The sequence below is a fragment of the Corvus moneduloides genome, chromosome 6, assembly GCF_009650955.1.
Source record: "Corvus moneduloides isolate bCorMon1 chromosome 6, bCorMon1.pri, whole genome shotgun sequence".
In the NCBI taxonomy this organism is placed as follows: Eukaryota; Metazoa; Chordata; class Aves; order Passeriformes; family Corvidae; genus Corvus; species Corvus moneduloides.
This window is the reverse complement of record NC_045481.1, coordinates 23,135,919-23,381,945: the sequence shown is the minus strand read 5'-3', so window position 1 is coordinate 23,381,945 and position 246,027 is coordinate 23,135,919. Positions and strand designations below refer to the sequence as shown.

The 246,027-nt window shown below is 44.3% G+C and overlaps 6 protein-coding genes across 19 annotated transcripts in view; 4 read left to right on the top strand and 2 right to left on the bottom strand.

Moving 5' to 3' along the window:
* Window positions 1–16,225: 16,225 nt before the first annotated feature.
* Window positions 16,226–33,725, top strand: JDP2 (Jun dimerization protein 2). 2 transcript variants are annotated; one of them, XM_032111709.1, is made up of 4 exons: window positions 16,226–16,323; window positions 27,019–27,242; window positions 31,735–31,839; window positions 32,672–33,725. In XM_032111709.1, exons 2-4 carry the CDS (start codon window positions 27,042–27,044, stop codon window positions 32,855–32,857), a joined length of 492 nt encoding a protein of 163 aa, XP_031967600.1. In that variant the 5' UTR covers window positions 16,226–16,323; window positions 27,019–27,041; the 3' UTR covers window positions 32,858–33,725. The 2 variants fall into 2 exon arrangements, with proteins under 2 accessions (XP_031967600.1, XP_031967599.1); XM_032111708.1 differs by lacking the exon at window positions 16,226–16,323 and having other exon boundaries at window positions 24,005–27,242.
* Window positions 27,156–58,968, top strand: BATF (basic leucine zipper ATF-like transcription factor). Of its 3 annotated transcripts, none has more exons than XM_032111711.1 (5): window positions 27,156–27,242; window positions 43,587–43,761; window positions 48,488–48,840; window positions 50,647–50,751; window positions 53,175–58,968. In XM_032111711.1, the coding sequence occupies exons 3-5, from the start codon at window positions 48,775–48,777 to the stop codon at window positions 53,379–53,381; spliced, it is 378 nt and encodes a 125-aa protein (XP_031967602.1). In that variant the 5' UTR covers window positions 27,156–27,242; window positions 43,587–43,761; window positions 48,488–48,774; the 3' UTR covers window positions 53,382–58,968. The 3 variants fall into 3 exon arrangements, with proteins under 3 accessions (XP_031967602.1, XP_031967601.1, XP_031967603.1); XM_032111710.1 differs by lacking the exon at window positions 27,156–27,242 and adding an exon at window positions 36,411–43,412; XM_032111712.1 differs by lacking the exons at window positions 27,156–27,242; window positions 43,587–43,761 and adding an exon at window positions 43,782–45,194.
* A 4,549-nt stretch (window positions 58,969–63,517) lies between these two features.
* FLVCR2 (FLVCR heme transporter 2) lies at window positions 63,518–100,028 on the top strand. 3 transcript variants are annotated; one of them, XM_032113477.1, is made up of 11 exons: window positions 63,518–64,127; window positions 76,134–76,275; window positions 77,499–77,639; window positions 82,494–82,561; window positions 83,321–83,424; window positions 90,098–90,208; window positions 90,641–90,746; window positions 91,214–91,325; window positions 91,742–91,797; window positions 93,408–93,507; window positions 98,440–100,028. In XM_032113477.1, exons 1-11 carry the CDS (start codon window positions 63,615–63,617, stop codon window positions 98,463–98,465), a joined length of 1,479 nt encoding a protein of 492 aa, XP_031969368.1. In that variant the 5' UTR covers window positions 63,518–63,614; the 3' UTR covers window positions 98,466–100,028. The 3 variants fall into 3 exon arrangements, with proteins under 3 accessions (XP_031969368.1, XP_031969369.1, XP_031969370.1); XM_032113478.1 differs by lacking the exon at window positions 98,440–100,028 and adding an exon at window positions 97,198–98,433; XM_032113479.1 differs by lacking the exon at window positions 93,408–93,507 and having other exon boundaries at window positions 63,519–64,127.
* Window positions 100,029–100,565: 537 nt separating this feature from the next.
* ERG28 (ergosterol biosynthesis 28 homolog) lies at window positions 100,566–103,116 on the bottom strand. 2 transcript variants are annotated; one of them, XM_032113481.1, is made up of 5 exons: window positions 102,886–103,116; window positions 102,609–102,699; window positions 101,251–101,369; window positions 100,997–101,095; window positions 100,566–100,857 (listed from the first exon to the last, which is right to left on the bottom strand). In XM_032113481.1, exons 1-4 carry the CDS (start codon window positions 103,016–103,018, stop codon window positions 101,016–101,018), a joined length of 423 nt encoding a protein of 140 aa, XP_031969372.1. In that variant the 5' UTR covers window positions 103,019–103,116; the 3' UTR covers window positions 100,566–100,857; window positions 100,997–101,015. The 2 variants fall into 2 exon arrangements, with proteins under 2 accessions (XP_031969372.1, XP_031969371.1); XM_032113480.1 differs by having other exon boundaries at window positions 100,566–101,095; window positions 102,886–103,115.
* Window positions 103,117–103,437: 321 nt separating this feature from the next.
* On the top strand, window positions 103,438–230,375 carry TTLL5 (tubulin tyrosine ligase like 5). Of its 8 annotated transcripts, none has more exons than XM_032113469.1 (34): window positions 103,438–103,480; window positions 103,995–104,124; window positions 107,857–107,966; window positions 109,770–109,852; window positions 110,634–110,740; window positions 111,276–111,406; window positions 111,951–112,033; window positions 114,032–114,101; window positions 114,381–114,465; window positions 125,953–126,054; window positions 126,176–126,267; window positions 128,332–128,439; window positions 135,160–135,241; window positions 136,142–136,203; window positions 136,916–137,007; window positions 140,301–140,342; window positions 143,154–143,267; window positions 143,644–143,735; window positions 144,352–144,414; window positions 145,309–145,347; window positions 146,285–146,430; window positions 147,407–147,698; window positions 151,704–151,824; window positions 153,973–154,119; window positions 156,251–156,351; window positions 159,176–159,309; window positions 159,929–160,042; window positions 160,433–160,843; window positions 162,299–162,489; window positions 178,842–178,996; window positions 205,381–205,558; window positions 212,768–212,988; window positions 219,990–220,075; window positions 229,812–230,375. In XM_032113469.1, the coding sequence occupies exons 2-34, from the start codon at window positions 104,045–104,047 to the stop codon at window positions 229,850–229,852; spliced, it is 3,975 nt and encodes a 1,324-aa protein (XP_031969360.1). In that variant the 5' UTR covers window positions 103,438–103,480; window positions 103,995–104,044; the 3' UTR covers window positions 229,853–230,375. The 8 variants fall into 8 exon arrangements, 7 of the variants coding, with proteins under 7 accessions (XP_031969360.1, XP_031969362.1, XP_031969367.1 ...); XM_032113470.1 differs by lacking the exon at window positions 103,438–103,480 and adding an exon at window positions 103,834–103,853; XM_032113471.1 differs by lacking the exon at window positions 143,154–143,267.
* Window positions 230,376–239,070: 8,695 nt separating this feature from the next.
* Window positions 239,071–246,027, bottom strand: part of TGFB3 (transforming growth factor beta 3) — a 17,485-nt gene continuing 10,528 nt past the window's right edge. The window contains exons 6-7 of the mRNA XM_032112043.1: window positions 245,757–245,910; window positions 239,071–243,482 (exon numbers count right to left, since the gene is read on the bottom strand). Of these exons, the coding sequence (XP_031967934.1) occupies window positions 243,324–243,482; window positions 245,757–245,910 (313 nt within the window). The 3' untranslated portion in view covers window positions 239,071–243,323. The remainder of the gene's footprint in view (window positions 243,483–245,756; window positions 245,911–246,027) is intronic.

Genomic DNA, 246,027 nt, shown 5'->3' with positions numbered 1-246,027 from the left:
AGAATGGTGCTTTTAGTGCTGCCACAGATTATGCAAAAAAGAGATGTAGTTCTGCAGGAGCTCTCCCATGCTACTTCTCCTTTGTGGCTCCTCTGTCTCTGCAGTTCTCCACACCCCACAGCAACCCAACATGACCACCAGCCCTTGTCAGAGCCCCTTTCAAATCCTGCAGTGGAGACCTGCTTGACTGCAAGACATTCCTTGTTCATTGTGGCTGTGGCCTGCTGCTTTAGAAAGCATCTCTTTCTTGGAAGTGGGGAGTGATAGATACCATGCAGAGATTGCTTAGTTGCTCTCAGCTCTGCTTTTTTATTATGATCCACCCATTGTCACAGGATCCTTGGGAGAGTGGGAAGTAGATGCCCAAAGCTAGAGCCAGTTTATGTGAATTAAGTGAGCAGTACTCCACATGGCACAAGGAGCATGAAGAATGATGTCAATCAGTGACTGCATGAACTAGGCAATTATCTCTGTGATTTTTCTCAACCAAAATGTGAAGAAGGACTTAATGCAATAAGACTTACAGACTGACTGGGCTGGTGTGTTGTACTGAGAACAAGTGAAAATAAGGCCTGTTAATCTGCTTTGCTGGGGGAGCTTTCTCTTGTAGCCAGCTGCTCATTGCCAATGCATAGAGACATGCTTTCCTCCTTCCCTAGTGCATGGGCTGGTCTTCCTTCTGCCATCTGTGATGGATGAGATCAGTGTGAAGCTCCCGCCCTCCTGCATGCAAGAGAGCCGAAGTCATGGGCAATTTAAGAAGGGGGCAAAGCAGGTAACAACTGTGCCTTTCACAAAACTTCATGTCCTGTCCATTCCAGCATGGACACCTGCCTGCAGACTGGCTGAAAAAGGACTGTGATCATTTGTTCATGCTTGTGAGCAGCAGCTTGTAACAAGCATGGTCCTACCCTTATGGAAACAGAAAGATAAGAGATGGAATCAATTTTCTAATAACTTTCACTAATTTTTGGAGTGCAGCCCAAAGGACAGCAGTGGGGAGCAAGTCAGGCAGGGGGTCTGTGTCACGTTACGGTTGCAAGAAGTGTGATTTTCCTCTTGAGGAGAGGAGTCAGGATCTCTCTTGAACAGTTTACCAAATATTGTGATCTGAACTGGGGGCAGTTGGAGGTGTTGACAGGCAGGGGAGATAGATTGAACATAATGCTAACCAGTTTAGCCAAAAGATGACATAGGTAGGGGAAGCATTGCTGTCTCCAAACATCTGTGAGGAGATGGGGATTGCATTAGCAAAAGGGGAAAATTCAGACTTAGCATCAGGAAAGTACTTCCTAGAAGTGAACTGTGTCTCCCCAGGGAGGGGGTGGGAGTCCCATATCTGGCAAGATGGAAACAGCAATAATAATGATTCTGATTACTTGCTATGTAATGATAACAAATAATGTAAAATGAGTCTTGATAAAGAGCTAGAGTTCTCTGATAGCAACCAAATGCACAAGCCAGGGATGAGCAGGGTGGGACTTGGCAGGCGTCTGATGCTGACGAGGGTTCACCTGGGAGTTCTGCTGACTTCCTTGAGCCACAAAGCCTGTATATAGTTTTTTGTTCACTCAGTACTTCGGAGCAGAGATAAGTTCAATTGCTGGCCCTTTCTCTGAGGTTGTTCATTTGAAGGAGAAGAAGTTTGGTACAGCAGTGATCAGTTTGTACTTTATTTGCTGATAGTAGGATCCCAGAGACCTGCACCCCCCAGTTTCATTCATTCTCATGCTGTTTGGAGTGGGAGGATCTCCCAGCAAAGAATGCAGAAAGGCAAATGTATGTTTTGGTTGGAGGCTGTTCTATGATAGACCCAAGGGCTGGAGTGGGGTCTTAAATGGACAATCACATCCACATGTGGCCAAGATCCTAGACACCCTGGCAAAGGGAGCCCTGCCTACAGAGCAGGCAGAGCTGTAGATGAGAAGAGCAACTTGGTCTATGGACCCAAGTGAGCCCCAGACACCCAGATTACAGGGCCAAGCCCCTAGGGTTTCTCTGCAGCTAGTTTCTTGGAAACAGAGTAGCAACAACCTCCTATTTATACACCACTCAAAAAGATGGGGTTAAGGCCGCTGTTTTGGGCCTTTTGGTTTTGGTGACTGATGAGCCTTTGATTTGCGTTGTTAACCCAGGAGCAAGATGGCAGCATTTCATTTCCTTGCTACACTTAAAGCCTTGGTTTTGTTTAGCATGAATTATTGTGCCAGCCCTGAAGTGTTAAAATGTGAAAGGGCAACGCCCTTCACCTGTGCCCTTACCCACTTGGTCTGATGATGATTATGTCCTAAACAGTAATCATAAGATAAGAGGAAAATTATGACCGAGGAGGTGCTGGGAGAACTGCGCCACTCCTGTGCATCACCTGCCCCATGAGTGGAAATGGGTGAGTCAGGGCCTGGGAGCACAGCTGTGGCGGTTGTCTTAAAAGGTCCTGTTTGACAGTGGCTGAATGCTCTCCATGGGGGTCAGTCTCTATCCACAACAAGCTTTGTGAGGCCTGAAGGAGAGGAGTTTCCAGCCCTACCTTACAGCATCCCTGCAGCACAAAAATGTCAGACCAGAGGCACCCAACTGTGCAAATGTGAGGCATGGGCAAACATGGGGAAAAGAGGACAAGAAGATGGGCTGGTGGTTGAAGACATTTTTTATCCTGAAGCACATTTGTTGGAGTACACAAGGAGTCCTCTCACAGTCTGTAGGAAAGCAAGCACAAAGGGAAAATAAACTCTAAGAATCAGGCACCTCAACAGACAGATCAGCAAGGTTGTTGTCCACAGTTATCCTAAAATAGGCTGCATCATTTCAGAGACACTTTCACTCCCCCTAGTCCTGCTACCTTCATCCTTCCATCTTACCTTCATCATGAACAGCCCCACAGCGTGCTCCTGCCAGGTACTTGTTAAACTGACGCGTGGAGCTTGGGGGAGCTGGATGCAGAGGGGAACAGGTGAAGAGTGGGTGCTGGCTTGGATGTGGTGGCCAGCCTGGGCAGGAGGAGCACCGCCTGCTTGCTTGGAGATCCACCTGGATCCTTGGAGATCCACCTGATGGAGGCTCTCCGCTTCCCCAGGATCATATGAGATGGCTACAAACTGTTGCTTCTAAGGATGCTTCCAACTTGCCCTGATGTGCAAACCATACCTCCTCTTCCACTATGGCCCTTCCTCAGCTAAAGGCTCTCTTCTTTTTTGTGCTGTGAAGGGTTCAGCTCCCTGTGTCCTTGAGGCTGAAATTATGGAAGTAATACCCAATGCTCTCAGGTCTGTTTTTCATCATAAGAACCCATGTGGCTTCCCCAGAGCCAGCTCAGTATGTGGAAATAGATCAAGAGGAGTGGCCTGTCATGGGACAGAGCCACCCTGCAATGGCAGCATACCTCCAGTGCAAAATTGGTGGTCAGCTTTTCTCTCAGGTGCGACAGATAGGTGAAGGCAGCCCCAGCTGGCAGCATGCACACTGTGCGCAGTGTGAAAGGAACCTCAGAGTTGTGTGAAATCCATTAGCAATGTCACCTGTCACTTTTGTCTGGCTTATGGGCCTGGCTGAGCACTAACCAATTGTCCCACCTGGTCCAGCTCTTTTTTGTGACAGCGGTATCTAAACCAAGCAAGCCCTGAGCTTACCTGTACTGAAAAAGCTCCCACGTCTGTCTGCTGCACTGGTGTGGCACTGCTCAGGAATGTGCCACACTGAGAGGCCAAACTGATCTTGTCACAAGAAGAGGAACCACCACAGCCACCACAGCCAGCCTGGCTCTGCAGACCACTCATGAGGGCAAGCACTTGGGGGAATGGTTGTCCCTCCACCCTCTTGCAATTCTACTGCTAGAGCGTGGCCTGATTTGAAGGCTGGATACTAAAATGTCTAAGGAATGAATGGAGGGTCCCATGAGGCCAATACTGGGAATGGTCTGGAGTGCAAATTTCCTTCATTCCCTCCCTAAAACAGACTTGCCCTGGGCGCCATGAGGGCCATGGAGAAGTTAACTCTGCAGCTGGGGAGACATCTGCAATTTGGCGAGGATAGGTTCTTTCCACAGAGGCTGCTAATTCTGCATGACCTAATCTGGGTTTGCTGCTTCTCTGCGATGTGAGTCACAGTGTGCACAGTCCTTTGGTCACTGTGGCAGGCTGCAGGACTTCACAGTGGCCTTTTGCTCTTCCTACAGACAATGACTGTCTTTGACTTGGTTGTCATGTGCTGTTTGATGTTTTCCATTTATATCTAATAAGATCACCACAATCTGCAGCAACTGTAGGTTGTCACACTAAGATCTTCTCAGCAACAAGCAATATATTAGCTAGTCAGGAGTCACACTGGTCCAGAATAAAGCCTGTATGAAAAAAATTCCCCAAAGAAGCCATTGATAACTCTTAGGAATTGAAGGCCTTATTGTGGCTGTCTTGTGAAGGTAAAGTTTTACAGAGCTGGGTGGAGGGGAAAAGCTTTTGGTATAAAAATAAAGCAGAAGTTGATCATTCATTGAAAGGTGAGTACTGTCTTCCTTATCAGCCTGCCCAGCACCCATGGAAAAGCTGATGCCGTCAGTAAATCCAGCCTCTTGACCGGAGGACTCTACCCTACCTTGCACCTACTGGGACAGCTGAGCCCTGAGACTGTGCAGATTCCCAAGCTGCAAGCACTGAGGCATGGGTACCAGATTAGCTCTTTTTATTTCCTTTCATTCAGCAGGATCCTGCAGAGCTGGGTAGCTGCCAGTCAGTCTGTCAAGACGTGAACTATTTTGGGAATTTTTATGATGGAACAATATTTTTTTGGTAAACAAACGGAAAGCTGTTAAACAGGGACCTTCACCTCACAGCTCCTGGTTCAGCTCCCTCACTGCTGCAATGCCACAGTGAATGTACTGTCCACTCTGCAGAGCTCCCTTCATGGCTCCTGCAGGGGCAAAACAAATAGCAGCTCTTTTTTTTTTTTTCCTTTTCACTAACTCCTCAACCAAAAAAAAAAAAAAAACCAACAAACCAAAAAAACAAAACAAAAAAAAACAAACCAAAACCAACCAACCAAAAAAAAAACCACAAAAAAAAAAAGAGAAGAAAAAGACTAATTTTGGTTTAAGCAGCAGAAGCACTTTCTTGGTGGACTTAACCCCTAACACACCTGAGGGCAAGCTGTATATTGTCTCTGTGTGTCATGTTATCTGACTGTGTAGCATCTAGCCACATCCCAGGCTGGATATCCTCAGGCCTACTGGTGACACATGAATCCAACAAGCAGTGACACAGGGCCAACTGTGTACAACAGGAAGACTTCCTTTTTCACAGTGTCTGTTAATAGGAAGCCCTGATGGAGTCATAGAGTGCATAGAGGAAGATGTTTGTCTGGAAGAATTGAGCAGGGAAAGAAAGGGCAGAAACATTTCCCACTCTAAAATGGATGTAGTGTGTTGCTCAGGAGAAAAACCCATAAGGGGCCAGTGAGTCCTTCTTGCTGCCATAGGCTAAAATTAGTTTCACTATTCCTAGGTATTGGTGGCAGTGGTGAATTTGGTTTCACATGGGATATATCTGCCCCAGCCTTTGGGGGAACTGATTGATGGCTATCAGTTGGAATGAGCCAAGACATTTATCTGCTCCACATGTTTTGTCCATGTCAGAAAGGCAGTTTGTGGTTTTCCTCGGTTCCTGGAAAGTCCAGTCCAGTTTGTACAACAGTGCTGGCTCACACAGTCCCTGCTGGCAGCCTATAAACTCCAGAGCATGCAGATCACTGAAGAATCTCGAGGGATGCCATTCTTCTCTCTCTGCCCCTTGTTCCACTCTCAGACTTATCAAGGAGTTGTAGTTTGCCCTACTGACAACTCGCACAATGGGATCTTTTGCTTTCACCCTGCTGAGTCTGCCTTGGGATCTCTCCTGTAATTCATTAACTATTCTTACTCTGAGACTCTGCTACTAATGATTTTTTTGGAGGAGTCTTCAGTAAAGCTGCCTATGAGCAAGTGCACCTTCTCCCTGGCCAGCTGTCTTCCCTTCTCTGTGGGTAGTTGCAACCCCTGCACTTCCCTCTCTCGTCCTCCAGTTTCTAGGGTTTTTTGTTTGCTTTTGCAGCCTCAGCAGGTCAGCTCTGTCCCTTAGCCTTCTCCATTTCACTCTGATGCTTCCTGGGATTCTTCCTGTTTCCATGCGTATGCATGAACCTCTTCTCACCTACAGGTCTTCAGCGCCTTCCCAGGGCAGCTTCCCCAACCCACTGTTCCTACTTTTCCTGCCCTCTGCACAGAGTGGCTTCCTTGGCTGTGTGGTTTGCTCTCTGCCATGTAGGAGCAGAATTCACCTGGCCCTGCTATGAGAGTGCCTGTACTGTACATGAGGACTGAGAGTTCCAGGACTGCTGGGAGGACACGACTGAACATCTTGGGAACTGCAGCAGTGATGCAGTGGGAGAGATGCACACCAGTCCTCAAGCTCCTTGGCATTTAAGGCACCCCATTCTGCAGCTGAATGTACAGAGACCAATTTACTCAGGTCTTTTGGGTCCCAAGTCTGCATTTCAAACATATATCTAAGCTGACAGGAGTTGTGCAGCTCATATCTGCTGTGACTACTCCTTCTGCCATAAGGTATTGGAATCTCACTCCTATTTCCTCTTGGTTTGGCTTCCCTGTCTTTACCCATTAGCATCCCCTCTCTTCATGGCACCCCACATTTAGACCCATGATTTGAGCTTAAGTGTGCTTAGTTGGTCCATCTGCCCCCCAGAGAACATACTTCATCATCAGTAAATAGCTCAGCTCTCTTCCTTTTGATCTCTTTTGTCCTGAGCTGTGTGGGCTCTTCTGTGGGGCTTTATCTCTTTAGCACTCAGTGGCTTACCTAAATCAGTGTCACTTATGTCTATCACTCCTGTTCCTCCTGCTCAGCCTCATTCCTTCCCTAAAGAAGGCTTATCTTTCTGCTGCAGCTTTATTCCTCCAGCTTTTTTCCATCTTGGTCTCCCCCAGGTTCAGGTGCACTTTGTTTTCTGTGCTAGTCAGAGAGCTGTGCTGCAGAAGGATCACCACATGGGAGAGGGGACCATCCTACAAGTCATGGCAATATAATGTGTTTTGCTTATGTTTATCTTGTGCCTCTCTGGGCCTTAGTCTATAGCTGTCCAGCTCTGTCTTGTGTCAGACCATCAGAGCCAGCTTTATGATCCCCTGCTTGAGTCTGAGCACTTGTCACATGGAGGTGCAGCAGAATACATGGGTTTTGTCCCAGCAATGCCTCTGCTGTGACTTGTAGCTCTAGACCAGGGCACCAGAAGGACCCTTTGCATCTCTGGTTTTTATGGCTGGTTCTTCAGTCAGGTTGTAGATAAATATCCCCACAAAGCTGGATGGCAACCTAGCCCCTCTCTGGCTGTGACAACATCCAGCTGTACTACCTGGTCAGGGTGCCTTCTACTTGGGAGGATCAGGGAAGATGTTTCAAATGGTCACACTGGCAAAAACAGCACCCTGAGCAAGAGCTCAGAGTCCTGCCTCATCTTTGCTTGGTCCACCTATGCCTCTGTGAAGGTTGTTCTTTCTCAGCTTCCAACCTGCAGGCATCTCCTGGTCCTCTGTTGTTTATGATACTGCAATTTGTTACCTTGGAAATAAGTGCTGGTTTATCCCAAACAGAGCCTGCGGTTTCACAGCACAATCAAGCGAGAGGAGCAGATGGTTACCCCATCTCTTCTGTTGTGCTTCCCATTATCCTCGTCCACAGTTGGATGACAGGAATCTATGATTCAGTGCAAGTATCTGTGGCCCGGCTGCATCTACCCATGTAAGCTGGGAGCCATGTTTCTGGTGGGATATGACATGCCTTTGTGCCTAGCATCACTGTTTCGGCTTCCTACAAGTGGAACTTGACCAAAAAGCCCAAACTTCATGCTGACTTCAGTGGTGTCTAGGAGCAGGAGGCAGAAGGAAAGTTCAGTACCTGCAGTTTCTGTTTCCCAGGGCTTTGTAGTATCTATCTTTAGGCTTTCAACCCTCTGCAACCTCATTTGGCTGATTTATATGTTGAACTTTGGAAAATATACACCTTGTACTCTCTGTAGACACTGGCATTCTCCTTTCCTGCAATTCTCCTGGGCCAAAGCAGCAGTTTAGCAGCAGCTGTCCTAGGTAGGACTGAGGGAACTGCTTGGAGGCTCATGCAAATGCCTTTGCTTGGAAGCAAAGTTTTCAAAAGAGCTGGTGGTCCGGAGACACAGTAGTGTCATGGCCCTAATATGCACTTGGAGAATTGAAGAGATGTGGGGACTCTAAAGGGCTGAGGAGACTTCAGGATCTGAAATGGCTGGGGGAATCAGCACTCCCAAGCCCAAGATTAATTGCTTTGCAAACAGTTCTGCTTTCATTCCTCAGTCCTATTCTTTGTGATTCAATCTGATTTGTTTGAATTCTGTTCTGAGGCTTATGTCCTACCCAGCACTTCACTGCATTAGTGCTGTCTTTCCTTGCCTGAGCAAATTTAGGCTGGAGATTAACAGAATATTTTTTCCTTTCCAAGTAGTAAGATCCTTGGGCAGCTTTCTAGTGAGAACAGGGAGAGCAAAATTCCAATTGGTTTCAAGATTGAGCCTGGTTAATTTCTGAATGGAATTATATAAGTAACACTGTTAGTGCATGTGGCTGGATTTAGTGATCTGGTGTCTCCTCTAGTTCTACCTTTCTGGCAGCCAGCTATGTTCATTTGAAGAAGGGAAAATTATCCTCCAGGTTCAAATGTTCTGCATTAAAAATGGAAAATGGAGCAGAGGAGATTGAAAACTGGTTCTTGCCTAGCAGCAGGCAGGCTGCAGAGCCAGGTCAGGAAAGAAGGCTGGATTGTGGAAAGAAACAAAATTGCTCTAGTTCATCCTGGAGATGTGGCTTGGGGAGGGCAGGGCCGGGCCCCGGGGCAGTTGTGAGTGATGAAGTCAGGAAGGAGGGCCAAGTGCAGCCCTGGAGTAGGGGGTGCAGGCCTCTGAGATATTGGAGAAGAAGAAGGGAAGAGAGTTGCTGCTCTTCCTGCACATGCCATATCTGGCTCTTTGCTTATCACTGAACTTATCCTTTCTGCAATGAGTAACTGACTAAGGCTCCTTGCTGCTCCATTAATCTGTGGCTTTCCATTAACAGGCAGGTGCTTGTACCCAGGGGACCACCATGCTGACTGCCAGAGATTCCTGGCACCGGGTACTACAGAGTTAAGCAGCCAGGCTGGAGTGTGCAAACAAACAGTGAGACCTGTACTAACAGCCCTGCTTTGTGTTAGTGGGAAGCACAGGCTCCAACTTCTTCCGATTTCTCACCTGTCCAGACTGGTACAGAAAGAAAATGCCTCTTGGAGTTTCAGAGAAAACCACACCTATTTACAGTGGATTCCCCAGGGCCCTCCTGTGGGGTATTAACCCTTCAGCCCCAGGCCCACAATCTCCCTTTGGTAGGAAGAATTCCCCAAGATCCCTGGTGAAGCCAGCCCTTCTGCCTCCACTGCAGGGATTTCTCCTGCTTGTGGCCCAGGGCTCTGGCCCATTCACTCCCTAAAGCAAGTCACTTATTTCTCTTTTCTCCCATCTGTACAGTTATCTCTGTCCTTTGCACAGCTGTGTGCTGGGGCTCTTTCTGTGTGAACTGGGCTTTCTGACCCGGCTCCTTCCCCCAGAAAGCAGAGCTTGCTCTGCTGTGTTTGGGTTGGACCTGTGATTGTGTCTCTGTGTTTGTCTCAAACCCCACCAAGTTTCCCTGAGATACCAGCTCATCCCTCCCCCTTGAAATATCCATGCTTTCTTCAGACTTCTTCCAGGTCTCACTGTTTGCTTTCCCTCCTTTCCCTGGTTTCTGAGTTTTCTCGGAAGGAATCCCGTGCTCTGGCCTCCTCAGGCTGGAGTGTTGTGTTGTTGTTTTTCCTTTCGTCGCTATGGGCAGGGATTTTGAATACTGAGCCAAGGAGAGGGAGGGAAGAAGAGAGGCAGTGAAAGAAGGAGGGAGTACAGGGGGAGGGATGAAGAAAGCCAGAAAAGTGAGAAAGCAAAGTGTTCAGGGGAGCAGGGTAAGGATGAGATGGTGGAGAAATGAAACAGGGAAGGAGGATAGAGGGCATTGTGGAGAGAAAGAGTTTTGGATAAATATCAGGAGAGCTTTTTCATTGGTTCTTTTATTAATAACACTATTGCTGCAGACAAAGATATCTGGAGGAAGGCAAGGAACCCCCACCTCTCCCTGCCCCAAACCTCTCTAGGACACAAGGCATGAGAAGTTATTCCAGGCAAAGAGATCCTTCAGAAAATAAACATTTAAGCCTAAAGCAGCCAGTAGGTGCATAGGCTGCAGTAGGGAATACGTTAGATGTGAATCTGGCAGGTGGGGAGAGAATGTGAAACACAAAGACCCATTAAAAATTATAGGACCTTCATACAGGCTGTTGAAGCCTGGGAGAGGACTGACATGTGTTTTGGGAACAGGGAAGAAAGTAGAATAGCTAAGGAGGCTTAAGACACTGTAGAGAAGCTAAGTAATTCCTACCCCAAAAAGAAAAAGAGAAAAATCCCCCTAATAGTGCATCTCAGCTGCTACAGAGGAGGCACCCTCAGGCAGTGAGAAATTCTAAAAGCAAGTCTGGTGTCTTAAAAAACAACAGTCCTCAGGACTGGGCACCAGCACCTGAGGAGCAGAGTGCTAGAGAGTAACAGCTATGTGTAGCAATAGGGGAGGGCAGACAGAGCCAAGGAATTGCAGACTTAGATCTTACTTCCATCCTGACTAAATTGTTGGATGCTCATTAAGGATCCGCAGGCCCCCATCTACCTGACTGGCTACATTGCAGCAAGAAATTTATGGTTCACTTTCTCTGCGAAGGAAAATCATACTCCTGGAGCTGCTAGAAGTTATGGAGTGTTTCCTGCTGTAGGAAATAACAGCAGGACGTGGATTTTCAGAAAGCTACGAGCACTGTCTTTCACAGGAACTTCTTGATGAGGCTAAGAGGCCACAAGGTGATTTGTGCTGGCACTGCTGAAATACTGCAGAGTAGAAAGTGTGGGCCCTGAAGGCTCAGAGCAGTCTGTCTCTGGGAGCCATGCAGGGGTGCCTTTATAGTAGAATTAATAATAATAATCCAGACAATAGTGAGTCTGGGATAGACCTTCAGCTGGAATATTCTGTATGCTTCTAATCACCCATGCTGGGGAAAATAGGGGAAATAAGACAGATAAAGAAAGTTACTAAAAAGGTGAAACTTCTTCCACATGAGTGGGGTTTGCAATGAACACAACACGTTAGTTTACGGAGAAGATATGTCGGGAAGGGGTATGAATTAGATAGAATTGTGACTTTTTTAGGAAATATGTATTTTTCAAAGTTTAGGCCAATGCCTAGCTGACAAAGATAAGAAGGAAATTCCTGTTTGAAGAGGTTATTCCACAACTGTCCAACATAAAGATCATTTAACTTAAGGATCTGGCGCTGTCAGAGACAAGCTCTTGCACAGCATTTGCCAGCCCTGGTATCTAATCAGTCCTATTTTTATAAACAAGCAATGTGGGGATCAATCAGCCCATCAGCCTGTATGGCACTGTCTGACCGCTGTGGTAGTGACCACTCAGACCTTAGCACTGACACCAGCCCAGACACAGCTGCTTTCCCTCAGTGACTTAGAGGCAATTTACCATCCACTCACGCCTACTGCTTGTGTGACTTTTCTCTTTGCTTCCCAGTCCAATTCTGCAAAATGACTGGAAGTAATATTTTCTAAAAATAAAAATAAGACTAAAAATGAGTTAGGGATTCACAAAAGGAACAGTTAAATCAAAACTCTGTTGTGGCCAAGAGGACAGTGTGACATGTAGCCAGAGGTGGCCAAATGGCAGCTATGTCTTTATTTGTATCACCACCATTCTCTCCTGCAGGGTGAAGCTCTTTCTTGCTGCAGATAGGTATTGTTATGTGGCTTACACAAGTATGAATGTGCAAGTCCTCAGTCACATCCTTCAGTGAATGGTTTTCAGAACTGGCCATCAGAATTGCATACTAATACTGAAGACAAAGATCAGGAAAAAGGGGAGCAGATTCATGAGGATTTGGGTGATTAAAGTGGACGGGTAACAGATGAAATGCCCTGTTTTATATAACAAATGTTAGATGGCAAGTGTGGGAGCAAGGAGCAGGTCTGAGGAATCCCAGTTAGGCAGAGACACAGCACAGCTCTCTCAGCCTCAGTGGATGGGAGAGGATCATTAACCCTGTCAGCCTGCACAGAGAGGCAATGCCAGAGAGAATTTTACGTGTAGGACATCAATGTGGCTTTATATCTGCCAGGCATGTCCCACGTGCATGTTGTAGTGCTAGTCAGCCCTGAAGAGATTGCAGAAAGGAGGTGAACTGGGATGGCTAACATCCTGATTAGACTTAGAATACTGATTAATTTCAAGCACATAAAACTGTGCTTGGACATGCAACAGAGGTGTTTAGGTCTAGTGTATCATTGGCTTTCTTGGCTGAGAATGTCCCAGTGAGGTTACTGTGAGCTCATCTCTACTAACAGTGGCATCAGGAGGGTGCAGAGGAAAATCAAAGGACTACCATTGCTGGGGTCTTAAATATGCTCTCAGTGCATTTGGACAGGACACATTAAATGTCAAGGACCCTCAGGAGCCTTGTCTGTGCTGTGGCTCTTGTTGCTGTGCCATGGACAGGGCTGTAACAGCAAGGGAAACCTGGCAAGAGGGACCAGTACTGATTCTGCCTCCCCTGCCCACCTTCAGAAGACATGGGCCTGCCCCAGGGCAGTGTCTGCTGCTGCTGTGAGAGGGCCACCAGACAATCCAGAAGAAGGGTGAAAGAACAAGGGTGGCTACAGTGCTGTTTTGTGGTGTCCTGGCCTAGGCCTGAATCCAGCTGATGAGCTGCACAGCTCATCCATGTGGAGAAGGCAGAGGAATGCATGCTGGTAGGCAAAAAGCAAAGACTTTTCCTGAGGACTGGGAGCAACTCCTTTGCAGTCAAACTTCTCTGCTAGTGTAGCTCTGTTTTGCTCTAGAGTTCTCTCTGTTCCTGATAACTTTCTGGCCTCATGTTGTGTTGCAGGGCTGTGTTTCCACATCCATGAGCCTTCACCTTCCACACACTTTATTTTGGACAAAAATATGCAAATCATCCCTTTCATCTGAAGAGAAAGCCATCTGCCAAGCAGCAAGGTACTGACAGCTTTTTATGTTCTGTGCAGCGGAACTTTTGCTTTTTTCTCTCAACAGCTCCTGTCTCTATTGCAAATGCTGCCATTCACATTTGATTAATTTGTCTTTGTCAGCACATGTTTCCACAGCAGTGGCAAGACTGACCAGCCCTGGTAGGGCCAGACGTGTTTATCTGCATAATTTGGCAAACAGCCTGTTGTTGGTGACTTTTTTGTTCACTTTTACCCACTGAAGCCACAAATTCTCAATGAATTGTTACGCCTTTTCAAGCCAAAATGAAACTATCTAAAAACTAAACATATTTGGTGTTTACATGAGGCAAAACCCAGCTTGGGAAAAGAACAGTTCAAGTGCAGGCGGCTGCAAGAGCAAGGAAAATTCCCCTGTGAGACAAGAGTTCCCAAGTAAAGAAAGAATGATGCAAGTTTGTCCCTTTAAACATGTGCGTAAGCACTGTCCCAAACAAGGATTGCTTCCCTGGAACCAGCTCTTCAATAGTTAAGTTAAATAACCGACTTGGATTATTATAATAACAGAGGCTCACCTGCCTCCAGGACCTGCAGTGGGGAAGAAGGGAAGGAAAGAAATGTAGACTGATGGGTTCTCCTCCCCACCTCCCAACCTTCTTCAGCACAGTCTTGAAATCAGTGCACTGCAAACATTCTGCAAGTGCTGGTCTTATACAGAGCGGTGGATGTTGGATCCCTGCTCCCATCCTGTGAAGGGTGTCTGGGAGGAAAGGGGCCAGTACTCAAGGCTGGGGCAGTAGATGTCTATGTTGCAATGAGATCTCCCAGCTCTGCCCACCAGTGAAAGAAAAATGAAAAAGGCAAAACCAGCAGAAGAAAGAGCAGGGAGAGCTCTGTTTCTTCCAGCCCCCAGCAAAGAAGGGGAAATGGCACTTTCCCACCTTCCCCAGGGTAGGAAAAGGCTGCAGGAGGAACCATGTGCTGGACTGGACCTTGCTCAACCAGGTCATCAGCCTCTTCTGAAATTCCCGTGGTTTGTCCTCTTCCCTTCCCTCAGGATGCAGCAGTTGTGAGGAAGCTGCCATGCCCTGAAGGCAACTTGTCTGATTTGCTAGAGAGAGATGTTGTTTGTCAGCCCCATTGGGATACCTGTATCTTAAGGCAATAGAAAAGTCTGTCCTATCTGATGTAGGAAAGTGAAGGAATGCATATGGAAAAAACATATATCGGCTCACATTTTTCCTTTCCCCCCAGGATGAGGTGCCAAGATTAAGGAAATACTGGGGTTGTATGCAAAAGTGTATAAACAGTATTCTGCCTCTCTGAAAACAAAACAAACAAACAAAAAGAACAACAGCATGAGAAGATTAGGAATGAAGATACATGTGCAGTGTCCTGCCAAGCCAGGATGATACCTATTTCTGTAGGACGACTTGGGCAGGTTATATCCTATATTGAGCACAGCATTTCTGATCCCCTGTTCTGCTCAGTCCCAGATCTCTCCAACTGAATTCTCTTTCTACTACTGAGGTACAGGTGAAAAGGACAAGGCTGGAAGTGCTGATCGCAAGACCTTGTAGATGATGAATAGTGTGAATCCTCAGTTGTGAAAAGAAATTACATTGGTGAATGCTGAAAAGAAACAATGTCTGACAAGTCGGGGGAAGGAAAACAAGGTAGGGTGGATGATGCCTCTCTGTGCAGTTAGGTGGGTCAGAGAGGTCACTTAGCTGGGCAGTGCTGCTCAGCCCGGTGTTTTTTGCCTTTCCAAAAAGGAGCCTTTCTGTCCTGAAATGCTTTAGGAGCAACAGCCCTGCAGCATCCAGTACCTATGGCAGGTCCAGCATGGTCCTCCAGTTGTGCAAAGCTTTGCTTCCCAGAACAGTTTTGCTGATGCAGCTGGGAAGGGGCCAATGTTAGAGAGAAAGAGGAAAGAAACAAACACAAATCAATTATCAGGAAGGCCCCAGTCTGTCACCTGCTCCACCATCCCCATCTGATATGTAGGTGCTAGAACACTGGGCAACATGAGTGTGCCTGTGATTCAGGCAATGTCCCTCGCAGATGTCCTGCTGACGATAAGGGAGGAAAAAAACCCAAACAGCTGGTTATTCTCCAAGCCAGTCAAGGGACTGGTGGAGCTGGGGCTGACAGCCCTTGACCCTTGTATGAGGGAGACGGTGTTGTGTGGGGCATGAGCAGGCCAGGCTGGGGGAGGGATGAGATGAGGAGGTTCTTGCCTCCCACGGGACAGTGGAGTGACCCTGCAGCCCTCCCTGCCCCTGTGCCTTTGCTGCCCCTGGGTGAGGTGGGCTTGCTGCTGGGGAGAACTGGATACTCTCTCTGGTCCTTTGCCTCCTTCTTCCGAGGCTCAGGCTCAGGCTCAGGCTCAGGACTGAGGAGCGGAGGCTCCCCACAAATCGGGCTGGCTCGGGCACGGCTGTGGCGACACCGGGCCGCGTCGCCGGGACTGCCCGGGACCGTGTCCTGGCGTGCGCCGGGGAACGGGAGCGATGTGGAGGAGAGCAGAGAGTGTGTGGAAGAGAGCAGAGAGTGTGTGGAGGGGAGCAGATAGGCGGAGCGCGTGGAAGGCGCGCACCCGGTCGGGGGGGTGCGAGGTCACGGGGCACCGTGGTGCGGAGGGGTCAAAAGGTGCCGGAGCGTACCGGGGATGCCGGCTGCGAGGGCAGGGGGTTGCCGAGGGGTGGCGGGTGCGGAGTCCCGGGGTGCAGGATGCGGAGATGCCGGGCCGTGAGGTTGCCGCGCCGTGGGGTGCGGGATGCCGAGGTGCGGGATGTCGGGGTGCCCCGGCTGGTCCCACCCCTGCGCGGCGCTCCCCGCCCCGCGGCCCCGCTCCCCCGCCCTCCCTGACGTGTGGCGCTGGCAGCCCGGCCGGTTCCGCATTCCCGACCCCTCCCCGCAGCCCAGGGGCCGCTATATAACCGGGGCTGATGCAACCCACCCCGCCGCCTGCCACAGCCTGCGGGAGGCGCGCACCGGGGCGGCGGGTGGTGGCGGGCCAAGGCGCCCCGGCGGCGGCCGGCACCGACATCGGCACCCGGCGGGGCCCGGGGGTCGGGGCAGCGGCGGAGGCGGCGGGGCTGAGCCTGCAGCCCGCGCCCGGCCCCTACGGCCGGGCCCCGCGGGCACCCCGGCAGCCCGGTCGCCCTGCACGGTGGGTGTGGGCGCGGGCGGGGGACGCGCCGGGCGGGCCGGGATTGCGGCAGGGGGCGGGCGGCGGCGCGGGGCTCCGCGGGGGTGGCGGATAGCGGCGACGGGGGCTGGGGTGGGGAGCGCCCGGAGGAGCATCCCGGCATCCCGCGGCAGCGGGCAGGGTGCCGCTCTCCGGGCGGTCGGGCGCATCGCAGAGATGCGGGGAGACCCTGCACGGGGGGCGGGTACAGCCGCATGGGCGGCTCAGAGCAGGGCTGCTACCCCCGCACCCGGCGACGCGCGGGGGCTGGGGCTGCCTCTGGGGGTGCCTGGCTCTGGGCTGCTGCCGCACTGAGGAGCTGCGGGGCGGCGGGGGGCCCCCGCTTTCGGGCGCTCGCTGCCTCCGCTTCACCTGCCGGCCGGGTGCGCAGGTGAGGGGCGCGGGCTCCCTGCGGCTGCCGGCCCGTGCCGGGCAGGCTGGTTGTCGCCAGCCCTGTCTCCAGCCCGGGAGGCCCGGGGAAGGAAAGGGGCCCTGGAGGTGCCCCCACCGCGCGGTCCCAAGTCCGCTTTAGCAGTCAGGCATGGAGTTGAATGGAAGTTGCATTCTTTTGCACGCTCTGCTCCAGGAGGCACTTTTTTTTTTTTTTCCATGGAAGGGAAATAGGTTTGAGAGCAAATTGGGGGAAAGGGAGAAATACCAGGGGAGTAAGAGCCACATTATGTTTCCATTTTCCTTTAATGAAGGCCCTGTGGAGGTGTATTTGAAAACACAGGGTCTCCTATGCCTTCAAGGAGGGTGAGAACACTGTGCTGGCTGGTTCCAGGGCCATATGCAGCGTATGGTGGCCAATGAAACAGGGCCTGGCTCGTTCTCTTGCTTGTCTTGGCAGCCTGCTCCATGGCTTGCATTACCAGCCCTGGAACACAACCACTGCCAAACTGTGTGTGTGTGTGTGTGTGTGTGTTTGGACTCCGAGAGCTCAGCAGAAGCAAATGCTTCTGCAGCTCAGACCAGCATTTTTTAGCTCGTTTGGAGAAAACTTGCATAAAAAACTCTGTCTGGAGGCTCTTGACAGAGTCTGCCCTGGAAATCTGTTGGTAAAAGCTTGTGTGAGGGCATGTGGTAATGCCAGTCTTTGGAGTTTGGATTCTTAGTATGAGTCCTAGTGATTTAAAAATGCAAAAACCTGCCCATCTAGGGGATAAGTGTGTGGGTGCAGGAGCTGCCATCCATCCCATTCCTAGGTCATCCAGCGATTGGTTGCCCCTGGTCTCTGGAGTCTGGGGGATCTGCTGAGTTTGTGTGCAGGTTATTGCCTCTGCTTCCTTGTTGAGACACCTATGGATGCTTTTCCTGCATCTTCACGGTTGAGTATTTCCCTCCTTACAGGATGCAAAGGTCTCTGTGCTACATTCCTTGCCAAGGAAGAGTAAATACTCCCTCACACCTCTTGCCTCCTCCTGCTTGTGTCCAACTGCTCAAGCAGCATTGAGCATCTGCTCTGTGGTCTCCTTCTCTGTGCTAGTGTTTGCTACTTCAGCTGCATTGCCTGGGCCAGGTACTTGGCAGCATGCAATGTCTTGAGTGTGAAGCTGTAAGAGGCCCTTTTCACTGCAGTGGCTGTTTGTAATGGGCCTGGCCCCAAGAGCAAGGGAGGCAGAGCCATGGTGAGGCATGGACCCCTTGCCAGCATGCGTGTCTCCTGCAGTGCCAGTGCAGCAAGGAGGGGGCACTGCAAATCTGATGCCATCTGTCTTTGGCTGCATTTCTCTGCTTGGACTGTCCAGAGTATCCATCCAAACATTGCAGGCTATTTTAACATGCAAACAGGGAGCTGAAGGCACATAGGCCTCTCAGCTGAGCAGTGCTGTTGCAAGCTAGCCAGAGCTGGTCTTTATAAGGATTAGAGGTCTTTGTGGATGACCCTGGTATTCAGGGCATAATTTTGAGGAGTTTGTAGGGGGGGTGGGGGCTCTCATCTCTGAGGCCATCCTTGGCCCCTGAGGGCAGAGCTTTGTACTGGAGCAGGATTGCCTTCTTGAAGAAGATTCTAGCCCGGACCACATGTGGTTATGGAAGGTCCTGGGTAATTTCAACAAGTCAGTTGTTAGGCTGCAGCTCAGACACTGAGGTTTTCTCAGACTAGGATATTCCTTCCTTCTCAAATCCCTTTGAGCTGCTCCAGGTACAAATAGGATAGCTTTTACCTTCCTGCTCTGTACTGCCGTCCAGTGGGTGGTGCAGCCTCAAATACTTAATTGCAATCTTAATAATACTGTGATAATTAATGGCATTTTTTTACAGTTATTGCAATTAGCTATTGCAATAGGGGAGCCTTGCTGTGGTAGGTGCTGTACAAACCCCTGCTGTCACAGGTTGCTTGCAAGTTAATCGCTGCATTGCAGTGGTGGTAGCAGTTAAACTAGACCTTTTTGCTGCCTTGTGCAGGTATGGAGGAAAATGCTCAGGGAGGAAGGACTGTGAGCTGACTGCCTTGCTAATGGCAAATGGGGATTATTTCTAAAGCTGAGGATTGGAGAACCACTATCCTCCCTCCTCATAAAAGGGATAAGAAGTCAAAGCATTAGGCAGGTGTGGAGGCCTAGTGGTGGGACTCATTTGGATAAGGGGCTGCAAAATGGCATTTCTGCCAAGGAGATGCTGTCTGCTCTGGGCTGTCCCGTGTGCACAGTGTAGGAAGCTTTGAGCTTTGCTGGTGGAGAAGAGGAGGGAGGGCAGCAGGGCTCTCCGCATTCCTGTTTTTAGAAAGCTTTTCATAGCCTTCTGTCTGTGAATGACTCGGATGTTCCTTCTGCCAGCTAGATGTGCAGGACTGAGCCAGAATGTTCCCACTTGTGAAATAGGTTTAGATTCCATCTCCTGAGGAACAGTTCTTCATAGCTCCTTCCTCTGTTCAGCATTGTGGCCCCCTACTCACTCTGTGTACAGGCGGTGGGAGGTTACACGTATGGGTGTTCACAAACCCTGCAACTCTTCTCCCACCACATGGGGTTGCCTGTGGGAGGAAAGGAACAGCAAGAATGGCAGCTCGGAGCGTCTGTGGGAAGGGCACAGATGCATCTTTGGACCTGCAAACCTAGGACCTGGTTGTAGGAGCTGTCTCTCCCTCCTGGAATGGAAATGGAGTGTGGAGGTACTATGGTGAGTAGTGAAGTACTACAGTGTCCTGCATTCTGAGGTGGCATGCTCCACCTCAGTGCACTTGGTAGGCCATGCTGTGACCATGCCTCTAACTGGTCTTTAAACAATGGGGAATTTCTGTGATGCCATAAAACACTAAGTAATGTTAGGTGCTTGGTAAGGAGAGAGCATGCACGTTTTTTATCCCAGTGTGTGTCACTGCAGCTTTTCCATATGCTACAGGTGGTGGGTTCCTTGGCATTAACAGGTTCAGCAACTGAATGAATGAATACACAGTGGCTGTTGTTAAAGTCCATATTTACCAGAGCTACTGTATGGGTATCTGAAAAGACTGGTTACCCCCAAAGGGCTTGTCTGCTGCTGTGTTCTGATGTTTGGCAAATAACTTTGACACTGATCACTACAGTGCTTGGCACTGGCACTGCAAGCTACTGCTTTTAACAGTGTGGAGCAGAAGCAGCTAGACAGAAGATATGACTTGCTGTAAGGTGCTACTCAAAACCAAATACATCTAGAGCAGATAGCAGTTGTGTGGCAATGGGAGAGTATCATGTTTTAGACAGCAGAAAAAAATCTCTAATTTCATGGCAAGGTACTTGTGGCACTGGGAATATGGGGTAGTGTCTTTCTGCCTTCATCATGCTTAATGTGGTGCTCACTGGGGCCTGAACCTTGGAGTGGAAGTGGAAGAAGGTCTGTAGGCTTCAGACCATCAGCACTCTGCAGCCTTCTCAGACAGAAGAGTCCAGATGGAAAAAAACAAGTGGCTCAAAGCTTCAGGGAAGGACATAATAGCCAACTGCCCTGTCTTTGTTTAGGAAGTTACATTCTTGGGGCATGAGAAGTTGGGTATGTCAGGAAAGGGTTTTCATATAAATCATCCTTCTGCTCACAGAAGCAACTAGATGGTCAATGTATGACATACAGAGGTAACTTGATAGCCAGGAGCTAAAAAAAAAGTTTAAAAATGGCATAGTTGAATCTAAGAACTATAAGCTGGTAGTGCTGCTTCTGATCTCCAAAGCAGAATTATTATTCCCTGTTGGCCAGGAGCAGATGAAAGGCCAGTTGCTGTGACTCGGGTGCTCCAAGACAGTACATACAAATGGCAATATTGTGTTAGGTGCTAACACACTGATAAAGACATCAAAGATTGCTTGCATGGTGGTTTACAGACTTCAGCAGTGCTCTGATGTGTCGCAGCTGACAAGCAATGGCAGGCACCCAGGCTGAGCCTGGTGAGAGAATACCAGGCAAGCATGGCCTTTATTCTGCAGGCAGCATGGAGAAGGGCTGGGAGGACACAGTATGCCTTCGTGTGGTGCTTAACATGGGCAAAAGAGAAACATGCTGGTAGGTACAGAGTGTCAGAATCTGCTGGCTGGCTATATTAGATGCTAGACTGGCTCTCTGAGCATCAGAAGCATATTTGGATCAACCATTACAGATGTCAGCACACGTAAAATAGCTTATGTTGTAAGAAACTGTGATTGTATTATAGACAGGAAAATTGAAAATAAGGCTGCAAATAGCCCTCACTCTCACCAAGGAAGCTGACACCAGAGATAAGGCAGTAATGGCAATTTAAATTGAAGTGTGACTGTCAGAGCCTGCTTTGGGATGTCATGGTCGTCTCTGCAGGATGATGCTCTTGATGCAACAGCAGCAGCTGCATTTGGTTTATAAAGAAACAAACAGTGCCTCTGGATAAGTGAGGATGCATAGGATGGTGAATACAAACTGAGGCAGTGTATGTGCAGGGAATTGAATGTATGATTTCAACACAGGTAGGCATTCCTGTGCCAGTTTTAGTCTGTGGGTAAGAATAGCAGTGAAGAGGTGGCAGGGGGGGGTGTGAATACAGGCTAGCAGCTGGAGTACAAACCCCCAGGGATACCGGGTTATATGAATTATGCCTACGCACGTTAGATTTATGCTGTAACTGCTGTGCAAACAGCAGCTTCTTAAAAAAAACAAACCCAAAACCAAACAAAGAGTCCCCTGAAAAAGCAGCAGCCAAATCAGTATGGGAAGAGAAAAAAACTCAACCCATTAAAAAAAAGCCCAAGAACATGAAGATTAGAACTGCAGGAGAAAGAATAGAAGGGTATGTGGGGACAGTGCCACGGAGGAAGCTGAGCAACTGTATGGGACAGAAACAACTTAGTAAAGCTTCTTTCCCCTGGATTGTGGGTTCCAGAAGATAACAGACTCTGGCAATAGGAGAAAAATTAAGAGTAATGGGTGCTGTCTTTAAGAAATATTAAATCAACCAGTGTCACAGACTGCTGACCCTAAGGACATAACTGGGGAACAAAGCACAGAAACAGTTGAAACTGGTGAGAAAGATGCAGGAAAACCAAGGTGAGCAAAGAAAGCTGTACTGTTGTCAGCTTTTTGGGGATGAGACTGCTGATAAAGTAACTGAGTTGACTGAAGCCACAGGAAGAATAGTGCCAAAGCAAGGATGCAAAAGTTAATGCAATAGTTAGGAGGGTTTACAGACATTTTGGCAAGAGGTCAAGTCTTATGTTAGAGTATTTTAACCAGAATAAGGGAGTGTAGAAGCAAAGCTTAGGAAATACAAACTGAATTTTGACCCATGAAATCACATGTTGACCTGATTTTTGCTGCAAAGATAGTTGTTGAAGAGAGCATTGAATGGCATAAGCTACTCATCATTGAACTGAAGTTGTAAGAAAGCCTTCTCTGTCTCCTCATTCACTCTGGAGCATCTTGATATCATGGCAAAAAAAGGATGAATAGCATTGGTGTAGAAGGCAGAGTTATGGTGAATGTAAACTCAAGAAGCTGGTGTCATGCTGATCCAATAGTCATATGCAAGACTGCACATTCTCTTTTCTCACTGTGATGCTGTTGGCTTCGTTGTGTGAAAAAGCATCACTGATACAATGCATACAAAAGAATTGTGTGGTTCAAATGTAGGACACCAGAAAACTAGGTTTTACTGAGGACACGACATTTCCAAGCTCATGTAAGGAGATGTTGAAAGACCACCTGGCATTGAGGGAAAAAGGCTGTGTTATTAATCAGTTTTGAAAAGAAAAAAGTCTAATAAGAATCCCAACTAAAGCACTGTGTTAGAAAGTGAAGGAATACAGAGGTGAGTTGGTTCACGTGCCTTAGAAATAGCAAATGCTGCAAGGGAATATCCAGAAAGGAATTAAGAATTGGCAAGGCACCAGCTGTATTCACCCCATCCAGCAAGATGTGGCTGTTGAAAAGGTGCAACTTAAAGGTTAAACTCAGATCCTGAACTTTAAATTTCTGCCCTACCATGTGAACATGGTACAAATATGCTGGAGCTATAGGTAGGCACGTCCATGTCTGCCAGGGCAACGGCCTTGGGAAGAAGACCAAAGTATTAAAAAGAATTCCATGCTCTGGCTTTTTTTACATGATCAAAGTACAACTTCTTACTTCTGGCACTCACCAGAAAAGAATGGGAAAATATGTGGGACTTGGGATGAAAAGAAAGTTGTCCTTACATTAGGAAGAAGCAAAGGAGTGGAAGAGACTTGGAGTTTGTTCAAGTTTAAGTCCCTCCATCAGCAGGAGTGACAGTGCCTGGGGCTGAGGGCCCTCAAGAACTGGGGAGATGATCTGTCACTGCACCCCTGCTCTGCAGAGAGGGATGGCACCTCTCCTCATTCCTTTTTATTTCCATGGTTATAGCCCTGCTGGGAATGGTGTTATGTTCCTCTCCAAGGTCTAACTCAGCTTGACTCTTGGCAGTTCTCAATGTGCTCCTGAGCTTTCTGACCCCTAAGCAAGATCCCACTTGTAGAAGACACTTTTCCCCCTTTCCACCTAGGTCTCAGCTCATCTTAATGTCCAGGTTTATGGTTTTCCAGAAGGCTTCTGGCACTTTGGTTTTATCAGCTTAAGATTTAGCTTACACTGATGCAGGTGTGATGTGGGCTTTGGCAGTGCAGTCCCTGGATCCAGGATAAATTTTTAGAGCACATTGGATACTTCACTCTGACCTGTGTTGTGTGCTACACTGGTATGGAGGCTATTTCAAGGCATATTAAGCTACCAGATCAGAGACACAGATGGAAAAGATGTGCCAAAGAAAAGTGTTTTCTCAAATCTTTATCCACTTCTCCCCAGGGACCTGCCCCCGCCTCAGGAGTGCATGGGGGAGGGTGCTGAGTGGTCAGGTTGTCCCACAGTCTGAAGAATGGATTTCTCACTGCTCCTTATTTCATAAATTGCAGTGACCCTACATTCAGTCTGCCTGAGGACCTGGACTGTCTAGTGTGGGTACTGTCAGCTGCATGTCATGATGAAAGACAATTAAGCACAACTTTGCCAGCCAGGCAAGGGAGGGGATTGTTTTGCTTTGCTCCACACTGGTGTGGCCTCACCTTGAATACTGTGAGCAGTTTTGGGCACCACAATTAAAAAAAGACATTAAGCCATTAAAGACCATCCAAAGGAGGGCCACATAAATGGTGAAGGGCCTGGAGGGGAAAACTGCATGAGGAGTGGCTGAGGTCACTTGGTTTGTTCATCCTAGAGAAGAGGAGACTGAGGGGAGACCTCACTGCAGTCTACAACTACCTCAGGAGAGGCAGGTACCGATCTCTTTGCTCTTGTGACCAATGACAGGACTCAAGGAAATGGCATGAAGCTGAGTCAGGGGAGGTTTAGGTTGGATATCTGTGGGATTGCTGGTGAGGGGTGTGCAGCAGCTGGCCCAGGCTGTGCTACTGTTGGCAGGTGTCTTCCCCAGTGCCACAGCATGTCACCTTGGTGGCAGCATCAGGGAAATGGCCAGCTCTGCAGTGTGTACAGCTATCCCAAAATGGTAGACTGAATTTAACTCCACACAGCTCTGTCTTATGGCAGAGGGTCCTGGGAAGAACCTCTAGAATTGCTGCCCCTTTGCTGTGCCACCTCATTGACCCAGTGTTTTTCTGCTGGAGAGGGACAAGCTCTGAGAAAGGTGGTAGGGATTTAGCCACACTCCCTAAATAACTTGTGTCTTCCTGTCTGGAGTGCAGCCTAAGGGTGTGATGGTGCTTATTTCTGGAGGGGTGAAGCATCTTAGCCATGTGTAGGCCTGAAAGGAAGGGGGAGGGAGGTAGTGTGCAGCTTCAGAGCCTGGCTGCACTGGGCATCTCTGGACACCATACAAGATGTTGGTGCAGATTCTGGTACAAGATGTCAGTACAAGATTCCACTGCAGGTGTGGAATTACAGTTGTTTAGTTTAGAGATCGCTGTGGAAGAATGAACGCTTTGCATCAGTTTAGGTCCTTGCAATCTCAAGGAGTTGACCTGTAGTCTTTTCTGAGGTCAAGTATCGTTACCAAGTATTTTCTCTTTATTTTCTGTCACCAAATGGGCAGGAGTCCATTTCATCAGGTAGTAGCACTTCTCTTGAAAAGTTACTTGTCTGTCTTTCCTGTCTTCTCCTTTTCAGGCTTTAATGACCTTATGCAGATCACCTCCCCCCAGCTTCCTCTCCCCACAGCAGTGCTCCCAGCACTGCTCAGCACCGGCTTTCTCTTCCCTTTCTGGTCTCCTAAAGGATGACTGGAGCAGAGGGCTTGATTCCTGCTTGCCACCTCTTTATGTTTTCTCTCTTGCTGCATTTGCTTTCCCTGATCTGTCTCAAGTCTTCTTGGTCACAGCTGAGCAAACCCTGCCAGGGGACATCCCATGCTGACACCTGCACCTCTTTATTGGCAGATTAGACTGTATGACAGCTCACAGCTCACTGCAGCTTGCAGGCACTCTCTGCTGCAAATCATTCTATCTGTCACAGCAATACAGCTTGCACAGCACTTGTGCTGGAAGCTTGTGGAGCTCTGCCCTTGACTAGCCTGTATGCTTGTTTTTCCTTCCCTTCTGCTGCTTATCGCTGGTTCCTTCACATTAACAAATGTATTAAATAATCTCTTGGGTAAAGAGATGTGCCGCTGCCAAGAAATCCTTGACTTCTCTGTTTGTTGTAATTAACCCTGTTCAGCCTTCTCCCACTGACTCCACCTGAGCAGGGTGGCTGGACCAGGCAATCTGCAGAGGTCCCTCCCAGCCTCAACTGTTCTGTGACTGTCTGATCCAGCAGTTCTATCTCCCGTGCAGCTTTACTCAAGTTTTCAGCCTGGTACTGACATAGATTTGTCACCCTGGAATGGCAAGTGCTGAGCAGCTGTGGCAGCTGGCTTGGCTGTGTGCGTGTGGGTCGGTACAGCCGTACTGCCTGGGCCAAAAGTCTGGTATTGCCTGTTGCCTGGTGTCAGCAGATGAGGGTGGATGCTTTGGAAAGAGCAGGGCAAGTGTATGTTATCTGTCATTTAATGCTCCTCCTTGCTCTGACACTTGGTGCTATGAGAGCCTCCATGAGTCCCCAGCTGTTTGTTGAATCCTGCATTGTGACTGGCTCTTGTGGTTGCAGGAAGCTGCACACTGAGATTTTGGGTCCACTCCTTTAGCCTATTTCTTTCTCTTGACATTGCCGGTCCTTATCCCTGCTGTGTTGGTGCCTCCTGCACAGGGGCAGAATGGGGTGGATGCCTGGAGGCTCCTACAGTGTACTGGGATTTCTCTGGCTGGGCAGAGCAAGGCGAGCAGTGCATGCACACTGGGACATGTGGTTGAGTTGAAGAAGAGGGGCAAATGGCTGCTGTGTGGACAGAAGTTGACTCTGCATGTTGTAAATAGGTACATTACAGGTAATTGTGAGTGTCCCAGGCCAGTTACACAGCAGGGATGTACTTGCATTGCAGCCAACAACCATCTGCTCCCATGGCTTTTGCACTGATGTAACAGCTCCAGCTCTATGGAATTCCAGTTTTAGGTTTAATTTTATTATCTCTTTGCTGCTTGTTCTTCATATTTACTGATAACTCCCTTTCTCCTCCCTATAAATGACTTGCTGACGTTTGCCCTGATCCTATTCTCACTTTTTTTCCTTTCCTGATAGAAGATGACTTTTGAACCTTGCACCATTTCCCTTCCCCTCCAGCCTTTGTTTCCTCATGTCTGTGCTGGGAGATGTTTGTACAGTGGCAGGTTTTGTTCTTGCAGTTTTATCTGTGGTCTTTGTGTGCTGTGTCCTAGCCCTGACCATTTGTTTTGAGCATGCCCAGAACAAATCCAGCCTAGGGCATATTATGGTCCTCTTTGTGCCACTTTCTTCTTCTATGAATAATCCACACATTAATTAATCAAAACTCAGTTAGGAGCAAACCTTGATCTGCTGTACTCCAGAGAAAGGTGTCCACTGGATCACATCACTGTCATTGCAGCCAGCTCCTGTTCTTCTGGTGCTTTGCCTCTCAGGTCTCCTCCCTTCCTGATCTACACCTCTGTAGCCTATTCTTCCTAGCAGGATTCATATATTTTGGTTTCTATCATACAGATTCTACTTATTCTCTGCCTTTGTCCTTCCTGGGGGAGAATGTCTGCCTTCCTTGATTCGAACCCCTGTAGGTGATGGGACTGTAGCATGAGTTTGGCTTGTGCTGTGTCATGAGGCCCTATAGCTGGGTTGTAATGGGATGTCTGTCTCCCCCTGCAGCCTACGAAGCGGTGTCCCCTGCTATGATGCCAGGGCAGATCCCCGACCCGTCGCTGACGGCTGGTGCGCTGCCTGGGCTTGGCCCCTTGACAGGTCTGCCTGGCACGGCCCTGACCGCCGAGGAGCTGAAGTGCGCCGACATCCGCAACATCGGGGCCATGATCTCGCCACTCCACTTCCTGGAGGTGAAGCTTGGGAAGAGACCTCAGCCTGTCAAAAGTGAGGTGAGTATTGGGGACTGCTGGCTGCAGGCGGCCCTGTAGGGCTGTTGTCTGCACTTGCCTGGGTTTTCCTCCTGCCCATGCTTGGCTGTCGTACGAGGGTGGCCAGCAGTGTGTTTTATAAGCTCCCTGTTTGGTGTTGTGCATGCACGTTGGCAGCCGCTCCACTAGCAGCCTCTTCCCCCTGCCTGACTTTCTGTCCCTGGCTGGCAGTGGTAGCCTCAGTGTCCCAGACCTGACTGGTCCATTGCAGCCTTTGGCAGCCAGCTGAGCTCAAGCCCTGCCTATGGAGTGGAGTCTGATGCAGCCAACATGTCCCTAGGTTGGGGCACACACCCTGAGTAGAAGTCACACAGCCTGTCACCCGTGTCAACAAACCCTTGATGCTTCTGGCATTGGTGGTGTCTCTCCAGCAGGGATGAGGTGTGTGGACAAGTGGTGTGGAGCAGTGACTCAGCCTGTGCTGGGAGCTGCCCCTGCCCCATTGCTTGGGGTGTGCCCTGGCTTCACCTCGAGTTTCCTGGGATGGGGAAGCTGGGTAGTTTCTACTTGGTACCACAGGCTGCCATGTCAGGAGCAGGCTGAAGGGACTAGGGAGATGCTTGGACAGTGTTTCCCTTGTATGGCTGTCCCATGTGTTGGTTGTCCAGTCTTTGACTGGCTGTACTGGTGGTGAGTGTTTACACCTCCTACTGCCTGCAGATGGAGCTGGGAACCCACCATTTCAGAGGTCCCACGTTGGTGAGGGTAGTGGCTGCTGTTAGAAGGTCCAATAAACAGCCTTCTGAACAGAGCATTTGCTCCTGCGTGAGGTTACCTTGGATGCCTTATGAGGATGGAGTGATGTGTGTTCTCTGGAAGCATGAGCAAGGAGGTACTAGATGATGTGAAAAGCTGCCTGTGATGAGCTGTGAGCTGAAGGGGGTAAAATAGCAGTTCCAGAGAGCAACCTGCTCTCCAAATGGTGCTGGCACTTGATTTAGCCCAATTCTTTTGGCAGAAGCTCAGCAGCAGCCAGGTCCAGAGCATCCCTCTTCTTTCCCCCCAGCCGCTTGAGGTGGACTCCTGCAGGTAGAACTGGTATGATGTAGTCCATTTGATCACCTTGCACAGGAGCTCTGTGCCCAAGAGAGTGTCCAGTCAGCTTGTGCAGCCTGGAGGTCACCTGGGAAGGACTGGGCAGCTCTGCAATGGCAGGAGCTGAGGCTAGGATAGTGTGGGAGGCCATCGTAAGGCCCTGGGGGATGCTAATTGCTTTGGTCCCTCTATGGGCAAAGCAGTCACGGATTTGCAGCTGAAGCCAAATTCTTTTCCAAGCTCTTGGGCTGGGTATTATGCAGCAAATGGGCTGCAGTGCCTGCCTTGCTTCATGGGTTGGGGAGGAAAGAGGGTGACTCTGTGGCTATGCTGTCTTCCCGGGCACAGCTCCTTTCCTGGGGCATCTCGAACACCTCTGAGCTGGCCCTGCAACAGCTGCTTTTGCTTTTTGTGGGCATGGGTATGTGATGTCACTGGCATCTGTATAACAGGGACTGGGCAGTTCTGCCCCACAGCAGGTACTGGAATTGCTGAGTGTCCTCTGAGCCAGCTGTTGAGGCACCATGTGCAGGAAAGATAAGATAAAACCCACTGGCAGCCCCTGCACAGCTACCTTCCATGCAGCTGGTTCCTCCCCTGCATGGCCTGTGAAGCTGAGGAGTTGAAGACAGCAAATGGAGCTGCCCTTGGCAAGGCTTTGCAGCAAAGGCCTGAGGGAGCTGAAGCAGTAGCTGCTTATCCCATGAGTAGCCAAGAAGCTGCCCACGCATGGTTTTGCAATGCAGCCTGCAGCTGCTTTCCTCTTGCAGGGAGCTGGAGCCCAGGAATGCTGGGTGCCAGCGTGCCACTCTGTGTGGCTGCTTCATGAGCCTGGGAAAGGCAGCTCTCTCTGCTCTGCTGGGGGCACCAGCATCTCCTGGCATTGGGGTGTTTGTGCCTGGGGGCACACACAAAACCCACCCAGTGGGTGTTGGGTGCTGGATTCTCTTCAGGTTGATGGACAGCCCCACTGGGCAAGCTGTTCTCCTCTTGGACAGGTGTGGACAGGTGCTGCTGGGCTCCTCCACCACTGAATCCCACCTGGGGTGCTTCCTCTGGGACTGAGCCCTGCCCCTCAGGCAGATGATCACCTCATTCTCTGAGGCTGCTGACTGAAACAATTCAGGAGGCATCCCCAGACCTTCTACGCACAGGGATCCCCTGGAGATCAGCTGCTGAGACATGCTATTGGGTGATACATCATCACTGTCCCTTGTGCCTCTGAATAACATCCTAACCCTCAGCACCAGAGCCATGTCACCTTTTTGAACTGAAATCAAGCAGAAGCAGATGGGGAAAACCTGCTTTCTTGAAGAAGAGAACTTCTCTACCCTGAGAATTTGTGGATTCCCCATACCTGGAAGTGTTCAAGACCAGTCTGGATGGGGCTTTCAGCAACTGCTCTACTGGAAGGTGTACCTGCCTGTGGCACAGGGGTTGGAACTAGGTGATCTAGGTCTCTTCCAACCCAAACGTTTCTATATTTCTATGAAACTACAAGAGCTGTGATCAAAAAGCAGAGCCAAGAATTCAAGCTGCTTCTATCTGTGCTGAGCCACCTTCCTGGAGCATCTGTACTCCACCTAAAGGACACAGACCTCTGCTGGGCCCTCAGTGAGGTGGAGGCAGGGTCAGAAACAGGTCACTTATTCTGTAATTCTGGTTGAATGGACCAACATGGCATGGAAATGTCAGGTAGTTCCCAGGGCTGGTGCAGTTGCTGGTTGCTCTTCCAGTTCCTGTTACACCCAAGATGTACTTTTGAAGCCAAGTTTGGGGGTGTTTTTTGAGCTTTGGAGCTGTGAGCACGTTACCTCTCTGCACCCTCCTAGTAATCCTTGAACTAAAATGCCAAGAAGCTGTCTTAGGAGTGGATGGGTGGTTGCTAAATGTGCAGAGTGGAATTGCATCTACCCTGATGTCCACCTCCTCTTAATTTCTGTCAGGAAGCTTTGTAAGAGCTGGCAGCAGAATGTAGAGTTAGAGCCCTCCAGATTACTTCTGCTAACCTGTCACATCTAAGTTGTGTGGATGCAGTGTGAGCTGTCCATTTCTGACTGGATGTGGGGGTATCAGTGCAGTTCTGATCCTAGTTCTCCCAAGTGTGGTACATTGGTGCCCCATGATACTGCCTTGGCAAAGGAATGGTGGCAGCCTGGCTTTATGGAAGTCTGTGCATAGCTTGTGCTGGCTTTGCTTAATATTTTATCCCCAGCTAAAATAGCAGCTTTGGTGTAATGCTTGGAAAATAAGGTAGAGAAGATGCAAAACCATTAGTGTTATAAAGCTCAGACACTGCCTTCTACAGCATGCTATGTGCTGTGTACTGGACATGCAGCTTGCTTAAGCTACCCCTTCACCCTACCTTTGCTGAGTCCATGTTCTGTCCAGTCCTTATGCATCACATTGGGATGTTTTGGTTAGTGGGTTTTGGACTTGGTGACTGTTAGCAGTGTGCATGGTTTAGTGTGGATGATGGCACCTGCAGCCTTCATTCCCATCGGGCACTACTGGTGCGCCTGCATGTGGGGTGATCTTGTGGCCATCAGGTATCAGTCAATAGGAATGAGGCAGTTCAGTCTGACACCTCAAATTTCAGAGACCCAGGCAAAATGTGGATGAATGCACTGGGCACCTTTTCTTCTCTATCCATATTACAAAGTATAACCTGATTTCACAGGGCTTTCCAACCCTCAGATTTTTCTTGAAGGAGCTAGTTTGGGTTCTTGGATGTAGGCATGCCATAGGCCATTAATACAGGCTTTGTAGCATATGTCCATAAATACTTTGATTATGGGTTTCTAACCCATAGGGCCTATTGGCCTGGCCTGTGTGGTCTGAGTCAAAGAGCACAGAGAACTGAGTCATGGCGAACAGTGCAGGTACTGCTGTGTCCTGCTTCCTTACAGGGGATGCAGGACCTGTCCCCATCTTACTGTGGTGGCCCTGTGACTCAGTGCTGAAGCTGCAGCAGACAGGTATTGGAATGGGGTGGGCCCAGCTGGGGTATCTTCTGTGTTTTTCTGACTCTTGTCCTTGGCTGTGTGTGATGCTTTCAATGTCTGTGCTCACAGAGCTGAGCCTGTAGATGTCTGTGTGACAAACTGCCAATGTTTCTGGGAGGGGGCTCAATTCTCCATCTCTGCCCTCTCTCAGGGAGGGAGCAGCCCTGTGAAGGCTTGTCTGTCCCCTACCAGCCATGTCCTCAGCTGGGGGTACAGGTCTCTCTCTCTGTGTTTCCACAAAGTGGAGTTAGAGGCTGTAGCAGCAGCACACCTGGTTCCAGTGAGGATTAAGTCATGTTGCTGGTGGCCCATAACTGGGTGACTGCCACATTGCCCTGCCACATGCTCACCCCTACCTCCTGCCCCGACCCACACCTGCTGGCTCTGATCTGGGTTTCTTTGTCTCGTTGTAGCTGGATGAGGAAGAAGAGAGGAGGAAAAGGCGCCGGGAGAAAAACAAAGTAGCAGCAGCACGATGTCGTAACAAGAAGAAGGAGAGGACAGAGTTCCTGCAGCGGGTGGGTGCCCAATCTGTCCCAGGGCACAGCAGGGACTTCCCTAGAATGGTACTCCAGTTGCAGGCAACATTGCCTCCTGAACTGCCCCTCTGTGTCCCCTTGCTCCAGTGCCCATATCTGGGAAAATACAGCCCCCCCTTTTCATGAGGCTGTGAAGGTGGTGGCCATGTACATGCCCAGGCAGAGCTTACCCATCGTACCAGGGCTGGAGAGGGCTGGAGGAGGGCTCTGGGCTTGCGGTGAGAGAGGAATGATAATGGCTCTGCCTCAGTGCTGGAGCAGGAGCACCCCTATGAGTGTGGCACAGGACAGGGGCTGCCAGTGTGCTGGCCCCTTGACCTAAGTCCTAAAGATTTTCCCACTCAGAGGCCTGATGCTCACTCACCTGTGACCCCAAGGCCGAGAAACTGTCACAGCCGTTTTTCTGCAAACAGTGGAGAGACATGGGCAGATGACACAGCATGAGACAGAGAGTCATTTCACAAGGGCAGCTCCTTACAGATGGTGCAGGTGAAAACGTAAACATGGGTTTGTTCCCAAGCACCTTACCAGACCACAGAAAGCAGCCAGGCAGAGGTTTTGCTGGGGTACAGCAGACACCTGCCCCAGGTGGTGGCTGTTATTTCCCTGTGATGGCACTAAGTAGCACAAGGCAGCAGGGCTGGGGATGAACAGTCTGGAGGGATGTGGTGTCTTGTCAGGTCTTCAGTCTGCTCCCCTGCTGCAGGGGCTGAGGGACGGCACTGGGCAGAGGTGGCCTGTTGGCCAAATTGTTTCTTGTATCTTGTCCTGCTAGATAAAGTCACATGAGGTTGTGTTCCTGTCCTGCTAGGAGTCTGAGCGTCTAGAGCTCATGAATGCTGAGCTGAAGGCCCAGATAGAAGAGCTGAAACAGGAGAGGCAGCAGCTCATCCTGATGCTGAACCGGCACCGTCCCACCTGCATCGTGCGGACAGACAGCATCAAGACGCCCGAGAGCGAAGCCAACCCACTGCTGGAGCAGCTAGAGAAGAAGTGAAGGTGGCACTGGGCCAGGAGGAGGAGACAGTCGTGCAGGGTCTTCCAGGGTCTCTAATGTATGTACTGTATGAAGAATTGTGCACCCAGGCCTGGTGCAGCCTGGACCCAGTGGGCTTCCTTGGGAACTGTGGACCAAACATGGGAACAGAGAAGATCAGGAACCTGCCAACCATGTACTCTGAGGCTGAACCTGGGAGCAGGGCTGGTGGTGCCAGTGAGGGCAGCCTCCCTGTGATACCTCATCACAGCCCTTCAGCCTGCTCTCAGCTCTGGGACCCACGATGGCACAGCATGTCCTGCAAGGACTACACAGCCCGTGGGTAGTGGGGGTGCAAGCTGAGGAGCGGCAGCTATGCAGTGCCCACCAGCACCCTGCCCAGAGGCTGCTGCCGCTCCTGGCGCACGCTCCGGAGGGAAACCCAAACCCAAGACCCACAAACACTTGATGCAGCCCCATCTGGTGGGCAGGCCTGTCGGGGCTCGGTGGCGCAGGCGCCCCCCACAAGCACACTCAGTATAATGTTTACAGCCCAGCTGTCCGTGCCGGCCGTGCTTTTGAATGCACATTTTTACACTTTTTTAAAGTATTTTTTACAAATTTTTTATACAGTGATCTCTATATGGATTTATATAATCACTAGATGTGATCCCATAGAAATGTACGTTATAATGGTCTGTTTGTTACAAACACATACGCCACAGTTATCTCCATTGTGTTACTTGTCTGGTAGCATCCAGCTCCTTTCCTGGCATGCTGGGAAGGGGGTCCAAGCTGCTCTCTGCAGTGGTGTTGCTACCCTCTCCATCCATGTATGTCCTTCATAATATTCAGTTCTGTATCTCTCAGTAAATGTTACCTTTGCGTATGCTGTCCTCCTGTAGCTCTGTTTGGGTCAGCACTGTGGCAGCATCTGCCAGGGCTGAACAGGCCAGGTGCGTTCCTGGCTGAGTGGGACAGTGGAGCAGATCCCAGAGCTGATTTTGGTGGTTGTGTTAGCAGCTGTGGGCTGGGAGAAGTCACCCTAGAAAAGCTGGGAACCTTGGAGGCAGCTCTGACTATTGTCAAGCAAGAAGTAGCTCAATGCTGCACAAAAGAGGATAGGCAGGCATGGCTTGCCAGTTGGAAAGGCAGAGGGAGACCATCTCATCCTTAACTGGTCCTTCTTGTTTCAGTCCCAAATACAGCAATTTGAGCTCATTTCAGCTATGAGAAAAAAGACAGGGGAGCTATCATGATGTCCTTGTGCTGGTGATCCTTTTGTGTGCCTTTGTGCTTCCTTCTGCCCAGGCTGTGGAGTTCGTGGCTCAGATCTGACCTATTCCTCAGCTGCTGTCAGGAGCCAATCTTCATTCTTTGAAAAATGTGATACCTCTGCCTTTCATCCAACTGCTGAGAGGATGCAGAGCACGTGCTGGGCCTCCTTATCTCATCTCATCTCATCTCTTTCTTTCCCTCTGCAAAGTGTACATGGTAATAAATTTCCTCTTTGGTGGTCAGTGGGAGCTCCCTGTGGATACCAGATGATCCAGGCATCTTGTCTACAGACATCTTGTGCTTTTTTCTCACCTGGAGAGCCTGTGTGCTCATCTCCATTCAGGAGGCCTCTCGCTCACCTGCTACACGCCTTCCAGCAGCACTGGCAGTGCTGTGGATGCAGGCGATGGCCTTTCTCTGGTGAATAGCCACATTGCAGTAAACATTTCTGTTAGGAAAACAGCTGGCTTGGAAGACAAATAAAAGGTGCCCTTTGAAACCATATGTGCTAGAAGCAGCTAGCAAAGGCAGCAGCAGAAGAGTGATGTATCTACATCAGTTTAATGCTCAGCTATTCCAGCCAAGGCTTGGGCAGGAGCTGAATCCTAGCAGTGCCCAGGGGCTGGAATGAGACTATCTTCAATGTCCTTCCTAACTCAAACCATTCCCTGATTCTATCTGCTGTATTCCAGTCAGTACCAAGGCATTTGACACACAAACTTTAGGGCATTTTTTTTCAGGTGACTTGGTTGGGCTGTGACACAATGAAGTTAAAGCAGAGGATTTGGGCCTGTTCCCCTTTAAGCCACAGCCTCTGAGTGTTGAATGGAAAACGTTCAATCTCTGTGCAGCGAGCTATACTGCAAAGCCCTCCTGGTTTCTGTAGGAGACAGGCTCTTTGATGTTCTTGACTCTGGTACCATCTGTCCTCTTAAAGCCCAGCCCCCACCTTCTCAGAATTAAAAATTTGCAATGAAACAAGTGCTCCACTGGACAGACTTGTAAATTACAGTGACATCTCCTGGGCATGGGCAGGAGCAGAGGGCAGATGCCAGGCACAGCCTGTGTTACCGCATGCTGGAACATGCTCCTAAACCTAAAAACCAGTGGTTGTACCTGTGGCAGTGTCCTCGCACTTGGGTCCACTTCATGCACGGACTGGTAATGTGGATTTGCTTGGAAAAGTCAATCAACAGGTCTCAAAGGCCAGGAAGCCACCTCCTGGCCATCCCACACCACTCCATCCTGGGTTAGGTGCACTGTAGACCACTGCTGGACCAGAGCTGAAGGGAACTCGTACTTCTGGGACAGGGCTCGGTGCCGGTAGTGCCGGAGCCGATAGCCTAGCAGTTGTGGGGCAGCTGCCAGCCCCATGTCTCCAGTCCAGCCAGATGTTGGGCTGCATCCCTCATCCTGGTGGGCGCACAGAGATGCACACATGGATCCCTCCCGTGGATGGCTGTAGCTGGTTGTAGAGCCGCGTTTGCAGGCCCTGGGCGCAGGAGCCCTGAGGACGGCAGTCGCTGCTGGCACACAGCTCTAGTCCGGCTCACTGGCTGCTCCAGCCTGAGGTTCTCCCGTGCTCACCCAAACCCGCACACGAGGTGTCTGGAGCCGGGCGCAGGAGCCCGTCGGCGGGCGGGATGCGGCAGTGCGCGGGCACCGGGCTGCGGAGGCCGGTTCCTCTCGCTCTGCCCCCCGTGCCGGCCGCTCTCGCCGCCTCGCTCCTCACACCGCCCGCAGCCGCCGCCGCCCCGGCCCCGCCGCTCCCCGGGCGCGGGCAGGGCCGCCGTGCGCTCGGCGGGGCGGGAAGCGGCGGCGGGGCCGGGGCCGCCGGCAGGAGGCGCCGCGGGAGCGGCGGGGCCGGGCCGGGCTGTGCGGCCGGACGGGGCCGGCACCGCTCCCGCTCGGTCACGGCCCGGAGCGCCGGCTTGGGAGCACTGACCGAGCACTGACCGCCCCCGGCCCGGCGGGCGGCTCTCAGAGCGGGTCCGAGCGGGCAGGGGTGTGGAGCACCTCTCCTATGAGGAAAGGCAGGGAGAGCTGGGGCTGTTCAGTCGGGAGAAGAAGAGGCTCTGGGGGCACCTCAGAGCACCTTTCCAGTACCTAAAGGTCTATGAGTAAGCTGGAGAGGGACATTTTACCAGGGATTGTGGTGATAGGACAAGGAGCAAGAGTTTTAAACTGAAAAAGGATTTGGATTGTATATAAGAACTTTTTAAAATGAGGAGGGTGAGGCACTAGAACAGGTTGTCCAGGGAAGTGATGAATGCCCCATCCCTGGAAGTCTTCATGGCCGGGTTGGACAGGGCTCTGAGCAACCTGGTCTAGTGGAAGGAGTCCCAGGTGCTTGAAACTAGATGACCTTTAACGAGCTCATTCAATTCAAACCTTTCTGTCATTCTATGGTTCATGGTGCCATCCTATGGTGTCAGATAGTTCTTGTTAAACATGTGAGCCCACTTGGCAACACTGGTGCTTCTCAGCCATTTCACCTGCAGGCCTCTCTGCTTCTGAGATACCTGAGGTGGCTCAACAACCAGGACCACCAGCAGGAATTTCCAGGGTGCCAGCAACCTCCTCCAGGACATGCCCATCTTCTGTTTTGTGAGATCCACATTCAGGTCATAACTCTCGTGCTCCTTCTCACACTCCCTAGGTGAGGCCAGAGCTCTCTCCAGAGTAATGTGATCCCATATTTTTCGTGAATGCCAGGCAGGTGAGCCGTGTTACTTTTCCATTGTTCTGATGCTTGCAACAGCTCTCTGGTGTCCTTCACAGACTACCCCAGTTCCCTCTGCAAAGCCACCCTTTCGTCTTCACTCCTGAAGTGTCTCAAATCACCAGGCACTGAGGCAGTGCGGGGGTAGTGGGTTGGGAGTCCAGCTACAGTAGTTTGGTGTGAGTGCTCCACACTGCATTCCTGACCCTCTTCTTCTTGCTGGACCCCTGAAAAGTGTCAGGGCCCATGGACAGCAAGAACTTGGTTTCTCCAGAAGCGTTTTGCCAGCTCCTCACCCCTCTCTCCTGCAATCAGCTCATCCTGAAGAGGTTGAGCAGGCCATCATTCTCCCAAAGCTTCATTGTGGCCCTCTTCCTTTCCTCCTCATCCTCTCCCAACCCACTGCCCCCATCCCCTTGTGAGCAAGGTATGTGTGCAGTCCTTGGGATGGGGGCACCCAGCCCCTCCCTCCCCTGGCTTGCAGCTGGTCATGGGCAGAAGATGCTTGGAGGTCATTATTTTGCAGCTTTCACAATATTGTTCTCACTTTGTCTATGGAAAATTGCCTCCTCTGCCCTTCTTGTCAGGGGCTGAGGGCGACTCCATAACACTGCGGTAAGTGGTATTAACTAACCTTTGCTAGTGACCTGTCTCTCTTGTTTCATTTTGAGCCAAGGGCAACAGGTTCATTTGTCTTTGTCCTTATTGGTTCTTCTACTCAACTTGCTGGAAAACAAGCCCCAAAAATCCCCAGCCTTGATATTTACCAAGAGTCACGGAAACTGCTTTGATTACCATGGGTGCCAGACTCTGCTGAGCAGTACTGGCACCATCATGGCCCATGGCTGGGCACAGGACTGGAGCCAGGGAAAACTATGCTGCCAGGATGCTCACAGAGAAATGAGAAAAACCAGCTGCTGCTTCTCTGAGCCTGGAAGCATCACCTGGCTCCCAGTGGCTTTGCACACTTTTTGCTTATTTGTGATCACTGGTTGCTGGCAAGTGAAGCATGGGGGCAGGAGGGTGGGAGGTGGGCACAAGCCAAGGGAATGGATCCATGTGCATCCCATGCTCGCATGGAGGCATCCTGCTCCTGCTGGGCTTGGGAAACTGCTCTGTGGGCAGAGCAGGGTAGGTCACTTGTCCCTGGTTAGGGGCATGAGTCTCCCCATACCATGTGGCTGGTGGGGTGACCAGGATAATTTCCCAGGGGGGGTGATGGAGGCAGGCAGGACAGCTGCTGTCAGAGGTGTAGTCAGCCCCATGGGCAGGGAGCTTGCTGTCAGCACCTCTGCCACCAACACTTTCCATATGAGGAAAAGATCCTTCCCTACAGCTAGGAGGTCTTGCTGGTCAGGGCCACCAGGAAGGGCTGGCACCCATGACATCATGTCTGGAGTTTGCCTTTTCTCTGCATCTGAATCCCCAGGAGCAGAAGCCTGGGAGCACCTGTCAGCTTGGGCAGACTCCTCCACTGCAACTGAGCTGTAATTCCAGGCACAGCCAGTGCCTGTGATGCTTCCCCAAGCCTCAGTGCCTGTGACAGCCTCAGTGGCTCTGCCCGCACAGGGCTGGGTCTCCTGCCCAGCACAGGCACATTTCAGCTCCTCACCACACACGTGGGGAGAAGGTGGTGAAGGAGATGGAGCTGAGGCTGGCAGGGAGACACCAAGCAGCTCACAAAGGCCAGAACCAGGCTTTGCAGCCCATGCATCACCTGGGGCTGAGTTTGGGCTGAAGATGCAGTGTGTGATTGTGGGGTGAGAGAGCTTAACGACCCTGAGCCTTTATCTGTCAGGGTGAGCAAGAAGTTATTCCCAATTAGCTAAAGTGATGGGCTAATTTGGTGGTGAAGGCAGGAGATGGATCACTGTGGGTAAGACTGACAGCTCTGCATCGCTGTCTAGTTCAAGGGACTCTGCTAGACAAAAAGGCCCTGTGTTAGCAAGGTGATGCACTTTTCCAGCCCTGGCTCCTAGGAGATACCATCATGAAGCTACTTCCAGAAGCCCACATGGGTTTCAGCAAAAGCAGAGTTTGGGTCTGTTTGACAATGAGGTTTCACTGCAGCCTGTCACGTCTCAGATGAGGCTTCAGGAACAGGATCGTTTGCCAGTAACCACCACCTTGTGCTGATGTTATCTAGTTTCTGCAGAATGAACTTGCTGAGTTGTCATCTGTGACACCGTCAGGGGAAGTCCTGACTCCTGACACTGCAGTTCCTGCCTCTGCTTTGCCATGGCCCCAATTCCAGCAGCATCATCTGGGCTGGTTGGATTTGCTGGACACCTGCTTGTGCTGAAATGTCATGAGGTTGTCAGAAAGACCTGGGCAGCAAGGCTGTGCTGTAGGTCTGCAGGCTCCCAAATCCAGTGGAGCCACTAGCAGGCTAACATGTAGTTTCTGGTTGAGGATAAAATGGCTACTGACAGCTCATCTCAGGGTGATGCTGAACACTTGGTGACTAGACAAGCAGCAAGAGGGGGTTTGCACTAGAGCTAACGTGTGGGTATCGGCAGGTGCCTCTCAGTACGTGGGCTACTGACTTCTGTGACAGAGGCAAACTCTGTGGGTGCCAGGCAGAGGCACTGCTTCATTATGCAGGTGTTTGCCAAGTGAGGCATCCCTTTTCTTCTGTGCAGACTTTCCCTGGAGGCAGTGACCTGATTCACTCTCTAGCTCCAGCCAGCAGATAATGGATGAGTGGCTAAGGTAGTCATGTGCTGGTGCATGCTGGCACTGCTCTATGGCTGGGCAGCATGATGGCACCCCATGCAGCCAGTGTAACAGGCTGGCAAAGCTAAACTCACTGGTCCAAACTAACTACCTCAGCTGCAGGTGCAAGGCGTTCTCTGTGTCTGTAAAGTGGATGCAGGCACTGTTCTGCTGTCTGTTAAATACCTGCAGGTCGCTGGATTACGTGCACAAGTTTAGGAGCAAAGCAAGCTGCCAGTGTACCCTGTGTGACATGGAGCCTCATTCAGGCAGGGCTTTGGAGCAGCACATTTCCTCACCTGATAGCAACTGTCTGCTGTGGCTGCAGGGTCCTGCGCTGCTCGGCAGCTGAGTTTGCATGCTGGGGTAGCAGCACCTCAGCATTTCTCCCAGCCATGCTCTGGAGTGTCCCTAAGTGCCAGCTGGCACCGGGGAAGTTTAGATGAGAGTGCCAAAGGGTTCAAGGCTGTGCTCCAAATTCAAGATAGAGCTAGTTGGTGGGTCCCTCTCACTGTGCAGCAGTGGGGAAAGGCTACATGAGGAATGGGATGAAGAAGAGCACATCTATCCTTTATAACTGTAATGCCATAGTAGATGGGAGGAAGCTTCCCTGGGCTGCTGTGTTTGCTTCTGTCTTCCCTGCTGTGAAATCAGGAGACATCCAAAGATGGGTGCTGACCTAAATTAGGACTGCAGGAAAATTTCCCTATGTAGGGACTAAAAGTCCCACCAGTTCAGAGTGGAAACCAGTGAAATGCCACATGATAGAGATGTGCAGAGCAATCCCTGGCTTAGAGATAAGTCTGTTCCTCTGCTCACCCCCTCACAAGATGTTCAAAGAAATGGAAAGACAACTCATTTCACACTGGTAAACTGACACACTTCTCACAGAGCCAGAAAACTGGTTTGTGCAGGTGGACAAGATGCCCTGCTGGCCAACAGCTTCAGAGGGCTCACAAAGAATCAGATATTGATATGAAAAACAGGGATACCCAAAACTGAAGTTAAAAAGTTTGGCTTAAATAAGATGAAAGATGGGATGATTCTTGGACATCTACTTTGGGGTTTGGGTAAAGAATGGTGGCAAGGAGTTTCTTTTTTACCGTCCCTTCTTTGAAACCAATTTTGGCACTATTAGTGACACCAGGAGGACCAAGTCTTCAAGTCAGGGCCTTGCACCATCACTACTGGCATGTCTTAGGGTGTAGCACTTCTCCCTCATCCCACCTCCAAAGCACCATCAGGGATGAGGTGCCATGGGAGGCTGCAGGTCACCTGTGTCTGGGCACTGGTGTTGGCAGCCATGGACAAAGCTGTAGGAAAAGCAGCCATGTCCCAGGAGGCTGATTACAGATCGCCTCTCTCTTGCCAGGGTACCAAAATGCAAGGGTGGAAAGTACAGGATTGATGATCATCTGAAACTGCTCCCTTTCCCTCCCTCCATCTGCTGCTCCCAGCCCCTGGGGAAACCTGTGGGACTTCACAAGCCCTCTGAAATAGCCAGCACTAAGCAAGGCCTCCCTTGGTGTTTGGGCGTTGGACCATGGGCCTCCTTCCTTGTGTTTTTCTCAAAAAGGCATTGAAGAGCCCTGGCTGGGGGATGGACCAGGTGTGGGTCAGGGGCTCAGCCCTGCTGCTGCCTCCCCCAGCAGCCTGCTCTGGGACTCTGCGTTGTCTCCCAGAGAGCTGGCAGCAGGCGAGAGCTGTGTGTGCCAGGGTGCACTGTCCAGGCTGATGGGGCTTATACCCATTTGTGTGCTTTGATAACTCTGCCAGTATGGCTCTGCCATTCAGTGCTACTTGCACAGGCACTGCGTGTACCTTCTGCACAGCTCCCCAGTCCTCTCCTTCACAGCCACTCTGCCCCATGCTGCCCGTCCTCCCCCACGCTGCCTCCGACGTGCTGGGCTCTGGCACTGCTTATACAAGCACCACACACACCTGGGCACAAGCTCACTGCATGTGAGCCCGTCAGCACAGCTGCTTGTGCTGAACACCTCCTCCAACCATGCTGCACGAGCTGAAGGTTTGGGAAGCTCTTGTTCCCACCAAGTTGGGTGGAGAGAAGGGAAAACCAGTGCACACAGCCCCGTAATCCAAAAGTGAAGCAGATCCCATTGGGGTGGAAGTACAGTACTAGCATGAGTGTTGTTCACAGCCATCTCCTGCTGAGGTGGGTGTCTCAGAGTCTATCTGCAAGAACATGCCCTAAATAAGCTGTACTCCATCCTTGGGAGTCTTGAACGTGTTTTGTGGTGATGGGTGGTATTGAAGAACATTTTCCTCAGAATGGAGTCATGAAGCAGCAACGTAATACACTCAAGAGTCATGTATTAATTTAAGAGACAAGTGATGCATTCACCATCCACCCCCATGCCATGGATCATGGTTTCAACCAATGCCCAGTGAACATCAGATCCTCCATCAGGCATTGTTCATCCCCTGGGAGCACAACTTTTGCTGCTTGGTCGTTGCAGTTGGATTCACTGCAGCAGTAGCAGAGGCCCAAGGCTGAGTCCTGCTGCCACCATGGTCAGGCTGAACAGGCGCATGTGCCTCTCCTGCTCTTGTGTGGCCTGGAAATGCACACACTGGAAAGCACGAAGGAAGCTGGGGCCATGGCCCCTTGCCATCACCAGTAAGTCTACCCCGGGTGGATCAGCCCTTCTGGTTAAACGGGTCACTGCCCTTCCTCTTTGGGCCTTCCCCGTCATCACTGAACGAGACTACCTCCGAGATGAGTCAAACCGTCAGACAACATCTGCACCCTCCACACACCCTGTCCATGCGCTTGGATAGTTCAACTGGTGGGCTCAGCCCAGGCAGCGGAAACAAAGACACCCTGCTTGACTGGGGGGCGTCTGATAGCTGGACCTTTTCAGTGTCCCAAGCGTGGCTGGGTGATCTGGTCCATTTTTGACCGATCCCAGGAGGTAGACAAAGCCTGTGAAGATAGCAGTGAGAGAAAGTTTGGCCTTGAATGGATGTACTCTACCAGGGTTTGGGATCTGCTGACCTGGAGACTCTTGTGAGTGTACATCTGAGTACTTGCTCATGAGGTGCTAAGTCCTTGCCAGGAACAGATTAGAGGTTGATCAACTAAAGACACAACCAGTTCATCTGTACAGGACAGGGGAAGGAGAATGTGGTTAATCCCTTCAAAATACTCTAATAATCTGTGAACTCTCATAATCTGTGTCTTGAGACTGAAACTCCTGTATGCGCAGGACATCTGACCCTGCCAACCTCCTGTCAACCCTTCAGCTGGGAGCTCTAGCCAGGCTTGCTCTTCTTCTCCAGTGGAGTCAGATGGACCCCATCTACCTGGAGCTCGGTGTCCGTATCTGGAAAGCTAGCACATGTGGCGTTTTCTTTCTACAGTTTTCTTCTTTTAAAATATGGACACAAAAAATGCATTACTAATGACATTCAAAAAAAAAAACCCACAGGAAAGTGGCAAAGCCAAGTACCAAAGACCTAGAAATTGCCAGAAATGGGTTTGCCTGGGCAGCCTAGCTCAGCTGTCTTGTGCATATGATAATTTCCTGCAGTTTGCCCTGGATTGCCACCTCTTCAGCACCCAGGCTGGACCTTGGCTGGAGGGAGCAATAAGTTGGACAGCTAGGCTGCCTCCTTTCTTAGCAGGGCTGGGAAGCTCCTATCAAGTTGGTGAAGCAAGAGACTGCAGAAAGAAAGGACGTTCTCCTGGGTAGACCGCTGATGCCTCCCTGGAGAGCTGGGTCTGTGTCTACCCCTGCCTCGAAGTTACTCTGTGAGTCGGTGAGCCACATAAGCAAGAGCTTTCAAAGGAGCAGCTGCATCTTCCTCATTTCCCAGAGCTGCTTTACAGAAGTGCTAAAGGTTTGCAGATGCAGTCACAGACATCAGGATCTGGGGTTTGGCTAAATTAAGTGCTATATAGTGCCAAAATCACTGAAAAATTTAGATTCTAGTTGGTTCAAAATGTGTATCCAAATGAATGAGTACTTATGACTTAAATTTCTTTTTGTCTCTTATTTTGCACCTGTTAAATAGGTATAACTCCATCCCCTCATCCCCCACTTCGGACCTGAAAAGGTGGCTGAGAAAACAGCTTCATAAATAACCCTGAAACACTCATTCAGTGCTGAAGTGATGAACATTAGAAAGAATCTGTGAAGAAATGGAAAAGCAGGATGTTGGAGCAGGCTGGCTGCAGGACAAGATGAAGGTAACACAGCCATCCCAAGGAATAAACCCTAGTGGACCACGCAGCTACAGAGCACAGCATGTTACACAGCATGAGGGTGTAAATGCAGTGTGCTGTAGGGATTCAATTACGGGATTTCCATAGTTTTGAGTGCTTGACTACAGCCCTTGTCATTTATCAGACATTCGGGGTGTAACGTACCTGTTTCCTGGACATTGGCTGGTTGCACCGAGTAAGGACTGAAAGCATTGGTGTTTGTTCTGCACCAAGTGGGATGAATTTGGTGGGCCTATGCTTCAGCTCTCCTGGCACAACCTCACTCTCACACTGAGCTCAGTCAAGATGAAATAGCCCTGGTGACAGAGACTGGGGAAGCTGCACACCTCACAGACAGGACAACATGTGCTGGCAGAGCGGGACATGGCAAAAGTGTCTGGTAGAGAGCAGGGACTTCGTTCAACACAGCCATTTGCTTAACATCTCAACTCAGCACTGATTTCTATGCAAAAGTCTTCAAACTTATGTGGGGAATTATAAGCACGTTGTTGCAATTGTCCGAATATTGTAAGAAATTATTTGCATAAAATGCTACATGTGAAGCAGAAACAACCTCGGTGGTTTACAGGAGGCTGAATCTGGTAACTGGTCTAGGCTGGATTTTTAAATAGCACTATGCACTGAATGGCTGTGCAAACAAGATGAGTGGGATGAATGGGGTGAGATGCAGTTTTGAATGTTGCTGTCATAAGCCTGCTGCAGGAAAGAGCTCTGGAGCAGCAGGTTTACAAGGAAACTCCAGGACCCACCTGTGCTGAGGAAGATGGTTGCACAGGTGGGACATGGGGAAAGAGGTTTTGAAGCAAAGGTCCTGGCTGAAAAATACCCTATGTGCTCTCTTGGTTCTGAGGAACCCATCCCAGTAGGTTTTTTTTTTAAATTTATTTTTCCTTATTGAAACCCTGGAAACATAACTCATAATATAATCCATCCCACAGAGGCAGGATTCAACCTGGACTTTTTTCGAGAGAGGTTTCTCCCCAGTCACTTCATATAAAGGGGCTTGAATAACTTTCCTGAATTGCCCATCCCAAGGTCTTCTAACTTCATCTTGTTTCGAACATCAGACCTCCACCTTTCCTGCCACAGTTGGAGCCTGTTGCTTCTTACCCTGCTTTGGCTGCACAGACAGCAGCTGACCACCCTTTCCATTACAACATATGAAAGACTGTTCCTTGCTCACCACCCACTTCCCACCCCCAAAACTTCTCTTTTCTAGGCTAAATGGGCCAAATTTCTTCACTCCTTTCTCTTAGTACAATATTTCTGTGTGTTTATCCTTTGTATTGTTTTTCTTCCAGACTACTTCACTTCTTGGCCTGGGACTCTGAACGGGTCCTGACCCTGCACAGGCAGCACAAGGCAGTCGCCTCCTCTGCCTTGCCCCAGAACCCCAGGTCAATACCTGGCCCCTTTGCTGCTGGCAAAGCTTCAGTTTTTGATGCTCTGCAACCCCCGGATTTTTCCCCGCTATTCTGCTGCCCCATTGGTTACTCTCCAGATCTTCTACCTACAGCTCGCTTTGCTTTACATTTGCATTTGTTCTTGCTGAACTGCATCTTGCTGCTTTCAAACCATTTCTCCACGGCTGAGATCACACTAAGCCCAGGCTCCAGAGTCCCTGCAGCCAGTGTCCTGGGAGAACCAGACTCCCTTCAGCATTGCCTGCTGTAATTCACAAGGGACAAATACAGGACTGGTTGGCCCTGTCCTTCCCCTAAAAACCTCTGGAAATATCCTTTCTCCATCAAGCTGCTGGTATGGCAGTAGCCTAGCACTGGTGAGTTTTTCCAGTGCCACTGACGATGATATCACAGCTCCTGTGATTAAGATCAAAGAAAATGAAATGATCCCAGAGAGGAAGTCAGGGGATGTTATTCACAGTATAAATTTAGTCACCTAAGTCAAGCACAGAGATTAGGAGACTGGCTCCTGAAGCTCCCCCTCATAGTGGTGGGGAGCCTGGGCAGGGGCAGCAGGAAATCAGCTCCCCATGTTGTGCCTGCAGCAGGTGCCCAGGGCAGTTCCCACAGAGCTGTAAGCAGATGCTGGTGGAGCCATACTGGTGGTTTCTGCTGCTCTGGGTTGGGGGATCATGTCTCTGACCAGAGAAATGGCAGGGGGATCTCACTGCCTGTGAGGAGACAACATGGGTCCAGCCCAGCCCAGAGAAGCATTGTGAAAGCTCTGCCCATCTTCCCACCAAGAGACACTTGTCTCACTTACAGACACTTACTTGCTCATAAGTGGCAGGAATTCATTAATAGCATGGCCAGTTCAAGGGCAAAGAGAGTGTTTGGACAAGGCAGGAAAAAGGATGCTCTCTTAGCCCTGCTCAGAAAGGCCAGTTGTCCAAACCCTCTCCTGTGCTGTTGCTCTCTCCTGAGGTGTGTTCATCAGCTGTTAAGAAAAGCCCAGCTCTGGGCAAACCAAGGTGCACTCAAAACCTCCCTCCTGTGGATCTAAGAACAGCCTTTGCCACAGCCACATTCTGGACAGTTTTGCACTAACTGTCCAGCTCCTGCCAGGACATTCAGCTACCCTCACCACCTTCTGCCAACAGCCCCACCACCTTCCCAACTGTCTCCCAGATGCTGGCCTTGCTAGATACAAAAGGAAGGAATTCACCTAATTTGCCCAATAATGGAATAAGGATATTTTTCTCTGAGGAAGGAGCTCCCTCCATCCAGCAACCTGCAGAGCAGGACAGGCCAGGCAGTCTCTGAGACCTGCTCACCAGCAGAGGAGTGTGGTTTCCTTGGGAGAGTGGGAATCCTGCAGTGTGCTTCCTGGAAAGGAAGTGCTGCACAGGGTTGCAGAATTCAGAGGAAGTGTAGTGATGCAGTGAGCTAATGGGTCCTTCAAGGGTTGTGCTGCTGGCCGGTGCCTTGGGAGACCTGAACTCAACATCTCTCACCTCACCAATGCCTTTGGCTACTCCATTTCCAGAGCCAGCTGCACCAGAAGAGCCCTGCGTGCTACAGGGGGGCTGCATTCCAGGAAATTGGGTCCCTCAGGGTGGATCATGCCGAGCAAACCCTTGCAGACATGTTAAAATGTGTGGTGGACCCTAGCATTTCCATATAGCCACCAGGAGGAAAAATACACTCAATGCTGTGAAATGTTCAGATAAAAGGGCTTAAGGGTAGAACACCAGTGCCACAGGATGTTTCTAAAGGGGCAAATAGGCCAAAATGGAGTAGTTTTGCTACTGGAGCTAAGCCAAGAGATGTCCCTGAACCACTCAGCCTGCAGCCAGCCCTATGCAGTTCTTGGTTTTGGCCATGTTTGTTCCTGTGTTGGCTCCATGAGTGGCAAGGATGGGAAGAAATGCCAGCAGTACCCATGCAAGTCTGCACATACTTCTCTGCAAGTGTGCTTTCTGTGCTGCAGTACAGCTGCAACCCCAAATCTGCCAATACTCTTGCCCTAATGACCACTGCATCTCAAGTGCCCTGGCCTATGCCCTGCTGCTGAGACTTGCTAGCTGTTCCTGCTTGAGGCAGGAGAAATGCAAACAAAACACTCACAGGCAACAAAACTCAGTAAGTTGGGAACTGGGAATTGCTGTTTTCCACAGGAGTGTGTTACTGTGAGTGGGTTCATGCCTGTTTCTAGATCTGCTCCTTATTGCACATGCAAGAACTTAGCAGCTCCAAAGTCGTGTGGTCCTGTCTGTGGATGGAGAGCCTGTTGGCACGTGACCGTGGCTCATCCTGCTGGATCTGGTGACATGAGCAGATCAGAAAGCAAATGGTCCCTGCTTTGGCACCTCCTACTCCTGCATTGTCACCTCCAGAGCCACTAGCATGGGGTACTCCGAGGGTACCCCTGAGGTATTGCTGTCCTAGGGGCTGATTGCACATCTTTAGTCTTCTGAGGCTTGTACTAAGGATAGAAGTAGTCCCAGAGAGCACAGACCGGGAACAAAGAAGGGGATCCAAAGCAGCTCCTCCTTGCTGCTGTCTGCATGGTCTGATCCATAGATTCTTATGTTTACAGCACTTTGTCTGCCAGGGCTGATATTCCTTTATGGGTCAGTGGTGACATACTAATGAATGTTTTAGAGTGCTAAATAGCTTTGCTTTATAGAAAATACTAGTCCCACCCAAATCCAGTCCAAACATCCTATGACCCTGAGCCTTTCTTCTTAAATGGGACTGGTGCTTCGCCGTGCCCATGTGAACCACCTGCACTAACAGTGTTTATGTGGCACCTGCTGAGGGTACCCGTCCCCTCCCCGGGACCCACGTCAATGGTGTGGGGGCGGCAGGAGGGGGTGGGAGGGTTGTGGGGAGATGTGTGTCTGCCTGGGAATTTCCTCAGCTGTGTTGGGGTGACTGAGGTTGCCTGGGGCTGGACTGACCTCCTGCCTGCACAGGGCTGGCATGGGACACAGTGTCCCTGGAATTTCTGGGGCTCCCAGTGGCACCTCCTCCGCACTGCCCTCCTTTGAAGGTCCAAGTATCACAGCCAGAGCTGGGGCTTTTCTTCCTTTCCATCTCTGCTGTTTGTCTCAGAGAAAACCCATCGCGTTGTTTTTCAACTGCCTGAAGGTGTTTTTCGGGGGTTTTTCAGGCTATTTTGAAGCACATTTTTCCCAGATGTGCTTTTCTTCTTCTTCTTTTTTTTAAAATTGGTTTTTAAAAACTTTTTTCTTCTTCTGTAACTTTTCTTCTTTGCCTTAAAGTTTCCGGCCACGTGACTTTCAGCTTACATCCCCAAGGTTCTGAGAAACCACAAGGAGGCTGAGACCTAAAGGGAAGGTGCAGAGGCTCTGAGAGGAGAGGCAGCGAAAGTGTCGGAGTGCTGCGCAGAAGGACAGAGTGCTTCCGAGACGAGTGAGAGCAGGGAACCAAGGGCCATATCAGAGGTGACAGAGGAGGACAGAGGAGAGGCAGAGAAGCAAGACAGAAGGCAGGCACACCAAGAGCACAACGTAAGCTGAAGAGACCCTGGGAGCCAGAAACAGCAGCCATGCCCCACAGCTCTGACAGCAGTGATTCCAGCAGCTTCAGCCAGTCTCCCCCTCCCAGCAAGCAGGTAAAGCAGGGGTTGTTCCCCAGCTCTCCCCAGCTGGAGAGTATTTCAGGGGGCCACGAGTGGGCAGGAAGTAGGGTGGCACCCACTGTCGGTGTTTTCACAGGGCAATATGGCAGAGCTTTCTAAGAATGGCTGTGGGGAGAGAGATGCAGGACTCAGCCAAGGGCCCTGGCAGAAGCTCCAGCCACAGAGCTGGGTATGGGCAGAGAGAGATGACCTGGTTACCTGGGGCTATGCCAGGGGCAGCTGGGGGCCCAGGACCCCCAGGCATGGTGGGTCCTGTGATACATGCCAGGCAGGCAGGAAGCTTCGGCGTGAGTCGGTGCTCTAGTGAGGAGCCTGAGCAGGCACCTCCTGGCCATGGACCAGGGTGTCTCAGGGGCAGCCTGCCTGCTTCCTGCTTCTGTGGACAGCACTCGGGACCCAGAAAAGCCCTGCTGCTTTGGATCTGCTTTCTTTACTGTTCAGCCTCAGAGGTTTTTCGTGTTAGTGATGCTTCACAGAGGGATTTTGCATGGCATACCTTAATGGTAGGTTTTTTGCTGGCAGATACAGACACAAGTCTGAGGTATTCTCACTGCCTTTTCTGGCTAAACTTTATGTTATCTGTCATTTGCCATCTGTCTAGGGCTGGCAACAAGAGCAAGCGCCTGAGACTTTGCTCAGAAATCTTGGGGATCATCAGGGCAGATGATTTTTGGCTTCCAAACAAGGATGGGAATGCATCCTGGTAAAGACAGGGATAAAGCACAAGGTTTTCCAAACGATAGGGACCGGACTAGATGCAGGATGTGGGAGCTGCTATATCTGAGACATTTTCAGGGTATTGAAGGCAAGGATAAAACGGTTAAGTTCAAAGAAGAAAAATATCTTGGGTTGGGGGGAGGGGGGGGAGGATGTGGACAGATAGATGGGCTGGGAAGATAACTTTTGTGGCTGAGTTTTGTAGTCTTGTGGAGAAGTGGTGGTGTGAATGCTAAAGAGTCCACAAGAGGGGCAGTGCAATATGAAAATAGAAGATGAAAGTCTGTGTGACAGTTTCAACTGTCAGAAGGCAGCAGCAGGACCAGATCTCAGCAGAGAATGACTGGTGCATGAAGCTCATGACCTGAAGCCTGGAGACCTCTGTTCTCCCCTGCTTAAGGGGCTTGGGAGTGTTGCAGTCAGCACTGCAGGCATTGCTACCAAGGGACTCCAGAAAAGAGCAAGGACAGAGATCAGAGAGGTGGAGCAAATAAGATCTGTGTTAAAAACAAAAGCTCTGAGTCTGTCTAGTTAAGAAAGCAGGGGCCATATTGTGTTGTGAGGGTCTGCAACAAATAAAGCCTGAGGCAGGAGGGTGATGGAGAAGGGAGGGGCCTTCAGGGGTGAAAAGAGGAAAACACAGGCTGAATATCTGGAAAAATGGTATAGCCAAGGAGCTGGAATGTCTGCAGAGCCATTACCCTGCAGAGAGACAGGAAAGGAAAATGTTTTCTGTACAAGAAATCAAATTGTCTTTCTTCCAGAGGGAGGTCCTTACTCTGGTCCATCAAAATGTATCCCAGGCTCTGTGTTGGTGAAGGGAGAGTGGTCATTTCCCAGCTGTTCTGGGATCCCCAAGGATGTCAGATGTGCCTCTCCTGGCAACAGGGGTACTAAAAGTATCACACATCCCCTGGACTATGGCTTTATACTGGTGTGGAGGGTGTGTAGCCCATGTCCTGTGCTTCAGTGATGTTATCTGCTGTGTCCCTTTCACAGCAAATAACAGAAGAAGGGTGAGGGAGAGAATTACCCAGTCATTTCCATGCCTTGTTTCCCTAGGACTCTTCTGATGACATGAGGAAAGTCCAAAGGAGGGAGAAGAATCGAATTGCTGCCCAGAAGAGCCGCCTGAGGCAGACCCAGAAAGCAGACACACTGCACTTGGTGAGCACTCCCACCCTTTCTCATCCCTGGTGCTGAGGACTCAGAGGAGACAATGTGCTTTTCCCCTGGGACTTGGAGCAGAGATGCTCAGTGGAGGCAGGACAGGAGAAGTGAGGCCAGGGCAGGATGAAGGAGTCAGTGCCTGCAGCGAGAGCACACAGCCCAGGACAACGGCCACGGAAGCGTTTAGTTTTGCAGCTAGTTTTGAATCCATCTTTATCTCTCAGTCTTTCATCACCGATTTCCTTTCCCAACCTCTTCTGACTGAGCTCTTTGAAAGCACAGTCTCACCTGGGCTGGCTCTCCCCAGGTTTGGGATTCATGCCACCACTTATGCAGAGGTGCAACAGCATACAAGGGTACTTTTCTGTGGCACTGTGGGCACCCCCACAGCTCTTCCCAGTGTGAACAATTAGATGTCTTGCCTTTCGGGAGGAATGGTCACTTCTGGCTGTGTGTGTTTGGGCAGGAGTATGTAATCAGTGTCAGAGCATAAGGTCTGGGATACTTTGCATTTTGCACATTGATAAGTGCAGTCCAATGTATTTTGGGCCACTGGTGGGAAAGATGAAGAACACGCAGCCTGCAGTGGCCAGAAACCATCTTTATCCCTGTGCTGGGCTTGGCTGTCCTTTGAAAAGTGCTAGTTGAGCTCATGTTCAAAAAAAGTCCTTTGATTTAGCAGTCTTCATATTCCCCCATATTCCCATTACTGGAAACAATTCCTGAGAATCCAGTTCTGAACCTTCCTCCTTACATAGTGCCCTTAGCCCATAGTTGGAGCTGGGTTCAAGACAGATTTCACTCTTTTCTCAGTAGCTGATGAGCCTTTTAGAGCTGACATGGCTCTAGGCTGATTGCATTACATCTGCCAGCAGCAAAGGCTCTGGGCAACTATGTCTGAGAGAGGTGAAAAACCACCATTTCCTTGAGGTCACTGCTCTCTCCACAGTAATCCTAGGGGTAGGAATGGGCTCTGAGCTTCTGCCTGGAAAATCCTGCCTAGCTGTGCACCAACCAGAATTGGGCTGCTTTTCTTAGAGCAGATAACAAACCACTTGCTTATGAGATTACTACTGCTCAAGCTAGCATTGATAACACACAGTCCTTGCCTTCCCATTGGGATGGGGCAGTGGGCTAAGCCCATTTTGGATCCCGACAGGTAGATGAAAAAATGCAGGGAGGCAAGTAGAAGATGGATGGTAAATCTCTGCTAATTTTTTTCAATTCCAGTGGACAGTGACCCCGTGCTGCTCCTAGGTTCATTCCCTGAGTGCTCTTTGTCTTTGGTGGATTCTGCATCAGGGACTTTGTTTCTCTGATGTGGTTCTTCCCAGAAAAGCATGGCTCAGTTTGAGCTATGGTGGTATGAAAGGAGCCACCAGCTCCATCTGCCCCAGGGTTTTCTAGCTTGTGTTTTGAGGAGAATGAGTCATGGGAAAACTGGGACTCCTGGCCTCTGGGTGATTCCCATCAATTCCTGAGTTCAACAACAGTCATGATTTCCAAACTGTTTGGTCACACCTGAGCGATGCTGTTTGCTGTGTGAGCTCCTGCTGCGATTGCTGGGTGCATTTCGACCTGTGCATGGAGTGGGCACCATCAGGAATCAGCGTAGCAGCAGAGGGGCGAGCAGAAGGTTTGCTTTGCCAATGTGGTGGTGCAGCTTTCCAGAGCCTCCAAGTGCTGCATCCTGCTTTAGCTCTCTCAGCTGAGTTTCCAGTCCTTTGGTCCTGCCCAGGCTGCTGGCTCCGTGGTCAGTTGATGCCTGCAGTGCTTCAGCCTGGAGCTGGCTGCACTTCAGCAGAAGCAGAGGTAGCAAAGGCGTTGATGCTTTCAGTAGTGTTGAGACAAGGCTGAACATCATTATTAACCCCTTTGTTGTTATTCTCATTAATACCAGTATTAATTCAGTTCTTCTGAGGCCTCAGTTTCTCTTTTCTTCTGACTCAAGCGTCTCCCCTTCCTCCCCATCGTGCCGCTGCTTTCCCCGGCTGCTAGCAGGAAGCAGTGAGTCTCTTCTTTCCAGGGCAATGACAGGTTTCCTGTGACAGGTGGTTTTCTGGTTAAAGACGGCGGTTATTCAACGTGCTCTCCCCCGGGGGCTGGGCTGCCCGGGAAGCGCCCGGAGATGTATGTGTGCATGAGAGGGAGCGAGAAAGCCTGGGCGGGAACAAGCCACAGTCAATTCTCGTAAGCTGAGGCCGGGGAGCGTGGCTGGGGCTGCCAGCATCGCACCCACACCCGGCCTGGCCAGCTGGGGGAGGAGGGTTTGCCCAGGCGTGGCTCTGTGATGAATTTACCAGAAATATATCATTCTGGAAATTCTGTGGGGCAGAGAGGCACAGGACCGCAAGCCTCGTGTCCCCAGCTCATCCTATGGGTCCCACGCTGAGGAAGCCCCTGTGGTTTTGTCTCCTCAGGAGAGTGAAGACTTGGAGAGACAGAATGCTGCCCTGCGCCGGGAGATCAAGCAGCTGACAGAGGAAATGAAGCACTTCACCTCAATGCTGAGCTCCCATGAACCGCTCTGCTCCATCCTGGCATCCCCTCCACCGCCTCCAGAAGTGCTTTATGCCACACACTCTTTTCACCAGCCCCACATTAGCTCCCCACGCTTCCAACACTGAGCCAGCCAGCAGGACAGCAGCATGCCAGCTCCACTGATGGCAAGAAGTAACTTCGTGGGGCTTGCTTTTCCATCCAAGGGAAGGAATTGGACGGACAGACATTCCTTCTTGATATGTACTCTGAGTGATTTGCCTAAGACTTGCTCCCTGTGCAGAAATGGCAGAGCCACCATGAGGCATCTTTGGACCGTTTCCAGCTTGGATTCTGGGAAGAAGAGGCAGTCACAAAAGGGCACCAACCCCCTTTTCTGGTCCTTGTTTGGGGAGACTCACAGGAGTGTGCAGTGCCGGCAGCCTCCATAAGAGCAGCCGGCTGTGGCACGCAACAGCCAGAGCTCCAGAAGAGGAAAGGGAGCAGGGGTGGAGGGAAAGGTTGGGGGCCACAGAGTGTCAGGGCAAAACTGGTTTATTTTTGTAAAATAAAGATTGAAAATGCTTAACTCTTTGTTTCCAATATAGGATTTGAGTTACTCCTAAGGCCTGGCATGATACACTGAAGACACAGGCAGCAAGAGGGGAGAACTTGGAGCCTAGGAAACAGCCCTGCATGCACAGGAGTCTAATCCAGAGCCAGTAATCAGAGCCCCACATTTAGAAGGGGGGGCCTATGCACGTAGGCTGGACAGGCTGAGGAAGAATGGTTTGTGGGGTGATGGGGTCCCTGGGGAGGAAGGGTCCCTCCTTGCTGCAGGACTGGACCTGGCTAATGAGTGTGACATGCCATGTAGTATCACAGGTCTCTTCCCTGCTGACCCTCTTGGCTCCCTGCTACTGGTGGCTATGCCTCCACATGCTCCCCTTGCTCCCCTTGCATGTGTGGAGGTGCACTGCCATGTTGTGCCAGCTCACAGGCAGGTCTTGGTGGGCTGATGGAGCCTTCAGCTTGGCCAGCAGCACAGCTGGGAAGGAGCATCATGGTATGGAGGGAGCTGGTGATGTTGTCCTCGAGTGCACAGGAGAAGCAGGACCTAGCAGGACTCTTGCTCCAAGCTACCCTGCTAAGGCACGTAGCTGCAGTCTACATTCTTTCCCCTTGCCCATCAGTCACAGCTCCGCAAAAGGCTGCTGCACTGCCTCATGCATTGAAATAGATGAAACCCGAAAGGTCAGAGAGGAGTAGATTAGTACTTTTGAGTTTGACTTACTGGAAACACAAGCTGGTCCATACAGGCAGTCTCTGCACCTTACCACACACCAGCCAGCAGCCCACTTACCAGCCCCACTCTATACACAAGGCTGAAGCCCACCTGCCAGGGGTTCTGTTGCTAGCAGTGGCTCAGTACTGCTGTCATCTTCAAGGAGCATCAGCTGCAATCTTTTCAGCATAGAGTACCACAAGCAGTGCTGCTGATGTAGGCTTTTAAATGAGGGAAATAGACCAGATTTGTAGATATCCTTCTCTCAGGCACGGACAAGCAGCCTATTTCCAGATGGGTTTTGGCCCATCATCATAGCCCTCATGAGCAGTTGGGTAAAGTCTGTAATGTGCCGTGCTGTGCACATTTTCTCTCTCTGGTTTGCACTAGCAAGATGATAACCAAATACTGCCATGCCTCAGCAAGCTGTCCTCAGGCTAGGTGCAGGTAGCACTGTGATTTCTCCTGCCATGGTCTGTTCAGAGGTTTGTGAGCCTCCTGCCTCCCGTTTCTGTGCCAGCACAGGAAGCACCCTGGTCAGAGATGCCTGGTGTCAGCACATTGGCCTGGGTGTCACCACCCTACAAAAGCAGTGTAATACCATTACAAAAGTAATGGGTGATTGCACTGCCCCTCCCTGTCTGTGTGGCTCTGGGATGAGGGATGAGCACATTTAGGGAAGGACAGTGGTTATTCCAGCCAGGGAGCTGGGTTTCTGCATATATGACATGCAGGATATATCTACAGGAACAATTTCAGTGGGTCTTACACCACCCCTCTCTGCAAAATCTCACACCAATAGGCTTCACTCTAACCATTGGTTCAACAAACAGAGCTGCTGATTCCTTGCACAGGAACTCAAACATGCTTTGAGCCAGTCAGGCTACACAGGCTCTTCCCAAGGTGCTTTTCTCTGGAATTTGTCCTTTAAAGCCTGAGAAAGACAACTGACTCCAGCTCTGAATGAGCTTGTCTTTACAGGCTCTGCTTCTGCTCCTTGAGCTTCTGGTGGATTTTCTCCCAGATTTTTCACTTTCACTTCTGCTAGTCCTTAGCATTTCTGCTAGTCCTTAGCATTCTGATGTTCCCAAGCTTCCTGGTTTACAGTCAGAGAAAAAAGCTACTGCTACCTTGCTAGGGATTTGCTGTGGAGGGCACTGCAGGCTCATGCTCTTCGCTGGAGGATGCAACAGAGTCCCACCAAAGCTTGCAGTGTTGCCTATAGTGAGAGATCTCCTTCCTTGCTGTGACCTTTCTATTTTCTCATGGCTATAAAATGCTAAGCTTGGTTTTAGCTGCAGATGGAGAAGGTCCTACCCTGATGTATATGTCAGCTATGCCCACACAGATATGAAGCCAATATCTTTTCTGCAAAGCTGTCAAAGTCTAGATCCTTCAGACTGGGTGGGGTTCTGTGTAATGCCCACAGAACTGCAGAACTCACTGGTAACGTCTCAGACTTAGTACTGCAACTCAGAACGAAAATAAGCAGCAAGTGGTGAGACTGGGAGACGGGTTTGCAACAACATCGTCTCCAAAACCTAAACAATATTCTTGGCATAATCAGTTAATGTGTCCTCCTTTTGCATGGCTGTCTGTGAGCTAGAAGGCCTCCTACTGGCGTTGCACTCAGCTGTTCAGGCCAAACCCAGCCATTCTGGCGTTTGCTGCTCCTAGGAGACACATCTTCCAATTTGACTTGTCTTTGCCCTGGTCTTGCCCGCAGAAACCTGATCACAGAACATGCTCTGCATTATTTAAGCCGGTTTTGACCTCTGCTTCCTTCTGGTAATTGTGAGGTGTCTGGGAGGCAGTCTCTCTATGCTATAAAGAATGGTTCTCCTGGGAGAATGTCCTTATCACCCAAGCAGCAAGGGACAACATATCCTTTCAACCCTTTCAAACAGAGGCTGGAAAAAAGACCTTTTCCTGAGGCTATTTGCAGAGCTGCACGAACTGCTTGCTTAGGCTGTGTGAGAAAATTCCTTCACTTCTATACTGGTGCTGTCTTTTGCTTCTCTTTCCCGGGCTCTGGGCCTCTCCTCAAGACTCCTCACATGCTGCTTTTGATTTCTAAGTAGCCAAGTGCCTGTCCTCTGGTGTGGCCCTCACCGTTGTCCACAAATGAACTGCAAATGAACCTAAACGAGGAGCAAGGTGCAGGGCGGTGGCCAAGGCAATAATCGCAAATTGCTTTCGATTGTCTGCTCTTACCAGCAATGCAATTCCTGTGATTTTCATTTCCATGGCATCTGGCATTTCTCAAGTGTATGTTATCTGGCCATGCCCAGCCTTCAGGAGCACTGTGGTGCTGGCTGCTCCAAGGGAAGGGGATGCTTCTGGGCACACAACTGGATAAACCGGGTGATGGCTGGGCCTGTGGAAGCCTGTCCCTGCCCCAGTAGGATGGCAGCGCCTTTCTGTTGCGCTACATAGTTCCTCACTGAAAACCTCTCTCAAAGCAGTACATAATCTAGTGCTCACAGGAGGCTGAGAGACTCTTTTCCAGCCGGGGAAGGCCAGACAGGAGGGAGACAGCTCTGCTCTGCAAGCACAGCCTGCCGAACACTGCGTGTGTGCTGGCCTCTGCTGGGCGAAGGCTGAGCGCTCCCAGCCAGCACCTGCACTCCTTTTGGCAAAGGGCAGACTAAGCAGCTCTGTTGCCCGTTTCGCTGTGGCTCCAAAGCATTTACGCACTTGTTTTGCAAATCCCATCTCAGAATTCACTTCCATTAGAGCTGCCAGCCTGCATCGGCAAGAGGATAACCTCCTGCATGCTGAACCAAAGCAGCAGCCCACAAAAGAGACCATCTTTCTGCTTCTTGCAATGATCATAGTGTACAAAGCAGCACTTGTCATACAGAAATGCTGCCTGGATGCTAATACTTCAGCACACAGAGATCAAAGAAGATCAGGAATCACTGCTAAGAGGCAAAGTATTTTTATAAACCACAAGCTATCAAGAAGAGAAAAACCAAAGCATGGCATGAAATGGTGAGACTTTCTCCTAGCGAACAGCCCTGTGCTCACTTTGTCTGTGTTCTGCTGTGTTTTTGCCACCTTATTGATTGGTGATCTGGAGGAGATTTGAGCAGTGAGGCAGCATTGTATGTATCCATAAAGGCTTTCTGGGTTACTGAAAAACCCTACCCAAGTAAATGTTAGGGAGCATATATTCATCACTTGCCAGGGCAGGGTTACAATCAGTGTGTTAGGGTTAGAACATGAGACTATAATTTTTCTTTCAGTTCAGGTTGCACACACCAGCTCCTGTGAGTTCTACTGCTTCAGAGACATCCACGCAGAGACAACACACCTTCCTCCCAACTCTTGTCCCAGTTCTGTCCTTTTCTCTAAGACACAGTCAACTTTTCTCCCTGCACAACAGTGGTGGTTTGGTGCTGTGGTACTCAGAACTTTTCCCAGGTTCGTTTTTTTGCTGTAGTGTGAGTGGGAGAAAGAAGAGGGACATGCCTGAGTTCAGCAGTGAGGCTATGCACATTTCCAGCACTCTTTTATTATTAATGTCAGCTGCAAACAGTAGAAGATTCAAATCTTTTTCTTGTGTCATTGCCATGAACTTGTATGACTCATTGAGATGGAGGCTGGAGGATGCTGATTAAGAAGGGCTTGTATACTTCAAGCTTTGGTATTTGGAGTTAATCTGTGACCCTGATCTGGACTGGGCATGTAAATCTAGATTATGGCTGAGTTTTGAGGCTAACTGGCACTTTTTTCACTTCTTTTATTCTGAGCTGAACAAAGAGATCTTCGTGTCTCATGTGTGTGCCTGGTGCACAGCAGAGGAGTGACGTGGGTTTGCTCCAATAACAGAGCTTATGCACAGCTTTCCTCACAGCCATCTATAACTCCACAGCTTTTCACAAGCAACGGTTGAGAGGTGGGCTTAGATACTCAAGCAGCACAGCAGGCTAACCACAGTTACACAGTTTTTGGATTAGAGCAGGTTCCCATCTGGCCTGATCAGAGAATAGGGCAGAGCAAGTTGGTATCTGTTTGCAGAAGGCCATGCAGAGGTAGCATAAGCACCCTGTGTCTGGAGGGGTGTGCACTAACCAGAAACTGGCACCTTCGAGGTACCTTGCGTTCAAGTGCTCTTCCATCCTGTGCACTCCTTTTACATCTTTTTCTTGCTGCAAGGAGGCAGCTGTGAATATTAGCACTTCAGCTGTGCCCTCCCACCTACTCTTTGCAGTTCAAACTTACCGGATTCATCCACACAAACATCACATCTGAACTGGACAGGGTTAAATTAAAGCCATTACTCTATTAAAGCCAGGCTTTGAACAGGATGATTGGATTTGCAAAGAAGTGCTAATTTCAAGCTGCTCTTGGGCAAGCCCTTGCAGCCCAGGCTGGAAGGTGTCAGACTGGAAAAAAAATTCTGCCCCTGGCAGGGCCACACAAATCACCATAACTCTTTGTGCCCCTGTAAAATAGACACAGATGATGCATCCTTGATGAAATTCCCAGAGAGTGAGAGCTACACATGAAATGTGCTGAAGGGGAGCAAAACATTATTTCCCTTCCATTAGCTGTAATTTGAAAGGCCTAAAGCTTTGAACAGTACAGATTTGGTGCTCAAAGTTAGCCCCTGCACAACTTCGGTGGTTCTGAGGTAGGTCTGCAGTCTTCTCTAGATGAGATTTATGACTGTGCAACTAAGCCATTGTGTTTTGTGTAGAGGAAGGTAATTTTTGCAAAATTTTGAGTGCTGCAGAGGTTGCCTGCTGCACTGTTATGAATGGAGTTGTCCACCACTGTTCATGTACCCAGATCTTTACACTGAAAATGTAACAGGAAAGATTCTTAAGGGTATCGAAATAATTGTGTATCAAAACTACAGTAATAAACTAATCCATTGCCTTTATAGGCTTTATACTGGGTGGCTCTTGGGATGCAGAAAGCTACAGGTGCCAGCAGAGGGCTTGCAGGGTTCCCTGCTCTCTCGGGGAGCACCACTGGCTTTATCCAGAGCAGCAGCCCTGCCAGTCCATGCTGCACCGTCTGTCTCCAGCTGAGCACTGCATCCAGGTGTGACCCCAAAATGAGTGGCTCTGCCAGCTATTCGAGTCTTATCGTTTGGTCTTATGATACAACTACCTGACCTCTGAAGAACATCACTAAGGCAGTTTGGGTGTTGAACACAATAGAAAACCTTCTCCCTTCACTGACAAAGATCTTGTAATCTTTCCTGCAGTGTATATTGTGAAAAGTTTTGTGGGATATCTGCTGACGGTTCTTCTGGCCCTAAATGCTATCAGTTAAAATGTGATAGAGCCACCTAAGAGCTGAACTAGTTAGGTTTTGTAAGTGCAATGATGAAATTTAGAGGCACAAATAACAAGGCTGAGAGTTTGAAAGCAAGGGACATCCTGCGATCCTTTGAGGTTAGATACTTCCCATTTAAAGGGAACGTAAAGAAGTGCCTGGATGTAAGATCCCATAAATCCTTGAGTATTTGCTTTTCCTTAGCAGTTTTCTCCTTTTGTTCACTTACTCCTTGGATCTCTGAACCAGTGTGGGAGAGAAAAGACACCAAGGAATTATACTTTTCACAATAATTTTCTACTATACCTTTTGCACACCTTCCAAGCCAATTTACATCACCCATTCATATCGCCTTGCTTGTCATTGAGCCCTGTTGAGATGTGGATTATCATTGCTGTCACCATCCCTAGCATTTATATTTATTGGGTGGACTTTGAGAATAGGAAGCTTGTTGCAAGGCCTTACAGAACATAAAGGAACTGTATGTACTAATTGGTCATACAGGAAGCATGTATTCCAAGACTGTCAATGTTGGATTTCTTGAGACCAACAGGGAAGAGGATTACAGAGGTTAGGCTCTACCTGATGACCAGTACTGTTACACTTAATTTGTGTCCTGCTTCTTCCTCTGATTTAGTGCATTCCAATCTTTACAGATACTTTTGGCTCCAGGATCCTATAAGCTTTTTAGCACTTATGTTAATCTCCATGTAAAGGAGATTTCCCTCTAGCTTTAAAATCCACTTCAAGGGGTTGTCCTGAAATATAAATAATTTTCCATGGCTAAGAAATTTTTATATAAATATGCTGTGATGAGGGAAATCCAAAAGCAGCTGCTCTGTTGCTTCAAGAAGGGAAAGAGGCATGTGAGTAGAAACAGATGCAGTAATAGGGAGAGGAGGAAATGCAAAGCACAGGGATTTTATTTTAGTATTTTATAATTAGAAACTGGCAAATTATATAAAAGGGTGATTGAACAGTTCACAGAGTCAGTGAACTCCAAGGACAGGAGTTCAAGGAACTGTGGGCCTATAGGCATGAAAAACACTTGTCTGACTCAGCTTTGAGGAGCCAGTGTTGCTTCCCTACCTTGCTCCTGTTCACTTGATGGGCTGCAGTCACCAGAGGCTGGGCACTGCTTTCATGCATCTGATTTCAGCTTTTATTTTCAGCAGAGTCTTTGTTTTAGTCATTCTTGACTTAGCATTTGACTTTTCTGATAGGACTAAGACATTGGAGCAAATGGCTCCTTGCTTGGCAGTCTCTGACTTGCTACAGATCTAATGTTGATGCTGAGTAAACCTGAGGATTTTTGAGAGAAATTTAGGAGCGGAAGGTGGGACTAAAACAAAACTCAAGATGACAGACTGTTTCTGACCCCACTGTGGAGTAGGGCTGGCAGGAGGCAAAGGACCCAACATGAGTTTCTCAGTTGTCTCCTGTATATCTAAAGATTTGTCTATGTGTGTGTTCTTTTTTCAGTCATGTATTAAGAAATTTAACTGTTCTCTGTGTCTTCCTGATGTGTGACATTATCTCCTCAACTCCTAATTTGTTTTCTTTATACTTTTTCTGCTTGTTCTTTTTCTGAAAACCACATTCAGTCACTGATATCTTCCTCTTTGCTGCCAGAGACCTTATGACAGCAGACTGCCATAAAGTCCCTAATTTCATTATCCTGCATTTATCTGAGTTTACAAATTAAAGATGCCATGGACTGTGATAATACTTTCAGTAACAGATAACTAAAGCTACAGTCCTAAAGTTATTTCAACGTCAATGCAACATGCAGGTGACATATTTAAGTTAGGCTTGAGTAACTCAATGTGTTAATCACCTGCAAATTTTGTTCCTTGCTCTGTTAAAGGGATTCTTAATAAATGATTGTCCTCTGAACAAACCCAGATTGCCATCCTAAAAATTGCCTGTACATTTCTTTTCTTGATTTTGTTTTTTGACTGGTCTTTAATCAATGATAATGATTACCTCTGTGTAACTTTGATTTCTGTATAATATTGTGGAAAATTTTATAAAGATATTTTCAAATCTTATCAGCCTAGAAGTTAATTTTCTGTACTATCTCACTGTTATGTCGTTAGAGTTCTCAGACTAAGCAGTTGTTGAACCATGACAGTCTTTTTCCTGCTCCTTTTCACCTCTGCCTCTCTGCAGTGCTATCACTCATTGCATTCCTGATAAAATTTAGCTTACAAATTCATTACAATAAATTCCTCTGTTCTTTCTGCTGTCTCAGTGCAGAGTTTCGAGTTAACTTTGGTTGCCTAATTTAATAATACACGGGACTGAAAACCTCTTTTCTGGCTTTTGCTTCTGAATTTGTCTTTCTTATTTATTATGTAAAAAGGCTACATTATGATGATGTTGTACCATTGTGAGAAGCATCCCAGGTGAGGCTGGAGGTTCACTGGTAAACCTGTGGGCTGAGGAGGGAGGGAGTAGGAGGGTTTGCAACTCTGCCCTGCGGAGCTTTCAGCAGACTACATAGCGAAGACTGCACTGCTCTGCTTGTCTCTAGCTCTGCTTCTGGCCACTGCTGGGAGTAGGAAACCCAAGCAGGTGACAAGAGGCAAGCTCTGTGAGGATACACAGCAAGAACCACTTAAACTGACATTTGTTCGCCTTGGAATAATTTGTGCAAAGTTTTTTTGTTTTGTTTTGGGGTTTTGTTTGTTTGTTTTCTTGCATGGTAAATAAGAACATAAAGACATCAAAGCTGTTTTTCTCTCTTGGCTCCTGACAGTAGGTAGATAACTCAGAGGACAGCAGCACTAACCTCTGACAGTGTTCCACCAACTATGTAAAAAGGCTACAGTATGATGTAGCTACCAAGTAAATACAAGCCAGAGAAACTTCACTTTTTCATACTCTGTATTCCTTTGTTTCAGGAATACAACATCCAAAAGACATTGCTCCCATTTTTCCAAATGAATTTTGACCTGTGTGTTAAATGTGGGAGGAGAGCTGAACACCACCAGCAAACTTGTGTCCTTGTGCTGAGGAATGTTTATGCAATTCAGGTAACATGATGCTAATTAAATGAACTGTAGATCATAAATGATCTCCAGGCAGGCATCTGCCAGTGGCGCGTTGCTCAAGTAATGGGAAAACAAGCGCTGACTCATTAACTGCGAATTCCCCATGAGAAGGGAAACAAACACCACTTTTGGCTCTTTTACTTCAGTGACGCTGAGATGTTTTAACTTTGACTTCACTGGATATTTTCACTCTCTAGTGTGCCATGTCGCGAAAAAAACCATCAGAGGCCAGCCCGAACGAAACCCAAACTGGTTCCTCCTCCAGGACTCCACCCTGGCATCTCTGGCGGGGTCAGGCATTGTCCACTCGCTCACAGCCTCCCCAGGTCACAGTTCTGCTCAGCCCACGTCCCGTTCATCACCGGCAGCCGAAGCCTCTCCTGCCCCCGGCGCGGCCGGGCAGTGGCGGGGGCGGCGGCCGTGGGGAGGGGGTCGCGGCCCCTCTACTGCGCAGCGGGCAGCGCCTCTGCAGGACCCAAGCCGGGGCTGCAGCCCCACAAGTGCCCCGGTGGTGCGAGGGCCGCCCGCCCTCCCCCGGCGGCCCGAGTCCTTCCCGGCCCCGCGGCGGGGCGGGGCGGGGCGGAGGGCGGGGAGGCCCGGCCCGGCCCGGCCCGGGCCGGGGGCGCCTCCCCGCGCGGCGGCCGCCAGTGAGCGCGGCGGGGGCGGCCGGGCGGGGCGTCTTGGGCAGGTGGTGCTGGCGGGGAGCTGAGCCGAGCCGAGCCGAGCCGGGTGCGGACCACGGTGCCGGCATGGTGTTGCAGGAGCCCGCCGGGGCACCGAGTTTGTCGACTGCGGTGGGAGGGGTCGCTGATGCCACCGCCGAGGTGCAGCTGTCTCGACTTCGCTGGGCCGTGCTGCTGCTCTTCAGCAGCTACTCCCTGTGCAACGCCTTCCAGTGGATCCAGTACGGCAGCATCAACAACATCTTCGTGCGCTTCTACGACGTGAGCGCCTTCGCCATCGACTGGCTTTCCATGAGCTACATGCTCATCTACATCCCCTTGCTCTTCCCTGTCGCCTGGCTGCTGGACAAGAGGGGCCTGCGCCTCATCGCCCTGGCTGGCTCGGCCCTCAATGCCATGGGTGCCTGGGTGAAGCTGGGCAGCCTGAAGCCGCACCTCTTCCCCGTCACTGTCATGGGGCAGGTCATCTGTGCCCTGGCCCAGGTCTTCATCCTGGGCATGCCCTCACGCATCGCCTCGGTCTGGTTTGGCTCCCACGAGGTCTCCACCGCCTGCTCCATTGCGGTCTTTGGGAACCAGGTAAATGGGCAGCTACACCCCGGCTGGCCACGCATGTGGGGTGGGCCCTCACCTGCCTGGCTGGAGACTGAGAGTGCTAAGGGAGCAAGAGATGTACAAGAGCTAAGGGGTAAGGGCCTGAAGGGCAGCCGCAGAGATAACACGAATTTACATGAAATTCCTTCTGGAAAATGCAGCTGGTATCTGGAAGGATGCCACCGGTGTTAGCCTGAGGGCTGATGGTGGTGGCAGAGGCAAGTGGGACCTACATCTACAGCGTTCGGGGCAGCATGGGGGTTAGGTATGGTTCTGGCTTTAAGAGGTCTTTGGCTCAGGCTCTTTTCCAGTGCGCTCCACTTCCTATGTGTGTGAATCTCCAGTCCAGGGCTGTGATTCAGTATAATCATGAATGGCCTGCCGGGGAAAGCACAGTGCTGGGAAACTGCTTCAGGCAGAGTGTCCTTCAAACCTTTTATCTGCATCTGGACTTGACACTGCAATAGTCTCTTGCTGCTGACAACTAGATGGGACAAAGGAGATTAGCTGTCTACTGCAGACAGTACTTGTCATTGGGCCCTGGAGGCAAAGGACTTTAGCATTTCCATACCTCTTAAAAGTAGGTGCAGAATTTCCACAAGCAGTTGCTTTGAAAAAAAGAAAAGTTCCCTTCAGGCAGTGTGAGGTCAGCTCCCCGAGCACTCTTGTATCAATGTGGGTGCCAGAGGCCGGTGACACACTTGCTCAAGCTGTGACTATCTTGTAGCCGGCTAATGCTCAGAGGAGATAAATTTTTACACAGCTTTGAAATGATCAGGGAAATAGCTTCATGACCCTTGCACCGGAACACTTGCTCATAGCAGTTGAATGAAGTGAATAAGCCAATACTGATGCAGTGGGGCATAAGTGAAGTGAGCCTGGCTCTGCAGCCGTGACACAAAGAAGAGGAAAGCAGAACCTGGCATTAGGTGCTAGGCTGGACCTGTTCCCCTTGCTTTTAGATGCAGTGTACTCCCCTGCATGTGACTCTGTGCACCACCCTGGACCGTGCACCACCGCCTGTGGGTGGCTGCCATTCCAATTTGAATGGTTTTCAATTCAGGTAGCTTCTAATGCAGGCTGCTTCTTTCTATGTTTCTGTATTTATTTAGATAATGCTGATGCAAAAAGAGGTGAATGCTTGGAGATGGTATTTGAGGAACTGAAGTTTGTAGAACAGCGCTAGGGAATTAAGGGGACTGCTTTACATCTTTTGGAAAGAGAAAATGTACTTGTCTTTATTTGAGTGCATTTAAGCTTTCCTTTTTGCTCTTATCATCCCTTCTAATGGGCAGGTTTTTATGTGTTTTTAAATGAATCTTTAGAGTTGAAGGCATCTAACTTGACATGAGCAAATAAGTAACTGAGCATTTTGCTGTCAGACTTTTTAAAAATTATTCAGGAGGAGTTACTCAACAGTGCGCTTTAGACGTCCAAACCATGAGGCTGTGAGCTTGTGCTATATGCCTGTGTGGAGTCATCATCATCCCAAAAGGAGTGGCTTAGTATAACGGTTGTGAAAAGCAAACTTTGGCTACCCTTTTGGTGCTCCACACTGCTGTGGCGGTTGAACTGACATGACAATGAGACCTCAGTTCAGTACATAGTCTTTGCTTTGTAAGCCCAGACTTTCCTTTTAGAGAATCGGAGAAGTCAGAAATGGCAGTGATTAAAGACAGAGCATACTCCACAGGGAAGACCTATTTATTTCCATAGTCAAGCATAATCACAGTGAATGAAAACTAGCTGTTTTGTTTACTGGTGATGTTGGGCAGGGGGAAAAAATAGAGGCATCCATTTTTCCTGGCTGCAGTTAAAGACTCTGTATTAGGGAGTGTTAGCAAAGGGTATAATACAGTGGTTTTGTAATTGCAGTATGGTAAATTATTCCCTATGCTCATTTCTCTACAACTATATAGCTTTTCCTTTCCTTGCCATGTCACTTAGTGTAATTATTATTATTGAATACCAAGCACTGTTGTCCCTCTCCATTAAGAATTGCAAGCAACTGCATGAAGAAGCAGGGAAGTGTCACTGCTTCTTTATTTGCTGTACCTGCCCTCTTTCTGCTCCTGCTCTCTTGGCCCCAGGCTGTACTTCAGCAGCGCCGTCCTGAGGAGAGCCCTGTCTGCTGGCTCATCTCGGTCTGCTGGGGCCATGTTTGCTGAGGACATCGCCGCTGATACAAGAAGCTTAGATTTTAGGGGTTAAGTGCTGTGGGTACTGCTAGTATTGCAAAGCTTTGCAGGTGCTTGCTAAATAATGTGCTGCTTGCTGAACATTTGTTATACCGGCCAGGCAAAGGGAAAGGATGTATGGGACGATAAGGATAGGATGCCAGACCATTGATAAGGGGAAGAAACCATGATCAGAATTCCTGCTTTCGGACCTTGGAACTGGCTCGAACCAGCTTTGGGGTTTGGGCTTGGACCAAGACCTCAGAGAGTATGTGCAAAGAAGCAAGGTGAAAATTTTAAGTCTGAGGTAGAGTGTTTACTTCATCAGAGGATGACTTTACTTCATCCCAGAGACCCCGGCCCACGACCACCAGGCGGCACTGCGCAGGCGTAATAGAATGCTAACCTAATTATAATACAAAGCAGAGACAGATGATGAATATGTATAGGTGTATTGTGTAACTTGATGCATATGTAATTTGTAACCAGATATATTTCAAGCTGAGTACCACAGTCGGCACGCATGGTTTTTTTGGGGCTACCCTCCATGCGTCCGGTGCCGCAATAAACATACCTACTTTACAACTTTCGAGTTGTAGAGTCTTTCCTGCGTATCACTGCTGCTTGCTGACTGATGGTAACCTTCAGGTTCAAAGTTAGCCCTGAAGAGTAAATCATTGAATCAATCAGACCAGGTGTTAAATATCCTTTGAAAAAAACAAACAATCCTTAGTAAGGTATCAGAATCACCTCACTTGTTTCTGGCCATGTGTTGGCTGTGTATCTGAAGTGCAAAGATACGTTAGATTGAGCACTCTTGAATCAATGCTGGAGAGTTTCTAGAAGAGTGTGAACACCTGTGGAGGTGATCACATTCTCTTGTTTACCCACTGCTGGTTTTCATGATATTTTACTTTTCCACGTTTTAACAGGAAGATACATAGGTGTTTTTCCATTCTTTTTCCTTGTCATGCAAGTTCATGTGTGGGGAGGTATAGAATGAAGTTTGCATGTCAGATGCTTTGGCATTCATATATTAGTGTTATTAAAATACTACTGGCTTCTCATTGCCTGAAAGACTAGGAAAAATCTATATGAGGACATTTCTTCACGCTGAAGATCTGGGGTAAAGAAGCAGAAGTGTTATGGAGAGTTCACTAATGTTCTTCAGATGTATTTTAATATTGGGAGGAATTTGTCTGATATGCTTATGAAATACAGCTGTCAGTAGTAGTGTGCCTGCTACATCAGCAGTGTTCCCTGTGGAGCACCTCGGTGCTGGATATCTGTGTGAAGTCCCACACACAAGGTGGATAGGAGAGAGCTGTCCGCGTAAGGCTGTGCTGCTTCCAATTTGTTGTATTGATTCATCAGCTGTGTCCCTGTTTGGGGCTGTGTTTGACAGGTAGCAGCAACCAGGCTTCTAACTTTTGCGTTGATGCCAGACTGTGCATCATTCTGCCTGGTGACAGGACTTGCAGTGGGAAGAAACGCTCTCCTGAGGTACTGGCATTTGCAGGAGTATGTGCTTGCTGGAGCAGCAGGTCTTGCCCCTTCGTTTAACATACTTGCTCTTCTGTAACATGGGGATGAGGAAGCACACAGTCCTTTGGCATGACAGAACTAACGTGGTGGTGGGGATGTTTAGGTAGCAAGTTAAGTTTTCATGGTATTTTGAAATTTATGAGCTGGAGTCTGATGGCCAGGTACCAGCTCTCTCCTTCAGCTGCCATGGTGCATGCTGAACTGCTGTGCCTGGGTTTTAAGTGTCTCACTTAAACAGCCTGAGGCAGAGGTTTTAGGTGGTACCTGCAGCTTGCTGGGAGTGCCAGTCTCAAAGTGATTAGGTGATGGCTTTTGAAATAGACAAAGTAGGTGCTAAGCTGTGAATGAAATTCAGAAAAATGTTCTCTCTGTCACTTCTGGTGTGTCCTTTCCTCCTGTTTTGAACTGGGGAAAGAGTCTGCCAAGGGTAGTGGGTGAGATGGGTTTTGCCATGTATTTAGGTCTGCAGCATGTGAATGGCCATTGCTTTTGAGCTGGTGATCCTACAGTGCTGTTTGTGCTGAGCATGTGCCATTGATGCCTCACTGGTAACTCTGTTCTGTACCTTTTGCCCTTCAGGAAAGACAGCATCTGAAAATCTAAGAAGCATTGTGGAAATTTATCATGTCCTGTGGAATCCCTGTCTTCCAGTCTTTGAGTGGACTTCTAGATTTCTTTGGCTGTTCTCTCTCTCTGCTGGAGGATTCCCATGCTTTCAAATTATTCCCTGCTAGAAATATGGACAGATGGTGGTGATCTGTCTCACAGCCCTCTAGCTTGGCCCTGTATCTCCCAGAGTTTTAGCTATCAGAATAGAGATTTTAGTGGCAGTACCTAATGGTTGACATAGTAGCTTGTAGTGACAGTAGTTAATGGTTGACATTCTCCAGCCCTGTCTCCTTTCTCTCCCTGAAAAAAAAAGGGCAGGGTGGATCAGAGCACTCGGATCTCAGGGAGTGCTGTGTGGCCGACTCTCCAAGATCCTGGATGTGGCTCAGTGTGGGAGGGCGTGCTGACCAAATAGCACTGTGGCTTTTGCAGGAATGCCTGTGTTTCTATAAATGGACGTGATAGCCTGAAATGAACTTTTTCTAACCATTTCATCTGGTGCTCCCTTCCCAGACATACACCAAGGGCAGCTCCCCCTTCTCTCCCACAGAAGTTGGCTTTTGGGTTAAGTTCTGCATGGGAGTTTAAATGAATGTCTGCAGTGTTTCTGATGGGAGGGCCTACCCTACAGCACCCTCAGCACTTGCCCTGCAGGATCCCTGGGATTGTCTGTATTAGGTGACTGGAGTAGGTCCTTGACCAAAGCATATCCTCACTGAGGATACCAGTAGCAGCTGAGGTAGCTGTCAGAGCTGAAACCCCTCTGCTTTGTTCTCTCTCTAGTCTACTGCTGTTGTTTTGCTGTGTTGTATTTCTTTCCCAGCAGACTGGGGGAAGGTGCATTCAAGGCTGACAGGCCCCAAATGACTTGCACAGAGGAAGAATCTTCACTGTACAGCATTGCATCATATTAGGCATTATGAGACGATGCCACAGAAGCAGAAGTGTGATGCGGAAGGGAGTTTGCTTTGTTTTCAGATGGGCTTTGGTTGTGCAAGTGCAGTTTGGAAAAACAAAATGTCCCCTACATTAGTGGGAAAGTCAAATAGAGCTTAAATCCGGTCTTATCTCATCACAAGGCTTGACTACAATTTTTCCTTTCACAACTTGTGTACTTTTTTATTTTGTCTTAAAACAGTGCAAAAAAGTTATGTAAATTGTACAGATAGGTACATTGGCTTCCTGACTATCTGGATTTCCATAGGCTCTTGTAATTTTGCTGTCAGTGGTATGGAAGAAGCATATTCTGGACACCAATTCATACAAAAGTTTACTGTAGGAACTGGCAGCTTCTACTTACACAGCACCTCAGTTGGGCATTTTCAATTCTCCTGTGGCCTTTTGTATGGAAAGACAGCTGGGACCTGTGCTGATAGCAAAGTATTAGGAAGCCAATATGCAATTGGGAGGCACAGGGGGAGAGAAGGGGGTGGCTGGCTACTCTGCAGGTTGTGATACGTGAATTATAGGGTCAGAAAGTTCAGGTGCTCTTGTGAAATGTTATGGTTACATAACATTTTGAGGGGCACCTGTAGTTAGAAAAGGAGGGAGGGCCTAGGACAGAGCTTCGATACCCAGACAAGAGTAGAAGAGGAGGCTGTGTTGCCCAGAGCCTGGAACAGGTATCTCCTCAGAGGGGCTCCCTGAGTGAATCCAGAGGAGGTCTGGAGTGTATCCTCCTCACTCTCCAAAGTCGTGGCTTGGGAACTTGCTAAGACTGTGTTGAAATAATGGTGTCTGAAAAGCCTGTTGTATTGGTGTTTATCAAAGTATAGATCTTTCAATTGCTACATTTGCTGTCCACTTGGCCAAACCAGCAGGCTACTGGTCTTGGGGTTTCCTGGGACTCCTGCTTATGCTGAGCCTCTTAAAAATTAGCATCACTTTTCTCTTCCTCCATTCCCGATTTGAGTATTTGGTAACAGACAATTTGGTATGTTTGTGTGCAAGTAGCGTGGATTTTCTGTTGACTTGTTCTTTTGAACTCCTGGATGAATACCAGCTGGTCCTGATGCCTCATAGAAGATATTAGTTGAAATAAATTGAGTTATATCTTCCACTCATAACGCTTCAGATTTTTGCCATATGAAGAGGTTGTGTTGATGTGGAAACATCCAATAAATATAATGTCATGAATGATGGTCCAAGACCTCCCTCTTTCTTGAATGTTCTCCTTCCACACTGATCATCTTTTGACCCTTCTGTCAGGTTTCCTGATTTTGTTGTGTTTGAAGAGTTTTGACTTAGTTTGTAAAGCTGTTCTGGTGCCTCTTTTGGCCTAATTATGGTTTTACTTTTTTAGCTTGATCCAGCTTGCTGTCATTTTTCTTTGAAGGAATAATGTCCAGTTTTTGAGCTGGGTGGTTTATGTTCTTGTTGTGGTTTTGTTTGTTTGTTTGTGGTTTTGGGTTTTTGTTTTTTACTTAATTGTGGTTTCTTTACTCTGTTCTAAAATATTTTGCTAATATTCTCTAGGCTTACACTGAGCCTCTGATTCAGTGTCTTTGCACAGTCTTAGTGCCACTTGCAAGCATTTAATTTCTTAGGCTTTTCTTCTTAATTTCCATTTAACACACTTCTTTCCTTTTAGGCAACTTCCTCTTGTGAGTTATATATTGCTGTAGTGCTTTGGAGGTTGTTTCCTTTTTTTTTTTTTTGTCGCTGCTGCAAGGAAGCTGAATTTGTGTGCAGTGCAGAACCATTCTGTAATATCGATCATAGTCGCACTGTGCTGTTCTGGGTCGAATCACAAATTGTGCTGCTTCTTAAAAGTTTTCCTCAGAAAAGGGTATTTATGGAATCCAAAAATGCAGTCTCTGCATCATCCCTGTCATGATGCTTATTTAGCTTGCAAGGGCATTGTCAAAATTTCTTTACTGTTGTACACTTTTGCTTTTGCAGCATCTCTCTGTCTCTGTCTTTTAACATTTTAATTGACCTTCTGGATTTGGTGGTCCCCTCTGTCAACATTTATACCTACTTATGGAATTTTACAGGGCTTCTGTATTCTTGTTGCTGACTCGTAGTTTTCTTTGAGGTGGAGGTCCTCTCCTGCACTCCTCCATTGATCATTCATTTACAGTTTTTATGCTGATACACCACTGGTTATCTTCCTTCAGCAGACTCTTAGCAGCTAACCTCAGACATGTAATTCTCTATTTCAAGACTTTGGGTACATTTATACCATCTTCTTAGCTACTTGCTCTTGGTTCTTGTACACACATGAATATTGAATATGATGTTGTTGTTGTGACTGGTCCTTGGCAAAATTCAGGTAGGAAATACATTCTTTCTATCCTTTACCAGTCTCTAAAGAATAAGTCATCTGAACAGTGCACTCCGCTGTAGTTGTTGGCTTTCCTGGTAGTGTGTTTAAAATTACCCCAAAGCATTTTTAAAATAAAGTGCCAGCAGCCTGATCTCCTGGAGAGATCCTCAGAGATCAGGACAGTTGGTGGGGTTTTGGGAGTTCCCCTTCTGTTTTCTTTTTTCTCTTGAGGAATTTTTCCCATATATGTTGCCGGGGTGACAAATTGCTGGGTGCTTGGGAGAAACAAAAGACCTGGCCACAAAGGGAGGCGTCCAACGGGCTACTCTCTTTCACCTGGACTTGTGGGCTGGGGTTCTCAGCGTTTGGATGGAGAAAGAGGCTGCCATCTTTGTGGAGGGATTTAATCTGCTGCAGGCTTCTTCTTTTCTGCTGCCTTCCTTCTACCATGAGTGGAGCCTGCTCACTGGAGCAGCTGTTGCACCAGGACCCTAACACCTCACCTTACTAGAAGAGGGACCTGTTCACCATCTGCTCAGGTGCCTCAGGGAGAAACCCCAGGATTCCCAAGCCTGCCTTTCCCTGCCCCGCTGGGAGCCGAGCTGCGGCTGCCCTGCCCCCGCCGTTGCTTCGAGCCTTTGCTGTATCGTAGCCCCGCACGCCCTGCCTGCCCAGGCCTCCCGGGGTTCCCGCTGCAGCTCCAGAGTTCGATACATCTCGTCTGCCACCCGGGATTTGTGCTCGTCCCTGATGTTCCAGCCTGCTGTTCCTGAGGGTCCGGCTGGACACCGGGATCAGCTGCCCAGGGGTTTGTGAAGCCTTTGTTCCATCCCTTCCCGGGATCCCAGGCCGCCATTGCCGCATGCTCCCCGAGCTCGCTCCGGAGCGGAACCATCGCACCCGCCCCGCTCACCGGGAGCCGCCAGCGCCCCTGCCGGCTGTGATCGGAACTGCACCCGAGGGGAAAGGGCCTGACAGCCGAGACGGCTGGGACTGGGTTTGTGGTTCTGTTTGCTGTTACTGCTGTAGTTATTGTTGTTTGCTTGCCTGTTTATCCATATATATATAGAGAGAGAGACAGTAAAGAACTGTTCTTCCTATTCCTCATATCTGCCTGAAAGCCCCTTATAATTATAATAATTTGGAGGGAAGGGGGTTGCATTTTTCATTTCAAGGGAGGCTCCTGCCTTCCTTGGCAGACACCTGTCTTTCAAACCAAGACAACAGTGCTGGGTGTTTGGGCGAGAGAATGCTGAGTGATTTACCAAATTTTGAGAACAAGCTTATCTCTATAGGTATTGGGGACCTACCTGCCTGTGTAAAGGTTGGAGATACAAATTGAATAAGAGGGTCCATTATGATCCATTATGACTGATGGTCTCTGTAAGGAGGGTAGCACAGCCTTTTGCAGAACTAACCTTATTTTTACATTGCTTTACTTTCGCTGATGTGCAAGGTGTGGAGAAGGGAGAGAAGTTATTTTTCCCTTTCTAAGGCGTCTTTTAAATTTTCTGGTTAATTGGTCACAGTGTTTTTGTGGGTTGATGGTAATGTGCATGCTGACCTGCTGAGAACCAGGCTAAAAATCTCCTTGTGAAAGGTAAAGTATATGCAGTGTAATAGTCATCATGTTGTTGAGAGCTTGTCTTCTTTGCTAAAAATGGTATGAATAATCCAGGGTCTGTAAGTGTCATTCAGGAAATCTTCAGTTTTAGTCAAGTCAAGGGGCCTCATCTTCACAGAATTAATAGAATGAGTTGCTCTGAAATATAAAATGTCTCCTATTGCTATGATATTTTTTGTCCATTCTGCTACCGAGTTCTTATCAACGGTATAATGAACTCCTAATGGATAAAAGTTGTTTATTTTTGGGTGAGGAGAAGAGAGAGGATAAAACATCCATTTATGGCTAGAAAAATTGTTCAGGAAACTTCTTCTGAAAAGGCAACAAGCAGTTCAAAAGAGTTGGGTGAGTCTGTGACCCATTGGGTAAGTGATGACTACAGGACCTCCCAGCAGAAGATTTCTAATCAATTTGCAACACAGGCTCTCAATACCTCCTCTGCTAGGTATATCAGATAGATCCTTTTTCAGCTGGACGGAGACTGGAAAAGATTGAATCTCAGCTGTGATCCTGGAGAAATTTACGTCAGAGGTCAGAATAAAGCGTGGATCTCTCCTTTCCTGTTGTTTTGCTGCTGTTCAGCAGCTCATGTGGCTAGCATGTGATTGCAGAGAGAAGGAAGCCAAGAAGTATCTAGCACAGGAATCCAGCTTAGTTCTTCCAAGAATGAAACAGTGGTACGACAGAGTCAGTTTCTAGTAAGGTGTTTGTAAACCTTACTTGGGAAAGGGTGGGTGGCACATGGGAGACCTGATATATATGAGAGTCAATAGACTCTTCCCTCGAATGGAAAGGAGCAATGTTGAGAGTCTTTTTCTCAAAGGTTAAATCTTTAGGAATACTCTGGAGATAGGAGTGAAGTGTAGGCTGGCTGTGTCCTGGTCTGACCAGGCACACTAGAGCCACAGGCCTGCACTTGGCCACAAGGAGGACAAAATAAATGTGCTGCAGAGACAAGCAGGCTCCTGCCGTCTACCAGCGATCTCTGTGAGCTTCTGTGTTTGATGCTATTACCTTTTCTGTGCAGCTGCAGGCTTGTGCAGGGAAGAGGGGGGCATGCAGTTTGATGGAGATTAGAGCTTGAAGCCTCTAAACCACATGGTAGTTGTGCTCACTGTAGTCAGTGAGCAGTGCAGAGGAGGAGAGCCAGCCTGACTCACTGTGATGAGAGGCTGGGGATAGGCCATGTCTGAACAAAATTGAGCTCTGGCAAGTTTAGTCCTGTGTCAGTCTGTCTGTGCCATGTGGGTGTTAGGAAGGTTTATCCTTCCTGATGGTCTTTTAAGTTTCATGCTAAACTCGTTCAGTTCTTGACTTGCTATCTGGGATGGCACAGCTTGGGTTTGTCTTCAGTCTGCATAACCATAACTCAAATGTTTTACTCCTGACAGTGCCTTGAACTGGTAGGGCACATATGTAATCTCTTGGTGGCTCTTCCTACTAGCTCCCTGTGATGTCCTAACACCAAGACTGAATTTAGCACAGGTATCTTGTTGCTGATCCTGACCCAGGTTATCCAGTGGAGGGCACTGTTTGACACAGAAGTTTGGCCAGACATGGTTGAAAGTTACTTGTTTGTAAGCTAAATAGGTTGCCTGAGGGTAGCAGATAGCTCTGTTTGAGTCATAAATATTCTTCCTGTCTTAAAAATACATCAGCTGGATGGAGCAGTAGGGATTTTGAGGAGAGTTTTCTGGGGCTGGAGGGCACAAGCTGATTTTTAGCCTAACTACCAGATATGGCAACCAAAATATATGTGTTCTGAGGTCTTTGTCTTGGCCAGTGAGCGAGTCTTCCAGAATGAATCTATCAGCATCCCAGAAACATAGAGACGTGTCAGAGAAAGCATGCAGAAAGCACAAGAAGGTTTTGCTAGAAGACAGCCTGGGAAACTTGTCTGAGCTCGTGCCTGGGCTACAGGACTCTTGGGTCTTCTGCTCTGTGCTGACATGCTTCCATGAGGTTTATGGGCTGCACAGAACTTGTCTTCCTTAGTCCTTGTGTTCTGTACACTTCAGAGTAGTTTATCCAGGGACAGTTGCCAAGCTCCATTAGTAAAACAACCTTGACATCTAGGATATGTGCTGTCAACACTTCCTTTGCTTTCAGCTTTGATGTTCTTGTAGGTTCTCCTACAAGCACTCCTGGTGCTTGCAGGGTGAGCCTTTTCTTGGGACACTGCTCATTTGAAACTGTGTCAAAGTTGGCTGAGCCAGATTAACATCTCACTTATTTGGAGTGGTCAGGTTTCTGTCTCAGTCCTTGCCCTTATCTGGTTGGAAAATAAATTGGTTCAACTCAGGTTCAACTCATTGAACCCAGCAATTATTCTGGTTGGTCTTGATGGTCTTGTTTTCTGCCATTTTTAATGAGCAAAATTGTAATACCAGGTGATCAGGCCAGCTCTAGAGCAGGGGCAAGGTAAGCAGTGGGATGTGTGTGTGGACAGGAACATATATTTGTGGGGGAAGGTCAGGGCAGGCAAGACCTCCACTTTGATGGAGCCAGGTATTCATTCTGCTCAATTCTGTTGTAAAACCTTGCTTTGAATATCCTGACAGTTGTAAATGCACTGAGGAAACCTCTTTTAAGGCCCAATTGCAATGGGTATCTGTTTTTTTTCTCTTAATTTTTGGGTGGTAAAGAAGATTTTCATCTTGGTTGTGAAATTGGATTAGGCTCAGTTGAACCTGTACTGAGCTGTAGGGTAGTGGCAATGCTGTGGTTTCATGTCATGCCTCTGTTTATCCCCTCTCTCTCCTGCTCAGCTTGGCATTGCTGCAGGCTTTCTGGTCCCTCCAGTTCTCATTCCTAATGAGGAGGATGTGGAGAAGCTGGCCTACCACATCAGCATCATGTTCTTCATGACTGCAGGTGTGGCATCAGCCCTGTTCATCCTGGTCATCATAGGTAAGGATGTGGGAGTGTGCACATGAGACCAGATGGGACTGGGAAGATCAGCCGATGTGTGAATGGGGTCTGTGTGCCTGGAAGTGGGCTGGGCTGGAAGTCCATGTGGGGATGTGTCCTAGTATGCAGCTGACAGGGTCATGCAATACCATATCTTGCTGCTTCAAACCCTTGATGAGCAGGACATGTAGAAGGGAATGTAAGAGGTTGTGAGTGAGCCTGCTAAATTGTTAGTTTTGTCCCTTGCCTGCATAATAAAATCCTGGCATGAGTAAATCCTTTAAAAAACAACAGAAATCTTGCAAGTTTCATAGTCATCTTCCCTGCAAATGGGGTGCTGGGCCTTGGGTTATGTCTGGGACCTGGCTACCCCTTAAGAGTAGAGAGAAAGAGGCAGATTATATGGCGTCACAGGAGCAAGCTGTTCCCAGTTATGAGTGGAGAGAATAAAGCATGAAGGACAGTAGCAGGACACTAGAGGTGCAATTCCCCTGCTTAACACATGAAGTCAAAACCAGATCTTTAGCATGAAAGACTGGCATGTTCACTGGAGAGCTGTGTTTAGTTGCTGAATTCCATGAAATTTTTTGATAGGCTTCTCTTGCCAGTTTGTTCGTGTTGCTGGTGACTGAATCAGATGTAGACTTCAAATCATGTGGGGCAGGGAATAGACAAGGTACAAAAATGCCTGTCTAGCACCTGGCACAGCAGTATTGCCTGTGACTGGGATTTCTGGATGCTACTTTAATGCTATTAAGGGGCAGCAGATCACTTGGCCTGAAGTAAAACCTGGCAAAAGTTATTGTTCCCTGGGCACTGGCCACTGCAGAGCACTAGGCCACATTTGTCAACTGACTTGTCCAGTTCTGCTTTGTCATTTGTAAATCCACATAACACTTTTGCACCTGGCTGGTCATCCTTCTAGAGGCAAAGGCATTAATAGTCCTGAGAACTCTTTTGGTGCTGTTGGACACTGCCTACACAAAAAGCTAATTGAAGGCAAGATGTTTTCCTTGGCAAGGTAGCAGGAGTTACTGTTGGAAGAGAGCTGTTCTTTCCTGTTCCTGGATAAGTTCACACATGGAGATCAAAGCTTGAGGACAATGGTGTGTTTTGTACACTTGGTTCTGCTAGCCCCTCTGTCATCCCTCAAATGGCGCAGTGTGTGCTCAGGCCCCTCAACTGCACCATTACAAACAGATGTATTTTGTGTCTGGTTTCAGTCTTCAAGGAGAAGCCCCTGCACCCTCCAAGCCGAGCTCAGGCCTCGATCCAGTCAAGACCAACTGCGGAATATTCCTACATGCAATCAATCCTTCGTCTGCTCCGCAATGCCAACTTTTTGCTGCTTATGGTCACTTATGGTAAGGTCTGGCCTTTCTTCTTGTGCAGTTATCACTGCTTCTCCCTCCCTCTCTGCTCTGCTGGGGCAGAAACTGGCTTGAGTTGTTTTAGGGGAGCATAAGGATAGCTCCCCCTGCTGCCACAGACCAGGAATCCTTATAGCCCAGTACTCTTCAGCAGTGGTTATCAGCAGATGCAGCAGGGAAAAACGAAAGGAAGGCAAGCACACAGAGGATGATGTGCCCCTACAGCAGTTCTCCCGGTCTTTGACTGCTGTTCAGGGGATTTCCTTGTCTGTCTTTTTTTTCTAGTTGTTTAGTTAATTGCAGTGAACCAATCCAAGTGCTTACATAAGAAAAATATGGCAGTGTCTGAGTGCAAGTCACAGAACTGAGTGAAAGTCATTTCTGAAGGCAAGGATATGAATATGACTGCCAGGCATCTCAGTAGATGTCCTGTGGAGTATGCAGATGTGCAGACTTTGTCAGCTTCCCAGGCAGTCCCTGTGAAGCAATTGGAAGGAAGGAGAATCTTATGCCATCTGTCCTTGCATGCTGAATTTGCTGCTTGCTTCTCTTCAGTAGTCTTAGCCTCTTTATTTGAGGGCAGTGTGATGTGTTGAATCTATTCCCTGATGCTGAATTGGCATATGGAAAAGTGTTTTTCTTATTAGCAGAAAGGCCATTGTGGTCTGTGCCTGACTGCATAATAGGGTATACTGTAGCCAGCTACTGTGTGGGTAGTTTTGTCCTCACTCTTCCTACCAGCTTGCTATGGAAGCTTCTCAGGGGATCAGTTAAATACTGCTGAAAGTTCTGCACGTTCTGCCAGCAATTTTGTCTGAAAGACCTTGTGGATGAGTAGGCAGGTTGGAGAGAGTGAGATAGTGGCTTTGTACTTGAGGATGCTAATGGTCTTTGGAGTTGTTGGAATCTCTGCTCTCTTTCCTTCTCAATGCAATAGACTTCTAGAAATGCCCCTCTCAGATTGCCCTTAAACTCTGCTGGTTTGCATTGCAGCTGCTGGGTTTGGCTTTTTTTTTTTACATAGTACATAATGCCCTCTCAGAAAGTGAAGACAGAAAAACCTGTCAGGCAGACTGTGTCTAAAGCTGGATTGTATCATCTGCTCAGTTCATACTTACCCTTCAGGAAAAAGAGAGGGGAAAGCATTTTCTCTAATATGCGTAAACAAGTCCTAGAGGAGAGAGGAGGGCTCTCAGTACAAAGAGAGTGTTTAGAATCTGACCTTCCTAGGATAATTCTTTTCTGGCAGTCACAAACAGTGTGGAAAATCCGTTCAGTGGCTCATAATTCATTTTCTCTTACTGCTGGTCTGTGCATTTATTCTGTTCCTCTCTATGTCAGCCTCATGCCAATCTCCAGCTTGACTTGAGATGGTGACTGTTACTCAGAGAGGGAACTATGCTGTGAAACTTTTTTTTTTTTAACTTGTCTGGGTTTAAAATGGTGACAGTTTTTCCTACTCAAGTCAAAAGTTAAGTTGGCCAAGATTTAAGACATCTGCAGCCACATGAGTGCAGCTGAGTCATCCTGCCTACCTAACACAAAGATATCTGCAGCCTGTCGACTTTTGTGTTAGCATAGGATGTGTCAGGGGAGAGAGGGGCAAACCTGCTGCTTGTTCATCTCCTGACTCTAGAAAGAATGGGGATCCTCCCACAATGCCAAGTCAGAACAGGTCTGCAGACCTCTAAGGTCTTGGTATTACCAACAGTCAATGATTCCTTTCTTGTGGCAAGACTTACAATGCTAGAAACAGTGGTGTCACTGCTGCTATGTCAGTGCTAGTGAACTGTTTTTCAGGAAAGCCCTCAGAGAACCTTTTCCCCAAGGCTGCTGGCATTGCTTCCATAAAACTGAGGCATAACATGGAATGGACATAAAGGAATTCCAAGTCCATGAGGTTGGGCTTTGTATTGGAGAGCACATTGCTAGTGGGAGGCAGTAGGTAGGATAAGGGTGAGAAGTTCTGGGAAAGGTTGGTAGAATGGGAGTCATGAGACAGTCTTAAAGAAACAGCATTTGGAATGGTGGGGGGGCAATGAGGAGGAGGCAGAGCAATGAGAACTGCATAAGGAACCATTGTTGGGGTGGATTACAAGGGTGAACAAGAGAGAGACCAAGAGTCTGGCATGTAGGTAATAGGCTGCCTATCTGTCGGAGACCTGGGTTCTAGTCTGAGGCTTAATAAGAGCTCCTTTTGGAGCTGTAGGCAATAAAATTCCCTATTCTGGCCTCTATAAAATAGAGGAGACGCTGAGGTATCAAAAGTATTATTCTACACTGCAAGCAAACCATGGTAACTAGCTAAAGAATCAGGTGGTGCTGGAGCTTCAGATGTTCTGCTCCCAGCTACTAGTTCTGATTTCCCTCATCTGGGTGGGCAAATGGCCGCTTTCCTGTTGGAAGCAACCATTACCTGTTTTATGGACATTCAAACAGCTGTGATTCTCAGAGAAGCTTCACTGAGCAACTGTGACATATATAGTGCCTACTTTTCTCAGCCCTCACATATGCAATTTTGACACATTGTCTTGATTCTTAGACTGTTTTGCCTGACTCTGGTGCCAAGTGTTGCTGCTAGCTCTTATTTTCTGCCCAGCTTGGGAGCAGGGGCAAGGCCTTCTCTGTCTTGGAAATCACATGCATCACAGAGCTGCTGTAAAGCTGGTTTACTGACAGCATCAGGTAGCAGAGCAACATCTGGCTGTCTTCACGAGGCTGCTGTCCTCTTGGCTGGGTGAGAAATTGAGGTGCACAAATGAGTGGTTAATGTTTATGCCCAGGTTTGAAGTGAAGAAGCAGAAGGACTGTGCTGATCTGCCATACTCCCGTGTCCTGGCGCTGCAGCTTGTGGTGTCACCCAGTGAGCGGGGTGCTCCAGAAGTGGAGATAGGATGAAGCTGAATTAGGGTCTATTAGCTGTTTTGCCATAGCCAAGTGTTGCAACGAGACAGCTTTCAAGGCTGGAGGATGCCTCCTTGCTGTGAGATCTCTGGTTGTTCTCCCCCATCCCTGGCTGGAGTTTCCAGCCTTCCTGAGTAACTCTTGATAAGGATTGGGTAGATTCTCCTGCCTAATGAGCATGTCGCTACAGCCTCTGCTGTAACCTTCTGACACATGATTTTGAAGCAGGAAGCATTGTCACAGGCAATATTTGGGATCACTTGCGTAAGAGTCTTCATTTGTTGTCTGTGCCATACAGCTGTGGAGTGAGCTTTCCTTTATCACAGAATGGTTTGGGTTAGAAGGGATCTTAAAGATCATCTAGTTCTAACCCCCATGCCATGTGCAGGGACACCTTGCCCTAGACCTAGTCACTCAGAGCCCAGTCCAGCCTGGCCTTAAACACTTCCATCTACACCTTTGGGCAACCTGTTTCAGTGCCTCGCCACCCTCACAGTAAATTGTAATGTTGTCAGAGATGGTGTGTGAAGAAGTGTGATGCACCCTCCAGCTGCCAGTCTTGTGGCTCCTCATAGTGCTGTGTACTGCAACAGCTATCCAGTGTTCAGTGGAAGACTGGGCTAGGTGCAGGATTGCTGAGTACTTAAGGAGAGCGTAGGGGTTTGTTCTCTCTGTCAAAGCTCTGCCTGCTAGACTGCACTTCTGTATCCTGTATTGTTAGTTTCTGCTTTTAGCTGAGGCTTAGGAAAAGTAGGAAGGGGGAACTTGACATGTATCTGTTTTGTCAGGATTTCAGGCATCTGTGCCAGACTTCTTAAACTCATGGTTCCTTTTGGAGCCTACAGATGTGTAAGCTGCAGTGGTGAAATGTCCCCTTCCCTCCACCCATCAGGATCACTGAAGCCTTGAGGAGAAACCAACTGCAAATGTAAATGACTTTCTGAGAAGAAAGTTGTGCTGACTGTTACAGACCTCATCCACCTGGGGAAGGTTTCTCAGTATCACCCAAGGTGAGAGTGTAGCCGTTGCAGTACTGCTGGTCCAGTGCACATGTGGATGTTCTTGCCTGCTGTAAGCAAAGCTGTTGGGTTTTCTGCCCTTCTGAGAAGGCATTTAACCAATGAGAATTGCATGTATGATGGAGCAGAGTGTCTGGATAGGGCTTGACCAGTATCACCCCAACAGTTTCATTCTCACCTTGGGTGATACTGAGAAACCTTCACCTGATGATTGATGCTTGTAACAGTTAATCTAGGTTCTCTTTCAGAAATACAGTTACTTTTATGGGTTTTTTTCAGGCCTCAGTGATATCTTTTAAAATGCAAGACTTTTCCCATGCAGACACGCACCCCAGATGCCTGAGGGTAATGCTGTCTGTGCTTCACCAATCACCTCTGCTCCTGCTTATCTTCTGGTGTTTCTTGGCTTGGAGAGAATGTTACTTACTGGCTGTCAGCAGGGAGAATGCTATCAGGCTGTCTCTGGGAGGAAAACACACAGGTCAATGACACTTGTTAATTGAATCTCAGGTCCTTGTTCAAGGTGTGGTGCTGAGGCAGGTGCTTTTCTAGTATTCTGACTTGGCTGGGGGCAGAGGAGAAAGTTGCAGTGCTAAAGATGGATCTGGCTGTGAGAGAGGGTTGAGACCCTGTGAAGGTGTTGCAAGACCTTTCAGTACCAGAAATGTGCACAGCCCTTCCTCTAGCTGCTTAGGTAAGAACCATCCTGAAACTGCAGGGTGCTTCCTCCTGCATGCTGAGGCCTGGATGTTGGTCTGCATTTCTTTCAGTAACCCATGTCTAGTCTGGCTCACTCTCCTGAGACTCTGCAGCCTTGTTCTGGATCGATGGTCCCAAAGATTGCTCTCTTTGCATTTCTACCCTTTCACAAGCCAACAGGAGAGTAACAGGCTTTGAATGTGCTGCATTTTTATCCCCTTCTCAGGTCTGAATGTAGGTTGTTTCTACGCCTTGTCCACTCTGCTGAGCCGCATGGTGATCCATCACTACCCAGTAAGTGCATCCAACCCTCATGGCCCTCTCTGATGCTTGCTGTTGTCCAGCACTGGCTGCCGAAGGAGAGTCTGTGAGAAAGGCAATGTCACAGCACTCCTGGCTGGCTCTAGCACCAGTTGGATGTGCCTTTTTTCCTTTACACCACCCCATGCAAAAGCTGGTGAGCTCTAGAAAGGACATTGCACGTTAAATAAAAGCATTTACTTTTGAGAAAATCTTCCAGCAATTTCCTCTCCTTGTTTATGACTGTGATTTCTACTGGGACATCTGTTCCAGGAAGCTGCCCATGCTCCTGTTCTGGTGACAGAAGGGTGGGGTGCCTCAGTGCCTGAGCTATTGTACAGCTTACTGGTGGTACTGCATGCCACAGAGCTCTCTTCTGTGGTGCCCTATGGTGAGTCCCAGTATTTCCTAGTCAATCTGGCCCAAATCCTGACACCAGACAGCAAGCTTCATAGAGTTTATGCTAACTCCTCTGAGAGGATCTGCTTGCACTGGCCAGTGCACACCTTTTTCTCAGGGCTGGCTCAGAGACAATTGCCAGACCACTTTTTTTCACGGACCAGAAAGCACTGGCTCATAGTGGGCCCAAAAGTGTTCCTGGAAAGGCTAGTTCTGGTTAGTGTGTTATCAGCAGAAAACATGCATGAAGACTAACTTTGGTGTCTCTTCCTCTCTGGGTTTTCTGCACTTTGTGTTTTGTTGGGTATGACTTAGCTCTTGCATTTGTGTGAGTGTGTATGTGTCTCACCACAGGGGGAGGAGGTGAATGCTGGCAGGATTGGACTCACCATTATACTGTCGGGGATGGTTGGGGCTCTGATCTCCGGCATCTGGTTGGACAAAACCAAAACCTACAAGTAAGTCCCTTGTTTGCCTCTGTGCCCCCATACTATGCAAGGAGCAACCCTGTGCAGTTGCAAGTTGGCAGTCCAGAGACTGAATCATTGGGAGGATTTGTAGGGAAAAAAATAGGGTTCTTCAAAATCCAATTAGTTTAAAGTGAAGTTTGGAGCTGTGTGTTAGCCAGCACTGGGCCCATACAAGGCCTGGTGTCGGTGGTCCCTAGGGAGGCTTAAAGGGAAGATGAGATGGCCCAGTAAATGCTTTGTCAGGGATGAGAGAGTTCTTGGCACAAGCAGAATCAAGACTGTACCAGACCATTTCTCAGCCCTTACAAACCAGCCTCTGTGAATTTTTGTCCAGCTTAATGAAAGGCACATTGAATCCAGTGCCCAGAGGCATTGTGTTGATGGTGTGTTGCTGTTATTTAGGGCAGATATAAGGGTTATTGGGGTTACGGGTGGATGATTCTGTGTTTGTTGCCCGCTGGGTTGGGAAGGCAGATCTGGCCAGTATACCTTACCATCTGCAAAGGGACAGTTAAGAGTCTTTGCTTGTCCTGCAGCTCCCAGTCCTCAGGAACTCAGATCTCAGTGAAACACCTCTGTAGGATATCCCAGGGGATGGAGAGAGTCTCCTGTGTCTTATACTGGGTTCCAACCAGCTTTTTGGTTTCTCTGCTGGCTTTGAGAACTGTGCTATAACCTGTTGTCTGAGCAGGTTGGGTGAGAGGCGATATGCTGGTGAGATGACTTGAAAGCAATTTCAGAGTTTTATTCCTTGCAGCAGCTTTTCATCTGGGGGAGTCTTACTGCCATTATCCTACCTCATATCTTGGGCCAGAAAAGCACATTCTCACTGTAGACAGCTTAGATTAATCTGGCTAGCTGTGAGCTTGCAACTTCTGAAGTGGTCTCTGGCCCTAGCTCCCTGTAAAGTACAGGGATCAGAAATAGAAAATTGTCTTCTCTAATAAGAAAGAATGGTAGGTGAGGACTTCTGGGTGCTGGGGAAGAGGAGCCAGGTGACAAATACAGAGACTGGCAGGTCATTTGTTGCTGTGTATAGATGGTTATGTGGCACTGAGTAGTTCTCATATGGGAGTCCTGGGAAATAAAAACACAGCTGTTAGAACTGCACTAGCTAACCATGCAATGTGACTTGTGTCTCTTTCCAGCCTAAGGCTAGTGGTAAGGTAGCCTCAGCTGGCACTGCTAGACTGGATGATCTTCCTGGTTCTCCATAAGTGAGGTTAGGTTGCAGCATGAAGGCTTGAAGAGCTTTGTGACTCACCATGCAGAGATGGGACTTGAAATTTGGTAGAATAGGAGAGATAGAAAAAACCACAAATCCTGTGCTTGTTCCATATCCCCTCCTTCCTTGGAGGGATCACGTAGGTAGGCAGAGCTGGCTAACAGTGCAGAAAAATAGGACTATGCCATCCATGGAGTTTATCCTACAGACCCCAGGGACTATTGGGGGATAGTTTTAGCCTTAGGTGAGGAAAAGTCCTGCTAAGAATTCGTTCTCCATTACAGCCTACAAAATGGATTTCTGTGAAACTAGCACTTTTTTTTTTTTTTCTGAGTGCTACATAGTCTTTATTTAGCCCCATTTAAAAGTCTATTTAAAAAAACTGTCAAGATGCCAGATGTTCTAGGTGGGTACCCTCCCCCTTCCCTCTGTTGCTGAGATAGTGTCAAGAATAAAATGGTAAGCACATGGAAATGAGGAAGGAAAGATATCAAGTCCTTTTTTTAGTCAGTTTGAGGAGAGAGGGAAGCAAATGAATGGGATCCAGCTGTGACTGAGGGGAGCAGGGCAAGGTTAAGAACAGAAGGAATTGCAGAGCTCTACATGCATGTTTGATCTTTACTGTACCATCAGCAGTTCCTTGAAAGGGTGAGGCTGTGCTAAGTCAGGCTTTCCCCATCTGTCATGCTCGGGCACCAAACAGCCTTGCACTCTTGCTTTTATTTGGCGGGCAAGTCCCTGCAGCAACCCCAGCGCTGTTCTTGTTTTTGGAATAGCAGGCGCACATTTGGTCCATTCAAATAAATACGAGTTATGTAGTGACGAGCGAGCAGTGCCAGAACTGGGGTTGTCTTTGGTGGTATGGCTTGTTGAGAACAGCCCATCTCTGAATCATAGAGTCAGGAGAAGACCCTTAAAGTTTTGACATCAAGTTCCTGGTTCAGAGGACAGATGGGGTTTTGACACCAGGAGACTGTAGGGTAGTCTGGCTCAGAATGAGGTGTTTGGGGACTGAATTAATCATCACTTCTCTTTGGCTATGCTTTTCTTTTAAGTGCAGTGTTCACATGGCCTCAGGTCAAGCTGGTTGCAGTCAGCACTCCCTGCTTTTATTACTGCATCTCTATAAGGCAAGATGTCAGAAATATCCACCTCTCTCTCCATTGACTAGGCAGAGGACCCCAAGTAGTGTTTTAGGTCTGTACAGATCCAAAGTGCAAAAATTTTGGAGGAGGGAGGAAAGAAAATGGAGAATGGGGTGCTTGGGTCCCTTCCACTGAAAGGTGAGTGCTCTCTTAGCCTGACCTGCAATTTGGGCCTTCTTATTGTAGCCCTTTTCCCGGTTAGTCCTTGTGTAGTGGATATGTCATCACCCTGTTCTGCCATATGCCTTATATAAATAATACCAAGGCTGTCCTTTCTTCTGACCTTCATACAGGAAGAAAGGTGGCATAAAACTGGATGCCAAAGGATGAGGGTGTGGTGAAAACCAAAGCAGTCTTCTCCAATTCATCCCTTTCTCCAGCGTCTGACACCTCCGTGTCTTCAGCAATGAGATCCTTCTGGGAGCATAGGAACAAGGCCTTTGTTCAGGCTCATGTGCAGCCTGGAATATGCTGTCCTCATGCCAAAACCTCTGGAGGCTATCTCTTATCCCCCTCCAAACAGCAGAGCATCCTGGAGCTGCACACAACATCCCTGTGAGCAGTTAAAACTGTTGTATGTGGCTGTGCCCCTCAACCCACCTCCTGCTCCCTGCTTGTTCGTTTGTTTCCTCAGATGTTGCTTGACTCCACTGTTTTTGCAGCTGCCGTCCCCTCTGAGTCTTGTCCTGTCACTTTTGCTTTCGTCATGCAAGTGACCTTGTGAGACAAGGCTGGGCTGGGCCATACCCGTTCCTCACTCTGAGGCTTCTTCTGGAGTTGACTGAACAGCAGGAGTTGTGTTCTTCATTTCAGCCCTGTTCCCTGCTGGTGCTGGCCCTGTCTGGCTTTTTTTCCCCAAGGTTTCTTTTTTCTCACAGTCCCTTGTGTGAGCTCTTTAATCTGCCTTTTCAGAAGGTTTGGGAATATGACTGGAGGGCAAATGAATGTCAGGGTGGGTTAGGTTCATCTAAGTGACAGGCATGTCAGGTCCTTCACAGATCTCCCTCTGGCTCTGCCACAGAGACCTGGCACTGGTGCCTTCGTAGCAATGCTTCCGCGTGGGTGCACTGGGCTTCCTTTCCACACCCCAGAGCACAGGGTTGGGTTAACCCCAGTTTTTCTAAGGTAATGTGGCAGGATGCCTAACTTCCAGCCTGTACTCACTGCACTTACCAGCCTAAAGTCTCTGTTCCAGAAAATGAAAATTGTCAGAGCTGTCATGGGAGTAGGTTGCTAAAAACATTAGAATGCAGTGCAGATGTCCTCTGTGAATCTGCTTCTCCTCCTTTGTGCTTTTCTCACTCCCATGAGATTTATGGCTATGATAAGAGGCTTATTAAGCTAAAAGTGGGCATTTTTCCATGCCCTGGTACCCTTAGGGCCACAGAGCATTCTTATCCTCTGGTGAACAGGGTGTCAAGGGCCACTCCTGAGAACACCCTGCCCTCTGTGTTTTTCCCCAAAGGTTTTTGTTTCCCTATGCACCAGTGTCTACGAGTATCTCAGTTAAACCCTCTTCAAAATTTTGGGTCTTTCTTGGACTGCTGAGCACTAAATCTCCTTTTCTTTTCTTCTCCATCAGTGGTATGCTTGGAGGAGCAGGGTTTTGCTGAAGTCCGGTTTAGGAGAAGTCTGCTTGTGTGCTTAAGGCTGTTTCCTGCAGCAAGATTTGCATTCACTGCTGTCTGTTCAGATCCTGTGAGGGGCTGTGGTAAGCAGGCAGCAGTTCATGGCTTCAGGGTGCTTCCTGGTCTGTGATTCTCACAACACTCAAGTCCGTGGTCTTGTTCTTTCACAGAGGTCTGTTGATTAATTTTGTCCTTCTGCAGCCTAATGATTCAGGGAGGTCAGTGAGGAAAACTTGCTAGATGGGGTACCCATGGCAAGATCAGTTTTCTCCATTTTGTCTTCTACGTAGTTCTGCAGTTTCACTGAAGAACGCCTTCAAGAGGCTGCCAGCAGCTATGAGTCTGCCTGCTCTAGTGCTCCATGGGGCACAGCGTGTTCTGGGAAATTCTCTCTTGCAGCATGACTAGTGACATAGCATCAATGTGAAACAAAGTCCTGACCACATCTGGTCACTCTCTCATTTTTCACCTTTGCCTGGAGACGAGGGGTGAAGTGCAACACCTGGCAACTGTCAGGACACTGAAGAAGATACAAACCACTTGGAATACTTGAACCATAAGCCTAGAAAACTGAGTGAGATTTTGTGTTACTATGCTGAGACCTCTGCACTGAGCCCAAAGCTGGCTGTGGTGAGAAAAAAATTATAAAACTCCCCATGGGCCAAGCGTCCCTGCTGGCAGTGACTAAACTTCCAAGGTCCACAGCCACCTCTTGGAGGCCTGCACAGTATTTTAGCACTGACTGCTACGCTACATATTGTGGAGACTCCTGTTTATGGAAGGAGTACCCAGTTCAAACTTGGTTCATATAGTCCAAGTACAGAACTGTAATTTTAGCTTTGAGCTCCTTTCCTAATCATCTCTTTTCTCCATGGCTGCTTATCAAGGCCTGGGAGGCGTAAGAACTCACGGGACATACCTGAGGAACCTGTACTGAGCAGAAAAAGGCTTTTACTTGCATCTCTTTCACTCTCTGTCTGTTCAATCAGTCTTTCAGCTCTTCTTCTGCAGCCTCCAGGCTCTGTGCCAGCCATGTAGCAGCTCTCCGCAACAGATTGTAACAGAAGTAACAGCTCCTTTATACTGCCTTCACAGATGAATTTTTCCCTCAGTGAAAACATTAGAAAGAACATATTCTAGAAATGATACACCACTGGAGGTTAAGGGATTTGACTACTCCTTTGATACACAGCAAAATTACTCACCACAGCATGTTGTTTAGCCTTTCAATATATTAAATGAGCCTGGTGAACCTTGTAAGTATGGATCAATAGCTGAAGCCTGAAATTGGCTTCTCAGGCCTGTATTTGGATAAGAATTGACATATGGGCATGAGCCCCCCTGACTGCAGTCATTGCAGCAGTGAGGGAGAACAGAACCTTAGCTGGAACAGTCTGGATTTATCTGTAGTAATTCAGTGTACTGGAAACATTTTCTTACACATTGTAATACTTACTGCCTACTTGGGGTTGGATTTTTGACACTGGTTATTTGCATTAAAAAGGAAAAGTGAAAATGGTTTGAGATTTAGTTTCTTCAGTAGAATTCTGGGAAATTATATAAAACACATTCTTTAATGGATTAAGATTTAAATTTGGGAGAAAGTACACAAGTAGCTTGTGGTGATACATTTAACTTCTTCCTAAAAGACAACGATGAAAAGGTTTTATCAACTCTAGTAACAGTTCTGCTTTCAAAATCCTGGTGGAATTTCAGTCAGGTAAAGTACTCTCCTTTCCCCCCTTTCCCCCCTTTCCCCCCTTAAAACAACATACTGTGAAGAGCTACTGCTGCCTCTTGTACTAGAAAGAGCCTTGTTTTTTTAATGTGGGAAGGGTTTTCTTGGTGTTTAGTCAAGGATGACAATTGCTAAATGTTGCAGTAAAAGCTGGCCTGGGCTGCTGCATGTGTCTTGCAGTAGTGAGTCCACTCATGATCCTTGTGTGGCCTGGCTGCAGGTTTGGCTGTTCCCAGGATCTGCCTGGCATGCCATGCCTCCTGAGCACGGGGTGTCTTTGTCTCCTCTGCCCAGAGACAAGAGCTTGTGGCTCAGCTGCTGTTGGCTGTGGAACAAGCACTGTCCCTGCTAAATGCTCACATGGCTTGAGGGTGAGGCTGTGAGGGCAATCTGGCGTGTGTGTCACCTCTCCAAGTACAGCAGGTAGTTTAAACAGCAGAAAGGAGCAGCAATGAAAGCTGTTTTGGACAGCACTAAAAAATACAGGCCCATAAGACTCTAGCAGTGTTGACACCTCTTTCCCTTACGTTCCTGCTTGAGAGTGCTTGATCTCCTCGGCTCCTGCTTATAAGTAAGCATATTCAACTCATCATAGTACAGAGGACGCCCAAGAAAGATTAATGATCTGTTTAATTGGCTCTTGTTCTCCTCCTCAAGTGGCATGTACCGTATATGACCAGGCACCTGTCAGCCTGTGGTAGGATCTTCCTTCTTCTGCTGCCCTGCTCTGTGTGCAGGCTCTTCCGTGCTGTCTGTCAGTCCAGTTCCTCTGTCTGGGTATGAGTGTCAAGAGACTGTGCAACTTTTAAATTTTTTTTTTTAACCCATGTAAAAAGCTATACCAAGGTCTGTGGGCAAAAGGGAGGACTGTATTAAGTAAAACCCTGACTGAATTAAGTAAAACCCTGATTGCTTTTTCTTGCAGGCAAACAACACTAGTTGTCTATATCATGTCTCTGGTGGGAATGATAGTCTATACCTTCACTCTGAGCCTGGGCCACCTCTGGGTGGTCTTTGTGACTGCTGGGTCACTGGGGTAAGTTCATGTGCAGGCTGCTTTCCTCGACATGTGAACTGCTAGGGGATGAGCAGGGAGGCAGAACTCCTGCTGTGGGAGGGACTGGGGAGAGCCATAGTATCTGAATGGCTCCTGTGTGGTTTAAAGACAAAATTATCTGCCCTTCCCATCTCTCACTTACATGTTTCATTAGAGTCAGGGACATTATCATAACCCTGCTCAACTGCAGCCACCTTAATTGTTCCAGGTAATCAAGTGGAAGCATTTAGAAAGCAAATGGTACTCACAGCCCCATAGATGATCAGTGGACAAGAGTGAAAAGCACGTGGGCTGGCATGGTTGGTTGACTGTGCTGGGGGTGATGCCCCTTAGAGTTACAGTCTATATTGTGCCTCTTCAGTCTTCCTTCTGGCAGTTGCTGAATCTTCCTTTCTGTGTACTTCTTTACAGGTTTTTCATGACAGGATACCTTCCCCTGGGCTTTGAGTTTGCTGCAGAGTTGACATACCCGGAATCAGAAGGAACATCATCAGGCCTCCTTAATGTCTCAGCACAGGTACGTGTGCTGCTTTCCCTTTGCTTACCCTTTTTAGGAAAAGAGATTAAATTGTAGTTCCAAGCCTTGAGTCCCATTTCTTGTCCATTATTGGTGTAATGTACTGCAGATCTAAGCACCCTGGGACGTGGCTTTATGAATGATGTTCCTCATGGCATTTCTCTAGTGGCATTCATTCTGTTTCTGTTTAAGAAAATACTTCAGGATGCCAGTCATCCTTTCCTTTTCCAACATACCTCCTAACAGTCCTGGCTCGTCTCCAGTGAGAGATGAGATTCCAGCCATTGGGGTCATCTGTCATCCCACTAGCTGCAAGAAGGTGCCTCTGGATGTGTTTATAACCAAACTTGAGCCTCACTAGACCAACTGTTTGACTGGCCTGTATGCTCTGATACTTTGGTAAAGATTGGAAAGAGTTTGGGCTGCTTTATAATAACAGTACAGCTTGACATTACCTTTGTTTGTAGATTTTTGGTATTGCCTTCACTATTGGCCAAGGGCAAATCATGGATCGCTTTGGGACAAAGGCAGGAAACCTCTTGCTTTGTTCCTTCCTGTTCCTGGGGACTGTTATGACAGGTAATTTAAATTTTCAGTGTTCTGCTCTGACTTTGTCTTGGGCTTGGCATATTAATTGAAGGGCTTTTGTGTGTGGTGCCTGCAGGAAAGGGCAGAGCCCACAGAGCAGTCCCATAGCAATGCTGTTCTTCTTTAAGCATCTGGTCTGTGTTACAAAGAAGAGCCAAGGCTTTTTGCCCTGTCTCTGGCTGGGGTCTCAAAGTTGCACCTTCTACATGCTGCAATAAAGAATCTCTATCCTGCCTGTTTCAGAAATGCTCTCAGCCTTGTACAGGAGGGTGGTTTCCCTTGCTCATTGTAATGTGTTCCCATCTCTTCTGGGGCTTCTGCTGCTCCTTTGAATCATGGGGAAAATGATTTGGGCATTGCATGGTGACTTGACTGCCTTCACATCTCTCTTCCTCCCTCTGTTCCAGCATTCATTAAGGCTGATCTCCGAAGACAACAGGCCAATTTGGAAAATGAACAGACAGTGAGTAAACGCCCCTTCAATCCCTGCTGTGCTGCTGCTATTAGCTCAGGACAACACCCAACCTCTCACCTTTCTAGGAAAGGGGGTGGCTTGTGGGGAAGCTCCTTGTTGGCATTTTCAAACAGGTGAATGTAATCCCAGCTCTGCCAGCTGCTGGGGCCTCTGTTTGCTCAGTGTTAATGTCATGTAGAATCTGTAGGCTCTGGTCCTTTGGGGTTCTGCAGGGCTTCACACAACTTCATATTGGCTAGGGCCAGTTGTAGGGCAGTGCTGTGCTCGCTTCTCTCCCTTGACAATGTGTTGAGGCCTTCAGTGCTTTGCTCTGTTTTAGAGCTGAGTAACTATTATTCTAGGCCCCTAGGCTGGCAGGTTATTCCTCTTTCTCCTTGCCATGAGCTGCCAAGTGAGGTTCAGTGTATGTGGCTGGAGGAAGCTAAGGTGACAAAGCCCAAGTGAGGGCTTGAGCAACCTGGCTGCTCACACTTTGCATAGTGCTGCCAGTGAGGCTGCTAGTTCATATTTCCACACCAGAGCTGGGGTGTGATGTCCCTGTGGCATGCTGTGCAATAAATGCAGCTGTTAGCACGTGGAGAAGGCCTCTGGTGAACTAATTGCAGTAGATACTCTCAGAAGCTCTCCCTGCAGGGAAAGGGAGGGGACTGGTTGCTTGAGGCTATTTTCTGTACTGCTCTGGGCTCCTCTTCTAGGATGTTAGCAGCGTTATCCACTCAACGTTCAGGAAACCATCAGCAACCATGACTAGCAAAGTGTGAAAATCTCAGTTCTCTGCTGGTTTGAGTCAGCCCTATTCAGAAGACAGTGCTGCCCTCCTCCAGTGCTGGTGGCACTGTGAGTTAAATTCATAACACGTATGTTGAAGGCCCAGGAAAGGACCTGAGGTCCTGTGGCAGTGAAGGTGATGCCTTCTAGTGGTAAGGTCATTTCCCTTTGTCAGACACTTCTCTCATCAGATGAATTGTACGTTTTTGCCTAAGCCATTTTTAGTATAAATCTTTTTCAGTCTAAATACTATTGTAAGAGCTTGCTGCTGGATGGGGAAGAGCATTGCGACCAGAGCAAAGGTGGTGCAGGTGTCATTTTTACAATCCTAAAAGCCTCCAGAACTGACAGTAGTAAGAACCAGAGGGATGTGTGTGAGATAACAGGTCTCAGTCAGTCAAAAATTTCACTGGCAGCTCCTTTCCCCTGAGGAGACATGCTCTGAGGAAGTCATGTTGCGCACCCCACCACACCCCCAAATGTGTCCTCCACATGGCTGAGCTCACCTGAGTACTTCTCAAACTTAGTAACTAACCGCAGGTGCTCGACTGACTGAAGGTAGGCTGAATCTGGTGTTCTGCACGAAGATGGATGCCTCAGCCAGGGGATCAGCCAGCTGGGCTTGGGCATTGTGTGCTGCCCTTGTGGAGAGCTCTGACGAAGTCAGGTACTGGAGCTTTTCTGTGTGGCACAGCTGCCTTACACATGCTTGGGTGATTTTACTGGTTCCTTCCTTTGCCTGTTTCCCTTTCTTATTTTGCTCCGCTTTCATTTCTTTTCCTACTTGCCTCCATATTTTCCGGGATGGTGACTTGTGACTACCTTTACAGAGACTCCAAGGCAGCAATCAGATCATGGATTATGGGACTGTAGCTTGTAACTCTAACCCCATCAATTCCCACTCCTGCTCACTAGCTTATACACACCAAGGTAGGAGAATTGCACTAATCTACTTCTCTGAACACTCACGGGGTGGCACAGGCACCAAGCCAATGGCATTTCTGGGGTGACTGCAATGACTGTCAAGTATCAACAATCTTTCTGGCCTTCTCGGGTACTCACTGAGAGGAAAGACGAGACAGCCTCCAAGAACCTAGTGGAGACTCCCCCAGATTCATGTTAGACATGAGATGTAGGGATTCACCTAGGTGCAGCAAAGCAAAGCCTGGTGCTAGAGCAGATGGAGAACTGAACTGTTGGTCATTTGTTAGGGAGAGGAGGTGCAGACATTGGGAGCCTCTTCTCTGACATTATTTTTACAGTCCAGATTCTTGGCTTGGGGTGATACCAGGAACCCTTTAAAGAATTGGCTTTGATCACACCCAGGGTGCATGGCCAACTTCAAGACAGAAGTTTAAAAACATGTAGCAAGAATAGAGTCATTGGGTTGGTGCCTATAAGAATGCCTAAAAATTGTAAAGCTCTGTGCTTGTTGATCTGTGAATCTCACTTCGCATTTTCTCAGCTGTTGCTTGGGGTGCTACGCTTTAGTACTCACTGTCCTCTGCTTCACACTGACAGGCTGGTCTACTAAGTTATCCCTGCTACCCTTTGCTTTTCAAGGTGTGATAGACTGTGTGTAGCACTTAGTGCCACAGCCAACAGGACTAACAGGCAAAAGCGGAGTGAGTCCATTGGGAAAACCAGCCTTAACCCTGCTATGACTAGGGCATGTGCTACAGGCACCATGAAGCTGCTATGCTTTGATGGAAGTATGAGGAACAGTCCCATGGGCAGGGAAAGATTTGTCTCCAGGCTAAATGCATCTGAAGTTGTCTTCATGCTGCAGACTGGCAGTTTTAGCAGGGTATATGTGTGGTGTTGATCTGGGACCAAGTTGTTGAGAAGCTGTAGCTGCATGATCTGGGAAAACCCACTTGGGGTATACTGGAACTTTTTGGATGCTGAAATTTATGTCATAGCCTTTGTTAGTGGATGCAGCTTTGTATAATTGCCAGTGTTACTACTCTTATCCTGATTGCAAAACAGACACTGCAAGGGAGATTCAGGCATGAGGCTGTGTATGCCCTGTGTCAAAACTGCTTCCATAAAGAACCATGGGTCATTTTTGTAGGAGAGTCCTTCCTGAAAAGAACAGAAGGCCCAATATGGAGAGTGGATCTATTTCATAGGGAGGTCTGTGCTTCCCTGGGATCCAGTTTAAAGATGTAAAGAGAAAGCTTCCTACCCTGGTAGAGCCCTCAGATTATTATCCATTATTGATTTTTCAGCTGGGCAGCAATGAAGTCCCAGAGAAAGATAGGTCCAACTTGACTAACCTGATCTCCTTCTGTGGCAGGCTGACCCACCTAGTGGATGAGGGGATATAGTATTAGTGGATGTAGTGTACCTGGACTTAGTAAAGTCTTTGGCACTATTTCCCACAGCATTCTCCTGGAGAAACTGGCTGCTCATCGCTTGGGCAAGTATAATGTTTGCTGGGTAGGGAACTGGCTGGATGACTGAACTCAAAGAGTGATGGCAAATGGAGTTATATCCAGCTGGCATCAGGTCACCAGTGGTGTTCCCCAAGGCTCAGTATTGGGGCCAGTCCTGTTTAATATCTTTGTTGATGACCTGCATGAGGGGATTGAGTCCACCCTCAGTCAGTTTGCAAACCAAACACCAAGTTGGCCTGGAGTGTTATTGGAGGGAAGGAAGGCTCTGCAGAGGGACCTGGATAGACTGGATCTATGGGCTGAGGTCATTTTATGAGGTTAAACAAGGTTGAGTTCTGGGTCCTGCACTTGGGTCACAACAACCCCATGCAGTGCTACAGGCTTGGGGAAGAGCAGCTGGAAAGTTGCCCATTGAAAAAATACCTGGGGGTGTTGATCAACAGCCACTAAACATGAGCCAGCACGTGCCCAGATGGTCAAGAGGGCCAGTGACATCCTGGCTTATGTCAGAAATAGCATGGCCAGCAGGACCAGGGCAGGGATTGTGTGCCTGTACTTGGTGAGGCTGCACGTTGAGTCCTGTGTCCAGTTTTGGGCCCTTCACTGCAAGAAGGACATTGAGGTGCTGAAACATATCCAGAGAAGGGCAGTGGAGCTGGGGAAGTGTCTGGAGCACAAATCCTATGAGGAGTAGCTGAAGGAGCTGGGGTTGTTTAGCCTGGAGAAAAGGAGGCTGAAGGGAGACCTTTTTGCTCTCTACAACTACCTGAAAGGAGGTCATAGTGAGCTGGGGATCAGTCTCCTCTCCCAAGTAACAAGTGATAGGACAAGAGGAAACAACCTGAAGTTGCACCATGGGAGATTTAGATTGGGCATTGGGAAAATTTCTTTACTGAAAAGGTTGTCAAGCATTGGAACAGGCTGCTTAGGGAAATGTTAGAGTCACCATCCCTGGTGGTATTTATAAGACATGTAGATGTGGTTTTTAGAGACATGGTTTAGTGGTGGACTTGGGAGTGCTGGGTAAATGGTTGGACTCGATGATCTTAAGAGTCTTTTCCAGCCTAAACAATTCTGTGGTTGTTGCAAGGAGAAGATTCAGAGTCAGTTGTCAGCTTCCAGAGCATGCAGAGCTGTAGAGTTGTGCAGATCTCACACTTTCCGCTGAAGCACTGTACCATTGGCTGTGTAGCAGTTTGTCTTCTATTGGTGCCCTCATCTGCTTGCTAATGGTTATAATTAAACAAATGCTGTAGTTAATAGATTAAATTAGCCTAATGGCATTGTGTACACCTTGTCCTCTATTAATTAAGCTGCAGTGTGGTCCCAGCAATCCTCCCCACTTTTGTCTGCCTCAGTTCCCAGAGCTCCAGTTGGGTTAGCTTTCTGTATCTCAGGACACTTGGATCAAATGCCTGTTTTACGTGATAATGAAGCTTTTTGTGTGCTGCCTTTGTTGTAAATGCATCTGAAGCCATTCCAATATTGTGCCTTAAGATTTCATAGTGTTAGTTGATTCAGCACACACGTTATACTCACGAATATGCTGTGTACTGCTTGTGACTTCAGCATCCATGCAAACTTTTTTGTATTGTTTCTTTGCATTAAGAAAAAGCATCTTTGCTGATCTTCCATGGTTTGTAGCACATGGATTTTGTTGGAAGCTGCACCATGCTTAGCCTCTAGTGAAATACTGCCAATAAAAAAATGCTGGAATTTTGTGTAGTAGGCACAAACAATGTCTACCCATTCTCTGCTTCCCAAACTTCCCTGCTCCATTTCCGTGCTTACTGTGTGGCAAGCAGCCTTCTCCTGTCCCAAAGCCATAGGCAGGCCATTGCATGCCCTTTTCCAGTACTGTGACTCATAGCTGTGAGAGCAGCCTTCCTTTCCAAGGTGGTGGAGCCCTGCATACTTTCTGATCCTGTAGCTCCACAGCAGATGACTGGTGGTGAGACCCCAGAGGTGCTTGGGGAGCCTGTTCAGAGTTGCTTGAGTGCTTCCACGATGCATTCTGGTGGAGTTTCCTAAGTCTAAATGTAGATTTCCCCTTATTCCTACCTCTGGCACCTTCACGCATCCCCCTACCCTTCCTGCTTGTTGAAGTTCCCTCTTTGCACTTCCTGGCTTTTGCTTCCAGCTTTGCTTTGAAGCTTTCCTTATCTTACTCCTCTGCTTTGGGATATTGCTGCTGACTTCTGTCAAACCTTTTCACCTACAGATTGTGTAAGAGCCTACACAAAATGAGACTGTTTCATATCTCTTGCTTCCATGCTGCCTGGACTTCTCTTGAACTGCACTGGGGATGTGAATCTCTTTCCTGTGCACCTCTGATTTCTGCCTCAGATGTCAGTCTTGCCCTACAGTGAGTAAATTCAGAGCCCAGGCTGCAGGAAACTTCACATTCACCCTTAGAATTCTACGTGCTGTCTTCTGAACTGGTGACAGCTGGGCTGTCTCACTGTAAGCAGAATCAGAACTTCTGAGAGGTATCAGAAATGCACTAGGGGAAGAAGAAGTCTCGAGTTTAATCCTAACACACCCCAGAAAGGCTCAGAAGCTGAGCTTGTCAAACTCCACCCAGGAAGGCTGAACTGGAATTGCCATCATTTGGCTGTTCCATGAAGCTGAGGATAGGGTGGTAATTGGGCAGCGGTCTCCATTTTCCTTGCTTTTCCTCTGGGAAGAGCTCCCTCCATCTTAAGGTTTCAAGAAATCAGGCTAGTTCTTCTACAGGATTTATGGAGAAAAAGACTTTTGTATGTTTGCCTCTTATTTCTTTAAGATATGAGTAATCAACTTTGATGAAGGCACCACTCTGTGGAATTACCTCAGCTGTAAATCTAAGCTGGGGAAAGGGAAGAAGCAGGACAGAGCGTGCCAGCCCTTCAATGGGCATTGGGGGTGGGGATGAAAAGACTTGAAGATGAGCAAGACAAGCAATGTGTCTGGGAGTTGAAGAGGCCTCCGACATGCTGGAGTAAGGACACAGAGGAGCTAGTTGTTGTGCTGAGTCTCCTGAGGATGTAAAGGATGCAAGTTCTCTCTGGTGTTTGCACAGACACTGTGCTGCCTCATGGTGTGGTGTTCCGAAGCACGTTCCCTTGCCCAGGGAACTGGCCCTGCAACTTCATGCTTTGAGGCTGAGCTTGTGTCACAGTGAAGTATTGTTGGTGAGTTGGCGGTGGGTCTGATACCTCTGGTGGTCTGAGGACTACAGCAAATAGCTTAAACAAAGTTGGACGTTGCAAAGTTGCCCTGCTGCCCCAGTGCCCCTTGCTTGGGCAGTCAAAGTGTCTAGAGAAGGCAGAGGGAACCAACTGCACTCTCTGAGGATGGCGATTCTTCTTTGGGGATTTCTGCACTAGCAGGGAGCTATGAACTACCCAGGCTCTGGCCAGCTGATGTCTCTGAAGCCTGGCCACCCAGGATCCTAACCATATTGTTTTTCTCTGACTTGCAGAAAGCGTTGCCAGAAGCCTTCTCTAATACCATAGTCCTTGAGGAATCACGGCTGTGAAATGGAGGGGAGGCAGAGCTGGGAGATACAGCCCGCCTCATTCCCATCTTTTCTGCCTGCACCATCCTCCTGTGCCATGCACCATCCTCCTGTGCCATGCACCCCATGGGAGTGGGGCAGCCTCAGGACAGGAGCCCAGTGAACTGCTTGTGGAGAGTGCAAAAGAGCAAAACAAGAGGGGGATTGCTTTCTTCAGTTTTATCTTTGCATCTCGCTGTTTTGGAGACTTTGGTGTTTAGGAGGAAAAGTTGGGAAAATCTGCTCTGTCCCCCCAGTCCCACTATGTCTGCTTGGGAAAAGCACATGTGCTGAGAGAAAGGCCACAGTACCAGGCTAACCCTGAGCATGAGGGTGGCACCTTGCATGTGGCTGTGACATGAAGGGCAGAAGCTGGACCACACTTACTCTGTGAGCAGCCCTGGAAGAGGTTTCAGCCGGCTCTCAGGAAGAGGGATTGCTCTGCCTTGGTTCCCATGATGCTGTGTGTTGCACAGGTGGTTGTAGAGGCCTCAGTACATCACCAGCAAGTGCAAAGCAGTGCACTGGCTGCTGCCCGCTCTTTTTTTATTATTTGGCTTTCCCAGATGAAGCACTCTTAATCTGGATAAACCTCTGCTTGGAATTCACTGGGGTTGCCCTGATGTTCCTATGTATTAGGTGTAATTAAGAGATAGCAATATGCCTCCTCCTAGCTCAAGGCAAGGACTGGTTCTGCAGCCTAAATCTAGCTCATTACTACATTAGCAGCAAAAGGGAGTCAACTCAAAATTTCCCTGGGCTGAGGACTGTGTCTTCCTCCTTAACAATAAAGTGCCTTTTGCATGTATCAACAGTACATACAAACTTTTGTGAAGTGTTATATTGAGAAAACCAGCCAAGGCTGTGTTGCTCTTCACAGCCACAGAGAGGGGTATGATAGGAATCTGGATTTGCTCCTGTGTGGAAGCTTCCCACTTCATAATAGAGAACAGGAGAAGGTGCCCACTTACCAGCATTTGTGTCTTACAGACACTGCCCCTCTGTATGCTGTTTATCTTCTAAACGCAATTGTAGATCCCTTTTATTGCTTCTCCTTCCTTTCCAGCATCCCACCCCTGGTGGAGACATCAAGTGTCCTTATACTCCTTAAATCATGCAGTTACTTATTTGAGGCAGGGGACAAAAGCTATACCAAGGTGGAGTGGTTAAAAATACTCCTCTCTGACATACTATTTTTGACAAAACTTCTTTTTTTGTGAATTTTTTTTTTTTATACATTACATATTGATAGAGTTCAGTAAGCGCTTAGAGAACACTCTCAGGCACATGGTGTGATTCCTAGGGATCCTGTGCAGGGCCAGGAGCTGGACTGTGATCCTGATGAATCCCTTCTAATTCAGCATATTCTATGACTGAAGTCCTATCTTTGATAGTTTGGGATTGAGGATGGGGGTTTAGAATGATTTTCCATACAAATTTCAATGTAAAATATAAACATTTGAAGTGTACAATGAAACCTGACACATTTGTATTAAATGGTTGAAAACACTCGATATGTGGCTCATTTAATAGCCTGAAATGTTGCAGAATGGCAAAAGCATCTTTCTGACCAGTGCTGCTGCTGTGTTCTTTTCCTCCCTTTGTTTTTCCTCTTTCTTCTGCATGTGAATTGTCTTCCCAGCTCGGAGTTCCTGCTGGTTCTTTTCTGCATTCTGTGTGCTGCCCACTGTTTTGGGCATTATTTTCTCTAGGTCTAAGGAACTTGTTCCTGTTTTCTCCATCTTCTGTAGTTATACTAGTTATATACTGCTTCTGTAGTGTAGTTACTCACTACACAGGTAGCTCAGTTCTTGCTCACAGATGCATAGTTCAAGTTTGCTGTCACCAGCATGCTGCAGAAGAGAGAGCTGTTAACACCCCTCTTCATGTGTGTTACGTGAGCAGTTAGACCTGGAACTTTGTGGCAAGGAGTCAGGGAAAGGTAGGTTTGCTCTGAAGAGATGATGTATTCTGCAGCATACAGTGGAAGCTGCTGTTGGCTCTGATCCTCTACCCACTGCTGTGTAGAGAGAAAGACAAACATACCACACTGCAGTTTTTTGTCATTTATTAGAAATGGCCCCTGGGGCCACACACATTCAAGTTACACAGCAGTGCCAGGGGTAGCAGCCATTCACTCTCTCTGGTCTGAAGTGTTCAGCAAATCCTGGATAGTTCTGCACCTTGTCCCCACAAGTACACTGGGAGAGAAGTTCTTAGTGCTCTGGGCATGCCAGAGACTTGGCCTGCTACCCAGGGAGTCAGTCATCAACTGCCTCCCATGAGCTTTGACACAAACTCCTCTGGGACTTGGTCTGTGACATCAGTCAGTTGAAGCGTTGCCTGGACAAGACAAAAACCACTTGGTAATGACAGTGATTGACAGAGTCCAATATTGACCCACCAGTGGGACTGGTGTCCTGGAGAAGCTCAGCTGAGCTTTTGTGGAAGTCTGGCAGTGAGGGTAGAAGATGGCACCAACCTACATAAAGCCCTCAACTTCAGTTTTTCTTCTTGTTTTGTGATAGCGCTTCTACCTCCAGGTACTGCAGCCCAATCAACATCCCCATAATAGAGAAACCTGTGACAGAGATACAGGATGAGTTGAAAATGCTGGGCAAGAGCAGAGGCATCCCCTCCCACCATCCCCTCAGCTCACAGCTGCATGGGGAGTTTTTCTGGGGTGTCATAGCTCCAAGGAGAGTTTGCAGGGGGACAATGCAGAGCTCCACTTACTTGCTACCATGAGGGGTGCCATAACTCCAATTGTCAAGGCTGCAGTGTGGTATATGAAGACCTCGGAGAGGAAGTGAGCAAGGGCCAAAAAGAAGGTGAAGAGCGTGATGTGGTAGAGGCTGTTGAAGAGCAGAAAAAGCAGGTTATCATATCATACTATGGGCATGAATATGGCTGAGTGGAAAAAAAAGGCAAACCTGCACGCTGCCCCATCTGCTCTCACTGGCAGCACAGAAGGGACTTTGTCTCTTGCCTAGTGAGGTGCAAAAACTCCCTGGGCAACAGCTGAGAGGATAATGGGGCAGTGTGTTCAAAGGGGCATTGAAAGTCACAGGCATTATCTGGCCTGAAGGCAGGTGAAGATGGGAGAGCATGAGCAGGGCACCAGTGCAATAAGAAGTATGTGCACACACAAAAAGAAGGTGAGAACTGGATGAGCAAAGCACTAGGGGTGACAGGACTTGGCTGATGTCAGGCTGCATCACCCAGTGTCTTCCCACCTGTGCTCTGCTACCCTCTATGGGCCACAGCTGTTGAAAAGGCAGCAGGTCCAACAGATGCAAGATAAAACTCCTCAAAGAAACAACTGACTCTTGGTAACTAGCATTGCCACCACCCTTAAAAACATATCATTTAGTCCCTGCACCTCCCTACCTTAGATAAGCCTAGGCAATTCAAGCACATACTGCCAGGCAAACTGTGACTTCTGCTGTGGGGCTGAGGGAGGCAGTGACAAAAGGGTTTTAGCAACCTCCAATAAAGGCTTTATCTACCACAGACCTCAAGTCAGGTTGCTTGGAAACCCATCTCAGAAACATTTCTATTAGCACAGGGAGAAATGGTGTGTCTCCCACTCAGCATCAGGCTGCACCTCAGGCCTTGTCCTCAGCCCCAGGTAAGAGTGTAGGAAAGAAAGCAACCGGTTAAGACCACTGCAATGGGCCACCTAAAACTGTCCCAGTCTTTAGCTGAGCTGTCATAGCAAAAGAAGTATTGAGCATCAGTCACACTACGGCATTAGCAATTGTTTCATTAACAGGGCAGCAACACCATTCAGAAAATGCTTTCCAAGCTGGAGCTCAGAAATCTGTGACATTAAGAAGTTCTCAGATCTACCACTTTCTGACTGAGCTAAGAACAGAAATCAAACGCGGAGGCTGTCCCCACAGAGGCAGAAGGGGGCAGCAGCTATCACACAAATCCTACACTCCTATTTGAGCTTCTTCAGGGGAATGCTGTCAACACTACAGAAAGTTCAGGAACAGCTTATGATTCCCCACCTCCTCTGTGCCGCCCTCTAAGCTCAGGCTGTGACTAGCAAGCAAACCTATGGATTTCTTGGGTACTGCTTTACATACGTCCTGTTACGAATGTCGATTGCGCAGAGGCAGCGGATCACTGATGACAAAAGGGTCCAGACGCCGAAGGTCCGAGCCTGGAGCCCGTTCACTGCGTAAAGAAGGAGGGAGCACATGGAGACCACGCACGGCCCTGCCTGCCACCCGCAGTCCCGCCGTGGAGGCGCACTCCGGGGCAGTAGGCAGCTCCCGGGCCCCAGAGGTGGGACCCCGAGGAAAGCCCAAAGCCCACGGCTGGAAGGAGGGCGCCAGGGCGGCCGGCGCGCGCGGCCCTTACCGAGGCCGGGGCTGGCGGTGTACAGCTTCTCCGAGAGGAAGCCGTGATCGCGGAAGCTCTGCAGGGTGTTACCGGCGGCGATGACCGACACCATCACCAGCCAGCTGCGCAGCACGTTCAGGAACCGGCTCATCCTCTCGGCAGGCTCGAACCCCGCCCGCCAGGCCCAGGACGAGTCCCCGCCCGTTACCGGCGGCGCTCCAGCGGCGGCACCAGAGCCCCGCCCGCGCCACCTCCCAGCACTCCGATTGGCCGCTGCGCGCCGCTCCATGCGCGCGCCACGTGACGTAAGACCGTGTCCCGCCAATCGGGTCCCTCGCCGCGCGGGGGGGGCAGTCCCGCCCCGTCCCCGCCTCCATCCCCGCCTACCTCGCGGGAGTAGGTGGGGCGGTGGCAGGGTGGACTCGAGTGCGCCTGCGCAGTGAGGCGGCGGGGGCGCCTGCGCGCCGGGGCGGGGACGCCGCCCGTTGGTTGTTGTAGTAACGGGGAAGCGGCGGGAGGGGCTGGGGCTGCCTTGTGCGCCCGGCCCGGCCCGGCCCGGCCCGGTCCGGTCCGGTCCGGTCCGCCCCGCCCCGGCCCGGCTGTGCGGGGACAGGTACGGCGAGCACGGGGACTTGTTGCCTTGGGCGCTCCTCACCGTTCTTGCTTCTTCTGGGGCCGGCGGAGATCGCCGTGCTTGGCCTGGTGCGGAGTAGGCCGGGCCGTAGCTGTCCCTTCGGGCCGGAGGGCCGCTCCTGAGCCGGTGGAGGCGTTACGGTGTCCGGCTGTCCCCAGACAGCGGGGCGGGCTTGGCGGGCGTTTCCCGTTGGGGCCGGGCCGGCCTGGCGTGGGTCTGCGGCCCGAGGCGAGGCAGGGCAGGGCGGGGCGGGGACGCGCGTTACCGGTAAGCGCCCGAGTGGCTCTCACGGGCAGGTGCGGAATAATCTGCTGGAAGGTGGTGCTTCTTTCTGCGCTCTCAGGGCTCGGAGGTGATGTTTCACAGATCACAGAGGTTTAACAGACTTGTTGATAGTCCTTTGAGAAATATGTACTGGCAGGAGGCGGGAGTTACCTGGTATCTCTCGCAGTCCTGCTCAGCTATGCATTCCTGCTTTTAATCCTTACTGTAGGTAGCTGCTCTTGCAACTGGGACTGGGCTGTATGAAAACTCCCAGAGGAAATGCCGGTTGGGATGGCTAAAGATCTGGAGGAAACTGGCTCATCCTCAGAGGAGGAAGAAGATGCTGTAGATGAACTGGAGTAAGTAGAAAAAGAACTTTCTATGTCTCGGTGCTTTCTGGTGGATCTGTAGTAATTTGAAAAGACACATGCATTTCTTACCTTCCTACCTATGAAGTGAAAGATGGTTGGTTTAGGCCTTAAGCCTATGGGCAGGCTGCCAACAGCTGCAGCCTAAAAGACCACCACATGCATCAGGGTTGAATGTGCAGCTTTTCTTTGGCTGCTCTGAAGTCCATAGTTTCATGGATTTCTTTCTGTCATGTTCCTAAGCTGGGAACTTTTTTGATAATATCAAAATATTGTCCCTTTGTTTTCTTTTTCTTTTTTTTTGGCATGTGTGTGGTTTTTGGATTTTTTTTTTTTTTTTTTTTTTTTACTGCTGCACAGATTAGAAATCTGCTGTATGGTAGACTGATATATATGTTTTATGGCCTTTTTAAAAAAACTGTCTTGTGATAAATCAGCTACTAGACTTCGTATTTCTTACTAGTAACAAGTCATAATGTTTGTTCCATCTTTGTTTAGCAACTTCTTTTAGCTTTGCTTGTGAAGGAATTGTTCCCTTGTTCTTTCCCATAGTAGAATCCCTTTTCTGTTTGACCTGGACCTACTTCACTGTGTCCTGTTAGGGTTTTTTTGGGTGCACATTGTGACTGAGTGCCCAGCTGCAGACTACAGTGACTTAAGACATTTAGAGGAATGTTACTTCATAGCAAGTCGTTGGCTTGGGTTTGCTAGATCCTCATGGATGGAAAGGTCCAGAACTAACTTCACCTCGAATGTAACTGTAACAGTACGTCTGCATCAAGTGACGGGGGGTCATGCTAGGAATGAATGACTGTCACCTGGAGGATTGAGCCTTGCTGCAAATCCTCAGGACAGGCTTAGTATAAACTCCTGTCCTGTTGCCTCAGTTCATTTTCCACTTACATAAGGCTCTGGCCTGTAGTGTAAATTCTGGAAGCTTCTTGGGTCCCTTCCAGTCTGAATAGCTAATTATACCCCAGGTGTAGATTTTTTTAAAAAAATATTTTTAGAGGTAGCAGAAGCAGTTGGGAGTGCTGTGAGGTTAATTTGTCTGCATGATAATGGTAGTAACTTTGTTAAGAGGACCAAGGCTACCCTTAAGAGCCCTTGTCCTAGCATCAGGTAATTGCCCTTACATCTCTGTTACTTTGTTCTAAGTGTTGGAAGTGTTTTGTCCTGTGTAGCTTCTCCAAACCTTTGGTAGACAATGATCTTTCATATTCTATAGACAAATCCTTTTGTATATCTCTGTCAGTCTTTGTATTTCTTCTTGTTAGTGTAGATAGAGAGGTCTCTCCAACCCGTCAGTCTCTGTTTTCTGTTAACTTTTTCATGTTTTTAATTTTCTTGCGCAGTGGTAATAAACAGCCCGAGTTTTATTTGCCTAGGACGGTTGACAGTTTTTCTTTATGTAATCCTCGAATTTGATATAACAGGTCTTAATTTTTTTTGGTGTGTCCTTAATTTCTCTGAGGAGATGATATTTCCTAGTGTAGTCTTGTTGTTTTGTACAGAACTGATCACTGCATTTCAGAGTCTGTAGCTTAAGTGGTGCACTGGGGGGCATCGTTCTTGAATTCTGGGCTTGCATTCCGCTGTATCTGACAGGAATTGAAAGGGAAGAATACACAGCTTTATCCATTGTGTTGAGCCAAGTCTGTTCTAGTCTCTCACACTCTTCATTAGTGCTTTTTTTGTGCACTTCAGACTCCAGTATTACAACCAGGCAGACTACACTGATCTGTGGTTCTAAAATTGGAAGCTGGAACCTGCATTGCAAGGTCTGGTTGTGTGGATACAAACAGTTGTGGTTTATTGTGAATTATAGATCTTGTTTTCAGGCTATAAATTCAGAGAACTGTAGCTGTGAAAGCTCATGAGACTTCTCCTAAATTATACCCAGTAAAATAAATACAGAACTAAACAGAATTAAACAGAACTTGGACTGGCAAGACCAACTCAAAAAGAGGGTGGTGTAGAAGACTCCCTTTATAGCTGAGTACCAAGGGTGCTGTATTGCGGTTGAGTGGCCAGGTTTTGGTAGTGGGAGGGCTACAGGGGTGGGTTCTGTGAGAAGTTGCTAGAAGCTTTCTCCGTGTCTGACAGAGACAATGCTCCCATATGGTCCTGCCCAAGATGGAACCCAGGAACGACGGTAGAAACACCTCTGTGATAACATATTTATGAAGGGGAAAAATAAGTTATTGCATGAGGGTAATAGTGCTCAGAGAAGAGAGGAGTAAGAATATGTGACAGGAAGAACTCCGCAGACACCACAGTCAGAGGGCAAGGAGCTGCTCCAGGTGCTGGAGCTGGGACTCCCTGCAGCACGTGGTGAAGACCATAGTGAGGTAGCTGTGCCCCTACAGTCCATGACAATCTGTGGGGGTACAGAGATCCACCTATAGCTTGTGGAGGAGCCCCACACTCAGGTGGATGCCCAAAAGAAGGTTGGGATCCTAAGGGAAGCCTGCACTGGAACAGACTCCTGGGAGGGACCTCCAGACCCATGGGGAGAGGAGCCTACACTGGAGCAGGTTTGCTGACAGGACTTGTAACCCTGTGGGGGACCCATGCTGGAGCAGCCTGTTCTTGAAGTAATGCACCCTGTAGGAAGGGGAATGCATGCTGGAGCAGTTCATGAAGAACTGTAGCTGGTGGACAGGATTCATATTGGAGAAGTTTGTGGAGGACTGTCTGCTGTGAGAGGGACCCCATGGTGGAGCAGGGTATGGACTCTCCCTGAGGAGGAAGCAATGGCAGAAACAACATGTGATGAACTGACTGTGACCCCCATTCCTCATCTCCCTGCACTGCTGAGGGAAAGAAGGTAGAGATTCAGGAATAAAGTTAAGCCTGGGAATGAGAGAGGGGTGGGGGGAAGGTTTTTTTAAGATTTGATTTACTTTTCGTTATCCTGCTCTGATTTTGATTGGTAGTAAGTTCAATTAGTTTCCACAAGTCGAGTCTCTTTTGCCTGTGACAGTAATTGGTGAGTGATCCCTCCCTGCCCATAACTCATGAGTCTTCCGTTAAATTTTTTCTCACCTGTCCAGCTGTGGACGGGAATGACGGAACAGCTTTGGTGGCTGCCTGGCATCTAGCCAGCATGGAACCTGGAACCACCACAGATGCCTAGCATGTGTGTGTATAAGTCAGCACAGGCAGGGCTTAGGTACAACCACAAAACTGCAGCTGAAATGCAAAGAGTAGATTTCTTTTCGTTACCTTGCTGACTGGGGGATCGCCAAAGCAGCCTCAGAGGCACACAAGCAGGGAGGCAGGCACTGTGGAGCTTGGTCCTTGCTAGAGGATCACCGCAGCTGCTGCTCGCACCTGTTTTTCAGGGATTCTTGCAGGTGTATTTTACCACTGTGCTTTGACTTTGCCCACAGTAGGGCAGGAGTCTCAAGCATGTTCGATAGGGTGCCTTGAAGTCTACTGCAGTCCTGTGCTATCTGACCTCAGATACTCCACTTGTGAAACACACAAAGATAGACAACAGTTACAATGTTGCATGTATTTTTCTACACCCAAGCTGTAAGTCGCTTAAACATGTTTACAGTCCTCCTCCCCAATCTTCCACTATTTTCCCCAGTGTGTTTGCTTATGTCCTGTCCACAGGCTAGGTGGGTTAGGTATGGAGACTTGCTGTGTCGTTATTGTAAGTAACTGCTGCATGTGTGAGGCTCAGCAGTTGCTTAAACTGTCTTGTCATTTCAGGGATCATCCGTGTATCAAGTGGACCGGTGGTGGCTGCAGGCGGGTCCCTGTCTTGGTGTTTCATGCTGACGCTATTCTGACTAAGGACAGCTACCTCCGTCTAATTGGAGGTGGGTGCTACTATGTGCCAGCTTTTGGCTTGAAACCATGAGGTAAAAGTCTCTTACCTGGATGTTCTCTTCACTTTGTGGTGGGAAAAGGACATAGTAGGAAAGAAATTACAATCCTCTCTGGTGTCTGACCACTGAGACATTCAGAAATGCTTAATCCATTGGTGAATAATAATGTCTTTGGATTATGGTGTCTGTCCCTCCACTGGGCCCTGATGCATTTTGAGTTGGAACGATCTGCTTGCAAATTGAACTTGGAGGCCATGCTAGAACTTAGAACCAAGATATAAATTCACTATAGCTAAGACCTTAAAATCAATCATTGCAGTGAATTTCGAGAGCATTTCACTGGGAAATAAAGCAGACAGCCCCACAGTTGAACAATAATAAGCTGTAGTAACAAATTCCTGAGTCTACAGCCTCGTAACTGTGAGAAGGCCATAAACAGAATAATTGCTGGCAGCATTTGACTTGGAAGACAAAACCTGTCTAGTGTCAAATAAGGGAGAGACTCTAAAGAGGCCAAACAGTCACTTTGGATTTGAAAAGTTAGTACTTGTGGGTGTGTACAGCTTAGAGCTCATTCTGGATGTGCTGAGTTGGAGAAAAGCTAAAATCTACTCAGCTTCTTTTTGTGAAGGTGCTGACACTTTTCTTCTCTTGCTTTTTCCTTTCTTAGGTAATTGGTGCTTTCGTTTCTAATATCCTATCCAAGCAGAAATGCTTCTGGCTCATTGGGGTAAGGGGTGGAGAAGGTGGTTTATATGTGGAAACTCCTGCTCCTTTTCATGTGAGTTAAAAATATACTTGGGTGGTGCCAGAAGCTGATGGTAATTGTAACTTGCATTTTTACTGGAGCGTGGGGTCTCTTCTGCTTTTTCTCACATGGTTTAACAAGTTTACTGCTGAATAGTGCAACTTGTTAAATTTCCTTCAGCTTTGTCTGGTTCCTGATCATGATACTTCCTACTTTTTTGACTTATTTTTGTTGATAGAACATATTTCCTGAAGTTTAATCTAATCTTCACCCTTTTATTCTCAGTTTGAATCAAATTGTAAAATGCCTTTTCTAGGCAGTTCTGTATTCTGGCATTGAAATTTCTTTCTCTATTGTCTTTGAAATCTTTTATGGATTGCCACATCCTTTTATATGACAGCTGACCTCTAGTCTTGCTACTTGCTTTTGGTTTATCTTATACCTCCAGGGCTGCTTACTGCTTTTGTTTTTATGACTTTCTACTTGCATAGTGAGTTTATCTTTTTATTTCCTTGTATTTACTATTTACTTTATCTCCTACTGTATTTGCAGTTATTTGTTGGAAGATCAGTACAGGTGGATGAGATGTAGACAAAAATTCGGTGCTTTATCTTGGGTTTTCAGGATCTAAAAAGTAATCATGTAAGCTAGCCATGTCAATGAGGGGCATAAGACATAATTACTTACAGCTAGGAATACCGATGTTGAATAGAGAAGAAAGCTGAAATCATGTCTGGAGTGTTATAAAGCAGTCTATATGATGTAATATTTTAAAAAAACCCAAACTGGGTATTTGTTAAGCTGTCCTGTGCTTTATTTTTATATGATGGGGTTCTGTGATACAACTATATTATAACTAAGGATTGATGTAAGTCAGTTCAGTGATGCTGATGTTGGCATTTCTTATCTCCCCTTGCCTGTTATGTGCTGCTCTGTGAATTAAATGCAGCTGTACTGTCTGAGTCCTTTTCTTTGGTAGCATGAGTGACTTTGGTTTATTCTTCCAGGTGCAGACTCTAATTCCATATCTCTTTGCCTCTTCACAGAGCGCTTCCACATGTCCTATAAGATTGTGCGAACAGACAGCCGGCTCGTTCGGAGCATTCTGACTGCCCATGGATTTCATGAGGTGAGTGCAATGAACTTCTCATCTGATTTTGTGCTGGGCTGGGAGGTGATGATGATGGTTTGGGATTTTTTGTGGGTTTTGGTGTTTTTTTTTTTAACTCTGCAGGGTTAGAACCAGGAAATTGCTGTCATCCCCCCTGAGGTTTTTCGTTTAACGTACTCTGCTAGTCACACTCAAGATATGTCATGATTTTGCTCTCTCAAAGGAGAACCCATTAGTCTTAAGCCTGAAAAAATAGGGAAAAAGGAATGCTGAAGTTTGGTCATGTGCTTTTTCTCTTTTTGCTTTTACAGTGTCACACCCATGGGAAGATCTGAAGGATTTAATCTCTCAGCCTTTACAAGCTCTCAGAAGTATTGATGTAGTGTTTCACACTTCTCTTCTAGCACCTGTCTTGCTCTAAAGAATGTCCTGTATACAACTAATGACAATTTGATAGATGTGTATGGTTGATTTTTTTTTTTTTTTCCTGAGTAACAGCAACTTAAGGAATTGGTCTGACAAGTTTCCTGAAGAGATTTAAAATGCTTTAAAAATTGCATTTAAAGTGTCTATGAAAATAACAAACTCACAAGTTTCTTTAGGAAAATTTGACATGGTTATTTCCCAGCATGGGAATACCTTAGGGCAGCAGCTGGGTTGAATTGCCCTTATATTAGAGATAGTAGAGGAGACTGTCTTAAACTAGAGTTGCTTTTGCCTTGCAGATCTAGGGACAAGTGGTGTTGCTTTTCATTAGTTTGATGTTTTTGTGTGTGGTGTTTATTATGTTGCTTTTTAGGTTCACCCTAATAGCACCGATTATAATCTCATGTGGACAGGATCACACTTGAAGCCCTACTTGCTGCGCTCCCTTACAGATATTCAGAAAGTCAATCATTTCCCTAGGTAAGGCCTTGATACCACGTTTTGTTGAACATCTCTGTGATGATTTGCAAAAGTCTGAACATAGATATACCCCTGAAAAATACAGTATACATGGTACTGTAAAATCCCAACAGACTGGGCCAGTGTCACATGCTGTCTTCATTCTAAATGATCTTTGGGGTTTTGGGGGAATAATATATGAGTTAAAATGCTTGTCTGTAGCCCAAATGCTGGATTTTTAATTTTATTTTCTTTATTTGATTGTTAAATTATTTGTGACTTCAGGTTTTTAGTTAGAGAGATAGTCCTGTGTCTCCAGCTAAGGTTTGTAACCACCGTTATAACAGATTGCTGTGCTTCAGTCTGTCTTGGGAATTGCAAGAAGTGCTACAGCTGATGTTAGTACAGCCATAAGGTAGAGGCAGTAAGAGCTCAAGAGTAGTTGCAGGTTGGGGTTTAGACATCTGACAAGGCTACAGATACTTTAGTAACTAGGACAAAGGGTTGCTGTAATGTTGGGAAAAAATAGATAGAGACTCTTGTTTTGGGACTCCAGGTCATATGAACTGACACGAAAGGACAGACTGTACAAGAATGTTTCTCGAATGCAGCTGACCCATGGGTTCAAGACATTCCATATCTTACCTCAGACCTTTATCCTCCCAACAGAGTACCAGGACTTCTGCAGTAAGTGAATGGCTGGTGATGCCCAGACAAGAAACAAAATAATGGGGGGTGGGGGGAAGGGAATTATTTTTAATATACTAGCCTTTTGATCATGCCAGTGGTTAAGGCAACAAAATTAGAGGAAGCTGGAAAGACAGCAGAAAAAGTCCATATGATTTTTTTATATAATTCATACTCTGCTGTTTACTCCATGCATATGGGCTTAAGACTCCAAAGTTGAGGGGTTTTTATGTGCACACTGTTGTTGATGATCAGCTTCACAATATCCCTGCCTAATGCCTGGGAGTACTGAAGAGAAAAGTGCTGAAAGGAGGCACAGGGGCAGAAGAATGAATCTATCAGAGCAGCAGGAGGGGCTTCAAGGAGGGGCTGTAATAATTGCAGTGATTCCAGAGGGGTAAAATAACACATTGAAAAAGCAGACTTTGATCTCCTTGGGGAGTTCTCTAAAGCTTTTACTGTAGGCAACATTCTTGATTCTTGCTCCTCTGTTAATAAGCAAAATGGAAGATGTTGCAGACCTGTGCTGTTTTCTTTTAACCAGGTACCTATTCTAGGGACAGAGGCCCATGGATAGTGAAGCCTGTGGCATCTTCCAGAGGTCGAGGTGTCTACTTGGTAAATAATGTAAGTGTTCACTGAAAGGACTACTCTCCAGTAACACTGTCTTCAAAACGGTGTCGGATTCCAGGCAAGAGGCCTGGAGGCATTGAACTGGACATTGGCCTTACTCTTAATTTCAGCCATATATTAGTGAGCAGTTCAACAGCCCTGAGCAGCTTGCAAAGCCTGCCTGGGCCTGGCCTGTGTAACCAAAAGCAGTCTATCTCTTTGTATGCTGTGCTCATCTTGCAATCTACCTTCAAGTCTTAGCTTATTAGGACCAAGTTTATACTCCCTGAGACAGTTTGGGAAGCCGCGCTGCTTCATGCTCTCATTGTGGCTGACTGTAGGCTGACCTTGGGAAGATTTCCAGAACTCTCCTTAGCTGTTTCCCTGTGTGACCTAAACAGTCCTCAAACAGACCCCTTGTCTCCCCACTTCCCCATGGAAAAGACCAGTTTAAATGAAACTTGATAGAGTAGGCAGTGTATCAGTCTTAAAGCTGTGTTATCTAAAGGTCAGTGTGTCCTTCCTGAGGTGTAATGGGGATAGTTCTTTGAACTCAAATGTGCTGGTTTTAGTGTCTTTTGCTCTTTGTGGGCTTTGCAGGGAGTTAGGTTGTCATAGGCAACAAATACATCTGAACAGGAGCCAAACACGAGGGGATTCCAATAAATATGCTCAACAGCAAAATGACTGTTGAGTCATTTTGCTTTCACTCATTTGAACCCCTTTAGCCTTCCCTGCACTAAAGGGGTCATGCTGCCTCATCTGTTCTCTGCTTGGATCATTTCCCATAAAATAAGGGAGCAATTCGCCAAGTGTATGAGGTAAGTATTTCCAGAGCTACACTCAGTTTTTTCTTTGCTTGAAAGGGAGGAATGAGCTCAGGCTCACATGGCAGTTGGCCATGACATGGGGAAAATACCCTTCTGGGACCAATATCCCTTTGTGTATTTCTGTTCGAGAAGCATTGTAGCTAGTTCATCCCACAGGCCAGTTTCCTTCAGTGAGATGCCATTAAAAGAGTCTCTTTCAGAATCTCATCACAAAAGTTTTAGATAACAGCAATAACCCCCCCAACAAATAACAAACCTTTGCATTTCCCTGATCCATATAGAGCAGTCTGTCACTTTCATGTGATGTTCTGAGGGAAGTTGAGCTTGTTCTCTCACATTCTATATAAGCACTTCATATGCTTCGGTTTTCTGCTCATGATGCTGGTGTTGTGGCTGTATACATGCAAAATTGAATAAAGGCAGAATCCCGTGGTTCTCTTCCCTCTTGCAAAGTGAAGGCAAGGAAATGTTGTGCAAGAAATTGTTGAGTAGTTAAAACTGGTTACAAGAGAGGCTTGCATACAGCAAAAAGTAAAAGCTTTTTCTACAGATCCCATGACTTTGTGATGTGTATTTGTCATAGACCTTTCTGTTCTGAGCAACAAGTGTAGCTTCTTTTGGGTACGGGAGCTCCTGCTGTGAACTGAGACTCAGTAGGAGGTAGGCAAAAAGGTTGGATACCAGCCCAGGATGTAGTTATAAAGATCACAAGTTGAGTCATTTTCTTCACTTGTGACGTCCTCACCAACTATAGTTACATACTCCTTCCTGTGACTTCTAAGCCCCTTCTCCGTGTGTCTGGTTAAATCCTTGAGAAGCAAACAGAGTAACAGTTACTTCTTAGATGTGGGGATTTTTTTCCTTGGATATTTTGCATCATTGCCATGTGGCTGTTAAATCTGTATGCTACTCTGAGTATTTTACTGGAAAATTCAATGGGCAGGTTGTTTTGGCAATTTAATAATTCCCAGACTTCTCTTTAGGATCTACTTACCTTAAATGTGTTGTGACTGACAGTTACGTTTTTTTCATTTTGGTTTTATTTCTTCCTTTCCCAGACATAGTTATTGGTATGGGTGGCTTTAGGAGGGAAAGGCAGGAAAAAACGGTGCATTTGGTTTAATTTCTTCTTATTCCTTACATATCCTGTTTTTTCACGCCTAAATTCTCTGTTCTTCTACAGCCAAGCCAAATTATTGTGGAAGACAACATCCTGGTGTCTCGTTACATCAGCAATCCCTTGCTCATAGATGGTGAGTGTGCTTAGGAATTGCTTTTCTCCCTTCCCCCAACCCTGCATCTGAGGATCTCTGCAACCTTTGCAGGAGTTTAGTTGAATAATTGAGTGGTCTAGCTTGGTCTAGCACCAGACAAATGTAACTAGGGAATTCATTAAAACCTGGAAGCTTTTCAGCTGGGATAGCTTCAGGCACTTATGTCAGCAGCAGATAATGGTTTCTTTTGAAATTCCTCAACTGGATATGATGTCTGAAAGATACTGCAGTCACCGACTCTTGACAACTGTATTTCAGATTTCAAGTTTGATGTGCGTCTCTATGTTCTGGTTACATCCTATGATCCACTCGTCGTCTATCTCTACGAGGAGGGATTGGCCAGGTATGGGAGAAGTCGTCTTTTTCGGTGCACCTGCACTTGGTGATCCGGACATTTCTTGGCTTGTCTCTCTGCTCCTGAAACAATAGTAAAATGAGGAAAGTGCCAGTTAGGGAATTCTGCAGAGTTTAAATAGATGATACTTCACCATGCTGCATCCCATCAGGTTTCTTCATATAGATTATAGAATCTTGAGGGAGGGATTTTATTGTTTTTATATATAATTAATAAAGCAAGTTTTCCGCTCTCAAGGGTTGAATGGCCAAACAGATCATCACTGGCATGTTCATTCTTAAGGCTGAGTTCTTCTTGAAACTTGGGATTATTGATCCCTTTGGGCCTCTTCTCCATTCTCCAAGGGGAAGGGAATCCAAGCTTTCTCAAATTTATCCTAAAAAAAAAAGTAGTTGGAGACCTGTTAATGACTGTATTGGTATTTGTTTTAATACTTTCAGTGACTCTTCTAAATTTTAGGTCAGTATTTGTATTTTCTGCAGTATCCAGTAAGTGGTTTTAGGCTAGTTCACAGTTTTTACCCTGCAAGATAACAATTTTCTTTTGCGTGTAAGCCATGAAAGATACCTAAGATTCCCTAGAATCAACACTTGTCTTCCAAAAATACCTGGTTTTCTTCATCACAGAAGTTTGGCAAAATATTTGTCTGTATATTTGAAGCAATCACCCCTCTGAATTCCCAACAGATCAGAATTTTAACGGTAGTGATGTTTGAGAAAAGAGCACCACACGATTCTCTTCAGCAACAGTTCTAAGTAATGCTGTATCTTTCTTACAAGCACATCTGATGTACTCAGAATATCTCTAGGGTTCATGCCTGACATGGCTCTGACTTGGGTAGATACTGAATCCAAATTATCGTTGTCCCAAGAAGATAATGAGTCCCAAAGGATACATAAATAATGATCCCACAAGAAATATCCATTAAATCAATGAACACCCTTCAGGTGTGTTGTGATGTGCCTCTGCCTGCAAAGATAATGTGAACACGTTTTTTTCCCTAAAAGGAGGCAGAAAGGGGAAGCTCGTGTTTATAAGTGGAAAGCTTGACAACTATATTCACTTTAGAAAGGGAGCCTTAAACATGCCAGGCATGCAAGACTTTTCTCTTGGGAACTGGCAACTAAATTGTTAGCTGCTAATATTGCATGTTTTTGGAAAGTGAAGAGGGAAACAAGATAGCATAGATTTTCAGCGTGTTCTCAGAATGGGCAGTACATAGCAGGTCTTCAAAAATAGGATTTGCACCATCATTAATATCTTAAAGGTGGTTCTGCTGATTTTGTAACAAAGAAGTTTACTTCTGGAAAAATGCATCTGTATAAACACAAGTGTTCTACTCTGAAGATAAGTGTGCATTTTTGCCAGTAGAGTAACATATTTTGCATGAGGGTAAGAGCGTAGAAGTGCGTATCTGGGTTTCCATTCAGAAGCATCAGTCTCAACAATTCTGGACTCTCAATTGCTAAGATCCCATCTTGCAGCAATACTTGCAAATCACTTTTCAGTGTTCTGAAATCCTTAGCAGTTTTATGTGTGTTTAGATTCCATTTGTTTAAACTGTAATCAAATCTGGTGCACATGGTGTTGACGCACATGACAAGTGGAACATATATCTACAAGACACCACAGTATTACTAATTAAAGTTTTCCTTTCTTTCAAATTGCATGCCATCCTTCAGCTTTCTGTGAGAGGTAGATAGTATATGCAGACTAAATGTGCCACTAGGTATCTTAATGCTACTTTGTGATATGGTCAGCTCTACCAGTACAACTGTGGAAGAAGTATAGAGGAAATGAAAATAATGAGCTGTTATCCCTCTTCCAGGGTCCTGACTCTGGAGAGTAGCTCTGGTTCTGTTACTAAACTGCAACTGCCCACTGAGCAGTTTCAGCTCAAGTGTCAGCTATGGCAAAAGACTTGCAGTTGAAGCTATAAGTTTACTGCAGACAGTATCCTTCATTATTCTTAAGTTTTTCACATCTACTGTGGCTGTACAGCTGGTATGTTCCTGCAGCAAGTGCTGGCAAGCTCTCTTTGGAGGACAACACTCAAGGTGAGCAGAGGCTGATGAAAGTTTAGGTGGGCTCTTCTGTGTGGCCTCCAGATGGCACTAGTGGATTTCAGTTGTACCAATTTGTATTTTCCCCATGCCCTGCATTTGCAGATTCAGTTGGTGAGAGGTGAAGAACCTGGAGCTACTGGAGTATGGCTTCCTATTTAGCTGTTTTGTCATTCATTTTAAAATGTGAGTTATGTGCTGGGAGAGAGCATTGTAATTGCCTCACATACTGTAATGCTTTGGTTTAAAGCTGGGACAAAAGTTTAGCTGTGCAGGGAGAGGGAAATGTTTCAACCTTGGGGAGTAGAAGCTGTTTTTAATTCTTTGCTTAAGAAAAGGACCCCATGCTGCTTAAGGGTAGAAGCAATTTCTAGCAGAGAACTGGGAGGTAATGTCAGGGTCTGGAATCCAAGGTGGTATAGAAGCAATCTAAGGTGAAAACTACCAGCAGAACAGAGCAATCTGGTTTTGGAACCTCAGCTGGTGTTTGAGGTGCACTATGATGACTTCCATGTTTTGAATTTGCTTTCTGAAGGCAGATAGTCTCTGAAGTGTAATAAGGGTGACCTGGCTTGGTCTTTTAATTTTTTTTTTTTCCCGTTTTCTTAGTCTGTCTGAAAGGTCACGTTCCTCTGTAGTGTTTTGCTTTGCATATTCCAATATTTCCATATTCCACAAACCTGACTGTTTCAGTAAACTTGATGGCCTCTACCAAAAAAGGAGTGCTATCAGGAAACCATAAGATGTAATGATCTTTACAAGGAATAAACTTGGTATAACAAACATTTGTGATGTTTGACTAGATATTTCCTCAGGCCTTGTTTCTTCTGGCACAGCTAGACTTGTCATGACATGATCTAGAGTGGAATTTGAGGCTTCAGAGCTGAGGAGAAGGAAGGGATTGTGGATCCAACATTTTTGTACCTTCTATTTCACTTTCCAAGTTTCCTCTGAAGGAGATAGGAAGGGTATGTACCCAGATGTGTGTAACAGAGCCTTCAGCTGTTGTGCTGGAAGTACCAAATAACTATTTGGTTTGCCCTGGCCAAAGTTCTCTCTCTCTTTTTTATTTTTTTTTTTAATGCAGTTTTTCAGGAAGATAATGACTTCAAAATGTTTGCGTCAGGGGTTTTTGTTTGTTTGTTTGTGGTATTTTTTGTTAGTGTTTTTTTGTTTGTTTATCCTCTAAAAGAATACTGAGTAGAACTTAGGAAGCACTGATGTTGAGTAGGTTCATTTTCTAGCTATTTCCGCCCTACTCCATGTGGAATAAGCTGTATAAGGGGACAGAGCCATAGGTGAACAGAGCCAACTATCAGACTTCTGGAGAGTTATTAAGAGTGGTATCAATGAATGTGCTCTGTTTTTATCTTTTGTTACAATACAGCTTTTCTAGTCGTGCCTCCCTCGAGCTCTATCAAAACTCCTTGCATATTTTATGCCTGGTGCACCTCTAGAAGGAACGCTGCTAATAGATTCATTTGGAGATATTCAGTGATCTGTTTGGAGGGAGTGGAGTGGGGTGGGGATTTTTTTCTCTTGAGGCTTGAAACAAGACTGAAGCTGTTCTTAAGACATAAAGCAGCACTGGGTGACTTAAGATCCTCCTGTTGGATTGAAAAGTGCGTTGAACACTTTTCTAGTACATATTAAAAAAAAAGTAGACACAGTGTGCTGCCATACATCTGTTAAATTGGCAGATATTTAGTAACTTTGTACTGGAAAGGACAATTATAATCTAGATTGGGTGTCTGTGATCACAGCCTGGAGAATTGTAGCTGGGGCCTTTGCATTGAAGGTATAGGTTTGGAAAATGAGATGGTCATGGCAAGCTTGGTCCAGGTTTGCCTGAGGGTGTAATTCTGTCACTCAACCATACATTAAAAATCTTGGTAGTTTTATTTATCTGTGATTTCCAAAACAGGCGATATATTTATTGACATACCTTTTATATCTTAGTTTGAATAAGAATAGTTTGAATAAGAGGTACATTGTGAATAAACTACAGTCTTAATTATAAACTTTGACATGCTTTTGAAGGTGACTCACCAAGCCCAATTATGTGGGAGTCCCAAGGCTTCCCTTAGAGCCAACTGCTGAATTGGTGGATTATGCTGGTTTTTGGAGGGGCATTCATGTACGTAGAGAATAACAAGCCTGACTTGTGCCTGAAGTACAGCTGAAGAGAACATAGGGCCAGGAATAGCTTGTGCTGTTTGTGCACCTCCCCTGTTTTGCTAGTTCTCTCTCCTGTCTAACTTCCCCTCCTTCTGTGTGGGACAGAAAGGAGCCTGGTGGACCTCTCTTGCTTGGTGTCTGCAGGCATAATGGGGGCTTGACACATAGTGTGGGGAATTCATAGTGAAATGGCTCCTTATTTTGGGGAGACTTCTCGATAGACTACTTTTTCTCCTAAACCATGTTTAGACAGCCCTATTTCTGAGCTTTAATAGCTGGAAGGATCCTAGACCATCAGGAACTTGTCATTCAGATTTACACTGAAGTTGAAAAATAGATTAGAGAAAAGGGAAAGGCAAAACTGAGCTGAAACCCAGACATTCTTGCAAAAGGCCCAAGGAGCAGCAGCTCCTTGGGGAGACTTTCCAGTGGGACAAAAGGGTTCGCTCTGGGGTTAGACAGCTGGGCTCCACAACACCTGCCACTAGCTGCCATGCTGCCACTTGAGCTCATACCACTCAGTCTCGCGACACCCTTCCTTCAGTAGCCTGGCTTCCTAGTTGATACTGGCTCCTCTGGGATATTCACCATTTCTGTGCTGGATTCCTGTGGTTTCCAAAGAATTCAGGTGCTTGCTTTGAGCCAAGGCATTCACATTAGCTCACAGGCTGCGCTTAGGCCAGAGCTGGCTGAGCCAGCCACAGCAGCCCCATCCCTCTTGCCCAGCAGCCTCTGCTCCTTAGGGAATGTAACTCATTTATTTCTGCATGGACACCTGGGATCAGGCTACAGCCACTTCCGTAGACATTGCCCCATGCAGAAGCTGTGCAGCAGTGTTATTCACTAGATGTACCTGCTGGGCTTCCGGCCAGTAGATAGTGCATCAAGCCAGAAGACTTTATGTTGCTTCCTTACTTTTTAATTAAGATAATCAGATTCAGATCACTGAGGTGGATAACTACTGAATCACTGAGGTGTGTAACTGCATGACCCTACTGTTGTGCTTAGCAGACAGGCTACTAAGCAGTTTTTAAAGCTGGTCAGCTCTTGGTGACAGTCTGTACGATGAGAAACAGAACATGAGAGGTTCACCAAATCACAGAGTGGATGAGGTTGGAAGGGATCTGGTCCAACCCCCCTGCTCAAGTGGGGCCACCTAGGTCTGGTTGCCCAGGACCATGTCCAGATGGCTTTTGAGTATCTCCAAGGAGGGAGACTCCACAACCTCTCTGGGCAACCTGTGCCAGTGCTTGGTCAACCTTATGGTGTTTTCTTGTGTTCTGAAGGTTCAAAATCTTGTTAATGGCAATGCATAAGATGAAAACATGCAAATTTGTTGTGAAAAGATTAAAAAAAGTCTTTTTTCCCCCCTGTTCCTGCAGACATCTGGTAAAACTGCTCCTGGCTCTTGTTCTTTAACATAGAACTGTTTGAGTAATTTTATTCAGCTTTGATTAGCAAAACTGGCATCGAAGAGGAGTCACAAAAGCTCCTTTTTATGTTTAGTAATTCCCTGACAAGATTTAGCTCCTGTTCATACTCGATTGCTAACTGACCTATCGGGTGGATGCTGTGAAACATATTAATGTTGGAGGTAGGGGGATTGTGATGGTCTTTAGACTTCTGTTTTCTGTCCTGTACTGTAAAGGAACTATGTTCCCTAAATAAAGTGGCAGCTAATAGACTAACAGGGAGGCTAAAGTCTGATCCATGGGGAGGAATGAGGGACTGCGAAAGTGACTCCAAGCGTAAAACGTGAGGAGCATGCTTGTAAAAGCACTACAGCGATTTATTTCCAGGACATTTATGCAGGAACTCTGTGTGCAGTCATGGAAAAGTCTATCATAATGTGTGCTTTTTCGTAGCACTCATTTGAGAGAAGAGGGATTAACTATTCTTTCCTTCTTCCCACTCCAGAGTCTTTTCTCTTCTCCTCTTCCTTTCCCAGGCTCTGACTAGATGCCTCAAATAAGCATTCCAGAGCTGTCAAGTTTCATGCAAAACCATGTAACATCTTCTGTAAATATTTAATGATCCAGTTTATATGTTCCTGAAATGACTTGCAAACTTTACCTTGTGGTTAATTCATTTCCTGAAGTAATTCTGGAGATAAGGCAAAGAGCATTGTACAATCCCTTGGGTAATGTCCTGCCTGAAACTGACAGTAAAAATGTAGTTGTTTGGGCTAAGGTGGTGTAGAGGTGTGGATTATGGGCCAAAATTTGGTGTGGTGGATTTGGGGACTTTTTCAGTGTGAGCTCTGACATGTTTTGTAGATTGCTAGGTGAGCAGGGAAAAAGCTTGCATTGGCACTTGTGGAGAAGGTGACCTTTTGAAGGTGGAGCTTAAGTGTGGTCATTAGGCTTTTAATGAACTCTTACAAGAAAAGGAGGGAAGACTAGAATCTGTCAGTATCTGAATACCAAAGGTGAAACTGAAGCATGACAAGGAGGCAGAGAGCTGGGATGTCTCCAGATGTTACATGGTTAGTCTGGAGGTTGAGCATAATTCTGGAGTCTGAAGGAATTAGTCAGGATTTTTCCCGTAATTTTCTTTTTGTGCTCCCCGGCTACCTGCTGCTACTACTTCCAGTCTTTTGCTTGCTTTTGATTGCTCTTTCTTCCTCTCTGAGCCAAGAAGCTAGAGGGAAGGGAAACGTGCTGTTGGTGATGGTGAGCTGTGTAGCAGTGTGTAGTTTTTGGTGTAGAGAATGGGTTGTTGCCTTCATCTAAGATGGCATCCGCCTGCGTGACTTGGGTGTGACCAGCTGAGACATGAGCAGATGTATCAGAACAAAGGAATGTGTGAGTGTCACTTCTCTAGTCTAAGCTTTGAATTCAGAATGAAGCGCATCTCCTCTGTCCTGCTGGGGAAAGAGAAGCTGCAGTGCAAGGGAGGGAGGCTGCCATGGCTGTTCAATATGATTGCTACTACTTCTGCCTGGGAAGCAGCAGTTTGTGTGGAAACTGAACAGTGCAGCGTCAACCTCAATTTAACCTTTCCTATTTCTAGCTGTAGTTTTGGGGTAAAAGCTCTCCTATAATATTTCTGCGTAGAGGCTTTTGGAATCTAATCTCTTGTATACCATGTTAGAATATGTCCTTAATTTTCTTAACTTAGCCCTTTCCTCAGTCTTTAAAAGGACAAAATTCATTAGAAGGGGAGGATCTTTGAGAGAATGGGACTGCAGTAAGGCCAGGTAAACAAGTTAATGAAAGTGAGTATCTTTAGTATCACTTGCAGTTCATTTTGGACAGTGAATACAAGCAGTACATAACATCAGGACATGGAAGGTTGTTGGCGATTGAATCACGGACCCTGACCGGCAGGGGATCTGAATCGTTAATTCAAAGGACTATGTTGGTTTTATACACTTTGCTAAGGCACAGTATTTCCTTATATGGCATGAGCTATCCCATGTTGCCACATCAGCAACACACTTTCTCAATGTCCTCTTATGGGGTGGTCACTCGCTGTTCACCTGTCTGTCAGCTCCTGGCAGGCTCTTCTCCGTAGGGGTCTGCCATGTCTCCCCAGGGTCCGGTGGAGACAAGCCTCTCTGTGCCGCCATGTGCTCCTTTGTGCTGCCATGTGCCTCTGCAGGCAGGTTTTACAGCTCGCAAACCAATTCTACCTTATAATTCCCCATAGAAGATGCTTCCTATGCTCTTGCTGCTGTGAACGGTATTATCTCTGTGTAATCAGTATCTCAGAGATGACCCAGGTTGATGCTATCAGAGAGGACCATTCCTCTTGCATCTTCTACCTGTCTCCTCTGCACCCTCTCCAAGTACGTAGGCAAAAGAAAGTTCAGTCATCCAACTTTGAAAACTGGTGGTTAGAACTTGAGTTACAGAGAAAGCAAATCTGAATTCAGGCCAAAACAGAGTTGATATCCTTCTGATGGTGGATACAGAACAGACATCCATTCCTTTCTTGGCTACCTGCATAATATTTCACATTGTTAACAATAAGAACTGCTGGTTTAGATGAAGTGGGGACAGAAGAATGCACTGAAGTGGCAGAAAACCTTCCTGTCTGACTAATAGTGGAAAATTTTACCTTTTCCTAGTTTTTTTTTTTCCACTTGACAAGTCCTGCAGGAAAATTCTGTGTAAGAATTAAAAGCAGTGTGAATCTGGTTGTTGAACCACTCAGCCCACACACACTTTATCAGCAATGCCTGTTAAGTGTGTTGGGTCTCTGCGTTGCAGGGCCTACGGAGTAGTCCAGAACTTGGACAGGAACAGATCACAGTGGGGGAAAATGATAGTTGCTTGAAGCAGAGTAAGAAAAGATGGTATTAGTAAGCAGAAGATAGTGTTTAGATGAGTTTCCCTTGATAGAATGGTCTCTTTTGGCTGAAGATGGGCCTCCACATGTGGACAGTCCAGCCTCTGGTTTAGGAGTGCTCTTGGATTCTTGTCTGATTGCAGGCTCCCACATAGCAGCATCCATGAGTAATGCTTTGGCTCAGAAACAGTCCTATCCTGGCAGATGGTGATCTGGACTCATGTACTTGTGCCTTCATCACTCTTTGGCTGGATTATAGCAATATGAGACACCTGGGCATGAAGCCTTTAGTGTTTAGAAAAATAGTTCATGCAGAATATTGCAGCATATGCCAGTGGTAAGTTCTGTTACTGGGAAAACATGAGGCCTGCCCTGTATTTTCTGTCACTGCTTAGCATATAGCTTTTGAATTGCTTTTAGGATCTTGGCTCATATCTTTTAAGTAGCCTATATTCTATTCTTAATAGTGGCCCAGAATGAAATTGGAAAAGAGTGTTGGCCTGAAATGAAATCATCTTCTAAAAGATTATAATGATTCCTCAAGAGTTTATTCTAATTTCAGGTTAACAGCCTGAAAATTTTACAAGCATTGTTTTTCTACTTTTCCCTATTACTGTAAGGCCTTTTCCTATGACCTTGGTTTCTCTAAAGTAACAGGTAAATTTCTGCTGAAGCAAGACATATTCTGTAGCATGCAAGTCTCTTGTCCTTCCTGGACAGAGCAAGTATGGTGGATGAATAGCATAGTTACTACAGTGGAAGAAAGATACAGTAAAGTATATTCTGAAAAGCTGTAGAATTGTAGAGTACTGAAGTTAATTGTGACTGGTATTTCAGAGGTAGTAATACTCTTCCATCTCAAGCAAGTGCAAAGCACAAAAGTGTAAGGAGTGTGGGCTATTTGCTAGCATTATACTTCTGATCTGTTACTGTTCTGACATCCAGAGGCTATTGATAGAAGCTCTAGAAATAGCTTGGACTTTCCATTTGCAGGCTGGTCAAACCAGCTCTGGGTGAATGTATTAAGCATTGGATTATATTGTTTAATGCTTGGACTTTTTTCATAGTAGATATGAGTAATTTAATGCTTTGGAGGTTTTCGATGCACTGCTGAAGTTCCCCATGATGTCCTTCAAGATGGTAGCATCCTAGTAAAAGAGAAAGCTTATGTACTGAGAACTCTAGAGCACAGTGAAATATCTTCTGAATAAGCAGTCCCCAAGGAAATGTAAAATTCTGAGCATGGAGCTCAGACCACCTAGTAATTAAGGATGGCCTCTGTAGAAGGAAGCTAAGGCAAGCATTTGAAGGTACAGAAATACTGTGGTTTAGAGTATTGTCTGTGTCTGCCAGGGGTTCCTGTTCTCATATTTAAGGATGACAAATTAAAAGCATAAGCTGAAAAGCATGGTGAACCTAACTGCCCTCTGCTTGAAAGTACCAAAGGAGCCATGACTTGAAATGGCTCTCTGATTGCGCTCAATATCTTCCAGGATCTGGCTGAATGTATAATTCAACAAACACTTTCAGTATGCTGCCAGTAAATGATTGTTAAGTTGGAGATGATGAAGTCATAATTAAGAACAAAATATATGATAGGGCTTTTGTCACTGTTTTCAAAACAGAAGTGCTAAATCCAGGAAACTTACAGTTAAACTGAAAAGAAATTCAAATACTTTAAGCTGTGGAAATATGTGGAAAGGGGATCCAAACTTCCAAATGCTTTTGTTGCCAGCTGCTCTTACTTCATATGTAGTTAAAGCTGAGAAAAATACGGTGCAAAATATTTTTCACTCTTTTAACCTTGCCACTTAAAATTAGTTATATCATGGGCGCTTTGTTTTCCCCCCTGCCTTCCACATGTGTGTTTAAGGATAAGTTTAAGCATTTTCATGGATTTGCTGGTATAGTTCTTACGGCAACAGGTATTTCTCAAAATGGCTGCCAAATGAGGGCAGTAGTGGCATCATTTTAAGTGAGAAATAAGATCTTTGGGTTTTTGGCAGTTCTTTCTAAAGGAAGGATTTTTTTTGTGTGTGTGTAACTTGTTAGCTGTCTTTGTATAGTTCAGCTTCTTCTGAACTTTGGAAAATAATTAGGGAAAGATGAAGAGAGATGACTGTTAATGAAAAAATTGGAGATGCATTCTTTTCTGGACCTTATTTCATTGCATAACCAGATGATCCAACTTTCTCTCCCTCTTCCATTTTTCCTGAATCCTGTCTCTTTTTCCTGCATTGAGGCTTCCCCCATATCTACTCTACTTGTTATGCAGCTAACCCTGCTCTCCTTGGTACATACTTCTCCTCTTGCTGGGGCTTCTTTGGACAGCCTGTGTTTGACTCTCCCCTTATCCTTTCTTACTTCTCTTTATCTCTTTTGAGACATTGGCATCTTAAGCTCTTGTGGTACAGGAGGATTGTCAGAGTGAAGGTGTTTTTTCTCTTGTTGATTTTTTGTTGCTGTTTTTTTTGGACTGGAACATGCTTGCTGTTATGAGCTGTGGTGATTATCAGTGGCTCATATTGGTCATTCTACCAACCAGACGCTCTGGATTCTGCCCTCAATTTTTTTAAAATTTATTTTTCTCCAAAGTCTGAGGCCTAAAATATGTATTGAATTAGGATTACATGTAGTATAAGAAAATGATTGCAGTTGGGCTAGATTACTGTTGTAGGTCCTTTCCAGCTGCAACTATTCTATTACATTATATTCACATTCTATTACATTATTTTTTGCTTGATATGTCCTTTGAGGATAAACTGTATTTTTTGTAAGGAAAGATTGCATTTGATGAAGTTTCATTACATGCATTCTCTCCCTAGCTGTTGCTGTTGAGTGGTCTGTGTGGTAGTCTGTGGTTTGTAGTGACATGCTTGCTATATCTAGCAAGAATGCCACTTGTTCAAGAAACACTGTGAATTTTTATTCCTCTTTGCAGATTTGCAACAGTGAGGTATGACCAGGCATCCAAGAACATTAAAAACCAGTTCATGCATCTGACCAACTACAGTGTCAACAAGAAGAGTGGAGATTATGTCAGGTACTTGGCTGGAAAATGGAACTTACTCTCTAGAGGCTGGGTCAGTTTACCTATGTTGGTCTAATGCTGACCCATAGCGGCAGGCCAGTGGTGTTTAATCTCCTTCGTTCATTATTTTTAGCTGTGATGATCCTGAAGTAGAGGATTATGGAAACAAGTGGAGCATGAGTGCAATGCTGAGGTACTTAAAACAAGAGGGGAGAGACACTGCAGGTCAGTAGAAATGTTGTTATTTTATGTCTTTGTTGGATCTTGATCATCTCACTAGTGTGAATTCTAAGAAGTCAAGGAAGAGCCCCAGCAAATCCCATTTAGCACCAGAGCAGGGTGGAGGGAAGCACTGTTCCTTACTCACTAGAGCTGTGCATTTATTCCCTATCCCCAGAGATAAGGTCTAACCCCTTCCTTCTTGCAACTAGTATTCTGAGACTTTCTCAGGGTGTGTTTCTTAATATTTTACCTACATTTCCCGTTTCTTAAGGTCATTCCATTCCTTCTAAAAGCTTCCCTCCCTCTACTGCTCCCATGGCCTGTTCAGTCTGATGAGTGACCAACCTCTGGACAACTGTGCCAGTTTGAATGACTCTTGGATGTGGTGTCATCTTTCCATGGCTCAGGTTTTTGCTGAGTGTTTTCATTTAGTCTGTGTTTCTCATAAAATAGCTCCCTCTTCCACACCTTTGCCAGGTCTGCTGGGAGTAACTGCATCTGCAGAGCAGAATCCGAGTATATCCTTTAAGGGATAAATTACCTGTGATACTGAGGCATCAGTAAAACTACTGATGGCAGCTATGGCCCATATTGCAAATGTTGCCAAGGAAGACTTGAATGTTGGAGAAAGGGGTTTGAATCTGGCTTTCAGATGGAAGTAGACTTTTTTTCCATCATATGCGTGCATGGCTGTCCAATCCCTTGCACCATATGTGTTCAGCAAGCTGTGAATGCATAGTTATTAATATTGATACATCTCCACACCTCACCCCAACCTCAAGTATAAAATACACACTCTTAATAATTAAGTAAACTACTGAGCAATGCAAGCAGATTTCCTTAACTATCCATTATAAGACTTGCACCTTTCTCTGATGCATCTGGTTCTGGTCATAGGGAGGCAGAATGCTGGCTGAAAAGTGCTGGCCTTGTCTGGGCTGGCAGGGTTTTTGTGCTCTGGGTTGTTTATGTGTGCTGGGATGTTTCCATGCTGTGTTGGTTTCACTTAGTTGTTTTCTGGTACAGAAGTTCACATCTGAATTTGCTTGCATGCTCTTTCTGTAATTGTTCAGGTCTCTGCATGTCATCTGAGCATGAGAAATAGTAATTGTAGACCTAAAGTAAACTCTCTAGTCAAGTGGTTTGTAGAAGATATTCTTTGAAGCAGGGATTGCCAAATGTCTGTGTGGATTTGCTTGTGCTCCCTTTGAGGGGTGGGGAAGGCTGTCCTTTCATCCTTACTAACTTTTGAGCCTATGACTCCAGTATTTGTTCATTTCTTCCTCTTCTCACTTCTCTATTGCTTGTCCTTGAAAACAAAACCAGTGTGGTGTTCTTTCTATTGCATGACTCATCCCAAGTCCAGTGTAGAATCCAGGTCTACGTCTAATGTGCATCTTTTCTTGCCTTTTGCTTCCTCTGTCTGCTTAGATTCCTGTTCCTGAGTTCTGTTCACAGGCTCATGCTGGAGCTGGAGAGTGCTTTCTTACTGTGGGTTATCTATAGGTCAGCAGGACTGGGAGCTGTCACCAGTCATATAATTTTGAAAAGATTTATGAAATTTGGTATGGGAACAGCTGCTTTAGAGGAAGGTGCAGTGTCACACAAAACACTTATCTCATAAAAGTTCACAAGAAAGATTTTTATCTCTCAGTGGCTATGGCTTATTCTCTGTAAGTTTGAGGGCTTATCTCACTAACCCACTCTTGTTTAACTCTTGTTTAATCCTTCCTAATACTCTGAGTGGGCAGCGGTCAGACTCCAGCTGACTTGTGCTGATGTGTTTGCCATATGTTTCTGCTTACCTGCACTGTACATACACTCACATTTATCATTCTCACATTCTCATTTGTGAGTATTTTTGCACTAGGATACTATGCATGTCTCTATATACTTAGGCTTGCATGGATTTCCAAGCATCATTGCTTTGTCATCCATAGGGTCTCATGTGCTTTGATTCACAAAGATGTGTCTCCATATACATATTCTCATGCCTTTCTGGATATTGTGTGTTACTTCACAATCTACTTTCTTCCTTTTTCATCCCCTGCCTCCCTCCCCCTGCAGCGCTGATGGCCAACGTGGAGGACCTGATTATCAAGACACTAGTTTCTGCTGAGCTGTCCATTGCTTCAGCTTGTAAAAGTTTTCTTTCACATCGCGGCAGCTGTTTTGGTAAGGCACTGGGGACGTCTTTGTTGATTGCCTCTTGAATACTGTTTGGAACCTCCAGTTTTGTCATGCTAGAGAGAAATACGCATTCCCCATTGCAGGGAAGAAATACGCATTCCCTATTTGCAGGGAAGCTGGATCCTATTTTGGTTGTTTTGTTTTGTTTATTTTCTTCAGCATAAACCTCGGTGAGGGCAGGGGCCAGTGAATCTTAGTTCACCCTGTGTCAGTGCCATTGATCACAATCTTGTGCTAGAAAATGAAAATGTAATAATGATGAGAGGGACTTGAAGGGGAACTTGGGGAAGTGCTGGGAAGTTGGTGATTTACTGGTGCCCTTGCAAAGAACGGCTGTGGGTGATTAAACACGTTTTTAGAGCATTTGCTATTTTCTCTTGAACCATCTAACGCAATTTAATTTTGCATTTTCCTGCGTGCGTGCGTTCGTGCGAGGACGGGGAGAGAACGTGTGTGGCAGCGCCTGGAATGCCGGTGGCGGCGGATGGTCTGTGCCGCGTGGGGGCGTCCGAGCCCGCTGCTGGCAGGAGCTGCGCGCAGCTATGTGCTGGCCCAGGGGCTGGAGAGCTCGCTGCCAGCACATGCTGGGACGAGCTCCAGAAAGCAGCGGCTGGTACCACAGTGTGCCTTCTCCCACTTTCCAGTGGCTGCTTCCCAGCCTTCCCTAAAGAGGCCTCCTCCTGCTCCTAGCCGTTCTTCACTCATGTGGATGCATGCACGAAGATGAAGTCGCAGTCAGTGCTTAAACCAAAGGCCAAGCTTGGCTTCAGCTATCTTGTGTTTAGGTATTGGGACTTATATTTAAACTAGCTGTGAAAGGTAAAATAAATCCATTTATGTGGTCCTTGCATTACACTTAGGTATTGACAATTCCACAGCTTTCAACACTCCAGCACAAATGCATGTTTGGCTATTTGGGGGTGATAAGACAGTCAGGAATCAAGGAGCCATGACTGATAGGTTGTTTAGTTACCTCCCAAAACTAGCTACCGCTCCCACCATAGTTTCTCCTGACTGACTCTCATGCCTTTGTTCAAAGTTGAAGGACCTGGTCATACATGGGGATTTACGAGTTAGATAATAGGCTCAGTGAAATGGCACTTTATTGTCTAGGTGAAAAAAAAGACACACCAAAACCACTTTAGCTGCCTCTTTTTTGGCTTCTCCCTTTTCCTTCCTCAGTTGTATCTCTAGATTCCTCTGAGCTGTGTGTATGGAAACTAATGTTCCTCATGTACTTTCTGCTGGGCCTGGCTCTGAGGTTATCCCACTTCCTGCTGCCTCCCCAGGGCTGCACTAACCACCCTCTCAGATGGTCCCCCACAAATAAACTGTTTTGTTCTGTTTATTTCAGTGTAAACATAAATTAAGAGCTTCCCAGGAAAGAGGGCTTAAGTAGGAGCCATACTGCTTCCCTAGGGAGACTTAGGCATTTCCAGAGCTCAGTACTTTCTGCCACCTTCCCCCACAATTAAGTGGTGGTCCTTGTCTCAAGGATTTGAACTTTCATCATGCTATATGGTTCATTTGTCATCTGTGTGTCTTGTTCTGACACTTTTTGGTTGTACCACTTTTAACCTTGTTGTAAATATTCAGTTTCAGCTGGAAATGCTCATAATGGTTCAGTTCATAGCTGTTAGCATGAAGGAGAAAACTGGGAATGAAGATTTCAAGGCAGCATGTAGAGTCTTACAAGAGCCTGGGTTTTTTGTTTTTGGTTTTTTTTCATTCTGAGCTGTGAACAATGAAACTGAGTGTGTGTCCTGATAAGGGCTGATCATGTGAAAAGTATCTCAGACTTCAGAAACCTTTATCTGAAATTCAGATGCAGAGAAGGGTCTTGTTTGGAAATCTTCTAAAAAACATAACTAAGTTGTATTTTATCCTAGTGTTTGTAATGCTGTTCTAGGGAATAGAACTCCTGTACAATTGACATTTTCTTCCTAAAAATTAAATCACAAATACTTAATTGTCTAGGTGACATTGCCCGCTTTACTTCTGTAACAGTTTAGTACTGCTGTCATCCTTCAGTTCTTTCTCAAGTAAATGTTTTTATATGTGATATACTTGTTTCCTAGATTTAAAGGAAGAGAATTTATCCATGGCTTCTTCATTTTGTAAAATAAGACTGGTGAGACAGGCTGGTTCCTGCTACCAATGCTTGCCTAGAAAATGAGAGTGGTAGGTCAGGATGGTTCATTTTCTAATGTCAAAACACAGTGCTGGTGACAGTTTGTGTAGTGTAATGAGTCCAATTTTGGCCATATAATGTGAGCTATTTACTGCATTCTAGCAATAATCAGTTTTCAAAGGACTTGGGATGCTCAGTTTTGTTGCTTTGAAGTGCATCACAGAAAACACTACAAGTACTACATGATTTTGTTGCCTTGTTCATGCACTGTTATTAACAAAGTGATCCCAAACCTCTATTTTGTTCTTTGTGATTAGCTAATAATTCCTTATGTAAAATTAAGCTCCTAGTAAAAATTGTTTTAACCAGTAAATAACTCCAGAGGAGGGCATGCTACAACTCTCCAAATCACTGCACTGTCCTGAAGCTGGTTGCCAGCTGAGTCGAGTGTTACTTCTGGAGCCTTTCTATATTTTGCACTTATTTGAGGGATGTGACATCTCAGTGTGGAACAGGAGGTACAATAGGGCTGCATATGCCCAAGCTGATTACTGACTGCATTTTTCTCCCTCCTGAAGTAAGCACTTCTGGGTAGGCTAGAAAAGGCAGTAAGACCTGCTTTCAGGCAGAATGAAAATCTCCCTGTGGGATGGTTTAGTAGGGCATGAATTGAAGGCAGTTGGGTGCAGCACATATTTTTGCCAGCAGCCACTGTAGCACCATTTTCTGCACTCACTGAAATGTAAGCCTAAAGAAGCAACAGGTTTAAGTCCTGTTGTTTCATTTACAGTTCTAGTAAACCCAGCTGTGACACTGTTGAGCTTGTCTGCGCTCTAGAAGGCAGGCCAGGATAGGGTAATGGGCATATTGATCCCACCAAAGCAATGAGTTCCGTATTTAGCTGCTTCTGTGTCCTAAGGCTGAATTGGTCAGCCTTTTGTTTCTAAGCACATCTATATTGAGATAAAAGCAAACAATAAACTATTGTATAACTTCAATGGTGCTGACCTGGAGCTAAATACTTTAAAAAGTCTTCATTTGTATCTAATCACCAGTTTCTCAACCACCTGTGTTGCTGTTTTTCGTGAACATTTAACTTTCTTAGTAGTGGCAGTTGACCTATTTGGGGAAGCCTTTTGTAGTTTTGAACAGTGTTGACCTGCTCCATTATGACTTTTGCAGGGCATTAAAAATTTGAAATTCTTAAGGAATTTCTGCACACACTTACTTGATGTGAGGGGAGTCCATGCGTAGTGACTTAAGGCAACCATGCATATACCATACATATTTCCCCTGTTTTTGTGGTTTCTTACATGACATGTCACGTCACAGAAAAGCTGAACAGGGATTCCCTTACCATTACTTTTTTTTTTGGCAAAGCTTAATCCATTCTATTTTTATAGCGTTACCGTCAGTCTTTGCTTTGAAGCCAGTATGTAAAGATGCCATTGGAATCTGAAAAAGGTTGTTCATAGACTCCTCTGGCTACAATCAGATTCAGGAGGCCTGTAGCCTTCAAGACAGTTATTTTGATGGTCTGATGATCACCAAATCATCATGAGCAGATGAGCAAGGTAGATTTTGTAATTTAACTATATCTTCAAATTTAACAAAACTGTCAGGTGAATCTGAAGGGTAAAATGAGTTCAGAGGATAGGTGTTCTAGTCATAGCTTCTATAGGAATGGGGGGTCTATCCCTGCATAGTGTTATAAGGGAAGTTAAGTGATATCCCAAAGTGGTTTCTGGGATATTAACCTCTTCACTCTCTCTGGTATCACACTCTGGGTTGAACATGTTTACACCTTGTGGGTGATGACTTACTCAGTAAGATTAGGATTACAAAGGCAGCCCAATTTGCAGCAAAACTCCCATTCTTTGATGTTAGCTTTGAAGATGGCTTTATCAGCTTTTCTGACTTCAGAGTTGAAGGATTATTCTGAGTCTGATTTTGGTATAAATGATGAGCTATGCTCAGCTGTAATCTTTTCTTCACCAAAGAAAGCAGTGGTTTATGTAGAAGGAGGACAACCAATATGGTGAAAAGTCTTGAGGGCAAGAGTGATGAGGGGCAGCTGAGGTCGCTTGGCTTGTTGATCCTGGAGATGGCTGAGGGGCAGTCTACAACTGCCTCCAGGAGGGCAGTGGAGGAGGATACAATAGTGGCACTAGATGGCTTGTCATGAACCTACTGTTGCCACAGTGTGAGGCATGTTTTTCAGTCATTGTTTTCTTTACTCTCTGCAGAGGGAAATGGCAGTCTTGCTGAAGTTGGTAATTGCAGAGGATATACTTTTGATAACCTTGTGCTTGTGTGATTCCACATCTTTGTCCTGCCTATGTATTTATTTTAACAAGTGGTATTGGAGTTTCACAGTGGAAAGGGTACTACGACTACTGTGTTTAATCTAGGAAGTATATTTCCCAAATATTGAAGAGGGCCAGCAAGATATTTCTAGGTAAACTTCTGACTGTTATCTTTGTGCTAAGCCCTACACAGAATCTGTGGAGTTTGATTCAGTTGCCAGAACATAGATATTACATAGCTCCTGATGCCCCGAGGTAGCAGAGACATCTATCTAGGGCTTGTAGATACAACTCAGAATATGTGAAACTTGGGGCATTATGGAGCAACAGTGGAGATTCCTAGGAGACCCTAAGTCATTGCAAGTGGCATTAGATTTTGTGTTTAACAATGGAATTGAGTCAACAGGGATACCCTGAAGAACTTACTGTCCTAATAAATAAGGCAGACACAAGGGAAAGGAATGTGATGCTCCAACAGCATGGTTAGAGCTAGCTGAGGTCAAGAGGTTTCCCATGTGCATTTATAAAAGAGGACAGAATGAGTAACTGGGTGGGAAAGATGGAGCTTTAAAGAGCAAGTGATTTGCAAGAGAATTGTGTGGGAGAGGAGGACAAAGTCAGAGGAGCCAAAATACTAGCAAAGGCCCTCTGAGGGGCCAGGGGAGGGAATGGCCAGCAGCAAAAGAAGCAGGAGCTAGTCAAAACAAAATGCACTGCTTCCTGACTGGGGCTGGAAGGTTGTAGACCAGCAGCTGCTGCAGGCCCACTCATTGCTTCTCTGCCTTGGGCATGAGCTGCTGACCCACTGGAGTTTTCTGTGCTGTTAATAGTCATGGGTCTTCACCAAACCTGAGATTGTATTTTGAAATAGTGTATTAAAGTCATCGGAAGTTTCTCCTGTTCAAAATTCTTCGCTAATATTTACACTTAAAATTCCCACCTTGTCCTTTTCCCTCTACTGCAGCTATTCCTGTCTGGGGAGCAAGAGAGCCAGATGTAGATTCAGCCTCATTTCTTTGGAGTGAACCAACTCTTTAACTCTCTGCTGTTTTGCTTCCCACTTAATGTCTGGCTACAGACTCCAGAAAAGTGAGCAGGCAATGCTCACTCTGCTGCCATTTCCCCCCTTCCAAGCTTCCCCCCCCAGCTCATTAACTTTCCATTATAAACTACATGAGCTTTTGCACAGCTGTCTCCATAGGAAGATCTTGTCAAGCGGTCCAGCTCCCCAGAGCCAGCATCAACGTCAGGCAGGCAACAAAACGCCAAGGCCAGAATTCAAGGAAGGAAACATGGCAAAGAAGTTCTCCTGCTTTTACTCCACGCACTAGGGAACTGGTTAATTCCATGAAAATCCCTCTATGCCAACACCCTGTTTTGTGGTGTTTGAAAAAAAAAATTGCTTAAGTTGCCCTGATGATTATTAAGCGCATTTCTTAGTGCTGGAAGAGGGAATTGCAATAATGCCAACTTCTGATTTACACTCATCTTTGTGTAGCATCCTTCTTGCAGCTCTTTCCAAACTAGAGAGAACGTGAGTATAGAGTGAAATAGTAAAATCAGTCTTGGAATGGGAAGCTGGCTTCAATCTGACCTGTGCAGAGCAGAACACATCTAGCAGATGTAATATGTTATGAATGTTTTAGAAACTAAGGAAAAAATATTTCTGTTGTGGTTTGCTGCAAAGTGGCAAGTTGTCAATAAGCTGAAGAGTTACGGGAGGTTGTCTATGTAGACGAGGAGAAATCTCTTGTAACCCCATGGGGATATTGCAGAAAACATACAGGAATAATTGAAAAGAAACTGATGCTTGAAAGAAGCAAGATTTTCTCTAGCTGACTAGAACAATGAATAAAGGGATTAAAAAGTGAAAAGGAGAGTGAAGTTCTGTTGTTTCCAGGATCCAGTGGAAGAAGTAGATTGAACCTGCTGTGCTTGCATCAATTCTATGTGAAAGGAAGTAGTAGAGTTCTGTGTGAACTACAGTTGGTGGGCAGTAAAGAGTTTTTTGTTTTTCTATATAATACTTTCCTAAGACTAATTTTTTTTTTCCCTCTTTCCTCCACAGACAGAATATATTTAATTTTGATTCTGAGGAAGTGAAAATTGCCACTTGAGGAGTGTTATCATTTGTTCATCCCTAGAGAGTTTACTGGATTTAACATATATAATTTAGATAGAAAGGACCTGATAGAGACTAATGTTGGACCTTACCTGAATGCTTAAAGATGCAGTAAGGTGAACTTACAGTGTCTGCTGTGTTTTCAGAGCTCTATGGTTTTGATGTCCTTATTGATGACACTCTGAAACCCTGGCTGTTGGAAGTGAACCTGTCCCCATCATTGGCCTGGTAAGTGATTCCCAACTTAGTATGAGGCAGGGACTGTTGCTGGAGATGGTTGTCTTTGAAACTTGTGATCCTAGGAAGGCATGATTTCATGATTCCTGCAGATTTTGTTCCACTGCTGATTTGCAGAGGATACTCCTTTGCTTTTTTCCTTTACATTAGCAAACTTATTGCAGCAATAGGTTTTGGAAGAGCCTGGTTGGGATTCCATTTACTTTTTAATTTTTTCTCTTCCATTGTTATTGTTAACACTTCATAATCTCCCATCATAGATAAATTTTGGAGCTCTGTCAGACTATTGTGTTGGGTTTCAACCTTCTTGGCTGATATAAGCTTTAAGATTTTGGAGTCCAAGCAGAGTTCAATCAATTATGCTTTAATTGAGTATGTAGATGAGTGCTTGGGCTCAAATGTTTGGTCTAGTACTCTCATTAGATAAATTCTAAAGAGTGAGTGTTGACTTGGCCCTTATGCTGACCCTCATGCTCTAATGGAAATTTAGGATTTATTTTTGTAGATCTCTCAGCTGTGATTTTATGTGGAAGAGGCATAGTTAAGTGTGGTTTTTAAGAATTCTACAACAGCAACTTTTATCTACTTCATGAAATGTAACATATGTACATTCAAAGAAAACATTCCTAGCCCCAAGGAGAGTCTAAACAAAGCTGTATGAGTCTGCATTAGGACACTAAAAGCTGTGGAAAAAGGATAAACAGATTATTCTGTTGCCCTCTGATCTTTACGTATGTATGTGAAGATCACCTAGTTTTCTTCCTATGTTGTTTTTGCCTGTGTTAAGAAGGCAAAGAAACTATATTGGGAGATATACTGAATACTGATGCATTCATCTCATTTAATGCCAGACAAATAATTCCTATTGTCCTCTGTTGCATGTGGGGACAGTGATGCTCCTTTGGACCTGAAGATCAAAGCTAGCATGCTCTCAGATATGTTCACTCTTGTAGGTGAGTGAAAAAAAAAAATCCTTCAGTCTTTCCCTTATTATAACCAGTAGAAGGTAGGTTTATGAGCTGCATGTTATTAGATGAGTATAATAGAGGTGAACTCCAGTTAAGGAGTAAGCAACTGTGTTTAGCACTGAGAAGTGCTATATGGAGACTTCAGAATTATCTGTCTGTTTGTGATGCTTAGGTGGTTTGAAGAGTCCCTAATTTGGTATTTGAAGACAGTACTCTCTATTTAGCTTTCAGAGTTAGTATCCATGCATTTTTTAGCTTGAATGTGTGGGTTTTGGTTGGGTTACTAGAACTGGAGTACTGTCTTGTGCACAGTATCCCTTGCATCTCAGTTCAGTTGCTTGATGCAGTTTGCCCCAATATGGAAAGAAGTAGAATTGTCATCAGGTAGCCTGCTCAGCTGTTTAAGAAACCAAGTCTGTCTCTGTGCTGCTATTCAGTAACCCATTTATTTATGGTCTTGAAGCAAGGTAGTTTTTATTCAAAAAATGTAATGCAATTACATTTTAGGATTACGTTTTAGGATTACATTTAGTTTAGGATTAAACAAAGCAATGTATAAAAAAGAAAAGCATCCTTATTGGTCCTTGGGCAGGGACAAGAAGGTAATGTATAGACTAAGATTGTGAACAGGAATGCTAGATTATTATTTCAGTGTTTGTCTGTCTTAAAGTTCTCTTGTGGCTCTTGGTGCCCATAGGCTTCGTATGCCAGGATCCAGGCCAGCGGTCAAACCGGGCCATTTATCATTCATCTGAAACTGTCCGAAGAAATCCATACCAGAAGCTGCAGGTAAGTGAGTTTTACAAGGCCTGGCTGAGGAGCATAGCAGGAAGTCATTCTCACTGAATTTGACTCACAGGTGAGAGAAGCAGTGAGCGAGATTATCTGGATTTCTAGCATAAATATGAAAGATGAAATTTTTAACTGTGTGGGGTGATGAGGCGCTGAAACGTGTTGCCCAAAGAGTTTGTGGACTCTGTATCCCAGGAGGTGTTCAAGACCAGGCTGGATGGAGCTTTGAGCACCCTGGTTTAGTGGAAGGTTCCCTGCCCATGGCAGGGGAGTTGGATCTAGATGACCTTTAAGGATTTTCCAACCCAAACCATTCTATGGTTCTCAGAGACTCAGGGGATACGTCTGAGTTCTGTGCTGTTCAGCCACTTTGATTTTGTTGTGGACGATAAGCTTCCAGAACCCTAGAGCTTTATGAATGTCTCCAAGACCTACTTCTAGGTGACAAGCTTCTTGCATTTGAAGTTCAAGGCTTCTTTCCCATTCTCTTTTGGAATCTCCCATGGATCATTGGACTGAGGCCTCATGTGGCTTGCTGCGACTACCCATTGCCTTTTCTGTTGAGGTAGTGCTTTCTCAGCACTGTAATGCTGAAGGGCAGTTGTTCTCTATCTCTTTTGTCTATGAAATGGATTCCATAAATATCTGTGGAAATGGAGCATTCGCAAAAGGCAGGGAGATCTGTTATGTCACTTGGACTTTCAACACATTTCTCCTTAGGTGAATAGGTGAACAGTGTTCTCTGATAGCTATGCAGCTGATGGTGCCGTGATGGACATGCAACATGGCTGTGTAGCTCAAGTTCAGTTAGGAAATGACAAGTCATTTTTATTCAGTGACAGTGTACCCAGACACTATCCATTTTGGTACAGGGAAAACTCACAGAAATTGCAATATTTTGTCTCTTGTAAAACTCAGTCTTTAGTCACCATGAGAGAGGTGAAGAATAGCTGGTAGGATGGGATTTGAATATCTTTAGGATGCATGTCTGAGTCTGAAACTTCTAAGACAAATATAATAGATAGTGCTTTAAATACAGATCCCTCTGACTGTATAGGTGCTCTTTGTAGTAGACAAAAGGTACATGAGATAAATTAGGAACCATTCCAAAAAAAGTACCCTTCTTTCTTAGAGTGATATGATCAGATCCTGATCTGATCCTTGACACCTTTTATCCGAAAAAAATTATACAAGACAGTCTCAGAAAATTATGGTGTTGTAAAGCACTGAATTTGAAGGAGGCTTTAAACTTTATTTTGCTTAAAAAATACCCACAAAGAGATGTAAGGTTGGCCAGTTGAAAAGTGCAAAGATTCGTATGACAGAGCATTGGTTATGAGATGGGATTAGGGTGGTCCCCCTAACCTGTGTTTAACAGGAACAGGTTTGTAACCCAGTGACAAAGTTTTACAACATGTTTTTCTTAAGTACCTAAGTGGAAATCCCATGGCTAAACAGGCCTTTAGATCTTTTCCATGGTCCCAGAATGTTTTGTTCTTTGCTGAATACATTTTATCTCAGATTTTTGGATCTTTGATATATGTTCCAATTCTCTGTTGCAAAGGGTATATGTAATCTCTTTTTTTTTCTACCTTCTTCATAATGTCTTAAGTTTTGATCATTCGCATAGGCTGTCGTTAATTATTGTAAAAGTTGCTGCTTGGAAAAGAGCTGTTGGTATCAGTGCTCTTGAGAGCTCTCTTGAATAACTGTCTTGAGATGGTTACTCTTTTTTCTGCTTTTCACCAGACTGGACTGCAAATTTTGGGTGCAGTTTCTTTGGTTTGACTCTTTGAGCGTTTCTCCCTCTAGGGAAATGGACAATTTAGCTGCTTCCTTTGTAACTTTTTATTGATTTGGGTTGGAGCTCTTTCAGTTAATCATAAGCAATGAAGGGACCTTGATCTGTTTTGAGTGGACCAGCTGTGGAGAAGAACTTGCCAGTAGTACAGCTAGAAATTATAGATACGTCTCATGAAAATCCTTTCTTACACTATTTGCGCCTCTTGGGTGTTGGAGAGGAGGAAGACAGCCTGAATACCACTGAAAGCAAGAAAAATCTAAGCTCCAATGATGATTGTTTTCCTTTGAACCTGCCCCTGTCCTTAAACTGGTTTTGCTTGTAGGCCTGATACCAGATAAGTAATACAGGGTGTTGTAGTGCTAGGTTTAGTTCAGCAAGCTGCAGCTTTCCCTGAGAGCTCAGCGGAGCTGCTTAGGGCAGTGTGACCATTATCGCCCTCCCGCAGTTTTGCTCTGGCAGCTGTCAGCGCTACAACCAGTGATGGCAAACGAGGCAGAGAAGGGTCTCCCATGAGGGTTTAAGAAGACTTTCAATCACATCTTGTCCTGGTGACCCTCAGAGGCAGAGAGACCTTGTGATGCTGGCGCAGGGGGTTTTGTCAGGGGCTCAGGGGCGATACATGGGCGGAGTTGGGGTACAGGAACCGATAGGGAGAGCCCAAGGGAGTGGCCGGGGCTAGGGCAAAGGGGGGGGGGGGAACAGTGTGGGATAGGAAAAAGAAATGGGTAAACAGATCGCCACAACAGGGTACTTCTTCACATTCTGATGTTTTTACACCTGTTTTAAAATGTTAAATAGTATCTTGTTTCTCCACAAGAACTGGAATATTGTTGAGATATTTAAATTAAATTACTTGCAAAATTTTGGGATTTTTACTTTTTCCTCCCCCCTCTGTTCTGTGAACAATTTTACTTGACAGCACCTGTTTCTCCTTGATGCATAGCTATTAAATATTTTTATATGGGTGGCTCTTACCTTACAAAAATACGAATTTTGGTCATCACAGTTGAGTTCAGTGTGCTTTTGAAAACCATATGTCCTGATGCATTTTGCACAGTTGAGCACATCTGAGGTTAAAATGAGTGCTGTGTTTGGAATGGGGACAGGGTACATTTGTGCAGGATATGAGGAGGATCTGAACTGAGATGAAACAGGTGGTTAGCTTTGTCTCTGGACTTCAGTTATCACAGAATCATAGAATAGTTTGGATTGGAAGGGACCTTAAAGATGATGAGGCTCCTACCCCACTGCAATGGACAGGGACACCTTCCATTAGACCAGATTGTTCCAAGCCCCATCCAGCTGTCTTTGAACGGTTCCAGAGTTGGGGCATCCACAACTTCTCTGACCAACCTCTTCCAGTGCCTCGCCACCCTTTGCTTATACTGTTTTGTTTAGGGTACTTACCAGTCCTCAACAACTCAGGCAGGGATCATAGTGTCTTGGAGAACACAAGATTTTTACTCTCTTTGTGTGTCTCTTGCAGCGTCCGGTGTCTGCACAGTCACAAACAGCAAACGGCAGATTGGTAAGTACCCTTGAGCTCTCATCACCAGTATAAGGGCCACAGTTTCAAATGTTACTGTGCGCAATGCTTTCGGCATAATTAGTCCTTGCCTGGGGCAAGGGCTGGGGGGGGTGTGGGGGACGTCACCATGAAAACAGGAGATGGCACCAGCATATGTTTCCATGTGGCAAAAGCAAATGTTGAAAAAATATCTACATCACTTCTAGCAGCTTAAAAAAAAAAGTAGGTGAAGTGTGCTGAGAATCAAGGTCAGCTGGATCAAATCTCTCAAAGTTTTTAAGACTACAAGTCTGGATGATAAGGTAGGCACAGGAGAATCTATGCAGGCAAAATTCAGGTGGCCGTACAAAAGAAGTAATCATTTTCTGTCAGACAGTCCTCTGAAGGACACCACAAAAATTTGAGAATGAACTGAAAATATGAAAATAGATGCAGAGAAAAGAAGGATTTATTAAAGTTAATGGAAAAATATGGGACTATTGTTAGCTAAAGCGAGACTGATCTACCTTTCTAAATGTTATGTTTGTCACTCTTCTTGCAGGCCATGTAGACAAATCAATGTTAGTTTACAATTTTGAGCACCTGGCCATGTGGGGACATGCTAGGCATTATTTTGCTGCTAGGCTTCCTGCACAAATGTAATGGGATTTTTTTTTTTTTTTTTAATGAGGTTTCCCATCAGGAAGGGAAGGTAGGACAGATGGAATCATCTTGAGAACCTAATTCAGTCTATTCACTGCTGCATGTGTCATTCTCTGTAAGTTCAGCTGAGGCTCCGAGGAAAGAGCCTTACTGAAAAATGAGGTTTTGTAGAGAATAGGAAGGATCTTTGTGCCAGCTGCTGTCAGTGCTTATTAAATTAGGATAATTATTTGGGAACCAGGGATACTTGCAGAATTTGAAGATATACCAGAGTGGTTGGATTTATCCATACTTTTATAGATAAGCTGGGTCAAAGAGGAAACAAGATCTTTGTGAAGTTGAAGACATTTCTGTGCTACAGCCAGAGGGTGTTCTGTAGTGAAACGTGGAAAAAACTGTGCAGGAAGTCCAGCAAAGACAGAGTTTTCTCTAGCATTTTGACAGCAATGTAGTTTTGTTCACAGGGAGGAGTCAGAGTGGCCAATATGTAGACATATGTTTTCTGCTTGTAATCAGTAAAATCATCTCCGTTGTATTGAGACAATGGAGACGATTTCATTGAAGTGTTTCCTTAGTAAAGCAAATCATTTAATAGGATGAAGAATTTCCTGTAATATTCTCTTTGAGCAGCAATTCTCACATGATGATGGATTGTTATGGTAGTGACAGGAAATGGTTTTTAAGAGAAGGTTGCCGATCAGGAGATTTTAGAGAAAGCTGTTAAGCAAAGTTTTTGAGCTGTGGATTTGAAATAGAAGAAGGCTTAGAAAGAAAGACTAAAAGCCTTTGAACTTAATGCCATCTACAGCATCAAGCAAACCTGTTTCATTGCTGGCATTTTTATTTCTTCTGCAAATCTTTGTGTCTCCTGCCTTCTCATCCAGATTGTCTCATTTTCTCTTCTCTTTTCAATCAGTTTTAGTTAGGCTTAACAAAATATTTCAGCTGGTACCTGCTATGTCTGTTTTATCTTTGGATTTTTCTGTGCCAATCACTGCAGTATAACCTATTCTAGTGCAATGCCTGTTGCTTTTGCTGTTGCTTCATCTACAGATTCTGAATAGCCACTTGCCATTTCTAATGAAACGGAGAGAATGGAATTCAATTCCAATAGTCTTTTCAAATAAAGATGCATCCTGATCTTGCCATGGATTTTTTTTGTATCTGAGCAGTATGGGATATTCCCCTGGACTTTTCCACCTTAAGGTTTCTGTCATGTTTTTCTCTTCTTACTAGATTAAGGCTCTCTGTGCATTCTTTGCTCAGTATAGAGCTAAAAGAAACTTTGAATTTAGTAGAAATGCTTGAGACCTTCTCAGTAGACTCTTTTAGCGCTGTTTTTACAGAGGTAGTTTATCTAAACTGAGCCTAAGACCAGCTTAAATGTACTTGGGAACAAGTTCAAAGATTTCTGTCTTGCTTGGATTTAAAAATTTTATAATCCTGATGATTTGACGGCATTTTGAATTCCTGTCCTTTTGTTAGAATTGGCCAGGACTGTCCATCAGGTTAAAAATAAGCTTAGTGACACTGTCTGCAAATTTTTGCTTGTCTTATTTTTAAAAAAATTGCATATTTATGCAAATTTGCATGATGTATCTGTGTACATCTGCAGGATGTGTCTGTTAAGTGCAAGAAGTAGCAAGCTGACATCCAGCAGTATAGTAACAAAAGAATAACAGGTGGTGAACTTTTCCCTGCAACATTTATCTTGCCAGGGAATTAGAGTTCTGTTGTTCTAGTGTAGCAACACAGCTATAACACAGAATCATGGTTCTGGTACCATTGATGAGTGAATCCAAGTGTATTTGGGTCCTGTGAATGCTGACTCTAGTGCCCCTTGGGTGAGGACTTTTCTGTATGACATCCTGACTTTGCTGCTTTTGGTATGTCTCCTGTTTTTCTGGAAGGGGCCAGGGGTGTAAATACTGGCACTGATCCCTGAATTGTGCCTGCTGTGCTAAAATCTAAGAATCTGAATACTCACACTTAGTCCAGTCTGGGGTGTGGACTCTTAAACAGCTGGAGTGTGGAATTGTGAATTCTGGCTGTAGTGCTCTGGAGTGTAGATCCTGCTGGGAATGTGGTCCTGGAATTTGAATGTAACTTTTTTTAATATGAAAATTGAGAGGGGAAAAAAAAAAATCTGGATTCACACCTTCTCTACAGCGTCCCCGTCCTCTGTCTGCCAGTGATGCTGAAGTTAAAAGCTCGATGCCCTTAGGCAGGGAAAAAGCAACAGGAAGGCATAGCAGCTCTGTGCTAGGCCTCACCATGGAGGAGGTAAGTAGGCTATTAAATAGCTTTAATTTACCTGGGCTTTCATGCAGTATGTGGGGTTTATTTGCTCAACAAAGGGCAAGTGCATGTATATGAAAAACGTGACAGAAGAAGTATGATTTTTGAAACCGAATTTGAGTTTTACTGCTGGTATTGCCCTTGCCTTCAATCATGCCAGGCAGGCATGTGCTTGAAGCAGTGATAGCCTCCTTCAGAATTTAAATGCAAGACAAAATTCCTTAAGGATAGCATATGTACCCAGTCCATTTGCAGGATTGAATAGTCTTGTTTTCTGAAACTCAGAGATTTTTGTAAGGTTCATTTTTCATTGTTATCTATTTTGCTGGCTATTTTCTTTTTTTTTTTTTTTTTAAATCAGATCAAAGTTCTTCGGCGAGTGAAAGAGGAAAATGAACGGAGAGGAGGCTTTGTCCGGATATTCCCCACCCCACTAACATGGGACCTTTATGGGTGAGAATAAAAATCAGATAGGATGGCACTGATGCTCTGTGTTGAGGGATATTCTGTGTTAGGTATCTGTAGATCAGCCATCCTGGCATTCAAGAAGATGTATTGAAAGTTTTGGCAGAGTTTATTTTAGTGTTGAAAATTCTTTTTTCTGATCCCTTGTTTTTATCAGCTGCTGCTTTGCATAGCTGCACCCCGTGGAAAGCTGTTGGACATTATTTCTGGTATTGCTTTTCTGTTAGAATAAAAGTGTCTTCCTTTCAGATTTCTGCTAACTACTTTTACGTCCTCAAGCTGCATACTGTGTAACCTTGTCATTAGGCCATAAACACCATATAGGACTCACTCATTCTGAAAGTGATACTGTATTACACTTCCCTCAGTTTGTTTTTCCAGTCTGTAATGTTTTCTCCACCTCTTACATCACCAGGAGCTTCAGCTGAGAAATGATAGCTCTCCTCCTTTCGTCTTTTCTGTTGTGGTACAGCATGTTGTCTGAATCCACTTCTGGGATGGTCTTTTAGAGATCATTTATTTCTGTATTATGCTACCTTTCATTGTGTTTAGCTCTGTTTTGATAATCCTGTTTGGTTTTTTTTGGTTTTTTTTTTTCCCCTAGATCTTTTCTAGAGCACAAGACATCAATGAACTACATGCTGGCTACACGTCTGTTTAAGGACAGGTAGAGAGCTTTTCTGTTTGGGAGAGAGGTAAAGGGCATGAACTGTACAAAAAGGATTGATTCCTCACTTATCCAATGTTATAAACACAAGCCTGGGATTTATATGGGTGGTCATAATTGTGCATCTCTTCCCTAGTGTGCCAATGACCGTTGTTCATAGATTTGTGTTGCTCTTCTGAAACCAAGGGCAAAAAGGACAATACTCAAAAGACATGGGAATCATCAGAGTACTAGTATTACTATAGACATGAAAAAACTTCAAACACTTAAGTTTCTCTATGAAGGGATTTTAGGTGGTCCTGGCTTACCTATTGTTTCAAATTTCAAACCACATTAAAGCTTGTCTTCATGTAAAGTAAGCCCTGAAATTGACTTCTCCAGTGTTTTAGTATCCCTATCTGCAGTCATGATTTGATGATTCTTTTTCTGGGTTGTGGTTGGGTGGAAATGACAGCTCATGCCACTAGCTGAGCTTCCACTGGGAGTTGTATGCAGTTGTCTTTCACTGTATGTTTAATGCCCTTCCTTCTCAACAGTTCTTGTGCAAATTTGAGATCCACTATGAAGTAACTTCCAAGTAAAGACAAGGTGGCTGAGAGACAGTATTTACAGAAGCTCTTCCTGCATCAGTGCTGTACAATTTTTTTCTCTGTGTACGTTTAGGGATGTGTCTAAAGAGTAGTTCTAAATGATGCCTTCTCCAGCTTAAACCAGACAAATGCAAGCATCAATTGTAGTACAGCTGCTCAGGTCTCCTCTTTTGGAGCCCTTTTTTTTTCTGCTTTCAGATAGAACCCACAAGTAATTCTGTAAATATTGTGAAAGACTATGGAGGCTTTTTAATCAAGGCTGATCCAGTATGGAGGGTAATTTGTGACCTTTTTCTCTTTGTAGGGGCAAGATGAAAAGAGAGTTCATCACTGGGAGATCCCGGTAAATAGCTTCTTAATTTAATAATTTGTGCTTTGTAGGATTTATTCTAAATTTAGATTTCCACAGCTTCATCTTCCAAGTTGTGAGTCAACACCTTTTCTACCTTAAATCCATGAAAATAATTTTAGAAACATAAATACAGTGAGAAAAGAATATACTCACATGTGAAGAGCTCATGTTTTCATTGGACCTTAAAATTTTTCCTCATAGGCTTCTCACTTTGGTATTCCTGCCATGGAATAAGCATCATCATTCAGCTCTCTCAAAAGATCTTGTAATGCATGAGGGTTTTGGACTTCATACACTCATATATTCACTTTGTTAGATCTAAAAAGATAAATGAAACAATAAGAATTTTCTGTGCTTGTTTCCACATATCATAGAGAGCACTTTTCTGGATCTTTGTGCACTGGCAGAAAGTTGTTACTTTTGTATGTTTCCCTTAAGGAATCTGGCAGGGCTCCTCATCCCTTAAGTAGAACTTGGAGCAAGTTTGACGTATTCCACTTTTATTATGTTAAGATTCTTAAATCCGCTCAGTGAAGAACAAGCTATCTACATAAATGGTTCGGACAACTGGATTGGTGTCCATGTGCTCTCTTTCCATTCCCCTTCGTTGTTTTGTACTCTTGCAATTTTCTCTATTAATTGTGCCCTGAGCTGTTGCATGATGGGCAGATGCTGCTCAGTCATGAAAGTGTGACACTAGGTGAGTGTGTCTTGGGGCTTTGAGAGATGATGTTCTGTGAAGTACATATAAGACTCTCTTCAAACATTTATAGGCTTAAGTAGAGCAGAGTTAGACTGATGGTAAATATTTCTTCCTGTATCAGGAAGAATGTTTCTTGAAGAAATTTGATCTACTAAGGTCTCTTGTATCATCAGGGAGAGAAGGACAAAGGGAGACTGAGGGATATCTCTGTACTGTGCTTCCCAGAGCAGGTCTTAATGGAAGGCCAGATATGAGGATGGAAGCTGTGGACTCTCATGCTCTCTTTTATGAGAGAAAGCTTGTTTCACTGGAGTTACGGAAGCGTCGTCGATGTCATGGCAAGGCTAGAGCAGCACAGAAAAGATCATCAGGTATGCATGGCTAGAGTTTTAGATGAGCAGCTAGTCAAAAACAAGCAAGCAAAGGACTCTTTTGTTTGAAATGGAGTTGTGTGAATGGAGTTGTTCTGGTTTCAAATGTTAATAGTTTTCACTTCATTCCATTTCTGAGCTTCTTGTTTGTTTAGTGCCTTGAATTTCATTCTCACCTTTCCACACCCCCACGTATATGATTAAAGGTAATCAGTGTTTGCTTGGAGATGAGCTCGTGATTGCATTTTGGGTAAAGAATTCAACAGTATGTGTGCCTCTGTAATTCTTCAGCTTTTCAGAGAAAGATAGGACCTTTCAGATTGTTTCTCCTAGACAGCTGTGACTCTAAGATGTTGGGAAGAGAAATCTTTCTCCAGACTGATGTTGGAAACTTAAAATGGTACAAAGGTGAATGATCCCCACAAGTGACTGTTCCTGGAGCCTTTATCTAAACTCTTTCTAATAGCTGTGTGATACTGACTGCAATAGGAGAGTTTGTATGTTATAAGATGGTTTTTTGCTGCTATGTTAAGGTGTATGATCTTTATTGGCACATGTGGAAGTTTAGATTTTGTAGCTGTATTTGACTCACAACATACAAAAATGTGTGTGTATATATATCAAGTATGGGTGTGTATATGTCACTATATATATGTAAGAATCAGCATAAAATATAGGAAAATGTCTTTGCTTCTGATTTTGTGTGGGCATTCTTTTTTCATTTGTAAGGTTAAAACAAGAATCTTGGTCTGTATACTGTAGTATTGGGAAAATGGGCTTCTCAAAACTGTTTGATGCACAAGCAGAAAGAATAATATATAGAACAGTCATGCTTAAGATGCTATTCTAAAATGGTGGTGTTCTGTCCTTCTAGCAGAGAAGAGTTTAGGGGTAAACCAAAGGGTATAAATAGTAGAACTGTCCTCTCCACTTTTTTTTTTCTTAACTAGCATAAGTGATTTCTCCTCTACTACAGGCACATCAGAACCAACAAAGCTGTCCCTCAAGTCAGACATGGAAGGTGAGGAGGAAGAGGAGATGGATGGAGATGAAGATGAAGAGGTAGATAGAAGTGTTTGCTCTCTTTCGGACACCCAGGTGAAAAACAAGCCAAAGCTCTCTGACTCAGTGAAAACTACTTGTAAGGAGAGGTTACCAAAAAAACCTGACAAGAAAACTGGAGATGGAGCAGAGCTGTTTCTGCAAAAACCAGACTCAGAATCTCAGTTTAACTTGCTTCAGATTCTTCAAAAGCATGGAAACTTGAGGTGAGAGCTTTCTGCATATTGCCTCTAGTTTTGACTTGAAGCTAATATGAGTTAAACTATGGAGGATGCACGTTATAAGTGTGAGGAGATAAGAAGACCCTAGAAAAGGGGCCTGGATTTTTGTCTAACTGTGGGCTGCCTTGACATCTTGTTGGCACAGAAGGGAGACTATTGCAAAGTCTGACAGTTTACCTAAATGCCTGACCTTCTGGATCAGTGTAAAGCATGACCTATAGTTTCCATTGCTGTTCTTTAATCTGAAGGTGTAAGCTGCTCGCTGTCAGCTCAGGCTTCTAAAATGCCTCTTTGCCTTAATGCAGGATGCCTGCTACTGAATTCTGAATTTTTTCTTCTCATTCTTTGCATTTGCCAAGAAGTGGTTATAAACATACGTTAAATTATCCAAGAAGGGTTGGATAGGAATATCTCAGTGCTGTCTCTCCATAAAATTAGTTTTCTTGTTTTATCTCGTTTTCTCGAATTTTACCTCTGGTAATAATCTTTGCTCAAGGTCATCACCTTCTGAGAGCAAGATTAGGAGGTAGTTTGAGAGTTACAAATTACTGAAACATTTCACTGCATGTTGTTGAGTATGGCTGCAGAACAGAGTATGTTCTGATGCGTGACTCTGTTTCTTGGAAAAAAGAGATGTGCTGGAGGAGATTCTATAGAAAAACACCAAGTAGGGTCTTAATCAGATGTTTCAAAGCATGATCCTCCCCTTGGATGTGGGTAGCAAAACTGTCTAATTGCAGAAAGTGCAAAAAGAAAGCATGATCATGTATATCTGTGTAGGAAGACTACATCTCCTACACAAGAAGCAGCATTATGGTTTCTGTGAAAAATGTCCAAAGGTATAGAAAATGTTTCTTGTTGCTTCCTTAGTTTAGTTTCTGAGAGAAATTATGGCTTATTCAATGGCTTTGGGGTTTGTTCTGATGTCTAATTGTGGCAAGGACATTTGCTGCTGTGGCAGGGAAGATTCTGAATCCTCTTTTGAGGATAAACATAGCAATGCTGTGTCTATATCTACGTATATATAGAACTGACTCCTGCCAAGAACATAAGCTCTGTCTGATGTTCCTGGCAGAATCTTGCTCAGCACCCAGCACTGTTGGGATTCCCCACAGAAGGGTATAAGGCTTGTGGTGACCTCATGTTCCAAGATTGTGCTGGGCTTGGCCCCATCTGTTCTGTCATTGATGTAAGCTTTGCTTATGGGCTCAACAGGCAGAGGAGCTGAAGTAATAGAATTTTCATCCGAGAGAAACCAGGCCCATTCTAGTCAGTTGTTGTAGGCTGTAGGACTTCTCTCTCCTTTAGTCAGCCTGATGAGGAAATATCTGCCTTCTACACATCAGGTGTTACTGGTGAAGAGGTGATACTCAAAGGAAACTTGTTCCCCCAACTGTGCCATTCCCAAGGAAGTAAAACGAAAAGGAAGTTGCTTGTTCCTGCATTTAAGGCCTCAGGTTTCAATATCCCCCACACCAAAGGAGAAGTTTTTAGTCATAGAACTATCAGGTGCAGGCCAAGACCTGTATTATTGTGCTGGTGTTGATAATGGGGGCTCCTTAATTTCTACCAGCACAAATCTTGAACTGGTCATGAGATGTTTGAATTGCACCTAAACCAAATGTGACAGCTCTAGAGAGCTGAGGTGAGAGCCTTTTCTGATACATGGTGGCCTGGAGTAGAGAGTATTAGTTCTCAGCTAGGCTTCAGAGAGTTCTCCCAATGTTCCACACATGTGGAAAGAAAAGGTAGGCGTAGTGACTAGTAGCATACAGAGCTCAGAGATGTTGCAAGGCCTGCTGTGCATTCTGGAGTTCCCTGAAGTTCCTGGAAGACAGAGCTTGTAACCAGGTATTTTCATCACGTTTTAGTTGCTGCAGTACAGCTATTTACAGAGAATGTTAGCTTGAGACTCTTGTGAACTTGTCATTGGCTTAGCCCCTCTTTGGCCCTATGTGACCTTACAGAAGCAGCAAAAGCTGATGATTAAGCTGATACATGGATACTTCTAATGTATTTTATTTGAACTTCAATTCTTGCCTGAATTGATGCATTGATCTCTATTAAGTGCTGCTGTGGTATGATTTCTGTGTAACACTGTAACATAGTGTTCCTGAAATTTACAGAACCATAAACCAGAAAGACTTAATTCCTGCATAGAGTTTTTAATAGCATTTCAGGGTCTCATACATGGAGTCATAAGGACCATATAAGTACCTGAGAATATTCATAAGAAGCAGAGAACAAGTAGAAAAAATATGGTGAAGTTCTTCAGGAATCAGTCTGAGGCTGATATTAATAATCAATTCAAGAATGACACAAAATATACAAATGTGCTAATGAAATTTGCTAATGGGAAATATTTGGGAGTTATTACCATGAGACCAAAGTAGTGGACTAAATATGAGAAAAACTGGGTGACTTTGAGGGTATAAATACTATAACTAGGATGAAATTCAGTAGCACAAAGTGCAAGGGGATGTTTATAAGAACTAATAATTTACAGCAGAAGTTCTGTCCGCTGGGTGTACATCAACTGGAAATTAATTATGAGGAAAAATATCTTGCATGCTGGTTGATCACAGGAAGTTTACGAAGCTCTAGCTCATTGCATACATGAAAACACCAAATGTGTTCCAGGGTTTATCCCTTGACATACTTCTGAGACTTCATGTGGAGTATTGTACACAGACACTATCACCCGCGTTCATGGAAGGCAAATTGTGAGTGGAACACAGGTGGAGGTGAGCTGCTGGTCTCATCATGGCACCAGCGTGGGTGCTTTGTTAGAAGACACTGGCAGATGTGGATAGTTCACACCAATAAAATGAAAGCTATGAAAGGATGTAACTCTGTTAATAAAGACATTCAAGGTGGGAGACCCATCAGGGATTAAATTTAAGATACAGGACAGTGTTGGAAAAAGAAAAAGCAATTACAAACTTCTCCGGAGTGAAGCTGGGCTGGGTAGTAAGAGGAGGTTCCTATTTATTAGAACAGTAAGTTCTGAAGTAATACTTCAGGAAAGTAATGGGTTCAAAACTCTAGTTTGTTTTAAGATGAAACTTAAAATTTTACAGAACATACTAGGACACTTGCTGTGATAGAAAGGGAAATCTCTTGCTGACACTAAAGCCAATCTGCTGCTATATCCTTATGAAAAGTTTCTAGCGACTATAGGGAAAACTGTGAGGAGGAGCAGAGACTGGGAGAGCAGAATGTTTGAGGATAGGGTTTAGACCAAGGGGACAATGAACAGAATTAGGCAAAGAGTTCAGCAATTTCTCTCACAACAGATGCATATACTAAAGTGACTGCCATTGTGAGGGAATGAGAAGCTATGTGTCCCTCCCAGTCCTCTCCTCAGTTCATGCTTACAGCTTCCCAACATGTTCAGCCAGCTGCACAGCAGATTTTGCTGATGTTCCTTCATTCCTCAGTGGTGCCTTGCTCAATGAAATTTGGCTTGTATCCCTGAGCCAGCAGGGAAAGAGCTCACTTTCACAGATTTAATTCTTTCATTTCCAATGGGAATTACAGGGCCTTTGTTATAACTCTGGCACTAGTACCAAGCCCTTTGTTTATTTTATGGTCTGTTGTTGTGGTGTTCAAAATGTTTGTGAAAACAGAGGCCCTGTAGAGCCTTGAATTTGTTTTAAATATACACAGTTTTGCTGATGTCCATGTTACTGGCTTTTAGAGGGAGTAACTAAGGCTGTAAAAGGCAGGAAGAACATTCCATTTTTAGAAATTATGTTAGAGAGTGTCTACTATCTTTTGTACCTCCTGCAATACCTACCCCATCTTCAGAACTGAAGGTCTGCTTGAAAATGCTGGTGGGGTGAAGAGGTCCTCCTGTCTTTGAGCTTCAACATTAGTGTGCTTAGGAAGTCCTTGCTGACTGTGCTTTGGTTCATAAGCTGTGCCTGACTGCTGTAACTCTTCCCATTCCTATTCTAAAGATAGCTGATTGATTCTTTTTGTCCACAGCAAAGTACAAGCTCGTACAGCTTTCTCTGCCTATCTACAGCATGTTCAACTCCGACTGATGAAGGATGCTGGCCAACAGATCCAGAATCCTGCCTGGGCTGCCAAAGAGGGTGAGCAAATGGTAAGAAGCTTCATGTTGGCCAGACTGAGAAGTCGAGTTGAAATCTACCTTGAGAGTTTTTCCCCTCCTTGCAAGTACAGAAGTCCAACTGAGATGATGGTTGCTCTTCTTTGTCTAGCTACTAGTGCTGCATTTTTAATATACAGGTGAGGTAGGACTGCTGACTGACCTCAGAGCATAGACAGACAGCTCTTAATGACTAGAGTGTTGTTGACATTCAAGCTGCTCACATCTCTTGTTAGTTCTCCTTCACTGATTTCTGAGCTTACCTGCTCTTGAATTCTTCTCTAGAAGATTCTTTAAGATTATTTGTCAGGATCTGGTTTCTGCTGCATTAAGCAAAGCATTCATTTACTCAAACAGAACTGGTACCCAGTTAAGCTTTTTCTCTTATGTACTGTTGTAATATATCCAGACATCTGCATTTATGAATCTTACTTGCATTCTAGATAGAGGAAATTAAAGTAAAAGCCACTGAGAAGAGAAAGTAAAAGTGATGGATTTTTCTAGGCAGTATTTTAAAGTCCTGTGTTTGATATGCATGCATTTTAAAAAGCTCAGCAAGCCCAGATCTCTTAATAAACTTTCCTAAAAGATCTTTGTACAGTAGACTCTTGAGCTTTCTGGATATATTCTCACTGAGTGCGTGTTGCAGGGAAACAGCCAGTGCAGTTCAGAGATAAAATTGTGTGTCAAGAATAATCATTCAGCTCAGTGGAAAATGTTACCTCTGCTCTTTCCAAGTGGAAATTAAAACGGGCTTTTTGAGAGTCACTTTGTCTGCTGTACTGTGAAGAATAATGTTTAAAATAACAGATCAAACCAGCCTGGAGTAATGGCAGTGAGAGGCGAGCTGTGAAATCCAATAGTTTGGCTGTGAGGCTTCTCATTTATGCATTAGCAGAGCTCCTAAGCAAAAGCAAATCCAGAGGTGAGACACAGAAAGGGTTCAAAATACTCACAGGATGTATCTTGCCTTAGGATCTGCTTTGCCATATGTTTCCTCCACCAGAGGTCAAACAGACATGGTGAGGGACTGGAATTACATGGCTGTAGATGTAGTCGTCTATTGCTGTGAAGAGGGTATGGCAATAGTATTGTACTAGTTTGAAAGCAAACCAGTGAGAGACTTGAAATCAGAACTACAATTTAATAGGAAAATTAAAAATAAATGCAGTAGTACAGAAGTACTGACAGTCAGAATACAACCTGACACCCTGTCTGGCAGGGTGGCGGTACCAGTCCGATTAGGTGGTGGCTGCAGTCCTCCTGAAGTGATAGATGTGGTTCTCTTGAAGGGGTGATCCTGTAGAAGGGTCTGGTCTTCCTCTAAGGCCCAGTAGTGGTTATGTAGCTCTTCTCCTCTGGGAACCCAGTAGGTAAGGGCTGAGTGTGGTGTCCCAAACCTCAGATTATACCCAGGCAGGAATGCTTGGTTCCTCCCTCTGGGCGGAGCATCTCACAATGGGATGATGTAATTTTGAATCATGCAGTGAGGGTGGATGGCCCATTAACAGAAGATACCCCCCAGAGGGAGTTATCAGGGATGTGTCGTGGAAGAGATAAAGAACACTGCCCCACCTGGTTTTAACAGATGGTGATAGAATACATACTTTTGGTTACATCTTACATTGTAACCTGAGGCAAGTATATATATGGAAAATGCTGAAATGGGGTTGCCCACTGTAGTGGAGATATCTGACCAGGATCCCCTTTCCTGTGGTAGTGCTAAAAGAGTTTTATGTCAGTGCACTTTATCACAGGCCTTCTTTAACACATTGCAGGTAGGTTTTTGGGATCATTCTCCTAAGATACTGGGTTTTACAGGTTATTCTGTGTCGCTGCTTTTTGCTGATTGGTTATTTTTTTCCTTTTTCTGCCATGCTTTTGAGACAAACACTTCTCAAGTGTTCAAAATTCTGACCCATGTCAGGCAAGATGCACCAGTGTTTTTTCTCCTCCACATTGGATTTATAGGGCTGTATTAAAAGTGCATATTGCAGAATGCTTTTGCCTGCCAGTTTCAGCTTGTTTTCTCAGGACAATATGTTTAGTTCCTGCCAGTCCTTAGCTGCTGTAGTATCTCTATTCTCTTCTCCCCACATCTTGCAGATAGTGCGTTGTTAACTCTATCTCTCTTGCTTGCAGGAGCTTGTCATCCGCTTTCTGAAGCGAGCTGCCAGCAACCTTCGTCAGTCCTTGAGGCTGCTGATCCCCAGCCGTCATTTAGGACTAACCGATCGTCGTCGTATCCTGGCTCGCCAGCTGGGCGAGTTCATCATCTGTTATAACAAGGTGACTAATTCTTTTTTTGATTCTTCTTTTGGTTTCTCTTTTCCTCTTACAAAGTATCTCAAGCAGGCTGTTTCAAAGGTACTGTTCTGTTATTTATATGGTCTGCTTGCAGCTGTACATCCAATAATGGTACTTTGTTGAAATTGTCAGATAGGCAACAACATTATTACATAATATATGCAGGCCAGTAATTATGTGCATAAAAAGAAGTGCTGAAATGAAGTGGAATTTAACTGGCAGTTTGCTTTTGCTTTGCCTTGTCTTTGATTCTAGTGCTTTGTAATGCCTGTTCCCACTTCTTCTTTTTATGGTGCTTTTTTGAAGTTATTTTTATACAGAATAGCATGAAATATGTATTTTACTATTTGCTTGGTATACTGAGGCATTGCTACATATCTGTAGTAAGGTACTCTGCATGCTCAGTGTTAAGGAGATGTAGGTCCTAATTTAAATAATTTTCACATCTTTAGATGTAGAAGGTAGTGTTCTTAGCATAGTGGTTTCAACCTAATCTTCTATTTACTTATTTGGCAAGGACAGCTTCCCCTTTCCTTTGCCCGCTAGCATTTCTTTAGTGCTAGAACAAGGGTAATTGAAATTTAGCTTTCAGAGGCTGCTGCATAGAGGCCTCCAAGCTTCTACTCTTTAGGAGAGGATGCTCACTTACATTACCTTGTCAGAACTGACATCTGGTAACCTGATCTGTCTAAGCAAGGTTGGTATTGAACCAAATCTGTTCCAGGGAGTGCCTTGTATGCCTAATGCTTGCTGAATTACTGTGTTAGGAGTAACCACAAAACACTTGGGTGGTTCTGTGGTGAGTGAAGAATGCAGCTGCTTTGGATATAATTTCCACTCAAATTGTATTCAAACATTAGGATTTTCTGCTAACGCTTGAGTAAATTCACAAAATAAAGCTGTGTAACTGGTAATAAATCAGTGCATAAACATATTTTCTCAGTTAAAACAAGTGAGAACATATCACTTGAGGTTTCAGAGTCTACGTGTTTAAGCCCTTGAGAGACTGTTAGGCTGTGAGTTTTTTTTGATTTCTGATTCCAACGTATAGACTTCTTTCATTGACTTGTAACTTCAGATATAATAGGGACTGCTACTAGCTTTATATATCATCTATAATGACACAGAAGAGGAGAATACAGCTCCAGAAAATTAAGTAAAAGAGATCACGTATTATCCAGACGTTTACTTAAGTAGTAAAGGGGAAAGATGTCCCAAACTGGCTTTTTCTTCTCTGTCTTGAATTATGTTTCAAAAGATGTATCTGACCCCTTTGTCCTGGGAATGCTCAGGCTACCAGCAGGAAGAAATGATGTGGAGGTCAAGTCTGGTCAGATAAAGCTTTTAAGCTGGTATGGGTATTGCAGATAGGCCTGAAGGTTTTTTTAATGAACAAAAAAGTTTGTATCAATCCAACCTCTAGTGCCAACCAGTTCTACTGGTGTAAAATAGATCATTTATATCTGAAAACTTGCTCAGATTTTCACACACAAAGGCTTACCATTTATTCCAGTATATTTCAGTGTATAAACATGTTTGCCACAGGTGGTACTATTTTACTTTCTTAGTTTTTGCTGAAGCAGTGTGGTTTTGGTATGTGTATAAGCCTCAGCAATTTGCTGCTTGAGAAGCTCAAGAGAACTACTAGTTTATACTAGAAAATCTGTTGATTTTCCACAGACATCCTTCAGTTTCTTTAAGATTAATTTTATATTTTTTTCCTCCTTTCTTCTATCTGTCTGCTTCTGGGACAAATGCGCAAATAGAAGCTGTTTGGAGGAACTCTGTGACAGAAGGGGACCTAATATCTATTAAGAATGATTTTAATTTTTTTTCCCTTCCGTACTTCCTTATGTTCCAGCAAAGAGTGTAGTTGAAGGAACAGCACACATTTTTGAAGACTTGACCTTTTCCCAGCAAATCAATTGTGTCAGGTGGAGGAATGAAGAGTTTAGTGTATGCTTAGGATGCTGTCTCTGGGGCTCTCCATATTTATTCATGTTGTTGCACATAGCGATGTTTTTCTTTTCTTAGATCCCATGATTTTTGTATTCTGGGAGCTGTAGCTATGCCATGGAACATAGAGACACTTACTGATACTGCTTATTAACAGGAAACAGAGCAGATGGTCCAGAAACAATCAAAAAAGAAACAGGAAGAGGAGGAGGAAGGAGTGAATCCTGAAAGTTTTCAGAACTTCATTGCCACAGCAAGGTAGGAGTAGATTTTATTCCCTTTGATAAACAATCTCTCAGCCTTGAAGGTGATGTTCTAAAGATGATTTGATTGATCTAAGGCCTCTAGATACCTTTATTGACTGTAGGACCTGTTCCTGCTGAGGGACAGAGAGCTTGTCTTCTCTTGTCTTTCTGCCTGCAGCCAAACACTTGTAACATCAGCATCTGGTGCATAGAGAACATACAATAGATGTTTTGACCATTAAGTAACTTCCCAAAGGACAGCAGTGGTTGCCCTGGCCTGTATAAATTTCAAACTGCTGCTGGTGAGTTAACGGTCTCCTTTCCTGTGATGCTGGAGCAAATAAGGCAGTACTTCAGAAGGAGAATGAAACTAGAGCTGCTGCTCAGATGATCTTGAGCTGCTGTGGTTGAACAGTTGTTATAGGTCTGACTCAAGTTTCTGCTCTCAGAAACAAATCTCATGCTTGCTGCCTCTCTTCAGGAATTTTCCAGGTCTGGATTTTCTGAGATGAGTGAGGAAGGGAGTTAGGCCTCTTATTTGACCTGCTAAAGCAGTTCAAGCAGTTACTTTCACAATGAAAAAACAGCATTTCCTGTCACTGTGCTTTATCTGCTTTAAACTTAAAAGAGTCTGGTAAGAAACATATTTTGAAAATAGTTAAGTATTCCTTAGGGCCTGTAGCATTGTATGAAAAACAATGGTATTATAACTATCTGACTATGGAGAGGTCTGAAATTATTCAGTGAACCACAGTTAAAGTCTCTGATTCTTGAGCACAAAAAGCAATTCCTCTTGACTCCATTCTTTGGAGAGTGGAGTGACATGCCTATATGGGGAAGAACCCCTGTCAATATCAGGACAAAGCTTACCTGCCTTTTTAATGCCCATCTTCTTTTTTCTGTGAGGATTGATGGTCACTTCTTCTTTTTCATGACTGCTTATTAAACTGTTCTTTATTTTTCTCAGTTTGGATAGCACTTACAGTGAATGATTAGAAGTGGATTGTAGCTGAGGCATCTTAACTAAGTTCAGGTGGTTTCACCGTCTGTCTTGATACATACTTATGAAAAGAAGTATTTTGCCTTCTACTAAAATAATTGATGGAGTCATTACTGCAACAGCTTTACAGGATTGCAGAAAAATCTTCAGATAAAGATGTCTGACTACCATACACCATAGGATCTATGGCTCTTGCTAGAAATACATATTACATGGGACCATGGCATGCTTTTGGTTCTCTGACTGTTCTGGCCACTAAAATGCCTGTTCTGTCCTAGGCAGGTCATTTTCCTTTTTGCCAGAAATGTTAAGAGATAGCTGTATGGAACAGAACTGCAAATTCTTCTATTTTCATGTTATTGGCTACCATGCCATCATGGCCTGATGCAGTCGAGGCTGGGGCTGGAGATTTTTGCTGGATTGTTTGACTGAGTGATATAGAATGGTTTGCCAACAATCAGACAATTTCTAGTGATGATCTTTCTGCTTCTTATGAAGTATCAGGTATGTTTGAAACTCTGATGTCTGACACTTGGCCTTGTGCCTCAAGCTTAAAGCAGTGAGCAAGTAATTTGGAGCCAAGCAAAGGGGATAGATTTCCACTTTGAGTATTCATTCTGCAGTACAGTGAATGCAACAGTGGAGAAAATGGGTAATAAATATTGCTTCTTAATTGAGATTGTCTCGACTCTCTAACTTTGATATCACGTGGATGTCATTGTGTTTAGTTATACATATGCTATGACCATTGATTCTAAACGTCCTCAGTGCATTGTAAAAGCACATACATACTGGTAAATTAATTTAAAAGCTTAAACCACTTTTCCACCAGCAACTTCTCATTCTTATATTTCCTCTTCATTGTATTCTGGGAGAAAAAGTGAAGTTGGGTCTTCAGGGCATGCTGCAAACTTCAGCGTATCAGCTTTCGACATGGCTTTTACCAAATCTTAGGCTAGCTAATACTAATTACAATTGTGATATGCACAGGATGTTTTGAAAGATTCTAACTGCTGCTAATCTCTGCTCCTGTGTTAACATTTCCTTGTAGCATTGCTGGCACTATACTACTTACTGTGGTGTTTGCCATGCCATACAGCCACTCACTGATGCTGAGGCAACATGATAAAGCAAAAGGAAATCACGTTAGATACCAAACAACTGGAATTACAGCTTGCACAAGCTCTAATAAGAATGGCCAAGTAACTGATACTGTTTTGGGACCAATAGATGTTCAGGATATTGGGGCTGTTCCACTTTGTCATTGTAAAGAAAATGGGAAACATATGCAAGTTTTGTGAGTTTCACCAAAATTTTGACTGTTCTGGTTGTAGCACAGTTTTGGCTAATTAACAAGCTTTTGCCTTCTTTTCTCTTCTCCCTCTGCTGCTGAATAGAAACTACTAATGGTGACTATAAAACAGAGGCTGAGCTGAGTTCTCTCATGAGAAAATAGCTGCTTATTCTAAAGAGCACCTGGAGAAGATTCACAAATTTAGCTGTGAAGGGAATCTCTCATGTTCAGCTAATCTCCCCAGATGTGTTTGGAGTGTTCACTTGCTCTTTATTTATCCTGGGAAGGCTCCTGAATGCCTTGAATTTTCTGTTGCATAAGAACGTGGTATTTTAGTGGGAGTCTCAGGTTTAACCAGGGCATGTTGCCTTCCTTCTGCTCTTACCCTGTAGAACTGAGCAAATCATTAGCTTGTCTAGTGTAACCTTTTTTTTCCCCACTGCCCTCTTCAGTTTCCTTATTGTTTCTTGTCTTTGATTGTTACATGAATGCAGAAAAGCTTAGTGTCTTTACTCTACATCCATTCTTCTCTCCCTATTGCAGTGAAAGTGACCTGGAGGAAGTACTGACATTTTACACACACCAAAACAAATCAGCAAGTGTCTTCCTAGGAACAAAATCCACAAGCACAAAACACAGCAACAGCAGTCACCAGTCAGAGAAACAGCCCCAAGGTGGTAAGTTTTGCAGGCAGTTCTGAGATGATGTTGCCCAGACAAACCTAGTTTAACTTAAGTCTATGAAAAGAGAACAACCCCTCCACAATGTTACTCAGGTTTCTTGAGGTTGCGTATAATTTTTTTTTTTTCTTTTTTTTACTCAGTCTTATGTGAAGACCAGAGTAACTTCACTCCTACTTTCTTTGCCTGAAGTGAAATGGGTTGAACCTAGACTGGCATTTATAAGGAACTAGATATGGTAGTTCGTGACTGAAATGAGAATGTGCAAACTGAAGGCAGTAAGAATTGAAGTGAACAGAGAATCCTGAAATCAAAGTAAGGGATGAAAGAAATCAATTACATTTTGCTGCCTACAGTGTGTGTATCCATTGGAGGCCAGAGACTGTATATTTGAGCTTAATTAGGCATTCCATGGAAAGGAAGAGTGTGCCAGCCCTATATATCCAGTAGTCCATGCTACTGCACATGAGAGCACAATTGTCATCAATGAAGTTGCGTGGTCTACAGGAAATATTAGCAAGAAAGTCAATTATAGCAAGGGTAAATTCTGCAGTTTTGTTCTAGTGATACCACAATTTGCAATGTTTGACTTCTTAACTCCTTGATTTTGTTATAGAGCATCCTGAGATGATGAAAAAAATAAAAGGTGATCATCCCAAAGGTTCAGTTGCAGAGTTGCCTGCAGAAGGAGCACTAAAAGGCTGTAAACCCAAAGAAGCTAAATCAAGCTGTAAGTGAACTGACTTAAATAATCATCAATAAAAAAATATTGAATGCATATACTGCTTTTAATACTGTTTTAAACAAAGGTTGAAACCTTTGGGTTCAAATTGAGAGATCCAAATGCCCAATTTTTACTTTTAAACACGAGAGAAGATGCTGTAGAGTAGGCAGTAGGAAAGAGTTAGCTGCCCCTCCCTTGGGGTGGGGGGGTAAGGTCTAGATATGGCAGGCTTTGAAAGAGGGTATTTATCATGTAGAGCCTCTTCTTGTCTCTGCTGGTAGATGAGGTCATTTTGGCTTCAGTGTGTCTGAATACAGGCATTTGGTGTGTTGGTATTATCAAAGGACCTAAAAAGCAGCTTTTTCCTCACACAGTATGTTCATTATCTTTGTGTAGTTCCAGAAGGACTCACCTTCTCTGTAAATGCCGAAGGGAAATTACGTCGGTGCAGCCCTCCTAGTGCTCCTTCCTCTACGCCTGGTGCCACATTCCAGAGAAGTACCAGTTCTTGGATGCCATCTCAGCCTGCAGCCTCTGAAAATTCAAAGGTGGCTGGTCACCCTTCATTGCCAGCTCCTCCTGCTGGTCCCAGACTGATTCAGTCCCCACCCCCACTACCCTCTTTGCAGAGCGCAGCTCCTGACAGCTCTTCTGTCCTCACAAACCCAGTGTCCACTGAGACTTGTAGCCTTGCAGGGTTACATCGTTTTCGTTCGGGTAGCTACACCCTTGGCCCAATCTCATCTTTTCAGAGAGCTGCTCAGATCTATAGCCAAAGATTGTCCCGACCATCCTCTGGAAAAGTTGGTGAGTGTTCTGGGATTCATAACAACCTGTTAGTTCAGTACAGAGATTGTGTAATTTCTGTTGTAGAGTAGGTAGGAATTTTACTTTTCTAGAATTGCGTCTTGTTGGATGGTGCTAAATTTCTCACAGAAAGCGGGAGTGCAGGATGCAGCCCTTGTTAGCCAGATGCCCTTTTATTGACCAGATGAACAGGCAATCGTAGAATCATTTGAGTTTGAAAAGACCTTTCAGATCATCAAGTCCAACAATTAACACTACCAAGTCCAGCACTAAATTAGGTCCCTAAGAGCCGCATTTATATGTCTTTTAAATATCTTCATGGATGGTGACTCAACCACTTTCTGGACAGCCTGTTCCAGTGCTTGACAACCCTTTTGGTGAAGAAATTTTTCCTCATATTCAATCTAAAACTGCCCTGCTGCAGCTTGAGGCCATTTCCTCTTGTCCTGTTGTTTGTTATTTGGGAGAAGAGGCCGACCCCTGCCTCACAAAAACCTCTTTTCTGGTAAGTTACAGTGATAAGGTCTCCCCTCAGCCTTGTGCTTTGAACTCAGCCTTTGAACTTGTTCAAAAAGAGCTGTGAAATTAAGTATTGTATATTTTCTTCATTATGTTACTGATCTCATATATCTTTAGTGGGTTTAATGTTGTTTTCATTAGCAGAAGTCCTGTCTCAGTCTGTGTGCTGTCTTAGTTCTTTGGTTGTCTATCAAGCATAGAAATCTTGTAATGAAACTTCGTAAGTGTTGAATATTTAGTGTGTCAAGACCTCCAGAAAAGATGGATCTGAGTGAATCATTACAGTATCTCATTCTCTAGGATGTTTCAGCACTGCCATGTCCAAGGGTATCCTAAAAACAAGGTTTAGAGACCTCTCAGCTATTGTGCTGTGGTAGAACACAGTTGAGCAATGCAGCTTTAGAGTGTAAAGAATCTGAAGGGTAGAAGAAACTGTAGGCGTTGCATGCAGACTGTAATCTATTAGGAAACTTTTGGGAACTACACACAGGCTAACAGCTGTGGTCCTGATAATACTTATTTTTTTGTATTTTGAATGATGGTATGTATTTGTTCTAGGTTATGTGTCAGGGTCAGCACATGTTTACTAGGGTTGCTATATATATATTTTGACAACCCCTCTAGCATTAAAATACATCTTACTTCTCAAATGAGTAGCTTACTTAAAGAGGTCAGTTTGTTTTTAAGAAAAAACATTACAGATTTAACTTGGGTAACAACTGCCAATGTCTCTGGAATTGGGTGCCATTAGATACATTGTAATAAAGAGAATGTGGGTTTGGAATTGCTAATTGTTCATATGGGCAATACCCATGCAGAATTGGTGTATTCTGTATTCTTCTTGGTATCTTACCTGCTTTTTGTGTCTGTGATCAGCAGGCTGAGAGTCTGACATACCGTATGTTCATTAAGCACATTGAAATGTTTGTTTGGTAGGTCTGTGCCATCGTAGTTCGAGTGGGCAGTGCGTGGGCCCAGCCAGGATGCACAAAGATGCAGAACATGCTTCTTCCCAGGGGAAACGTCATGGCCCCAGTGTGGTAGCAGCAGAACTGCAGCAGTCGGTGGAAAAGCAAGCAGCCTGCCCGTATTCCCCAGCAAGCCACATCAGTCTGCTTACACAGCAGGTATGTAAGCACTAAAGTAGGGTCCCTGTGCAAGGGAGAAGTTTGTTACAGGCTTCTGTGTCAGCACTGGGCTGGGCCGAGATAATGCTGTAAGGAGTAAATCTCATGAAAATTAGCTTCTGTCCTGTTGTTTTAAAGTGTTTACAGTCACCAAAATTTTGATTTTCTGTGAGATGACAAGAACGTCTTGAAGTCATTTTATAGGAGAAAAAGCAGAGGATTAGAAAATATCTTCAAAAAAAAAAATGGAATCCATGCTTTGTCTCACTAGACAATAAACCCAGGTCTTCTCAGATTTGTGCTTCCATGCAATTTGCTGCTTCATTCCTCCAGTGTGTCATCACAGTGCTGAGCATGAAAGTCTGCAGAATGGGTTCTGATGTAAATTCTGTATTCCAATAACATTGTAAAGACACACTGAAGTCCTTACTTGCATGGGGAATGATAATCCTTTTGTCAAACATGGTGATATATATGAAACGTACATTGAGTTGTGGTAGAATTCCACTCAGTTTCATATTTCTTGTTGAATTATGCCCTAAATGGCTACACATAAACAATTTTTTTGCTTTATAATATGCTATAGTTGTGCTCATCAAAGGTGTTCAAGTTGAACGCTTCTCAGTTAATTAAGCCGCCAACTGGAGATTTTCCAGTATAGGCACTTTGCCTTGGACAATAATTTTTTCTCTTTACTTGCTGGAGACAAACAATTTGAATGTCTTTGCTTTGATTCTTTTACTTTGGAATTACCATTTTAATGGTTATGTTTTGCTAAGTTTTCTGAGGCATTTGTAATAGTTGCAACAGCTGCTGGTATTTGCTTCGCTCTGCTTCTTTCAATTTTATTGTTGTATGTTTGGATTTTGAATATCTGGTTACGCAATCGGTGATATATTTATTTCAAAATGTGGGGTACATCTATGACTTTAGGAAGCTGAATAGATTTTTCTTTGCAGATAGGTCATTTTTAAAGGATATATCACCAAAGCAAAGTCCCTTCTTGTTGATGGACTCAGGAGAGAATGTGAGCACTGACTATTCTAGTGCTGCTGAGGCCTGGTCTTGCATAAGGCCAGATCCTGTTTAGGCAATTTGTTCTTGTTTGCTTGTCCAGTAATACTCAGAGCTGTCAGTCTGGTTCTCATCTGGTTTTAAGTTAAACATTGTCAGTAAAACTGTTCAAAAACTTTGATAGTGAAACATTTTCATTTAGGAAAGGCTGATTCGTTGAAAGCTAAATATGTGGTGGAAACTGCCTCCTTGGATAAAAGTTAGTATCTAAACAAATACTTGGGAAAAAAATTGAAATGTATCTATTTCATTTCAGTCTTTCCAGAAAAGAACTCTGAAAAATAAGTTAATAGACTTTTCCCCTAAAATTATACATTACCCATTTTGCTTCAACTCCTGTGGTTTCTTAGGTCTGTCTAGAGAACCCAATGTGTCTTCTTGCAGTCATTTGTGTAGCTATTAAATGATTTTTAAACTCCTGAATTCCTACCATGGCTAGTTACTCCTAGATAAATTAGGAAGTATAGGAGGGGGAATTCAGAGAGGAATTCACTAAGATCTGCATGGGAAGGGCAGTGCTGCTTCATGAGAGCAGCTGTGTTGGGTGACAAAAGAGCATACTCTGATGGCAGCTGAAACCTGTTTAGTCACCAGTCAGTCAATCCGTGTAGGTGTACTCAAGTTTGAAAGTGGCTATGAAGTGCATGGGTGGCCTGGAAATTTGTTGGCTGTAGTAAATGTGTCTGCATTGCTTTTTGCTTCTGGGTTCTTCCAAGATACTTTCCCACAGAAGAGGTGGGAATTGCATAGTGGAGAATGATGGTTCTGATTCCCTTCTTTGCAACAAGCAAACAAAAGACAGCTCCTAGCAGACACTGCAGACTTTCTGACTCTGTGATATTTTGTATTCAACTATGCAGTGTTTGCACAGGCTTTGCTTCAGTAGTGAAATACAGAAGCATGGATTGGGTTGTGTCTTTGTCATCTTCTGTCGTCATGAAAAAGATCCATGTAGAAAGGAACTCACGAGTCAATAAAAAGTTTAGAGCTGGAGTTCTATCTGACAATGAGTTTCCTTCCTGAGCCTGTGTCCTTTCACTTCTAGACATCTGCTCTCTACTTTGATTTTTTTTTTTTTCTGGGCATGTTTTTTAAATAACGCCTTTGGAGAGATGAAATCTGAATCTGAAGCTTGCTTAGTATGAAGACTTCGATTTAGGTGAGAGCAGTTTTTAAGGCAATCTGACTCCTCAGTAGTGAATTTATGGCACATAGCAATTTCTAAGCTGAGACCATTGTTTTAAGCACACTTGAAACACTGATGTTTTGGAAGGTTCGGATGTAGCTGCAAAGCCCAATGTATCGTAACTAAAGCATGCAGTTACTGCTTATGCTTTTTTTTTTTGCTTTTTTTTTTTTCACGTGGACACATTCTACTCTTTTGTCAGTCATTAAAGAGTCATTCTGATTATTTTTTTGATCCAGCCTGGATTTTAAAGCTTGTCTTGCAAGAAGGACCCAGGTGTTTTGTGAGTAGACAGGGCTGCCATAACAATAAGGGCAGTAAGAGGTATCAACATACAATAAAAGCATAGTAGTATGGCAGCAAGGCTTGGGCTTATTGTTGTGGGACCTGGAACCAGGATATCTGTGTTTGAACTGCCAGGCATAGATGTGGATTTGAAGCTGGGGCATTGAATAAATAGAAGTGCAGGAATTGCAGAGCAGGCTGGCAGTTTGGAAAGTTATTTGCAGAAGAAGAGGTACTGTTGAAGCTACTTGCTTTGTGGTTATAGATTTGGGCAGACCTGGATTTGGTCTGAACTAGGAGAGGGAAGGCAGAGGTGGATAAGACAGAGAAATATATGGGAGAGGATTTAGTAAACACCTGGGGAGAATTGGGAAGTCAAAGACTATTGGTATGAGATGAAAGGGGGAAAGGCTTGAGATGGGAGTGTTTGAGGATTCTGGGTTATGAAACTTTGGTGGCTTTGGGACAGGAGAATTAAGGGATTGAAAACTGAGAGAAGAGTAGAGAAAGGGCTTGTATCAGGGTCACTTAATTAAACAGGGCACTACTTTCCTCTGCATTTCTAGACAGGAGACTGAATTGTTACTTTCCTCCTTTTCACTGCTCTGTTTAAACCACTCGAAATATGATAGTATTTTTTTAAAAAGCATTCTTAAATAAATTGGCATGAAGATGAGAACATTACTTACCTAATAATAAAAATAGTACAATTATTTAAAGCCATTCCAGAAACTTGGAGTTAGTCTACCTTGTTGGAAAGTACCTGGCTGGTATGAAAAGGACTTGATATATGGATTTAATTATGTTTCATGATAAGATTAGGACCACTGATTTGGAGGGGGTATATGAAAGAGTGAGTTTTGAAAATGCTGGTATTGCTGTGGACTGTATTTTTGTGGTGTTTTTCTTGTTTGTATTTTTTTTTCCCAAGGGCAGGAACTTCTATGTGAGAGATGAATGTCTTTGTGCGTTGGTTCCTTGTGTTGTGCCAAGCTGCGTCTTGGAGGCTGGGGTGCTCTGAATACATACCTCCTTCCAAAAGCAGCTGAGAAGCTTATTTTCCATTCCCATTTTTTGTGAGAATTGCTTCTGGTATCCATATAGTACTGTGGGTTTCTGGGGTTCCCAGGAATGTAGCCTCAGCAGCTTGGAATGATGTTGTCATTCTGGTTGGGAGTCCACCTCTGTCCCTCTCCAATCCCTGCTGTTCTTCACTGTTTTCTGCCCATGCACAAAGCACCTGTTTCATGTTTCTTCTTTTACACTCTTGTTTTCTAGCCTCTGTATTAAATTAGTTTATTATTGAGGGTTTTTTAAAATATATAATTTTGTTGATACTATTGATACTATTTTATTATTTCCTGCTAAAATACTAATGTTCAAAGGGAAATTTTTAAGTGTAAGTATCTGATGAACTTTGAAAAAGATGTTTAAAATCTGTCCTCTTAAGAAAACAAGACTTTTGTGATTACTTCAGCTTTCTGTCTTGTCAGTCCTCTCCACTCCTGAAACATCAGATAGGAACTTCACACTGATACTCATAGGATATACAATTCTTAGTATATGAGAGATGGAGAGGTAGGAAGGTAAAGCCTTACTAATCTGCAAATTTGTTCCATTGTACTCAGTTTTTGGTCTTCACAGACTGTCTCACAAAATGTGAGAGAACATTTTGCCTTTCATTAATTTGTGTTTTTGAAAAACATTTTCCGTTATATTGTATAAAATTTCATCAGGCCATCTTCATTCTTGCAACCTGGAGAAAACAGTGGTGCCTTCACAGTGGTCTACAATAGAAGTATTCATCTAGACCACTTAAGAATAATTACTTAATTCTTTTGCATCACTGTACAATGCCTTACTGCACAGTTGCAGGAATGAATGAGGGATGAATAGAGAGCAAAGAGGAGCAGTATTATTCTGTCTTTGACTAAAAAAGAAGCAGCTTTTTGGTTAATTTCTGTAACTGTCTTTAATGGTAGGAATAGGAACGATGTTTCCTGAAGGACATGCTTGAGTATGTCAATCTCTAGTTATGTTATGAAGGATTTGATCTGAGTCAGGACCAGTGCTATTCAGTGTTCTCATTGGGGCACAGTGGCATCAGGTGCACCCTTAGCAGGATGCTGTCCAGAGGGACATGGACGAGCTTGAGAAGTGGGGCCATGGGAATCTCATGAGGTTTAACAAGGCCAAGTACAAGGTGCTGCACCTGGGTCAGGGCAATACCCAGCAGCAACACAGGCTGGGGATGAACAGATTGAGAGCAGCCCTGCTGAGAAGGACTTGGGGGTGCTGGTGGATGAGAGGCTGGACATGAGCCAGCCATGTGCACTCACAGCCCAGGGAGCCAATTGTATCCTGGGCTGCATCCGAAGCAGCGTGGGCAGCAGGGTGAGGGAGGGGGTTCCTCTGTTCTGCTCTGGTGAGACCCCACCTGGAGTGCTGTGTACAGCTCTGGGGTCCCCAGCACAAGAGGGACATCGACCTGTTGGAGTGAGTCCAGGGGAGGGCTACCAAGATGGTCAGAGGGCTGAAGCACCTCTTCTGTGAAGACAGACTGAGAGAGTTGGGTTTGTTCAGCCTGGAGAAGAGAAGGCTTTGAGGTGACCTTATTGTGGCCTTTCAGTACCTGAAACGGGTCTACAGGAAAAGTAGAGAGTGACTTTTTACAAGGACATGTAGTGACAAGACAAGGGGTAATGGCACTGAACTGACACTAGGTTTAGATTGGATATTAGAAACATGTTCTTTACTGTGAGGTTTGTGAGATACTGGAAGAGGTTGCCCAGAGAAAATGTGGCTGCTCCATCCCTGGAAGGGTTCACAGCTGGGTTGGATGGGGCTCTGAGCAACCTCATCTAGTGGAAGGTTGGCATACGGGAACCTGGGCATGCAGGTAGGGGTTGGAACTAGGTGATCTTTACGCTCCCTTCCAACCCAAAAGATTCTATGATTTTATGATAAACATTCAGCATTAGAAAAGAATGCATACATCAAAGTTTCTACATAGAAAATTTATTGTTTAGTATAGCTGTTAACAATGAATGTTAGTTTTTACTTCTGAGGAATTTTATTCCATTCTCTTAACTTAAAACCACAGGTTTATGATATTTTTGTGATTAAATAGGATCTAATAATAGAGCTCATTTTGAGATCATAACAACAGTGGGAGTTAGGTACCATATATCCATACCATATATTTCAGACCCTGCCTGATCTTTGCAGCATGTGCAATCTAACTATAGTACTCCGCAGCATCCAAAAATAGAAAGGTGTGCCTCTAGTTAACTACCAATATGTCTGGGAGCAAGCAACAGAGATCCCTATATTAGATGTGTCTTTGAGGGTCCAGCATTAGCCTGGTAAGTCAGTGGCTGAGTAGGATAATGAGGAGGTATCTGATCTCAAATGGCTGTAAGAAAATGAGTAATACATTATGTCTTATCTATTAGAGTTCTTTGAACTGAGAAAAATAGCATTCAGTGTAACTTGTTCATATTCCAACTTTCAAAAAAGTTTTTGACAAGTTTTCAGCAACTGTTATTAAGATGGACAGGTCTCTGTAGGATGAGAAACAAAGTTTTATTACAGATAAAAGACAAAAAGCAAACAAAAAATAACTAGTCAGTTTGCTATATAGCAAGTGGATAACTGAAGATGCATAATGCAGAATGTACATGATCCAGTGTAAAATTAAGTGTTTGAAAAGAGGAGATTAAGGACATTAATGAGGCATTTTATTACTTAAAGAATGAAAGTTATTGCAAGGTAGTATAGGGTGTGAATTTACAGTAGATTAACTAGTCTATAGTGTTCATCCATGTTTGTGCAGCTCATATTTACCACATAAGGTAATTTCTTGTTACCTTCAGTATAATGTGGGCTGCGAGAGTCCCATGTTCAGTTACAGCAAAGTTAGGTGTGTGCTGTAAACTTAAACTCGAGCCTACTTCCTGGTAATTTGTCGTTATGTTTGTATTCTTTTTTGGATTATTATGAGTAAAACGAATAGAAATTTAAGAGCTGCATTAATTGGGTAAGACACTGGCAGATGAAGTTCAGTGTTTACAAATAACCAACTATATGATAAGCAATAATTTTAACCTCTTGAATGATTAATCTAAAGCTTATTTCTTTAGGGAAGAAAAAAAAGGATTTTATTTCATTGAAAGCTCAGTGAAGATACCTGTTCCAAGTTAAGCAGTAAAGTCAGCAAAGAAAAATTAGTAGTGTGTTTAAGGAACAGGATAGGACATATATATATTAGTGTAAGCATCAATTACATAACCTTCCTCAAAACTGTTTTCACTTCTGGGTGACATCCCTAAAGTGAATTTAGGAAAAATAACTGGGGTTCACAGAAGAATGACTGCAAATGCAGTTTTAATGAGGAAAACATTAAATTTTTTTAGGGAGGAGATAAATGTGAAGGAATTACATAGAGCAGTGAAAGACAAGGTAAATAAAGTTTACTTGATTCATGTTTCTCATAATAATGAGAAGATATTCAGTTTAGCAGGAAGATACTGGAGTAAAAAATTATAATAAAAGTGAATAGTTATTGTCACAGATTATATTTACCTTCTGAAACTCCCTGAAATGGGATACCATTAAGGCTGAAAAATGAATAGGCCATAGTTTCCTCAGAGAGAATAATGAGCATTTTGCAAACGATAGATCCCTAGGTTTTACCATACAGAAATAACAAATTCATTTTCCTTATCAATAAGATGTTTCAGTTATGTGCATGGAAACTAAAATTTCTTCCATTTTCTGAAATATGTCAGACAGGATAGTGAGTTTGCTGGGCCATTGATCTGAACTGACCTTTTACAGTGAAGAACATGTGCTATGCTGCTGCTTCCATATTTATGAGATTTTCTTTGTTACATTGCTTTACTGTAGTCAAGCTAAATATTTTCGTTACAGTAAGTGGGCTACTGAGACACTTGTGAGGAACTCAGTATCTGAAATTGGTGATTTCCCTAGTTATGTCAATCAGATAATTGCTAATTATTTTTACAAAGTGATGATGTCTTTGTCAATGTGTGTAGTGTAGCGGTTAACGGTGCATGTTAACAATACAATTTTTCAATTTCCTGAAGTTTTCTTGTTCAGTTTGCCCACTGCCTCACATGAGCTTAAAATGGCAACAGTACTGTTGGGGAAACAAGGCAGGTATATTGGTGGTTAGCTGTGGAATGATGCCTGAAGATACAGTTCAGTAAGCCCATTTCATTGCAGAGGGACTTAATTTTCTTTCTTGCTTTGATTTGTGATGTAGAGATCTTACTGGCTACTTTGTGACTTCTGGACAGCTGTAAGAGAGGTTTTCTGCCTGTACCTGCTGGAAGCCATTGGTCTTTCCTGATGGACAGATGGATGAAGACTGACCAAAATAATCCAAACTACTTTTCCTTCTGTTGTGTTCCATACCAGGCTTCAATCCTAAAGTCTTTATTTCATGTGTGTTTAGCATAGAATATTTCCATGTGTTTGCATTGCAGGCCTTTCTGTAGGGGGGACATTAAAATACACAGCATGGGTGTACATCCAGAGCCAGGTGGCTGGATCCTGGATGCATATGAGTGTTTTTCTTTGTGAATAGCATGCTACTTCTCCCTGAAGTACACTGTAAAGTAAAAATTTTTGTGCAATGTTGTATCTGTGTGAGGTCCCTATCACTGTCTGGTGAGGGGGGGCTGCAGTTGATATCTAGCAGGCTGTAGTACTTCATAGTTATTAATGCTAGGGAACTGAAGAATGTGTTGAATTGGCCAGCTTGACCAAGAGGAGGAGGAAGAGAAGGAGGGGAAACCTGGTGAAAGCTCTCTCTGTGTGTGTGTGGGAGAGTGTGAGATTTCAGGTCCCAGCTATCATCAGGAATAGCTCCAATTTTTGCAGCCAGGGAGTTTAATCACAGGGATAACATCAGACCACCCAGGCAAGGGCTATACAGAGCTGCCTCCTTCTTGGCTATGCAGCCAGTCAGTGCCCAAGATCCAGCAGCCAGGATTCCTGCAAACATACTGACATTGGAGATCCATTGGAGGATGGGGCACTTGTCTTATTCTACATTTTTCATTTAGACAGAAGGTAGAAATGAGCAAGAAGCAGATGAGTTTACAAAACCTTAGCACCAGGGAGAGGGAGTGAGTAAGAATTGAACGGAGCATTTTACAGTGTTCCAGAGGGACCCTGTGTGTGCTACAGGAATCCCAAAATAGTGAGCTTCTTCTTAACATCAGCTACAACAGTATTGGAAGCCACACCACTCCTCGTTTATCTGTCTTAGTTACATAGTGTGGTACCCTCGCCTGCCTTGCCCTCGACAGAGCAAACTACCAGTCTGCCAAAACGCTCTGTACAGGTCCCAGTGGGCATCAGCTCTTTCCTGGCACAACAAGAGCATTAAATTTAGGGTACAGCAAATACAGAAATTTGGTGAGGCTATTTTCTGCACTGAGGAGTTTTGGTTTTTTTCAGTGATGATCCCTTGCTTTGACTCAACCCACTTTATCTGAGTCTTAGTTTTATTTTCTTTATGTAACCGTTTCTTTGGTTTTTACCTCTCCACTGATGGAGAGAAAGGGAAGTGTAAAGAAAAAAGGCATCTTACTGTAATTAGTAAGAGGAGCAAGAAGCAGGCAATCGACTCTGAGGGGCATTTTTCTTTCTTCTTTCACACCTCTGGACTCCTGAATCTTCTCCTCACTCAAGCTGTTCACACAGGAGCTGGAATTACTTTTATTACTACTGATTTGTAGCAGCAACAGTAGTAATATAACCAGTTGGTCTCAGCAGAGGTTGTAGGAAGTGAAAATATCAATGTAGTTTCTGCAGTGCTCATGTTGAACTCCTTCTGCTCTGAGGCTCCACAGGGAATAGAAGCAGAGGGTTTTGTTATGATGCAGCAACATCTGCAGATAGTCACTAAACAGGCCAGTCTGAGCAGCTAGGTCTCATGTTATGGGAAAGATTACACCCTGATCATCAAACTTTTGGCAGGATTGTGCCTTGTAAAAATCACTCCCACTGGAAGTTTTGAGGCAGAGAGTGTCTAAATGAAAGCCTGACTTTTTCAGGAGAGGGAAGAGGGGGAGTTCAGCCATCCACAGCAGCAGCACTAACTTGGGTTTTCTTTTTTCGTTGTTAAATGGATGCATATGCTGGAGACACTACAAAGGAATTTGCAAGTTTGTCAGGTTTCCCAGGAATGTCTTTGGCAGGTCTTTGTCTGGAACGTTTTCTGGAGACTGGAACACTTGTGCTCTGTATGCATATGTATATCCTGTAAGCTGGTAAGCTCAGAGAGCAAAGAAGGAATGTCACAGGCCTTTGGCCAGATCAGCCTTGGTACACACACAGATTTCACACTTCCCAGCCTGTTAGCCCCAGTTCTTCCCTCCTGGCCAGTTGTTACTGCAAATTCAAATCTGTACATAAAATGAAGGTGCTTTAGTATGGGGTTCGGTCAGCAAGATGGCCTGGGTAACAGAAAGGTGGTTCTAGAAAAATCTATTTGTGTTGCATGATTTCCTCATGGAATTTGTAGTGGCACATTGTTACACTCTTCAGACAGTGGTTGTATGTGCGTGTCTTATTTGTGATTTGGGGTTTCCTTTGCCTCTTAAGAGGCAGGTTAAGATGGTGTAATTTTTTTCTTTTTTCTTTTTTTTTTCCCCCACACTGGGGTAGCCTTTTGGATTCCAGTATCTTGGTGCATTAAGGAAGGCAAGACAGCTGGACTGTTTCCAGTAGTACTGGCAGACTGGCAAGCTGCCTTAGACCAAGTCATGCTAGCCTGTGCTAGATCGCAGATGTACCTGGGAGCTCTGTTGTAAAGCCAGGAAAATGCAACATGCACTAGGGAGAGAACAGGTTAACAGTGAGTATTTATATTGTTGTAGCATCTAGTCAGTCATCTCTGAAGGCTGAAGGAAGAAAAATAACTGAAAGAATACAGCAGATTTTTTTCTCTCCACATGGCAAATTCTTAGCTCTTCCCTTCTGTTAAAGATTTCATGGATCTTGAAAGCCTCAGGGGTATCTGTGTTTGAGTAGGCTTGGCAAGTGAAAATACAGTGACTGTGGAAGCCAGGTAATGAAAGAAAAAGCACATTTCATTTGCAAGCTATTGGATAAAGATGGTATTGCTGGATGAACAATAAGTAATAAAATGGAGAATTAGGGATTGACAAGGGTCTTGAAGGATTCAAACTGGATAAACATATGGATACATTTGTTTACATATGCTTACATATGCATATACAGAGCATATGGGTAAAAATAGATCAAAAGGCAAAGGAGAGCACACTACAGATGAGACATTTTGCGCCTTTTCAGTTTTCAAGTGGAATGGTTCCCTCTTTGAGCTTATGATACAGTGTCATCTTGTCCTGTCTGACACATCAAAACTTAAGGATTCTGGTCTGATCCTAAGGCAGAGGAGTAGTGATTTTACGTGTATCTTATCATGATCCTTGTCCAATCCTTCTTTAAGCAAAAAGGTTTCTCAGTAAATAGTTTATTCGTATATGCCTTTGTAATCTGTTGATAGGGTGCATTGTGCTGAAAACTTTGTCTCCTCCTGTTTCTGTGAAAATTTTATCATTTTGAAGTTTTTTTTGGAAGAGACAAAGTAGGCCTATGGTTACTGCATTCTTTTGGCATATCTCTTAGGCCTGACATGTGAAATAATAGCTTGAGCTCTGGATCCCTTTTCCTCCTCACCAGTCAGAAAGGTCCAAATGGAAATGAGAGATGTGTGAACTGGGAAGGATGCAGTGTGGCTCCAAGTAAGAAAAATTATCTTTAGACTTTGTATATCTGCAGTCTCCACCACTTTTTAGGCAACAGGATCTGACTGGCTTCTGCCAGAAAAGTGTTAAAACTGCCAACTGGAGAGGATCAAGGCAGCAATTTGTAGCGTATTGCTTGTTGTAACATGTTGACCAGTGAAATTTTGGATCTGCTGTTCAGGATGTTGGTAATGAAAATTTAAGTCACTTTTTCACTGCCTGCCAAGAGGGGCAGAGTAATAACTTCTAGCGGTGATGTGTCCCTGTTCACCCTGGTTGACTCCTACAAACTAGCAAGAGAAGCATTCAGGCTTTCAGGAGGCTTTTCCTGGGTCCATGCAGGCTAATCTGCAATACTGGTTATTATTATTTTCTTTTTCTGATTGTTGTAATTCATGGCTTTAGCTTATTTGAATCATTAGAGAAGATCAAAAAGAAAATACTAACTTTATTATAGAAAAAAGATTATTTAATATGGCAATGGGAACTCTTGAAGGACTAGTATAATGTAGATCAGAAAAGTGAAAGACATTAAGCTCTTTGTCTGACTCTTGCTTGTGATTTCTTAGTACTATACAGTGGATCTTTGTCTGTAGGATGCTATTGATTGGAAGCAAATTCTATCCTAGAGGTTTTTATTCCTATCTGTACTTCAAGAGTTCATATTTCATATTGAATTTTTAAAGCAGATTAACAAAAACAAACCCCTCAACTCCTATGTTCAGCACTTCGGGGTATCATTCTGTGTTGTGGCCTTGCTTTCAGTCTTAAATTTATTCAGAAATAAATTTTGCTGAGTAAAGCGTGACCACGGAGATAAAGTCTTTTAAGTGTATGTGTCTCTGCTGTCAAGGCAAGTGTATTGCAGTCATAAACTTACCGTGTAACATTTAAAAATAAAAATAAAAGTTAAAAAGTATTTCAGCACTATGCAATAATTTATGTTTTGTCTTATTAGCGTTATATTGAAGTAAATATAACAGTACATATATGTACTGTTTCTAACACAGATCTCTATTGATACGGCTGTGACAACCCACGTGTTCTTCTCCCCTCCTCCCATTTCTTCATGTTACATCATAAATAGAAGTATGTCAAGTGGGTTCTTTTGCTTCCCTGAGAGCTTTTGGGGATTTACTATACCATGGCATTCTCCAGTCAGCATGTTTGTTTCAGCATCTGACATCTTTGCTGTCCCAATCAGTTTAAAAATCGGAGCAAAACTTTGTGAATCCTTCTATTATAAGAGATATTAACTGTGTATTGTCTTGCCTTTTACAGGCTCCACAAAGAACGTATAGATGTGACAATGTGAAAATTGGGATGTTTGAAGTGTGCAGTGCAGCCCACACAGGTCTCCTGTCATACTGTCATTGTCAGGAAAAATACTCTGAACTCCATCACTGCTAATGAAAAGCAGGAGTCTTACCAAGCAGGAGAGTTTGAACCCACCTTGGTGCAACTCAGTTTGAAAACTAATTTAATTCTTGTAGATCCACACCAATAACCAACTTCTCTGTTGAGCCCCACTCGCCTTTCTTTGTTTTGGAGAGATTTTTTTTATTTGTTTGTTTCTGCTCCATTACTACTATTTCTGAAGCTATAAGCTCTTCTATATGGATATTTTGGTCCAGGTGCTCTACATTACTTCCTACACCTAAGTACCAACTGATTTGCTGCTAAGTGTTTGCCTCTGTAAAGGGAAGACTGCAGTTCCATCAGGTGCACAGGAAGACTAGAAAATGAAGCCACTGCTGAGCACAGATGTGTTGGGAGTGCCTCAGTAACCCTCCAACACAACATCCTGGCCAGCTAATTATAGCAGCTGAAATGTCTCAAAGCATGGCACAGTAATAAGCAGTAACACCCATCTGGGTGGGCTGGCTGCAGCTAAACCTTATGTTCTTGCTGGTGTTCTCTCTCTCTTTCTGAATCCTTTGCCTGTTTTTAATCCTGCTGTAGTTTAAACACCTGTCTATCTGGAATGTGTGAAATGTCCCTATTACCCATGCTAAGCTATTTGCTTAAAAAGACAGCTTTCAAATAAACAATGATACAGTATTAATGAGGAAAGCATGTCACAGTAAAAGAGCAAGACTGAGGTGGTAATTCGTCAGACTAAACGGTTCTTGGCATCAAGATGATGAGGAGAGAAAATTGGATGACATCATCTTCATTTCACACATTGGATATGTTAGCAAAGTTGCGATCACTGTTGCTGACAAGCTAAGAATTGTATATAACCTATTTTATTTACCATGCTGCTTTCTGTGTTTGCATCATTTACCATTCTTGCTTCTTTTCAGACAATAAATTCTTTGTGACCAGCAACTGTCATTGTTAGGTATTTGTATAGTGCCTGGCACAATTAGAACTAAATCTAATTTGAAGCTTTCTGTTACTGCAATGAAGATTCTTTAAAATTTAATTAAATTCTACAGAACACAGCAACATTAAGGGGTGAAGTAGAGGCTCCAAAATGACACCTAATACTGTTTTCCATATAGGGTGGATAACACTACCCATTACTAAGCTTGCCTGATAATGTCCCACTGTAAGATCTTGTCTTAAATTGCTTATAATGTTCTGAAACTTTATTCATTTGAATTAATGTTTTCTGTGCTTATTGTTCAGTTCTCAGAACACTTCAGGCAAGGTGAAGTATTCCAGCCAAAACCAAGGCTGGATTAAAAAAATATTTTGTGCATTATAATATCTACAGAACTTTTCTTTTAAATCTCTTCATCTCCCATGCTTTGAAATAGCAATTTTGAATTTAGAGTTTTGTCCAAGCTTGATTGCAGATTAACTGTTTGAAAAGCTTCAGGTGAAATATACTCAGCAAGACCTGCTAGACCTCTCAGCTTCCTGAAGGTTCCCTCCACACTGAGGATACTAAACTGAATTTCTCTGTATTTGCAGCTCTAGTGTACTTTGGTTTGAGCTTCTGTTCTCTTGTGTTTTCAGTAACCTGGTCCATGTTGAGTTGAGGACCTGTCTGACTTGACTGCAGAATGAGTAGGAATTCTGCCAGGGTGTGGAGAACAGCTAGGATATGGAGCCTGTGAAATTTGTATCTGGACATAATTTAGGAGAGGACACGGAGAACCATTCAGATGGAAGAACAGAAATGGATGGAGTGGTAGTGTGGTAAATGTGGTCCAGTGAGCAGCCCTCATTCAAGGACTGGATGAATGAAGAGGGTGGCAAAAGGAGAGGTCAGGGGAGGGGAATAAAACCAGAACTACTAGGATATAGGACATGTGAGAAACCAAGAACAGAAATGTGGAAAGACCAGTCAAGTAACTATTCCTGGGGAAAGTTCCAGACCTGAAATGGTGTGAGTCAGGGGCCAGAAGTAGTGGGAAAGCTAGTGCTGGAAGTCTGTAAGAATGAAACTATACTGAGGAAAACAAGGAGAATGACACCTGAAATGCAGAAGCTGAGACTGTGTGAGAATAATGATACACAGATGAGGAGCAAGAATGGGAAAGGATAGAGCTGAGAAGGGGTGAGATGAAAGTGGCTGCTTTTGGAGGAGTGGGCAGAAGCCTAGGGTATAACCACTAGAATTTAATTCTGTCCAGAACTTGAAGTAGGAATTCTGAACTTAAAAAATGCTTAGGTGCCTTGTACTATTAAACCACAGGAGGGAAAACTTACTTTGTTGTCAATGGCAATGTTCATGATCCAGAGTTCAGCGAGAGGACTGTCTGTAGTCCTGAGCAAGCGCATTTTAAGAGTGAGTGTAGTGTATTGCAATGAAGATGGCATGTACTTGTTTGAGTAATTGAGCACAAATTCCTTTAAAAGAGCGTTGTTAAGCTATGCTTAAGTCACACTTTAAGTGGCTTAATAAGCACCACCTTTGAGATGTGGAGCAGATGCAAGGCTAGTTCTTAGACTCTTCTTTCTGTGTCCTGTGTCTCATTGGCTATATGCCTTCCAAATGCCACAGAAGTGAGGAGGACCAATACAGGTAAGTCTTGTTTGCCATATGATCCTAATCTTTGTGCAGAACCTGATGTTTTTGCTGCTCCTAAAAAGTAGCATGTGATTGTGTAATTTGAGGTAGTTGTATATCAGGGCTTGACTGGGAGGCCTTTGCAAAGTTGGCTTTTCAACCTTTGTATTGTTTTATTACTTTTTTTTTTTTTTTTTCAAAATGTAAACTGTTATACCGCTGTAACAGATCCATTGCATTATGTATTTTTTCAGTACATCAGCAGATAGGGCCTCCTTGCACGGTTTGATCTTTCAAGAGTATAAGCAATGCAGGAAGAATGCTTATGGAAGGAAACAATGAAATACATGTTACATGCTTAAAAACTCATAGATTTTAGAGCTTGATATTGCAAACATACACCTAACGTAATTTTTGTGTGTTTACTTGTGTGAACACACAGTGCTTTATAAGTGGTTGTGTGAGAAGTTTCTTTAATGTGTGGTTGGGTTTTGGTTTGAATTTTATATCCAAGGTACGTATGTTTTTGGGTTGTGCTTGTATGTTTGTGTAGGGAGGGGTAGAGACAGGACAGGTGCACATGGTTGGCTTACTGACACAGCTCACGACAACTGGAGAGATACTCTGGTCTCTACTCAGTGTAATATGAGCTTCTAGCTTTTGATCAATGCATGTGGAGTTAATTTTTCACATGGGAGGAACTTTCTTACTTTGGGATTTTTGCCCCATCTTTGTCCTTTTCCTTCTCTGTTCTTCTGTGAATGGCAGGGTTGTAATTTTCATGCTGGCCTCTGAATTCATCTCGGGCATGATAGATCTTGGTGTCATCTCTCACTGCTTTATGCAACTAGCACAGTGTTTTTTGCATTTGAAAGTTTTCCATTTTCTAACAGTTTCACTTCTCTTAGTACATACTCTATCCCATTTACTTAGTGATACATTTTTCTCTTTTCTTGGCATTTAATTGTTTCTGATAGTTTGTTTGGGTTTGTTTTTGTTTTGTTTCTTTTTCTTTTTTTTTTTTTTTTTGCCTCTTCAGTTAACAAACCTGGACTTGGCAAGTGGAGCTATAAGCAAGGGGAATGCAGCTGCCCCACAGAGCTACTGGTCACCACTCAACAAAAGAGGGCCACTGTGGCCTGTTCAGTCAGATACTCATAGAGATGACAAAAGATCTGTCTCTTCAGCAGTCAGGTAAGTTAAAATTGCTGCTCTAGCTTTTTGAAGAAGAATGCAATGCGCTCAGGAGCTCAATTGTAATCTGTGTTTGGCTTCTTGCTCAGATGTAGGAACATGTCTAGAGAAGGGCAACATCGCTGGTGAAGGGTCCGGAGCACAAGTTTTACGTGAAGCAGCTGGAGAAGCTGAGGTTGTTTAGCCTGGAGAAAAGGAGTCTTGGGGAGTGGGGGGTTACACTATTGCTCTGTACAACTCCCTGCAAGGAGGTTGTAGTGTGTGTTGGTCTCTTCTCGCAAATAACAAATGATAGGACAAGAGGAAATGGCCTCAAGTTCCATCAGGGGAAGTTTAGACTAGATATTAGGAATAACTTATTCACCGAAAGGGTTGTCAAGCCTTGGAACAGGCCACCTAGGGACATGGTGGAGTCACCTGAGGGTTTTTAAAATGTGTAGGTGTGATACTAAGGGACATGGTTTAATGGCACACTTGGTAGTGTTAAGGTTAACAGTTGGACTTGAGGATCTTAAATGGAGGATCTTTTCCAGCATGAGCAATTCCATGATGCTAACAGCTTAGTAATGGTTCTTCTCAGGTTTAGAAACGAGCCCTATGAAAATAGCTGTATTCCCAGAGCTGTCAGGTTCATGGTGAAATAGGGGCATAGATGAACATGGTGGATGAGAGGGAAATGTCTGTTTCTCTTTGATCATTTCCCATCCCTGCATCTGTAAGTTTAGGTTTGCTGGCATTGAAACATATATGCAGAATGCAAACTTAGACCTGATGCTGCAAAAATCTCCACTAAGTCCTCATCTTCATGCTTTTTCCTTGAATATCAAGTTTAGATTGTTCAAAGATAGAGCAGTATTTATCAGAGTTTCTTCTCCAGATGTCTTCTTTATACTCTATATTTATTTTGGACATTGGAATTTATATTTATGGCTTACACACTCATGGGAATCAGGGCAGAGGACTGATTTTGCAGTAAAACCATTCTTCCTGTGGTTCAAAGAACAGCAAGATTTACTTGCAGGAGTCTGAATCTTGGAAGCTAGGAACAAGGCAAACTTGCTGCAGTAACCAGGCTAGAATACAAGCCCAGGACTGCTGGAGATCTGAGTTCTTCCTTTCCACTCCAGTAAATAATATTGATTCCTTTGCCTAAGCATTCATTTTTATCTTTTAAAACGGAATAATGAAGCAGAGCTTCTCCAAGACATGAGTTTAGGTCTGGAAAGTACTGCATACATTAAAATGCCGTTCTTATCACTGGTGCCTGAATGCTACTGGAAAATAGAGGGAAGCGAGAGAGGGAGAAACACAGTGCAGAAGGCATGTGATCTGAGTGCTCATCCTTCCCCAAATCTTCAACAGAAAGATTGTAATGGGATTTGGAAAGCTCAAGCAAAATTGTTCTTATTTCATCAGTCACTACTTTTCATCCTGCCTAAAGAAGAGGAATGTGAGGAACGTGAGAAATGAATTCCTGGCCTGTTTCTGTTCCAGCACAATGTTTGCCTCGGGGGTTTAAAGTTATTGAGAGAAGTGGTGGTGTTTCTACTCTTGGACCCCATCCAGGCAAGCTATTACCTAATCCAAATAAAGAACCTATCCAACAGGTGTAAACTGCCTTCCCCTCCTACATGGCTTGGGAGAGCAGCAGCATGCAGGCTGTCCTAGAGCTTCTGTTCCTTTTTCAGCTCTGTTTGCACTTCTGCATGGGCTCACAGACATAGCTGCAAACCCCACCACTGCTGCCCAAAGCTCCATTTTGAATGACTTCCAGGGCTGTGCCTCATCTAGCATTGTGTGCATAGTTTAATGCTTTTAGTTAAAGTTTCTGTTTTATGTTGAGCAGCAATCTGAAAATACTTCAGAATTTTCCAGTCACAACTGATAGAAGATTCCATCTTCAAACCTTTTAGGAGTCATTTAGTCTTTCACTACTTCAGTTGCTTTGTTTTTATCCTCAGAAAAAGAGTCAGAAAGATGCCTTAAGATTCCCTGTTGAGTTATTTTATCTTCTTGGCTGCTTTTATCGAATGGCTGAAATACTGGGAGTTAAGAGTTTTATGTAAATCTGGAAATGAAAAAAAAAATTATTGAGGCAGTGCTGGATTACTTGGTCTGTGAACTTGAGTTTAATGAGAGAATTCCAAAAGGAATATCAAGGTTATGATATGTGGAGATGGCTATCTTGTATTGTAAATGCTTTTTTGCTACTTGATTGTTACATTGGAGCAAGCAATTCATAGAGGGTCATCTGATGGGTGTTAGCCTGTGCTCAGCGCTGGCTGACTGAAGAAAAGCTTCCTGTTTTGTTCCATTAAGATTCTCGTCTATCAGTTACAAAATTCAGCAAGGATGGAAATGTTCTGTAAATGGGTCTCTTATCTGGCTTGCACTTGGCTCCAGTTCAAACATCTGTCTCTGAAGTGCAGTCCTCACAGTTTTTGTATGGCTCTGTGGTAAATCTGCTGCTGAAGGTCGTTAGAAAATTTTGGTTTGATGCTTGCAGTCTGTAGGATTCAGGCTATTTTTTTAGGCAAATCATCTATCCCTTTAATTCCCATTCTCCCAATACTGACTTAACTAAATGTATCTCAATAGAAGTTATCCCTTCTTTTGTTGATTCCTTTTCTTTGCATGAGATGGGGTGACAAATTAGTAGAGTACTTGCCAAAAGGCAAAGGAGGTCTTAGGTTTGTAATAAAGAGACAGGGGACATTTCTGGATATGTTAAAATGTTATTTTAGAAATCTGCGCTGCTGTGCATTTTGAGATTTTTTTTTTTTGTCACTTTCTGTAAGCATTGGCACCATTTTCACTCAAATGGTGGCCTAGCCTGTTGCTGCACCTCAGACAAAGAAGCCTGCAGGACTGCAAAAGAGGTGAAATGTTCCAAGTTGTGTGTGGCCTTACTTCTAACTACTGTGACATGACTGTCAACCTCTGCCACATTTGCTGCAGACCTGCCTTTGTTGCCCTCTGTATATCAATGAAGTTATGCCAAATCTGTTCTCTCCTTCTTTAATCCCAGTCCTGTCTCAGTGCTCTGTCTCAGTTCTCAGCTTCTCACTCAGTCCATCGGGCAGGATTGTCACCCTTTCACATCATGCTGTAAAGGCACTAAATGTGATTACGTGTTTTGTAGTAGAGTTACTGAAGATTACCATATATAGTTTTTATCACAATTTTAATAAAGTAATCCAAGGACCACAACCATGAAAGTGATTCCTCATTATCCAGTGAAACTACGAGTCAGCTGAAGCCAAGACCGTACTAGAACTGCTCTTAAAAAAGCATTCTCTTGAAAGCATTCTTGGTTGTATAATAAAGGTAAAAAATCAGGTGTTTAACAGAATGAAGCTTGTTGATTCAGAACATAAACTAGCTTTTAAGTACCTGTTAGCAAACAGCTGCATGATCCCTAGTTGTGAGGACAGTAGATGGAGGTTAGTAGAGGCTTCTGGCACTGGAATTTGCAGCTGCTGTGCCACTTGTTTTTTGAAAAAGACAGTGGATTTCTTCTCCAAGAATTACTTGGGCTCTGCAGGTCACTAAATATCTAAGACCTGGACCAAAGCTAGCAAGAAAGATGATTTTTTTTTTTTTTTTTTTTTCCTAGCTGGTACAGATTTCTGTGTTTTCAGTGGGCACTTTGGATTCAGCAGCAGCCATCCTTGCTCGTGTGCATCTTGTAGAATTCGTAGGAGCAGTAAGTTGGCAAGAATTCAGCAGTGAAATGGTCAGTGTTTTCTCAGCTCTCTGTTTCATTAGGTTCTTGCTCTTTCATAACATTGATCTCAAACCTGAAGACTGACCACACACTTCTAAACTGCTCAGCATATTTTTTCCTTGGATTTTCTGACAGACATATTGAATTTGGTTAGGGCAGGCAGGCAAGCTTCCTTGTCATCAGTCAGAGAGTAGAATGGCAGTCAAATTTATATTACAGAGCCCGTGAAGGGCTACTGCAGTCAGAGAAAAGGGAATTCTCTTCTTTTCCTTGTGTCTGAAGTACTTCTTAGCTCATAATTTCTGCCAAGGTGCTCAGGTTTATCAAGAAATGATGTTTTGTTTGTAGACTGTCTACTCTGGTTTAAATTGTATAAACACATGCTTTTTCAATTTTCTGATCTAAAGGGGTTTTAAGTGTAATTTACTGTGGTATCACTCTCATTGATAGTAATAGCAACAGCTCTCAGGGCTTCACAGGCTGTGTGCACATACCTGCTGTCTGTCCAGGTTCCCAAACAATCTCTGCTTTGTGTATTTTCTTTTTTACTTTTCCTTGCCTAGAAGTATCAAATAGGGTGGGAAACCAGAAGATGCTGACCAGACATTTAGCATCTCAGATGCTTCTGGGTCACATTGCATGTATTTACAGCTCATGTACAAATCAACAGTGTGGGTGCAGGAAATCCGGTATTCTACTTAAAAAGCTTCCTGTGCTTGCTCTAATAGAAACTGTGTATCAATTTGTATGCCAAAAATTCTACACAGCAAAATGATTGTACACTCTGCTCTCTTGCACACCCCAGCTCATGAACTAAGATTGCTGTGCTGCATCCCCTGACAGACAGTCTCCCAAATCAGGACCTTCCTTTTAATTGCTGGCCTTCCTTAACCTGGGCTGGGTAGTGGATACTTTATGTCCTCCTTCCCCACCTAGTGCCTACTACTGCTTCTTGCCAATTTTACTGCTAGGGGTACATGTGCTATGTGTTCTAGGTTTCAGATGCTCTGATCACACCAAGTGTATATCCTTTGGACTTGGGAGGAAGAATCCCAGGTCTCTTCTGAGAGTTTTCTCTGAGCTGGTGTATTTGGCTTCTCTAGTTTCACTGAATCTTTGAGTGTTGCCAGAAAGACCCCAAACAGCAATCACCAGCTAATTATAGTTCACTGGTCTCAATCCTTTGTGTCAAAGGGGCAGCAGTTTGCTGTGTTTGACATGAAGGGAAGGTGAAAGTGGCTTTGTTGTTTCCTCAGTTTTTATTTTACATTTTGGAGCTGTGGAATGTAAAATAACAAGTCACACTTGGACCCTGACTGGTTCTGAAGAGCAGTGAGAAGAGGGAGACTGAAATAGACAAAAGATGTGAAGGGTGATTCTTGCAGGGATAGAAGGGTGAGTAGTTGATGGGACAGTCTTGCTTTTTTTGCAAGACTCTTGAGCTAGGCTGGGGTAGGCTTAGCATGGCAGAAGCAGCATGGTATTGTAGTAGGGGCTGTGGGAGAGAGTTAACTATGTATGGGCTTGCAGCTAAAAGTAAGGACAAGAGAATTCCTAGGGATCTTGGCAGCTAATGCCAAGTTTTTATAAGAATAAATCTCTTTCTCTGTGTTACATATGTGTTGCCTTGTAGTTCTGGGTTGATGGTAACTTTATTCTCTTCCAAATAATTTTTTTAAGCTCCCTGCAGTTTCTTGCAAAGTGGAGGCTACCTGGCGGCTCTCCGGTGCTGCATTTGCCAAGTGTTCAGAGCCTATTTGTTTGCACAGCATCTAGGTGTAAGGTAACTTGGAGGCTGTGTGGCACTGATGCCTTTGGAGGAAATGAAGGGAGAAAGCAGCAAGCACTGAGTGTTATACAGTAGGCCCTCGGTTCAGTTTGAGCAAACTGCAGTGACCTTAACACCTCTCTCTCTAAGCAGTACAGAAGTGCCAGAGCAGCAGCAGCCCAACAGCACTGAGTCCAGCCCTGTGCTAGCACAGCCGCATCTGTTCCTTGTTCCCCACAGTGCCTGTTCTCTTCTCTTTACCTTAATGCCTGAATTCAATTTCTTTATTGGAGGCGGAGGAGTAATTGAGGGTGGGTTCAGTGATTTTTCTGTGACTTCTGTCTGCATCACCTCAGCAGCCCTGTCATGCTGATTCTGCCTGTGGTCCTTGAGAGGCGGCATTTCTGAGAGCTCCGAATTTGGGGTTTTTTACTTCCTGCTCAGAAGAGGTTTGAGGAGAGGAGGTGAAAACTACTACCGGGGTAGCGGTACATTTTTGCAAGTCATCCCATTTCTAGTTTGTGTATGTTCTTCCTCTCCATGTGCATCCATGCATATTTGTGCCTGTAGCTCCTGCCTCAACAGCCTCTTGCCTTTTGTTGTTTTTTTTTTTCCATGCATGTCTCCCAGGGTCACCAGTGACAACTTGTTAAGTGTGGAAGTGAATTGGCTGACTTAAACTTCAGAAATACATGGCTCGCCTTGTATTTTTTTCTCTCTCTCTCTCTCTCTCTATATATATATATTGGTCACACTAAGGAAACTTACGTTGTCAGGGCCAATTGCTCTCCATCCTGCTTGGAAATTGCTCTGGGCCTCAGCACCATGGATTGGCACAGTCCTCAAGGATCCCTGCTTCCCACAGCTAGACCTTGGCTCTGTCTGTCTGGAGCCTCCAGGAGAGGAAAGGCGGAAAGCTCGTGACTTGCCCAGACAGTCTGAGGCCTGGCCCTGCAGCCTCAGCTCCCCAGACGCTGTTGAGTCGGACTTGGCTGGCAGCCGCCGCACTGTTACTTTTCTGAGGTAATAAGTGAGATTAATCACAGGACCATTTTCAGAGGCAAAGGAGGTTTGTGCTGTGTGCAGGGAGACCGTAGGAGCCACTGCTCGGGCTGTGAGCCGGAGGTGAAAACTGGGGCCTCACAGCAGGGCACCAGTGCAGTTGTGCAAGTGTGGCCTCCCTACTTGGCTGCTTCTGGGAAGCATTGCTGGAGCTGCAGCCTGATGCATGTCCTGGACGGGCCCTGGCTGAGCACAGGGGGCACAGATCTGCATTACCTTCGTCTGCTGGCGTTGCACAATCACATCTTTGCAAATAACTCTCAAAATTTGAGGGGTACCAGGCTTCTTTTTGACTGCATGACTTCCAGAGGTTTCCTCCTATTCCCTGCAACATACTTTGGAGAGCAAGCAGCCCACATTGATAGGCGGAGGGGAATGACAGGGGTCTCCTACCTTCTCCTAAGCCAATACTGCATAACGGGTTTTCTATTTTCAGCTGCCTCCACAAACTGACCTTACTCTAATGTAAACACAGGATTTGCTATCCTGGACCAGACTGCTAATCTCTTAAATTCTCCCATCCTCTGCTTCAGAGCAACTATCACCACCGACATCAGTAGAAACACAGAGAATGTTCTGATGGACAGCAGGGAAATTCCCTTTCTGAGGGGGAGCTAGATTTTGCCCTCTAACTGCTGATAGCTGGCATGTAGTTCTTGCAATACTTAGTTCTGCATAGTCTAGTGTTGATATTGTCATTAGTCATATATTTTACCTTCTGCAAAAAATGTAGTCCCCCTGAATTGCAGCAGTGAGTTCCACAGGTGCGTTGCATATTATGCAAAAGTTTCCTTCTTTAATTTTTTCCCAGATTTTGCCAAAAGTCTCTGTACCTGTAATAAGATCACATGAAGACAAACAGAAATGCTTGATTTATTTTCTGGCACTATTCATTCTCTATCTTTTTATCATCTCCCTTCTTGTTTGTCTCTCCTAAACTAAACAGTTCCATTCTTTTCAAATTCTAAATGGAAATCTTTCTGGCCCTCTAATAATTGTCTGGCTATCTTTATAGAGATGACAAGAAATGAAAACAGTACATCAAGTAGGAGTAAAATGTTAGTTTCATGTAAATAACACTAGTGTATCTCTAATTTCTATCTCAACTTACGTGTACCAATATCCTGTTGGCTTCTGACCATGCTAAACACTGAGTTTTTTATTAATATGCAGTTGTTTTTCTTTGATTATTACAGTAAATGTCAATCTGAGCAACAGGTATAAGTAGTTCATTTTTTTCAGGGATTTTTTTTTTTTCTTTCCCCATTCCTTGCTAGGTAACTCTCATTTTCCTGCACTGGTGGATTTTGTTGGCTGTGATGGAAATTGCTTGATCTTTTCTGTTCTATTAAACACCTAATTGAATATAGAACAAGTTGAGATCTCCTAGTGTCTTTCACTACTTGACTCATAATATCCCCCCAGTAATCCCTGATCTCCCGTGTCTTTGAAATACACTGTATCAGTTCCAGCTATTTCATGTTACAAAGTGACGAGCACATCTTCCTTTCCTCTGCATTTATTTAAACCTCTTATTCGCCATTAAAATACTTGTTTTCCAGAGTGGTTTTCAGAGGGTTAATGTGCCTGTAGTTCTCATGGGGGAGATCTACTCTGCTCCTTACTTTCTGTAGGAATGAGGGGACCCTGTAGTCTGGTGCTCTGTAGGAGTGGCTCTGGCTACAGCAGCCTTCCTCTCTAAAGGAGTTCTGAAAGGGTTACAAGGGAGCCTTGGCTGTTTCTTTGAGCTATTTGGAAAGGACCGGCCTCAGACAGCTTGGCAGGAACCTGGGGCCCTGTTTTTTCCAGCCCAGCCCTTCCTTCTGCACAGAGCTGTCAGGGAATCCCACGAATGTCTGGTTTTCCCCCTTTCCTAATTCTTTTAACTGTATTTTTATCCATCTGTGATTCTTCCTCACAAAAGGATCTCAAATTTTATCCATTGATTTGCCTTGCACATAGTGAAGTATAAATGAAAGCTGTGCTACCATGCCGTAGCTGTTGGAATTAGTTCGCAGTTGTGCAGCTGAGAAGGGCATTGGGAAGTTCCCCAGAAGAATGTCCTTTCTGGCACTGATCTTAAGGCAGGTCCACCTGGCCTAAGAACAGAGGGATTGAATGGGCCCATCTTTGAACTGTGCTATTCCTGTGGGTTACGGTGAGGCACTCTGAAATCTCAGGGCTTCGTGTTCTGTATCCTCTCGATCAGACATACAGAATTCTGCTTTGTAAAAATGGAAATCCTCTTTGTAAGCCAGGCTTATGAAAGACAAGGTTAGTGACTTTTCCTTAATTTGCCTCATGCTCTCCAGGACTGTCCTGAAGTTGAACTCATTGTGAATATTTTGGAGATTTCTAGGTCTGCCCTGCACTTTTCACTTCAAGAAAATGGAGGTGTAGTGGGTAGTGTGAGAAGGGAAGTTTGGCTACTTGTGAGAGCAAAGGTCTTGAACAGCTGTGTTGAAGACATTGGTGTTGTGCAGCTGAGGAAGAGAAATTGAATTAGGATTACACTGCTATCTCAGTAAGCCTGTCAAATGCTGGAAGTAGGGTGGGATCTGAGTTCCATGTAGAAAGACTTCCAGAAGGCAGCCCTCATGTGGGGCAGTCTGTGGACAACCCTACGAAGTCAGCAGCCAAAGGACCTGGAATCAAGCTCAGTTGAATTAAGGGTTTCAGTGACCAAGTACAAATGCCAGAGCAGGAGGTAGCAAAAGGGGCCAAAGGGTTTTCCTTCTGACTAGGCTTTGTTTTGGAGCTACCTTCCATTGTACAGTGAAGTTTCCACCAGCAACGCACTTTCGTATTTTCCATCCAGCCCAAGGTCATGCTTTAGCTTGGCTTCCTCAGGATGAACAGTGTTCTTTTTGGTGTTTTATACGGTGATATAAATGGGAAATCCCTGCAAAAGCACAAAGAAACCCCTTTCACGTCCCTGAAAGTGTTACTTGGCCTTTCCTGTGAAGATTCTGCTTTCACCTAATTTCCCCTAGCTTTCTGACTGTTAAAGTTTTGTAGCTGACACCAGAGTTTGCGAACTGCATGCTGTTGGCTCTATGTCAGCCTGTTACTCTCTAGGGTTTCTCTGGGCTGCAGGTATCAAGCAGCAGCTGTTTGTGAATCACGCAGAGATCCAGTGTTTAACAAAAGCCCCTTTTGAAAAAGGGGGAAGGAGAAAATGTAAAAAAAGCCAGGATTATTTCAGTTCCCCTGTGTATGTCATGACAGCTTTGCTTGGTGATCCTGTTCAGTAGCTCCTAGGTGTAGGTATGTTGTGTAATCTGAAGAAGATGCAGCAACCAGAACTCCACTGGGGAACACCAACTTTTTGTTTAGAGAATAGTGTGACTTACAATAATGAGTTACATTTGTGGTTACTAATACTTTTTTAGTCTCTACCCAGCACTGGATACTATCAGCCATTGAGTAGTTTGGCCAAAATGCTCTGGGCAAGAGAACTTTGGTTGGTTATGAGCAAGAAAGCTCACTCAAAAAAGCTTGTTACTCAGTTGTCCAGAACCAGTGCCAATTACAAGAATTTTTTAAGTGCACTGTTAAGGCTGGGCTGTGCAGTGTCAGGATGGAAATACCAAGAATTCTTTATTACAAGCAGTTATTTCTAGGATTTCATTCTGTAGCAATAATTGAAAGATATCTTCTTAAAAAAAAAGGCAGGGAAGAGTGGGCAAAAAAGCTGGGTAGTGCTTAAAGATACCAGTTTCCAGATACTCTCCTATTGCAAGCATGGCATTTTTATTAATATTTCTTATCTGAGAACTGTTCATAACAAACCAGATGGGGAGATGCCAGGCCAGCCTGGCTGATTCAAATCTACTTAAAACTGGTACTGAGACAACAACCTTTAGTAAAAGGAATTTAAGAGACCTCTGCTGGGTGGTTGGACATGTGAACAGGCTCCCCAGGGAAGTTACCATAGCACCAAGCCTGCCAGAGTGTTTGAACAATATTCTTGGGCACATGGTGTGACTCTTGGGGTGTCCCTTGCACAGCCAGGAGCTGGATGCCAGTGATCCTTGTGGGTCCCTTCCAACTCAGGACATTCTATGATTCTGTGTTGCTTGGCTCCTTTGCTTGAATTTCAGATTGTATCTGGCTCAGTAAATGTCTTCCACTCCCCTTTCTATCTTTCTGCTATCTGTCACGTGGGACTTAACTGAAAAGTTAGTCAAAGATGATGTGGCAGTGCTGCACATGCTATAGGCAGCTGGCTGTCAGGGATGCTTCACCTGGGCAAAATTCATCCTCTGGAGTAAAAGGGCTGTGACTTTCATGGTCCAAACATTTTACATGCATAAAGATTTCTTCATTTGCTTACTACTGGAAAAAAAAATTAGAATCTTCTCAGTGAAGAATGTAGCCAAGTTGGGCCATGAATGTCTTCAGTGCTGAAGATTCTGAGTTTTTTCACAATACAGCTGAGAAAATGTTCCTGTTTGATAGACTGTATAAAAATGAGGAGGAAATCTCAAGTCTCGACCATCTGTTTGTTTTTTGATATTGGGATAAAGGTGCTGGTGAATAAAGAGGTATAAGCTTATCTTCATTTATCCTTTTGAAAAGTTGAAGATGCAGAGACTTGAAATTGAGTAAGTTTAGGAATTTTGTTTCTTGGTATACTGGTTCTTAGTTCAGAAAAACTTTTCACAGTCAAATTCTGAATTTCAAATGAGAATTTTTTGTTATTTGTTAAAGACAACATACTCCTTAGTGTAGTGACTTCTACTTCCCATTGCAGTTTCCTAAGACTTCAATGGTTGTGGTGTTAGAAAGAACTTGAAATAACTTCTTAGAAAGAATGTTCTGTTCAATACATTTCTCATCTCAGCTCCACTAGACACTTGGGTGTGATTCTTTGACAGTCTCATGATGCTAAAGATTCTGGCTTCTCTGTAAATATCTTCTGATGGATCATAATTTGAACAACAATTAAAGGCTTTCGGATTCAGGCAGTCAGCATGACAAAGAGAACACAGTCCCATTTTTTGTGAAGAAATCAGTAAATCAAAGTGTATGTGGAAGATTTAAGCACAGGCCCAAAAATTCAGCTCCACAAGTGATTCTTCATAGACTTTGCTGTTCTTAAGGTTCAGTGCTTTGATGAGCACATCCCTTTCCAATAAGGAACTGCGTATAATATCTCCAGGGTATTCTCCAGGAGAGTGAGATTTTCATTTCTACTAACAGTGATCCCCCTCGCCTTCTGTTTTCAAAATTCCTTAACAAAAAATGAAGGAAGTTTAGAGTTATCCCTTGTGAACAATTCTAATGAAGGCTGCCAATTAAGATTGTTTGGAACAGCTGTCTTTCATAGAGTTTGGTTTTGCATATTGACAGTTTGCTTATATATCTTCAAATTTCAAAAACCTCAAGAAACCTCAAGAAGGAGCTGTGTTTTAATGTGGAATTAGTTTTGTTAAAAAATCAGTGGGAATAATAACTTCTCTGTTATCAAAGTTCACAAATATTGGTTTTTTTATTTTGGTTTCTATAAGTAAGCACATATAATAAATTTAAAAATATTAAGTAAAATAATAGATACTGGAAAAATAATTTTGAAACCCCAGTTTTAATAGTTGTATTATTTTGGTATATTTAAAGAAACTTGGATCCAATCCATCTCTAGTCATTTGAATATTTTGTTTTTCTGTTCAGGACATTGTTTGCATAACTGATTTTGCTTTTTTCAAAGTTCAGAGTCATGTTTTGATTTGTTTCTGAAATCCCACTTTCCTGCTGCTGCTGCTAACCTGAATGATTTAAATATGGAAGTATCCTCTGCTATTCAGAGGACAAAATTTATGCATCAATTTCTAGGTTTGTTTTGTGGTGTAGAGGACAGAATATGGTTCATGTAGTGCAGAGGTTTTCTCTATTGATATTTTCTAAATAGAAAAAAAGTTGTTAACGTTCTACGATCTCTAAAGCATTGCAAAACCTGAATGAGTGTAGACATTACTGAAAAGCATTTCTGTGAAAGGGAAAAGAACTGTGGTGCTGGGTATTTTGCTGTTTGCATGTTTCCCTCTGAAATTATCTAAACTCCTGGTATCATGTAACTTTATGAATTGTGAATTATTATGCTTGTTGCTACACAAGGCGTAGTTGTTTGTGTGTTGTTTATCAAAATCTCACTCTGGTGTTTATGGTGTGTATTGTTTGGTAGCAAAACCAGGTACCAACTACTCCTGTCATTTACTTTCAGATTTTTTCTAACACTGTTAACCTTCATGTGAGAGCTTGCTTACCGTCTTACACTCCAATGAGTTTCTAGAGCCTTAAACACAGTACACAACATGAAGGTTAACCTCTTTGCAGATGTTTCTGTGTTCACCTCAAGCCTTCTGGAGGCCATGTTTGGACTCTTACCTGTCTGTACTGCAGATGAATTTTCTCTGAAATATACCAGTTGTGGCCTTTGAGTCTGCTCTATTTAGAATATTTGCTGAAACATCATGAAAGGCATCAAGTATAAAGAAGCAGCATGCAATGGCGATTTCTTGATGGACACTGTTGTTATTGTCCTTGCTTGATGTGTCCTATCTCTGATAGGAGGGAAGTCTTGAAAGGACATTGTTCCACGAGTGGCTGGGGTATTTTAGTCTGCCCTTTTAAGGGTTTAGCATCTGCATCTTTGATGTAATCAGAATTCCATGCAATAACTTGGTGAAATTCCTGGGGTAGAGATTCCACGGTTCCCATCTGTGTTCCTGAGTCTCGGAGCTTCTGACTAATTATACAGTTTTCTCTGTACTTATAGGAAACAATTTCATTTTGGCTCTAGAAAAAGGGATTGGGTTGGAGTGGAATATAGGATTGTGTAACTTTTTTTCATGTTTAACCACAAATTCCACAAATGAAAGCTGCTGTACTTCCTCTGAAGATACCTACTCTTGGCTTTTGGTTTCCAGAGTCAGTAGAAATATTCAACCCCCATATACAGTCCAAAGACCTATCAGTTAAAAGGCTTACCCAAAATCTGTCGTTAATGAATCCAGAAAAATTGCATCCCTAAGGAAACAGCACCCTTCCTAGATGCCTATTTTCAAACCCCAAGGGGAAAAGATGGGTATAGTGTGCAGTTGGGATGACCAGCAGAGCTGGCACAACTGCATTGTAGACTCTTCTGTCCATGCTGGAGGAGAAAACATAACAAATACAGGTGCCTGGAAAAAACTGAGATAATTTAAAAGCTTTTTTCCTAGGTCTTGCAAACAAAACTAGTGCTGACAGTCTCTACCTCCTAGCCTGCAGTTGTACGTAGAGACAGAAATCTCACGAAAAATACTTCAGGCACTGGGTGATCAAGTAAGTTTTGTGCAACTTGAGCATTTTCTGCAGACAGGATCTGAGAGAGAGGGATCTTTCAATGAATACTGGACTGAATATTGAAGTGTGGGAACTGCATTTTAGAATGTGCTGTCTCATCTCGTGGTAGTATACAATATAATTATCTCGACATCCTTTTACTCATCTTCCTCTAATGACAGACTTTGTCTGTCATCAGATCTATCAGTTTCCTGGAGAAAGATTTTGTTGGCCCAGTTTACCAAGATAAACCTGAGCCTTTTCTGTAGTTTCAGAGGTTTAATTACAAATTTCCTGTTCTCAGTGCTTGTTTTCTGTCAGCTGGCCTTCTTGGTCAGCACGTGTCTTGCTGCCTGCTGGGGAAAAGGAGACAACTGAATGATTTGGGGCTCTCCCATGATTTTCCACTGCACCACCTGTTTTGGAAATGGTTGTAGACCTGCCAAACACGCTGAAGTGGTTAAGTGTACCAGCTCCTAAAGAAGCTGAAGGGGAGGAGTGGTTCTTGCCTGATGGGTTTTCAAAGGGAGCTCAGACTTTGATGTTCTGTTTTAGCAGCTGCTAGATATAGTGCCTCAGCCCTGTGCAGCACTTGTGGCCCCAGCCTTCATGCATTGTATTCTTCTTTACACTTTTGCCAGAATGGAGGGAAGAAAAAAAAATAAATTAAACCAAGAGTATGGGCATTAGCAATAGTGTTGCTTTGTTATATTTTACACTTTGAGTTACAGTGCCTTGTGCTGCATGCCAGTGAAGTACCTTGCACTTAATTGGGCCTATTAGAGTAAGAAATTTATTTCACTTCAGCTTTCTTTGCCTTTCTATTTGCTTCTTCCTCACCATCTTCTGCTTTGTCTGCTTCCAAACTAATTGCAGTAATTTTAAGCTTTTGTTCTGTAATGACCACATAAAGTAGGCAGAGATTTACATCTATGGTGCACCAGAATTCCTTGCTTAGTCTAGAGGGACTGGATCATCTTTTCAATAAGGATTGAGGGAGGCAGAGAAATGTGGTAGCTAAACCAAGGCTTCATATAAAGCCTCTGTTAAAGCAGGAACAGACAACACTCTGCTGTATCTGCTGAAGGCAGTTTGCTGGGAATTTCCCCTTTACTCACTTAACTCTTCACTGCCAGAAATAAGATCCTGTAACTCAATTTGTTCCACTAATATTGAAATTCATTATGATAATGTGAACTCCTCTCTGATTTTGCTTGTTGAAACATTGGTTTACTGGAAATGCTGGAGGCTGAACTCTGTTTTTGGGTGAAGAGCCAGATAGATTCCAATAGTAAGAGTAGAATGGGGACTGTAGTCTGTATAGTTTAAAACAAGGAGGCCAAAATTGTGGTAAACTGGAATGGTCTCTTTTGGCAAGGCAGTACACTTCTGTGGTATTTATCTCTGGAGGACAAAATCCAAAAAAATAGGGAGATTCTTGCTCTGCAGTACTAGCTTTACTGCAGGTAAAGCTTTATAAAAATACAAGCCTTTCTAGTCTTTTCTTGCAGTTCTTTACAGTAAATTCTGGTATGTCATCACCCAGGCAATAGAGAGGGACAGATGCATAGGAATTTCTGGGAAGGAAATGTCACTACTGGTTTTTCGTCTTTGTTCCAGTGCTGGCTGTAGAATTTCTAAATTATTTTCTCTTTCCATATTAAAAATCAATAACACCTAAATCAAAATTGAACCTGCCATTCTGTTCTGAAGGGTTTTTTTAGGCTGCATTTTAGCTATCAACAAAACACAACATATTTGCTATTTTCTGGAAAGTAGTTTCCTCCACGTAGGATGTCTCTTGAGGATTCGTAGAAGGAACACTACAGACCTGGTAAACTTCTGTCACTTTTAGCCTGTGAAAAACCTTGCTAGGAATTTGTGCTACCTTGGTTGAAATAATAAGCACTTTTATAAAGTATCTTCCATTACCTCTAAGGAAGTTGGGTGGAGTGAGGGAAAAATAGCACTTACCTTTTACAATACAAATGCAGTGCTTTGTGGCCATCCATGAGGCTTGCAGGGATTTAAAAAAAAAAAGGTGTAAACCAATGAGCACCACACCCCTGGTATTGCTTTGGTGTCAGTGTGCCATGCTGCTCTTAAGATGGCTGAAAGTCTATATCATGATAGTATCTATCTGTGGTCTCTGTATAAGTAGACTTTTTTTCATATATTTTTAAATTTCTGCAACGTGTGGGATAGGATGGTCTCGCCTATGCATCATATACAGTCACTGGGCCAGCTTCTTCAATAGGTAACAACCCATGCTAGAGTCTCTCTGTGTAACTGAGCATATTCCACCAACATCCCCTGATTATATTTTACACAACTACTTTGTTACAGACTTTAGAAAGTGTGTGCTGACACAGACATAGTTACTTCTTCCTCTAGTCCATTGTTAAATGTTCAGGGAGCCACAGCAGGTGAGTCAATCTTCGTACAGGAGATGGAGGTAAAAGAATTCTCCCTTAGCTCCAGCATAAACAAACTGCAAAAGGAACCTGAGGAGGAAAAAAATTCGGTTTAACAGGTGGGAGATCACTCTCAGATAGAGTCTATTTGGTGTTACACCTTGTTACCTTATAGAAATCCACTTGAAGGACAAGGAAAGCAGAAACTACATATACCTATGGAATTGAGTTTATGATGTAGGGCAGATAAGAATGCTAGAGGTGCTGCTTTGGCCAGCATATGAGTATCATCAGGTTTAGGGGACTGTGCAAATCTGTCTTTTTATTGAGAAGCTAATTCAGCTTCATTAAATTGGATGTAGGCTGATAAAATTCAGTAGTTTAAAGGTAGAGGTCTCTTTAGGACCTTTACTCTGCCCTTGTATCAGTGCTTGGGGAATTATTCAGAAACAAGAGACTACTAACCACAAGCATACAGCCTCACAGCAAGGACCCAGAGAAGTGACCTTCAGTTCTTGTTTTGTATTTTTTTGTCTTTTACTTTATTTCAGCAGATAGATATTATACGACTTCAGTTGTATTACTGAATGGTAGCACAGTAGATGCATCTTACTGGTGCCATGCTGCTTCTCTGCCTCCTTTACCTGGAACATTTATCTTAATATAACTGTGGCCAGCTGGCTTTCAGGTGACACTTTCCACAATCCCTGATAGGTGAATTTGTAGATGTTTGCTCAGGAAGTACAGAACAGATTCTAGCCTTCCCTTTAGGTGTATAGATTATAGATGTAGAGTTATTGCTTCTTTTGTGAAATTCTCGTATCTGGCTATAATTCTTGAGATGTATAGTCATGATGTCAGGCAACTGTATACTTCAGCTGCACTGTCCCCATAGACAGACCATCTAAGCTGCCAGATTTATCAAGTCTTCTCTAAGACACACTCATAAGAGAGTCTTCATCTACCACATAACAAGGTGATAGTTGTACTGGATGTCAAGCCAAGTTAGTTGTTTTAATTAATTTCAGTGCTAATTTTGTGGAATCTAGAGGCTTGACATGCTCTTTAGAGGTTTCAGTGTACTAGATATTTAATATTTAGACAACAAAATAGCCAGAGTTAAGTGCATGAGATGTCTCTACTGCATGGTCATACAGCACTAAAAATTTTATCTGGGCCTCAAGTGGTATGAGATCTGGACAGCACATCCTAAGGAATCCTTAAGGCCCTCTAGTGTAACACCATCCTGTGCTATGTCTTTCATTATACTGATGGTGACAGGAGCATTTAGCTCTGGGCAGGGGCAGAGCTTTGAGTACTCTCCCCTATCTCATGAATCCTAACCCTGCAAAACTCAACAGCCTGTTTTTTATGTCTGTTTATTCTTATCAAGTACTCTAGATTTCACCAGTTTAGCCCAATTGTAACTTTTCACTTGCCTCTTGGGATTTAAAGAGGAGCCTGAGCTTCTTCATTCCCCATTTTCTTACTCACTGGGATCTTGCAGCTGCTGCTTGAGCACATACAGTGAAGAGCACCACACTCTGGGAAAGCTTATGCAGGAGGAAACTTAATGGAAAATATGAAAGGAAAAAAATGTGTTTGATGGACTTTTAATATAAAAAGGGGTAAGAAAAGAAAAGGAGGAGGGGGAGATTTATTCACTGTAATAGGAACCAAATGTTGGCTTGGACAGCAGCTACAGTCTCACTCTTTCCCTGTAAACCCTGTGAGCAGCTTTTCAAAGACATTACAGGGTGCAGGGCTAATTTAGTGGTCCTGACTTAACCCCTGCCTCTCTAGAGAGAGGTAAGGAGTATGGGTTTTCAGGAGAGATTAGTGACTTCAATTACAGGCTCAGTCAAAAGTATATTCTAGACAGATAACAGTGCCTGTTTACTGTTTTCAGCCTTGTGTGCTACTGCTGCTATCCACCCATAAAATGCAAAGTCTGCTTGTGTAAAGCACTAAAAAAGGCTTTATGTCTAGAAATAAATAGAGCCTGTAAGTCTTTTTCAGTTTGGTTTTCAATAAACTTGTCTACAGTGAAAGAGAAAAAGTAGAAGAATGTCGTTACAACTCATCTTCATCAAGTTGGTCCACTTGATTCATGCTAGGCTTTTACAGTGGAACCTCTTCAGTGAGGAGCACCTTTCCTGTCTATAAGTGGTTCCATACTGCATCTAATTTTCTGGTCCTTTGGCTTCTGTGAAGTGGGTATATTCACTTCAGAAACTTTGCCTGGACTAGGATTACTGATCAAATTTAAGATAGCACTTAACACATATTCTTAGTCTGAATGACTTACCTTAATAAAAGCAGATCCAGACAGTACGGTGAGGTAAATTCATTGGGTTCACCCTGCTCTGGCTGAACTTCCTTAATTAATTAATAGTTTGAATTTGGGGCTGAGTATGCAGGACCACACAACACAGTTCAGGCAGTTGCATGTCAGAGTTAAGCGGGTAATCCTCCCCAAAACTTCCTTATGAGAGCAAAATGATACCAGGTTTCTGTTTTAGTCTTACCGTATATATGTCTTGCTGTTAAAATACTTTTGCAGGCTGCAACTGTGCTTGCAGGTGTGGAAATACGTGCAAGAAATATGAAGCCAGAAGTGCCTTCCACTCAGTAAAGCTCAACCCTGTGTTTGCACTAATTGAGGGTAGAAAGGCTGTGAGATTTTTGTTAATCTAGATCACTTGGAGGAGGTATGCTCAGTGACCATCATTACTTCTCCAGTGACCTGATGAGCCACAATAGGATGAAGACACTGAACTTTGCAGTCAGCTGGCTGTTGGTTATCTTCTTGATTCAGCCTTTCTGCTAGTGAATTTCAGAGCTGCCATGTGTAAAAAGAAGAAAAAGCGTTGTTTACCTGCCAAGTATTCCCCAGATCAGAGAGATTGACAGTATTTTGTAACAGGCATGAAGCCAAGGATGCTACTAGGGGCCCAACAAAAATTGTCTCCACTGAAGGGTAAATATTTGATTTAATTTGCTGAGACTGGCAAGTTTAGTTCTTCTGAAAGTAAGAGACTGATAATGCCAGCTAAATCCAGGAGTAGCTGAGATAGGTTAGGCCTTGCCTGAAGAGGTTTTCCAGTGCTCCCTAATCTTATTCTGCCCTTCTCCTCCTAGGCTATCAGAAGGCTGTTTTGATGCACCTCATTTCTAACCTAGCAGGTTAGACACTTAACACTCATGACGTTGCCTCATGATGATGTAAAAGGCATTTAATTCCTGAACTGCATTGCCTTTGTTATAAGAAAATACTTATGTTCCAAGACCCAGGTTTATCAATGGCAAGGAAACAGCAAGAATAATTTTCAGAAGCTAGGAAGCAGGAACTAAATTATCCAGCAACATATACCAGAAAAGAAGGAAGCCTGTGGACTTCGATAGTACTTGTAGAAAAAAGTGAAGGAGCAAGAAGGCAGTGGGCTTTCCTTGTATAGCTATTGTGCATGCACATCTGGAATAATAAAGTGGAAAAAGTTCACAGAAAAGCAATGTGCAGTCAAGGCCAGAAGGGACTGAGTTGAGGAAAAAGAAGGGAGTTAAGGGTGCCAAGGCTGGCTGAGCTCAAAGGAGACATAGTTCTGGTAATGAAGGTTTAGTCCTGAAATAAGAGGAATGTCATATAATAAAACAGAGAAAATTTAAGTTTAATTGGGAATGTTGGGGGAAATTCTTGACACTGAATGCATACCTGCGTGTGGAGTTGTGCAGCTGAGTGTGACGCATGGACTCCTACAGCCACTGAAACGTGTTGATCCTGCAGCACAAGGAGATAATTTGGATGCTTTTCCTCATGTATTTGTTTCTGAATAAAATTCTTGTAACAATATCAGTTCTCTCAGCTGAAAGGGAGAATTGTGAGAATAGCAGAGGGGGACTCCTGACATTTGCTAGATATTATGCATATTAAAATGTCCTGGAATGCTTGAATTGTTCCTCTGGTAACTCTTACATTTAACCTGTGAATGGATTTGGAAATTGTAGTTAAATCCACAAAACTTTTCATGTTCTTTGCCTAAACCAACTCAGTCCTAAGACTTTGCACATGTATGTTTCGCAGCTTCTGTTTTCTCATGGCACAAATATATGGAGGGTAAGAGCCCCTTCTGTAGGTAAAATAGCTTGAGCTGCTGGGAAACAGGGGAGCTGAAGAACTAAAGGTGAAACTATTTCAAGATGCCTCATCACTAAGAGAGGAAAGTTTGATTGAAGGTCTGTGACAGAAACGTTCTCGCATCTCTGCACCACTTCTACCATGGGAGACTGTACTTGTCACTTTGAACTGGATGTGAACCCAAAATGCAGTTCTGCAAGTTGATTGTGCCAATGCAGCCTTAACAAGATGCTCATTAACTTTAAAAGCTTTTCCTTAGCTTCTCTTGAAGAGTACAAAAGTAGATTGCAGGTCAGGTGATGGCATCCTCATTTTATACAGGCCAGCTGCTTCCTGCCCCTTCCCTGTCTTCAAGTACCTGTACCATGGTGAGTTCTGGACAGCTCCCAGTGCCTCAGATCTCCAAAATCCCAGGCTTAGCTCTTTTAGGTATATTCAAAATGCTTTGTTCGCCCCTGGTGTTTAGTGAAACTATTTTTCTTTACCTTTGTAACACAGCTCATGCTTATGTTACAAAGCAGGAGGCTTTTAGAGGCTTGCATGTTCCAGCAATCAGAGCTACAGTCCATGCTAAAATGTAGACTCTTGCTGACTAAACTGCACCAAAGTTGCTCTTTCATAGACACTCCTGATAACAGCAGAGGCCAGAAGCAAACCATTCTCAGAGACTTGTTGCTCTGTTTTTCAGTTTTTAATTTATTGCTTTTGAAGCTGAGGGGAAGGAAAGAGGGAGAAAGACAAAGAAAGGCCTTGAGGCAAGTGAGAGGCCCAACACTCCTGCATCCCAGCCAGGCCCCCAGCGTCCTGGGCTTTATCCCACTCTGTTTATCATTGCTCCGTAGCCAGCCCCAATCTAGGACCTATTGTTAGGGATGGAAGAAACATGCAGTGTGCCAAAGAAAATGTTCTGTGTTTTTCTGAGTGCCTGAACATAAGTCAGCAGGATGCTGGGAGCTGCCACATTAGACAGAATCATTAGTTACTATGCCAACTACTTTCTAGCAGCTGGTGCTCACCAAGGATTTGTACTGAAAACTTCCTAGACTTGTCATACTGTCTGAATGCCCTGTGGGAAAGAAACTGCTGCCCAAGATTGTCTTGCATTCTTTGGCAAGGTGGGAGCACTGATTTATAGATGCGCTGCCAGCAATGGCTCTTGTTCCTCCTTAGCTCCAGCCTTTCTTTACAGGAAAAGATGCAAAGTACTTTCATTGTCAGCTTGTTTCCTTGTTTGATAGGATAATAATTATTTTTTAGTTTGCTAGACCTCCAGACATACTGATTTCTGCTGTGATCCTATCAATTCTCACAAACTAAGCAGGGTTAAACAGAGAAATATTCTTCATGAATGCTGAAGCTTCATTTACACAATAATTTGAGCCTAGTTTCAATGGGATGTAGACACTTTTCAAGTATTTCAAAAGTGCCTGCTTAGTGAGTGATATATGGAGAACACCAGAGTACTTCATGAATTGGTATTGTTGCCTGCCACACAAGAATCGGTATCAAGCAAGTGCCCAGCTGTGCCATTGGAAGAAGGCTTCAGTTGAAATATAAATGTAAGCCTGATGAGTCATTCTTTTAGTACAGACTTGCTGTTTGTCATACAGGTCTTTGGAACTCTGAGATCCTCAGTGACTGGTGTTCTGGGGTCTGGTCTTGTCTACAGCTTTAGTCCTTGGAATTCCCTTCAAATTTTTTTGAAGTGGAAACAGAAGCCAGCTCTCTCCTTTCTTGTAAGAGCTGATAATCACACCCCTTCTCTATGAAGACCAGATTTCATAGAGACTTTTTTTTCTGTAATCAATGAACAAGTGCATTAACATTTTATTAGTATTTAGTATTTTAGTATATTGACATTAGTTTCTAGTACAAGTGTAGGTAGTTGATTGCATAAAGGTTGCTTACTCTAGAAATGAGCTAATGAATTGGAAAACGGAACGAGAGTAGAAAGGTAGTTTGGAACTAGAAAACCTAGAGATGAACGTATGGTGTCCTAGCCCTTTTAGACTGGATCCTGAGCATAATCGCATGGTGATGTGTTGAAAATGGTCTCAGAAGCAAACCTGTATCTTTTGTGGTACAAAAAAACTGCAGCAGAGAGGTTGTATGCTGTCAGTGAATTTGAAGAGGGAATTCTGGCCCAGCCTTTATGAAAGCTACAGTTGAAAGAAAGGAACACAGTGGGTTTCTTGCCAAAAACACTGAGTAGCCTGAAGAGCTGCTGGAAGGACAGAATCTTGCTTACAACGGATGGGCCATAATGCCAAAGGCTGAGATTTCCTGTGCATAGTGAAGGCCTGAATCCTGGCCAGGTCTCTAAACTAAGCAACTCATAAATAATCCTGAGCAAGCTATGAGAAGATTGCTCACAACCAGCCTGGCTGACAGAATGAAACCAAATCTTTTCTGGTGGCACAGGCAGGAATTTCTATTTCCCATTTGCATGTGTGTGCATCTGTGCCTAAATCTGTTGTCTGTACATGTAAAGAAATGAATCATTACTGTTCAAGCAATAATCCTGATTTGAAAACAAGCAGGTCTGTGAGTACTGACTCTACAATCCTCATTTCCATTAGGGGTGTGGAGGTTTTTTTCTGGTTATTTTTAGCTTTGCCTAAAACAGTGTGAGTTGTGAGAAAGCTTTTAATTCAGTTTGGAGTATTTATACAATCTCCCTAAAAAGTGAACTCTTTAGTATCCATTAAGGTGTGAGGTCCTCTACAGCTGTTTTGCAGCCTTCATTATGGTGCTGAACCTGTTGTAATTTTCTTAGGCAGAACTAACTTCTGCTTAAGGGTGCAAAAGTGCTGTCATGCTTTAGTAAATCATCCAACAGGCAGAGACTGAGAATAGGAGATGCTCTGTGATGCATTCCTGTGAGCATGGCAGATAGACTGAGAGCTGGAGCATGTCTCTGGCAGCAGTGTATTGAGTCTCAGATCCTAAGCCCTGTTCTGTACCAGGGCAAACATTGCCTTAGATGTAATATCAGCACTTGATAATACGTTATGTGGGGACTTGTCTTCATTTGAGACCAATTGGGAGGAACGTCCAAAATGAACGTCCTCTGGTAGAAGGCAGGTTACAGCCATCCCTCCCCCACCAGGTTTGGAAAAAATTTTCCTCGGAGGAAAGTGAAAATAACTATTTATTTAACAAGCAAAAGTGCATGCAGGCACGGGAAAAAGACTAATGTCTAATAACAAAACCTCTCGCTGTGGAGAGAACCTGGTAAAATTCGAAGTCTTTGTGGTGTGGCTCTTTCCTCTCCAGAGCTGGGGTTCAGCATGGGCCCCTCCGGGCCATGGTGTAGGGTCTCCCAGTGATGTTCTGATGTTGCTGAACAGTCTGGAAGAGAAGAAGAATCCAAAGTCCCAGGAAAACCTCTTTCCTCAGGTAATGAACAAGAAGCTAGCTAAAAAGCAAGAGAATGCCACTCTCTTCCCTGCTGCAGAAGCCAAGAGCTGAGAAGCGAGAGAACAAGTTATCTGTGTTTTTGAACACAGCGCTGAGGGAATTCCACTGCCTTCCCCCACCCCGCCCCCTCTCAGGTCTGCCTTCAATACACAGAAAGGCACAGGATTTGTGTCTGGGCATAGAGCAGGCGATGGGGGATACAGCATCATAAAGTCACCCCAAGACGGGACTTCACAAAACTGCAGATGAAATACCTCTTTATGAAAGTGACCCCAAGACTGGCAAATACACTGGCTTTCTGTTGTCAAGTATTGTATGTTTGTATTACAGAAGGTTGAAGTTATGTTTTGCAACATAATGCATAAATGCAGAATAATGCATTTGCTTCGATTTCTGTCTGTAAGTAAGGAAAACGTGTAGAAGCCAACAGAAGCATATTCAATCCAGAAGGATTCTGCAGGCCATAAGGATAAAATCTACTTAGGCAAGCAACAGTGTTTTCAATATAGTGTCTAGAAAAAAAAGTAAGTGCTGTTTTGTTGTGTCACATGGAGAGAAGGTATTGGAACCACAAGGAGTTGCATACAAGACTGTGCTGCAAGAAAATGTTAGTCAAAGTTATTGTGGTTTTGCTTGGTGTTTTTAAATTTAGTTCTTCCTAAAGGATTACTAGTGTAGTTTCAACAGTGCTTTCCTGGGTAATTTAAGCCAGGCTTACCTGGGCAATATTATGTCCAGTATAATGATTGAAACAGAAAAAGTGAATTAGCAGGCTAGAAACCCAGTGAGAGCATTTGAGAGTTCATTGAATTGGACAAAGGTTGGAGAAAGATAGCAATCCCAGTGCATTTTTAAAAAAATCAGTCTTAAGTATTTGTGATTCCGTAACAGTTAATCCTTTGCCAGATACCTCAAAACAAAAGAAATGAGAATCAGGCAAATGTTACTATAATTTTGCCATTTAGATAGTGGCCCTCAGAATACCACAGACTGCAGTCATTGTACATCATCTCTGTGGCACGAAATCTGGCTATTGGCAGGTCCAGTTTTAGTGGAGTTTTCATTTATATCAGTTTTGTCTCTTGACTGTTACATTTTAGAAATGATCACTTGATCCTTAGCCTCATAAGCATTCTTTTGGATCAAAGGATTAATTTTATGTATTGCAGGTTCTGAACTGGAGGTAGATATGGGAGGAGTTGGAACAGACGTTAGTTTCTAGAATTAATAATATAACTTGAATGAATAGCTTAAAGAGTGTTTGACCGAATTATTTTATTTCTGAATATTTTAAGTGTTTGCAATGACAAAGTTTTTGGGGGAGGGAGCAACACATTCAAGGCAAGCTGTGATATGTTTAAAGAATCTAGGTTGCAAGTTTTGATAGGTTCCTGAGGCAAAGAGATTGCACTTAACTTGCTTGCCAAAACCATGACCTACACGCCAAATTGTGGCATGAAAGACACCAATTATCTTTTATGTCCCAGTTACGTATGATGTGGATAGGAAATAAAAGGGAAGTCTGCCCTGGGAATCCAAAGGAAATATCTGGAAGTAGTGGCTAAGAGAAATGTGACAGAGATCAACAGACACTTGGGAAGCTCAGGCATTGAGGCTTGAAGGTTATATTACCCAGAGTGTCAGGATTCAGTGGGTCTTACAGCATCTGTCTTGTGAGCACAGAATGTGTGAATTGCTGAGCCATTGTAGCCTCTTCAGGACACCTCGTGGCCCTGTCAGTCTGCCACCTGCTCTCTGCAAAGCCCCTCAGTCTTGTGTAGAAGTGTGTTGGTGCTGCCTTCTTGCCAAGGCTTACAAACTTCAAAGCAAGCCAGTGAGCTTCTGTTGGTACTTATCATGTTGCAGGCCACAGCTGAACTCCTACCATGTAAGCCTGGGTTGTAAGAGCTCCTGCCTCTTTGCAGGAGGCCTTTTGTCCTTTGGGAAAGGATTGCATTGCTGTGAGGATGAAAGTAATGAACCTATCTCACTCCCCCCAGGCCTTTTGGATTGTAACTGTATGGAGTCAGTATGTATCCCAGTTGCAACCTCACCCAGCCAGTCCTTCGTCCTCTCTGGATGTTGTACTGCGTGTCTGTTTCTATTCCATTGCCACTGCAGCATGTATGTGCTTAGTGTAAGCCTTGTGTTACTGTATTAAAGTCTCTACAAATCCAAATAAGTAATTATCTCATTAGTGATGGGAATCAGTCTTTTTCCTGCTGCTATTCTTGCCTGTCTTCAATGCTAGTCAGCCACAGAAATGATCCAGTTTAGAGTTTTTATTCTCCTCTCCTCTTTTCTCCTCAAGAGAATGTCTAGCAATATAGTTCCAGCCTGGAATTCAAGAAAGGCCTTAGCAGGAAGCAGTTGGCACATGGCACCTCTAGCAGGTGTTGTGCTTGCTAAAGCCACATAGTGCAAATTCATAGCTGGCTAAATATTAAGAGATTTTTTGTAAGAAGCAGTGCCTCATAGACAGGAGTCCTTGTATGCAGAGTGGTGAAAACATGACGGCTCTTCTTTCCTCAGGGCGCTAGAGAATCATCATTTTGCCTTGGAAGGAGAGATGGAGAACAGTGTCTACAACAAGGTTACACGGGGTCCTCTGGCACATCCCAACTATCACCTTCAGTTTGCTGTGCAGCAGCTTCAGCAGCAGAAACTTCAGTCAAGACAGCTGTTGGAGCAAAACCAAGCACGGCAACAGGTAACTAAGAGAAAAACATGCCTGGGATGTAGCAGTGCTGACTAAGTCTTAGATGTGCAGAAAAACCCAGAGACAGTACATAAGGCACAGATTTTGTGAAGGAAGTTGCTCTTAAAGTGGGTTGCAACAAAACTAGTATTACCTGCAGTGATTTTGTTAGCATTTTCATGCTGTGGTTCGCAATAGCTTCTTCCATTACTCTTAACATCTTAAAGAGCTGGAGGAAATACGAGAAAGGGCTTGTATTACTGATGTTCTGGATGACACCTAGATGCCAAAGGTGGACCACTGTGGAACAGCATTTCCATTCTGCCTGGGGGATCTTTCAAGGTTATAATGACTTAATTGATACACTTGTTACCTTACTTTGTTATTATGGGGAGAGAGATATATTCTGAGTGATGTCCAAAAGGCTTCCCTGCTAAAAGGAATGAAGCCTTTCATTCTAAACAGCTTGGTCTCCAGTAGCAAGGAGCTGTTTGTTCACAGTCTGGCATGACTGGACTCCCATGAACAGACCTGTTCAGACATGGAGGTCTGAACTCCCACTCTCCCTCCTGTGAAGCAGATGAGTCATTAGTCAGGGTCCTTGAGAATAGGTTATGGGCAAATTGCCCTCATCCTTTTCTGGGAGCATCTTGAAGGAGAGGCCCTTCTGCTTTTTGCTCCACGCTCTCCTTCTTTCAAGGCCCTTACTTAGCCATGTAATTTTCATCCTCAACTTCTCTCACCTACAGTCTTCTCACTCCCACTCCATGCAGGAGGTCTTCCTTTCATCTCTGTCCACGGGGCTCTGGGCAGGCAGATGTGGCTGCTCACGAGCTCGGGAAAGGGCCGTAAACTGGCTTGTGCCTGTGAAGAGGCTGGACCTGGCCATGGGGCTTGGCTGAGCCCTCTTCTAACTGCTGACATTGAGCTGATGTTATTCTTGGCCTGGGGCAGAGCCATTACTCAGGAGTTTCTGTTAAAATGATTCTTTGTTAAACCTCCTCTCACCCCCACAAATTTCCCCCTCCTTTCTCTCCCTCCTTTCTCCTTCTGAGCCAAGCATTTTAGAGTTGCTGTATTGAGGCTATTGCCATGCTGCAGGGCTTAGGCTGCACTGAATTTGACATTAATGGGGAAAGATACTTGGTGAATATGGGGGCCTTCAGACTTTCTGTCATGAATAAAATGTTACCTTAATAAAATGATTGTCTCTTGGACACTTCCTGTCCAAGGCGTTGTATGGAGCCAGCCATCTCTCCTCTTTCAATCACAGTTGCATGGCTCCTCTGATGCCCCCTCTGCCAGTCACAGCATTACCCTCATCTTCCCCTGCACCCTGTCTAGTTTTCTGTCACTGACCTCTTCCTTCTGCTAGTTAGCTTCTCAGACTTCAGTCCTTTAACTTGGCCTTTCTAAGAACTGCCTTCTCTTTTCTGCTGCTTATGCATTCTCTGACCTGCGTCTTCCCGCCCACACTGCTTTGACTTCTGCACCACCCTTTCATACTGACCCTCATTTGTCCTCCCTTTTAAGCTAGAGTTCATGTAGCTTATCCTAGCCTGTGTGGCTTTACCACATTTCCTTGTCAATGTCACCTATGCTACCTATCTCCCATTGCCTGCTGTTTCCTATCTCTTCCTTCCCATGTACTGAGATCTCCATCCTTTGTTGTCTTGTCTGCCACATTCAAATTTGTCAGTCTCCCCTGAGCAGAAGAAATATATCCGCCAAGATTGAAGGCCTATCACTTGGAAGAGTGTCATCATCTCTCTGTTTTGGGGAATGCATGCAGGATATCTCCAAGACTGTTTCATCTGATTATTTAGGTTCTTGTTGTGGTTAGAAGGCAGACTAGCCATTTGTCAGCAGCTGAAGTACATATATTAATTAATATATCTTGAGGCACACCCTGAGTGTGGCGTGACCATGCAACATGACTGGATGCAAGTCTTTCCTTCTGTCTCTGGCAAAGGGACTGGTTACATGTATGATTGTATATATGTGATCAAGTAACAGAAGCACCATAATTAATAACACAGCAAATGCTTCTCCTGTACATTAACCAATTCAATATGTTGGGGATGAGATGGATGCACTGGAAAGCATGGGCTTTTCTGGTCAAGTATTTGTGTCATAAGAATCCCTCCATCTACCATGCAGTAGAGCTGTTTTATCATGTGTGTTAACATGAAGGCTTGTTGTGTGCTTTGTTGCAGCACCCACTCTTGGTTGAGCACTTTCCAGACACTTAAGAATGATGATGATTTCTCCAGGCATTTAACAATCTGCAGAATAGCAAATAGCATGTGGGTGGAGGAAGAGGAATAATAACGAACAGTTTTCACTCATTGTATGCAGAAGTTAGTTCACACAGTGTAGTACGGTAGAAATAGACCTTTGATGCCAGAATAGGTACTTCGTTGCTTGGACAAAAAAAACCCACCAGACTGACTGGATGAGAATCTAACAAACAAATAGGAGGAGTGATATGGAGCAGGAACAGAGACAGTACAGACCATGAGAAAAGAGAACAAAAATAATAAGGGGAAGAGTTTGAACATAGAGACAAGAAGCTTAAATCTGATATCAGTAAAATCAAGGAATAAGAATTACAAAATCAAACCAGAAGACAAGAAAAACAGTCTTATAGCAGTATTTTTAATGTTTAAAGGAGACTTCACGTGACACATTATGACCTAGATGTTATTATCACTGCTGCAGTTGGCAAGACAGTTAATATACCATCATTGTTTATTCTCTAATTGTTTCCTGTTCTGGAAAGATTCCAATAGCTATTAGGGAGGTTCCTTCTTTGTGTGGCTATGTTCTGTCTGCTTAGCCTAGCGTTTACTGGGTTTAAAATTTTATGCCAAACATTTCACGTGGGAAAAAAGCTAAATTAAAACAAGGGAAGTACAATTGTATGGTGGAATGATCCCCGTCAGTCCTGCTTACATCAAAAAGGCTCATGTTAAACAAGACATGAATCATGTTAATGAGTTGTGTGGGCAGTTATGTGATCCCATTTTCAATCACAAATTTAAGTAGATTTTATGCTGTAGAACATTAGGCTAATTTAATCTTAAATAACTCTCAGTCATTTAAAAATTGTATATCCTCTGAAATATTCCTCATTTGATGAAGTTCAGCAAATTCTTGTTTTTTAATACTTGTGATTCTCTTCTGACGTCCTTACCATTTATTTAGATCTGACTGGAAATGCTGAGTACTGTGAATAATATTCCTCGTATTCCTAGAACTATATTATTCCTGCCTGAGGATACAGGGCCTCTTTGAATGCAGCCTTGAACATCATTAAACTGTTTTCTAGACTGTTATATATTGAACTGCTGTCAGATTTGCAGTATCTCTTTTCCTTCAGTTTCTTGTTCATTCTTGTTTTGCAGCTTTCTCCCTCAGATTGTTTTCCCACTAAATGTGCTAACTGCCATTTTTCATATTTGAGTCTTGTGATACTGATGAGTCAAAGTCTCAGTGTAAGTAAAACAGAACAACCATTCTGAAAGCAGTAGTCTGAGCTGATTTATACCAGCTGAAATTTTGTCCCCATGTTTGTGCTCCTGTCACTATTATTAGAATTATGGGAACGCCCAGATGTATTAACTATCTTTCCAATACAATGATACAGCCCAATCCTTGCCCCAGAGAACTTGCAGTACCGAGAGAGAAATAAAACAGAAGGTACCAAGTCAACTGAATTTAGTATATTTTTTTCTTGCTCTGAAGAATTTACCAAGGAGGACATGGTTCAGGACAGTCTGTGCATACCATGAGCTTGCTCTTCTTTAGGACCCCAAGATACTCCTCTTAGTGCAGTTTAACACTATGGTACATTTTGAGCCTGCTCTTTATCACCTCGTTGTGAGTTTACAATTCAACGGATTGTTGTATCCAAACTGATTTAACTGAATGCATTAGTATGTGTTCTAAAGAATTTCCACTAAGCAATTTATATGACTGGAAAGGTCTTCCAAGACTGTTAATTCTCTGTATTTTTGCAATGTTATCTGAAACACAATTGCTTTTCTAAAACTGGTGGGTTGTATTTTGTTGGGTTTGCTTTCTTTTTTTTTTTTTTAAACTTAAAACCTTGTTATTTTTTATTGCTTATAAACATCTCAGTTTACAGTGCCAGGGATTTGGAGCTAGCTGCACAAATCTTTATGCAATACATGTGTGTGTGCATCTGTCTGTCAGTTCTCATACACCGTTGAGTCTCTCATCTTTTTCAGACTTGCTGATCCAGTTGAATGTGAATGACTGTGGGATCTCACAGCTATGTTTCATACAAATGTCATTAAAGTCAAGAGCCATATATCTGGGAAGGGGGTTCAACTACTGTTCCCATTAAGGCAAAGGCTGCAGCATGAGACCACTCCTAATTAGACAGCACAAAGTCAACACAAGAATGCCCAGACCCATGAACGGAGGCATAATTTGGGGTATGCTTTATATTAGATGCTGTAAGACGGATTCGCAGGAAATGAGCTTCATTACCTCCTCTGGTCACACAATGAACATGTTTTTGCTTGCAACATTTGTTCCATTACTGTGCTAGGGATGGGTGTTAGATACAGGGATGGTAAGTGCCAGGAACATTCTTTCTGTTTTTGAAGACGATTAATATATCTGCTTTTCTTCAAAGTACTACACTACCTCTCTGCTTTTAATTACTAACAGCCCAAACTTAGCTGCTACTGACTAAAACTCTTAGACGTTCATTGTCCTTACTGACAAGATGTACACATTGAGATTTTCTAATTAAAAACGACTCTTTTTTTGTACAGATAATACTTTGTATATGGTGTTCCTGTTGTAGATGTGGAAGCAAGGAGATACTGCTTCAGTCTGTGACCTAGAGGAAAGCACTTTCTCTGTCAGTGCTAACTTTCTTCATGAGCAAGACAGAGTTAATGCTGTCCTGCCTCCCCAGAAAATTGTGCGCAAGAATTGACTCACTAATAATTTACAGAAATTTTAGCTAAAACGTCTTAAAGCTTTTTTAGTATTTTTCAGATTTGTAGCCCTAGAGACTTGTTAGGATAGCAAATACCTCCTCAACATCAAGTTAAATCTGCCAGCCTGGGAACTGTGATTGAGAATTTTTCACTTGAAGCAGAAATAGTTGGTGCTACCTGCTTTAGGACTGCATCCGTCAGGGTTTGTCTAGGCTTCTGCTCTCCCTAGACCCTTAGTCTTCAGAATCCTGAGGGATAAGGTCTGTCTCCTATGTTTTGGATGTGCTAAAAACTCTTCCCAACCCTTCCTTTGTGTGGTCGGGCTCTGCTCTCCCCAGCTGTCCTCTTTATTCACACAGTAGCTTCTCCTGGTTTCCTGTCCTGTCCCCATGGAGTTCACAGCAGGGCAGTATACTTTGTAGGCGAATCCAGAAGCCGTGGTCCTTGTCAGCTTCCAGCCTCCCCATCCTTGCCTGGAAGACAGCCAGAATCTCAGCACAGTGTGGAGACAAAGGCCTTTTCGGAAGCCTATAACCTCAAGAAAAATATCCATGACCTTTCCTTAGACTGGTTTCAGCACAATTTTTGCCGATCAGTCTTTGTTAGGGCATCCATGCTTGCTGTTTCTTCAGAGTCATGGGCCTCCTTGCCAGTGCATATTAACACAGGGAAAGGGTTATGACTATATGTGTTGTGGACTCCAGGATCTAGTGATTTTTGTAACAAGGAAAAGAACTTACAGGAAAAATGCAAAATATCGAAAGAACTTAGAAGAAAGATGGATAATACAATTTCACAGTGAAATGTCACTGCTGAATAAGAAATGGGTGCAGTGACTTGAGGGTGTTCATCCCAACCCTAGGATGTGCCAGGCTCTGAGATGCAAGAGACTAAACCAAATTCCATTTTAGTTTGTTTTTGTGGGGAGAGGTGGGGTGTGACTGCTGTTTCCAGACTTCTACACTTGTACTAGCTTCCTAATTCAAAATCTGGAAGCTGCAATCAAGGCAGAGCTTCAGGGAAGGGAGAGGTTAAGAAGGATTGGGAACTCAAGGGCATGTTGTCAGTGAGCTCTAGTTAGGAAACAGGCCTGTTTTGGCTCCTGCACTTCCTTTTCTCCCTAGAGCTCTGCCTGTCAGAAACGCCTTCCCACACACCACTGCTCTGCCATTTGCCAGAGAATTGCGGGGGAGAGGGGCTTTTCCTGTCTGTGTGCTGAGACTCAGCCAGACTGTGGTTTTCTCTGGAGCCTGGAGCCCATTTGCTGTGGCTTTGTGTATTTTCCACCCAAGGAGAAACTGAGGACAAACTCAGTGAAGGGCGCTGCTCCCAGGGTCACACTGAGGGCTCAGCTCTTCCCCTTATCTCCTATCACTGACCTCTAGATGCCAAATTACAAGGTTACAGTATTGCCTCTGTGCTGGGAATCTGACTGACTTCGAGGAAAGACAGAACACAACTCCCAGCAGGTTGCTCCTTTCTGAAGAGAGTTTAGCAGTCTGCAAAACTCCCATAGGGGAAACATTCTCCCCTCCCTGCTTTGCCAGTCCACTGCTCAGTTCTCCAGTGTCTCATAACATGCAGATCCTTTTGTTCCTTGTGTCAAATCTCCAACATGCTTACTCTCCCACATGCTATAGGAATAGAAATATTTTCTGTTCCCTGATATTACTGGGGATTTCCTTTTCGTCAGTGGTGGACTTAGAGTTCCTTTTTCAGAAGAAAATACCCTAAAGGTTTTCTGTTTTTCCAAGCACCTACACAGTTAGATCAAATAAGTGGCACTGTATCATCTTCCCTATAACCTTTCTCTTTCCTAGAACTGTCTCAATCCCACCTCCCACATAAAGAATAATATAGCAAGATAATGCAGAAAGTCAGTGTAATAAAATCTTTACTTCTTTGTGGATGGAAGCCCACTGCAAAATTAGGTTGAGGATTGGGCCTCTTGTTTTTAATCCAGAATAGTAGAATTCTGTGGCAGTAGTGAGGTTGTCTGCCTTCCTAGAAGCTAGTCCTGGCTTCCAAGGGCATAAAATTCAGCTCTAAAAACTACTTCACTGACTTAACAACTTAACTCTTTATGTGTGGGACTTTCCTTCGAGTCCTGGGGTTGCCTTCACCAGGCAGATATTATCCCTCACAAAAATGTCACCCACCTCCATCAGCATTCTCAGCAAGGTTCACAGAGGTAATCAGCAATTACTATGGGATTTTTTTCTTTTTTTCTTTCTTTCCCCAGGCTGTTTTTGCCAACTACTCACAATCCAGCACCAGTCATATATCTATGCCAGCTGGCTCTGATGCCCGCAAGACATCAAGTGCCACTTCTAGTATCCATAAGGCAACCAGTTTGCACAAAGTGATGCCATCCCAGAGTACAGCTCCTCAGCTGGTTCCAAAGCCTCCAACAAACCACAGACAGGCAGTGATCAGAAAGGCTGCAGCCCAGAGGATTTCCAAGTAAGTTTTATCTCTTCCATCCACTATGGGGAGTTGGCACTGGTTTCCCTGAAAATGAAAATTGGAGAAGAAACTGTCTACATCTAACTCTGACAGATCTTTTTGGCTGTGCTGTCCAGGATAAATCTCAGAATAACCTGAGGTGTACATACTGAAATAAGCATTGCGCTGTGTTGCAGTTGTGTGTTTCACAAGGGTATGGAAGGTAACTAACGTCATACAAAGGTAAGGACATAGGAACTGTCAGATTGATCCATGAGTGGGATTCAGTAATGTAAATACAGGTTGCTAGTGGCATTTTAGATGCCCAGGGTTATTCCACCTGACCTCCAGCTGCTGTTCCAGATGCGTACAGGTCTTCTGTAGCTCTTGTGTTGTATCCGTCAGTCCCATGCAGATGTCTCAAGTAACTTGAAGGCACCAATTGTGGTACATCTATGTTTAAGCACTTGAGTCACTCCCTTTGTCTAATCTTTGATGGGTGGATTAGAATCTGGTGGATCAGAAGAGGGTGCCAAAATAAAAGCCAAAACAAAGCAACAAAGCAATCCAATACCTTTAACAAGATAATCTGCCCTTGAGCCGAGTTTTCCCATAAATTTAACACACAATGTTGGATTTAGGCCTTCAAGCACAAGTGTTTGTTTCATTTGAAATGTTTATATTGTGCCTGATGTAATGATAGCTTTTCTCATTAACTGTAGAAATCCTTCTTTTAACTTTTAGTAAGCGTTTAGTTATATAGTGCTTGCTATTCTAAGGTAAGTGGATGGATTTGACAGTTATCTTTAAAAACAAGTGTTATCTTTAAAAGCAAACAAAAATATTCACCATGAAATGTTGCTTACTGATTGTAAGTTTCCTTGTTTCCTTCCTTTCTATTCCTTGCTATGTCTTCTCTTTTGTGCATTATGAGAAAATGTGAGCAACACTTCTGGGTTTTCAGCTTCCTCAACTCTGTTTATCTCCTCTTAAATGGCAGAGCTGCTTTAGTCTAAATCCTTCATCAGGTTTTTCCTCATATATCCTCAGACTTGTTTGATCCTGAAAAATTGCTTTCGTATCCTCCTTCCTTGTGCTTACTCTACAGCCAGAAGAGTTGTAAAGCTTTCAGAGCAAGCTCCTGTGAGGTTTCCTGATCCTGTTTTCACTTCCTGTTTAAAGAGAGAAGTTTTAGTTTTAGATTACTGATGAAAGACACCTTATGAAGATGCAGTCAGTGTGTGTGAATCAAATCTGGAACTGCAGGGCATATTTAAGGAACTTGGACAGAACTACTTTGGGGAAGTTTGTGTATTTGCTCCCTGTACTCTTGCTATCTTAAGAGATAGCACACAGAATTAATCCCCCAAAACTATTTAAAAAGAAAACAAGATGTTAGTAAATTTTGTCAACTCAGCAAATGCAGATGTGAGCATCAGGTCTGGCAGGTATGTTATGGTAGGTTTGCTATCTGATTTCTTTCATGTTGGGTGGCTCTTGCTAGTACAGGTGACAGGCTGTGTCAGTGGGATTCTCTGCTGGGCAGCAGGGATGTGTATTTGAAGATGCCGGTGTGCTGTGCTCACTTCTTGGCAAAGGAAATGTTTATCCTTGTGAGATGGAATTGCAGCTCCTTGGACAGACTTTACTTTGCTGCATTTTTGTGGTTTCTGCTCTGTGACAGGCAGGAGTGTGGGAAAACCGGAAAAAGTTCAGCACCAAAAATGCACAGAAGGGGGAAAAAAAGCAAAAGATTCCTTCAGAATTTCAGAAAACTAATCCAAGTATTGAAGGCTGCAAGGAGCCGCTCCGGAAATATTTTCCAAGTTGCCTTTCAGTCTCCAGCACAAGGCTCCAAACCCATTCTTGCCATTCATGGGATCTTGCAGTTACATTTTTTCACTTACATGGAAAACAGCAGTGCTTAGCTATATTTCCAGCATACTGAGAGCTGATCATTTAAAAACTGCTATGTCTCAGACTAATTTAAGCCATTCGTTGTTGTCAGGAGAAGACCAGATACACATCTACAGAGGGGAGTGAATGGAGAAAAGTCTCTCTGTCAAAGGAATATAGACTAGAGAAGAAAAAGATGTCTTGCATGCACCAGCCTGTTTTCTACAGTCCCTGATAATTTTGTGCAAAGTATTCTCGGACACATCGTGTAGTCTGCTTTCAAAAAATTCCAGTGGTAGAAACTCTCCTGTGTGCTATAAAAGTCTATTTAAGAATCTAGACAAGCTTTCTATCAGCTAGTTTCTCCTGATGTCCTATCTGAATTTTTCCTTTGTTTCAGCCTGTTGTACCTTGTTCCGCCTTCCTGAACCCTAAACACTTTCTCATGTAAATACTTTGCATCTTCTGAATATCCTTTACTTTTTGGAATAACCTAATTTTGCTTAGACTTGTTGAGGTTTTGTTAACCTCAGATAGTAGTTCTACCTGCCAAGTCCTTAATTGTCTTGAATTTACTGTATTTTCTTCAGTTTGTCAGAGTGCTTGGACTGTGGCATCCAAAACTGCACTTTTCTGGTGTGAGACTACCATATCCTTAGGTTATGACATGGCAAATATCCCTCTCCATAACATCATCTTGGCTACTTCATTTGTCTGTCAGGTCACTTTTGATTTGCTGCCTTCTCTCACCCCCTAATACTTCTTGGCTGTGTTCCTGATCTCTTTCCTCAAAGCGGATCTTAGATCTATGTATTATTTCTACAGGACTCACTGAAACTCATCCCATTCTCTTGTTAAAGCTCCCATGTCTCTTTTTCTCCCCCCATATATTTTAGTAAGCCAGACCTTATTTCTGTTTTCTCTTTCACTGGCCTTTGTTTCACATCTTAATAAAGATCATATTTTAAAAGTTGTTTCTAGAATTTCTCCAGAGACAGGACTATGATGAAAAAACTAAAATCAACTTTGTCTCTTTGACCTATCTCCTCCTTGCATGCTTTATCAATTCTCTCCCAGCCAGCACATGTGGCTTCCAGAATAGGAAGGAACAAGAAGTAGAAAACTCAACTACAAACAGAATGAGATGCTAAAGATGAACATTACTGACTAATTCAAAAACTATCTAGTAACTTGGACACTTCCCTGGTTGAAACATAAAGGAAAAAGTAATGGAACAGCCAGACAATTCAGGCTTGTATTTTCAATTCCTGGCTTCTCTTGTTTTTGTAAAAGGTGGTAGGTTGACTTTATAATGGATTGTGTCCAAAGCAGACTCCTTGCTTAAACTAACAGAGTGGAAAACTGGGGCCTATATTAAGGTGTGGAAAAAGAGTAACTGGGAGAAATGGTTTAGTATGCAGCTCTATGCTGAAATATAGTCCCATAAAATGGTCTCACAAGATTCCATCATTTTGGTTAAATGTGCTCGTATCACTAACAGATAGTTTTTGAACAGCTGACACAACAAGCTCTTTTTTCTTTCCCAGTCAGACTGGGCCTTTCCCACTCCTCATGTTGCCACTACTATTGACAGGTCTGTGAACCATGAAGAGACCTGCTGATATTTTGAGATAGACATCACAGATACAATATTCATAAGCTATGGAATGAAGCAGATGTCACTGGAAGCAGTATTTGGTGTATGGAATCTTCACATTACAGATGACAACATGTAAAGTAGAAAAATATATTAGCTCAACTATTCACCACTGGTACAGGTGGTAGATAAAATATCTTTCTGCTTTTAGGAATGACTCAGTCGTAATAAATACACATTCCTGTGCTATCATTCACATAGTAGCTTTTCAGAAACCTTCTCTTTGTGACGGCATCAAGAAGAACAAGGCTTTGAACAACGTGTGAACAGAACCATCAGTCAAAGAAAATGTCTCAGAAAAATTCATCTGTCAATATTAGACCACTGTATATAAGGAGAGGAAATGCTAGGTAGCGAGAAGGAGCATATTGTTTGAGATGTTATCAAAGAGAGACCGAGAAGATCACCAAGTTTACTGGAACATTACAAACTATTGGGGATATTGATCAGCATGGCATAATTTCTTGTACTGAACATCTCTGTAAATGTCATAACAACTCTATTAAGGAAGCCTTTTGAAATAAATATTCCTTTCAAGTCCCACCACCACAGCACAAAAATCCTTCTAACTTGTTCTCTCTTGTTTTACATGGTGCCAGCAATAGAAGAGCCAGAGTTCTTCTCTATCGTAACTAGAACAGAAATAGGGTAGAGGGGATGCATTTCTCCAGGGTTCAGGAAATCTATCCCAGAGTGGGGAGGAGTCCTGTCTGCAATTTGACAAAGAAGTAGCCAGCTTTTCTAGGATGCACTGGCCAAGCCTAGCAAATGTGCCAAAAGTAGATGATGATCACAGAGCAAGGCCTGTAAAACACTATGGTTCTGTTTTGTATCATGTCTTGCCCGTGTGTGAAGTGTCTTAAGTGGGCTGGGTACATCACACACATAAGTTGAGTGAAGAGAGGACAGGCAGCAGAACACACACGTAACGGTTCCTGGAACCCCTTTGACTGTTTTGCTGCTGCTGTACTGCAGCACGCTTGTTTTTTCAGCTCCTGAATATCTGGGTTAATCAGGCTGCCTGACCCTTGGACATTTTTGGCAGTGAAAGCAGTGCATCTGAGAGACATGCCGTGATTTAACACCCTGACACAGCTGGGCTCACTAGACCTGTAGCTCGTAGCCCTTGGCTAGCCTCAGATCATACACACAGATATGCATGCAGGGGTACCCTGTCCAAGAACAACAAAGAGGAGCAAGCCTCCCTGGCTCTGGGTCTTTACATTTGTTGCTGTCCTCTTGTCAAACCTGGGCTTTTGGTGATGTGAATGTGTTAGTGTCAGATCTGTCTGGTTCCACTGGACATTTAGATGCATCTGTAGCATCCAAGAAACAGGTTGTTAAAACAAAGGTGTTGAAAATTCAGTCAAAAAAGTATTTCTCTTTCACCTATGGAACAGAATTTGCAGTCCAAGGCTGGGCAGCTTAGTGCTGGTCTAGTACCTAAATTAAGGAAGGCAGTATCAGTTTCAAGGAGAAGTTAGCTATATAGGAGATAGAAAAGAGCAATGACAGATATTTGAACGGAGGGGATGGTTGGGATAGTGATTTTGTTAATATCAAAGAAGAAATGGAGAACATAACAATGGATTACATTGGAGAAGTGGAAGCAAAAACAACACAGGCATTAAAAGTAAGAAACTGAGAAAAGGCAGTAGGATTTCAGCCAACCCAAGGAGGAAGAAAGTGGAAAGGGATTAACTCAGTTTAAACAGAGAATATGTTCTGGCACTGAAGCTTCCTTCAGGACAGCACAAAGAGTACGAGGGAGTGAGGTTAGCGTGGTGGGAGATCCCAGGAGCAGAGCTGAGAACGAGCTCTCAGAATGAGGTGACTGTTGAAACTGCAAGAATCAAGGTACACTGTGGGCAGGCAGAGAAGAAGGGCAAGTCTGTAGAGGTAAAGAAATTCTCTGAACAATAAGATAGAAGTGTGACTATTCCCTGTTTTGCTTTTTTGTTGTTGTACTTGATGGCATTCTTGATTACTTTTTCGACTTGCATTCTACCTGCAGAAGGGTGAGCTGGATTTGGCTGTCAGTTGTGCTGTGTTAACAAAGTGGGCAAGCTAGTTATGAGACTGGAACCTCTATGTAAGAAGCATAAAGATCTATCTGGATTCTCAGCTCCCAGAAGGACCATGCAGTATCAGCACAAAAACCCCCATAAGTACAGATACAGAATTCTCTCCAAGAGACAATAAACATAGAAAGAGGCACCTCATTTGACAATAGCATTTCCAGTTAAGGCTGACTGAAGTAAGGGGTTGTGGTATGTAAATGTATCTGCACCCCTTTCCCTTCATGTATGGACTCCAATTTATTTCACTGAAATCCAACTGAGATAAAATTCAGGAATCCCTGAGACCTTTTAGTTGTCAGGAACACCTGGGTTACTGGCAACTTGCTGACCTTGAAATCTGGAAGCAGAAGGTTTCAGATAAAACCATAGAATCTGCACGTTTAAACAGCGAATTATAATTTAAACAGTGAATAACAGTCTGTTAGTTGTTAGGGCATCCCATGGGGACTGGAGATTATGGTGCTCTTGTGGGGAAGAGCTGACAGCAACTGTAACAATGCAGAGCTGAATGAGTGAAGGAGGACTCTGGCAGAGACGAGTGTACACACAGAAGTCTGGAGTGATTAGAAATGAGTTGGGCAGGAAGGAAGAAAAGCAAGGAAGAATAAGGGAGGAGAGGACAAACCAGGAATAGATGGATAATTGTATAGATTTTTAAGGACAGAATAGATGCTTGCAGCTGTATGGCTTGCCCTTCCCTTGTGAGTCGACCCAATTTTTATGTAGGAGAACATGGTACATTTCATTTGGTAATGAAACTTTGTAAATTAGAGTAAGTGCAGTTATAGTCTACAAAACATAGTTTTGCTGTAACTCAAGTGCTGAGATGAATGCAGAAGGATTTGTATAAGGTGTCTGCTTGAGGAACGGCACTGGATTTCTGAAAATTAGATGCATCCCATGTGTCTCAGTTTCCAAGATAAGTGAGAAGTCTTGGCTAAATGAGCTCTCTCTGCTGAGGCAGGATGCAAAGACTTAACTCTTGAATTTAGCATGTTTTGACAGCATGTGTATTTCTGTGCAACAGTTGCTAAATCACTTTAATTCAAATCATTGGACTTAGATGACCACAGCATTACTAGTTGAGATGTATGTTGGTGGTCCAATACAATTTACTATCTTCTTTATTCTCCAGAATCAGCTTCCAAGGCACGTGAGACAATTAAGTGTTGGTGGCTTGACTGTTCATTTGTCTTGCTCTGCTTCTGTGGAGTCAGTTGTTGTCACTCCCTTTTTCATACCATGTTCAGGCACAGCTTCATGGTTACAATCCCAGTGAGATTATGTAAACTAGAGGAAATTTTTTTTTTTTTTGTTTGAGACTTTTATTCTTCCTTTCTGTATCACTTCTTACCTCTGTCTAATTTTATGGTTTTACCTCTTAGGGTGACTTCCACTGAAAAGCAACTGAACGGATTCCAGAACAGCCTTCACAGTGCTGCATCCTCTGAGCCAGGGACATATTCCACAGGTGAGTGACAGTGCCAAAGACCATGAAAGTGGGGGTGGGCATGCTGGGATGCTTTCATCTTTTTCAAGAACTGGCAGGGGAAAAACTTTCTCATCGAGAAGAAACACAGCTGCCTCCTCTGCATGTAGTGGTTCTTAGGTAACAATCTGGGTTCAGCTGTGAAGGGAATTTATACCCCCTAGGATTATAAAGACTAAACAGAAGGGAGCAAGGCTGAGTTTCATAGAGTTGGAAGACCCCTTAAATGTGGCTAGGGGAGAAAAAAAAAGCACCTTGGCTAAAATGGTACCTTTTTGCTTTAGGCTTTGGCTCAAGATGCTCTGTTGTTTAAGCTTGGCCTGTAATAAAGGGCCAGGACATTGTTTACATTTTTCTTTGGTCTTGCAGAAAAGCTCTTAGTCCAGAAAGACATAGCTGAGACTTACGAATCAGCTGCATAGTGAAGTCAATGAGTAGAGGTGAAAGTATCTGATAGAAAATCACTGAGAGTTACAGAATCAAATCTTCATCATTCCCTAGTGGCTAATTAATTCAAACGGGTTTGTCTACTGTTAAGTTCTCAGCAAATGAGAGCCCAATCAATTTTTCATTGGTGCAGACCTATTGGCAAGTAGAGCATAGTCTTGATAAATCCATACTACCCATGGCTCAGAGTAATTTGTGATAGAGCTGTAATGGAATATATGGACAGATTATGTTCCAGAATGCTTTGAAAAATTATGTTTCTGGCCTTCTGTTTTGCAGTGAAACTGTGAAAACATGACTTGAGTGTCACTAATGCAGTGATCTTTGTGTTTCCAGAGGCTGAAAGAAAAGTCTGTGGAGGGGTGAACTACCCAGTTCATCTCTTGGATATTTATCTCTGAAACTTAAAAGATGACATTTCCATTATTAATGTCAGTGATTTTTTTGCTGATCCTCCAGCACAAACATTCAGCTAATGCACTTAACGTACAGTTCCAAACTGCCTCCCACACTTTAGCACCTGCCAAAAACTCTAGTTATCCTATCAGAAATTTTATAGGGTGAATGGCCACAGTCAGTATAAAACACCCTATGGTACACTGGAATGTGACAGCGTACTCTGGCATATAATGGGATTATCAAAAAAAAAATTATGTCAACCCTGTGGTATATGTATAGCTGAATCAAAAGTTTTGGTCTATTGTATAGTGCAACTTAAGTTTTTAGTACAGTATATAAAGCAAGGTTACAGATAAATTTAAAACTAAATGTAAAAACTAAGTTCTCAATATATTGACCAAACTGGTTTGCTGAGCGGATTTACATGAAGGTGTTTGTGTGCTAGTATCTGCCTTCTTTTTTGCATTTTCGAGAGCACTGTCACAGGTGCCACCCTGTAATTTTAACCTTTCCAAGAGAATCTCTCCATCTCCTCTGGATACTGTTCTTATGTGTGTCCATGATAACTGTAGGTAGCATTTTGCTATCCTTTCCCATTTCTGTGAATACTTAGGGCATGCATGAGGACGGTTGATAGTGTTAATGATGGAATGCAACAGCCAGAGCTGGAGGAATAATACAGGCTAGATCACAACTGTAAAGTTCAGGGTAGTCACTTCTCTGTGAATACTTGTAATCCAGTGAGAACTCAGAACTTCAGCTCACGTTTCCTTCTGTAGAACTGGTCTAGCTGCACTGTGCTAAACTACCCTCTCTGAAGCTGAAACAGCCTGCTGTTCAGCTGACAGTATAAGGGCTTAGGTAAAGCCCAAGTTTGACTAGGGGTAGGCTAGTAGAACCATGGTGGGTGGGTCCCTCAAAGCTTCCTTGCTGCTAAAAGAGGTGCCTAGCTCCAAGAATAGCGTTAAATATTGTGGTGATTAAACTAACTAGAGCAAAATGTTTGTTCTTGGAAACTGGGGAATGATACTTTCTTCAGCTTTGCACCAAGCCACTGGTATGTGTCAGAGGCTGCTGTGCCCAGTTTATGTGTCTCAGAAGCTACTCTGGTCCTTGCTGCAGGAACAGCTGTTTTTCTTCTTCACTCTCTCCATTGACTGCTTACACTAGGGCCCTGATTTCCCCTCAGCAGCAGTTTACTTGGGGTTACTGTTTCACATGTATTTAGTATCCTAGATACCAGCTAGAGAGGTTGGACACACAAGTCATAGAGCAAATCACAGAATAAATTGCAAGCATTTAAAGATAGAAGGCTGTGAAAAACTGCAGATATAAAAGAGGAATCAGGTGGAACCTCTGTATAAACACATGCACACGAATGTTCAAAAATGTCTGAGAAGCTTGAATAGACCTCCTCTAACAGCCTATCTGAGAATAGTTATGGGGCTCTTTGGAGAAGAAGCATAAAGGTGTCACAAGTGATCTTAGCTTAAGCCAGGATGATGCTCAGTGGAAGAGACAGCCAGCCACTATGGAAACTTTTAACTAGACTGTCCAGAAGACAGTTCACTAGTGGTTAGTGCTGCAACTGTAGAACAGCAGTTGTAGATGCTGTTGTGCGGTGGGCTCAGGCTCTTGAGAACAGATCCTCTGAAATAAAAGGAAAAACAAAAGTCAGCATTTCTGCAAGGTAGCTCAGGATTCTGAAACAAGCCACCAGTACAATGAAAGTAGACTCATCCTCGTTTCATAGAGAGGCAGAAGTTGTGTGAGCTGTCTGTCACTGGTGTAATGAGAGAGAGGGCAGAGAGCCTCATAACTCAAGATAGCATTTGAAGGTTATTTGTAGTGTCTGAAGAGACCAGTTCTTACCAGAATCTGTGAAAGTTTAGCAGGATTTATTCTAATAAAGAAATACTGAGAATTACTACCTCTAGGGAACATTCAAAATGCTTGTGACCTGATTTTTCAACTGAAGTTAAACACCCAGCCACTAGTGGGTTTCTGAAAATATAGCCATTGTTTATATTTACATTATTTATATTTATATATACAACACTGCTTTGTTTATTCTGTGTTAACTTTGAGGGTCCCTCAGCATTACACCGATTGTTTCCTGTTTCATGGAATTTAGCAATTCAATTAGTATTATTGAAACAGGGTGATTTTGAATTAAGGAATCAGCTCTCTTTTCAAAGTCTTCTTCAGAGTACAGCTAAGGTAAGTACTGTGGTTGGTTGTTCAGGTCTGGGTTGTGTTTAGGAGGCTGTGCTTGATACATGGAGGCTGTGCTTTAGTTCAAATGATGATCAGGCTGGTCATTTTTGTTTTACTGTATATTTTAAGAATGTAAGGTGTTTGGAGACATTTTTCCATGTTTTGCTGGTTTATTTTTCATTCCTCTCTAGTGGCATTAGGTAAATAGTGTGTGAATTTGTTTTCTCTAGAAAGTGAAGATCTAGATAAAAAAGATGTCATTTTTCCACCAGAATTTAGCTTTTGAACAAGCTGGCAAGAAGCATCAAGGAATTTTTGTGGTTATGTGTCAATCTCAAAGTTAGAAATTAATTCTATTTATTATTTTTCATTTTTGAAAATGCTAACACAAAGGAGATCTTGGGGAGACTAGAGGATGAAGAGCACTTTATGAAAGTATAACAGCATAGTCCCAAGAAGCTTCTCTGTTCCTGAACTGGACTCTTGTCTTCAGGAGCCTGGAGACAGGAACAATCTGAAAGTATAGTTAACCCCTCAGTGCATCTGTAGAGTAGACACTCAAGTTGACTTTATTTGATTTGGTTTGATTTCCAAAGGTAACAGCAACTGTTGAGTTGCTGTATGAGTGACACCTGTGTTAAAGAACAGGATTTTCTCCTTTATTTGCTGCCAGCTTCTTGAGAGTTTGTGACATTTTTATTTTCAAAGCTTCAGAAGACAGAACACCTCTGGGGTTCTGTTTTGCTATGACAGAAACATAATGTACTAATAAACTATATAATTACAAACAAATATGAATCATGATTAAAACTGAGCAAGACTGATGCCTGGATCCAAACTTGACAGGACCTTCATCTTTCCATCATCAGACTGATTAACAGTAATGCAGTTTTATTGTGCTGATGTTTATATTACTAGTGTCCACATAACTTTTCCACTGTGTCTGCTGAGAGGAGAAAAAAACCATTAGAATTAGGGGAGGTAAAAATTAGTAATATGCATTTCAAGTTTGACAGTGAAGACCGCTAATTCGTGCAAATGGATGCATGAATTAGATCTCTTGGATCTATTTGGATCTTGGATCTCTACCTAGTCTGGTTGAAAACATGAGTCCAAATCTAATTTATTTGTATTTTAATTCTCTTGAGAATACTTGATGCACAAAGGGAGTGTCAAAACTCAATCTGCAATCAGGATGAAACTTCTTGAGCTAGTTGGTACAGACTTGATTTTATTCCCCATGATTCTCAGTTCTGTATCTGAGCTTAGTTGCAGGGTGATGAACAGTTGTCTGTTTATTTTGGACATTCACCTGCCCCCGTATCTGTGTGAATGCCAAGTCCTGAAAGTATGCAACTCTTTGAAATAAAATGTGTTATCATCTGTAAGGGCTTAAAACTGGATCCTGAACTGCCAAGAGACTAGTTGAAGAATATGGGGATTAATAAAATGGTTTGGATCTAATCCTTGTAGAAGGCAGGCTGCTATTCTTCAATTTCTAGTGATATCCTTTAGGCTAAGGTGGAGAGCAGTGTCTGAATGCCATCCAAATATGATGAGTGTGCAAGCAGTGTGGTCCAGTATGGAGCAATGAATGGACCCTGCTTGTAACCTAGTGACTGTAAAGAGCACTTCTGTACTTACTCTTCTCACCATCTAGCATGCTCCAGATTTTTTTCATTTTACAGAAAATCTGCAAGTAGATGGTGTATTTCTGAAGTTTTTTATATCCAAGATTATTGTATGGACCTTAAGATCAAGGTCATTTTATTATATGTCTTGTTACTGGAGACCTGAAATTAGAGATAGCATTGGAGATGCTAAATCTTGGCTGGCTGCTGTCTACCCACTGCTTGAACATTATTCTTGAAATGCAGCCTCTCTAGATTCCTTTGGCAGGTATGCAAAAGTACAAGCTTCAGAATTGTCCCGGCCCAGAAAAAAAGCAAGGCAAGTAAACACAGCAGGCATATAAACAAGACACATGCAATCACTGCATATTTTTTGCCAGATCTAAACAAACAAAAAAAAAGGTGTGGAATTTGGAGATTCTTTTATCAGCCAGAATCTCTCAACTCTCTTGGAGCATAAAGGGTGGGGATGGGATGTAAAATGTACTGTTACCACTGTGCGTGGCCTGTGTCAGACTTCCAGCCATTTGTTACAGTGGGGTGGAATTCCCAGCTGCCCAGCCTTGTCCAGGCTTCCTCAGCTTCTGCCAGGTTCCCTGCAGCCTTGGAAAGCAGTAGATTGTTGAACACCAATGTATTTATTTTTATGTTGTTACCACGTTCCCAAGAGGAACCTTGACTATGATTTCAGCTGGTCTCACTACACTGTCCAAATCCTTCATCAGGAGCAGCTGGGAAAAGAAATCACTCAGGTTTCTACACAGCACATTGCTGGTACGCCTCCTCCCTCTCACTAATCCTGTTAATTCCAAACTTCATTTGCCACCCTCCTGGTTCTCTCTGTTGTTGCTGTGACTGACTGCACAAATGGTCTTCACTTCAAAAGATGACCTTCAAATGGGCACCTCGAGTAACCTCTACCTCAGACTACTTTGACTGCTCAGGCACAAGGTATCTTATGACACAGAAGAGCAACTTTTGATGTCACCTCATTACTTATCCTAGTCTGGGAATGGAGTCATGATGAGCTCTTGCCCATAAATCCTTTCAGAACCATCTGTCTGACTGAGAAGCTCTGGGTGGATCATTGAAGAGGGAGCTCCCATGTGATACCCCGCACTTTGCAACAAACTTTTCTGGTGCAGCCTCTCACCCTGCATACAGCCTTTGTCAACAGCAGTTCTTTCAGTATCTCTCTGTAATGCTGTCTCCATGCAGAGAAAGGATCATTGAGGAGCAGAATTGGTCCCTTTTATCATATTTTGGAAGGCAGCGGAGCTTAAGTTGAATCCTACTATTGTGCCTCCCTTTTTGGGAGGGCAAAGAATCAGTTACAATGGAGGATATTTAGTTGCACATTTGTTCTTATAGTTATCTTCCTAAAGCCATTGGTATTTTTTATGCATCACAGAAACATCCTGAATAAGTCTCTTACCCCTACTGACTTCCACAGTTTTATAAAGAGGGCAAACAGGAAGGGGGGGAAAAATTTTACTACCTGCTTTAGCTGATGAATCAGTCCCAGGTCGGGTAATGACACACAAACCTGTAGTACCAGATGGGCTAGAAGGGAAAGGAGAAGGATGAAGAGACTTTCTTTTTACCCCCTTTCTTAGTACTCTTTGGAGGGGAAGGGAACCATTATCTTATGACTAACAATGAGCAAATATTGATGTTTCAAATAAGTACCTTTAAAATAGATACAAGTTATCAACAGGACATGACTGTGTTTGAGTTTATCCAGTTCTGAGAAAAGTGCATTTAAGTCTCATTATGTCTCAGCAGAGTGTAAAGCGCTGCCAGAAGCAGCATTCCAGGCCCTTCTCAGATGATGTTAAGAAGATAATATCCAACGCAGCCATCGCCTCTCAGAGCTGAGGGTCAGTGTTCACTGCTAAATCATGAGAAATGACATTTATTCCTTGTGAGAGCAACCTGCCTCTCACATCTTTACTCAACCTTTTGCTTTTCTTTTATGAAAGAAAGGAGCTTTTTCCTGTTGCTACCGATCTCATGCCACTGAAAGGACATTCCAAGTCTCAGGACTTTTCCTGAGAAAGCAGGAGAAAAAGGAAAGAACAGTCTTTAGAAATTGGCTTCCCTGTCTAAGAGCTAGAACCCAGCTTGAATTTTAGGAGCCTTTGCCTCTGACAAACTCCAAAGCAGGATAAGTAATGTTTTCAAGCAGTTGGCATTTTTGCCTGACTGGAGGCTGAGCATTGCTTGTTTTCAGTAGTGAGGAGATGGCGAACTGCCTGTGTTTCCTTGCTGTGTTGGAAATGTCATTCAAGTTCAGGTGTGCAAAGACTTCAGAGAGGTTATATAATATTTTGGCTGCTTCTGTCTCACATCTGGTCCTTTGGCATTAAGCTACCTATAGAGGGGATGGCTTTGCCCATCCAAACTGGATTTTGGTTTAATCTGACGTTATTTTATTGAGCCTAAAAATAGAAGCCAAAATGTGTGTGAATAGGGTAAAACATGTGTCTGAAGTTATGAAATTAAATGTGAGGAAAAGCCAGAGAAGAGAGAGCCACAGTGAACGCGGGAGTAGGAAGGTGAGTAAGAGAAATCAGAAAGAAGGCTGTCAAGTACAGAAGGGCAGTAGCAGTTGGGATGAGTGTGTGGCACAGTGTCTTTAACATGGGGAGCAGGAAGGCTCATGCTGACTTCCACTGGTATTTCTCTACTTGTCAATGAGTCTGCTTGCTTTCATTCAGGAAGACTTCTCTGGAATACAGTTGTATGTACTGTTCGTGACATACACATCACACTCCCCCCACACAGAGAGACGTCCACACCTCCCCACACCTCTCTCACCTCTCTCACCTCCCCACGAGAAAATTTTCATGACTTGGAACTGCTGCTTTCCCTTGCCTTCCTGGTCCAGCAAGTCAGGTTGAAATTGTGCCCAAAATATCGGGGAGGGAAGGCTGGCTTTCTGTTGTCAGCTGTCCTGGCTTGCTAGTGTCAGTCACCCATGGATATAAATAAACCCCATTTATTTATTGCCTTTCTTAGTTATACTGTATATTATCAAGAGAATGCTGGGCATCATTCTAGGATTAGAAATTCACTCTGGGATAAAAAAATCTAAATTTCTAGGATAATCTTAGCTTTTCAGGGAGAAAGAAAGTTCCACTTTCAACACTAGATTCAGGAGACTTCAATATGCTCCTCAGTTCTCCCACAAACTTTCTGCGGGTAAATTGAAACAGTCCAAACTAGCTGTAAAAAATATTAGTATGGGTCCCTGACCAAGTACTGTTATCTAGCCTTGTGCTCTTCTCTGTCTTATTCCTGCAGCTTGGAAGCACAGTAGATTAGGTGCTGGGTTGTGACCAAGGCTGTGTACATCTGTGCTGGGAAAGTCTATATGGCACTGAATTTTAGTGTGCAGAGATATCTCTTAAATGACTTCATGCAACTTCTGTGATTTTCTTGTGACTCAGAATGATATCCATAAAATGGAGGTAATCCTTTTCTTCCCACTGTGACTGTTCTGAGTTTTTGAGGTGCAGTCATGGATGACATAATAGTGTGTAAACATGTGGACAGACATATGGGCAGATACTTTGATACCTCCTGGCAGGCAGAGAATAAAGGAAGCTCATTCTGTTGGATGTGGTGATTCACTGCAATGACTCTTTATCACTGGAGAGAATCGACCCTTAATGTTGGCTCATGTCAGGAATGAGCTCTTTTTCTGTTCCCCCTACTCAACCAGAACCTCCATCTACTCAACTACAAGGAGGTGAAATAGCTTTGAAATGATAAAACTTCAGAGAATTATAAACATTAATATTTATGAAATTACTGAATTGGCAATGAGCTGCATTCTTGTTAGGAACTTTACATATTTACTTGTAGACATAGGAATGCGCCTCTTTGTGCGGAGTTCTCAAGGTAATCATACAAGAACTCAAGGAAAGTGATTTAAATTCAGTTTGTGAGAAAAGACAAACTGTGCTATGCATTTGTGTAGAAATAGGAAGGCTCAAACATCTTCAAAACAGGAAAATGAGGTTGAAATTGGCTGCCTCTCTCACGTGCCTTTGTTTCCTTAATTTCAGCACACTGACAAGGGATAAGTTTCTGGACTGGTATCCTATCTTAATGCACATGGCTGGCAGTTTGGTTCCTAATTCAGTTTCCAAACTTTTTGTGCAGTGACATAGCTGGCAATTCCACTTTCTAAACATCTTTCCAGATCCTCTGTGCCCTGTGATGTTTGGCTCTATGCTGGACTTTCAAGGAGAGTGGTTTTTTATTTTTAATAAACAGCTCTCAACAAATGTCACTCATGTTTAGGAGCAAGCTGATGTGCCAAATACACAGGACAAGCTTTACCTACTAGATTAGCTGTAAAATGCAAGCTGTCCAAAATAAACTCAGTACATTGCTAAGTGTTTTGGATTTTTCTTTTTAAAGGTCTGTCTAAGGATGTTTAAGTAAAAGAAGTGAAGATGACATTGACATTTTCCTGTAATGTGCCTAAAAAGGAAAATGCTGCAGTATGTAGAAGTCAAAACTATATCTTTATAATAATGGGGAAAAAAATTCCTTATCCCCATTTTGTTTCTTTTAAAGATCAACCTTTTCACACCCCTGTCTCTCCTGCACCAAGGTCCTCAGTATGTGTTGGAGTGGGGAAGTAAACTCCCATGCAAGCAAATGAGTAAAAGACCCAAAGAGAGAGCTAAAGCATACTGATATGGGAGAAGGATTTAGAGGAAGGTGCATGTGAAGAGATGAGTCATGTGAGTCAGAAGCGAGACTGAAGAAGGTATTCTGGTGCTTAGGAGGAATACCAAGAGTACTTTTTCACATAGTAGCTTACTAAGTTAGGTTTTGTTATCCTGGTCTGTGATCTCATCTATTATGGCAGAGAGGTTGTATGATAGGAACGCCCAGGTTTCTGGTGATGGCTGAGATTTGCAGAGCAGTGCAGCAGTTTTTCCCACAAAACAGTCCTCCATGATTACTCAAAATCTTTGAGTAAAACAACTTTGGTTTTTTTCCAGGTTCTGCTCGCAGAGAAGGATTAACACAGAACACCAGGTGAGGAATCCCAGGCATTGCTTCATGTATGGGACAGAGGAAGAAGCAGCAGTGACTTCATACCATCACATTCCCATAACAGCCAAAAAGAGAGAAGAGGAGGCCTTGATAAGATGGCAACCCACTGAAGAGAGTATCTAAACATCTGTGAAAGCAGACTGTGGTGATACACCTGCAAGCTGAGGTGAATGAATGCTTCTAAAAGCTTCTGCTGCTGAGTCTTTGGGTCCCTTGCTTCCATTTCTTCCTGATCACTAACTGTGAGATCTTTCTGTAAGACAAGTGATCTTTCCTCCAGCTGTTCTTCCTAAAGTCCAGGTTTGAACATAAAGTCTCATTTGCTCAGCCATTTCAGTCTGTTCTAGTCTGGTAACAGCCAAGATTCCATGCTTTCATCACATGGCAACCATCAGCAGAGAAAAATATTAGAATATGCGACTGGAGATGTCTGTGTTGGTTGCCATCTTGAATTTTGGCACAGAGCCATAGAAATGATCCATTTAAATAAAGTAATTTCATTTGTTTGTTTTGGTTGTAATTTCAGTTATTAATTCACACACCCAAAATATTTGCTGTTGTTCTACTGGACAGGATTTAAAAATCTGTCTTTGTTTCACAGTGGGATGCTTGTATTCTGTGTGGCGTATTTTGTATTTTGATTTCTGTTTGGTTAGACTTTGTAAACTTTTAAAATTGGCTGATGTTTTCAGACCCAAGCTTGAACTCTGAGGCCCAGGTGGCTCTTATCAGTTACAATAGTGTCTTGGTGAAGCACTCCAGTTAAAATTTGCCTAGTGCTATGGAAGTTAGTTTGCTTGTGTTAGAAAACAATGTCAGCAGCTGGAAAATGTATTGGAGAGAAGATCCATCCATCCTTAAAATGAACAGGAAGCAGCTTCAGCTCTGGCTCTTTGTTGGTGCCAGGTTAAAGGAAACCTCAGTATTTTGCAACTTCTGCCTTGTCCAACAGCAAAGGATGTGATTGATAGTTCTCAAAGGTAAAAAAATCTCCTGTTGCTTGTATCAGAGTCTTCAGAGATTGGATTCAACATCCTGTTTGATCTCTTTTCTTACTCCACATTCCCCTGTCATTTCTGGTTTGTACAGTCGATATTAAGAGATCATTCTAATGTGTTGACAAGTAGATAGTGATCAACCCAAAGGGCTGACAGAAGAAACTGTATCAGAGAGAGAAGGTGTTTTCTCTTGAAATGATTGTATGTGTGTTCACTCTTGGATTCCACATATTTTCTGTCACTCAAGACCAGATAAATTATGAGAAGTTTAAATAATTATGTTCATACCTTATTAGTTTCACCATCCCTTGCTTCAGGCATGAATTTATAGGACAGAACATGCATTTTTCTATTTCTGGTACACTCACTCATATGACACATTGAATACTTCACTTGTCCAAAATGCAGCTCTGTGGTACAGCTGTTCCCTTCATTAGCTTATCTTTCATTTCCATGAGCCAGTCATGATCATGTTCACTTTCTTCACATTTTTGTTGGCTCATGATTACTGAAAATTTAGTTGCAGAAGTTGTTACTTCAGACTTGTACACATTCTTAGCAGTGGTGGGCTTCAAGACCTTGGGGTCTGTCTTCTCACAGCCTACTCTGCTATGTGTGGTATTGGCTATCGCCTCCAGCTTGGTTGGAGGGGCTATTTCCATGTAAGATTTAGCTTCAATAAATAACAATTCCATTCCTTTCTTCCTCCCAAAGTATCTGAGCTATCCTTATTCCACTGAGCTTTATCTACAGGACTGAGTAGCCGTAGAATATACATCCTTGTGGAACTCTCATCTCTGCTTTTGTTCTCTAGTTTGTTGGTTCAGGTTATCACAGCCATCACTGAAAACTGTAGAGAGGTTTGGAGGGCAGAGATTTAGTTAGCTCAGGAAAGGTGATTGTCTTACAGGAATCATTGTCAGAAGCAACATTCTTACATCTTTGTCAAGAAAATTGCCAGTTAGTGCTGCCTTACTATGAACACAGGTGAATTGTTTTGTCACCTTTGCCAGTCTTGCACCCACTCATTTTGGGATAATGATTTGAACTTGGTTACAGACATTTTTCCTGAACTTCTTTGCATTGCATGTTAGATGTAGCCAACCCCCACATCTGTAACTGTGATGGCTTAATATCAGTATATTAAATATCCTATCTCTAAGATTTTTTAAATATTCAGGAAAACGCACAGGGCAGTCTAAGACCCTCATTTTGAGGGAATGAACTTTGTCAGCATCGGGAGCAGGGAAGACTTGCATCCTTTTGCCTGAGAAAATTTTTCTTTGCTTCTGACAAATTAAAAAAACCAACCCAGGAGTATCAAGACTGGTCCTTTACCTGAAGCCAAACACCTAGACCTGGAATTCCTGTTTATTCTCAGGATGTGCTCAGCCAGAGCATGAAAGGACACAGCAGTATTCCTTTGTCTTGAGCATCTGCTGATCCCATCTCTGAACACAAATGCTGTTACACTGGGAACACGTGCAATAGAGAATCAGGAACAAATTCTGTGATTCCAGCCTCTTTTTTTCCACCTCCCTGTGTTCTTCAGCCTGGAGTCTGTATGTCTTTGTGCATGGTGTACTGAAGGGTAACATATATTTTGTCACTTCGCAGCTCTGCTATCTCCGTGTCTGTCCTTTCCATAAGCCTCTGAGTGCTGCAATTAACAGATTCAGTGGGCAAGCATAGAACTGTTTCCCACCCATCTTGGGAGAGAAGGCATTTTACAGGAAGTGTTTTCTACTACAAGGGAGGGAACTAGAATAGCAAACCATTTTGGATATATAATAGTTGCAGTGTGATCCTCAAGTGTGGTTTATTTTTTCTCTGTATTCATCAATGGTTCCATCAAAGTGTCCTTCTTCACTGCAAGAAAATTAGCAGTAGAAAGCCCCAAAATCATTCAGCATCTATTTTAGTGGCAACAGTGAATAATGTAATCAAAGGATCCCCCTTTTCTGTGGTGTTTGTATCACGTCTAAATTACAGAGCCTGTTTTAGTGACAGAGAATCAGGCTTGTTACTCTCGAAAGGAGTAATGTGCACATCAGAGTCCTGGAGGCTGAGGTAATGAAGAGTTCATACAGCATTTTGTGCTGTGTTCAGGTGATGAGCATACCACGACATAAAAATTAAGGGGTGGGATATAAGATTCTCTCCTTTCAGAAGAGCTGACTTGGGCTCAATACATGAAGTATCAAGTTTCCCTTTAACATGTTTTATCTTGACCTTTAAAACAGTCTCACAAGGCATGTGAGTGCCATCAGTGGGAGATCATGTTGTGACCCTAGACAAACCACTTAGTCTTGGATGCCAACAAGATGTACTGAAATTTCTATTCTCAAGACTAGGTATGTTTTTGGACAATCATGATTTGTTGGAAATGCTCCTCACTATGATACCTGCAAGGTCAACAGGTGTATCTCTGATACTGGTTCCACATTGTGGAAGGAAGTTTTGGTATCAAGACCTTTGTTTACTAGTAGGAATCTTCTGTGCCTTTTCCTCACAATGGATACTCTCTATATGCATGGAGTTGAATGGCTGGCAGTGCTAGACCATTCTTCTTTACCTGAGGAGCTCATTAATGTACAGATGACTTTACAGAACAGACTTGGATTCTCAGCATGCATTCTCTCAGGCCTGTACCTTACAATACTATTGTATTGTACTAGTACAATAGCTCCAGTAATTTTGGATTATTTGCTGGAAACAAAAGTAGTTTGGCTTCTGTTTTATTTTTTAAGGTTTAGTTGATAAAACTGCCAAGGACTTTTTTCCTCCCTCAGTTCTTATATTTGCTGATAATCCTAGGCTCACTGTTAGGTTCTGAATGGGCTATTTGCTGGTGTATAAATAGTTGGATTTTTTTGGTTGCAGTAAATAGCTGATTGATCCTCTTCAAATTATTTCCTTTCTGAACACGTTATTCCCGGGGTTCTGTCATAAGTTTCTTCCAAAAGAAGCTTCTGAACTTTACTTAAATCTGGGACTGGACTCTCTTTCCTTCTAGAACCTCATGTTTCTAGAGCTGAAATCCTTGTTTATACCAAACATTGGGAGAACCTTTTTCAGCTTTACAGAACTGAGATTGCTTATACCAACAGCTTAGCGTTCATAGTTCTCTTCATGCAGAAAGTGGTTAATTGGAAAAGAGATGAGCAAGGAAGTGTGTAAGGGAGAAGTTGAAAAAGGAGAAGTTGTTCACAATCATGCCCACTAGAAGTAGGAGCATCAAGTGAAACTAACAGATACAAGTTTCAAAGAAAAAAAAACGAAGAAAGTGTGGGGGGGAAATGAGATGGCAACTTTTAACTTTTTTCCACAATATGTACTTAATTGACCTGTGGAATTTCTTGTTACAAGATATGGATACAAAAAAGGGTATGTGGTTCAAAAAGACAAGTAGACAAATCCGTGAAAAAGTAATCTGTTAGGGCATATTAAATATTAAAACTGAAAAACAGAAGTTTCTAAGACTTTTCAAATGACTGTTCTGGGGAAGTCTCACAATGGGCTTTTCTGATTTTTAACTTGTCTATTAGGCGTGGACTGTTGACCTCTGTTCAACAAGAGCTGGGCCTAGGTGGTCTTGTAGTCTGACTTTGTGGGTTTTTTATTTTGACAGTTGCAGTACAGACTACTAGAACAGCCAAGACAAAGCTACTTTCATGACAGTGCCATGTTCCACCAGAATTCATCCTGTGGAGTTTTCTTAAGAAAAGTGTCTATTGCTGCCATATGCCAAGTTGTCACAGGCAACTTGTCAGTGCTTTCACCTGGGTGGGCATTATATATTGCAGAGCCTTTCAGAATGATGAAACTTTTAGAAGAACATAAAGGACACCAAGATTGACCTCTAGACAAATTGTGATTTTGGAGGAAAGTAGGTTGCTCTATATAAGTCATCCATAATGTGATCCTTGTAAATGGTTAATCGCAGAAATATGGAAAAGAACCTTTCCACTAACTGAAGCTTTTAAGTTATTTTATTCATACACATTTAACTTCTTGCCATCTTTGTCTTCCAAAGAGCTCGAGTGCAGAGCACCCTTAAGGTGCACACCACAGCATGTCTTAATGAACCTGGTAACTTGTTCCTTCCCACTTTAGAACACTGCTGTCCTTTCCCAAAGAATGAAGTTTCCCTGCTGACTTAGAAATGAGTAGTTAGGAAATGCAGACTGATCTCAAAGTTGTTGGATTCTGAGTCTTCCTCTGCAGTTGTAATGCAAGAGAACAGCTCCACTGAAATGAAGGTGACAAATGACACCAAGTCTGCCCTGAGGAGTGTCCTCTGTTACCTTACCAAAAAAGGATTTTATTGGCCCTCATTGAAATGAAGTTTTCACTGCTGTTTTGAATTAAAAGGAAAGAATCACTGATCACTGTGGAGACCCTGGTATGAAGCCTTTGCCAGTGATATTCAGTGAATCATAGTGGTTCCCAAGGGAAAAGACTATACTTAACAGAGCCTCTTCTCTACAAGTCCACACAGTGAGCTTGAGAAATCTTATATTCTTTGAAAAGAATTGGCTTCTTTATCTGACCTATCAGACAAACAGATCAAATTGGCCTTAAAAAGACCAAATTTGATGCAGCTGTTAAGTATTTAGGGGCTGTTAAAAATGCATCTTTTATTAACAAAGTTTTTATCATTTGTTTAGGGCAGGTGAAAGAGGTGCTGTTATCTCTAAAAGCAATTTCAACACTGTATTTGGCCTTTTGCCTTCTGCGGCTCTGGGATGTGCAACAGAAGACAACCCCAGAATATTAGTTCAATTTGGTGCCCCTGCAAGAATATTTTAGAAAATATTATTTCACCATAGTTATAGCAATGGTAAAATGTAGATTCCTTCCTCCACACAAAGGGGAGACAAGTTACAGTACTCAGTGTAGTTATGTTCCAAAGTCATAAAATCTCTCCCCAAAATATTTTGGGGTTATTGAGCTGATCTCTGTATCTTGAGTATTATCATGTCAAACATCAGGAGGGAGTCTTTGAAAAGTTTCTGCACTGACAAGTCAAAATGTTTGACTGTCATCACTCCCTCGTTCTACTATAAAACTGTTTATTTCTGAGTCTAGGGAAGAAGAATGACAAGGGATTTTTTCCACACTGTTTCCAGTAATTATTGTATAGGATTTACCTAATGGTTTTGCCTTATTTATATGATGTTCTGAAAATGTTATGCTGTGTCAGATATATTTAATATAATATATTTAATACACCTAGGATATCTTGATACACCATTCTTCAAGGTGCAGATGGAGAGCTGTGAATCTACTGGGAAGTTGTAGGCATCCCATTGGTGCCACTACTTACATTACTCATGCTTCCAGTTGCATAATGCTTCCCCCATTCAAACTGGGGTTGTCTTCCTTCCTGAAAGTGTTTTTTCCACTATTTCTAATTCCAGAAATTCAGTGTGGAATACATTTTGTCTGTGATACCAGCCTGGATTTTTTTTTCTTATCCACAGACTTACAAAACTCATGTCTTCATATCCGTAGTAAAACTTTCTTTTGAAAATTATCTAGGAATAAAGATTGGTGGCTCTTTCTGCCTAATTTTGGCCCAGTCTTTTGAATGAGGGCTTTTGCTGAAGGCAGGTAAAGTTGATAAAAATGAAGACAATTTAACATGTGTATTCAGCACATTGTAACTGCTGCCACACCACACTTTCCTGAGATTTTATTGCCGTCTCTTTTATTTTGTTTCTCTTTGTTTGCTCTGTTTGTTTGTTTCCAGTTCTTCAGATTAGCATGACAGAGCACTTAGCATGGTAGTATCCAAATGGGATCTTCAGATCCTGAAGCATACTTAGAGATTTTTGTAGCAAGTCTCCTTTGAGGGGACAGATGTCAAATTGTGCCATGCAAGGCAGCTTTGTTGCAAGCTGGATGTCTTTCAGTCTCTTGTGAATCAGACTGTCTGCTACTGCTTTCCCCCACAAGTGAAGTTTCTTAGAAATCCTTGAAAACAGTGGATTTCTCCCAAGCAAGTCAACCTGCAAGAGGGTTTCAGCACTTCAAAAGGCCAAATCTTTTGTTTCAAGAAAGAGCCAGAACATGGTTACCAAGACATTCCCCAGTCATTACACTACATGCATTGCACAAATCCTGTAAGATTTGCCCCTGGCTGCACAGCAAATCTTTGTTTTGTCTGCTTCCTGAAGAGGATAATAACTTCAGGAGAAAAAAGAAATCCTTCCTGAAAAATGTCAGGAAATCTGGTTTGATATGACCCAGCTGGTTTCTTTCATCAAGTGATGTACACGCACTGGCCACAATACATTATTATAATGCCTCATTTCTGAATCTGATGAATGAATATCTAAACAGCTAGTGAGAAATGGCTGAGTGTTGGCGGACCAGAAAAAGGAAGTTCACTTTGCTTTCTGCAACACACCTAAGCCTACGTGTTAATTATTTCCTCTATTGGCCCCTGTGGACAGCAATGAGGTATCTTCTTCCTTTTCTTCCATCACACGTGAAGGATGGGATGCCATCCAGAGGGACCTGGACAAACTCAAGAAGTGGGGCCATGGGAATCTCATGAGGTTTAACAAGGCCAAGTACAAGGTGCTGCACCTGGGTCAGGGCAATACCCAGCAGCAACACAGGCTGGGGATGAACAGATTGAGAGCAGCCCTGCTGAGAAGGACTTGGGGGTGCTGGTGGATGAGAGGCTGGACATGAGCCAGCCATGTGCACTCACAGCCCAGAGAGCCAATTGTATCCTGGGCTGCATCCGAAGCAGCGTGGGCAGCAGGGTGAGGGAGGGGGTTCCTCTGTTCTGCTCTGGTGAGACCCCACCTGGAGTGCTGTGTACAGCTCTGGGGTCCCCAGCACAGGAAGAACAGAGACCTGTTGGAGTGAGTGCAGAGGAGGGACACCAAGATGATCAGAGGGATAGAGCACCTCTTCTGTGAAGACAGACTGAGAGAACTGGGTTTGTTCAGCCTGGAAAAGAGATGGCTTAGAGGTGACCTAACTGGGGCCTTCCAGTACCTGAAGGGAGCCTACAAGACAAAAAGTGACTTTTTACAAGATCATGTTGTGACAGGACAAGGAGGAATGGATTCAAACTGAAAGAGAGTAAGTTTAGATTAGATATAAGGAAAAAATTCTTTACTGTGAGGTTTATGGGGCGCTGGAACAGGTTGCCCAGGGAAAATGTGGATGCTGGAACCCTGGGGATGTCCAAGGCCAGGCTGGATGGAGCGCTGAGCATCATGGTCTAACGGAAGGTGTCCCTGTCCATGGTAGGGGGTTGGAACTACATGATCTTTAAGGTCCCTTCCAACCCAAACCATTCTATGATTCAATGATCTTGCCTAATCAACTAAGTAGAATGGGAGACAAAGAATATCACCCTGCACAAAGATCACAACCCTCCTGAAAGGGGAAGAAATAAGTCTGTGTCTTCAGAAGGTACCATTTGGTATTGCTTGGTTTAAGTTAATAGTATCAGCATAAACCAGCATAAGGGACAGAGATTCTGCCTGAAAGCTGTTCACTAAGTTTGCAGGACGTGGGAAACCAATAATGGAGGGAGGTGGGGGGATGGGGGTGGGGCCAGGGAGGAATGGGTTGCCATAAACCGCAACTGTAAAGAAACATTATTCTGTACTAGATAGAAAGCTCCTTATCCCTAAGTGCGTTTTCCATTAAATCATAGGCCAATACTGGAAAGGGCCCAGCATTTGTTGAATGCCTTCAGACCATCTCTGCATCTTTCTAAGAAACCTAGCCCTATGTAAGGGTGTTAAAAAGCAGCCAAGTAACTGAGATCTTTAATCTTGGAAATTGGTCTTTCCTAGAAACACTGTGACATCCAAAGTGCCGTACCATATTCTTTCTGAAATTATGGGTGTAAGTGGCATCTCAAATGCATTACTGTCATTTAGAGAGCGGCAGCCATTAATTAACAGTTTTCATTTGCTGTATTTCTTGTTGATACACCAATTCATTTCTAAGACAATCTATTTCATAATGAGTAAACTGTCTCATCTCTTCTCTGTTGACTTGTTGCATGATAAAGGATCTTGCATTTGTATCTGAAGCCTCTCTTCAAGAGAGGACAAGAGACACTGAGCTTTGTTGTTTCTATCTGTCACTTCTGGAACTGCATAAAAAATTAACCAGGATTTAAATTAATTCCCTGTATGCAAAAGAAAATACTGGTAAAGCAGAGATCTGAAAGTCCAGGTGTTCTTTTACTAAACATAGTAATTTTATACAGCTTTTGACCAATATTTTCTAGTGATTTTGAATGTAAAAAATAATAGATGTTATTTTTAAAGGATTAGAAGGCATATTTGCATCCTTGCACTATATCCAAATTGCTGCTGTTACTCTAAGTCACAATTAATGTAGGTAATAGGCAGCCAATAAGACCACAAAGTAGTATAGTTTTCCAAGTGTGTAGACACTGTTGACTCCATAGGTATTGAAAACTGTATTTTCATGGTTGATTTCATTGCCTTTCAATCACCTATTAGAGAAGACAAGCCAGTACTACAGAGATGATCTTTTGTATGCCACTAGAAACACTTGTAGTGGGCAAGAAACCTTTTCTGCACAATGGAGCTGGCTCTAAAGCTGCATTCTGGTCACTCTGTGATACTGAGCCTGCCCTGCATTGGACCTGAGATCATATTGAAGACATCTGCCTCCAAGACATTGCAATGGATCCTCTTCATGGGATGGCTGTAGTGATTGTATTTACAAAGTAACCTGAGCCAGACCTCCTGTATATTTGCTGTGGTGAGGACATTGTAGTCACAGGTAAGGAAAGCTTCAGATCAGCACAGAAAGATAAGAAAAGGATCTGTGAACTGAGAAAATGAAAATTTGATATCTACAACAGAGAGACATAAGACATCCCAGGACCCAGCAGAACAGAGCTGTGATGTTGCCAGAGGAGTGGACAGGTACGTTTGTCTTTTATCACTTTGGGGCACAGTCCATCTTTCTGACTGAGTGTTTTGATGTCTATTGGTTATGGAAAGGTGAAACACCAAGCAGCATATCCCAGGCCACACAGGGTAACAGGTAACAGGGATGTGCTTTACGTAAGTGCAGTGAGATAGCTAGAGACCATCCAATTGAAAGCCCAGGGAACAAAGACTCATTTAGTCTGCCAAGACTACTCTTTGCTGAGGTGTAAGTGTACGTTCTGTACTCACCGAAGCAGTGTTCTTTTCAGAGCTCTACAGTGCACTACAGCCTGAAAAATAAGGTGTTCAGGTTTAGGTCTAGACCTTTTGCATGCTATAATAGTTTGCCACAGAGAAACGGGGACTGCACAGATGGTTGGTTGATCATCTGTGTAGGATCTGCCTTATGGCACTACAGAATAGGCTTTTTCACTCTTTCTAACCATTGATCTTTGTTAAAGAGACAAACTGTGCTGGGATTGTTTTCATCAGCTTTTGTTTGTTTCTGAAAATAACAAAAGGGAACTGTTGAGAGCTGTATTCAGTGTTGGCAATGAAGATCCCACTTTTTCTTTTCCATTGTCTTCTTCAATTTGCAAGCTAGTAACAGCATAGTAACTGCCCTCTGCCTTCTCACACAAGTGTCCTGAGTTATTTTGGTATACTTTCACCCAGGAGTGTATTCAATCTGTTACTAAACCGCATGTAGCTAGTATAGTTTGTTGCTGAATTACAGCTAAAATACCCCTAGAAAAGTTACTTTAAGAAAATGAATTCAGAGCCTGTCTCACAAATCTAATTCTCAAACGTTGCTAGGAAAATGGAAGGTTGAACAGAAAAGCAGTAACTGAAATGTGTCTGATTTCAGAAATTACTGTACCCAAGAGTGAACCTGTGTCCGTACTGGTTGGCTACCCCAGGACTCTTCATCCCTGATTTTCCATTGCCATTTTGTCTCCTTTGCCTAGAGGCAAAAGGCTTGGTCTTTCTGCCATGCCTTCCTGTCACCGAGGAGCATCAGTGAACAAGGGTTAGTAAGACAGTCCCATCTCAAGGGGCTGCCAGGGTTAATCCGTGGGTGGTTCCGATGTGCTCCAAGTGCCACACAGGACTTTGAGTGTGCAAGTGTTCTAGCTCAACCCTTTGCAGCTCCCCCTCTTTGCTTCCCCCCTTTATTAGCAAGGAAGCTCTTCAGTTGGATGGGGAGCAAAGCCAGCCCAGGGCTCAGGAGGAACAATGACCAAAGAACAGACTGCAGCTTGTAAACCAAAACCTCCCTTAGGGCTGCTGCTAAAAGGAGATCAGAGAGAATTCCTATATGCTAATAGGCATCTGGATTTCTCACACACACACACTCTCTTGTAGCTAGTAAATTTCTGGCCTATCAGCATGGTAGTGTAGTCATAAGGCATTTATTTGCTCCCTCCCTGGGCAGGCAGCAGGGAAGCATGGGCATGGAGAGCTGCACAGAGCACAGCAAAACTGTAGTGCTGCAGGACTGATCAGAGGTGCACCTTTCATCATCACACCTATGACACAGGTCAGGGAGCCCCAGACAGATGAAAAGGATAAAAGCACTGGGGTGTGCCCTGGCCAAAATGTCACACAGCTTGGCAGGCTGCCTCCACTGACCCACCCTTGCTAACCCTTATCCAGTTGGTGATGGTGCAGGAAGGGCTGTTTATGGTTTATTAAGGCATTTGAGTTTACATGGTTTGGCAGCCTCACATAGGGTATAGGGAAGCAGCCACTGTTGTGAAGGGCTTGATGGAAGAGCTGGATTCTGAGCTGACCGTGGAGAGCCCTGGCTGCAAGCGATTAACCAGCTAGGTGTCATTTTACACTCAGTTGCTGGGGTCCAGGAACTGGGAGGAGACAGGGAGGAACCTTTGTGGTCTCTAGAACATGACTTTTAAGTAACTATGTTTCGGGAAGTCAGAGACAACCTCTGAGTCTCATGGCATTCAGCACCAGAGATTTTTACCTCTGGGAGTATCTATGGCTGCAAAAGCCCATTTGAAAGACTACATTGATTTTTTGCCTGGGCAGCATCTGTAATCTTTTTTATGAGCATCAAATCAGTACATGAGAGGAAGGGTGTGTTATTTACCTATATGTACAGGTCTGTACTGGCAGACCATGTATATCTTCAGATGGACATATGACATTTGTCAGCTGTGGCAACTGCATTGCCTTGGATATTTAAACAGTATTGTTGAAAGTGTTTTATGTTTGAGGGGAGCTTTATATGAATCTGTCAAAAGCAGATGCCAGCAGTGATGTACATGTCTGAAGAACTAGGCTGGGATAGGGCACATATACACTGGCTACAGTTTGAGGTTAGTAAGAAATTTCCATTTTGGGATTTTCTTGCTGACCTAAATTCTATCTGTTCTTTTTAAGAAACATTTTGGAAAGGGTAAAAATTTTAGACTGAGTATGCCACAGCAGTAGCAGTTTAAAACCAGCAAATCATCTAACCCTCCAACAAACAACTTGCTTGTGAAAAAATTAGCATCTCCCCCCACCCCCCAAATATTTATTTTTTACAAAGTTTTTGAGATTACTATTTTTTAAGTCTTGGCAGGTGAGACCAAGTTCAGGTCATCATGCAGAACAGGTGCAGAACACCCCAAGGCACCTCACAAACCACAAGAGCCCAGAGGTCCTCAGGGTGTGTCAGATCACAAATGAATAGGCCCAATATTCAGGTACCCACAGATGCTCCTGCCCTGACCCCAAAACTCTCTCTTACAAACTCCAGGAAGGTAAAAGAGCTGAATGGAGACATCAGTCCCTCTGCAAATGGACTCAGCACCCTCTTTCTTTGTATTTGCCCATCCTTGGTAGGCTGACTGGGAGCCTTGCAGTTTGCATTTGGAAACCAATAGCCAGGATCTGTCAACTGAACTTAAGAGGTTTGGCAGACACAGTTTCAGCTGCAGGACTCCTGGAGCACAGCTTTGAGGAGCAAAAGTCTAAGTGTGTCTCTGAGCATTTCTTCTCTTAGCAGCTTCCCTGCTTGGTGCATTTTCCTTCTCTAAGGAAACTTTCAAAAATTCCTCCTACAGGGAAAACCTTTAATACTTCAGGCTAATGGGGAGGGCTGAGGTCTTAAGATAGCTAAAGCAAGAATAGAAAACATCTCCCCTTTTCCATTCCCCCTTTCACCTGCTTTCTCATTCTCTTGCTTTCCCATCTCAACCACCCAGCATTCAAATACACAGCAGTTCTTCCACATTATCCTTTTCTTCCACACCAACTGTCCAGACATTTTGGAGAGTGTGGCCTTTGTGTCACCACAGTAACTCCCAAAAGGAACATTACACTGCCAAGACGACCAAGGAGTGTTCCAGAAGAAATCCCCAAGGGCTGCCAGATTCTCAAAGTTTGGCACTTGGCCCTCAGCATGCGTAGTCTCTGACCCCCAGTTCTCTTTGTGTTAGCCTGGGAGCAGGAGAGTGGGTGCTGACAGTTTTTTTTCTTGGCTTTGGGTGGGCCAGGGGGCCTTTCAGCTGCACTTGCAGGATTTCACCACCATGTTGGAGAGCTGCTCCACTTTGGGGGTCCTCCCGACATAGTACAAGATAGTGAGTGGCTCCAGGTCCTGGGGAACACAGCAGGGCGAAGCAGATGCCTCAGGGTTCAGCGTGTTATATAAACCCAGCACCTGCAGGAACAAAGTAAATGTCGTTACAAGGTCAGGAATACATTTAAGTTGGTTGAGGACAGGAAGGGGCTGCCAAGTCAACAAGTCTCTAGGTGTTTGCACTGTGCTCATCAGAGGGTATTTCCCTGAGGTGAGTAATACTCCCCTATCACTTCCTGATCATGGCCTGCTTCTAAATGGTCTCACCTGTCCTGGCCTGACTCTTAGGAGTTTTTTGGGGTTTTTTTCTAATTGTAATACCCTTGCTCTCTGTGACTGATGCCTAAGGGTTGAAGGAGTGCAAGTAGTTGTCTCCTTTCATCTCTAATTTGGTACAGCAGTGTGTCACAATTTTTGCTTTTAACAAGGTTGGGTGTAACCAGCCTGAGGCCATGCTGTCTTGGATTCTATTAAAGAAACCAGAAGAAAGAATATCAGTGCTGCTTATTTCAACCAACATCTCCAGATAGCACTGGATGGATGCCAGTCCTCTCAAGTATCCACAATTCCCTCCCTGCTTTGAACTGTCTGATGCCTTCTCCCTTCACTCCATCCTCCAAGTCATTACACTATAATACTGGAGCCAGGACAGTGTCCTGTGGGACCCCACTGGATTCTTCCTCCCAGCTGGCCCGAGCCCACAGATGACTATACACTGCAGCCACGTAACCACTACAGAACAGTTGCCACATTTCTTGCCAGAGGTGACCACTTCTCAGCAGTGAGCATGATCTCACCTGCACTACTGTGGTCTCTTTAGTGCTTATCTGGTATAAATGACAGGGTCTGGCACATTGTATTTTAACTACTTTATAGTCTTTGGGGATAAGAGGTGCTAAGGATACATCCTGTTCTATCATCCAGATCCATGTAATCACAGTTGTTGTGGTACAAACTCTCTGGGATCCTAAGCAAAGTACCCCTGGCTGTACCACAGGGTATCATGTGCTCTGGGGCCACTACTCAACAGCAAGTTAGACAGGAGAGAAGTCTTCTTTTTGTCAGGTCTTTCCTAAGCAGTGCTGGCAAGCTGTCAGCAGCTGTATTGTTCTAAAGTTTTCTTCTATGACCTTAACGCTTGCTCATTTCCTTTCTTGCTTAAGATCATTAGGAGTCATTCTAAAGTCTCCTTTCTCTCACACTGATTCAGTCCAGTTACCTTCTAGAGAGCTTCTCAGGACAACCAGATGGTAAAGCTACATGCCCATTACTCTTTCAAAGCTGTTCATTCCCTTGCTTTGTCTTGTGCTTACTGCCCAGCATCTGTTCACTTCTTCATTCCCACAGATCAGCTGTTCCCACTGATATTAGTCCTTGAGCTTCAGTGAACCTTACTCCTATGCAGACTCTCAAGCTGTCAAGAAAATGTTAGCATCTTTTCTGAAATATTATCTTTACCAAGTTATTTATTCTTCAGCTGAATCTGCTTTTCCCACTAACTTTTTTAGTGAAATCTGAAGTTAATTTGGTAGTGACCTGTTACATTATCTGGATTGCTGCCTTTTGTCTTCTGTGGGCAGAAGCACAGGATTTTCCTCCGCCTCTTCCTGCTTCAGCAGTGGACTGTCTGATCCTTTATCTGTCTTCTCCTCTTGATACTTTTCCCATGCCTGTGCTATTCTATTACTTTTATTTCCTTCCACTCTAGCCAGGCTTAGACTGTATTCTTCCCAAAGACTCACCAGAGGTTATGCCTAAGTTACCTAAAGATATTTGCTTTCTGCCAAGTTTTCACTCAAAAATCTCACTGCCTAGTAATTTCCTCCCTGCTGTAGTCAGGTAGGATTTATGCAGCTGTGAGAAAGGAGATCTTACAGAATGGGTATGTTCACTTCTGGAAATGGACATGGATTTCCCTACACTTTTAAGTTATAGCTGCCCCTTTAGGAGCAGTAGGCACATGCCATTGCACAACAGTTTTTCATGACAACCTGGCACAGAGTGTAGAAAAATCCTCTGTGCAGTGCAAACTGCAGGAGAAATTTACAAAGAAGGTAATAACCAAACTGATGTTTGATGTGAACAATTCAGTTAATACTATGGCCACTACCAGGTATACCCTAAAACCATCAGTCCTGCTGTTTCACATCTTACCCAAGAGACAACAGCATCTTTCTCGTCAAGATTTGCCTGAAAGCACAGGCAGGTTTTTTTCTGCAGTTTCCTTGGAATGTTTTTCACAAATGCTGATCTGAGCTGCTTATGCTGCTTTGAAGAGACTGGATATTAATCAGACTTAGGGAGGAAGGGGGAATCACAGCCACAAGCCCTGGCAGGACAATATACTGGATGTACCGTGCTGTGAGTGGTGTCTGCGCTGCGAAGGTACGGACAAGGGCCTGAACAAAAGTTAGCAAAGTAGCCCTTCGGCTCGTGGACCCATTTCCAGCCAAGGTCCTGTCGGAAGTCAATGTACAGAGGACGCACACAGCAGTTCTCCTCCAGGTTCCTGAAACACAGCAGTGAAACACAGTGAATCTAAAGGGAGGCCTTACATGTGGTTCTGAGATGCAGCTTCCTGAGCAGGACTCGTACCAGCAGTGCCGGTGGGACGTGGTGGCTGCGT

Coding starts and splice junctions, on each gene's coding strand:
- ERG28 (XM_032113481.1), bottom strand. CDS start 103,018: ATGAGCCGGTTCCTGAACGTGCTGCGCAGCTGGCTGGTGATGGTGTCG. Junction 102,700..102,885: donor CACCGCCAGCCCCGGCCTCG/GTAAGGGCCGCG, acceptor TTCTTTACGCAG/TGAACGGGCTCCAGGCTCGG. Junction 101,370..102,608: donor ATCGACATTCGTAACAGGAC/GTATGTAAAGCA, acceptor GCTCTTCAACAG/CCTCTACCACATCACGCTCT.
- BATF (XM_032111711.1), top strand. CDS start 48,775: ATGCCCCACAGCTCTGACAGCAGTGATTCCAGCAGCTTCAGCCAGTCT. Junction 48,841..50,646: donor CTCCCCCTCCCAGCAAGCAG/GTAAAGCAGGGG, acceptor TTGTTTCCCTAG/GACTCTTCTGATGACATGAG. Junction 50,752..53,174: donor AAGCAGACACACTGCACTTG/GTGAGCACTCCC, acceptor TTGTCTCCTCAG/GAGAGTGAAGACTTGGAGAG.
- JDP2 (XM_032111708.1), top strand. CDS start 26,970: ATGAGGCCCTATAGCTGGGTTGTAATGGGATGTCTGTCTCCCCCTGCA. Junction 27,243..31,734: donor CTCAGCCTGTCAAAAGTGAG/GTGAGTATTGGG, acceptor GTCTCGTTGTAG/CTGGATGAGGAAGAAGAGAG. Junction 31,840..32,671: donor GGACAGAGTTCCTGCAGCGG/GTGGGTGCCCAA, acceptor CTGTCCTGCTAG/GAGTCTGAGCGTCTAGAGCT.
- FLVCR2 (XM_032113477.1), top strand. CDS start 63,615: ATGGTGTTGCAGGAGCCCGCCGGGGCACCGAGTTTGTCGACTGCGGTG. Junction 76,276..77,498: donor GTTCATCCTGGTCATCATAG/GTAAGGATGTGG, acceptor GTCTGGTTTCAG/TCTTCAAGGAGAAGCCCCTG. Junction 83,425..90,097: donor GACAAAACCAAAACCTACAA/GTAAGTCCCTTG, acceptor TTTTTCTTGCAG/GCAAACAACACTAGTTGTCT.
- TTLL5 (XM_032113469.1), top strand. CDS start 104,045: ATGCCGGTTGGGATGGCTAAAGATCTGGAGGAAACTGGCTCATCCTCA. Junction 205,559..212,767: donor AAAACCAAGCACGGCAACAG/GTAACTAAGAGA, acceptor TTCTTTCCCCAG/GCTGTTTTTGCCAACTACTC. Junction 212,989..219,989: donor GCAGCCCAGAGGATTTCCAA/GTAAGTTTTATC, acceptor TTTACCTCTTAG/GGTGACTTCCACTGAAAAGC.